Raw genomic sequence first — 259,596 nt, 5'->3', positions numbered from 1 at the left:
CATTCCAATATCGACATTCAGTACTGGCAAGCAGGTATCTCAGCACACACACACACACACACACACACACACACACACACACATATGATATATATATATATATATATATATATATATATATATATATATATATATATATATATATATATATATATATATATATATATATATATATATCCAGTCCTACCGCTAATCGGATTCCTCGAACCCATTCGGATTGCCACAATTAAATTAATCTTCCTATTCAGTACTTGTAACACAAATGTAAATTAGTCTTTTCAGTCACTACTAATACAACTAAAACTGATTACTGGTACGTTAAGTATTACTGCTGCTGCTGCTACTACTGCTACCCGGCTGTTACTTCTACTGTTGTATTCTTAATACTACTATGGTTATCGTACAGGTACTCGAACTTCTTTACTACTACTACTACTACTACTACTACTACTACTTTTGTACTATTACTACTACTACCTCACAGCTACTCCCGCGTCTTAACTACTACTACCACTACGTATGTGGTATATATACTACTACTACTGCTACTGCTCCTATACTGGCACTGCAACTAATGCTACTGTTACTACCACTGTACTGCTAATCCTCCTCATACTACTGGCATTACTACTACTTCTACTAGTGGGATTTAACGCCATTTTTCAGCACACAATAGGCTATACATAAATGCCAGTATTAATGGTGGAAGAAGAACCCGGGAAAACCCAGAAAGAACCACAGACCCACGACAAGCTACTGGCAAGCTGTCTTACATACACACATTGGCTGAATCCGAGACTCCAACCGGCGCAGAAGAGATGGCAGTGATCCGTAACGGAGTGCGCTTTAGACCACTCGCCCTCTCGGGGCCCCACTACTACTAGTATTACTACTACCACTGTACTGCTACACTTCCTCATACTACTACTGCTCCTCTACTGGCATTGCTAATACTACTACTTCTACTTCTAGTACTGCTACTAGTATTGCTACTAATACTACTATTGCTACTATTACCTGCTACTACTACTACTAATGCTACTACTACTACTACTACATATGTGGTTTTAATACTACTGCTCCTGCTACTACAACATTATTGCTACTCCCACTACTGTACTGTTACTGCTACAACTACCATTATTATTCACGAGAAAAGCCGTTGTTTCTGTTGCCACGACATCCAACCCCACCCTACCAAGTTTGTTTGTTAGTTTACGCTGTTAGGGAGCCACTGGCAACTTTTTCAGGTTAGAAATTATACATCGATGAATAAGACAATGTTTTTCAAACATATGTTTACTCTATCGACAGCTTACTTCGATTATGCAAACGTATGAGATACGATCTAACAACGAAATATATGTGGCTAGAGTCTTGCTAAGATCGACTTTTTTAGTTTAAAAAATAATTCAAATTGAAAATGTCGACAGCTAGTAAAAAAGACACGGTTAAGATACACTCTGAGTACCAGTACGCATCAAGTTCACTAAGAAGCCTATTTAAATATGAAAAGACAGGCATATACAATTGACAAAGATCAATATGCGGTTAACGAAACCGCGTGTCCCAGTTATTATGTGCAAAGTAATACACATAAGAAAACAGGACCATGGAGTATAGGTTATAACGGTACCAACTTTACAACCCCAAGTTAGCGGAGATTAAAATATTCAGAAATAAACAACAAACATCGCTGTGAATGGTCCATTATGTACGAGTTGTAGGTGTTTTAGGCTTAATAGTTAAGTTTCCTGGCAACATGTGAGATTGTATTAATTCATATTCAAATCATATTTTGTATCTTTTAAAGATTTTCACAAATGTGATACACATTTTTGAAGTTGCATCCGTTGTGAATGGATAACTCTTACCCCATGTTTAGTCCCAACAGAGTTATCTTTCTTAAATGCAGTGGAGAACCTGGTTTTGTATTCGTCAAACTGACACTTTAACTTTGTTCTCCATGACAGCGTATGACGTACATTTTGAAGTCAGATAGAAAATATATTTATTTCACCAAACATTAGCATTAATGTATATGGAAAAACAACGGGTATTGTGACACCACAGACATATATATACTACAAGAAAGCGTGGACTTCAGCCTGTCCACAACTCATGATGATGGAAACTGAAAACAATCCGATATAAACTCCCCATGGACATTGAGGTGGGCACATTGCAAACGTTTCTGATCAAGGTCAGAAGTTTTAGACACATCCAAAATATAAATCGAAATAAAGTTAATAAACAAATAAAAAACAATTAAATATAGATTCACAAACTATTCTTACTTACCTTTTAATACTAGATGACACATTTCATTCTCTTATCTTTAACAAAAGATTTTTTTGACAGTTTGGACACACAAACACTTATCTTGACCTGAAACATGCCCTTCCATAAAGGTCCGTGTAAGTTATATTGACCTGTGACCCGAGACTTGACATTTAGAGATAGGTCCATGAAAGTTCTAAGTTACAACACCAAATCATGCTGTACCGCTTAAGTTTTTTTTTTGTTTTTTCATGACATTAAAAGTTTTGCAGGTTACAGTAACAAACAAATATGGGTCGAACTTTATCGCTTTTCCAAATTCGCTTTATAAACGAATAATGATTCCATCAAGACTAGTTTTAAACATGACGGGAGAACTTGATCACGTTGATCAGCTTTTCAGGCTATAATGACTTTCCTGGTTGTGCATCCAGAATAGTCCTGCCATGCAATGGACTATAGATTTTAATGTTAAAAATGTTGACATCAATATACTTTCAGCCGTTGTATACAATAAATCTCAAAGAAAAGTCACAAAGGTATTTTGTGAGTTTATATATAATTATTTGCTTTGGTCTGTACAACATTCATCATTGCAAGCAAGAGACCCTCCATTTGAATAACGTCAAAATATAACTTTTAAATCCTCGATCAATGTTCACAGATTCACTAATGTCAAAAAGCACATTTTAAACCTTATATCAATGTACACTTATCCACTAACGACAAAAACAAAATCTTAGGTAGTTTGAGTGACCTTTATAAACTGACTTAGGTGCCTTTGTTTTGTATCGATCGTAACTATTTATCTAGTTCAGATTAGGCCACAACGTAAAAGTATACTTGTCAGATTTCAAATGCCTTGGTTACCAATCTTAAGCTCTTTATAGAAAACTTACATCCAGACTTGGGATCTGGATGTCTTCCTCGTAACAAAACTCATCCAGATAAAATAATATATAAAACATTTTGACAAGTAGTTCATATATATACCGCTCCGACACCAAGATTTTGCCGACAACAAGAGCTGAGTGATCAATAAACTACCACCATTAGATCAATACTACTACTACTATCATCAAGTGATTTGTAACCTTTCCCGAAATAGGGTACCGAAATAGGGTACTAATCTTATTAGCAACTGCCACCATCAGACCAATACTACAATCATCAGATCACTACTACTACACCCACCTGACACCTTCTACTACCACCATCGTATCACTAGCACTACCACCGTCACGTCATCTAATGTTGCTTTATTCTACTGTAGAAGTAGCAGTTTTATACTGTGATGTTTAAAATAAATGTGTTTTGCTACAAGTTTCTTTGAAGCTTAACTGTGGGGGTAAACACCTGTATTCTATAAAATAGACCTCAATATCTACAGTTCAGACACAGCTAATGTACACTAAACCCCCACAATATCTCAAGGACCGGGACAGCTAACGCAAACAATAAAATATCGCAATATCTACAGTTCAGAAACAGCTAATGTAAACTATCGAAAGTCTTTGTCTTCGTTTGAAACAAATTTGTATGCTTCATGGCTTCAATAACCAGTTTAACTTTGGACATGTCCTTTAAGCTTGGCTTTATCTTTGGTATACATTTTTCTATGCGCAATTGTATGATGTGATTATACACGTCCTTTAAGCTCGGCATAGTTATTGGTAGACATATATTTTCATGCGTTTCTTCTTGATGTGAAGTGATGTTCAGGAGAAAAAAAGCAATTCCTAGCAATCTAGCGTGTTGGTTTATATTTGTTTGCATCTTTGTTTGATTGATTGCACAAAACAACTTGACATTAACAAATGCACTTGTGTTAGTATTAGTATGTATGTTAGTTGACATGGTCCCAATTTCACCAAAACAAAGTCTTACAGTTAACTATAATCATGGGGACATTTGATTGATCAATCTTAAGTTATTTTTAGCCAATCAGATTGCTGGATTCTACATTTAAATTTAATCAAAGTCTTAAGTTGTGTTGGCGAAATCCGAGCCTAATTTTGTTTGTAGGCCACTAAAGTTATTGTTCCATTTTTCATTAAAGGTGAAAACCCTTCTAGTACATAGACTACTTGACATTGAAAACGAAACTCTCTAAGCATGTTTATTTGAATATGTTTGTGACCTGAATAGATTCTTGGATATTCCAGATGTATATATTCCTTAATTACATTTTTGAACTTTTTGTTTTCGATAACCTTGCTAGCGCTATTGCGCAGAAAGCAATGCGACGGACAGCGTCATGCCTATCACTGCGGTGTTTGAGGGTATACGACAACCGCTGTAATAATGCATCACATATTGTTACTGAATCATATCTTTAAAATCATATACAGCTCTGGATGCCTACTGGTTAGAGTGTCTGCCTCGGATGCGTGAGGTCGCTGGTTCGAACCCTAGCCGAGTCATAATAATATACAGATTTTAAAAAATGGCATTTACAACTGCTTCGCTAGTTGCTAAACATTATGAGGCTAGTGTTAGGACTGGTCGGCCTGCTGTCAGGATAACTTGACTGGGTGGGACATCATCCTGCGGCATGATGCCCCAGTGCTAGAACTCACTATAGACTGACTATCAACCGCCTCACTGCAGATATCGTAGCGATATGACTGAAAAATTGTTTTAAGCTACGTTCAAAATCCAAATCACATACACACACACCTTAAAATCATACATAAATACATACATTGTATCATTATTTGTCGTTATATGTTAACGATAGTACAGGCAAAAATTTGACTCGTCTAACAAATCCAGTATAATCTTCATCCCTTATGCATTTTAAATTTGTCCTTTAAAATAAAGTTCAAATTACCATTTTATTTCAAATTTATTTTAGCCAGGCATGAAATCGCATTCTGTTACGTTTTTCTCTGGATTCTTGATTCGATTAGGTCATATCGCCGTAATAAAAGAAACAAAACATAAAATAAAATAAAAAATAAAAAACTAGTCTTTGACACAACATATTTCCTGGTGAAGAAGTTTAGGACATATTGGATGAGACTGGTTCCCCTGCCTTCCATATTGCTGATAATTATTCAAATTTTACTAAATAATATTGAACTTACTGTTCGTTCCGACTTTTGTGTGCCTGTTATTTCGTTTCTTTACCAGTCTCGAGTAACGAATACACTGAATGGTAAAACCGATCAACAGATGTGGAAGCTACGGTTTCAGGTAGATCAACCCGTGAGAAATAAACACATGCAAACGTCATCTGTTTATAGCTGTTGAAAGAGTATTCTACGGCTTTACATTGCAGTAAATCCGGGAAAACGCTGTCAAACAATTATACTCACTGTACCGTATCCCCTCGACAACGGGTAACTGACACGGATTATTTTCTTATGCATACGATATCTTTCTTATCAATATGTTTGTAAAACTACGGTGCCCTTTAAGTGAACATTATAAATGAAGTACTAAATCGAAAAACGACATATCTTGTTTAATGGAATTATTATGTATGAAATCAAACAGTATTGTTGTATCAAAACATAATGCGTCGATAAATCGATTATTTCATCATTTGGAGCCCAATGCTTCTTTGAATAAATACAATCTTTTTACATATATAATGCATGGGTTCTCAACAATTATGCACAATCGTCAATAGAATTGCATCATTTTGAGAAAGGTAATTATATTGCCTGCGAGAATCAATGCTTATAATTGCTAATTGCACCGAAGTTTTTATTTGACTTTGGTCATTATTTATCATTATTTATTTTTTTTATTATTTTTTTAGCAGCTGGAATATTAACTGAGTAATATTTTATAACACAAATATGGAAAGAAATAATATCATTTATTTCTAAACAAAGACCACATGAGTTTACTTTTTTGAAGATAACGAAGGCTATAAGCCGGGATAGAAAGACAGATACAAAGATGTATCACATATATTAAAATTAACTTGACTTTTGAAGTGTTGATATTAATCAGTTTGATATATCAGGACTGCTGGTATGACCACATGTATCATTATTCTTTCAATGATTGATTATTTATTTTGATAAGTTACGAATGTCCATTTACGGATCATTTATAAAATAATAAAACAGAAAGAAAATTCATCAACATTAACCAATTTAGAAATGAATTTGATCGGAATTTCCTCTAATTTTCCTCTATTATTTAGGGAACAAAACGTGGTGATTATCGAGAGTGAGAGGAAACGGAATTTGAAGGGATGAAAATCTTCAAACTGACCTTACACCAAGTAACCTAGATGAACTCGTGTCGTTATTACGTTAAGCGCACACTTCCCATGACATTTATGTACAATGTTACAAAGTTACAATAACGTCTCGAGATGAGAAAACTTAACTTGAAAATCTTTGTGTGGCATACTTGTACTTTATTTTATGCCGAGCCATGAATTACTAATTTTTCTAAATGAAATATTTGTGATAATTGACTGAAAATGAAATATGATATATATATATATATATATATATATATATATATATATATATATATAGATGTCCCACCCAGTCACATTATCATGACACCAGACTGACAGGTCCTAACAATAGTCGGTCGATCGAGAACAGTTGCAAAACACAGACAAAAAACACATAAAATGGAGCTAAGCAGATTTTTGTCTGTGGCATGGTACGATGTATGTAGACCTCCAATGATGAAACTGATCAAGAAACATACCAGGAGAAAGAGAGACAGACAGACAGAGAGAGAGGGTGAGGTGGGTAAAATCCAGTCTGAATGTAATTAGCAATAGTAAGTAAAGCAAGCCTCGTTTCCATTTATTGAACCATGTATATACATCACTTTGTACATCAAAGATAAAAGGTTAATACCATACATATATACGTAGACAGACCGAGACCGGGATATATCGTGTGTGTATTATTGATATACCACGAGATGTATACACGTTCCATTAAATGAAAACGAAGCTTATCCTACATCAATAGCTCTTCTTATCATTACCATTGGTCGGTTTGATTGATATTACTCGTACGTCGAGGACAGCAGACACATTTTGGGTGCGCTCTAAAACAAAGGATCAACAGCTGACAATTACGCACAAGGAAAGGTAATTTAGTTTTGTATCTAGAGTGATTGCATTAGATATAACTCACCTTTTTTGTATTTTTGTTACTCATTTGTTACTCATATTTAACCTTAATTTTTACTTTTCATCATTATTCAGTTAACCTAATTAGATTTTCAAATATGTGTGAATTCCTATGTGGGGGTAGTATACACTGAACACAACTCACTGAATACAACTCAGTATTGCTCACCGCCTTTATTCTTTAGCAATTACACAGTAATTAGTAATTATTTGGACTAATAGTAGTGTGAGACTCTTTAATAGCCAAGACATTAAACAGTGAGTTTATCGCAGAATTATGGAAGCAGAAAACAACATGTTATTTAATACGCAACGGGGGGAACGAAATTAAGCACATATTTCAAGACCAAGGTAAAAAACCAGGTGCTTCTAGCTTTCCATCCCCTGGAGTGTCAAACTTTAGACTTTGCCAATACGTCGAGCGCGCCAAGGCAGACTGAAATCCTGACCGCCCTCAAAATCTTAGGGGTAGACATTGAACAAATAGATGGCCTGCACAATGCAGGCTACAACAAATATGTTCTGTACCCTAAGGAATTCGATACACCTATTTTTGAGATAAATCAAATGGAAATTAAAGGAAACAACGTCATTATCTACAAAAATGCGCCCCTCACCAGAGAGTTAGAGGCAAACACCATTGATGTTTCGATCTCAGGCCTCCCTATGTAAATTGAAACAAAAGAACTGACGAACAAGATTAAAAGAAAACTCAAAACAAAGGTAGTGAAATCCAAAATGGCCACCGTCTGGGGTTTTGGCAATGTAAAAACAGGTGCCCGTATCGTCACTCTGGCCAAAGAAGATGCCCCTAAGCAGCAGGCCGGGCTTCAATAGTCTAAGTGGTTATCTCTCCGCTTCACAAAATAAGCCTTCCACGAAAATCGAGGAAAAAAATGGCAAAAAAGTACAGAGAGGCAAACAACCACCAATTGGTTCACTCTCCATTTCACAAAAGAAGACTTCCACGGAAATCGCAAATAATCAGTGATCGTGTCAGTGCGGGTATGAGACTTCGCCCTCTCTGCTGCTATAAATTTATCCGAAAATTTTGTCAAGTAAGATTCGATATCTTGTTCTGGGGTCGTGGAAATGTATTGGTATGAATCTGTGCGGAGTAGCTTGCGCTCGTGAAAAGAAGTTTTTAAATTTATTTATATCCATGTCATCGCAACACCAAGTTTGATGCATATTTCGCAACATGTATGTATCGACTCCATTAAACACGGCTAAAATAGTACAGTTATCTCTGATCACTTTTCGTATTTGCGTGTATCGCTAAGTAACATCAATCACATCAGTATTTTTATGTCTGCCTCGAGAAAATATTCTGGCTGGATTGGACTGTTTGTCCAGCATTATATCATCGTATACAACCAAATTATTAATAAATCCATCTAAATCATTGACACTCGGTCCTTCATCGATATCGGTGATGAATTCAATGACTTGATCACCACGTTCATCCAACATTCTTGCGTTGGTATTAACATTCATGGAGAATATGCATTATTTCTTCTCATTGGCTGCGATTGTTGGCAGTCTGATTGAGTTTGATAATGACTGAAATTCATGCAGACTATGCAATATTGCTTCTGATTGGCTGCGATTGTTAGCACTCTGGATTAGATTGATAATGACTGAAATTCGTGTACACTATGCAATATTGCTTCTGATTGGCTGCGATTATTAGCACTCTGGATGAGTTTGATGTTTGAAATTCATGCAGACTATGTAATATTCATTAGGATTGGCTGTGATTATTAGCACTCTGGATGATTATGATAATAATTTAAATTCATGCAGACTATGCAATATTGCTTCTGATTGGCTGCGATTGTTAGCACTCTGGATTAGATTGATAATGACTGAAATTCGTGTACACTATGCAATATTGCTTCTGATTGGCTGCGATTATTAGCACTCTGGATGAGTTTGATGTTTGAAATTCATGCAGACTATGTAATATTCATTAGGATTGGCCTTGATTATTAGCACTCTGGATGATTATGATAATAATTTAAATTCATGCAGACTATGCAATATTGCATTTGATTGACTGCGATTGTTTGCACTCTAGGTGAGTTTGATATTGATTTAAATTCATGCAGTATATGCAATATTGCTTCGGATTGTCTGCGATTGTTTGCACACTGGTTGATTTTGATAATGATTGATACTCATGTTGACTTTGTAATATTGCTTTCGACAGTCTGTGATTTTTAGCACTCTGGATTTAGATTGATAATGACTGAAATTCATGCGGTCTATGTAATATTGCTTCGGATTGCTGCGATTGTTAGCACTATGTTCGACTTTGATAATGTTTGTTATTCATGCAGACTATGCACTATATTTTCTCATTGGCTGTGATTGTTCGCACTCTGGATGAGTTTGAAAATGTTTGAAATGCATGCAGAATTTGCAATATTGCATCGGATTGGCTGTGATTGTTAGTAATCTGGATGAGATTGATAATTATTGAAATTCATGCAGACTATGCAATATTGCTTATGATTGGCTGCGATTTATAGCACTCTTGATGAGTTTGATAATGATTGAAATTCATGCAGACTATGTAATATTCCTTCTGATTGGCTGTGATTATATGCACTCTGGATGAGATTGATAATAATTGAAATGCATGCAGTATATGCAACATTGCTTTGAATTTGCTTTGATTGTTAACACTCTGGATGAGATTGATAATGATTAAAATTCATGCAGAATTTGCAATATTACTTCGGATTGGGTGTGATTGTTAGTAGCCTTGATCAGCTTAATAATTATTGAAATTCATATAGACTATGCAATATTGCTTATGATTGGCTGCGATTGTTAGCACACTGGTAGAGTTTAATAATGATTGAAATTCATGCAGACTATGTAATATTCCTTCTGAATGGCTGTGATTGTTAGCACTCTAGATGAGTTTAATAATAGTAGAAATTCATGCAAAATATCCATTATTGCTTCTGATTGGCTGCGATTGTTAGCAGTCTGGATGAGTTTGATAATGATTTAAATTCATGCAGACTATTCAATATTGCTTCGGATTGGCTGTGATTGTTATCACTCTGGATGCGTTTGATAATTATTGAATTTCATGCATAATTTGCATTATTGCTTCTGATTGGCTGCGATTGTTAGCACTCTGGATGAGTTTCATAATTGTTTCAATTCATGCGGACTTTTCAACATTGCTTCGTTATAATCTTCGATTGTTAACTCTCTGGATGAGTTTGAAAATGATTGAAATTCATGAATAATATGTAATATTGCTTCGGATTGGCTGTGATTGTTATCACTCTTAATGAGTTTGATAATGACTGAATTTCATGCAGGATATGCAATATTGATTTTCATTGGTTGCAATTGTTAGCATTCTGCATGAGTATGATAATGATTGAAATTCATGCAGACTTTCAATATTGCTTCTGATTGGTTGCGATTGTCTTCACTCTGGATGAGTTTGATAATGACTGAAATTCATGCAGTCTATGTAATGTTGCATTGGATTGGTTGTGATTTTTTGCACTCTGGATGAGGTTGATAATGGTTGTAATTCATGCAGACTGTACCTTATTCATTCCCATTGTCTGTGATTGTTAGCACTCTGAATGGGTTTGACAATGATTGAAATTCATGCAGAATATACAATATTGCTTTTGATTGGCTGCAATTGTTAGCACTTTGTATGAGTTTGATTATGATACAAATTCATGCAGACTATGCAATTTCGCTTCAGATTGGCTGCGATTGTTAGCATTCTGGATGAGTTTGATAATTATTGAAAGTCATGCAGACTATGTAATATTGCTCTTCATTGGCTGTAATGGTTAGCACTCTGCATGAGTATGATAATAATTGAAATTCATTCAGACTATTCAATATTGCTTCGTATTGGCTGCGATTATTAGAACTCTGGATGAGTTTGATAATGCTTGAAATGCATGCAGAATATGCAATATTGCTTTGGATTAGTTGTGATTGTTAGCACTCTGGATGAGTTTGATAATGATTGAAATCCATGCAGACTATTCAAAATTGCTTCGGATTGGCTGCAATTGTTACCACTCTGCATGAGTTGATAATGGTTGAAATTCATACAGTCTATGCACTGTTGATTCTGATTGGCTGTGAAGGCACTCTGGATGAGTCTGATAATGATTGAAATGCATGCAGCATATGCATTATTGCTTCTGATTGGCAGCAATTGTTAGCACTCTGATGAGTTTGATCATGTCTGATATTCATGCAGACTATGCAATATTGATTCTGATTGTCTGCGATTGTAAGCACTATGAATGAGGTTGACAATGACTACAATTCATGCAGACTTTTTAATATTGCTTTGGATTGGCCTTGATTTTTAGCAATCTGGATGAGTTTGATAATGACTGACATTCATGCAGCCTATTCAATATTGATTCTGATTGGCTGCGATTGTTCGCACTTTGGATGAGCTTGATAATGACAGAGATGTATGCAGGCTATGCAATATTGCTTCTGATTGGTTGCGATTGTTAGAACTCTTAATGAGTTTGATAATGATTAAAATTCATTCAGATTATGTAATTTTGCTTCGGATTGGCTCTGTTTGTTAGCACTCTGTATGAGTTTGATAATGATTGAAATTCATGCAGACAATGCATAATTGCTTCGAGTTGGCTGCGATCGTCAGTGTTATGGATGATGTTGATGATTGAAATGCATGCAGGATAAGCAATATTGCCTCTGATTGGCTGCGATTGTTAGTACTCTGGATGAAGTTAATAATGAGTGAAATGCATGCAGAATATGCAATATTGCCTCTGATTGGCTGCGATTGTTAGCACTCTGGATGAATTTGATAATGATTGAAATTCATGCATTCTATGCAATATTGCTTCGAATTGGCTGAAATTGTTAGCACGTGGATGAGTTTGATAATGATTGTAATTTATTCAGACTATACCCTGTTGGTTCTCATTGCATGTGATTGTTAGCACTCTTAATGAGTTTGATAATGATTGAAATGCATGCAGTATATGCAATATTGCTTGGGATTTGCTGTGATTTTTAGCACTCTCGATGAGTTTGATAATGACTGAAATTCATGGAGACTATGCAATATTGCTTTGGATTGGCTGCGATTGTTGGCACTCTGGATGAGTTTGATAATGATTGAAATTCATGCAGACTATGCAATAATGCTTCTGATTGGCTGCGATTGTTACAACTCTAGATGAGTTTGATAATGGTTGAAATTCATGCAACTATGCATTATTGCTTCTGATTGGCAGCGATTGTGAGCACTCTGGATGAGTTTGATAATGATTGAAATTCATGCAGACCATGCAATATTGCTTCTGATTGGCTGCAATTGTTAGCACTCATGATGAATTCGATAATGATTGAAATGCAAGCAGTATATGCAATATTGTTTGCATACTTGTTGAATTTGATAAGCATTGATATTCATACAGACTATGTAATATTGCTTTGGTTTGGCTTTGATTTTCAGCGCTCTGGATGAGTTTGATATTGACTGAAATTCATTCAGACTATACCCTATTGGTTCTCATTGTCTGTGACTGTTAGCACTCAGGATGAGTTTGATAATGATTGAAATTCATGCAGAATATGCAATATTGCCTTTGATTGGCTGCAATTGTTCGCACTCTGCATGAGTTTGATAATGATTGAAATTCATGCAGTCTAAGCAATATTGCTTCGGATTGGCTGCGATTGTTAGCACTATGGATGAGTTTGATAATGTTTGAGATGCATGCAGAATATGTAATATTGCTTCGGATTGGCTGTGATTGTTAATACTCTGGATGAGGTTGATAATTTTTGAAATTCATGCAGACTTTGTAATATTGCTTCGGATTGGCTGTGATTGTTAGCATTCTGGATGAGTTTAATAAGAACTGAAATTAATGCAGAATATGCATTATTGCTTATGATTGGCTGCGATTGTTAGCGCTCCGGATGAGATTGATAATGATTGAAATTCATGCAGACTATTCAATATTGCTTCGGATTGGCTACGATCGTTAGCACTATGGATGAGGTTGATAATGATTTAAATTCATGTAGACTATGGAATATTGCTTCTGATTGGCTGCGATTGTTTGCACTCTAGATGTGTTTGAAAATGATTGAAATTCATGCAGACTATGCACCATTGATTCTGATTGGCTGTGATAGTTAGCACTCTGGATGAGTTTGATAATGATTGAAATTAATGCAGACTGAAATATTGCTTCTAATTGGCTGCAATTGTTAGCACTCTGGATGAATTTGATAATGTTTGAAATTCATTCAGAATGTTCAATATTGCTTCTGACATGGTGCGATTGTTAGCACTCTGGATGAGTTTGATGATTGCAATTCATGCAGACTGTGCATAATTGCTTTGGATCGGCTGCGATTGTTAGCATTATGGATGAGTTTGATAATCACTGAAATGCATGCAGAATATGCAATATTGCATCGAATTCGTTGCGATTGTTAGCACTCAGGATGAGTTTGATATTGATTGAAATTCATGCTGCCTATGTACTATTTGCTTGAATTGGCTGTGATTGTTAGCACTCTGGATGAGTTTGATAATGACTGGAATTCGTGCAGAATATTTATTATTGCTTCAGATTGGGTGTAATTGTTAGCGATCTCGATGAATTTGATAATGATTGATTTTCATGCAGATTATTCAATATTGGTTCTGATTCGTTGCGATTGTTATCACTCTATATGAGTTTGATCATGATTGAAATTTATGCAGACTATGCAATATTGATTCTGATTGTCTGCGATTGTGAGCACTATGAATGAGGTTGATAATGACTTCAATTCGTGCAGACTTTTTAATATTGCTTTGGATTGGCCTTGATTTTTTAGCAATCTGGATGAGTTTGATAATGACTGAAATTCATGCAGCCTATTCAATATTGATTCTGATTGGCTGCGATTGTTTGCACTTTGGATGAGCTTGATAATGACAGAAATGTGTGCAGACTATGCAATATTGCCTCTGATTGGCTGCGATTGTTAGCACTCTGGATGGAGTTGATAATGATTGAAATTCATGCAGAAAATGCATAACTGCATCGGACTGACTGTGATTGTTAGCAATCCGGATGAGTTTGATAATGACTAGAATTCGTGCAGACTATGCAATATTGCTTCTGATTAGCTGCGATTGTTAGCACTCTGGATGAGTTTGTTAATGATTTTAATTCATGCAACCCATGCATTATTGCTTCTGAATGGCTGCGATTGTTAGCACTCTGGATGAATTTGATAATGATTAAAATTCATGCGACTGTTCAATATCGCTTTGGATCGGCTACTTGTTGAGTTTGATAATGATTGATATTCATGCAGACTATGTAATACTGCTTTGGCTTGACTCTGATTTTTAGCACTCTGGATGAGTTTGATAATGATTGAAATTCATGCATTCTATGTAATATTGCTTCGAATTGGCTGAGATTGTTAGCACATGGATGAGTTTGATAATGATTGAAATTCATTCGGACTATGCACTATTGGTTCTCATTGTATGTGATTGTTAGCACTCTTAATGAGTTTGATAATGATTGAAATGCATGCAGTATATGCAATATTGCTTGGGATTTGCTGTGATTTTTAGCACTCTCGATGAGTTTGATAATGACTGAAATTCATGGAGACTATGCAATATTGCTTTGGATTGGCTGCGATTGTTGGCACTCTGGATTATTTTGATAATGATTGAAATTAATGCAGACTATTTAATAATGCTTCTGATTGGCTGTGATTGTTACAACTCTGGATGAGCTTGATAATGATTAAAATTCATGCAACTATGCATTATTGCTTCTGATTGGCAGCGATTGTGAGCACTCTGGATGAGTTTGATGATGATTGAAATTCATGCAGACCATGCACTATCGCTTCTGATTGGCTGCGATTGTTAGCACTCAGGATGAATTCGATAATGATTGAAATGCAAGCAATATATGCAATATTGTTTCGGATTGGATTCGATTGTTTGCATACTTGTTGAATTTGATAAGCATTGATACTCATGCAGACTATGTAATATTGCTTTGGTTTGGTTATGATTTTTAGCACTCTGGATGAGTTTGATATTGACTGAAATTCATTCAGACTATACCCTATTGGTCCTCATTGTCTGTGACTGTTAGCACTCTGGATGAGTTTGATCATGATTGAAATTCATGCAGAATATGCAATATTGCTTTTGATTGGCTGCAATTGTTCGCACTCTGCATGAGTTTAATAATGACTGAAATTCATGCAGACTATTTAATACTGCCTCGGATTGGCTGCGATTGTTAGCACTATGGATGAGGTTGATAATGATTTAAATTCATGTAGACTATGGAATATTGCTTCTGATTGGCTGCGATTGTTTGCACTCTGGATGAGTTTGATATTGACTGAAATTAATGCAGACCATGCACCATTGGTTCTGATTGGCTGTGATAGTTGGCACTCTGGATGAGTTTGATAATGATTGAAATTCATGCAGAATATGCAATATTGCTTTTGATTGGCTGCAATTGTTCGCACTCTGCATGAGTTTAATAATGACTGAAATTCATGCAGACTATTCAATATTGCCTCGGATTGGCTGCGATTGTTAGCACTATGGATGAGGTTGATAATGATTTAAATTCATGTAGACTATGGAATATTGCTTCTGATTTTCTGCGATTGTTTGCACTCTGGATGAGTTTGATACTGACTGAAATTAATGCAGACCATGCTCCATTGGTTCTGATTGGCTGTGATAGTTAGCACTCTGGATGAGTTTGATAATGATTGAAATTAATGCAGACTATGAACTATTGCTTCTAACTGGCTGCAATTGTTAGCACTCTGGATGAGTTTGATAATGTTTGAAATTCATTCAGGATGTCCAATATTGCTTCTGACATGGAGCGATTGTTAGCACTCTGGATGAGATTGATAATGATTGAAATTCATGCAGAATGTGCATAATTGCTTCGGATCCGCTGCGGTTGTTAGCATTATGGATGAGTTTGATAATCACTGAAATGCATGCAGAATATGCAATATTGCTTCGAATTGGTTGCGATTGTTAGCACTCTGGATGAGTTTGATATTGATTGAAATTCATGCTGCCTATGTAATATTTGTTTAAATTGGCTATGATTGTTAGCACTCTGGATGAGTTTGATAATGATTGGAATTCGTGCAGAATATTTATTATTGCTTCAGATCGGGTGTAATTGTTAGCACTCTCGATGAATTTGATAATGATTGATTTTCATGCAGATTATTCAATACTGGTTCTGATTTGCTGCGATTGTTATCACTCTATATGAGTTTGATAATGATTTAGATTTATGCAGAATATGCAATATGCATATGATTGGCTGTGATTGTTAGCACTATGGGTGAGTTTAAAAACGATTGAAATTCATGCAGATTATGTAACATTCCTTCAGATTGGATGCGATTGTAAGCACTCTTGATCAGTTTGATAATGATTGATATTCATGCTGTCAATGCAATATTGCTTCTGATTGGCTGCGATTGTTAGCACTCTAGATATGTCACTTCTTTTCTGATTTAAAAAAAAAGATATGGGGACAAAATCTTCTATAGATTCATTACCACTTTAGAGGCTATACTTTTGAATCCAGTTTTTGAGTAACTTAGCAAATAACATGAAGGTCTTTGTTATTAGTGAGGCGATAATGTATCCGACTGGCTGTGCTTGTCAAAAGCTTAATCACTATTTCTGATTTGTTTGAGATGTGGGTATTAGACTTATATTATCAGGATATCCTTGAAACAGGTGGCATAACTCATTCAACTGTATCGATTCATAGACTTTGGATACAGCGTTCTTGCCATTTAACAGTTATGCACACTTCATTGAAAAAATAAATTTAGAATTTAAGATGGGTAAATTGCAAAAGGAGAGTTTGTATAAATTGCTAAAGTAATCTACCTTGAGGACTGAGATAAAAAATGTGTAATTTACAATTGACGAAGATATATACAATTTACACGCTTTAACAGAAATTACAGAGAATTATTACAAAAACTGTACCACATTTAGACATTATTTAATCCTTTGATGCAAGTGTCACATGTTTCGTCAAAAAGATTTTAACAGGTGTTGGCATTGCCAATTTCAAGCATCTGACATATATATTGTTTTATGGTATCACATTTATTGTGAATTGTTTTAAGGCTTTTCATGTACTCATTGGCATTACTCAAATGGTATTTTGGAATGTATATTTGTTATTTATATCTTTAAAAAAATGAAAATGCTTCCCTCCTGAAACAGTTCGAGATTTAATTATAGGGAGTACAAACATCCAAATGTTTCAGAAACATCCAGAGGAATTATGTCGTTGATCCAAGCTAATGTAAACATTCAGAGGCACTATGTAGCTGTTCCAAGGTGATGTCATTAAGAATCATTCAGATGAATCATGTAATTGATCCAGGCTGATGTTAATAAGGATCATTCAGATGAATTACGTAATTGATCCAGGCTGATGTTAATAAGGATCATTCAGTGGAATTATGTAGCTGATCCCGGCTGATGTCAATAAGGATCATTCAGAGGAATTATGTAGCTGATCCAGGCTGATGTCAATAAGGATCATTCAGAGGAATTGTGTAGCTGATCCAGGCTGATGTCAATAAAGATCAATCAGAGGAATTATGTGGCTGATCCAGGGTGATGTTGATAAAAGTCAATCAGAGGAATTATGTAGCTGATCCAGGCTGATGTAAATAAGGATCATTCAGAGGAATTATGTAGCTGATCCAGGCTGATGTCAATAAGGATCATTCAGAGGAATTGTGTAGCTGATCCAGGCTGATGTCAATAAAGATCAATCAGAGGAATTATGTGGCTGATCCAGGGTGATGTTGATAAAAGTCAATCAGAGGAATTATGTAGCTGATCCAGGGTGATGTCAATAAGAATCATTCAGAGAAATTATGTAGCTGATCCAGGCTGATATCAATAAGAATCATTCAGGAGAATTATGTAGCTGATCCAGGCTGATGTAAACATTCAAAGACATTATATAGCTGATCCAGGCTGATGTCGATATGAATCATTCAGAGAAATTATTTTGCTGATTCAGGTTGTCACAGAATTAACCAAAAGAAGAAAAATAACTTGGTTTTGCCTTAGAAATATTTGACTATTTTTTCGTTGTACAGGCGTACAACGTTATGTTGGGTGAATAAGTGTTTTTGCAGGTAAGCGACAGTACTAGCCGGAAATTACTTGCGACGAGGAACATTACAAACATGATTTGCACGGGTATTTTACCCTGACTATTACTCACTCTCCTATGGATTTAACTAAGATTAATTTCTACCCGACACACTGGTCGTTTTGGATCACGTCAAGGCGTGTACGCTCTCTGTTTCTATCCAGCCATAGGGGTAAGTGTTTAATTTATAGTAAATTTGATATGCGAAGCTTATTCGGTTTGTAATGTTATATTATGTAATAATGCATTTTATTAAAACGCAGATTTGAACTTTAAATTACAAGTCGCTATTACATTTTAATGTATTAGCATATGTCTAGAGATTTTTCAGGAACTATTAGTTTGATTTTATTGTAGCTGATTATGACTATGAGGCTGATTATGACTATGAGGCTGATTATGAATATGACTAGAAATGTCTGAAGCTGTCTAGAGATGTTTAGAGCTGTCTGGAGTTTCCAGAGTATTTAGGGCTGAGTGCTGTCGTGTATGTACATATGTCCGTACATGTGGTGGAGCTACGGACGAAGACGTAGTTAATTCAAAGGGGCTGTATGCTGTCTGTACGTGTGTATACGTATGACTGTACATGTGGTGGATCCATGAGAGGTGCGAGCGGTCGATAAGTGTGTGGGCAAACCCAAGGAACCGTGCGACTGTATAAGGGTCTAGAAGCATACGTTTGGTTCAGTTGTTGTTCCAATTGGATTCATCTGAATATCATAAGATTTATTATGATTCTTAGTTGTGTTCCAGGAGATTATGCGAATCTCTCTCGTAGTTTGTGACATTATTTGAAACACATCTGAATATCATAAGATTATTTTGAATCTTTGTCAGAGTCCATAATTGAGATTATGTGAATCTCTATAGTATATATTATTTGCAACGTATCTGTCATCCATGAGATTTCTTGGATCTGTATTTCGTATTGAATTCATATTTTTTTGTGTTTATTTTCAATGTGTGAACGTTTGTGTAGGGTGATTGGGTCAATTGTGTGTTGAGAGCGTAAGAGAATCATTATATTTATACATCATATATTTTTCTTTAGTGATTCATGTCATAAATATTCATCTTTCACACATTGTGTCTGTCTTATTCATTTGGTCCAAAACCCACTCGGTTACTATTCTATGACACAGGTTGATGTCAGTAAGAATCATTCAGAGGAATTATGTAGTTGATCCAGGCTGATCTCAATAAGAATCATTTAGAGGAATTATTAGCTGATCCAGGTTGATATCTATAAGAGGAATTATCTAGTTGATCCAGGCTGATTGGATTGTGAAAATCAAGGCACACCAGCATTCATAACATCTTAGAAAGAGTATACATGACACAAACATAAATACCATTCAATACCAGAGTGAATTTACAAGATGACATGTCAACTACCCTAGTGTGAAAGATCAGTTTGTGGCTCTTGCTCTATAAAATATTCATATGTAAATTTTGATGTTGTGATGTTATTTGCATCAAATTATTGATTAACAAGAGCTCCATATTTGTCAAATTTTCCTATATTTTTTAAGGAAGATTTTGAGACAAAATATAGATAACATATATCAAAACACATTAGTTTAACGTTGCAACTCTTGGTTTTTAAATAATGTAACAGAAGGAAGTGAAACCAGCAAATTACTTTCAATTCAGTAAACAGTTTACTTTCCTATAATACAAAATAAAAATTCAAAATTGTGAATTAACTTCCCAAAATATCCTAAATGCCCCGATGTACCACACTTTAAAAAGTGTTCAGTATCATGATATACCAGTGATGGAATCCAAAATCATCTTTGAACGACTCCTTAAAATTTCAAAGTATTGTGTTGATGCGAACTTCAATAATTCCAATGAATAATTTGAACAAATTCCTCTCAAACCATTTCTGACTTTAACAACACAACCGCAAGCTTAATATAATAAAATAGACTGATCTTAGGCAATAATGAATAATCGTTTATACAATGTCCTGTTCATACCGTTACTCAACTGATGTATTGTTCAATACATTTTTGTGATACACCAATCATTTCTAATGTAGAGTTGAACACGATTAGGCTCTGAATTGTAAATTCTAGCAAATACCATTACAAAATCAGAAAGGCAAACATTATACTTACAGTTTGTGCATCAACTTTGATGAGTTATCACTAGATCATGTTCTGCTAGTATGCGTTCATTAGCTTGGAATGGCCTTTTGTAACTGTGATGGTCATATACAGAATGCATATGATGTCTTATTCTGTGAATACACATTCATTTGCTAGGGATGGCCTTTTTTAACAGTGTTGAACATAAACAAAATGCAAATGATGTCATATTCTGTCATTACGCATTGATTACCTAGGGGTGGCCTTTACTATGTCTGATTGTCATATACAGATGAGTTCAGATGATAGACTTTCATCCATCTGTTTCATTTAGATACGTTTGGTGTTAATACTCCAAGACTAGTGCAAGGATTGCAATCAAAGTTTACAAATTTATCCAAGGGTAAACAGAGATGATGTCCCTCAGTATTCCAATATGTCTAACACATCAGTTTTTTTTTTTATAAAAGCATTGTCATTATTGCTATTACTCTTTAAGAGCTGCTCCTATTAGCATATGCTTTATATGATGTATCTTTAGTTCTAGATAAACATGGTGCCAATCTGATATCCAATAATGTGGCCATGGTAGACATTTTGAAAATCGTGCTATGACTACACTTTTCTGAATTGATGATCACTTTGAGGATGGTCGACCAAAATATTCGTTATGATGTTTTAGTTTTATGTAAATGCCATTAATCAATTTTATGTTTAGTGCAGGATTTTGTCCATCTTGGACATCTTGTTATCACTGCTCCTCTGAGATACACGATCATATTCACATGACGTTTTATGAAGAGATTAATTAAAATGTGTAGTTGATCCTAAACGAAAATGGTGTCCATCTGACATCCATTATAAACACCATGGCAACCATTTTGAAAATCTTGATATCACTAATCTTAAATGAATAGACTTTTTATGGTATCTAGTGTGTTGTATCTAACAACGATGCTAATGTGAGGGATTTCGACTGTCATTTATGTCTCTAGAGACATGTTGCATGATGTTCCACCCTGTCACATTTTCCTGACACTAGGCCGACCAGTCCTAACATTAACCTCTTAATGCTGAGTGCCAAGCGAGACAGCTGTTAGTAGCATTTTTGTAAGTCTTTGTTATGACTCGGCCGGGATCGAACCCATGACCTCCCAAAACCGAGGCGCATGCCCTAACCACTAGGCCACCAGAGTGGTCATTTTTAATAAGCATAGTTGCGTACGCTTTTAGGGTCTGAAAAGGGTGGTTAATGGAGGGGTTTGGGTCACTACACATAGATGGTCCGATCCCATACCTAACTGCTTCTATTGTATCTTATTACTTTAATTATGCTGCTTTCTTGCAGACTTATGTTCCACAAAATAATATAATATCTTACTCAGTTTAAGTAATCATATCGATGAAATTATCGCTGACTTAATCACATAATCATTGACCTATATTTGTTTTGTGAACCATGACAAAACACTGATTTCATTAGTAATGGACAGTTTAAGTATAATGAAGACAGATGACTGACTCTTTGGTCAGCAAGCTTGTACAAATTAGGCTTTAAAACTGAAACGTTCCATGCCATTACATACCTGTTTTAAAAACTAACAGACCATCATCCCTAGTGATAAGAGACGCAACTTGTATCTCTTCTCAAAGATGAACTTTTTCGTCACAGGTACCTTTAATTCCCAGGCAAAAAGTGTATTCAGAGAATAGCTTAAATGCAAAGGCACATGTGTGATGTTGAACTACACATGTCAATATGACAAAGAAGATGACTTCCAATTGTGCTGCAATAGCAGTTTTTTCCACCATCCAACATATGATTAGCTTCCGTCCGCTGATCTAGTGATATAATTACCTCACTGCTAAACTTTACATGACGAATTTGAGTTGCACTGACAGTATGAATGTATTATGGTTAAAAAAAGAGATATTCCATGTCTATATATTGATTCACATTATGTGCCTTTATCTAAACAATGCTTGCTCTTTAAATATAATTTGACTACTTAAGATCAACCGTTATCGATAAACTTCCGTGGCCACTGAAGGCAGGTGACCATTATTATAGATGTTATTATAGATGAACTTTATACAGGAAATTTGCCATGGAGGATTATAATGACATCTGTGACTTGATGACCACTATGCAAATGTCACCCTTTGGAAATGTTTGTAATTGTTGCAACACATTGTATTTATATGGAGTATTCTCAATGCATAGTCATTTATATACAATGTTACGGTTATGCCAGTTGATGATATATACATTTTAGTAGTAAATATCACACTGTTTCATTTTATTATGTGTACAGAAATATAATTATGTTTCCTAGTGTTATGCTAGTCAGTGTGTATATGCATGTTATCAAGTGTTAATAATACACACTGCTTACTTCTTTGTCAGTGCTCAGTACTTTGTTGTGCCAAGTTGGTGTGTTCAGGCAAAATTAAACTCGTATATAATGGTTGCATGGCTGTCAGTACACGTTACCTTGTCCGGCCAGTGCAATAACTCTGTTGTCATAAACTAAGTAATAGAAAGAAGGAAACCAAGTTTTGCAAAACTTTACAATTTTGATTCTCTATTTTAAAAATGAAAATTTCAGAGGAACTTAGACTATTATGAAATACATGAACAATCCTAAAACGATATATACAAATCCAAAAGAATCGAGGGTTCTGATTGAAGTCAAGGTCCTTAAATGTACTTATCTGCCAACAATCATGATTTATCACAATGGCAATGTTAAAAACTCATCTTGAATACATTCAAAATAATCCAAGAATAATATTTTAGTCCTATGAGCAATTTTGAAATTCCAATGAATACTCCAAGCATATGTTTTCTCTCAAATTATATGTGAACACAACTTTAAATACATCTGCTGACTAATGATGAAACAATAACATTGGAAATAAGAATGCCTTAATTGTCTAGTTCCATCTCTTTATATACACTCTTATGGCCATGCAACGTAGTTTTTTCTTGCTCACTATTTCACATTTTACAATAACCCACATCATAACATAAACTACATGGCCGACCCATTTAATGGGAAATAATACTAAACTAGTAAACAGGTATATTATCAATATTATTATTAATGACTGTAAACACATATTTATTGATCCAATGCAATCTACAGGCGTTATTCATACCTTACAAAATAATTTATACCCATATTCAAAAGTAGGTACGTAATATCTCGTTTATATGTGATCACGATAATTTACAGTCATGAACAAAGATTACACACATTATATATACAGTCATGAACAAAGATTACACATAATATAGACAGTCATGAACAAAGAGTATGCACAGTATAGATACAGTCATGAACAAAGATATCACACATTATATATAATCATGAACAAAGAGTATACACATTATAGATATTCATGAACAAAGAGTATACACAGTATAGATACAGTCATGAACAAAGATATCACACATTATATATACAGTCATAAACAATGATTACACACAATATATATATATATAGTCATGAACAAAGAGTATACACATTATAGATACAGTCATGAACAAAGATTACACACAATAGAGGTACAAACATGAACGCAGATTACGCACGATATAGATGCAGTCATGAACAAACATTATACACAATATATGCAGTCAGTTACCAAACGTTACACAAAATATTGACATACATGACACAAGACTGGTGTACTCAATTAAGCGTATCCGTTGCTGTCAGCACTAAACGCTTTTACATGCCAGGCTTGTATACCCAATCAAAATCATACAATGGTTACATGGTTGTCAATATTAGTATTTTGAGATACATGACTAATGTACATAGCAATATCAAATAATACATAATGATTACATGGCAGTTGGAAGCTGATACTGTTTCCATACCATGAACGTGTACTCATTTAAATTAACCTAACACATAATGCTTATATGGCTTATACATTGTCTTGTCAGTCTGGTGTGCTCCTTTAAAGTCACACAAAAGTGTTACAGTGCTGAGAATTCTAAATACTGTGTCACGCCAGTCTGTTTTACTCCTTTAAAGTCACACAAAATTGTTACAGTGCTGGCAATTCTAAGTACTTTGTCACGCCAGTCTGGTGTACTCCTTTAAAGTTACATAAATGGCTACAGTGCTGGCAATTATAAGTAATTTGTCATGCCAGTCTGGTGTACTCATTTGAAGTAACACAAAATGGTTACGGTGCTGGCAATTCTATATAATTTGTCATGCCAGTATGTTGTACTCCTTTGAAGTTACACAACATGGTTACAGTGCTGGCAATTCTGAGTACTTTTTCATGCCAATATGGTGTACTGATTTAAAGTAACACAAAATAGTTACAGTGCTGGGGAAACTAAGTACTTTGTCATGCAAGTATGGTGTACTCCTTTAAAGTCAAACAAAATTGTTACAGTGCTGGCAATTATGAGTACGTTGTCATGCCAATATGGTGTACTGACTTAAAATCACAGAAAATAGTTACAGTGCTGGAAATTCTAAGTACTTTGTCATATCAAACTGGTGTAATCAATCAAGTCAGCTAATAAATAATGGTTATATGGCTGTAGATACTCAATATTGTGTTATGCCAGGCTAATGTGCTCAATTTGATGAAATCATATATTATGGATACATGACTGTCATTATTTAGTACTGTGTCATGCCAGACTATTTTACTCGAAGTTATACATAATTGTTACATGGCTGTCAGCGCTAAGTACTTTGTCATGCCAGGATATTGTACTCAAACAGTCAATTTCATGTATAATGGTTATATGGCTATCGATATTTTGTACTTTGTCATGCCAGGTCATTTTAATGAATAGGTCAATGCCATATATCAGGAGTACATGGCTGTCAGTATTCAATGCTTTGTCATGCCACGCTATTGCAGTGAATTAGTCAAAGTCATATATAATGGTTACATGGCTGTCAGTACTGTGTACCTTTTCATGCCGGGCTATTGTACTCAATTAGTCAAAGTCATATATAATACTTATGTGGCTGTCATTACTCAGTACTTTGTCATTCCAGACTATCTGACAGAGTTAGAGAAAGACATATTTAATGGTTGCATGGCTGTTAGTACTCAGCACTTTGTCATGCCAGGATAGTGTACTGGATTGGTCTTAGTCATATATCATGGTTACATGGTTGTCAGTACTTAGTCCGTTGCCATGCCAGGATATTCTACTGAATTAGTCAAAGTCATATATAATATTTACATGGCTGTCAGTACTAAGTATAGCTGTCCAACATGATAGTGCTCTTTGTTTTCATCTTACTCTGGATATAACATGAAACTGCTATGGACATTTAAAAAAAATGGAATTATTTTTCAAAGTGAAGTTAGAGTGTTCATCAGTAGGTAACTGTAAATCAAAACCATTGTACTTTATAAGCTTATTGCCAGAACATGTTTGTACATTCAGTCATTCACTCTAATTAGTTAATGCTGTATCCAGCCAGTGTCAGTTAATGTATTCCAAACAGACTGTATAGCTCATCGCTCATCTGAAATGACCCTTGTCTCTGATTAACCACATTAGTATTCAGCCACTATCAGATATTGTATTGCTAACAGGCTGTATATTTCTACCCATGACTTTAATTAACCCGATTGTAAATGGTCCATGCCAGATATTATATTGCTAACAAGCTATGGACCACTAAAGAAATGATCCATACCTCTAATTAACCATCACAGTAACTATAATTGGTCCATGTCAGGTAGTTTATTCCTAACAGGAACACACCTGAAATTACCAATGTCTCTAATTAATCATCACAGTAACTATAAATGGTTCACATCAGATATATTTGTTCCGAACAGAAACACACCTGAAATTAGCTATATCTCTAGTAAGCGACGACAGTAATTGTTCAGTACACCTGTAATTACCTATCTCTAATAAGCCACTACTGTGATTGTTCCATGACAAATATTATATTTATAGCAGGGTACAAAGTACACCAATAATTACCTGTCACTAAAAATCCAACATTGTAATTGTTCATGCAGATAATGTACATATCTGAGACGGTATTTGTCCAGTGTTAGATACTATATTCATACCAGGCTTGTTGCACACATGTAATTACATGTACCTATATCTTTAATAAGCCACTACTGTAAGTGACCCATATAAATTATCATTTGTTGCTGTTGTGCGCTTACACCATTTTCAGCACATGATAGGCAGTACATGGTAGCCAGTATAAAAAACTAATATATATATATATATATATATATATATATATATAGAGAGAGAGAGAGAGAGAGAGAGAGAGAGAGAGAGAGAGAGAAAGAGAGAGAGACAGAGACAGAGACAGAGAGACAGAGAGAGAGAGAATTTAATGAGGTAAGATGATTGTGGTAGATGAATTAGCGTCTGATTGCAGTTTACAATTTGTCCTGACCCTTTAATGTGCAATAGTTTATGGGTCCTGTATCGAGTATAATTGGTGGAGGAAGAACCCAGGAATATTCCCAGAAGAACCACTGACCCACAGGAAACTACAGGCAAGCTTTCTCACATATCCACATTGGCCGATCCCAAGACTCGAAGACACACACGGACTGAAGTGATATGCAGCAGTGATCAATAAAGGCATGCGATTTATACCACTCGGCTACCCAAGGACCCTCAACTATTGTATACTATTTTCTCTTTTATGAGCAGAGACAATTTTAAAAATTTGTATTTTACTTTGGGATACAACAAATATTATCTTTGTTTGTCTGCTTGTTGGCCTTTTTCTTGCCTTTTTAAGGCAAAAGAATGCCATAGTATGACTAGAAATTAAGGTGTAACATGAACTCAAGCCCATAGCTTGAAAAACAGTTATGACATCGGCTCGGACCCATAACTAGAAATAAAGGTATCAGCATAAAATCTAACCCATAACTAAACAATTTGGTTTCAGCATCACTTCAAGCTCATAATGGGAAATAAAGGTGTGACTCAGCAGAATCATCGTTTTTATCTTATTTTAGTTGATGTTAAGGATAGAGCAGAACAAACAGAAAAACAAAGTTGTGTTCTAATCATTTTGACCAACAAAACCAATGTTACGTACATACTGCAGCAAGGTCACAATTTGAAGGAGTAAGTTTAGTTATTGTTTTCTTTGGTCTCTGATGATACATCTACACATGATGGTTATGTAACGAGTAAGTGTAATTGTTGTTTTCTTTGGTCTTTAATGATACATCAACACATGATGGTTAAGTAAGGAGTGAGTTTGTTGTTTTCTTTGGTCTTTAATGATACATCAACACATGATGGTTAAGTAAGGAGTGAGTTTAATTGTTGTTTTATTTGGTCTTTAATGATACATCAACACATGAGGGTTATATCATATTGTGATACAGCTGTGATGTCTGATGGCATCTTATAAAAGCCAAAGCGATCAACATAACATGTTGTAGTAAGGGCACAACTTCAAGGTGTATGCTTAATTAATGTTTTGATTGGTCATTAATAGTGCATCAGTGCGTTATGGGTGTATCATACATTAGTAATGGTGCAAATGTATGACAACACTTTTCATAAGTCACTGAAACTCATTAATTATGTGCATTTACTGCAAAATGGTCAGCACTCGAAGAGACATGATTAAGTAATATTTGATTTGGTCTCTAACATCAACCTATGTTATATCTTATTGTCTTATTGTGATACCATCCATCCCATACCACTGACTAGCAGACATTATCCTTGTCATGCTTGAAATGTTCATATACAATTTCACACCACACCTGTTTTATATAAGAACAGGTATGGCTCACAAACATTATCTCTGTCTTGGTATGGCATGGTTATCATCCATCACAATGTTTCTAACCAGCACACACTATTCATGGTTGACAGCACTCTAGCATGGTTACTATCCACCACAATACCACTGACTAGTACACATTATCCATAGTTGAAAGCATTCTAGCATGATTACCATCCATCACAATACCGCTGACGAGCACACATTATCTATGGCTGAATGTACTCAATCAAGTTACCATCATTGACAATACCACTGAGTAGCGTACATTATCTATGGTTGAATGAATAAATCAAGTTCCCATCAATGACAATACCACTGACTAGCATACCTTATCCATGGTTGAATTCACTCAATGAAGTTACCATCATTGACAATACCACTGACTAGCACACATTATCCACGGCTGAATGCATTCTAGCATGGTTACCATCTATCACTATACCACTGACTAGCACATAGTATCCATGGTTGAAAGCATTCTAGCGTGGTTATCATACATCACCATACCACTTACGAGCACACATTATCTATGGTTGAAAGCACTCGATCAAGTTCCCATCCTTGACAATACAACTGACTAGCACACATTATACATGGTTGAATGCACTCAGTCATGGTTACCATCCATTACAATACCAATGACTAGCATACATTATCCATTGTTGAAAGGTTCATATCATCATACAAAGTCTAACATTTGAATATTTACTTTAGCCTGTATTGACCATGATGTGTCAGAGATGTATGACAGCATCTGATGATACAGACCGCTGCATTTCATAACCAATATGTATAATACAGCAAAGGGACTGCATTATACTTAAATCGGTCAGGCTAATTAATGTGTTCTTGGTCTTTAATGACACATCAGCAAATGATGTGTTATAGATGCTATGATATGGCATAGATGTATGACAGCATCCTGTCCATGCCATTCCAGCTTACAACCGATGTATATGTTCCAACATGGTCATTCCTTGATGGAGTTAGTTTAATTAATATTAACACATCATGGGTTATGTTGTATCAGTATATGAAAGAAATATATGACAAGTCACTGTGACATATAAAACCAAAGCATCTAATACAGAATGGGTAGTAAGGGCTATTAAGTTTAATTCTAGAGCTGAGTACCATAAACAATATTGTACCAGATTATTTCGAAACATACCATATGAGCTAAAGTACACCACGGTCATTTTAGGGACCAACATTTTAATGTTATTAAGAAAGGACCCTGGCACTCATTTTAGGGACCAACATTTGAATGCTATTATGAAATGTCCATGACACTCTTTTCAAAGACCAATTCTGTTTGATATGGCCGAAAAAATATCTTGCTCTGATTTATAGAAAATATTACACCAACTTATATCCATTGTATTACTTGAAAAACATTTCTTGAGATAAAAGACAAGAAATTGCCTCAGCTCAACAAAAAACACAATTAGCCCCCCCCCCGAAAATTAAATGGTCTTAAATGATCATTACTTTGCCTTATATCAGAAGAATTTGCTGTGTGTGTTAATTGTTGCATAAGTTGTAATCTAAGAGCTGTAGCTAAAGTGAATTGATTAAGTTGCAGCTGACACCCTATGATAAACGCGTTGACACTAGCAAGCTTATTGATAAAGACAGGAAGTGCTGACACTGAAGCCTATAATTTACTAGCTGTACTATTGATATAACAGGCAGGAACACATTGAGTGGGATGTTAATACCCACACAAGATATTTATAAGAGACAGCCAGTAAACAAAAAAATTAAACACTAACTTAACAAACAAAACAATTGAAGCTGACTTGAGAAATTACGTAAAATTTAAGAAGAAAGCCATAGCTCTCTTGAATATCAAATGATAATTCTCAGTCTTACAATGGTATATATGTCCTTAACACATCAACTTGCATTGGTAAATAACTAAACAATGACATTAAGTTTTGTCTAAAAGTTTCTCCAAAATATTACGATTTGAACCAAATATCTTTTTCAAATCCCCATATGCCACCAATGTTGGCATAGGTCCGCATTAATGAAATAAATGTATAGGGTAAGCATTCTACAAAACATATTTCTTGCTTTTTGCATATGGTTAGACTTAGACCAATTTAAGGCAGGTGAGCAAGCTTAGGTAGTAGGCTGTTAGGCCTTCGTAAGGTATATGAGCAATTTCAGGTATATGGCATTTCGGTTAATGTAATGCAAGTGAGCAATTAAATGCATATGGCTTTTAGGCTGGTGTACGGCAAGTGAGCAATTTAAGGCATATGGCTTTTAAGCTGGTGTAATGCAAGTGAGCAATTAAATGCATATGGCTTTTAGGCTGGTGTAAGGCAAGTGAGCAATTAAATGCATATGGTTTTTAGGCTTGTGTACGGCAAGTGAGCAATTTAAGGCATATGGTTTTTAAGCTGGTGTAAGGCAAGTGAGCAATTAAATGCATATGGCTTTTAGGCTGGTGTACGGCAAGTGAGCAATTTAAGGCATATGGCTTTTAAGCTGGTGTAAGGCAAGTAAGCAATTTAAGGCATATGGCTTTTAAGCTGGTGTAAGGCAAGTGAGCAATTTAAGGCATATAGCTTTCAAGCTGGTGTTAGGCAAGTGAGCAACTTAATGCATACGGCATTTAGACTGATTATGGCGAGTGAGCAATTTAAGGCATAAGGCTTTTATGCTGGTGTAAGGCAAGTGAGCAATTTAAAGCATATGGCGTTTAGGCTGATGTAAGGCAAGTGAGCACTTTAAAACATATGGCATTTAGGCTGATTTAAGGCAGGTGATCAATTTAAGGCACATTTAGGACTATATGGTGAATATAGGCTACCATATACTGATGTAAGATAGCGTAGTGGAATACAATTAATCTATATCTTTGGCAAAGCATACATACGCTTATTCCTACACCTAGTTTTCACAAAGTGCCATGACAGTAAGCCACAGAATGCCATCATGACAATATATTGCAGAGTGCTACTATTGCGATATGTGACAAAGTGCCATATGACAAATCATCACATAGTGCCACTATGGTAATACATCACATAGTGCCATTATGACAATACATTATTAGTTATGCAAAAGTGCCAAGCTAATCAAACATGATCAAAGTCACATGATTGTAAGACCTAAGAGCATCATGTCGCCATCATGTAGTTCGCACCGTATATACCGGTATGATATAACTCATTATGTAGTTCATGCCTACATCGGACTTATAATGATCTGATCTAAGGCAACATATGGTCATCGTATAGTCCATGTCTACATCAGACTTACAATGGTCTGATCTAAGGCATAATATAGTAATCATGTAGTCCAGGGCTACATCAGGCTTACAATGGTCTGATCTAAGTCATCACATAGGCATCACGTAGTACATGTTAACATGAGGCACACAATAATCTGATCAAAGGCATCTTGTAGTCCATGCCTACTTAAGGCACATGCTAATCTGATCTTAGACATCGTGTGGTCCTTGCGTACATAAGGCTTATAATGGTCTGATATAAGGCATCGTGTAGTCATCGTGTAATCCGTGGCTACATCAGGCTTACAATGGTCTGATCTAAGTCATCACATAGGCATCACGTAGTACATGTTAACATGAGGCACACAATAATCTGATCAAAGGCATCTTGTAGTCCATGCCTACTTAAGGCACATGCTAATCTGATCTTAGACATCGTGTGGTCCTTGCGTACATAAGGCTTATAATGGTCTGATATAATGCATCGTGTAGTCATCGTGTAATCCGTGGCTACATCAGGCTTACAATGGTCTGATCTAAGTCATCACATAGACATCACGTAGTACATGTTAACATGAGGCACACAATAATCTGATCAAAGGCATCTTGTAGTCCATGCCTACTTAAGGCACATGCTAATCTGATCTTAGACATCGTGTGGTCCTTGCGTACACAAGGCTTATAATGGTCTGATATAAGGCATCGTGTAGTCATCGTGTAATCCGTGGCTACATCAGGCTTATAATGGTCCGATCTAAGGCACCATGTAGTCATCATATAGTCCGTGTCTATACAAAGGACATAAAATCTGATCCAAGATATTATGATGTCATCATAAAGTCCATGTCTACATAGGGCACATACTATACTGGTCTAATGCATCATCTAGTCCACGACTACATATGCTTATAATGGTCTGATCTAAGGCATCATGTAATCATCATGTAGTCCGTGGCTAAATCAGGTATATAATTGTCTGATCTAAGGCATCGTGTAGTCATCATGTAGGCCATGACAACATCATAATTATAATGATCTGTTCTTAGTCCGTTTATATTTAAGGGATATAAAAAGCTGATCCAACACATTATGATGTTAAAGTTTACTAAAACTTATAATGGTCTGATTTATGCATCAAATAGTCCATGTCTTCATAAAGCTTAGAATGGTCTGATCTAAGACATAATGTAGTCATCATATAATCAAAGTCTACATCGAGCACTTAATAATCTGATATAAGCCATCATGTAGTCCATGACTACATGCAACTTATAATGGTCTGATCTAAGGCATCATGTAGTCATCATGTAGACCATGACTACATCAGGATTAGAATGGTCTGATTTAGGGCATCATGTAGACATCATAAAGTCCAACAGTACATAAGGCTTATAATGGTCTAATTTAGGGCATCATGTAGACATCATAAAGTCCAACAGTACATAAGGCTTATAATGGTCTGATTTAGGGCATCATGTAGACATCATAAAGTCCAACAGTACATAAGGCTTATAATGGTCTGATTTAGGTCATCATGTAGTCATCATAAAGTCCAACAGTACATAAGGCTTATAATGGTCTGATTTAGGAATCATGTAGTATATGTAGCAGCAGAGAGGGCGAACAACCTCTAAATGGTTCACCTTCCATTTCACAAAATAAGCCTTCCACGAAGATCGCAAAAATTTTTAAAAAATCGCGATTGACTCAGTATCCAATAAATTTACCAGCCTATCGCTGATCGCGAAAAAATCGCAAAAATATATTAAAATCGCGATTGACTCAGTATCCAATTGACTTTACAGGCCTATGGCTGATAGGTTTTTCATAGCGAAAAATCGTAAGAAATATCAATGAGCGCGTCAGTACCAAACATGAGGCTTCGCCATCTCTGCTGCTATAAATTAAATCATTATTATATCAATAATGGCAAACGTCGGGGAACCTTACACAACTAAACTAGCTCGAGAGCGATTAGAAGCAATCAACAAATGTCTTCCTGTTCTTGATTATGTAAGACAAAAACTTCAAGAACGTCAAGAAGCACAAGTTGAATTTGTAGAGGGTACAAAACAGTTATTTAAACCCATCACAGCGGTTCCTGAAAAAAACTATATGGGGAGATATTAAGGATGAGGAGGAGAGAAAGATGGGTATTCTTCAAGTATTAAAACAAACCGCTAAACAAACTGAAAAAGCAGCGGCGAAAACTAAAAAACAAAAAAGATTTTACGAGAAGTTCCAACTGAAATAGCTGCCGCACAACCTCCACCTGTCGATGAAGAAATACTCGAGGGTATTGGCAAAATTCGTACTGAAGTCGGCGACGTGAAGAAAGAACTTGCACCTAAACCAGTGAGAGAAAATGTTAAATTAATTAACAAATTAGGGAGGGTTTTTGTCAAAGATATGATAAATACTAAAAGTGACAAATTACCTGAAATATGAATCAGTATTTTTAACAAACCTAATATTTTAAACCCTGGTCATGAAAAAGTAAGCGATGATAATCTTATTAAGTAGATTCATCGTGCATACAGAAACAACAAGCAAGCCAGAGATGATAATTTAGAATACAGAAGTCTTGATGATGAAGTAAAAAGACTTTATAGAGAGACACTGAATCAAATAGAACAACAACAAAAATCTCCACCACCACAGCAAGAGCTTTCGTATCAACTTACTACACCGCTGCCACAAATAGAAAAGCCTTCATATCAACTTGTTACACCTCTGCCACAAATAGATAATCGACAGCCTTCAATGAGGCAGGAGTTGGCTGAATAATTTGAAACGGAAAAGGAACAAGAAAAAAACCTCCGACCGTTACTGGTAGCGGTTTTACGGGAGGTGATCTTGTTTGTCCTAACAACATCCTCGATGACGTGCAACGGTTACAAGATATTGTAGGAGGAGCACGGGCTGGAAATAACTCACCAGAAGTAACCAATGAAGCAGCTGATATTTGTCGACGATTATTTCAAGGTGGTATCATGGACATTAATGTCTATCGGGAACTCATTGATGAAATCGCTAATAAATATTACAGTGACTAGTTGTTACTGCGATTAGATAAATGAATAACAAATAAGATGATTATACACAATGCTCATCGTGGACCCGTAGCGGTTAGGGTTATATATTCACGATTACCAACCTATAAAGCAGCTTACGGAGATGGACTCGGTGATGTTGTTCAGGGTTATTCAGAACGATATCCCCCAAAGCAATGCCGATCGCAAAACAATTCTCAATGAAAGCTATTGACGTTCTTCGTGATAAAGCTCCTGGTGCTATTGGTAATGTTGCCAATAAAGCGTTCTTGGCTATCAAGGATAGACTAACACGAGTAATACCCAAACCAAAAGCGGCCCGATTACCAAGCACGGAAGTAATGCCCGCAAATGTCAGTAAAGTGATAAATCAAGCCGCAAATCAAAAACTGCCGGCGCTGATAAATCAAGGGGTTGAACAAATAAATACAATTCTGATATCAGGAAGCGGTCTTCGTTTTAGACGATAACAAATTATAATAAAATGTTTAAACGTATATTAGACCCAGCGTTTGACATGGATGCACCAGTACTCAAGGATTAGTCTGTGCGTGATTATCAATATTATTCTTATGAAGCAAGAGATCCAAATCAGCGTGGACGAATTGAATTACAAGTTCAGGATACAATTATATATTTCTTGCCCGCTGAAGCATTTTTTGAAGTCCAAGGTGAACTTGTGACAAACGCTCTTGATAATGCACCATACGGTACTAATGTCAGAGTTGGCTTTGTTAATAATGGCATCATGGCGTTATTCAAAAATGCTATATACATGATCGATGGAAAAGAAATTGAGACAATCCAAGATAATGTTGACGCTGCTACAACAATTATAGGTCTAGTAAGGTATTCAGATGATTATACTAGATCAGCTGGTCCGAGTATGATGTACGCCAAGGATAATGATGACCATCCCGATGGGAGACCTGATATTGTAAGACGACCAAGAAACTTTGCCAACAACGCTGACGATGATGTATGGCCGGTGGTTCATAGTGACCCAAATTACAATTTAGGATTTGGAACACGTCAAATAATGCTAAAGGATGATCGTAGAAGATTTTCATGTGCAATTCCGTTGTCCCACATCTTTGGATTATGCAGAAATGTCCGAAAGGTTATTTTTGGAGCCAAAAATACAATTGGTCTTCATCGAAAGGAAGAAAACGATGCTATCTGGCGAGAAAATGGCGCTGCTGATGGTAAAGTAATATTATTTAAACTCTCGTTATGGATGCCGATAATGGCTCCATCACTTGCTGAAGAACTGCGGATGCTTTATTTTATGGATCAAGGCGGTAAAATCGATATTATCACGGTTAACAACAGCTACCGATATTGTTCACAGCACCGTCAACGAGTTATTTACGTGGCATATATCATCACAGCAATGTGTTTCTGCACCAAGGCATATCTTTGCTGCTTTTCAAAATGCTGCACGATTGAACAATCAAGAACATTATCATATGGTATTTGACAAACTTGGTGTCACATAAGTATCTTAGAGAATAAACGAACATCAAAAGCCGTCTGAAGATATATTGTTAAATTTTGAAAATAATTATGTATCAAGTGCATATCATTGTTTGTTGACATTTATGGTACGTGATCAAAATATTGATACTGGCTTGCAAATATTACAGTTAGATTTTACAACGCTGTACCCGATTTATTACTTTTCGCTTGAACATCTTGATTTAGTAAAGCAATTTGTCGTTGATATACACTTCCGAGCTCGCGTAGCCCCAGATGGTGTTAATTACAGAGCAATTGCTCTTATACTCAGCGACAAATCAATGTTAATTGAAGGTGGTGGAGGACGGATGAGAGTTATTGATGCCCCAATGGAACATATGCAGACAATTAGATCAACCGTATTATTATAAAAATGTCACTTAGTCACGTTAAGTTCACTCTGACTCCCGGTCAGGTGAAAACATTACAAAAAAAAAAACGCGAGCGCATGCTGGACAAAACAAACATTAAAGCGAGATGAAATTGTTAGTGGTGGTCCAAATAAAATATCACTAGCTAAAACTCAAATAAAACATTTCAATAAAGCGCTAGAAGCAAAAACCGGAGTTCAGCTTGATTTCTTTCCAAGAGCAATTAAAGACATGATCAAAATCGGTGTATATTTCCACTTCTCGCAGCAATACCAGCGCTGATAGCTGCTGCTGCACCAGCCGTTGCAAAAGCAACCGCGTTGGGTGCTGTTGGAACCGCTGCTGGAATGGCATTAAAGAAAGCGACAGGGCGAGGATATAAAAAAGGGAAAGGGTCTAAGACTTCCTGGAACTCCAACGACATGGTACGGAAAGGGTTTAAGACTTCCAGGAACTCCACCATCATGCTAACCCAAACGGTTTCCGAAATGAAACCAGTGTCAAATTTTGATTTTCTCAATGCCGCTAAGCAACTTAAAATAAAAAAAAAATTCAGAGGTGTTTTCATGCCAGATCAGTTGCCGAGCCACCCGAGTACCAAAGAAGCAGGAATTATTAATCTTGATAACAGCGATGGTCCAGTAACTCACTGGGTTGCTTACGCGATTGATCCACGTGGAATTGTTTATTTCGATGCGTATGAGTTAGCACCGCCAGTTGAATCTCTAAAATATATTAACGGATTTCAAATTCAAGTTTGGTACTCAGTGCTGCCAACACAAACATTAACCGATCCACCAATATGTGGCCGTGAAGTAATTAATGTGCTTGACGCGTTTTCGAGATTAACAAACCACCTCACAAAGTCGTGCACGAGTATGCCACAGCAATATTCAATATGTTAAACAATCCTTAAAAATAATATGGTTGATATTTACGGAAGATCTCTCAGCACGAGTAAGCGTAAAAGGCGCGATGATATTGATTTATCAAGATATGCGACCAAAGATGAAGTAGACAATCTTTTGAACTTATCCGGGATTGACCGAGATGAAGTTGTTGTTTTTCAGGATAAAAACGGTGTTTTAAAAACCAGCAACATCAAATGGAATGATATAATTCGACAATACTTAGCGCAACCACGGATAACATCCCTGTGTTTACTGACGGCGGTAGAATCAAAGACTCGAGTAAATCGATTGCGAACATCGAGGATAAAATCACAGAAAGCGTTGCTGAGCGTTTAAAAAATACCGGTGACACAATGACAGGTGAACTCAGCATGGACGGAAAAAAAAATAATTGTTTTAAGAGATCCAACTTCTGACTAAGATGCCGCGACGAAAAATTATGTTGACGTTAATTATAGCATCGTAGATGGTAAATTATCCAGTTGCGGGCCGAGTACAATGTTCACGTACACGCATTTACCAATCTCCGTAGAAATTTTAGAAAACTTAATGAAACCGCAGATGAATTCTTTGGTACACCGTTAACCGTTAATGTAAATCTCTTCGATATCAAAACAGACATTGACACGATTAAAACAGCACAGCAAGACATCGTAAGTGCGATCCCTGAGATCGTTAATAAAGTTATTTACTCCCAGGCATATTACCATCATAGGATGTACAGTGTCATCCGACTTTGCAACCTGGTCAAAACAAAATAATACTATCAAACATACCGCAACGGCTACTGGTGTATATAGGCTGTCTGTCTTCAGCGCTGCAGACTTCAAGATACTCACGATGTATCCATGGCGTCATTCCACTGATATGTTTTCTGGAGTTGTATCCGTAATAATAAATAGCGGAACCGACGAAATATTTATACTGGAAGCAGCTGATAAGAAATTAACCTCAGCATCTTACAGGTGGTATCTGGAATTTGTAGCTCAAACACCTTCGTTGATTATTTAAATAATCAATGCGGTTACTGTATAAAATAATAATGGCACTGACAACAGATGTTCAACAATATAGATACGATCAAGTGCGTGAATGGCAATCAGAGTTAAAAACCATCATTGACCAGTATACGTTAAAAGTATTAAAAAAATACAAGCGGCGTGTAGTTACCATGGATGCCATAGTTTATTTTGTATCAACGCTAGCTGCGTCCACCGGGAAAGTATTATCAACGCTAACACCAGTAACAACTGCAATAGCAGTAACGAAATGCGTTTCATCATCGGCTGAACTCGCTGGTGTTTTTAATATTATCGCGAAAAAGATATCCACATGCACGAACACAAAACTCAACGACGTAGTTGTAAAATTAAACACAACCACAGCAGCATACTCGAAATTATCATCGCTGATATCATCAAGTCTCAGCGACGATACAATATCAGATTCCGAATTCGCGCCAATGGTTAAGATATATGATGAAGTCCTTGGTAAAGAAGGCGACGCAGAAAACCGCCATTTGAAAGAAAATAAAAATAAATAATGACAACTACTTCAGCAGATAGCCGCAAATACAACCCCGCCGAAAACCACAATGATAACAATAAGTTCAACCAAGCCTGAATTCTGTAGCAATTTTTCAACTGCAATTCGGGCAAGCGAAATCGCTCTGGCGCAGTTGCGAGTATACCACAGGTGGCCAAATATCAGATCAAAATCATTTGGTGGATTACCAGCGAATAATTCGTTTGTGATTGCACATTAAGATAATTCAGATGGTGCACCCGAATGTAAAGCTGCTGAAGTACAGACCGGGTGCCATCAACTCGAAGAAATCGATGAGGAAATACAATGTCAAATAAAAAAGTTTCACAAAAAAGGAATCCAAGATAGCAATAATCGCTCATGAACAAACACTGTCTGCTGCGATCGAGATCAATTCTCCCGGTTACGCCATGGATATATATGAGGCATTGATCAATCCGGTCTATTTACGATGTCATAGTCCACTGTTATCAAGAATAAATTTCAGACTAACTAAACAGTCCGTGCATTTGCTTGATTTAAGGAATTAAACGATAAATGTAAATTTACTTGTGAAATCGAGAAGATTATTTACAAATTAATCAAAAAAGTATCATACAATGTACCAACACGTGAAGGTTTCCATACACGACAAAGAAGTGCTTGAAAACTACATCAAAAAGGTGTTTACACAGTCTCCAGTCAGCACAGTTGACTTGGTTATTGATCAATGCGGTAACGAAGATTTTTTTATTGACACATGAACAGTTTAATGAACTGCGTCAAAAACATATTTCTACGATCACGTGTAACAGAGGTCAGGTTCTAAATTATGCACATTCCTGCATTAAATCTGATTGGCTTGAGGAAATATTATCTACCTTATAAGACAAGTAAAAAAAAATATTGTTTTCGCTGATAAATGACAAATTTCTCAACTCTAATAGTCAAAAAATCATGCAAATCTGTCAAATCAGAAAATAATATATATTTTACTGAAAACTAGTCAGGACAAAACAGAACATAAATATTTTTTTACGGAAAATTGGTCAGGACAAAACAACATCAATATTTTTTTATACTGAAAATTTTTCAGGACAAAACAGCAACAAAAAAAAATAACATAAATACTTCTTTACTGACTATTTTCACTTTCATTTCCACGACTCCTTGATGAATTCAAGGAGTCCTAACATTCGTTTCCTGACATAAACTTGCTTAGTTGCCTCACACGAGTATTAATTATTTTCTTTGCATCGTATTCACTAGATAATTCTGATCTAATGTTGTCCATTGCACGAAAGAGACAAATTCCTTTACTTGATCATCTTTTACTGCAGCTGTCTGAATTTTCTTTATAAGTCTCTATTGAGATGGCAGCGTGTATGCTCCATCGTCTTTTTTTTCTTGCAGTGTTTCAAAATCAGAAATAATTTTTTCAGGATTTAGTTCATCATATAAATTTATACAGTCGTGTTCTAATTTTTTAACAGCAGAAATTACATTATTGATATTTTCATAATTCATTATACAGTATATTGTATATTTAAATATAAAAAAACACTATTATGTGAACAGCTAGGGTGACATGTAACATCCTAGCAAGTCCAGAATGAACCTATAGGGGCACGGAAACACAACCCTCTATGTGAACCCCTAAGCTGTGAAACAACAGTCTAGAGGTCCATGAGGGCGTGTTTGCGAAGACGAAACATTCTTTCCCCATGTGAACCCCTAGTTTACAAAATGATATGCTGGCGGGTTCAGAGGAATACATATAAGGACAGTACAACATATCCACTGTTCCCCCCCCCCGATTGTCTTGTGACATTCTGGTAGGTTTGACGGGTAATCTTATTGTAAGGACAACACAATACTTAATTAACTTATCCTAAAGATAGCACAACACTTAATTAACTTGTCCTAAACACGGCACAACACTTAACTTAATTAACTTATCCTAAGGACAGCACAACACTTAACTTAATTAGCGTATCCTAAAGACGGCACAACATACGGGGGCTTCTCTACATTCAACAGTTTTCAGCACACCCACCCCCTCGAAATCAACCCGGGTGGCAAAAAATATTTTTTCTTTAAATGTTTGTCTTAATTATATTATGGATGAGTTTGAGAGATTATCCTCAATGAAGTGTTGCAAAACTTCTAGATTCGATCTTGATAGACTAACCCCTGACTTGCGGAGACAGGCTCTGACTGATCTGATTAATATGATCAGGGATGCGAAAAAATAATTTTGTGATGATGAGGCATCTGACGCATGGTCAACATTTCGCCGCGACGTTGACAACGACGACGTTATTGATGCTACAATAAATGATACGCGGGCGAAAACTATTATTAATTATCTTGATGACAAACAAATATTTTTTCAGAATAAAGTTTATTGTGCAAGCAGAATCGGGAAGGTGATAAACCTGATCCTGTCCTCGTTTATGGAAAACCTGTTTTATTAAGCAGAAATTCTAAGCCATGAGCGCTAACTGGTATTGACAAACTGTATTACGTAAGAGCTTATCCTGTAACCGCGGTTATTTATGGAATTTATCAGCTAAATGATAAACCCAACATCAATGATCTTGTACCAATGAGATTTTCATTGTTGAATTGTGTGGCTGAGCGAGTAATCGAACACTTTACAAAAGCGATGCGTGAAAACGGGCTGACAAATCAACGACGTGAAAAAATAACCAAATGGGATGAATCGGTTAAGGATACCGGAGCTACAATAAATGACGTTGCAACTTTGTCAAGTAAATTAAAATTTCCAATGATAGCAAAAACGTTAACCGGAGAGATTTTATACGAATCAACAAGTAAGTCAAAGGGATAGCCAATTTAAATTATTGATGATAACGGGTACGCGTGGACCAGCGAAGCAACAATATTTCCACGAGATCGAACTGTAAGATTTTACTCTGATGCAAACATGTTTGATTTTATTCACGCGTGAAGTAGAAACGATCCCGTGAGTGTATGGCTGTTTAAAAGTTCAGATGATGAGCAGTATGATCAATTTGTAAGACCCAACGGCGAAATATATCGTCGAGAATCTCTTCACGGCGCAATGAGAAATCTTGCACAGAAATTCTCAGAAGATACCGATCACTTACTAACCAATTGTTTCACTGTTCCGTCAGATGCAGTTAACTTCGCAAGACAGAAAAGTTAGAAGAAGCCAATACGATTTGAATTTCTTAAGGATGTACAATTAAGTTGTTGCGAATACGGACACGGTTGATTATGGAATACTAAGTATGACCGCGGCAACATGATATCTGTGGATATGGTTGCATGTTATCCTGGAAGTTTTTTTGGATACGGAGAGTGTTTTGGATACTTTAAAAGATTTGGACACCCCACAAACGAGAAGAAACGAGTATCGATAAATGTACCACTACCCGATTTTGACCTGACCGTGTTTGCTCATGTGTCGTCTTTCGAATTCGCTAAAGGTCTTCATTCGTGCTGCTATATTTGGTTTGGCAGACATTTCTCAGAGCGACGTTGGGTACCGATAGTGCTATTACGGTATATGCTCGGCAGTAGCGTATTAATATCGTTGACGGTCAGTATCATTTCACAAGCAGACCGAAGTTTGGCTACCACCCGACGCAAAGGACCTTGGTATAAAATAATTGGCAAGTTTACTCAAGGCGGAGCATATGTTCATAAGCGGCATTATGCACGATTAATTATGGACAGCGCCGAGTACGAATTTATAGTCGCAGATGCTACAGTAAGAGATATATTTATAACCGGGCAAAGGCTTATTTATATGACGGGACAAAGTTTGGTACAATTGTTAATTACATCGACGGAGAATCACCTCAATACACACATTTAAGATCCTCGATGCTCGCTTATATTTCAATAAATTTATTATCGATGATAAACAAGTTTACTGACACTGCAGTCACAGTTGCTACGGATTCATTTGATATCGATGGCAAGTTTACACCACTGGTAACTAACACAGATGCATCATGGGGTTCATGGGGAATAAAAGGTGAAGAGTTGTATTGTTGTAATGAATCCGCAGATGTTACGATTAAAGATAATTATCGTAGCGATCAAATATCAGAATTATCAACGGCACCATCTGTGCATGATCCAGTATCCAGACACAAAATTGTTTATTGGAGCGGACCAGGAAGTTCTGGTAAGACGACTCGAGCGATCAAATTATTTCGACAACGCTCGGCTATGATTGTGCTAACACCAACACATAGGCTTGCAAGAGAGATGAAACAGCGAGGAGTTAATTCTTGTACTTATCACAGCTTTTTCAGGTATAAAGGTGATGAATGGTGTCATGACCAAATGTGAAAGAAATATATTCAAAAAAAATATTATTTGCGATAGGATATGCACAGTATCCAAATATATATTAAAAGAGTTTCTCGATTAGCTGTTATTGAAAAATACATATGTGATAATGTGCGGCGATCACGGTCCAACACCTCCGTTTGTTGGACCATCTCCACATGATTTGTTAAAGAATTGTGTAGATTACTATGAAGAAATTGGTACGGACTATATATCACTTGATGCAGAATTAAACGAGTTCAAGAAATTAATCAGACTACTACCGAATAAAATTCAACGTGAAGTAATGCGCAAAATAATTTCAGAAACTTCCATGAAAGACTTTCTATAAACATGGAGACCAAATGATTTGCTAGTTGCAAGTAGAAAGATAGATTGTGATAAACTTCAACAGAGGTTGTTTCAGTTACATAACGGAAAGTTTTCAGCGCTATCAGCTCTGCTGTGTTATAGACCAACTGATACACGACGACAGAATATCAACATTGACATACCAGGGTCAAGGGAGAAACAGAATCTCGTATTAAATGATGTTGTTTTGGTTCCTGTCAATGTTGTTGAGGATGCGCTACACGCTGACAAATCCCCGTGGACGTTAGGGTACGCAATGACAATGCACTCATCTCAAGAGTTAACTATCTCTGATACTCGAGTTTGGATTGTAGATGATCGTGTTGAGTGGTCAAACTTAGTTTATCTCGCGGTGTCTCGAGTTAGAAGAATTTCTCAGTTGCGGTGAATTGTCATGGACGCGCCAGTGATCAGTGATGATATTGATAACGATATAATAAGACAAAAATTAGCCACTTATAAACAAAGTGACAAAAAAAAATAAACGCGACTTTGATCTAAATGTTGAATTTATCAACGTGTTGAAGCAGCAGCAGAATAATCACTGTTCGAGTTGTAATTGTATAAATTTGTGGCAGTACTCGAGTAATAATCCAGGACAATGTACCGTGGATAGAAAAGATTGTAGTCGCGGTCATACACGTGAAAATGTGATGGTGACCTTTCTTGAGTGTAATAGACGTAGGGGCTCTAGTTCGCGGTGGTAATTGAGTGTCTTCGGGAATCACCTGTAATTGTTAACGTGTAAATCCACGTTGAGGAGCAGTTGAATCCAATCCGTAGACTGAGGGTCTATCGGTGGATCTTACTATGCTAGATATCTTATATGTGGTAACACTCCAAATAGGATCAGTCGCTCTTTTTTACCACCTTCAGGTTCACCGGGTTCATATAAATATCTTACAGTCACATTACCCAGTACTGGCTGAGTTGGAAAATCACGTCGTTGTACTGTTATACGCGCGCTTTTGATTGCATTAACGGGTTTTGAAGCAGTTGTTCGAGTTATTTCATTATTTAACGCGAATATCACACTTGGTAATCTTGCAACTCATTCGCGAGATCTCTTGTCTTGAATGAATTCCTTCGCGTATTGATATCCAAATAACCGCTCAACAAGTGTTCGATTAAATCGCTCAACAATTGCCTGATCACGATGAATTGCAGTGTGTCCTCGTCGTATTTCGACATTATGCTGCTTCATCAACGATGATACTGCGCCCTGAAATTCTTTGCCAGGATCAACCTGTAGCAGCTGTGGCCATCGTAGATCACTTCGTTGATAAATTCGTTTAAACGCAGAAGCTACCTCAGTTGCTGCTTTTGTTGACAACGGCTCTGCTTCTTTGTATCTACTTGCAATGTCAACGACATTTAGCGCGTATTTTTATCTTTTACGAAGTCTGGTATCGTGTGGTAAATACAAAATATCTGCCTGATGAACTTCATTGGGAACGCCGACATCAAAATGTGCAAAGTGAATGTGGTTAGGCGGTGGTAGCTCAATTTGCCATATTGCCTGTCATGCTAAACATTTGCTAGCAGTAACGCGTGTAACATTTGCTGCTTGAGCGAGTTTACTAATTGCTGCGTTACCCTTCCAGTATCATCTTAGGGAATAATAAATCGACTTCATTATTTTAATCATCATTTGATTAATTACCATTTCCCAATACCAGCTTACCCTTCATTGCAAATCTAACCTACCAATTAGCTAATGATTCTTTTAAAGATTTATTTTTTATGGAATTTAATGCGTGAATTAATTTTACATCTGCGATATGCCTGTCTTGTAAATCTTTACTTGTATAGGCTATATCATGAGCATGACACGCTTTATCAATAGCGTTTATTGGGTACTCACCTGCGGTTTGGTTGGTCTTGGCTGTCAAGTTTAATATCAAGTATTGTTCCACGGCCACAATAATTATATTCCGGGAGGTGTTTTTCTCATGGGTACGTAGCCCACGGAGCACCCTGTAATTTTCCTAATTTTGCTGCAATATCACCTCCTCGTGTTTTTTTGTTTTTTTTAAATAATGCTATTTGGATTAGGAATATATATATATATATAAATTTGTACCTTATAGCTCACACTTACCCGTAGCCGCTGATAGATTATTTTTCGTTGGTATAGTTGTTAGATCACTTGTTGGGGTACGCGCCCTGCCTTTCACACAATATAAATCCATAATTATTGTATATAACATGGATATAATTGATTTCTCAGCGACAAGAAAACAAGAGCCGGTCAAGCATCATGCTGCGCTACCAAATTCTGTCCGTATGATTGTCATAGGTCCATCTGGAAGTGGTATGACGCAACTGTTACTTAATTTGGTAATGAGATGGCTTAAGTGGGATAAGTTGTATTTGGTAGAACCATCACTTGATGATCAACGATGTTACGGAGTGCTTAAGGATTTTAATGAAAACGCAAGATGGTTTGGTGACGACGTCATTGAATTTATAACCGATATTAATGAAGCGCTGGGTGTTGATGAGTTAGACGGATTTATTAATAATTTGGTTGTATACGATGAGGTGATGCTGTACAAACAATCCAATCCTGCCAGTATATTTTCTCGAGGCAGACTTAAAAAAACTGATGTGATTTATGTTACTCAGCGATACAAACAATTACCAAAAGTGATCAGAGATAACTGTACTATTTTAGTTTTGTTTAACGGAGTCGATACTCACACGTTGCGAAATATTCATCAAACATTTTGTGGCGGTGACATGGAGATAAATAAATTTAACAATAAATTTACATATCCCAGAACAAGATATCGATTCAGACTTGATACAAATTTTGGATAAATAGCAGCAGAGAGGGCGAAGCCTCATATTTGTAACTGACGCGGTCACTGATTTTTCTTACGATTTTTTCACTATGAGAAACATATCAGCGATAGGCCGCTAAAGTCAATTGGGTACTGAGTCAATCGCAATTTTTTTTTTAAACAAATTGCGATTTTTTCGCGATCAGCGATAGGCCGGTAAAGTCAATCGCGATTGTTTTTTTATATTTTTGCGATCTTCGTGGAAGGCGTTTTTGTAAAACGGAAGGTGCCCCTATAAATGCTGTTCGCCCTCTCTGCTGTTTATGTCTACATAAGGCTTATAATGGTCTGTTCTAAGGTATCATGTAGTCATCATGTAGTCCATGGATACGACACGCTTATGATGGTCTGATCTATGGCATCATGTAATCATGTAGTCCATGTTTACATAGGGCTTGTACTGATCTAATTTAGGCATCATGTAGTCATCATATAGTCCATGCCAAAGAAAGATCCAATATATGCATTATCTATTCATCATGTTGTCAGTGTCTACATGAGGCACATACTAATCTCACCTAAGGCATCATGTACTTCATATCTATATAAGGCTTATAATGGTCTGATTTAGACATCATGCTGTCATCATATAGTCCATGTCTATATAAGGGACATACGAATCTGGTCCAAGGAATTATGAAGTCCAAGTTTACTAAGGGCTTATAATGGTCTTATTTAGACATCATTTAGTGCATGTCTACATATAGCTTATAACGGTCTGATCTAAGGCATCATGTAGGCATCATGTCTACATCGGGAACATAATAATCTGATCTAATGCATCATGTATTCCATGATACATAAGGCTTATACTAGTCTGATTAAGGAATCATGTAGTCTATGCCTACATAAATCTTATAATGGTCTGATCTAAGGCATCATCTAGTCCCATGACTACATACAACTTATAATGGTCTGACCTAAGGCATCATGTAGTCCATGACTACATACAGCTTATAACGGTCTGATCTACGGCATAATGTAGTCCATGACTGCATAAAGCTTATAATGGTCTGATTTAAGGCATCATGTAGTCCATGACTACATAAAGCTTATAATGGTCTGATCTAAGGCATCGTCTAGTCCATGACTACATAAAACTTATAATGGTCTGATCTAAGACATCGTCTAGTCCATGGCTACATACAGCTTAAAATGGTCTGATCTAAGGCATCATGCAGTCCATGTCTACAACAGGCTTTTAATGGTCTTTGACTTGACGAGGCTTATAATAATCTGATCTAAGGCATGATGTATTCCATGTCTACTTAATGCGTATATTGGTCTTATCTAAGACATCATGTAGTCATCATATAGTCCATACTAATCTCATCTAAGGCGTCATGTAGATGATGTCTACATAAGGCATATCATGGTCTGATTTAGGCATTATGGAGTCTATGGCTACATTAGGCTTACAAAGGTGTTATCTGAGGCATCATGAAGCCATTTCATAGCCCATGCCTATATCAGGCTTATAATGGTCTAATCTTAAGCATCATGTAATCCATGTCTATATAAGTCTTGTAATTGTCTGATCTATGACAAAATGTAGTCAATCGATACCTCGGACTTAACAATGGTCTTATTTAAGGCATCATGTAGTCCATGCCTAGACAAGGCTTATAATGGTCTGATTTAGGCATGATATAGTCATCATGTCGTCCATGTCTACATAAGGTACATCTAGGGCATCATGTAGTCATCATTTAGTTCATGACAACATACTGCTTATAATGATCTGATTTAGGCCTCATGAAGTCAAAGCCTATATAAGGTTTATAATGGTCTGAATTAGGCATCATGTACACCAGGCGTACATTAGGCTTTTAATGGTCTGATCTAAGGCATTGTGTAGTCATCATATAGTCGATGACTACATAGGCACATACTAATCTGATCCAAGACATGATTTAGTTCATTCCTACAGAAGGCTTATAATGGACTCGTGGTCAATAAGTGACAGTCCTATACATTTCGATGACAATACGTGACAGTCCCATATATTTTGATGACAATACGTGACAGTCCCATACATTTTGATGACAATAAGTGACAGTCCCGCACATTTGGACAACAATACATGACAGTATCATCTATTTGGATGGCAATATGTGACAGCACCACACATTTGCATCTCATTAAATTTAAGTGATTTCTATTAGACTGTAGTAGTCTCATAAATTCAGACATATAAATATGTATATATTAGCCGTAAATTTTACTTTGTATAAATTATTCAATGGGAAACAATTGTGAGTTGAGCATCTACTACATTATAAAGATTAGTCAGAGGGAAACAGTTCTGAATTAACTACCTACTTATTTTATATAAATTGTTCAGAGAGATACAGTTTTGAATTAAGTACCTAATTATATTTTTAAAATTATTCAGAGAGGTACTGTTCTGAATTATGTACCTAATTATTTTTTAGAAATTATTCAGAGAGCTAAAGTTCTGAATGATATACCTATGTATTGCATAGAAATTATTCAGAGAGGGACACTTCTGAATTATGTACCAACTTATTTTGTCGAAATTATTCAGAGAGGTACAGTTCTGAATTAAGTACCTACCTTTCTTTCAGAAATAATTCAGTGGGGCACAGTTCTGAACTAAGTACCTTCATATTGTTTATAAATTATTTAGAGAGACACAGTTCTGGATTATGTACCTAATTATTTGATAGAAATTATTCAGAGAGGTAATGTACTAAATTAAGTACCTACTTATGTTATAGAAATTATGCGGAGGGACACGGTTCTGAATTAAGTAACTACTTATTTCATAGAAATTATTCAGAGGGACACGGTTCCGAATTCAATAACTACCATTGTGTAGAAATTATCCAGAGAGACACAGTTCTGTATTAAGTAAATACTTATTTTATAGAAATTATTCAGAGAGACACAGTTCTGATTTAAGTACCTAATTAATTTATAGACACAGTTCTGAAATATGTACCTATTTATTATATGGAAATTAATTAGAGAGGTACTGTCCTGAATTATTTGCCTAGATATTGTATATAAATTATTCAGAAAGACACAGTTCTGAATTAAGTACCTAATTATTTTATAGAAGATAATCAGAAAGACACAGTTCTGAATTATGCACCTATTTATTTTATATAAATTATTCAGAGAGGTACAGTTATGAATTATATACCTACTTATGTTATAGAAATTATTCAGAAGGACACAGTTCTGAATTAATTTACTACGTTTTGTATATAAATTATTCAGAGAGACACAGTTCTGAATTAAGTACGTACTTATTTTATTGAAAGTATTCAGAGACACAGTTCTGAATTAATTACCTAATTATTTTATAGACTTTATTCAGAGATATACAGTTCTGAATTATGTACCTAATTATTTTTTTAGAAATTAGTTAGAGAGGTACAGTTCTGAATTATGTTCCTATTTATTTCATAGAATTATTCAGAGAGGTACACTTCTGAATTATGTACCACCTTATTTTATAGAAAGTATTATATAGAAATTATTCAGAGAGGTACAGTTCTGAATTATGTATCTACTTTTTTATAGAAATTATTCAGAGAGGCACAGTTCTGAATTATTTATATAATTCTTGTATATAAATTATTCAGTGAGGGACAGTTCTGAATTGTGTACCTAAATATCGTATAGATATTACTCAGAGAGGTACAGTTCTGAGTTAAGTTCTTACTCATTTCATAGCAATTATTCAGAGAGGTACAGTTTTAAATTATGTACCTACTTATTTTATTGAAATTATTCAGAGAGGTACAGCTCTTAATTATGTACCGAATTATTGTATATAAATTATTCATAGGGACACAATTCTGAATTAAGTGACTACTTATTGTCTAGAAATTAATCAGAGAGACACATTTTTGAGCTGGGTAATCACATCATATCAATTATTCATAGGGTCACAATTCTGAAATAAGTAATTGCTTATTGTTTAGAAATTATTCAGACGGAGACAGTTCTTAATTAAGTGCCTACTTATTTTATAGAAATTATTCTAAGAGGTACAGTTCTGAATTACGTACCAACTTTTTTTATAGAAATTATTCGTAGGGACACAATTTTGGATTACGTAATTACTTATTGTATATAGATTAATCAGAGAGACACATTTTTGAGCTGAATAAGCACTTCATAGAAATTATTCGGAGGGACATATATTTGGATTTAGTTCTCAACAGTGCTCAAGTTGTAAAGTCTGGCGAAGGTGGAGCATTCAATATATATTTGTGTTTGTGTGTGCATAATTTGAAAGTGGGTGATAATTATTTATTGATAAAATACTTTGCATTCAAATCACACTTTTACTGATAAAGCCTTTTTTAAGATTGAACAATTCAGTAATATTTTGCAATTTGGTTAGATTAAATTCGGCATGTTATTTGATTTATTTACATTATGTATTCCGTATTGACGAAAGTATGGTTCATATTGGTTTATTTGTGTAACTTATATGTTTCTTACTAATGACTATATGGATCACATTGACTGATTTGTTTACATGATATGTTCCTTACTGACGAATGTAAGGTGTATGATGGTTTATTTGTGTAAATTAGATATTTTATACTGATGAATATAGGGTTTACATTGACTTATTTGTTTACATTATGTATTCATTATTGACGACTGTATAGTTCATGCTGGTTTATTTCTGTAAATTATATATTTCTTACCGATGACTATATGGTTTAATTGACTTGTTTACATTGTGTATTTATTATTGACGACTGTTTGGTTCATGTTGACTTATTTGTGTAAATTAGATATTTCTTACTGATGACTATATGGTTCACATTGACATATTAGTTTACATTATGCATTCCTTATTGACGATTGTATGGTTCATGTTGACTTATTTGTTTACGTTATGTACTCCATACTGACGGCTGTACAGTTCGTGTTGGTTTATTTATGTAAATTAGATATTTCATACTGATGGCTATATGGTTCAAATTCACTGATTTATTTACATTATGTTTTCTTTAGTGACGACTGTATGGTTCATATTGGTTTATTTGTGTAAATTATATATTTTTACTGATGACTATATGGTGAACATTGACTGAGTTTTGTACATTATGTATTCCTTATTGACGACACTATGGTTCATGTTGGTTTATTTGTGTAAATTATAAATTTCTTGCTGATGACTATGTGGTTCATACTGACATATTTGTTTATATTATGTATTCCTTATTGACGACTGTATGGTTCACATCGGTTTATATGTGTCAAATATATATTTCTAACTAATGACTATATGGATCACAGTGACTGATTTGCTTACATTATGTATTCTTTTATTGACGACTGTATGGTTCATGTTGACTTATTTGTTTACATCATGTATTTCTTATTGACGACTATATGGTTCGTGTCGGTTTATTTGTGTAAATTAGATATTTCATACTGATGACTATATGGTTCAAACTGACATTTATTTACATTATGTATTCCTTATTGACGACTGTCTTTTTCATGTTGGTTTGGTTTATTTGTGTAAATTATATATTTCTTACTGATGACTATATGGTTCACGTTGACTTATTTGTATGAATTAAGTGGAACGGTGGGGGGGGGGGCTTCTTCACAAAACATATTAGGGCTTTCTCCGCTTGATGGGTTGATGTACACCATGGAAGTTATGGGACAAACGACGGAGTGAAGCCTTGAAATAGTCCTCACTTATTTCATTTATTCTAACTCACTTTTGTTTCTAAAGAAAGGGTATTCGGTGTTATAATTTAGTTATTGGAGAGAGAGAGAGAGAGAGAGAGAGTAAGACGGAAAGTTCTAACAGTAGAACGACGGAGAGAAGAAAGATAGCTCATTTCATTAAAGTGAAATTGTTATTTACTCAAATTAAGAAGCAAAGAGGAAATTCCAATGAAAATATTAAGGTTTATTTAAAGTAAATAATCAGTTAAATAAGCAACTATTAATTAAGGATATCTTTTAGGTGGATGGAGACTAAACTTAGAAAGGAAATTAGGGAATATAAAATAATCTGATAAATGATGTTGTTAATGGGGCCGAGCTGAATTTTGTACCACCTGGTATGGCAAAACAAACCAGACGATCGTATCGTCTCGATATAGTAACTCTGCAACCAAACAGGACTGGTCAAAAGCCAAGCAATGGCGATTCCGCCCGACCCGAAGCTGGACTGGTTGAAAAGCATATATACAATGAAATGTATACACGTGCCGCCACCAGACTATCCGACATGCGCAGAGATTGGACGCGGGCACTGACCGGTAAAAATGGTCCGACATAAACAGAGCTCAAGTAAAGATTTCCTGTAGAAAAGAAGGGGAAGGAACTTTAAATTTCAGTGTAAATAAGTCCAAAATTAGCCAAATTGTAAATTAAAGAACTATTTCAAGTAAATTAGACATTAAATTTCCATCCACCATCACATAAATATTCCTTATTGATGTCTATAAGATTCATGTTGGCTGCTTTGTATGAATTAATTTTTTCTTAGTAATGACTATACAATTCATGTTTTCTATTTGCATGAATCAATTATTCCTTATTGATGTTTATATTTGTATTTATTATGTATTAATTACGTATTCCTTTTAGATGACTATCTGGATAATGTTGTTTCATTTGTGTTAATTATTTATTCCTTACTAATGACTATATGGTCCATATTGGCTAAATATTATAACCAGATTTCAAAATAATCTCAAACCTTTAGTGTTTTTCAATGTTGAATACGTTCATCTCCGTGAATTTTCCATTTTCCCTAAGTATTGTGTTGTATTATGTGTGTGTGTCAGAATTTGTAATTTGTATCCAGCTAGTGAAATTATCAATATATTGATAGTCAAATGAATGTATAAGTCAGTTTGACATTGTCACTTTAAACACATATTATAGGCTGGTATCATATAATTCAATGCATTTATCTATACATTATCGCGCATTTAATGCATTGGTCAAATTTTTATTTTTCAAACATTGTAATCAGTGTTTATTTCTTCTGAAAAACGGATTATATATTTCCAAATAGTTTGCCCTACCCCCAACCCTAGCCATTATCACATTGAATTGTCTACTTTTACAGAGATGAAATTCAGATCAGTTATATGCTGTACAGTCATCATATACATTTTATTATATGAGTTGTATACTGTACAGTCATCATATACATTTTCTCATATGAATTATGTAATGTACAGTAATCATGTACATTTTATTACCGATTTATTATAATGAAGAGGAGTAATTGAACAGCATTGAAAGGAGATATGGTGTCCATACATGGGTCCCCACAAGCTAATGCCAGTTATAGTAAAGACATATATTACTTTGTACAATTATATCAAAGACAAAGATTACTTTGTAAAATTGTATTACAGACAAAGATTAATTTCTGCAATTATATTAAAGACAAAGATTACTTTGTATAAATGTAGTAGACAAATATTACTTTGTATAAATGTAGTAAACAAAGATTACTTTGTATAAATGTAGTAGACACAGATTACTTTGTACAATAATATTAGAATAAGATTACTTTGTACAATTATATTAAAGACAAATATTACTATTCACAAATATATTAAAGACAAAGAATATTTTGTATAATTATATTAAAGACAAAGATTATTTTGTATAAATGTAGGAGGCAAAGATTACTTTGTACAATTATATTAGAATAAGATTACTTTGTACAATCATATTAAAGACAAATATTACTTTGTACGAATGTAGTAGACAAAGACTACTTTGTACAAATGTAGTAGAAAGAGATTACTTTGTACAGTTATATTAGACCAAGATTACTTTGTACAGTTACATTAAAGACACAGATTATATTGTACAAATGTAGTAGACAAAAATTACTTTGCACAAATATATTAGAGCAAGATTACTTTGAACAGTTATATTAAAGACACAGATTACATTGTATAAATGTTGTAGACAGAGATTTGCACATTTATATGAGACCAAGATTGCTTTGTACAATTATATTTTAGACAAAGATTACTTTGTATAAATGTAGTAGACAAAGATTACTTTGTATAAATGAAGTAGACAAGGATTACTTTGTATAAATGTGGTAGACAAGGATTACTTTGTAAAAATATAGTAGACAAATATTACTTTGTACAATTATATTAAAGACAAAGATTGCTTTGTACAATTATATTAAATACAAAGATTACTTTGTACGAATGTAGTAGACAAAGACTACTTTGTACAAATGTAGTATACAGAGATTATTTTGTACAGTTATATTAGACCAAAATTACTTTGAGCAGTTATATTAAAGACAAATATTAGTTTGCATAAATGTTGTAGACAAAGATTACTCTCTATAAATGTAGTAGACCAAGATTATTCTGTACATTTATCTTAGACAAAGATTACTTTGTGCAATTAACTTTTAAGACAAAGATTACTTTGCATATATGTCGTAGACAAGGATAACTTTGTATAAACGTACTAGACAAAGATTACGTTGTATCAATGTAGTAGACACAGATTACTTTGTATACATGTAGTAGAGAAAGATTACTTTGTAAAATTATATTAAAGTCAAGGATTACTTTGTACAAATGTAGTACACAAAGATTACTTTGCACAATTATATTGAAGACAAAGATTACTTTATACAGTTATATTAAAGACAAAGATTACTTTGTATAATGTAGTAGACAAAGATTACTTTGTATAAATGTAGTAGACAACTATTACTTTGTACAGTTATATTAAAGAGAAAGATTACTTTGTACAATTATATTAAAGGCAAAGATTACTTTGTACAACTATATTGAAGACAAAGAATACTTTGTACAATTACATTAAAGACAAATATTACTTTGTACTATTCTATTAAAGACAAATATTACTTTGTAAAATTATATTAAAGAAAAAGATTCTTTTGTACAAATGTAGGCGACACAGATTACTTTGCACAATTATATTAGTGCAAGATTACTTTGTACAATTATTTTAAAAACAAAGATTACTTTTAACAATTATATCAAAGACAAATAGTACTTTGTTCAAATGTAGTAGACAAAGATTACTTAGTACAATTATATTAGACCAACATTTCTTTGTACAATTATATTTAAAAAAGATTACTTTGTACAATTATATTCAAGAAAAAATTACGTTGAACCGTTGTATTAAAGACATAGATTAATTTTGTACAATTATATCAAAGACAAAGATTACTTTGTACAAATGTAGCAGACAAAGATTACTGTGTTAATTATATTTGCACAAAATTACTTTGTACAGGTATATTAAAACAAAGATTACTTTGCCAATTGTATTAAAGACAAAGATTATTTTCTACAATTATATTAAAGAAAAAGATTACTTTATACAAATGTAGAAGACAAAGATTACTTTGTGCAATTATATTGAAGACAAGTATTACTTTGCATAATTATATTAAAGTCAAAGATTACTTTGTACAATTATATTAAAGACAAAGATTACTTTGTACAATTGTATTATAGACATAGATTACTTTGTACAATTATATTAAAGACAAATATTACTTTGTACAATTATATTAAAGACAAAAATTACTTTGTATAAATGTAGTAAACAAAGATTACTTTGTACACATGTAGTAGAGAAATCTTACTTAGCACAATTCTATTAAAGACAAATATTACTTTGCACAATTATATTAAAGACAAAGATTACTTTCTACAATTATATTAAAGACAAAGATTACTTTTTACAATTCCATTTAAAAAATATTACTTTGTACAATTATATTAAAGACAAAGATTACTTTGTATAAATGTAGCAAACAAAGATTACTTTGTAGAATTATATTAAAGGCAAGGATTACTTTGTACATTTATTTTGAAGACAAATAATACTTTGCACAATTATATTAAAGACAAAGATTACTTTGTACAATTATATTAAAGACAAATATTAATTTGCACAATTATATTAAAGACAAAGATTAATTTGTACAGTTATATTAAAGACAAAGATTACTTTGTACAATTATGTTAATGATAAGGGTTACTTTGTATAAACGAAGTAGACAAATATTACATAATACAATTATATTTTAGACAAAGATTACTTTGTAAAATTATATTTAAGACAAATATTACTTTGTGTAATTATATTAAAGACAAATATTACTTTGCACAACTATATTAAAGACAAAGATTAATTTGTACAATTATATTAAAGACAAAGATTACTTTGTACAATTGTATTAAATATAAGGGTTACTTTGTATAAACGTAGTAGACAAAGATTACTTAGTACAATTATATTTTAGACAAAGATTATTTTGTACAATTATATTAAAGACAACGATTATCTTGTATAAATGTAGTAAGCAAATATTACATTTTACAGTTATATTAAAGACAAATATTACTTTGTACATTTATATTAAAGACAAATATTACTTTGTATAATTATATTGTAGACAAAGATTACTTTGTACAACAGCCATTCAAAGGAATGATTGGATCCACACATTTTTATGATTCTAAGGTACTTTGTGATTTTAGAGAACAGCAGAGGAGGTGAACAGACCTTTTGCTGAACCATAACTTATTTTAAAACTAAACTCTCATTCAAAAAATGAACAAAATTTGAAAATTTTACCAATTGGAGAATTTTCCCCTATTTTTCTCTAAATTAGAAAATTTCGTATTTTAAGAAACTTGTATATATTTATTATTTACTAATAAAGGTTTATTGCTAAATATGTTCACCTCCTCTGCTGCTCTGGCTTTGGTTAAATTCTAAAGTTTCCTTCAGTGATTATCAAAAATGAAAGGTTTTCAATCTGAGATCTTATCTGATCATCATGTCATGAGTCTTTGTCACTGGAGAAACTTTCCAAATCACTTCAAAAAAGGGACGTTTCTCAATTCACATGACATACATATTTTCACATTGTATAACATATCAAGACAGAACATTTATTTTGTCAGTCTGAGGTATTATTAGATCATCATGATATATGTTTTTTGTCACTGAGGAAAGTGCACAAATTACTTTATTATTATTACTTATGTGCAGTTTCTTCGCTCGCATGATATGTACATATCTTCAGTAACATTATTTTATTAATCTGACGTTTATATCGTCACTTGGGAAGATACGGAAATCACTATAAAAATAAAAACATCCGCACTTTCCTCACATACCGTACGATATTTGTCTTTCTCGTGACAAAAAAAAATAACAAACATTAATTAAGTAGAAAACTTCTTTTCATGTTGTTGTAGAAACTCTTCAATCTTTGGATGGTTTTCTTTTCCTTTTCGTTCATGATAATCAATCAACGACCTGTATCTACTTCCGCCGCAGTCAGTGCAAAATTGAAATCGTCCTATGACACCTCTGTTACATTTTATACAAGGTCTTGGTCACGCAGAAGGTTACCTTCTTGATAGTATTGCATGTAATCCACAAAAGGTACCATGACATTCCTTACCAAATACTTTCATTGATGCTTGTGGCAGCCACAGACAAGAATTTGTTGCTAATGGTATGTGGATCCACCGTTTATTTCTCGTTATTTTGCCTGCTTTATAAGATCAAGTATTTACAAGTTGGATACTGTGAAGTCCGGCCTGTAATTTTCTTGTTGTTCTAAAGTTACAGGATCAGATTTACAAAGAACATGATATCCTTTTGTTGTCTCGAAAAGATACACTTTCGATTTTGAACAACTGCACAGACCCGATACATAATTAATGATATCTTCTGTGTCTGTTCTTTCGTCGGATATTGTAAAATTCCTTATCTTTTCTTTGCAATCTGTGTAAATAGTTCTGCACTTGAAAAATTTGCCAATATCAAAGATCGGATATCTTAGCCAACATTCCGGTATAATTTCATTAACCAAGCATTCGTTGATAATTCGCTAGTAACTCGTTCAAAATCTTTCTGAGATGCAAATAAATAAAACTAACTAAAATGCTGAATTACTATTCCGGCAAGGACACATCCACGCATTGTACTGCTTCGCAATGCTTTTATCGCATCGAATTTAATATCAACATATACAGAACTTCCTAACGAAGAAATATTCATCAAGGAATAATAATCTCTCAGGATTTAATAATTCTCCCTGGCAACATCTAATAAAATTTCTGCAGTACTTATTTCAAGCATATCTTCAGGATAAGTATAATCAGGATCATTTTCCAAACAAATAAGATATTCTTCTTGTGTATCTTTAGGAATTTGTTTTATTTAGATCTATAATCTTTTTGGTATTTATATAGTTGGTCATTTTCTCACTCACCGGACAATCTTCCGGAAGTAACTCACAAAACATATCACATCCATGTGTGTTTGTATCAATAGTTGATGCCTTTTCTTTATTGTATGGTTCATTTTGTCCATCATATTATCATTTCCCGGACAATCTTCTTGAAATAACTCACAAAATACATCACATTAACGAGTGTTGGTCATGTCATTCCTCACTGTCTTTTCCACGTCCTATTTTCTCGTTATCGCATCATGTTTTTCCGTTATTGCATCATGTTTTTTCCATGATAAGTATATAACAAATCAAAACACTAATTATTTTTTTATTTCAAAACAATCTGAATATTATATATATAAATGTCAGTTCATTATTTAGCCATAAATACTTGCAAATGGTGCCACCAAGGATCACTTAATGAATGTGGAAAGAGATGTTATGATAAATTTTGTGGAGTACATATGAGAATGTCGATGGAAGGAAATCCTCAAGGTGCTAAACCTTGTATCAAATGTAAGAGAGGAGTCAGATGAAGATTTAAACTCTGTTCTACTTGTTGTTGAGGTTTATACATATCGTTAGTCGATTTTTACAAAATGAAAAGGGGAACTCATCCTACGATTGAGGAATTCCTGTTGTTACGTGAATTGAAGTTATCGCCACCTTAGTCAAAACTTAGTATATAATCATGATGGTTCTTTCTTTTGTCAAGAATAACTTTATTCTGCTATTTTCACATGGGCGCCGAATTTCATGATAGAACCATTTTTTCTTCGATCTGAGCTTTGGCTAACAAAAAAGATCATCATCTCATGTATCCTTGTCATTGCTGAAAGTGGTACATACTGCTAATATAGTAATTTGACCACTTTCAGCACTCGCAAAATGACATACATGTCTTTACTATCAAAGACAGGGTATTTATTTCATCAATCTGAGACTTCAATCATCGATGAGGAAACTTCTCAAATCATTATAAAATATAAAATATCCGTAAATTCCACAAACACAACATGACATGTTTTTTTCACTGAGGTTGATATCGTCAGTCTGAAGTGTTTATAATTGTTTCAACAAACGATATCTTTTTTCGGCCGGAAGAGATTTTATTGCGTTCTTAAACAAATCAACTAAAAGATCAGTTACCCAGTTTTCCAATCGTGCATTGGTAGGTCTGAATAATAGCCATAATGAACCGTTTACTGTTCTGACATAATTAAATCCTCCAATCGACTTGACGACCTTACATAACTTGACACCAAATAAACTTGACACTGATTCTGCCGAATTATGTTCTGTGATATATTTATGTGTAACATTTAGACAGACTATTCTGAGTCTCTTGTTTGACAAAATTTGTCATGTGCAATCTATCTCAGTCCAAACACTTTTCACTTTGTTAGATTAATCTTTGATTTAAATTTGAACATTATATCGATATAATTAAACTAAAGGTAATGACGATAAATGCCAACTTCCAAGTTAGCAAAACATAATTGTCAGTGGATGCCACAAGGATCAATGGAAGTATGTGTTAAGGAATGTCGTGGTACTGTATGTGGATTACATACAATACTATCAAGAAGAAACAATTCTGCAGGACCAAGACCTTGTATAAGACGTAAGAGGTGAGTCAGAGGAAGATTTCAACTTTTGTACTGACTGCGGCGGAAGTAGATATATATCGTTGATTGATTATCATGAACGAACAGGAAAGGAAAACCATCCAACGATTTATGAGTTTCTACAACAACATGAATAGAATATTTCTTCTTAATTAATGTTTTTATTATTTTGTTACGAGAAAGACATATCATTTTGTATGCGAAGAAAGTGCGGATATTTTTATTTTTATAGTGTTTTCTGTACTTTCCCAAGTGACGATAGAAACTTCAGATTAACACAATAATGTTTCTATCTTGATTAGTGAAGATATTCACATGTCATGCGAGCGAGGAAACTGCACATAATTAATAATAATATAGTAATGTGTCCACTTTCCTTAGTGACTAAAACATATATCATGATGATACGATAAGACCTCAGATTAACAAAATGAATGTTCTATCTCGATATATCATCCAATGTGAAAATATTTATATCATGTGAGTTGAGAAACTTTCCTTTTTTATTTTTATAGTGATTTGGAAAGTTTATCCAGTGACAAAGACTCATGCCATGATGATCAGATAAGATCTCAGATTGATAAACTTTCATTTCTGATAATCACCGAAGGAAGCTTTATAATTTAACCAAAGCCAGAGCATCAGAGGAGGTGAACACATATAGCAATAAACCCTTGTCAGTAAATAATAAACACAGAAAAGTTTAGTAAAATACGAAATTTACTCAATTAGAGAAAAATGGGGGAATATTTTCCTAATTGGCAAAATACTCAACCTTTTTCATTTTTCGTGTCAAGAGTTTAGTTTAAAAGAAAGTTATGTTTCAGCAAAAGGTATGTTCACCTCCTCTTCCGCTTAGAGAGTTGTTCCATATTGCAAAACAATAATGACGAATCTCTGATAATTATGTCTATAAAGGATACTTTGAAACTTGTACTTGTTGGCCTGAAATTCATTTTGGTAATATTCATGTGTGATAACTGTTTAATAATTAATTGATCAAATGTATGATGTAGTTATATTTTTATATTCAAATTGATACACACACACACACACACATATATATATATATATATATATATATATATATATATATATATATATATATATATATATATATATATATATATATATATATATATATATATATATATATATAGTTTGTATAATTGATGTATATACTTTGTTCACTTGCCTTACACACTTTGTATACTTGGTGTATATACTTTGTATACTTGCCATATATACACTGTTTAATCATCATATATACTATTTGTATTTGTGTCTCTATATATATATATATATATATATATATATATATATATATATATATATATATATATATATATATATATATATATATATATATATATATATATATATATATATATATATATATATATATATATACATATATATATATATATATCACTTTTTTTTTAGTTTTTTAGTGCAAAATAGTTTTCTGTATAGTGGAAAATTAGTTTAAGATCTGCATTGAATAGTATTAGGTGATCTATCTATAAAACTTGTCCATAATTGTGTGGACTGTATTTCCTCAGAAATAGAATGGTTATTCTTAATAATGACTTTTTGCTTACAAATTAACCTTCTGATTATTGTATGGTATCTAATGTGGACGCTACAGAGAGTCATGTTTTACTGAATAAGGTGTCCAGTGTGAAACTTATAGAGAGAAATTAATCCTTTATTCAATGTAGTACCAAATGTGGCCATTACAACGATAAATATATACATTTATGGAATAAGGTATCTAATGTAAACCATACAAAGCTAGATATATACATTTATGGCATATGATATCTAACATTTACCATACAGAGTGATATGTATACTGTTATATAATATGGTATCTAATGTGGAAAAATACAACGATAAATATGTACCTTTATGGAATATTATGTCTAATGTGGACCATGCAAAGAGAAATATATACCTTTAAGGAATATGTTATCTAACATGGACCATAATGAGTGAAATATAGACTGCTATATAATAAAGTATATAATGTGGACCATTAAAAGATAAATATATACCTTTATAGAAATTGTTATCTAATGTGAACCTTATAGATATACATATATAATATTATATAATATGATATCTACTGTGGAACCTATGGAGAGAAATGTATACCATAAAAATATGGCATCTAACATGGAATTTATAAAGTAACATGTCTGTCTTTATGGAATATGATATCTATTGTGGAACATACAGAGAGATCTCTATCTTTATGGAAAATGGTATCTAATGTGGAATTTACAGAGAGATATGTCTATCTTTATGGAATCAGGTATCTAAAGAGGACTGTAAAGAGAGACATGTCTGTCTTTATGGAATATGGTATATACTTTGGAATGTACAGAGAGACATATCTGTCTTTATGGAATATGGTATCTAATATGGAATGTACAGAGAGACATGTCTGTCTTTATAGAATGTGGCATACAATGAGGAACGAACAGAGATACATTTCGGTCTTTATGGAATATGACGTCTAATGTGGAATGTACAGAGAGACATGTCTATATTTATGGAATATGGTTTCTATCGTGGAATGTACCGATATACATGTCTGTCTCTAAGGAAAATGGTATATAATATGGAATATATAGAGAGACAGGTCTGTCTTTATGGAATATGACATCTAATAAGGAACATACAGATAGACATACCTGTCTTTCTGGAATATTTTATCCAATTAGGAATGTACAGAGATACATGTTTGTCTTTATGGAATATGGCATTTAATGTGCAATGTACAGAGAGACATGTTTATCATTATTGAATATGGTATGAAATGTGGAAAGTACAAATAGACATGTCTGTCTTTATGGATTATTATATATAATGTGGAACATACAGAGAGACATGTCTGTCTTTATGGAATAGGTAGCTAATGTGGAATGTGCCGAGAGACATGTATGTCGTTATGCATATGGTATCTAATGTGGAACATACAGAGAGACATGCATGTCTTTATGGAATATTGTATCTAATGTGGAATGTACAGAAAGACATGTATGTCGTTATGGAATAGGTATTTAATGTAGAATGTATGGATACACATATATGTCTTTATGGAATATGGTGTCTAATGTGGAATATACAGACAGATATGTCAGTCTTTATGGAATATGGTATCTAATGTCGAATGTAACGAGAGACATGTCTGTCTTCATGGAATACGGTATATAGTTTAGAATATACAGATACATGTCTCTCTTTTTTGAATATGGAATCTAATGTGGAATACACAGATATACATGGCCATCTTCCTGGAACGTGGAATCTACTATGAAATGTAGAGAAATACATCTCTAACATTATGGAATATGGTATATAATGTGGAATGTACAAAGAGACATGTCTGTCTTTATGGAATATGTCATCCACTGAGGAACGATCAAAGAGACATGTCAGTCTTTATGGAATATGGGATCCACTGAGGAACGATCAAAGAGACATGTCAGTCTTTCTGGAATATGGTATCTAATGGGGAATTTACAGAGATACATATCTGTCTCTATGGAATATGGTATATAATGTGGTATGTACAGAGAGATATGTCTGTCTTTATGGAATAGGTATATAATGTACAATGTACAGGGAGACATGTCTGTCGTTATCGAATATGGTACATAATGTGGAATGAACAGGGAAACATTTCTGTCTTTGTGGAATATGGTATCTAATGAGGAACACACAAAGAGACATGACTGTCTTTATGGAATATGGCAATTAATGTTGAACAGACAGAGAGACATATCTAACTTTATTGAATATGATATCTAATGTGGAATGTACAAAGAGACATGTCGGTCATTATTGAATATGGCATCCAATGAGGAACGTACAAGGAGACATGTCAGTCTTGATGGAATATGGTATCTAATGTTGAATGTACAGTTGTTGTTGTTGTAGGGTTTAACGCCAGTTTAGGCTATACAAGGAGGTCATTATTAATGGTAGAGGAAGAAACAAGAAAAACACCGGAAAGAACCACCCACCCACGAGAAGCTACTGGCAAGCTTTCTCGCATACCCTAATAGGCCGAACCCGATGAATGTACAGAGAGACATATCAATATTTATGGAGTATGGTTTCTAATGTGGAACGTACAGAGAGCTAAGTCTGTCTCTATAGAATATGGCATGAAATGTGGAATATTGAGAGAGACATATATTTTTTTAAGGATAATGGCAACTAATGAAAAATGTACAGAGAGACATGTCTGTCTTTAAGGAATCGTGTATCTCATGTGGAATGTACAGAGAGCCATGTCAGTCATTATGGAATAGGTATCTAATATTGAATGTACATATAGACATGTTTGTCTCTATGGAATATGGTGTATAATGTGGAACATACAGAGACACATATCTGTCTTTATGGAATATGGTATCTAATGTTGAATGTACGGAGAGACATGTCCGTCGTTATGGAAGATGGTGTATAATGTGCAACATATATATAGACATGTCTCTCTTTATGGAATAGGTATCAAATGTGGAATGTACAGAGGGATATACCAGTCTTTATGGAATATTGTATAAAATGGGGAATATACAGAGAGACATGTCTATATTTATGGAATAATGTCTAAAATATGGAAAGTACAGTGAGACATGTCTGTCTATATGGAATATGGCATATAATGCAGAATGAGAAGATAGATAAGTATGTCTTTATGGAATATGGTATAAAATGTGGAACATACAGGCAGACATGTTTGTCTTTATGGAATAAGTATTTACTGTAGAATGTACAGAGAAACATGTCTGTCTTTATGGAATATGGTGTCTAATGTCGAACTTACAGAGAGATATACATACCATTATGGAATATGCTATGTAATGTGGAATGTACAGAAAGACATGTCTGTCTTTCTGAATATGTGCAATGTACAGATATACAGGTCTAACTTTATTGAATATGGTATCTAATGTGGAATGTACAAAGATACATGTCGGTCATTATTGAATATGGCATCCAATGAGGAACGTACAAGGAGACATGTCAGTCTTGATGGAATATGGTATGTAATGTTGAACGTACAGTTGTTGTTGTTGTAGGGTTTAACGCCATTTTTAGGCTATACAAGTAGGCCATTATTAATGATAGAGGAAGAAACCAGGAAAATCCCTGGAAAGAACCACCCACCCACGAGAAGCTACTGGCAAGCTTTCTCACATACCCTAATAGGCCGAACCCGAGGAATGTACAGAGAGACATATCTATATTTATGGAGCATGGTTTCTAATGTGGAACGTACAAAGAGCTATGTCTGTCTCTATAGAATATGGTATAAAATGTGGAGTTTTGAGAGAGACATATTTGTCTTTAAGGAATATGGCATCTAATGCGTAATGTACAGAGATAGATGTCTGTCTTTATGGAATATGGTATCTAAGGAGGAACATAGAGATATATGAAAGTCTTTATGGAAGATGTAATCTAATGTGGAAGGAACATATATAAATGTTTATCATTATGGAATATGGTATCTAATGTGGAAAGTACAAATATACATATCTGTCTTTATGGAAACGGTATCCAGTGTGGAATGAACAGTGAAACATATCTGTCTTTCTGGAATATGGTATATAATGAGGAACGTACAGAGAGACTTGTCTGTCTTTATGTAATATGGCATCTAATGTGGAATGTAAAGAGAGACATGTTTATCATAATGTAATATTGTATATAATCTGGAAAGTACAGAGAGACATGTCGATCTATATGGAATATGGTATCTAATGTGGAAAATACAGATATATGTCTGTCTTTATGGAATACGTATATAATGTGGAATGTACAGAGAGACATGTCTCTCTTTATGGTATATCATATTTAATGTGCAACATGCAGAGAGCGATGTCTGTCTTTATGGAATATTGTATCTAATGTGGAATGTACATAGAGACATGTCCGCCATTATGGAATATTCATCTAATGTAGAATGTACAGATAAACATGTCTGTGCTTATGAAATTTGGTGTCTAATGTGGAACATACAGAGAGATATGTATGTCTTTATGGAATATGGTATCTAATGTATAATGTACAGAGAGACATGTCTGTATTTATGGAATATGTTATATAATGTGGAACATGCATAGAGCGATGTCTGTCGTTATGGAATATTGTATCGAATGTGGAAGTTACAGAGAGATATGTCTGTCATTATGAAAATGGCATCTAATATAGAATGTACAGTTAAAAAATGTCTGTCTTCATGAAATATGGTATATAATGTGGAATGTACAGATAGACATGTATGTCTTTATGGAATATGGTATATAATCTGGAACATACAAAGAGACATGTCTGTCGTTATGAAATATTGTATCGAACTTGGAATGGACAGGGAGACATGTATGTCTTTGTGGAATATGGTACGTAATGTGAACGTACAGAGACACTTGTCTGTCTATGGAATATGATATCTAATATGGAACATGCAGATAGGCATGTCTTTATTTATTGAATAGGTATCTAATGTGGGATGTCCAGAGAGACATGTCTGTCTTTATGCAATATGGTATCTACTTTGGGACATACAGATATACATATACTGTCTTTATGTATATCTTGTCTAATATCGAACATACAGAGAGACATTTCCTTCTTTATGGAATATGTTATCTAATGTGGAACATACAGAGAGACATATCTATCTTTATGAAATATGCTATCTAATGTGGAATGTACAGGGAGACATGTCTTTCTTTATGGAATAAGTATCTGATGTAGACTGTACAGAGAGACATGCATGTCTTTATGGAATAGGTATCTAATGTGGAATGTACAGTGAAATATATCTGTATTTATCTAATATGATGTCTAATGTTGAATGTACATATAGACATGTTTGTCTTTATGGAATATCGTATCTAATGTGGAATATACAGTAAGAAATGTCTGTCTTTATGGAATATGGCATCTAATGTGGAACATACAGAGAGATATGTCAGTCCTTATGGAATATGATATCTAATGTGGAACAAACAGAGACATGTTTGTCTTTATGGAATATGGTATATAATGTCTAATATACAGAGAGACATGTCTGTCTTTATGAAATCGGTATCTAATGTGGAACATACATTGACATGTCTGTCTTTTTGGAATATGTATATAATGTGGAACATACTGAGAGACATGTCTGTCTTTATGTAATATTGTTTCTAATGTGGAATGTACAGTGAGACATGTCTGTCTCTATGGAATAGGTTTCTAATTTGGAACATACAGAGAGATATGTTTGTCTTTATGGAATATGGTATATGATGTAGAACATAGAGAGAAACACAGAATCTTTAAAATATTGATACACGCAAATTAGATTGAATAATCATTTATGAACAAGGACAGGTAACCTCAATGACAAATTTTAAATCCTTCTCTTTACGGTACAATGTGTTAGAAGTTTTACATGCAAACAAATTATTTTGCCATCATATCTCAATATTTTTAACTTATAAAGAAACATTACCAACAAAACATTAGCATTACAATCAAAAAGCAAATAAAAGATTACAAATGATCAAGTTATTATCTATTTTCATATTTTTGGGGTATAGTAAATACTTGTCTTTTCTTTGGGTTATATAAAATACTTTTCATTTTGAGGTATATTAAATGCATGCCATTTTGGGTACATTAAATATGTGTCATATATTGGGATATATTAAATACTTGTCATTTTGGGGGTATATCAAATACTGGTCATTTTGTTTTCGCATATGATATACTTGTCATAACTCTGGAGTATATGAAATACCTGTCATTATTGTGGGGTCCATCCAATACTTTCCATAATTCTGGGGTATATTAAATACTTGTTGTTTTAAGGGTATATTAAATACTTTCATAATTCTGGGCGTTTTGAATACTTGTCAATATCCTTGGGATATTAAATACTTCTCACAATTCTGGGTATATTAAGTTCTTGTCATAGTTCTGGATATGCTAAAAACTTGTCATTTGCAGGTGGAGGTGTATTATTTACTTGTCATAAGTCGGAATATATTCTATATTTGTCATAATTCTGGGTACATTAAACACTTGTCATAATTCTTGAGTATATTAAATACTTTTCATTTTAGGGTATTTTTAATATTGTCAACATTCTGGGGATATTAAATACTTGTCACAATTCTGGGTATATTAAATACTATTTATTTGGGGTGTATGTTAAATACTTGTCAAAATTCTGAGTATAATAAATGCTTGTCCCAATTCTGGGCATATTAAATACTTGTCTCATTCTGGGTAAATTAAATACTTGATATAATCCTGGGGATATGAAACACTTGTCATAATTCTGGGGTATATTAAATTCTTGTCATACGTCTGGGCATATTAAATACTTGTCATTTGGGGATATTAAATACTTGTTTTATTTTGAGGGTGTAATAAATACTTGTCATAATTCTGGGGATATTAAATACTTGCATTATTTTTGGAGTATATAAAATACTTATTTCATTTTTGGGTATTTTAAATACGTGTCATTTTTCAACACATTCCGTACACTTTATAAGAAGATATATGTACTTTCGATGTAAATGCCCTATCAAAATAGTGTCATATGTAATCTTTAATTCCCCTTTCCTCCATTCCATGCCTTAGTGTTAAACCTGTGGATGTTTATAGCATTAAGTTCCTATAGAACTCCATACTGACCCAATCCAAGATGGTGGCATTAGGTTAAATCCACGTTGACTCCAAACTGATCACTAGCATTATATTCCGATTGCTCACAGAATGCCCTCCTCCACCATCATTGTTCGATTTAAATGGTCCCCATAGTGTCATTCAATGTTAATCCTATGGACATCAGTAACCTTTGTCTCCAGACTATCATACATTTTAAATTGGCATCCAAATGCTAAATTCACTTGACAACATAGAATTTGTCTACAGAATTTACCATGTGGTAATTTGAATCTACATTCATGCAAATTGATATGCCAAAGAATATATTAACAAAAGCCAACATTTACATTGTATGACTTTATTTTCAAAGACAGTTTGTAACTACCGCATCATGGTGGCATCATACAGTCTGGTATTTTCCTTTTGATGTGAGGTTGCATATCCCAGTCAGTATTTTCATGTAGGTACTCAATCTCTCGTCCATGTCAAAGGTGTATTTGAGCCATCATTTGCTCATGAATATGTAGTTTTATATTCTGAGAATTTATAAGTGATATACATATGATAAAGTATAAATATTTATAATTATACAAAGAGTTACTCAATAAGAATACGTAATATTGCACCTGAAAAATACTTAATAATAATAATAATAATAATAATAATAATAATAATAATAATAATAATGGTTGTTGTTGTTGTAAGGTTTAATGCCATTTTTCTGCACAGGATAGGCTTTACATGGAAGCCAGTAATAATGGTGGAGGAAGAACCCAGGAAAGCCCGTGAAAGAACCACCGGCACACAGGATGCTACTGGCAAGCTTTCTCACACCCACATTGGCCAAATCCGAGACTTCAACCCATTCAGACAGAGTTGAGATGGCAGTGATCTGTAACAGAGAGCGTTTTAGACCACTCAGCCACTCAGGGCCCCTACCACTAACACTATTACTACGACTACTAATAATAATATATCAGGCTTGGTCAAGTTAGTTGGGAGTTCAAGTTTTGTATCTTTGCTTATTTTAAAGCATTATAATACCATGTGCAAATTGATTGCACTTGTCATTACATATAATGATTCACAAAGATGTGTCATTAATTGCATATGATTATTTACAGTAGTATGTCGCAGTCCGACTGCATTTTGTTATTCACAAGGCTTTGTCATGGACATATCGCATATGGTTATTCACATAGTTGTTATGGACAGATTGCACATGGTTATTGACAGACTTGTGTTATGGACTGATTGTTTATATTTATCCACAGAGCTATGTCATGGATAAACTGCATACCATTTTTTGCTTTAGTAGTATCGACAGGTTGCACATGGTTATTGACAGACTTGTGTTATGGACTGATTGCATATAATTATCCACAAAGCTATGTCAATGATAGACTGCATATTATTATTTGCTTTACTATAGTGTCGCCCGATTGCACATGGTTGTTGACAGAGTTGTGTCATGGACAGATTGCACATGGTTATTCGTAGAGGTGTGTCATGGACAGACTACATATGATTATACACTGAGTCATGCCATGGACAGATTGCACAAAATGGTAATGCATGTAACTGATATCAAAGATGTAAATGACATATGTCAGTCAAAGCATTGCACTTTGGAAATTACATTCCAGCCTCTAGCTATGTGTGAATCAAAAGACAGTTACATCTGGAGTTGAAGTGTTTGATTGGTTGGAGAAGATCAAGTTGATGCAGTTGTCATTATTTTATAACATACTCTTTTGTTTATATATACTGTGTTTTCAACCTTAGTCCACGAGTGTAGATTTTATCACAAACTATTTTGTAATCAGAATAGACCCATATTTTTATCAACACAGTGCAGTAATCAGTCAGGTTGCAATGTACAGTGCACTATTTCATGTAACATTTCTTCAAACATGAACAAAAATGGTAATAACAGCTGCCTCGCTTGGCGTACAGCATTAAGAGGTTAGTGTTAGGAGTGGTTGACCTTGTGTCAGGATAATGTGACTGGGTGGGACATCATGCTACGTGTTTGAGACATGATGACCCAGTGCTAGACGTCAGTATAAACTGTCACATTGCAGACATCGTATCGATATGATTGAACAATTGTTAAAGCTACATTAAAAATTCTAATCACACACACACTTCAGAACAGTGAAACATGATTTACCAACCTATTATGCAATGTCCTATCTCGTGCAAACACATTCCTTCAGTATTGTCAACCTTGATCCACCAGCACAGTATGCAATACCCCAATGACTTTATCCAGGTTCATGTAGTGTAATCAGTCCTGATCAACCAGCTGACCATTCAATGTACAAATGATTACAGGCAAACAAATTATTTATGTTGGGTTGACCTTCATCAACCAGCTGACCATTCAATGTATTAATGACTTCAGGCAAATATATTCTTTATGTTGGGTTGACCTTCATCAACCAGCCCATCATATGAATGTACTAATGATTTCATGAAAACAGATTCCATATGTCTTGTTGCCTTTCACATACCAGCTTATTATACAATATATTAATGATCTGAGTCAAACAGATTCCATAAGTCTTGTTGACTTTCACTTACTACCTTATTATACAATATACTATGTTTACAGGCAAACAGATTCCGTATGTCTTGCTAACCTTGGTCTCCAAGTCCATCATACAATGTACTAACAATTTTAATGCAATGATATCATTTCAGAGATGATCCTGATCTACCAGACCATTATTTAGTCATAGATCTGGACAAACCTGAGCTTATATGCATCCATGAAAACTTGACTCAAATGGATTTAGGTCTTCTAAATCCAAGACTTTAAATAATTGAAAATTAAGTTCCATTGCCTTGAAATGTCCTTGAAAATCAAAATCAATCATGGGGATTTGTGTGACTTACATATCAGTCAAATGCATTTAAATCCTTATCAAATCAATCCAAGTTTATTTGTCACTGACAACTCAAAACGTGGGACTTATCCTTCACACTACATCAATGGGGCTTTTGGTCTTGACAAATCAACCAATGACATTTTACATCCTTGATAAGTCAATGAATGGACTTATATCTTTGACAAATCAAATTGACTTCATATCCTTGAAAAGTAAATCAAGAGGCTTCACGTCCTTGACAAATCAATGAATGAGCTTCATACCTGTTGCTTTATATATACAATTTATTCAAGGGACTTTTTGGCCTTGAAAATCAATCAATGGGCATTATAAACTCCTTTAATCAATCAGTGGCTTCACACCATTTATATTTGGGGTATGACAGTTCATCTAGGCATAAAACACATTGTAAAATGACTATTGACTGGAATATCTGGTTGACTGCTTTGTACCATAAACAGCTCTTTTTTCAACTGACACTTTAATGAATAAAATATTTGGTTGTCTGCTTTATACCCTAGGCAACACTTGGTCAATGAATAGAATATTTGGTTGTCTGCTTTATACACCAGGCATCACTTGGTCAGTGACTATTATATTTGGTTGTCTGCTTTATGCCCTAAGCAACACTTGGTCAATGAATATAATATTTGGTTGTCTGCTTTATACCATAGGCAACACATGGTCAGTGAATATAATATTTGGTTATCTGCTTTATACCCTAGGCAACACTTGGTCAAATAATATAATATTTGGTTGTCTGCTTTATACCCTAAGCAACACTTGGTCAAGTGACACTTTAATGAAATATATATTTGATTGTCTGCTTTATACCCTAAGCAACACTTGGTCAAGTGACACTTTAATGAAATATATATTTGGTTGTCTGCTTGTTACCCTAAGCAACACTTGGTGAAGGGACAGTTTAATGAATTGAATATTTGGTTGACTGCTTTATGCAATAAGCAATACTTGGTCAAGTGGTAATTTAATGAATAAAATATGTGTCTGCTTTATGCCCTAAGCAACACTTGGTCAATGAATATAATATTTGGTTGTCTCCTTTATACCATAGGCAATACTAGGTCAATTAATAGAATATTTTGTTGTTTGCTTTATACACTAGACAACATTTGGTCAATGAATATAATATTTGGTTGTCTGCTTTTTGCCATAGGCAACACTTGGTCAATGAATATAATATTGGGCTGTTTGCTTTATACACCAGGCAACACTTGGTCAATGAATAGAATATTTGGCTGTCTGCTTTATACCCTAAGCAACACTTTGTCAAAGGACACTTTAATGAATGTAATATTTGGTTGACTGCCTTATACCCTAAACAACACTTGGTCAAGTGACACTTTAATAAATATAATGTTTGGTTGTCTTCTTTATACCCTAAGCAACACCTGGTCAATAAATAGAATATTTGGTTGTCTGCTTTATACACCAGGCAACACTTGGTCAGTGAGTATTATATTTGGTTGTCTGCTTTATGCCTTAAGCATCACTTGGTCAATGAATATAATATTTGGTTGTCTGCTTTATACCATAGGCATCACATGGTCAGTGAATATAATATTTGGTTATCTGCTTTATACCCTAGGCAACACTTGGTCAAATAATATAATATTTGGTTGTCTGCTTTATATCCTAAGCAACACTTGGTCAAGTGACACTTTAATGAAATATATATTTGGTTGTCTGCTTTTTACCCTAAGCAACGCTTGGTGAAGGGACAGTTTAATGAATTGAATATTTGGTTGACTGCTTTATGCAATAAGCAATACTTGGTCAAGTGGTAATTTAATGAATAAAATATGTGTCTGCTTTATGCCCTAAGCAACACTTGGTCAATGAATATAATATTTGGTTGTCTCCTTTATACCATAGGCAATACTAGGTAAATTAATAGAATATTTTGTTGATTGCTTTATACACTAGACAACATTTGGTCAATGAATATAATATTTGGTTGTCTGCTTTCTACCATAGGCAACACTTGGTCAATGAATATAATATTGGGCTGTTTGCTTTATACACCAGGCAACACTTGGTCAATAAATGGAATATTTGGCTGTCTGCTTTATACACTAAGCATCACTTGGTCAAGTGACATTTTAATGAAATATATATTTGGTTGTCTGCTTTATACCCTAAGCAACACTTGGTCAAAGGACACTTTAATGAATGTAATATTTGTTTGACTGCCTTATACCCTAAGCAACACTTGGTCAAGTGACACTTTAATAAATATAATGTTTGGTTGTCTTCTTTATACCCTAAGCAACACTTGGTCAATGAATAGAATATTTGGTTGTCTGCTTTATACACCAGGCAACACTTGGTCAGTGAGTATTATATTTGGTTGTCTGCTTTATGCCCTAAGCAACACTTGGTCAATGAATATAATATTTGGTTGTCTGCTTTATACCATAGGCAACACATGGTCAGTGAATATAATATTTGGTTATCTGCTTTATACCCTAGGCAACACTTGGTCAAATAATATAATATTTGGTTGTCTGCTTTATACCCTAAGCAACACTTGGTCAAGTGACACTTTAATGAAATATATATTTGGTTGCCTGCTTTATACCCTAAGCAACACTTGGTGAAGGGACAGTTTAATGAATTGAATATTTGGTTGACTGCTTTATGCAATAAGCAATACTTGGTCAAGTGGTAATTGAATGAATAAAATATGTGTCTGCTTTATGCCCTAAGCAACACTTGGTCAATGAATATAATATTTGGTTGTCTCTTTTATACCATAGGCAATACTAGGTCAATTAATAGAATATTTTGTTGTTTGCTTTATACACTAGACAACATTTGGTCAATGAATATAATATTTGGTTGTCTGCTTTCTACCATAGGCAACACTTGGTCAATGAATATAATATTGGGCTGTTTGCTTTATACACCAGGCAACACTTTGTCAATAAATGGAATATTTGGCTGTCTGCTTTATACCCTAAGCAACACTTGGTCAAAGGACACTTTAATGAATGTAATATTTGGTTGACTGCCTTATACCCTAAGCAACACTTGGTCAAGTGACACTTTGATAAATATAATGTTTGATTGTCTTCTTTATACCATAAGCAACACTTGGTCAAGTGACACTTTAATAAATATAATGTTTGGTTGTCTTCTTTATACCCTAAGCAACACTTGGTCAATAAATATAATATTTGGTTGTCTGCTTTATACCCTAAGCTACACTTGGTCAAGCGATACTTTAATAAATTGAATATTTGTTTGTCTGCTTTATACCCTAAGCAACACTTGGTCAAGTGACACTTTAATGAATAGAATGTATGGTTGTCTGCATTATATCCTAAGCAACATTTGGTCAATGAATATAATAATTGGTTGTCTGCTTTATACCCTAGGCAACACTTGATCAATGAATAGAATATTTGGTTGTCTGCTTTATAACCTAAGCAACACTTTGTTAAGTGGGACTTGACTGAATATACTATTAGGTTGCTTGCTTTACACCCTACACAGCTCTTTTTTTCAAATGACACTTTAATGAATGTAATATTTGGTTGACTGCTTTATACCCTAGCCATTACTTGGTCAATGAATATAGTATTTGGTTGCGTGCTTTATACCTTAAGCAACACTTGATCAAGTGACACTTTCTGGACGGGGATACTTGTTTCATTGAAAATTATCCTGCACAACACTTTTAACTTTCAATAATGATAAATTTTATATTTACCTCAGTCTTGTGTTTGGAGTCACTGACAATTTTTCTGACAGATACTTGTTCGACTTTTTTTCTTATCGTACATACCACATATTCAGTGATACATTCTTGTCAATGGTACTAGGCTGACTGATTTATATCCTAGAGACAACTTGTTTAAATGACATTTTATTGACAGGGATACTTGACTAATTATTCATCCTACTCAGCACTTGGTCCTAGACTTTTTTTTGCCAGGGACACTTGGATGATAAAACATTAATGACATGCCATTGTTTGAACAGATCACTTGGTTGACATGTTCTTTTGAACCTTTTAGTGTGTGTCTTTCATTGTTATATATGAATGATGAGCACAGTGTCAAATGGACTGTCATGAACGGCGAGCACAGTGTCAAATTGACACAGCATGAATGATAAATACAGTGTCATATTGACATAGCATGAAAGTTGAATGGTGAATAAAGTGTCGTATGGACACAGCACGAATGGTGAACACAGCGTCAAATGGACACAGCACAAACAGTGAGCAGTGTCAAATGGATACATCATAAACCATGAGCAGTGTCAAATGAGCACAACATGAATGGTGAGTAGTGCCAAATGGACACAGCATGAATGGTGGGTAGTGTCAAATGGACACAACATGAATGTTGAACACAGTATAATATTGTCTTTAGCATGAATTGTGAGCACAGTATTACATGTACTTAGAAAGAACGCTGAGTAGTAGTCAAATAGATGCAGCATGAATGGTGATCACGTGTCAATGGACACAGCATGAAATGATAAATGGTGATTAGTGTCAATGGACACATGATACATGGTAAATAGTGAGTACAGTGTCAATGGACACATAATAGGTGAATGGTGAGTACAGTATCAGTGTACACAGCATGAATGGTGAATGGTGAGTACAGTGGCAATGTACGCAGCATAAATCGTGAATGGCGAGTACAGTTTCAATGTACACATCATGAATGGAGGGTGGTGTCAAATTGATACAGCATGTATAGTGAGCAGTGTCAAATAAATACATCATGTATAGCGAGCAGAGCGTCAAATGGACACAACATAAAGGGTCATTAGTGCTAAATGGACACAGCACGAATGATGAGTACAGTGTCAAATAGACCCCTTGATCAATGGTTCATGGTCAGCACAGTGTAAAATGGACATAGTATGAATTGTGAATGGTGAGCAGTGTCAAATTGACACAGTATAAATGGTAAATGGTGAGCAGTGTCAAATGGACACATTAGTAGTGAGTACAGTGTCAAATGGGCACCTGATGAATGGTGAGCAATATCAAATAGATACAGGATAAGTGGAGCATGGTGAGCACAGTGTCTAATGGACACATCATGAATGATAAGCACAGTTTTAGATGGCTATAGTGGCAATGGTTAACACAGGGTTAAATGATACATCATGAATGGTGAGCACAGTGTCAAATGGACACATCATGCATTGTGAGCACAATGTCAAATGGACATATCATGAATGATGAGAATAGTGTCAAATGGATATATTGTCAATGGTTAGCACAGGGTTAAATGACACATCATGAATGGTGAGCACAATGTCAAATGAACTCATCATAAATGATGAGAACAATGTGATATGGACATAGTATGAATGGTGAGCACAGCGTCAAATGGACACAGCATGCATTGTGAATGGAGAGCAGTGTAAAATGGACACAGTATAAATGGTGAATGGTGATCAGTGTCAAATGGACACAGGATGCATTGTGCATGGTAAGCAATGTCAAAGGGACACAGCATGAATTTTGAGCACAGTGGCAAATGGACACTGGATGAATGGTGCATGGTGCATGGAGAGCACTGTGTCAAATGGACACAGCTTTAATGGTGAATGGTTAGCACAGGGTTAAATGGACACATCATGAATGAAGAGAACATTGTGATATGGACACAATATGAATGGCGAGCACAGCGTCAAATGGACAGAACATGAATTGTGAATGGTGAGCAGTGTCAAATAGACACAATATAAATGGTGAATGGTGTGCAGTGTCAAATGGACACAGGATGAATAGAGCATGGTGAGCACAGTGTCAAAGGGACACAGCATGAATATTGAGCACAGTGTCAAATGGACACAGGATGAATGGTGCATGGTGAGGAGTTTAAAATGGACACTGTGAATGGTGAGCATATTGTCAAATGGACACAGGATGAATGATGCATGGTACATGGTGAGCACAGTGTCAAATGGACACAGTTTTAATGGCGAATGGTGAGGACTGTCAAATGGACACATCGTACATGATGAGAACAGTGTGAAATGGACACAGGATGAATGGTGAGCACAGTGTCAAATGGACACAGCATGAATGTGAGCAGTGTCAAATGAACACAGTGGGAATGGTGAGTACAATTTAAAATGGATACAGTGTGAATGGCAAGCACAGTGTAAAAAAGACACCATATGAATCGTTAGCATGTGATAGGTAAATGATCAACATATTCATACATTTAATGTTATGGGCAAATCTATCTGGTAGATTGAACACACTTCAGTGTACAAAACAAAATTAATAAAATCCTTCAATTGTTGAAATTTACTGACCCAAACTTAAACAATAAATATTCAAATATATTAATTCTTCCAAATGTGATATTGACTCAAAATGGAAATGAAATAAATTATAGATTAGACAATTAAATAAATTCAATAAATATAAAGACAAGTTGATTTCTACTGTTGTTTGTTATTCAAGAAATGGCTCTATGGAAGACCAAACTTTGACACATGTTGAAGTAGAAAAAAATCATATAGTTACATATATCAGTCATATAGTTACATAATTTAATTGGATCATGCCTGCAAATCAAAAACAAATCAAATGAAGTCAGGTCAGAGCTGCAAATCTTAACTATATATTCTTCAGAAGTTTCGGCAAGAGAAGAAAGTAAATGCTTAATGGAAGTTACGCTTTGTATAAAATATAATTTGTATAAAATATAATTTGTATAAAATATAATTTGTATAAAATATAATTTGTTTTTAATATGTAACATACATACATTCATACACACACACACACACATGTAAAGGTTGTTGACAATCACAATGAATGTAATGACTTCCTGTTAGCCATCTATTTATGTTAATGCTTAAGTTATGCCAGCTATTGATGTCAATGGTGAAGTTATGCCAGGTAAATGTTCTTCGGCCAAGTGAAGTAACACCATGTCTAATTTGATAAAGACTGAAAATACGTTTTATATCTGAATTTTTCATATTTTGTATTGATTAAGGGCTAACTCTGTAACAAACAGAGTGTAATTAAAGACATTCCATTCCAAATTTGATGTAGATAACACGTTTATATCTCAACTTTGCAAATTTCTGACTGATAATGGGCCTTAACTTTGTAAGAAATATAGCAAGTGTCAGTGAAGACAGTGTATGCTTGATTTTATATAGACACAACATATTTTAAATTATTGACTTTGATTAATGAACACTGATAAAGGGAAATAACTCTTTAACAAATGGGCAAAACCTGCTAGTCAGAAAAGAGACAAGTCAAAATTGTTTAAATCAAACACAAAACTGCAAGGAAAACTTTCACTCATTAGGATGGACAAATAGCGAGATCAAATAGAGACACATGAATAAATGAAATACATGGATAGACAATTCTTTTTGTATCCACTCACTAGGGTATGAATAGGGTTTGTGATTGTTGGCTGAGATGATGTTCTCATGGTTTGGAGCTACACAGGCCTATACAAGACTAAACTGAGAACAAAACCTCCCTGAAATGCAATCAGTTCAAACAGTTTACAAAACAAGACTGGGACATAATGATGAAGATGAGTCATAACTCCAACCTTGAATATTAAGAGAAACACTAAGAAGTTTGTCTGAAACATGCAAGAATGTACATAATAATCATATGCCAATTGAGTATCATTACCTCATTATGTGTCCTTTTTTTGGACAGGTTACACCAGTACGATAATAGTAATAATACTAATAATAATAATAATAATAATAATAATAATAATAATAATAATAATAATAATACTAATACTACTACTACTACTAATAATAATAATAATAATAATAATAATAATAATAATAATAATAACATTAATAATAACATTAATAATAATAAATTAGTCATATATCAAGACCTTTTTATAAATCCTTTATTTTGGTCAGGGTACACTAGCATGAATATAATAATACATGTGATAATAATTAATAATAACAATACGCATATATATATCAATACCTCTTTCTCAGTCCTTTATTTGGTGAGGCCACATCAGTATGAATATTAATATGTATGAACCAATGAATTACCAATACTTCATTCTAAGCTATCTGCTTGTTCAGTTGACACCGGTATACCATCATGAATATACTACTTATAAGCCAGCGGTATATCTAGATGATGCTCTAAGGCCTTTACTTGGTCAGTTGACACCAGTGTGCCATCATGAATAAAATACGTATAAACCAGTGGTATGTCCATACCTCATTAAAACGCCTTTACTTGGTCGGTTGACACCATTATACCATCATGAAACTAATACTTATAAACCAGTGGTATGTCAGTACCTCACTCTAAGGCCTTAACTCAGTTGACATCAGTATACCACCATGAATAAAATAAAACCAGTGGTATATAAATACCTCACTCAAAGGCTTTTACTTGGTCAGTTGACACCAGTATACCATCATGAATCTAATACTTATAAACCAATGGAATATCAATACCTCACTATAATGCCTCTATAAACCAATGGCATTACAAGACCTCACTCTAAGGCCTTTCCTTAGTCATTTGACACCAGTATTACATCATAAATAGAATACAGTACAACCCATCTTCAAAGACCAACCATTCTGACTAAAACATAATGGTATCTCAAAACAGGTGGTCTATCATAACACCATATAACCAAGACATCTGTGCAAGAAGAACACAGTCTTCCAAGACAGGTGGTTTTTCATAGCAGTGGTCTCATAAGACAGGCTTTACTGTACATATAAACCAGTGATATATCAAGACCTCACTCTAAGGCCTTTACTTGGTCAGCTGACACCGATATTACATCATGAATATAATACTTATAAACCAGTGGACTATCAAGACCTCACTCTAAGGCTTTACTTGTTCAGTTGACACCAGCATACCGTCACGAATATGCTACTAATAAACCGATGATATATCAAGTCCTCACTCTAAGGCATTTGCTTGGTCAGTTGACACCAAGTTGCCATCATGAATATTATACTTATAAACCAGTGATCTATCAAGACCTCATTCAAAGGCCTTTACTTGGTCAGTTGACACCAGTATTCCATCATGAATATTATATTTATAAACCAATGGTATATCAAGACCTGATTCTGAGGCTTTTTATTATATATATATATATATATATATATATATATATATATATATATATATATAAAGTGCTATAACTTTGTAAAAAACATAGAAGTCAGTTGCCAAATTACATATATATACTACTGACACTTTAATTAGCTTAAAATGCCTCGACATTTTGACCAGGATGTTAATCCCTGCCAGATGTAGTGTATGTAATTGGTATATCCAATAAAGCTATAAAGCTATCTATCATTCCTAAACATAGTCTAATGGAAATCTCTGGATCAGATTTAATAAGATTTCTTATCTGATATTTAACACAATCAATGTTGTGGTCAGATAAATTAAAATGCTTAGACACCAGGTACTCTTTATGAGCAGCGGGGGGGGGGCGAATCGGACATTTTGTCCAATCGTTATTTTGCTTAATTATTACTTTCTGCACTCAGCGGATCCGGTGTAGTCAGCGCTGGTAAAAAAAAAACGACGTCGGTCCATCCTACACGATGGTGACGTCATTTGGTTTAATATACCTTCTGCACTCAGCGATCCCAGCGTCGTTAGCGTCCGGTAAGCACAGCGACGACCGCGTCGATGTCATTTCCCCCCTGCTGCTTACAATGATCTTACAAACAGAGTAACCACTAACTCCTCCTCTTGTAGATCAATTAGGTTATTTGACTGATCGGTAAGTCTAAAATTAATTCTCGTTAAAAACCGATTATGGCATCGCATATAGACCGGATTAATCGGGCTCTCAACGATTAAGAATCCGGGAGGGGCCGTTGGTGAAAATGAATAAAGGATATACCCCTGCTGAGCTTGATTTGATTGCTTGGTATCTACCTGGTAACTCCCTTCGATAACATCACACACTAGATTGATTGCTATCACCGATGCGATATTTACGTTGTATGGAGCAATATGCCTACCACCATCTCCGTTATCGTGTTTGAGGATAATTAATGGACCGAGAAAATCATTAAGAGACTTTCTTAGTTCTGGCGCGTTGTATCCTGGAAACTTGAAATCGGGTAAATCGGCTTCTGTGATATTATACTCGGTTAGGAATTTTTGTTTATTACCATCGCTGTTATCGGATATAATTTTAACGATTCGTTCATTGATATATTCCATGTCTGATATAAGTTGTGGTCAGATAAATTAACGTGTTTTCGTGCTTTTGTTTTCCGTAGTTGTTCTAGTTGCAATTGGTAATGATGATTAATCTCAATAATATCATTAGTGATATCATTTAAAATAACTGTTAATATGACTTGCGATTCAGGAGTTTCCTTATACTGAAAAAACCACTGCATGATATTCCTGTTTTGAAATAAAAACCAACTGGGTAATAACGTGCTTTTTATAATAGACAAATTATCTCGATAACTGGGATTAATTTCATGATACGATTGCGCATTCGTGTGCAAATCCGCGGGGATTTCATTAGGTGGATTCTTGGGCCAACCTAGTATGGTTCTTATTGAACTGTTATAAATATCAACCATATACCCCGGTGTGCTTATTTCAATCGTCGACGATAACGTCGGCTCATGAACCGTAATATCGATTTTTGATTCTTTTCCTGTGATCGATTTTATCCTGCGTTGAAATTCTTTATTGATTTGTTCTACTTGGTATGACCCAGTTGGTATTGTAACCTCATTCCAGTCTGGGGTCCCATCGGGTTTATTTGTCCATGCAAAAACCAGCGAGTTATTAGGTTGTTGTCCGTTAAATGCTTCCGCTCGGATATTAGGCCAACTGTGATATATTCGCAATTTTGCCAGCGCTATTTCCTTTACTGGAATCGGAGAAGGGAGGTTTACATTGAATTCTGGCTTCGTTGACGTTATCGATATCATACTTGTTTGTACCGGAGTGGTGTTCTCCGCGATCCGTTGAAGCAATTGAAACCCTTCGGGGTTCAGCGACATTATTCTTATTTGTCGTTTCTAGTGTTTAATATTAACAACCTGCTTGTTTTAAGCCCATTGAAGTTGTGTCAGGAGAATGTTTTAAGCCCATTGAAGTTGTTTCAGCCACGTGGTTTCCAGCTTCCAGTTGAAAATCCTCGATTTTTGACATCGCGGAGTCATACAACTGGACCATCGTGGAGAATTCAGCATCGGATATAAACGAATTATCTATCGCCAACGAGATAAACCCGGATAATTTCGAGTACGCGTCGGATACTATTTGGTGGCGAACTGTATACTCGCTGAGTTTTTTCTGAGCACACGATGATATCTTTCTAGTGATTGCGTTGGCGACTCCAGCAATTGTTGTCGCCGCGGAGATAGCGATTGGAACAGCGATCGGGGCTATCATGGTCACCGTGGATAAAATAACACCGGTACCGGCTACTATACCTGACACCGAGTACACGACCGCGTCGATGGTGGTTATTTTACGACGGTATTTTTTTATTTTTGCGCGGTATTGTTCGGAAAGCGTTTTCAAATTCGCGGAGAATTCTTTTACGGTATTGAATCGATATTGATGTGACGTCGGTGATACCTCTGATTCAATTACCTTGGTGGTCATTTTTATTTTAAAAGAGCTAGTGTTTTTAATTACTTAGATCCGCTACAAATTCCACATACCATGTAATGTTTGCCCTAAATAGACTGATATCAACGGCTTTAATTATAAACCGTTCGGTTGCATTCTTGTCAATGATTGTTGATATTGTATTGTTAAACTCAGATGAACTCGACGATGATATATTAAACTGCATCGCTGAAATCAATGTCAATCGATAAATACCCTTAACAGTTGCGGTGATACTTGTTATATTATTCGTAGGAGTCCAATCGAATGATTCATGATGAATCGTGTATACTGTGTTGATGGTGTTTTCATGAGGGATTTTTATTTTTGTCATTTCCGGTAGTCTGTCTTTAATCGCTGTAACATCAGTTTTGATTGTTCCTATTTCCTGTGTATGCGCGTCTATACTTTTTTTGTTCGCTGCAACATCTGTTTTGATTGTTACTATTTCCCCTGTATGCGCGTCTACATTATTTGTGATCGATGAAACACTAACGAAGATTGTTTATATTATCCGTCCATGCGCGTCTATATTCCCTTTGTTCGCTGAAACATCAATTTTGATTGTTCTTATTTCCTCTCTATATGCGTCTACATTCCTTTTGTTCGTTTCAACATTAGAGCTGATTTTTTCTATTTCCTGTGTGTGCGCGTCTATACTATTTTTGTTCGTTGCAACATCAGTTTTGATTGTTTCTATTCTCCGTTCATGTACGTATAAACTCCTTTCGTTCGTTGCAACATTAGTGTTGATTGTTAATATTTCCTGTCCATATGTGTATAACTCCGCGTTGATCGCTGCAACATTAGAGCTGATTGTTTCTATTTCCTGTCCATACGCAGTGATATCATTTATAGTTATTGTAATTTCTTCCGGTTTGGTATTTTTTTTACCAAAGAATTTATCAATGGTGTTATCAGCCCTGTTAAAATTTTTTCGTAACGTGTAAAATTGGCCCGACAGCGTTGTAAACTCCGAAATAGTATTTTTTATCCCCACAAGATTCGGTTCGGTTACCGTCGGGGTTCCAAAAAAACTAGCAGTAGTGAGTTGTATACCGGTGACAGACTTTTGTATCCCCTCGAACTGATTTGCTTGCGCGTTAAATTTATCATACAAATTTTTTAACGAATCCGACACGGATATATAATTGTTGCCAAGTGTACTTATTTTTCCATTTATCGTCAAGATGGATTCACCTGATTTAAGTCGTCCGTCGCCGGTATACAGCGCGATAGTGTCCTCGGAGGCATCATTATTTCGTGTTAAAACGTCATTCAGCGACACATTACTGGATTTCAGTTTACCCTGGCGGTCTTGAAATACAACTATTTCGCCCGGGTCAACACTGGTTAAATTTAACGTATCAGCGATTTCATCCTCAATTAGTTTTTTTATGTCATCGGTGGCGAGCGTTTCCGTGGGTTTTTTCAGCGCCGAAACCGGTCATCCCCAGATATCAATCATTATTATTGTAAAAAAAAACGGTGTTTTTAATTAACCCGCTGGGCCTCTACGACCCCACTAGTGTATTCGTTTACAACCACATGAGGTGGTTTCCGCGATGATGAAATAGCCGCGAGTACGTTCAATACCTCACGGCCGCATATCGGTGGGTCACTTAATTGTTGTGTTGGCAGCGTGGAATAAAAAACCGGGGCTGAACACGCCCGAATATACCGCATGAACTCGTTTGGCGGGGCTAACCCGTATGAATCAAAATAGACGATCGCACGCGGATCAATTGCGTATGCAACCCAATGAGTTCCCGCTCCGGAGGATTTATCGAGGTTAATTATACCGGTTTCAATATTCCTTGGTTTTGTCGGTAATTGATCCCTCATGAAAACACCTCTGAAGTTTTTTATCGCTAACGCGTTTGCGGCATCTATTAAATCAAAATTAGACATAGGAGTTAATAAACAGTTCCCGGTAGTCTTAGACCCTTCCCCGAGTACCATGAATACGGGGTTCCCGGTAGTCTTAGACCCTTTCCGGCTACGGGTCGTTTTTTTTTATAGCCTTTCCCGGTTGCCTTCTTCAATGCCATTCCCGCCGCGGTACCAACGGCTCCTAACGCCGCCGCCTTCGCCACTGCTGGGGCCGCCGCGGCAATCAAAGCTGGAATCGCAGCTAACAGCGGAAATATCCCACCGGTCTTTTCCATGTTTTTAATCGCTGCGGCTGAAAAATCTATTTGAACACCCTTTTTATTCTTCATCGCATTATTGAAATGTTTTATTTGACGCGCCGTCAACGATATCTTATGATTACCACCTGCCATCTGTGACGGCTTTAACGTTATTGTGGTTCCACATTGTTTAGCCGACTTTGATCGTAATTTCTTGACTTGACCATCGGTCAACTCTACACCGACAACACTATACGACATTTTATTGTAAACGCGTTTATCTTTTCAATTACATGTTTTCCACTGGTGCATCAACGATTCTCATTCGTCCACCAACACCTTCCAACAGCATTGATTTATCGCTGAGAATGACAGCAACCGCTCTATAATCGGCAATAACGCCGCGAGTTACATTAGCTCGGAAGTGTATATCAACGACGGATTGTCTTGTTAAATCAAGATGTTCCAGCGAAAAGTAATAGATCGGATATAGTTCTTTGAAATCATGTTGTGATATTTGCAAACCAGTGTCGACGTTTTGATCACGACTCATATACGACAGCAACCGATGGTACACGCGTGCAATATGGTTTTGACCGTAATTAAGTTGTATATCCTCAGATGGTTCCTGCTGGCCGTTTATTCTCAGCGAGACGTCAGTAACGCCTAATCGATCAAATATCATATGGCTGGATAGTTGATTATCAACTCTCGTCATATCCTGCAACGCAATAAATATATGACGCGGAGCCGAAATGCCTTGTTGTGATGCCAGGTTCCATGTGAATATACCATTGATATTTGATTGCTTAGTATCTGTTGTTGTTGTTAGCCAACTTAGTAATGATTTTCCTCCATGCTCCATAAAGGATAGCAATCGTGCCTCTATGGTAATGGATGGAGTCATTACTGGCATCCACAATAATATTTTAGTTAAAACGACTTTACCAGAGTCATTATTTGGATTCGTAAGATCCGCTGAAATTCTCCAAATTGCATTTCTATCATCACCTTTTCGCACAAGCACCACGGTATGCTTTGCTCCGTAGATAACTTTTCGCACGTTCCTACAAAATCCAAATATATGATGCAGTGGAATCGCGCATGAGAAAGATCTACGCGGTCCTGTTAACATTGATATGCGTGTTGCAGCTCCGATGTTAAAATTAGGATCGCTGTTTATGATCATATTCTCAACATCAGCATCAGCGTTATTAGCATTATTTCTTGGTCGTCTTACCACAAATTGCGAGTTTCCAGCAGTGTTTCTAGTATCCTTTGCAAACATCATAGATGGACCCGCTGATCTTGTATAATCGTCGGAATATCTTGCTAGCCCGATTATTGTTGTAGCAACATCAACATCGCGTTCTATAGACTCGATCTCTCTTCCATCAATGAGATATTTTGCGCTCTCAAATAGCGCCATTACGCCGTTATTGACTAAGCCAACTTTGGTACCATCTGGATACGGTGCTGGTACAGCAGGAGTATCGGCCTCTGTTACAAGTTCTCCTTCGATTTCAATAAACGCTTCACACGGTAAAAAATATTTACTGGTATCATGGACTTGAAGTTCAATTCGCGATCGTATGTTGGGTTGTACTGTATGATAGGAATAAAATTGATAATTACGGACGGAATCATCCTTGTGCACTGGTGCGTCCATATCAAACGCCGGGTCAGCTGTTCGTTTAAACATTTTATTTAATAATACGCTGATGCATCTAAATCATCGTCGTCGTTTTAAATTCTTCGAATTTTGTCGTGGTTTTAAACCACTTCCCGCTATTATGTTTGCGATGTCATCTTGATTATTGTTTACCAACGACGCTAGTTTTTCTTCCACGGCGTTATTTATTATTTTACTGACATTTGCAGGCATCACTGTCGTTGATGGCATCACCGGTGGTTTCTGTTTTCTTTTTCGTGAAAATCCCTTGGATTTTACCAACGACATTAGTTTATCTCGTGCTGCAGAAAACGCCCTTCCGGCAACATCTCCAATAGCGCTGATTCCCTTATCACGAATAACATCAATGGCCTTCACTCCTAATTGTTTGGCTAACGGCGCTACTTTTGGAGCCATTCTTGTAAATAACCCCGCAATGGTGCTACCGAGACCGTCTCCGTACCACGCGCGGTATACGGGCAATCGTGAGTTTACCACGTAGACGCTGACTGGTTTATCATGGTTGTAGTGTATAATCATCTTTATTATAAAAAACACCAGTGTTTTCCAATTAGTGATTGATCACCCCCCTCCCCACTACCGAATCATAAATTTTGTCAAAAACATCGATTTTCTCTAAATGATTTCCTGGGGTTTTCATCGGCGGTAAAAATCCACGGTTTTTGTCAATTTTTGTCAATTTTTGTCAATTTTTGTCGTTTTTTGTCGATTTTGGTTGGTTTTTGCCGGTTTTTGGTAAAAAACATCGATTTTCTCTAAATGATTTCCTGGGGTTTTCACCCGTAAAAAACGACCAAAAACGACAATTTTATAATTTTATCATTTTTTTAATCATCCACTAACTCGTCTATGAGCGCTCGATATACATTAATGTCCATGATACCACCGGCAAATAACCGCCTGCAAATATCAGCGGCCTCATTGATTATTTCCGGAGAGTTATTTCCGGCTCGTTTTCCTCCGATTACTATTTCTAGCCGTGATATATCACTGAGAACACTACCAGGACAAGTAACGCCGTAGGATTCTTTACCAACAGAGTATCCTTTTCCGTGTTTTGGTCTTTCACTTTTTACTTTATTGTGGAATGCGTCGTAATTGGAATCACCACGATGTGGTAATGCATCTTTATATATACCTGTTAAATACACTGTTCTTGTCCAATCCTTTAACGACCTTATATTTTTCTCGTAGCCGCTATTGATATGCTTATCTCGTGTGCCCTTAGCAAAATTTGTAACAGTAAAATCAACTAATTCTTCGTAGCCGAGATTTCTAATTTTATCTATTGTGCTCTTTTTAAGCACATTACGGGGTATATTCCCCTCTTTCTCTATTTCTTCCGGTATTTCTTCCGGTATTTCTTCCGGTATTTCTTCTTCTGGTTCTCTTGCGGTGGCGCCTGGTTCTTCCTCGTCGGCCATTGTAACATAAGGTTCTTGTGGGTCCGATATAGCGAGTGGTGGCGGCCTCCGTGTTGTAGCGAATGCTATTTTCGCAGGGAGTGTTTCCAGAGACTTTTTTGTTTGCTCGGTCTGAGCCGCTATCTTTTCAAGCGCACCGAGGACGGGCACAGTTGCCGCCGTAACATCTTTGGTCGCTTTAGTTACCGGAGCAAAGAGCTGTTCGCTTCCAACAGCAAAATCAGTTTGTAGTTGTTGCCGCGTTTGTAGTTGTTTTCGAACCCTGTCTCGTAACGGTATGAACTTTTTAAGCGCTACTAGCCGCTCTCTGGCTAGCCGAGTAGTAAGTGATTCGCCTACCATTATTGCAATTGCTCCGTAATTTCTAATTTCCCGCCGAGTGTGTCGGGGATATGTCCCAGGGCTCCACGGAGTTTTCGTCTATAATCCTTCTAATGTTTTTAATTTTATTAGAGATTTCTCGACGTCGTTCAAAAGCCTGTCCGAGTTTTTTTCGTACTGTCTCAACGGCAGTAAATAGTCCAATAAATGCATTTACGTCATTGCCATACAAGTTTTCATTGATCGTATATTGTAATCGCTTTATAAAAGAATACTCGCTTGGCAAGGTATATCGACCTTTCTTTGATTGCTCGTTAATAATTTCATAATCGGACAATATTTTTTGGTTATCAAGCTTATCAGATAATACAATTCCTTGATTTTTTAATTTTGAAATCTCGGTTAATATATTATTGATGTCTTCGATATTCATATTCTTATAAAACATCTTATTTCTAAAATCAAAATTTTTAATAAAATTATTGGGGTCATTTTTTGACCCGTTTTTAAGGATGATACAATGCCGTACATCTCCACTCGAGTGTTGTGGCAGATTGTAGGTATATAAACAATGACGTAGATGATATTATGGTATGGGATGATGGGACGGCATAAGACAGCACAAACATAAAACGACGGGGCGGAACTCTACGGCTGATTCGACCAATCAAAAGCAACCCAATTAAATTAACCCGGTTGCATGATTGTAAACAAAAGACAACCACACGCCCGGGTCAAGTGCGTGGGTTAGTTTTGATTGATCGAATCGGCTTTCGAAAGCCCCAGGCTTATAACGAGTCGTCTTATATATAAGGTGACTAATACAACCGCATCAGTCACAAGGTGTGTGTAATTTGAATTCCCTTGAATCGTTAAATCCTTGAATACTTATTAATGGTGTTTCACAGCATTTAAATGAAACCAAATATTTGAATAAAACATTAAAAAAAAGAATACATCTGTTAGATAACAGCGTGTATTTCATTAGTTTTCATCGTAAAATGATTAATTAATCGTAACATTAATTGGACTTCAAGGGACGTAACTCTTGTCATGCGACGCTATCACAAAACGAGTTATCTCCCTTTGATGTTATATATGAAAATCGAATTCTGTAACCCGTCTTTTTTGAGATTGCTGTTTGATATACTCGTTCTGCAACAAATTGTATTGAGGCTCTACAAATATCGAAATATTTTCCTGCCTCATTCACCGACTGAAATATTTTTTCCTCGTGAGTTGTTGTATCAAATGACTTTACGCTTTTTGCTTTTTTTGAGCATTTACCAGTTTGGCCTTTTTTACTATTTTCACTCTGAGAGATAGCTTGCAGATTACACAGTCTGTTATTTTGAGGACATCCATCAATATGATCAATAACGAGACCGTCCTCGATTAATCCGTTGAATGCTTCAAATACCACCCTATGAACATAATACTTCTTCTTTCCGGCACCAAACATCAAGTATCCGTGATTATTTTTCCATCCAACCGGCTTCTTCAGTCTACAATTTCTAACAACGCCGTCGCGAGATGCCTCGTAATTAACGAGCACAGGATGCGGCTGAAATTCTTGGTTCATTTGTATAATAATACTACTTGTCTAATTCATTATTTGGTTTAATTATAAACCTTGCAATGTAGTCCTGAGGAGTTTTGATGACGAAGTCTGCGGTGGGGTCAATGACGGCGTTTTTTATTCGCTTGTCATAATAGCGTTTTAACTCCCTGTATCGCTTTCCGTCACAATTGATACACAACTGCGATTTTCCTCTTACACCAACGTGGCAAACCAAGCACGGTAGGGGGCCAAGAGAACCATTACGAACGCTTTGTAAATGATACCCGCAGAATTCACCTCTACATGATTTATTGCACGGGGTTATCGACCCAATCATCAACCATTTGCAGTGATTCATTATACTATATTCTTTCATTTAAATACTTGTTTTAATTATATGGAGGAGTTCGAGAGATTAGCAGCAATTAAGCCCTGGAAAAATATTAAGTTCAATATCGATAGAGCCCTCAAGGACGCACCAACAGCGTTAATAAACGATAGAACCCTGCTGAATAAAATACGCGACTGTATCAATGAATTCAAGCGTGATGGTGCATCTCATAGTTGGTCAACATTTCGAATTGATGGTGTTGTTGATGCTACCATGAACGACAACCGCGCAGCAACGATAATATCACAACTTGACGGTAAAAGGTATTTCTTCAGAGTAAAATTCATTGTCCGGGTGGAATCAGGTAATTGGATCATACGTGATAAATTTGAACCGGTTCTCAGCGATAAGAAAACAGTCATTGTTAGCCGCGACTCCAAGCCAGGGCTGTTAACCGGAGTTGACAGACCATACTATGAACGAGCGTATCCTGAAACAGCAGTTGTCTATGGAATATACCCGTTAAATAAGAAACCTGATATCGGAAAACTAGCGCCGATGAAACAGTCAACGGGGATAAATTGTGTAGCAGAACGAATAATAGAGCATTTTACAAATGCGTGTCGAGGAAACAAATTGACCGATTTACGACGTAGCAAAATAAACCAATGGGAACTAACCGTAAAAGAGCGAGGAGCAACCATCAGCGACATAGCGAAATTAGAAACGTCGCTGAGATTTCCAATAACCGTTACAACAATAACCGGTGAAGTATTATACGAATCAAAGTATAAATCAAAGGGAGCCCCAATCAAAATTATTGATCATAACGAACACGCGTGGACGCCCGCGGTCACAATATTTCCACGGGATAGAACAGTAAAGTATATCCCGGGGGAATTTATACAGGATGGTTTTCTCGCGGAGAGGAAACTATTTGATGCTATTGCTTGCTTGTGTAAAAACGACCCTGTGTCAGTGTGGTTACTTCGCAGCGCTGAAAACGACATGGATACCTTTGATCAGTTTGTAAGACCAAACGGTGAATTATATCGCACTGAAGCGTTTCACAACAAGATGAAAAAAAACCGCCATGGAATTTGAAGAGCATGATGAACAACTGCTAACAAATTGTTTTACGATTCCATCGGTTGCGGCTCATGTTGCATCAAGGAAAAATGCGTGGAGACCAACGCGCAAGGAATTTCTACCGGATGTACAATCCAGTTGTTTGGAATATTATCACGGTGGACTATGGAACACTGAATACAACCGCGACGCTATGATTTCCGTTGATATGGTTGCCTGTTATCCAGCGAGTTTTCTCGGGTATGGATCCGCCGCTGAGTACTTTAAACGATTTGGACACCCCAGACATGAAATGACTCGTGTTGCTATTAATGGACCACTGCCTGATTTTGATTTAACCGGATTCGCTCGCATAGTATCATTTGAATTCGCAGCAGGACTTCATCGCTGTTGTTATATTTGGATTGGTAGACACATGGCTGAAAAGAGATGGCTGCCAATAGCGCTGCTACGGTATATGATTGATTGTAGCATGCTAGTTTCGTTGATTGTCAGTGACGCGATTATATCATATCGGGCGCAGACTGAAGTCTGGTTACCAGAACCAGAGCGTCTAGATAGCATAATTGACGAGTCCAGAAAACACATTGATGCCGACGAGGAATATATCATCGAATGGTCCAAAAAGATATTCAACCAACGAAACCGCGAGGCAAAAGATCTCGGTAGAAGAATAATCGGTAAGTTCACACAAGGTGGAAAAAACCACGACTACAAACGATATTGCTCACGGCTGATTATAGATGACGCAGAATATGATTTCGTAATCAAGGACGCAGTGGCAAAAAATAGATACGTGAACTGCAAAACAGCTCTGCTGTCCAATGGAACAAAGTTGGGTACAGTTGTTACCTACTTTGATGGAGACAGCCCCGCGTATCCGCATTTGAGGGCGTCTATGCTGGGTTACGCCGCTATCAATTTATTCTCGATGATAAATAGATTTCCCGACATCGCGGTTAGAGTAGCCGTTGATTCATTTTATATAGACGTAAAGTACAAGGAAAACATAGCCGGGTTTACTAGTCCGGACGAGAGTTGGGGTATATGGAGAATTAAAAATGAAATACGACGCGATTATTCCCCTTCAGCAAATGTCACCGTTGAAAATAATTACTTACGCGGTGATAATTTATCAGAATGGTCTAATGCACCACCGTGTTCTGATCCAATTTGTAGATATAAAACAGTTTATTTAAGCGGCTGTGGCGGGTCAGGAAAGATGACTCGGGCAATTGAATTATTTCGAACTCGGGCAAGTATAATCGTGCTTACACCGACCCATAGACTAGCGCGAGAGATAAAACAACGAAATGTTGACGCCGTTACTTATCACAGCTTTTTTCGATACAGCGGCGGTGAGTGGACTCCTGATCGAATGGGTGAAAAATTTATTCCTGAGGTTATCATCTGGGATGAGATATGTACTGTTTCGTTAGATACTTTACAAATGTTTCTTGAGTGGTTGCTGCGCGCGAATACAGCGGTAATCATGTGTGGCGACCATGGCCAACCACCACCATTTGTCGGCGAGGGTCCACATGATTGGTTAAAGAATTTTGTGGACTATTATGAAGAAACCGATACTGATTACCGAGCACTTGATGAACAACTGCGCGAGGTTAAAAAATTAATCAGATTACAGCCGGATAGAGTTCAATGTGAAATAATCCGCGAGGTGATTCCGGAAACGCCGTTAAATGAATTCTGGGAAACATGGAGACCAAACGATTTGATTGTAGCGAGTAGAAAGATAGTCAGAGACACACTTCAGCGGAAGTTGTTTGCGTTGCATAAGGAAAAGTTTCCAACGCGTCCAGTGGTGTTGTGATAGACCCGCTGACACACGGCGGCAAAACATTGAAGTTGAAATCCCGGGCCCAACAGCGTCAGGGACAAAAAAACAAATTCTTGCGCTGAATGATATTGTGCTCGTTGATATCAGCGTCGTCGAGGACGCGCTACGTGCTGATAAATCCCCGTGGACGCTAGGATACGCAACAACAATACATTCCTCGCAGGGACTAACCATCGCGGATACAATTGTTTGGATAGTTGATAATCGCATCGAATGGTCAAATCTAGTCTATCTTGCAGTGTCCCGAGTACGGAGGATAAATCAGCTTCGAAGAATTGTTATTGACGAAGCCACCGACGAAGCCGGCGACATCATCGATGCAAGCGTCATTGATAGAAAACTCTCGGGTTACCGCCAACAGGATAAAAAAAAAAACAGCGGCGTTTTGATATTGATGCCGAATTAATAATTGCGTTACGACAACAACAGAATAATCACTGCGCGAGTTGCAATTGTATAATGCGCTGGTGTTATTCGGATAAAGACGCTCGCCAATTTACCGTGGATAGGATCGATAACAGTTTCGGTCATATCCGTGGTAATGTGAGGTTAACTTGTCTTGAGTGTAATAGACGCAACGGCGCTAGTTAAGACCACGCGGGGGTAATTGAGTATCGTCAGGTATCACTTGTAGTTGCTCGCGAGTAAATCCGCGCTGAGGAGCAGTTGAATCCAGTCTATAGATCGGTGGTCTACCAGTTGATCGTGTTATCGTTGATATGTTATGCGTGGTAACACTCCAAATAGAATCAGTAGCTCTTTTTTTACCGCCTTCAAGCTCTCCTGGTTCATACAGATATCTGACAGTGACATCGCCGAGAATCGGCTTGGAAACGCTATCTATTTTTGATCTTCCGGGTATGTACTCGTATTTAATCGCGTCGCTGGGCTTCATGTTGATTGCTTGGGTAATCTCGTTATTTAACGCTCCAATTACGCCTGGTAACCTTTTAACCCATTCACGAGATCGTTTTTCTTGGATGAATTCCTTCGCGTATTGATACCCAAATAACCGTTCAGCAAGAGTCCGATTGAATCGTTCAACAATTGCCTGATCACGATGTAGCGCAGTATGACCTCGTCGTATCGCGACGCTATGATGTTTCAACGTTGATAAAACAGCGCCGCGAAATTCATTGCCAGGATCAACTTGTAATAGATTTGGCCAGCGCAGAGGACCCCTTCGGTAAATCCGCTCAAACGCATCGGCTACTTCAGTTGCTGACTTTGTTTTTAACGGCTCCGCTTGTTTGTATCGACTCGCAACATCAACTACAGTTAGCGCGTATTTGTAACCGTTGTCATGCGGCAGAAATAATATGTCAGCTTGATGAACTTCATTGGGTACGCTGACATCAAAGTGTGAGAAGTTTATTTGTTTAGGCGGTGGTAGATAAATTTGCCATATAGCCTGTTTGGATAACCAATTAGCCGCATTGGCTTTTGTTACCTTTGCAGCGCTTGCGAGTTTACCAATTGCGGCCTTCCCCTTCCAGTATCCTCTCGGAGAATAATAGATGGATTCCATGTTGTTATTATAAACGCTAGCGTTTTCAATTACCAGCGCGAGAAGCTCCGCTTCCAATCATTAATTTACCTTTCATAGCCGATTTTACCAACCATGAAGCCAATTTTTCTTTGAATGATTTATCAGGAATAGCATTTAACGCGTGAATTAATTTTACATCCGCGATATGACGCTGTTGCAAATCACCGCTACGATAAGCTATATCATGTATGCGACATGCTTCGTCGATAGCATTTATTGGATACTCACCGGGTCGCGGCTGATTTTGATCATTGAGTCTGATATCTAATCGTGTTCCGGGGCCACAGTAGCTATATCCTGGGAGGTGCTTTTCTCCTGGATACTTTGCCCACGGTGTTCCGGGGAGTTTTGATAACTTGGCTGCAATATCACCTCCTCGCTTTTTTTTAAAGCATCCCCGGGTCTAGCAGAAATAAATCTAAATTTTTTTGTACCGCATTGTACACACTTACCAGTAAGCGCCGATCTGTTATTTCTCGTTGTAACGGTTGTCATATCATTTGTGCCAGTACGCACTCTACACTTCACACAATATAGATCCATAATTTATGTATAGAGATATGAATATAATTGATTTTTCGGCGACTAAAACGAGAGAACCAGTTAAGCATGTTGCAGCGTTACCAAACTCGATCCGGATGATTATCATCGGACCATCTGGATCCGGCAAGACGCAATTGTTACTCAATTTAATAATGAGATGGATGAAGTGGGATAAGTTGTATTTAATCGCCCCTAGCGTGGATGATCAACGATGCTACGAGGTGTTGAAAGATTTTAACGAGAATGCATCAGCGATCGCTGAAAAAAATGTTATTGAGTTTATTACAGATATCAATGATGCACCAGGTATTGATGATATTGATGGCGACGTTAACAATCTAGTCGTGTACGATGATGTTATATTAGACAATCAAAAAAACCCAGCTAGGATATTTTCCAGAGCAAGGCATAAAAACACCGACGTGATATATGTCACTCAACGATACACTCAGATTCCAAAAGTAATCAGAGACAACTGTAATATTCTTGCTGTATTCAACGGCGTTGATACACACACGCTACGAAATATTTGGCAGACATGGTGCGGCGGTGACATGGACTTTAATGGTTTTCGAAACTTTTTTAGTCATGCTCAGTCGACCCTACATGGATTTGTAACGATAAATTTACATGATCCTCGGACACGATATCGTATCGGACTTGACCAAATATTCGGTTAAATTGTAAATAACTTCTTAGCAGCAGGGCGGGGGGGAATGACATCGACGCGGTCGTCGCTGTGCTTACCGGACGCTAACGACGCTGGGATCGCTGAGTGCAGAAGGTATATTAAACCAAATGACGTCACCATCGTGTAGGATGGACCGACGTCGTTTTTTTTTTACCAGCGCTGACTACACCGGATCCGCTGAGTGCAGAAAGTAATAATTAAGCAAAATAACGATTGGACAAAATGTCCGATTCGCCCCCCCCCCCCCCCGCTGCTTTATGATTATGAGCATCCCTCAAGTGCTCTTTTAGCCTCACTTTGAATTCATTTTAGTCTCACCTATATATGGTGTACCACTTATAGAGCAGCAGGGATGGCAAATCCTACAACTTTTAGAAGGTTCCAAATGCCGAAATAAGCGCTTTATGGAGGGCGAATCCTTAAGGTTCCAAATGCGGAAATAAAACCGCGAGTAAACGCACTTGTCGCCGTCGTTGCTGCCCTTTGTTGTCGTTGCCCTCCATGCTGCTTCCCGCGTCCCTTTTCGAAAACTAAGGTCTTTATCGAGGTACGAAAAAGTATCCAAAAATCGTATCTAACCCGACCCGATACCGTGTTCGAGGATCAATGTGAATTTATTGTCAAAATTCCGTGCGGGGTTGACTGAGTCTGACTAAATAATTTTTTTAATTGATTATAATCCATGTCACCGCTGCACCAAGTCTGATGAATATTTTGTAACATGTGTGTATCAACTCCGTCAAACACCGCAAGAATATGATAATTATCCCTGATCACTTTAGGAATTTGTGTATATCGCTGGGTTACATAAATCACATCAGTGATTTTGTGTCTGCCTCTGGAAAATATCCTGGCAGGATTTGATTGTTAATCCAACATTACGTCATCATACACGACTAAATTATTAATAAATCTATCAATATCATTAATACTTGGTGCTTCATCATGTCAGTGATAAATTCAACAACATTGTCTCCGTTCTCATTTAACGATCTTGCGTTTTCATTAAAATCTTTTAACACTTCGTAACACCGAAGGTCATCTACAGACGGAGCTACCAAATAGAACTCATCCCACTTGAGCCATCTCATTATTAAATTAAGTAACAACTGTCTTACCACTCCCAGATGATCCAGTTATGATCATATGACGTTGAGTAAATGGATAGCATTCTGTGGTACAGTGTCCATATAATTTGGATTGTATTTGAGGTTCGTAAATGAACTCCTAAAGATTTTAAATGTATCCATTTTACTGCCGAGATCGCAATTAATGGTCTTGCAATCTAATACTTTGTTTGCTAAAGTTATTCCAGTTAGGCCAGGGTCAATTGCAGGGGGTTGGGTAATTTTATACTTCTTTACATAATACTTAGAGGTTGTTATTCACGCTTTCATATCTAAATAGCAGACATACAGGAAATAAATAAAAGAAACCACATGAGATGAACTACTAATATCGCATCATTTGTTCTGCTCTCTACATTAATATAATTACGCATACTTTGAATATAGTCAAAGTTAGTATAGTCCATTCTTGGTGTCTGGCATCAACACAGAAAATGCTAAAACTGATGTGTGAACACAACATAGGAACCTATATATATGGAGATATGCCACTGGCTAATAAATAAATCGGTTCAGTTTTATTCGATTATCTATTTAACAAACTGAAGTCGATATACAACATTTAGTTTTATTTGATTTCTTATACTTTATCCCCTAATGACAGCATAACATATGAACTCTTGGTGAGAGACTACTACAGTATTATGTGCCAAACAGGCAGCCACCCTGCATAACAGCATGAGGTTCAAAAACATTCTTTGAAGCATATGCTATTGAAGGCTTTATAAAATTGCCTGCCTCCAATGATTGAAGTTTTCCTTTTATATATATTAGCATTAAGTTCTATTAGAAATGAAACACTATTAGTCTCATTATTTAACCTTGTCACATAAACTCAGAATAACTGCAAGCAAGGAAATAAAAAAGTATAAATAAAATAAATGATATTGCTGACCATATAATCATGGTTGAGATACAACTAATGATAAAAACAGGAATATGAAGTGTCAAGTGAATTCAGTTGCATGCTTTGTACAGTCATTCTTTAATACTATATTGTTGGTCAAACACACCTCTAAAGAAAAAAAGGAGTTTCAAACATTAGTCTTAAAAAATACTGAGAAAATGCACAACTAATGAAATCTTTAAATATATTTTCTTCAGTTACTGCGCCACCATTATACACTATCTCCATCAATAGTCAACTTTATAACTGTCTTGTGTATTTACAAAGTCAAAACTATATATGCATTGTTTCTATATAGACAGCACAATAATTGTCATGTGTATTTCCATAGTCATGACTGTAATTGTCTTGTGTTCCTTCATTGTCAACATACAAAGTGTCTTGTGTATTTCCATAGTCAACATACTGTCTTATGTATTTCCAGTCAACATAGAAACTGTCTTGTATATTTCGAGTCAACATACAAACTGTCTTGTGTATTTCCATAGTCAACATACTGTCTTGTGCATTTCCATAGTCAACATACTAACTGTCTTATGTATTTCAATAGTCGACATACTAACTGTCTTGTGTGTTTCCAGTCAACATACAAACTATCTTGTGTATTTCCATAGTCAACATACAAAATGTCTTGTGTACTTCCATAGTCAACATACAAACTGTCTTGTGTATTTCCATACTCAACATACTAATAGTCCTGTATATTTCCATAGTCAACATACTGTCTTGTTTATCTCCATAGCCAACACTAAAAAATGTCTCATGTTTCTCCATATTAAACACCTATCTTTTGTTGTTCATTGTCAACATTATAACTGTCTTGTGTTTTTCCCTGAAAGTCAACATAATAACTGTTTTGTGTTTCTCCATAGACACTACTATAAATGTCTTCTACGCAACCATAGTCAACACTAATTGTCTTGTGTTCATCCACAGTTAACACTATAACTGTCTTGTATTTCTCTATAGTAAACACTGCATATGTATTGTGTTTCTCCATGGTAGTCAGCATATAATTATGTTGTGTTTCACCACAGCCAACACCTGTTTTTAGTTTCTCCATATCGATGTTGTCAGATGTTTCCGCCCACATAAAAAATATGCCATATAAAGTAATGAGTTGATTCATGACATGGAATGACGTGTCCTGGGGATGTTTCTGCTGTTCCATAGGAACTAGTCAAGCATTCATTCCTCCTCCACAAGGGTAGTTGCCTTTGACTGGAAAATGCTGAAATAAATCATACAGTTCTTGTCTTAAACTTTGAAAATTCCATGAGCTGAATGAGTTAGTCAGGAAAAAAGTAAGCTGATTCTGCATGTCACAAACTTTACTACAATGCAATTTGCAAGTGTGCAATATAACTGAAGTCCATACATTGTTATGACATATGAAAAATATATGTTTTTTCTATGTAATATTTAATGTCATAATGCAATATTAGTTACTTTAAACTATTACAAAATGCAATCTCATCATATATTCTTTCAATTTTCTTACATACAGTATGTATGTACCATTTGACAAAATGTCCAATGCAACATATATATAAGTAATAGAGGTTATAAAAACATACAGATCACTGGAAAAGCCCCTATGGTCAAGAAGGTGCAGTTGTTTATAGGAGATCGGGGAGACGTTGATATCCCCGTAAAATAGAACTTTATATTCATTCCTATATGGTAATGAGGTGAGAAATGGCATGTACAAGTTAAATGAAATCATTTTCATGGAGGTAATACAATTAGCTTTAATTTTAAAATAACGCATACTTTCATCGTGGAGTAGAACAAATTCGAAAAACAAACAGCTAATAACAAATTATGACGTGATTATTGCTGTGAAGACATACTCCATCAAATTTTGATTTAATTATTCATGGTACATGCTGTGAAGACAGACTATCAAATGCTGTTTTATATTATTATGTGAACATGATTTGATGACAAATGTAAAACTTTTAATTATTATGCTAAATACTGTTATGTAAATATGTGAAGTAATTATTAAGTACACATGATATGACAAAGACTAAACAAAAATTTGACGTAATTATTGTGTGTGCATGATTTGACACAGACTGTACAAAAATGTGATGTAATTGGTATGTGCAGATGATATGGTGACACTGTATTTAAATCAAGACTGAGATTATTTTGAAAATCATGTGAATATTCTCCAACCTGATATTTTTTGTCGTGAATTGCACACTACATATTGGCATTCACCTGTTCAAAAATCCATTAGGTATCCTGAAAATAGTAATGCTTAAACTTCATAGAAAACAAAAGGGTGGGTTTAGCTAAAACCATATTTTTTTTACCACATTCTTGAGAATGAGTTACATGTATGTTCTACCATCATATCATAAACACAATATTTTTACTTTGTACCTGTTGCATCTCAATTATCATTTGTTGTAGCTACCAAGCCTGATATATGGAGATCACCTGACTCCTTTGCTTTGCCAGCTCTGAGCTGTATACCTGTCTGCCAATTACGGATTCAATATCATGAAGTACTGCATCAATATTGTTCCAGTAATCCTCAAATTCTTTTCGGCTAATTTTTCCATCTGCGGAATGACCACTGATACAATTTCTATATAAACGAATTCGTTCCACACTAGCTCCTAGAGAACTGTCTCTTGGTTGATTTTGTGGATCATTTCCCCATCCTGTCAATGGAGCAAGAACTGTGCTGACATTTCTGATCAGAGTATATAGCAACGAAAGGTCAAACTGGTCTACCGTTCCTGTTTTCTGTCCCTGAGGATCTGGGAAAACCAGCTGAACTTGATCCGAGTTAAGAAGAGGTCTACCCTGCTTCCTGGTCAATTTGACTTTATTGGCCAATATAGCTTGGTATATGTCTTTGTATTGCACAGGAAATCTGCTAAGGAGAATTTCTCTCATGGCATTTCCACAAACAGTTACTAAAGCAACACAGAGTCTAGCATGATTCATGTGTTCCGGTGTTATGGGTGCATCAGGAGCATGCTCCTAAATGAAATGGAGGACAAATATTATTACATATATCGATGATTTCAATGATTAAACATACAGTAGTAAATAACAGTACAGGTTGATGCCAGTAATGTAAACATCGTGAAGAAAAGTTTTGCACTATTTTATTTTGACATAAGTAAAGAACAGGTTTAACCTATGACCGCATATTAAAGAAAATAAATTGCTCTAAAACCAGTATAAATCTAACTGGGGTTGACCATTCATCAACACTACTATATACATATATCCACCCACCAAAAAGCAACAACAAAAAACAAACTGAGATAAAATAAGTCATATTCCCCAATCTTTATATGTAGGGAGGAAGGATTTTGATGGAGAGAATATACATATATATATATATATATATATATATATATATATATATATATATATATATATATATATATAATGTACATGTTTTTAATGCGGCATTGATTACACTTCTGAGCTACATTCACGCTAATAATGGTACACCTTAAAGCCAAACATGGTAGATATCACCATTTCTGAAGAAAGAAACGTAAATAAAGAAGGAATAAATTTAACAATTTGAAATATATATATATATATATATATATATATATATATATATATATATATATATATATATATATATATATATATATAATATATATATGTATATATATATATATATATATATATATATATATATATATATATATATATATATATATATATATATATATATATATATACATCTTGTGACACTGATATACATATAATACATGTCATAAAATTAGCTTGTACTGGATCCCATTAAATTGTTTATGGACACATAATTATATGAAATAAATTAATATAATGATAACAATATTTTCAAAACAGTTTATATATGTATGATGCCTACCAGAATTTCATTCAAACTCATGCTATTAGAAATGGAACCTGTTGCCTAGCTCTAATGAAATAGCATGCTAACCTATACACAACACACCCCTCCCTGTAACAGGATTAAAGTAGTCATAGGTAAGGACTCCTGGTGCATGAAAGCTCACTTTGTTGGCAGGTTTAATTTAGCATTAAGCAAGATGTGTTTATCAAACACATCACGGTACATTTGCACATTAGACTGAATCTTAATGGTTATTTGTGTATGATTTGGATTTTCACGAAGCTTTAATTTTTTAGTCATGTCTGCAATGTGGCAATTCATAGTGATGTCAATCACTGCAAGGAAAGAATAGCTCGGCAAAAGAAATCCAACTGATCATTCAAGAATACTTGGCACTTCAAAAAGTCCTTTCTTTGTAAATGAATAGATAATAGTGAAATAAACAATTACTTAAATAAAGTGTATCTTCATCACATTTAGAGGCTGAATTTATGTGGCATTTGAATCAGGAATATAAATTATAAACACAAATGTACAGTGAATATTAATCCAACCACACGTATATACCAAGCGCTAACCTCGAACACAGAACAATATTGTATTTGGTGGTAATACCGCTATCTACATCAGCATAAAACATTTTCAGCTTACTAAAATGCTTTAATCGAGGACATAACATATCAAAGAAAATATACATTCATACTCATGCTGCCTGCAATGGCGCCTAGTGCCTAGTTCTAACAATAGAGTCCTGTGAATTCTTCTGATGGAAACGGCAAAATCACTTGCCATTTAATAGTTTCGATGATCAAATTTTCAACATGGACATATTGGATATCAAAATCAATACTGTTTTAAATTAGGATAAGCAATACATCGTTCAAAGTATGTTGGTGATAGCACAGTGCTGATGTAACTGTCCTTTCTATAGGAGCAATGACCAAAATATTTCAAGAAGGCTTATGTTGTGGCAATAATGAATATCAAATTGACACCATTTCCTTTTAGGACTATAGATACATAAAAAGTCAGCTAAATTTCGTAAAAGCACAATGCATCATAAGAATATTTTCAAAGAAAACCAAAAAAAATTGAGTACGTTTGCTATAATTAATATTTTTATCATCAAGTATGTACAAGAGTATCGACAGTCAGCTAGATCATTAAATACACTGAGTGAGGGAAGAAACCTTTCAAACAAACTTGAATGATTATCAGTTTGATTTTCTAAGCTTTAAACACTTTGAACAGTTAAACGATTAAACAGCACATACATTAAAATATGTCGGCTGGAACTATTTAGTTGTAAAATGGACAAAAATCTAATCAACTTTGTAGGTTTATTTAGAAACAATGGAAATGATCACTTCTCCGACTCCATATGTCCAATGGGAACATTTCGATATATGGGGCAACAATTATTGAGGTCAAAGTTCTAGAAAGGTTTAATAAATTCCAGTTTTAAATGAGCTAGGAGCAATTAAAATGATTTGTATTCAACAGTTTTGAATTAAAAATAATAATTCCATCTCAGATTAAACTGATGTTATATGTAATATCTTAAAATGTATTATTTCACTCTTAGTTGCAAATACACGTGACCCCATTTATATCTTTCAGCTTTATTAATATTCAGCTTAAATATTCTTGAACATTCTGCAACATCACAGACTTTGTTCAAAACTTAGAGCTAATTCTGATGGGGGATCTAACTCATCTAAATCATTTAAGATCTTGATAAAGTTAAGGCCTTAAGTTTGATTGCCATCATGACATAAATGCAGGTTCCATGGCTTTATCTAACACATGCAATGAAATCGAATTCATATTCATTATACTGATATGCATGGAACTCGTTTAATAAGTACAGATTACAGGACTGTAACTAACACATCCAATCAAATCGACCATACATTCATTATACTGATATGCATGGATCTAGTTCAATACATAAAGGTTACAGGGTTGTAACTACCACATCCAATCCAATCAAATCAATTCATTATACTGATATACGTGGATCTAAATAAATAAATAGAGGTTACAGGGTTGTAACTATCACATTCAATCAAAATCGACCTTATTTCATTATGATAAAGTGCATGGAACTTGTTCATTATCAAACACCTTCAAAATCGTCTTGAGGTAAAATAATATAAAGAATATAATCACAATCTGATTTTAACTCAGGAGTGGCAACATATTCAGTTTAGTTGCATTATCACTTCTTCAATATGCATGGGACATCCCCATTAGCAAAGTCTTCTGAGATCATCATCGGATATGCTCAAATTCCTAGGTTGATCAAAGTCGTATACAATATAATGGTACAGTAGTTAGCCAATAACATACAATATCACCTCATTAATCTGTTAGTCTCCCATTCTCTCTCTTATACCATATATTGATATTATTAGCCTGCTTTAATAGCCTGATCACAAATGAATCAGAAGTACGACTTCCTGAGTAGTGGCAAGTCATCGGTGGATGCAGAGAAAGTCCATGAATCTTTATAGCCAGGCAAACTAACACTGATGTAAAAAAATATACATAGACTAAAAGATGCTAAAAAAGGAATAATAAAAGTACAAGCATTCGATTGATTAGTAAAAATATATAATGCATACAAGTATATAAAACACATGTGATTGAATTTTTACATTATATAGCTTTTGATTTGGGTTGGTTAATTAAAGAATTTTATCTTAAGACAATACAGTGCACATTGTCCATTTACTCTGGCATATGACAACGACTATTACAGTTATTCAATAATGTTGCATTATGTCAGGTACCAGACTAGATTAATTGGTGTATTATCTTTTAGTAACTGCTATCTTACAGTGTTATTTGGTGGGATGTCTAGTCACTTATCTAACCCATGGACTTGTATTCCTAGTCAGATAAGAGAACAGGAGTGTTATATAATGCCATATAATGACCAATCTCCGCCCATAGACTTGCATATTCAACCTAATAACATTATGGGAGAACAGTAGTCGAAGGGGAAGTCAATACTATCATATTATCCCTCAGTAAAGGTTGAAAACAATTTACCTCATCTGTAAACCACATCTGAAACATGCGAGCTTCAGGGACTCCTCGGGATGGTGGACTCTGTACATGCAGTGCGTATTGTAGGGTCTCGCCAAGGTAAGAGATAATCTTGGAGAGATTCAATGTAATGAACTTTCTAACTCTGCTGCAAAGTTTTGCATCAGGAGTCCTGACTTCATCAATCACCATCCTCGTTATTCTTGCACATATCACATGGTTCCTGTAGTACAGAGTCAATCTGTGGAACAGGTCAAGATCAAACACACAACTGCCACAGAAAATGAGACTTTTGGAGGATTCCTTATTTTGGGCAACTGGCCAGTGAGCTACACAGGCAGCAAGAAGCCTATGGAAGATGGGGGGTGGCAAAAACTTTCCCGTAAACTCACAGTTCAGATCTAACGTGCTCACAATCCGGGGATCTCGATCTGGGGAGATAACTTCTCTTGGACATTTCTGATGAAGCATAAAAGGTGCAAGGAAGTAGCTCTCCACCTAACAATAAAATATATTATATATAGGCACACACAGAAATACAGAAAATACAAGTCAAAAATACTCAAACCTAGACTTATAAACACAAATAAAGGTCATAGGCAAGTACAATTTAGGGTAGAAATGAATAATTTGTAAAAACGAGGATAGAAAAGCATGTAAGTGAAACATAATTTCAAACAAGTTCAGCAATAACAAGAATTTGATTATGGCTTCTGTGTGACCCAATTTTGATATGATATTGACACTTATTTCATTTTGGACTGACTGGAAAACCACATGTAGATATGACTTTCACTTCAGGTGGATTAGCGACAAAAAGATTTTCAAGATGACCTACAAGATTCCTTTTAAATCTTCCTGTGAAAATTCCGCATTAAAAGGATTGTTTCATATACAACGAGTATTAATAAATGAAGTTTATATTTCGGACGAGTGGGTGGAAATGTTAATGATGCAATACTTACCTGTTGCTATTGCATAGTGTAGTTGACCATTTCATGATGGAAATTATCCTGTTCTATATGACGAAACTTTGTATTCCAAAATAACGACTTTATTGAAAATTCTTGAAGTCTAACATGTGACCTAGCACATGTAATTTTGTCATTATATTTTTGTGTAAGGACTAAGTAATACCATCAGGTAAGTATTGCAAAATTAAAACTAGTTTTATCCTCCAGTCCCCCTACATGTTAGTATTTCATCCCACAGTCCCCATATATTTTATATGTTATCCACCAGTCCCCATACATTTTAGCATTTTATATATCAGTCCCCCTACATTTTAGTCCCTCAACACTATATGCCTTTCCATGAACACTATATGCCTATTCATCAACACTATATGCCTATCCATCAACACTATCTACCTAGCCATCAACACCATATGCCTTTCCATCAACACTATATACATATCCATGGACACTATATGCCTATCCATCAACCCTATATTCATATACATCAACCCTACATGCCTATCCATCAACACTATATGCATATCCATGAACACTATATACCTATCAATTAACACTATATGCCTATCCATCAGCACTATAAGCCTATTCATCACCACTATATTCCTTTTCTTCAACACTATATATATATATATATATATATATCCCTAAACACTATAACCATATGCATCAACACATCATGCCTATACATCAATGCTATATGCTTATCCATCAACAATATATACCTATACATCAATACTATATGCTTATCCATCAACAATATATACCTATCCATCAACACTATATGCCACTCCAGCAACACTATATGCATATCAATCAGTCCTGTATGGCAATCCATCAACTCTATAGGCATATTCATCACCACTATATTCCTTTCCTTCAACACTATATGCCGATCCATCTCTACTGTATGACAATTGATCAACAGTACAGGCCTATCCATCAACACTGTATGCCTATCCATCAACACTATATGCCTATCCATCAACACAATATTCTTATCCGTCAACACTATATGCCTATCTATCAACACTATATGCCTATCCATCGGTACTGTCCTATCCATCAACACTGTATGCCTATCCATCAGTATTCCATGGCAATCCATCAACACTATATGCCTATCCATCAACACTATATGCCTATCCATCAGCACTATATGCCAATTTGTCAACAATATGTGCCTATCTATTTACACCACATTTATATCCATCAACACTAAATGCCTATCCATCAACAAGAAATGCATATCCATCATACCTGTTAATTAACAATATATGCCTACATATTTAAACTACATGCTTTTATGTTTACATTATAAGCGTATTCATCAGTATTATATACCTGTTCATCAGCACTATGTGCCTATTTCAAAGAATACAGTCATAATCCATCAACACTATCTGCTAATTCAACTAAATGAAATCACTATCCATCAACACCACATGCCTATTTAACAGAAAATAGTAGGGTCAATACATGTGCAATGTCAACTCAACATAATATATTAGGGTCAATACAACAGAATATAGTACGGTCAATACAACAGAATATGGTAGGGTCAATACAAGTGCAGTAATAAAACTTCAGGATATCTAAAAACGTACCTTGGGCTCATTTCCTTCTTCAGTAAATGACCTTGGCGTTGCAATGATATTTAATTTCTCCATTAGGAGCAAGATATGATCCTTGTGATCATGGAATTCCTGGTGGTTCTTCTCTGTCCAGATGGCATCTAGAAATGAAAAGAATGACACCAGAATAAAAAGTCATTGTTTTAAGTTGTAATATAAATATCATGTAGATGTATAAATGTAGTAATATAAATATATATGCATTAATATAAATATCATGTAGATGTATAAATGCAGTAATATAAATATCATGTAGATGTAATAATGTAGTAATATAAATATCATGTAGATGTATTAATGTACTAATATAAATATCATGTAGATACATTTTAATTAGTATTATAAATATTATACAGATGTATTAATGTACTGATATAAATATCATGTAGTTGTATTAATGTACTAATATAAATATCATGTAGATACATTTTTAAGTAGTATCATAAATATCATATAGATGTATTAATGTACTAATATAATTATCATGTGGTTGTATTAATGTAGTAATCTAAATATCATGTAGATGTACTTTCATTAACTTTACCACTAAGTTTTGTTGGCTTACAATTTCACAGAAAAATGGTAATGTACATGCATGTGTAGATACTTCATAACTGTCAGTGACACAATAAAATTACTGTTACATGATTGTACATTTAAGGGTACATATTCATAATTGTCATTGTGTCACCAAAAAATGGCTGTAATTTCAATGTCAAATATTTTTTTCATAGAATTTCAAGTTGTTTCTAGTCTGAAACTAAAATTATGTGATATATACAAACTTCAGGCACTCAAAATATGACCACCTGATTACTTGGCATCACTCAAATGACTTACCTTTGTAGAAAAATTAAAATCAAACATTTAGTCTCAGTCATTTTGAAGTTACACAGGAACTACATACTGAAATGACTTTCCTGTGGAGAAAAATTCAAACCAAACGTTTAGTGTCAATCATTTTGAAGTTACACTACATACTCAAATGACTTACCTGTGGAGAAAAATTCAAACCAAACGTTTAGTGATAGTCATTTTGAAGTTACCATATATACACAAATGACTTACCTGTGGAGAAAAATTCAAACCAAACGTTTAGTGATAGTCATTTTAAAGTTACACTACATATTCAAATGACTTACCTGTGGAGCAAAATTCAAACCACACGTTTAGTGTAAATCATTTTGAAGTTACACTACATACTCAAATGACTTACCTGTGGAGAAAAAATTCAAACCAAACATTTAGTGTTAGTCATTTTGAAGTTACACTACATACTCAAATGATTTACCTGTGGAGAAAAATTAAAACCAACCGTTTAGTCTCAGTCATTTTGAAGTTACACTACATAATCAAATGACTTACCTGTGGAGAAAAATTCAAAATAAACGTTTAGTGTCAGTCATTTATAAGTTGCACTACATATTTAAATGACTTACCTGTGGAGAAAAATTCAAACCAAACGTTTAGTGTTAGTCATTTTGAAGTTACACTACATACTCATCTGATGCAATATCAGTACTGAGCTTACCAATTACATTATAAAGTAAGTTAATTGCAATTTAAAAATCAGATAAGATGGGGTAAATTTTGGTTAATTTAACTGTATTATTGTCGAACCCATATGCCTGATAATTTTCTTTGGGCATATATACAATCTTGTACAATTCTAGTTTCCTTATTTTAATAAAATATGTTGACCTCTTGTGAATACACAAAACGTTTTACATCATGCAATGTCTTAGAACAGCGAGTGTGTAGAACAAAACAATCACCCGTTCAATAAACTGTCAAAACTGTCAATACCAGTTCCACACAACAATATATCAGATGGGTTTTTGAAAACAATAGACTCGTCAAACATGTCAATAACAGTTACACACAGAAACATGCCAGCTGGGCTTTTGCAAATAAGAGACATGTCAAATCTGTCAAGAGCAACTACAGTGGAACATGTCAGACAGGCTTTTGCAAAACAGAGACATGTCAAATCTGTCAATAGCAAATACACACAGGAACATGCCAGACTGGCTTCTGCAAACAAGAGGCTTGTCAACTCTGTCAATAGCAAATACACACAGAAACATTCAAGACCGGCTTTTGCAAACAAGAGACTTGTCAAATTTATCAATGTCAGTTACACAGAAACATACAAGACAGACTTTTGCAAACAAAAAAATTGACAAATCTGTCAACAGCAACTACACACAGAAACCAGCCAGATGGGCTTTTGCACCATAACAAGTCTTTGCACCATAAAAGAAGCCCGGTTTGAAAGTGAATTATTCACAATTAAAACCATTTATCTAAGTCATTAAAAAATTTCGTGTTTATCGGCTTATCGTCTAATTGTGATTGATATTGTTTGTGATCAATATTGTTTCATTGTTTGTAATCAGCATAACATTCTTTCTTGTGGAACGCATCTTCTTGGATTCAAAACAATAACCTAATAATAAAGCATCTGTTAACATTGATCAAAATCAAACTCCTCAGTTCCCATGATGAATTAAACTCGTTTACCAAGTTTCACAGAAATTGATGAGGAATATCAGGCACAAGGAATTTTCTCCAGGCATTGGTACAGATCAGAAATTGTTAAAGCCACGCCCCACCCCAATGAAGTCAATAGGTGGACAATACCAGGTCGTGGGCTGGATCAGGCCTATGAATAGTAAATTACCTGCTTTATATCTTAAGAGGTAACAAAATGGATCTGATGCAAGGCATTTGATTAATATGATCATTTCTTATGTATTATGGAACCTTTCTACAACAATTACGATGTGTTCCTTAGAGTGGTAACCCTTATTACAGCACCTGTCTGCAACAATAATACTATAATCTTATTTACCAAGGTTGATCGAATGGAATTTGGAACTTCAAGTGGTAACACATGTAGCAGTAATTGTTGTTGTAAGGTTTAACGCCATTTTTCAGCACATGATAGGCTATACATGGCGGCCAGTATTAATGGTGGAGGAAGAACCCAGGAAAACCCCTGGAAAGAACCACTGATCCACGAAAGCTACGGGCAGGCTTTATCACACACCCACATTAGCCGAATCTGAGACTCGAACCCACGCTGACAGAGATGAGATGGCAGTGATCCGTAACGGACAGCGCTTTAGACCACTCAGCCACTCGGGGCCTCACTTGTAGTAGTTCTAATCTGTCTATGACAATGATGATATAAGCTTAGTTACCAATGTGAATGAAATATGGACTTTTGAGAATTTAATGACATAATCCCATATTCCTTGTGTGCCTCAAGTATGGACTCCTGTATGGTAAGAAGTCATTTTCCATGGATGGACGGCACATGACCCATGAACATCTATAGCAAAAGGTCAAAATGGTCTTTACTCATGATGAGACAAAAAGATGAAAGCTATTTTCCTTTTTCAAGATCTTAATTGGATTCTAAAACTATGTTTCTAGTACGGATACAACATAAAAATGCTTATCATTTGCTTTGTGTTTTTTATCACAAATTATGTATACAGCACATTGGAGAACATTCCAATTTATCAAGAATGGAGCATGCGTCCATGATGGTTTTGTTGTACCACTAGACAACCAAAATGACATGTTCTCTGCTTCATGAATCTGGCTTTGTCCAGGATGCTTTGACAACTTTCTGCTAGTTGTTCTTGGAATAAATAAGTTGAAAATTAGTTGACCGTTTGGGTTTTTCACAAACAATGGCTTTCATTTATCATTTTCCAATTTATTTACAACAAAAATGGAAATGAGTTTATTGTTGTTATCATGTGAATATTGGACCTCTGATGAAATGAGCATTTAGGTTGTGAGATTTTTGTAGACATAACTCGCAATAGAAATGGTGAGTACCAGGTTGAGTTTCATCAACAATGTAGTAATTTCATTTCATCTATGAGGTGTATAAAGAAGTAATGCTGATAATACTCGACTGCTACTGAGTGTAAGGAAAGCTCTATATGGATGTAATTGTGGGGAGGCTGGGAAAACATGTATGCATTTAGAATGGGCAAGGATTGCTGAAAAAATATTTTACTAGGAGAATTGGTTTATTCTTTGAAAACGTTGCCCCAATCATAATACCTTCAGAGAATAAGCAAGAAATGGAGGGAGGTACATCCCCTTGCCCTGTAGATACAATCACCGATCGCTTTAGGTATAAGAAACAGCTTGTAGGTAACCCGACTGGAAGGGACTTCATCTGTCAGGAAGTGGCTTCAAATAAAGAACACATTCCCCATTCCATATATATCCAGTAGAAGTCGAAAAGCGGCGACTTAGGAAGTTGTTGACTGGCCTGGAATGGGGACCTGCTGAGCTTTGGATATGTATGGGTCCAGAAGATCAGTTTAATCTCTTTGGGATGACAAATCTTGGGGATAAAAGCTAGATAATGTGGACCATGATCTCCATCCCACTGCCTGAATGGTGTCGGTTAGAGAACAGCTCTGGTCAAATACTATACTGCTGGCAACTGCTCCAACCTTGTCAGTTGAAAAGCGTAAAAAGTTCATATGAGTTGGCATGATTTCTCCATATGCATGACGAGATAATCCATGTTGACATACACCCATGTTCTTTCTTCAGCGATAGCATAGGCATTATCTCACCCAACGGATCTTGTTCTATTACGGTACCACTTCAAACTGGGTCTGGAGCTGATGTATGTAAAATAGGCAGAGGTTTCATGATGAAAGTCTGGTTACTGCGGAAGGAAGCGTGTTCTTGGCGATGATAGAGGATGCAGTCATAAGTAAAGTCTGGTTACTGGGGAAGGAAGCCTGTTTTTGGCAATGATAGAGGATGCAGTCATAAGAAAAGTCTGGTTACTGTGGAAGGAAGCCTGTTCGTGGCAAAGATAGAGGATGCAGTCATAAGTCTGGTTACTGTGGAAGGAAGCATGTTCTTGGCAATGCCAGAGGATGCAGTCATAAGGAAAGTGTGGTCACTGTGGACGGAAGCCTGTTCTTGGCAATGATAGAGGATGCAGTCATAAGCCTTGTAACTGTGGAAGGAAGCCTGTTCTTGGCAACGATAGAGGATGTAGTCATAAGTAAAGTCTGGTTCCGGTGGAAGGAAGCCTGTTTTTGGCAATGATAGAGGATGCTGTCATAAGTAAAGTCTGGTTCCTGTGGAAGGAAGCCTGTTCTTGGCAATGATATAGGATGCAGTCATAGGTAAAGTCTGGTTACTGTGGAATGAAGCCTATTCTTGGCAATGATACAGGATGCAGTCATTAGAGGATGCATCCATACGTAAAGTCTAGTTACTGTGGAAGGAAGCCTGTTCTTGGTAGTGATAGATGATACATAAGTAAAGTCTGGTTACTGTGGAACAAAGCCTGTTCTTGGCAATGATAGAGGATGCAATCGTAAGTAAAGAATGGCTGTTGTGGAAGGAAACCGTTTCTTGGCAATGATAGAGTATGCAGACATAACTAAAGTCTGGTTAATGTGGTAGGGAGCCTGTTTTTGGCAATGATAGAGGATGCAGTCATAAGTATAGTCTGCTTTCTGTGGAAGGAAGCGAGTTTGCAATGATATATAATACAGACATAAGTAAAGTCTGGTTACTGGGGAAGGAAGCCTGTTCTTGACAAAGAAAGAATATGCAGTCATAAGTAAAGTATGATTACCCATGGAAGGAAGCCTTTTCTTGGCAATGAAAGACGATGCACTCATAAGTAAGTCTGACCCATCTTGTTGGAACTATGTAGTTTGGGTCTGCTGCATGCATTTCAATAATTCTGCCCAAAGTCACTAATGTCATGAGGAAGCAGGCCTTGTATTAAAGGCATTCCAGAGGTACCCCTGAAAGAGGTTTCAAAGGGCTTTTGTCCTACAAGATTAATTGCAAACATAGGTTGCACTTTGGGCACAGAGCTAAAGTATTTGGCTGTGTATATTGTTACCTATTCCACATGTTGTAAACAATTCCACCAATGACGGGTCCCATCGGATATACAAAAGAGAGACAACAGAGTGATGGGAGACAATTATGTCTATATTAATTGATTGTTCCAGGACAAAGAATCAGCTAGTATGATTAGGAATGCTGGGAAATGGTGAACTTAAACATTAATCTGTTGTCAACCATACCACTTTAGAAAGCCCTAAGTCAGGATGCAATGGGCTGGGGACTTGTTTCCTCCTTGTCGTTGTGTAGGCCTGTTGGACAGAATGAGGACTTAACATTTAAACATTCCTGCTACCAGTGAAAGGCATTCAAAATGACCTTCAGCGCCAGAACATTGCTATGCAGATTTCATTCCTGCGGAGACCATACAAACACTGGTTTCCCGAAAGGATGGTATTAGATGAGCTCCCCACCCTTCTATTTTTCAGAGATGCTTCCATGAGTTTAATTTAAGGGAGGATTTCCTCCACCCACTCCCCTTCTCAAAATAATAAAGGGGGCTTGAGTAGAACAAAGATGATGGGAAGAATAAAATGACCAAGGTTCAATATATACATAACACATCAATATCCATATCTTTCTTCCTAATCCACTCTGTAAGATTTCTATTGAAATCCAAATATTTAACAGATGTTGCATCAAATTTTATATGTATTAGTAGGTTTATTAAAAAAGTGCACTTTACTTTTAAATTGTATTTTAATTTCACTTGTTTTTCTACAATTTCCTCATTCAATTTTTAAAAAAAAACATGTGCTGCCAAAATATGGAGCTGATTGGCATGCTTTCTGTTTTGGGCCATCCGTCATCTATACTGGATTCCAATTTAACGTCATTTTGTTGGTTCCAAATCATCCACTTGTATCTCTGTTAATACGTTCTGAGTTCCTATATTCTGATATATTTCCCGACATTAAAAATAAATTGCCTTCATTACTATCATCAGCCAATATTAGCCGAACTATATTCTCATTTACAGATGAATAACGTTGGGATTCCACTAATTCGGGTCTTCCAGATAGGCCATATTATAAATGCGCATTTGCAAAACTTTGTTTATGCAAGGTTCAAACCTTGACACAATGCTTGTTACGGGGCCTAATGTGCAAACAGTTACGAAAAAGTGTGCATCGTGACAAGCGGTATAATATTTTTACCACTTACACAAGTACTTTGAGGGTGAACGGCTGAATAGAGTTGTATCTTGGGTAAATTTTCATATGCATGACATGAAATTAATAAGTGAGAGTTCACACGCATCATCACCTCCCAAGTGCGGGAATTCGTAAAAGGTTGCGTGAATCACACAACCTGAGAGCATCTCTGGTAATTGCAACAGTACAAATTGTAATCCCGGGTGGTTGTACTTACATAGGTATACCACAAGTGAGCCAACTTTGGTTGCACCAAGTCTGCAGATGGTAACTCATTTATGTGCAGAAGGTGAAGGGTTAGTCTAGTGGACAGACTTTCGGCCTCCGTCATGACAGAAGAATAAATTGCAATGATGCATAAAAGGGTAATCTAGAAAAAAAGAGATCTGCTGTATTGAGAAAGCCCAGTAGGCAAAGAAATTCCCATCCAGTTAGAGTCTTCATCGAAAGTAAAGAACCCACCATGGTTCGGACATTCAATGCACAATCATGAGGGAGATGTATTATGTTTGCCTGTATATTGAACTTCATATCTAGGTGAAGAAATTATTAAGATGGTACTAGGTTGGATTTATCCTTGTTGATGGGAAAACCTAGATGTTTAGGCAGTGTAACATGATTTATCATGTAGTGATTTAAAATACAACTATAGCTGGTATTTTTTTGCAGGATGTCATCCAGGTAGCATGACTGGCAGCTGTATAAATGGTTCGGACATGAGTCATTACATGGTTCGTGAGATGTGTGAAGACCCAAGGGATGTTGTTAAGTCTAAATGGAAGTGCTCTTAATTGGTATGCAATGTCATTGTATGGTGAACCGCAGGAACTTAATCGATTCCTGGTGAATAGTGACATGAAGTTAAGCATCTTTTAAGTCCACACTGATGGCAAAGTCTCCCTGTTGGACGGCATTCAACATGTCCACTGTTTTCACTGAGGACCAAGGTGCATGAATAAACTGATTAAAGACGCTGAAGTTGATGACTGAATATAGAGTGCCATTTGCCTTTGGGATCAAGACAAGTCTGGATTAAAGCCCAGGAGAATTTATGTTATGAATAAATAATACTACACTTTTTGAAGAAGGTAATTTATTTCTACCTGTAAGGTTGTGGTTTGAATGGGTCGGATTGGAGGTCTGTAATTGGTGGGACTCTGGAGAGAGGATGAAGTGTGTGGAAATGAGGCAGAGTACCCTGGAAACCACGTGTCGAGTCCATAATTTGTCATGGCAAATCTCGTTTCATTTGGCAGCAAAGAATTTGAGCCATTCTCTGAGTAGGATGTGTGGAAAAAGCGGGGTGGAGATGAAATTATCTTAGGAGGACAGCAAGCTGTTGGGAGAAAAATGTTTATTTGCCATGGTTTGTGAGGACTGTGGTTTTTGCTGGGTGGAGGTTGAATAGGACATTTACCAGAGGTTTGTGTCCTATGTGTGGCTCTTGGATTTTTTTTATATTGATTTTCTGTAATATCTATGTATCGATGGTGCGTTTGCAGTGAAGGGACATTGATCTCCTTGGTTGCTTGTCTGTGGACATCTTTGATCTGGCCATTAACACATTTACCCCTAGCGACTACTTAACGGGGCAGGAGGTAGTAGCCTACTGCCGAACTCTGTAGCGTCATGGTCATGCATGATACACTAATGTGGGTGGTACTATATAAAGGAAGATAGATGTAGCTCTACAATGACACCAAATAATCTGGAATATCTAGTTGCACCACAAAATACTGATAAAAAACTCATTTTGTGGACCCGACTTTTTTCTACTCAAAATTCGCCCATGGTCGGAATCTGATTTTGTGTCCGGATTTTAGACCTTTTGGTCTCAGATCTAAAGCAAACCAATATGAACTGCAAGCAGACAGATGAGCCTTTGCAAAAAGTAGGATAAGATGGGCATTTGGAATCAAGAGTGGTCTCGATACAAAAATAATGGCTCCATTTAGCACAGCCCCCCCCCCCAACATTCTAACTTTCACCATTCTGCTCATACGCAAGTCAAATAGCCAATGAAAAACGATGTTTCTAACAAAACTAGGCAGAATGGTATTGAAAGATCGCAGAGGATTTGATGTTTTCGGATCTGTTCAGAAATAGCTTTCAGAATGTGTTTCCTACTCGATTTTCAGGCAAAATTGACGAAAACCTCCAGGAATTAAAGACTGTGCTCGCAGCTTCGCCTTATGTTGGTCCTTAAGGAAAGTGGAGGTAGCAGCAGAGAGGGTGAACAGACCACTTGATCCGTCACGTACCCTTTTTAGACATAAAAAATAGTGACCTTCATAGAGGTAGCTACCATTACCGCGTCCATGATTGACCCAAACAAAGGATGCGATCGTCACCCTCTCTGCTGCTATAATTAAATCATTATGTTACAATAAAATGGTACATCCGGAATCTCGTACTGCAATGGTAGCTCGAGAACGATTAGAAGCAATCAAAAATTTCTTCCTGTCAGAGACTCATTTAGAAAACACTTGCAAGCGCAGCAACAATCACAAGTTGAGTATGAAAAAGACGCTAAAAAACTATTTAAACTCGTCACTGCAACTACTAAGAAAGCTGCAGCGGCTGTTGAAAAGAACTATATGGGGGGATATTGCGGAGGAAGATGAGAAGAGGAAAAAGGGTATTATTCCAGTATTATAACAAACTGCAGCGCAGACTGAAAAAAATAGCAAGAAGAACCAAACAAACAAAAACGATTTTACGAGATCTTCCAAATGATATAGCTGCGGCTCAATCTCAAACCACTGGTGAGGAAATACTTGAAGGTATTAGAAAACTTCGTGCTGAGATAGGTGATATGAAAGATCATGAATTAATAAAATCAGAAGAAGAGAAAGATGATGAAAGGGAAATGATTATGCTGAGCAATACATTTACCATGGCGGCATCAGATTCATAAGAGAAATTAGCGATATTGATACGTCATCAAAACTTGCAGCAGAAAGTGAAGATTAAAAAGAAAATTGTTTAAAACCTGAATATAGTTCCGCTCGTATTAGTAATCCCGAAATCTGGTATAAATGGATATATCGTATATATCGCAATAAAGATAGAGCTTATTCTAATGATGAGGTATATAATGATTATCGCAGAAAAATAGACATGCATCTTGTAAAAAAAGAATCAAAATTATCACAATCTCTCAGAAAAATAAGTGAGGAAAAAAAAGTATCACCCTCAAGACTATTTAAGAAAACAACAGAAAAAAGATCACCCTTAAGACTATTTAAGAAGACAACAGAAGAAGGAGCAACGGGGAGTAGTCTAGGAAATAATATAATTTGTCGTGATAATATCCTCAATGATGTGTCACGGTTAGAAGTTCTCATAGGGGAAATCGTGCCGGAAATAACTCACCAGAAATAACCAATGAAGCAGCTGATATTTATTGGCGAATATTTCAAGGCGGTATTATGGACATTGGCGTTTACCGAGAACTTATCGATGAACTTGTTAATGATTACAGTGACTAGTTGTTAGATACATGGAAAATAAAATAAGATGATAGTACACAATAATCATCGTAAACCCGTACAGGTCAGAGCGGTAAACTCACGATTGCCAATCTACAGAGCTATTTACGGAGATGGACTTGGTGATGTTGTACAGGGACTATTTACAAGGATAGCTCCAAAAGCAGCGCCAATTGCAAAACATTTATCGATGAAGGCTATTGATGTCGTTAGTGAAAAAGCTCCTGGTGCAATTGTCAATGTTGCTGGTAAGGCGTTCTCGGCGATCAAAGATAGACTAGCACGATTCATGCGACGAAGATCACAACCAGTAAATTTACTAAGTACTGAAAGTGTGCCCGCAGACGTAAGTAAAATAATAAATCAGGCTGCAAATCAAAAACTAGCGGTATTATCTGAAGAAGCAGAAAGAAATATAACAGCAAATTTAATAGCAGGAAGCGGTTTTCGTCGACGATGATAATTTAGATCACCATTTGGAAAAATGGTAATTATAATAAAAAGTTTAAACGTGTGTCCGACTCAGCATTTGACATGGATGAACCGGTCTACAAAAATGAATCGGTAAGTGATTATCAATTTTATTCCTATGACGCAAGACAACCAAATCAGGAGGAGAAAATCGAATTACAGGTTCATGATACAAGTAGACATTTTTACCCGCTGAGGCGTTTATTGAAGTAGAAGGTGGACTTGTAAAGGTGGATACTACTAACTACGACGTCAATGACCTAGTTGGTTTTGTCAACAACGAGATTATGGCACTGTTTGATAGCGCCACATACATGATTGATGGAAAAAAATATTGAATCAATTCAGAAGGATGTCGATGTTGCTACAACAATAATTGGTCTAGCGAAATATTCTGATGATTACACAAGATCAGCCGGTCCAACAATGATGTTTGCCAAGGATATTACTGACAACGCTGTTCATGTTCAGTGTATTAAGGTACGGTCACCAGTAGCTATTTCATCTGATCCACAACCAGCTGATTTTGAAAATGAAGCTAGACCAGGTGCTGCTTTTGATTATATAAAAAGTGTTAATTCGAATTACAACTTAGGATTTGCAACACGCCGAGCAGCGTTGTCAGGAGATAATAAAACATTTTCATGTGCAATTCCATTGTCTCATATCTTTGGATTTTGGAGAAATGTTAGAAAGGTCATCTTTGGAGCTAAACACACAGTTGTGCTCGTAAGAAAAGGTGATGATAATGATGCAGTCTGGCGAGGTGCTGGTATTGATGATGCTGGTAAAGTAAATATAACGAAGCTTTCATTGTGGATGCCAGTAATGATTCCATCTATTGCTGAAGAAGAAAAAATGCTCTCTTTTACGGATGAAGGCGGTAAATCATTGCTATCATGGTTAACAGTAACCACAGATGCTACTCAAAGTTCTGTTAATAATTTATTTACATGGAATATAGCATCACAGCAAGGTGTTTCTGCGCCACGACATATTTGTATTGCACTGCACGATAATAATCGGTCGAATAATCAAGTACGTTCACATATGATATTTGACAACCTTGGAGTTAATGAAGTTTCTTTGCGGATAAATGGACATCAAGAACCAGCTGAAGATATATTGTTAAATTTTGGTCAAAATCACGTAACGCGTGCATATCATCCTTTGATGTCATTCATGGGACGTGATCAAAATGGGGATACCGGTTTGCAAATATCACAGATTTTAAAACATTATATCCGATTTATTTTTTTTTCACTGGAACATCTTGATTTATCCAAACAATCTGTCGTTGATATACACTTTCGAGCTCGTGTTACTAACCCTCCTCCTGATATAGCTGGTCCACCTCTTATTCGCGGCACCTACAAAGCAATTGCGGTTATACTCAGCGATAAAACCATGTTGCTTGAAGGTGGTAGTGGTCGAATGAGAGTCGTTGATGCACCAGTGGAAAATCTTTAATCACGTTATTTAAAAACACGAGTAGTATCATAAAATGCCATATCATCACGTTAGTGTCAGTCTGACTCCTGATCAGATTCAAAACCTTCAATCAAATTCAGCAAAAAACTGAGGAATGAACATATCACTAAAGCGAGATCAGATCACAGGTGGTAAACATAAACTCATCATCAGAACGTCAACTTAAACATTTCAACAACGCTAAACAATCAATCAAAAACAGGTGTCAAACTTAATCTCTATGTGGGTGCGATTAAGGACTCAATTAAAACCGGTGTTATTTTTCAACTTCTCGTGGATATTCCAGCGTTAACATGCGGCCGTGAAGTAATTAATATACTTAACGCTATATCAAAATTATCCAAACCACCACATAAAGTCGTGCATGATTATACAAGCAACCGATTCGTTTTAAACAGATGTTAAAATATAATGTATGATATTTACGGAAGATCTTCTTCACGCGTTAAGAAAAAGTCCGGCGACGTTGATCTGTCGAATTACGCGACTAAGGATGGACTCGCTGATATTATGAACCTGGCTGGAGTTGACCCAGATGAGGTTGTTATTGTTCAGGATCGACATGGTAAACTAAAAACCAGCAATATCAAATGGAATGATATAGTTCAACGAGTACTCGGCGCGGTCACGGATAATATCAATGTGTTTACTGACAGCGGCAAAATCAGGGATTCAAGTATATCGTTTACAACCATCAGAGATCAAACTTCAGCAAGTGTTGCTAATCGCGTGAAAAATACCGGTGACACAACGACGGGTGAACTCAGCACGAACGGGAATAAGATCGTAGTTTTAAGAGATCCAACATCCGACGAAGACGCAGCAACAAAAAAATACGTTGACGTCAACTACAACACCGTATATGGTAAACTATCCACGTTGCGGGCCGAGTATGACGTTCATGTGAACGCTTTTGCAAGATTTCGCAGAAACCATAAAAAAACCACAGAAGACTTCTACGGCCTTCCGCACACCATTGACATAAAACTCGTTGATATCAAGACGAATATCGACACGATCAAACAAACACAGCAAGACATCGTAGCGGGGATTCCTGAGATCGTTAAAAAAACCGATTTAATTAAAATTGCAGCCGGAATAACTCCCGGCATATTACCAACATCGTATACACACTATCATCGGGAATCGCAACATGGTCGCAGCAAAATAAAATTATCAAATATACCGCAACGGTCAATGGCGTATACATGTTGTCTGTGTTTAGTGCTGAAAAATTTGAAATATTTACAACGTATCCATGACCTCATTCAACTGATAAGTTTTCCGGGATTGTATCTGTTATATTAAATAGCGGAAACGAAGAAATATTTACTCTGGGAGCAGCTGATAAGAAATTAACCGCAGCATCTTACTGGTGGTGTTTGGAATTTGTAGCTGAAACACCTCAATTGGTTACTGCATAAAATATAATGAGTACCTCAATCGACGATGGATCTCAATATACGTACAATCAAGCGCGTGAATGGCAGGCAGCGTTGAAAGATAGAGTCGAACAATAGATTATAAAAGTAAAGAAATATCGACGACGACTAGTTATGGTCGACGTGATCGTTTATTCAGTATCCGCTGTTGTTGCTGGAACCGGTGTGATATTATCAACAATAACAATGATGGCACCAGTAGCTGTAACTATTTGTATTTCAGCTACAACAACGATTGCAGGTGTGTTCAATATCATTGCAAAAAAATATGTACTTGCACGAATGAAAAATTATCCGATTACATGATAAAATTACATACAGCGACGGTCGCATACTCGAAGTTCTCTTCGTTCTTATCAGCGAGTCTCAGTGATGGAATTGTTTCTGATTTCGAGTTTTCAGAGATGATTAAAATATATAACAGTGCTGTTAAAGGTACGAGTATTAATAATGACGGAATTACTCCAGCAGATCGTGACAAACACAACCACGATGATCTCGGTAAGCTCAATTAATCCTGAATTTAGCATCAATTTTCCAACTGCAATTCGCGCAAATGAAATTGCACTTCGCAATTACGAGTATACCATAGTTGGCCAAATATCAGATCGAAATCATGTAATGGTACACCAGCAAATAACTCGCTTGTATTTGCTAATAAAAACAAACCCGATGGAACACCTGCTTGGGTTGTTGTTTGAATACCAACTGGTAGTTATGAGATCGAACAAATCAATGAGGAATTTCAACGTAGAATAAAATCAATAACAGGAAAAGAATAAAAAAATATAAATTAATGTTCATGAGCCGACGCTATATTCTGCTATCGAAATAAACTCGCCTGATTACGTCGTTGATATTTATCGGTCCACGATAAGATCCGTGTTAGGTTGTCCGGATGTTCCCCCAGTGCATGTTGGACCACCATAACCAAAATTAATTGAATTTCTCACCGACGAAGCAAAACTCGTTAGTATCCAGCATGGAGAGATTATGTTGCTGCTGCTGGTGGAAAACTTATCACACCAACGTTTCCTCATTTTGTTGTTGTTGATGTGAGAGCTTCAACCAGAAATGTTGGTGAAGAATATGTCAGGATTATATCCGACGAAATTAAGGCCGAGTGAACAAATACATCAACAACATTAACACAGTTGTTTAAAAATTATATCCTGGAGTATTCTAATAACAATCTGAAAGGAAAAATTATTGAAACAATACTATATCTGAATCAAATTATATTAGATCTTAATTACGTTAATCGATATTTTATTGATGTTATAAATCAAAGCATTATTCCGCTTAAGACGGGTAACAGTATCAAACAAACTTATCTTGATCATTATAAGATAAATGAAGTGGATTTATTAAATGTTATACTACCAGGATTTGAAACTGAAGGACTAAAAAATCTCTCAATGATGTCATTGATGAGAAATTTCCTAAATTACTCGATGCATGGAGAAAATAGCTCAACCAGCAAATGTTCCTAGATACAATAATGATCCACACGACGGCGGCAGACACGTACCTCCGGGAATCGTTAATATAACTTCAACGGTGGCGGTTAATCTAGTTTGTGATGTGATCGATGGTAGCTATCAAATAGATCTAGGAAAGTCAAATCAGGCTCAACAAGAATACATTTTATACACATTCACACCACAAGTTCCCCCTGGGGATTTGATCGTGCAAGAGCCAACTAATCCTGTTTATCTGCGGTGTCATAATAATATGTTAACACAAATACATTTTAAACTAACTGACCACATAGGACGATTAATTGACCTGCGTGTGGAACAGCTAATTGTCAATCTGTATGTGAAATCTCAAGATTTCTGTCGTAGATCTTTATCTTGTCGTAAGACTTTACCGTAGATTTTTCAGAACTATTGTATTTTATCAGAAATATTGTATTTTATCAGAAATATTGTATTTATTCTGAAATATTGTATTTTATCATAAATATTTTATTTTTATCAGAAATATTTTATTTTTATTCTGAAATATTGTATTTATTCTGAAATATTGTATTTATTCTGAAATATTTTATTTTATCAGAAATATTGTATTTTATCAGAAATTGATATGGTGGTTGATACTCACAATCGTGTGAATCGATCAGTTTGTTAATTCTAATGGGTATTTAGGTACTCAAAATCATGCAAATCGATTAGTTTTGCAAAAAAAATACTACCAAAAAAATATTTTATTATTCTTCTGAAATATTTTGTTTTATCAGAAATTGATATGGTGGTTGATACTCAAAATCGTGCAAATCAATCAATTTTGTAATCCTGATATGTAGTTAGGTACTCCAGATTAACAACAAAAAAAATCTTATTATTATTCAGAAATATTTTGATTTTAGCAGAAATATTTTTTAATTATTCTGAAATATTTTATTTTAGCAGAAATATCTTAAATTGATATGGTGTGTGATACTCAAAATCATGCAAATCAATCAGTTTATTAATCCTGATATGGTGTTTGCTACTCAAAATGATACAAATCGATCATATTTTATTGAAAATACAATATTTCTGATAAAAATAAAAATAGTTCAGAATAATAATAAAATATTTCTGCTAAATAAAAATATTTCAGAATAATAATACAATATTTCTGATAAAAATAAAAATGTTTCAGAATAATAATAAAATATTTTTGAATAATAATAAAATATTACACGTGCTCGGTCGTTTCACCAACGAAGTTACTTTGGATCGTTTCACCAGTAACGAAGTTACTCGCTGACAATTTTTCTTAATTGTCTTATACGAGTACTAATCGTTTTCTTTGCCTCGTATTCGTGGGATAACTCCGATCTAATTTTTTTCTACTCCGGCAGAGAGAGAGAAACAAAATCCTTGACCTGATCATCTTTTACTGCAGCTAGTGACCGGAACATCTCCGCCTGAATTCGTTTTATGAACTTGTATTCAGACGACAGTGTAAAATCACCATCATTTTTACGTTCTTATAAGATTTCAAAATCAGAAATAATCTTTTCAGGATTTAGTTCATCAGATATATTAATGCTGTCTTTTTCTAATGTTTTAATTCGTTCAACAATTGCCTGATCACGATGAATTGCAGTATGTCCTCGTCGTACTTTGGTATTATGTTGTTTCATCAGCGATGATACTGGACCAAGAAATTCCTTGCCAGGATCATCCTGTAGCAGCTGTGGCCATCGTAGACCACCTCGTTGATAAATTCGTTTTAAAGCATCGGCTACCTCAGATGCTGTTTTCATTGATAGCGGTTCTGCATCTTTATATCTACTTGCAACATCAACAACATTTAGCGCGTATTTCTACGTTTTTCTACGTACAGTATCATGTGGTAAAAACAGAATAACAGCTTGATGAACTTCATTAGGAACACTAACATCGAAATGTGCAAATCGAATTTGCTTAGGTGGTGGTAGGTAAATTTGCCATATTGCCTGTTTGGATAACCACGCTTTAGCAGTAGAATGTTTAACCGCTGCTGCGTCAGCAAGTTTACTAATTGCTCTTTTACCTTTCCAGTATCCTCTTGGAGAATAATAAATCGATTCCATTTTATATATTACCAGTCCCTAGCGCTAATTTACCTTTCATCGCGGATCTTACTAACCAATTAGCTAATTTTTCTTTGATATTTTTATTTTTTATAGAATTTAGCGCATGAACTAATTTCACATCTGCAATATGCCTATATTGTACATTATTGCTTTTATACGCAACATCATGAGCATGACATGCTTTATCAATAGCGTTTATTGGTTCCTCGCCTGGGTTTGGTTGATCCTGATTATTAAGCCTGATATCGAGTCGAGTACCAGGACCGCAATAATTATATCCTGGTAGATGTTTTTCTCCTGGGTATTTGGCCCACGGAGTTCCCGGTAAGTTTGTTAATTTTGCTGCAATATCACCTCCGCGTTGCTTTTTTTTTTACTTGACTTTGGCTTTGGTTTTTACTTTGGTTTTGACCTTGGCTTTGGTTTTGGTTTTTCACCTGACTGTAGAGATAAATTTGAATTTCTTTGTACCACACCGAGTACACTTAACCGTAACTGCTTATTTTTTGTAGTAATAGTTGTTAGTGTATCCGTCGGGGTACGCGTCCTGCACTTCACACAATATAAATCCATATATATTGTATATAGCATGGATATAATTGATTTCTCAGCGACAAGAAAACGTGAACCTGTCAAACACCATTCTGCGTTACCGAATTAAATTAGAATGATAATAATTGGCCCATCTGGAAGTGGAAAGACACAGTTGTTACCTAATCTTATAATGAGATGGTTAAAGTGTGATAAATTGTAGTTGGTAGCCCCGTCAGTTGATGATCAACGATGTTATGATGTACTTAAGGATTTTAATGAAAACGCGCGATAACTGGATGACGATGTTATCAAGTTTGTAACCGATATTGATGAAGCACCATCAGCTGATTCAATAGACGGATTTATTAATAATTTGGTTTTTTACAACGATGTGATGCTAGATAAACAAAAACACCCAGCTAGAACATTTTCCCGTGGTAGACATAAAAACACTGACGTTATTTATGTTACTCAACGATACACACAAATACCAAAAGTAATCAGAGATAATTGTAATATTTTAGTTGTGTTTAATGGAGTTGATACGCATACGTTGCGAAAGATTCATCAATCTTGGTGCAGCGGTGACATGGATATAATTAAATTTAAAAACTTCTTTTCACGAGCACAAGCTACTCCGCATGGATTTATAACAATAGCACTACATGATCCTAGAAGAAGATATCGTGTAGGTCTTGAAACAATATTTAGGATGAATATCGGCAGAGAGAGATGTAAATTTAATTAAACAGATGTCATTAATATAATGCACAATTGTTCATGGTTGCTTCAGGGGACTACCAATATATGTAATAAAAGATGCCGTGGAGAATATTGCAAGAAACATAATTACATTATATAAAAAAATCCATCTGCTGGTCCACGACTGTGTGTTGGATGTAACAACGGCGTTAGATGATTATATCAGATTTGTGCAAATTTCGGTGGAGATCGATACAGAAGTTTAATGATAAATAATAAAAATATTTAAAAAAAATAAACCCAAAAATAAAAAACCAACAAAGAGATAGAGTATTACTTGAAGCATAAAACAAATGAAGATCTTCAATAGCAGCAGAGAGGGTGACGACCGCATCCTTTGTTTGGGTCAATCATGGACCCGGTAATGGTAGTTACCTCTATGAAGGTCACTATTTTTTATGTATAAAAAGGGTACGTGAAGGATCAAGTGGTCTGTTCACCCTCTCTGCTGCTGAGGTTGAGAAAAAACTGAGTCACTTTCCGCCAATTGTAAATTTGTAGCTGTTGTTTCAGCATTGGCCAAAGTGTTTTTAGTGGCTCTGTTCAATACTCTGGCCATTCGTAGAAGAAGATAAGACTCCTGTTTGAAGATAGCCATATAGACAAAGTGCGGCACAGAACCTACAGCTAAAATACTCTGCACTAACTGCTCAGTGTCATCAAAGGCCATCCAGTCCTTACATATGGAACGTGGCGTTTAATCTGCAGAAGATGAGATATCATAGTCACCTGCAAGGATTTCTAAACGAAAGGAGTATCACTGACATGAACTAAATGGGAGTCGCTTTTGTGAGAAGAAAAGTCGGTTAATGCTTGGATCATGTAGTTGATAATGAATATAGTTTAGAATGTCTGTAATCCTTCCAGACTGCAGAAGCAATCTGAGGTTAGTTTCCTCCTTTCTCGAAACAAGAATAAAGATTCAGGTGGTCCGGTCTACGTAGTTAATAGAGTGGGAGGAGGAGTGCTGAAATCATGGAGTAAAAGGTGGAATACTTCCTCATTGGAGGCTCAGAAGTATGACTCTTCCTGTGATATCGTATTGTCTAGAACTGACGAAATTACTTGAGAGCATCCATCATCGTTATTGCTGGTCTGAGGTGAGGCTGAGGTCCCCTGTAATGCCTGGGAATTAGCTGGTGAAGAGTGAAAAAGTCTGCAGCTCATGAAACACATAGATCGCCCGAAATATAAACCATGACTCTGAAATGGTCCCTGTGTAAGGAGTCTCTTCTCATGGCAGAGCGAGAGGGATTTGCAAAACAACATCTAATTAATGTACATAATGCTATAGGTCAGGCTTGACATACTGGAAGCTTTGTTGCTGTATAGTCATTGACACTGAAATGGAAATAAACCATATGTGTATGGCGAGGTGTCATCCGACTTGTAAGGTTAGGATGAATTACATTTGTTTTATCCATGTAAATGCTGGTCAGAGGGAACAGTTCGCAGTTTATTTAGCATTCCCTCGCTAGTATGCGATATAAATGAAGTTGAATCCTGAGGAGAAAAGAACCATAAGAATTGACAATAAGGCTGAGTCCAGTGGTGGTTACTTGATTGCTGCAATCGTCTCCGATGCTGAAGGGCGACGTGTCAACTTATCTCCCTTGTGTGCCATAAAACCTTGCACCAAATGTCAGCATGCAGACTGATGTCATTATCCATCGCTGTGCATTTTCGGCTTTGCCCATGGTTCTAATCTGTAGGACAAATAGAGCAGAGCACAAGAAACTGGGGAGCCCTTCACACGTCTTTTGAATGCAATGTTGCTGCAGAGCGGTATGTTAAATTGGCCAGGCAATAGATAACAGCCAGTGTAATAAGCAATGAAGTGCATAGGTAACTATAATGACAATACCATTTATGGGAACAATACATTATACGGATGTATACCTGCACCTGTCTTGTTTGGATATTGTGAGGGTGAAGGGCTAAACGAAATGAAGGTTACCTGGAGAACATGTGATAGACGACAACTTTAATGCTAATACTACCTGTCGGAAAAGTCAAGAACGACATGAGCATGTAGAACCATTGAAGAATAGTGTCCGGATGCTAAGAACGCCTAGGTAAATACGTTATTGGTAGCAGATGAGCTAATAAAGAATTGTGTCCTTGTATAATATAAATTACAATAACACCTGTAGGAAGGCACACAGATTGCCTGTACATATCAGTTTAGTGCACTTGGTTTTGAACAAGGGGTGTGGTAAAGAGTTATACCATATGATGTTTACCTGGAAATTATAGATCATAGCAGATGAGCTAACACATATATATAGTGTCTAGAGATAATATATTTATAATAGTACCTGTAGGAAGGCTCAATGGCAGCCTCTACAAGTAAAATCATGGAAGCATGGTGTCAAGAGTGCTTAGAATGCCTTGGTAGTGAACACTCACCAGGATGAACAAGTAATAACACAATTATACAGATATAATGGGGGTCTGAAAGGAATAAAGACTTGCACGCATACAAATATTACAGCTCGAATCTATCCAGTGAAGACATATAAGCTCTCCATGTAAGTGACGGAGTGCTTTAAGATATGCAAAGTTGACTAAGTGTTAGCATGTTGAAAGGTAGCACTTTGTAGGATTAAGGAAGACAGAGAGTTTGGAAACAGAGATGGCATGCACTTTCATTGAGGTGAAAAGATTCTTACAACTGAGAATTGTGTGCTTCCAAGGTGAAACTAGCTATGCAAGCTCTCGAGAGAAGGTTGGCTTCGTACGAGTGGAGGCAGTAACTGGCAGGTTCATGGTTTTTGCTGTCAATCCTTATACTTAAGTGGGTGATCACTCTGCCTGACCATCAGCTAGGTTGGCAGACAACTTATATCTTCATTTAGTTAGCAGTAGTATCTATGATGGCCGGATATGTGAGGTAGTAGTAGTTCTCCTAAGATATTATGACTGAGTAATGTATTTCAAGAAAAAAATCTCACTGATAAACATTGTTTGAGGATCACATGTATAGGACATCGCCAAACTTAACTGTTAAATATATTTTCCTTTGGACCTTTGTCAATTTGATTCTTTGATCAAAATTTAAACAGGAAAAAATATAATTGGGACAAGAATGCAGGTACCCGAGAAGAGATAACATGAAATCAGTATTAGAGATCTATCAATGGGATACAGTCAATTTTTAAAATTCAATCCATTCCTAAATATGCACAATTTATGGAAAATCACTTACAGTGGATACAAGTTTCACCTATGTAGGCAGTTTAATTTTTTAAATAAAATTTAAATTTGAGCGCATTTTCTAACAATTAATGTTTAAATGATTTAAATGGTGTCCCATTACTTATACCTTGAAACAAAAACATATTTTTCATATCGTACAGTGCACATAAATATTACTTTAACAATTAATTTAGTGTGTCCCAAGAGATATGTTGTCCCAAAATATACTGTAAATTCTGTACACTACCTCCCGCAGAAAATAGAGTATTTATTTAAATAGACTGTATGTACTGTGATGTTTCTTGCTTGTATAAACATCTTATTATCAAATGTTTTTGTTGTTGTTCTAGGGTTTAATGTCATTTTTCAGCACAAGATAGGCTATATATAGCGGCCAGTATAAATAGTGGAGGAAGAACCCGGGATATAAAATATATAAAAAAATGAATTGATGCAAGAAACGTACCATGTTGTTAGAAGACACTGGTATGTTGCTGTTCCCATCAAAATTCTTCACAAATTTAAGAATAAGTGCATTCCAGGAGCCAAAATGTATTTTTCTGGCTTTTTTATTTCCTCTCTTTTCATTGTTTCTTCTCTATCTTTAACTGATTTCAGATTGATTTAAGAGGACAATTATTTAAATTTGTGTGTGTTTTCACTGTGCAACCTCATATGTATACAGGGCCAAGTTGACTAAAAAGGCAAATAGTTTTGCATGGACCAGGCAACAACACTGTATGTATCTAGGGCAAAGTTTACTTGGAAAACAAATAGTCTGCTAGGACCAGCAATAAGCATATATCTATACAGGCAAAATCATCTTGGAAAGCAAAATAATAATTTACCTGGACCAGACATCAACATTATATGCATCCATAGTAAAGCTAATTTGAAACGCAAATGGACCATATATCAGCATAACGTATCTTGAGCAGTTGATTTGAAAAGCAAAAGGTGCTTTTCTGGACCATGCATTAACATCGTAATGTGTTCAGCGTAAAGTCATCTTCGAAAGTAAATAGTCTTTAACTGGATCAGAAAAAAGTTATTTTAAAGAAGAGCAGCATTTAACTGTCCCCTACACAGGTAAAACACATTATACACAGAATTGTTTTCTTTTTTCACTCAGACCGTAACATTAACATGATTCTACAAAGCCATTCACAATGTTTGTGGCATGTCTGTGATGAAGAAATACTGTTACTGTGTGGGAATCAGTTAATAGTCTTCTAGATACGTCTGTGATGAAGAAATAATGTTATAGTGTGGGAATCATTTAATAGACTTCTAGACATGTCTGTGATGAAGAAATGATGTTTTGTGTTGGAATCATTTAATAGTCTTCTAGACATGTCTGTGATGAAGAAATAACGGTATTGTGTGGGAATCATTTAATAGTCTTCTAGACATGTCATTGATGAAGAAATAATGGTATTGTGTGGGAATCATTTAATAGTCTTCTAGACATGTCATTGATGAAGAAATAATGGTATTGTGTGGGAATCATTTAATAGTCTTCTAGACATGTCTGTGATGAAGAAATAACGGTATTGTGTGGGAATCATTTAATAGTCTTCTAGACATGTCATTGATGAAGAAATAATGGTATTGTGTGAGAATCATTTAATAGTCGTCTAGATATGTCTGTAATGAAGATATAATGGTATTGTGTGGGAATCATTTAATAGTCTTCTAGACATGTCTGTGATGAAGAAATAATGTTATTGTATGGGAATCATGTAATAGTCTTCTAGACATGTATGTGATGAAGAAATAATGTTATTGTATGGGAATCATTTAATAGTCGTCTAGACATGTCTGTGATGAAGAAATAATGGTATTGTGCTTGAATCATTTAATAGTCTTCTAGACATGTCTGTGATGAAGAAATAATGGTATCGTGTTGGAATCATTTAAAGTCTTCTAGACATGACTGTGATTAAGAAATAATGTTATTGTGTTGGAATCATTTAATAGTCTTCTAGACATGTCTGTGATGAAGAAATAATGGTACTGTGTGGGAATCATTTAATAGTCTTCTAGACATGTCTGTGATTAGGAAATAATGTTATTGTGTGGGAATCATTTAATAGTCTTCTAGACATGTATGTGATGAAGAAATAATGGTATTGTGTTGGAATCATTTAATAATCTTCTAGACATGTCTGTGATGAAGAAATAATGGTATTGTGTGGGAATCGTTTAGTAGTCTTCTAGCCAGATAGCTTAAATATTTGCACAGAAAAAAAATATTTTCTCTCTCAGTGATCTTCACCCTCGGAAACCAACATCTACTGAATTCTTCTTTGCTATAAATGCATGCCACCCAAAACACTGAGTCCGATTTCATGGTCTTTGATGCAATATCAGTGTTACTGTCTGAAAATTATTTATCTTGTTTCAGTCATCTATTTTGATACTTGAACTTTGAAACAAAATTCAAAAGCTTTTTCAGGTGCCATGTGCAAAGCATTTACAATGTTTGGTTATGATATATCATGTAGTACTAATGTCATTTTGCAGATACCATTGTTTTGAGTCCAAGTGATTGACCTTTCATCTTTACAACCCAAAAGTAATACAATTCTTGCTTGCTTCAAGTGCAAGCTATGCACAAAGTATGATAAATGAAGATGGTGAGTAAGCCATTTCTTCCTTTCAACCATGTGACCTTCACCTTTAAGCTTTTAAGCCAAACATTAATAGTCTTATTCCAAACCAAAGTGCCAGTTCTCACCCAAAATGGGTATTGTGTGGAATTAGTTGATTACAACAGATGGATGAAAAGCCATTAATTGGTTCTGACAGATGGATGGACAACACATTGCTACTGTGAGATGAATGGACAACAACTAATTGATATGGACAGATGAATGGACAGCACATACATGGTACATACAGTTGAATGGACAGCCACTAATTTGTACAATGAAATGGATCGATACCAAGTAAATGACACAGACAGCTGAATAAATAGCTAATTGATAAAGACAGATGTATGGACAATAACTACTTGACACAAACATATGACCACAACTACTACATATAGACGGATGGGCAAAAACTAATTGATACAGCTGACATCTAATTGGTACAGACATACAGATGAATGTTAATTACTGGTACAGACTGATGTATGGACAATTAATTGGTACAGACACATGGATGGTCAACAACTAATTGATAAACAGATGCATGGACAAGCTCTAATTAACACAAATATATGACAGCTAATTGGTACAGACAGATGGATGGACAGCATCGTAACATAATATACTCAACCTTGTGGAAGGAATTTTCAGACAGGACACTTTTATATTTTAACTTATTCTAAAGTATACCCCTCAAGTAGCTGTGTTAGAAGTAATCTAAAAGTTGACAGCTTAACAACGGGCAGATCATAATCATTGGGGCCCCGAGTGACCGAGTGGTCTAAAGTGCTCACCGTCCCGGATCACCTCTGTCTGCATGGGTTCGAGTCCAAGGCTCAGATAGTATGGGTACGTGGGAAAGCCTGCCAGTACCTTCTCAAGGGTCAGTGGTTCTTCCCTGGGTTTTCCAGGGTTCTTCCTCCACCAGTTATACTGGCCACCATGTTTTGCCTATCTTATACTGAAAAATGGTGCTAAATCCTAGAATAACAACAACAACCATCGTCATTACTTGTCAAGTGTTAGGAATAATCAAATCTTTTCATGAGGAATCATGTGTTGACCCACATTATGCAAATAATTGTAAAAAAAAATAGAGTTCATAAAAAATAGTGCATGAATTTAAAATGATTATTTATATTTATTTCTAATTATTATCACATGTCACCTTATTTGATTTTTTATGATTTATTTCCAAGCAACAGTTATTTTGCAACCGAGTCATTCTTTTGACAAATACATCATTAGTCTACAACAAAGGCAAACTGACCTGTAATACTGACTTGGCATGTTATGAACTGTCATTTTGTCAATTCAACTGTTCAAGTCACACCTTCCATTAGGCCAAGGTCACAAAGATGTATCCTGGCAAACATCGTTTTCTTTGTAATACTGACTTGGCATAATATTACTATCATTTTGTCAAGTCACACCTTTCATTAGACTAAGGTCACAAAGACGTATCCTGGCAAACATCGTCTTCGTTGTAATACTGACTTGGCATGACGTGTACTATCATTTTGTCAAGTCACATGTTCAAGTCACACCTTCCATTAGGCCAAGGTGACAAAGAAGTATCCTGGCAAACATCGTCTTTTTTGTGGAACATCAAACATTTCCATAGACAAATAGCTCATCAGCTAGACTTAGACTACACATGAATTCGTAATCAAACATTTCCTAGTATTATTTTTAAAGCAAATAAATACAAACCTATCAGTTCATGGGTGAGTTTTCCTGTCTCTTCAAATTCATGCCACTTGCTTGTGATGGCAGGGTATTTCTTGATGAATGTCCCAGCTGTAATCAAAGACTTCAGGGCATCAATCAACCATTGTGGATCCAGGACAATATTCTCCCTCAATCCTTCAACACTGAAAACCACATACAAAAACATTGGTTATTGAGACGTCATACATTAATTTCCTTGTTCAGAACAAATCAACAAGCACTGATGTGTATTTTTATCTCAAGAAACCAAACAATGAGGTGATTGCTTTTGATTTTTTTTACAAACATTCATCAATAAGATATATGCATTAACACAAATTTAAGTTACTTGAATTATTATTAATTTACATGAAAAAAATTCTAATCAGAGAAGCTTATTTTTATTGCCAGAAGAATCAACTTGCCGTTAAAGAATTTATGTAAGCTAATGTACAGTTCAAGACTATGTGGAAGCCAATAATTAAGTTCATAACTAAGTCCACAATGCCAGAAATTACAAGTCAAGTGCTCTACTGACTCTTTTTAATGGCTTACAATGTGAAAGAGAAATAACTAGTTATACAGAATAAAGATATTTGCATTGTAACACAAAGATAACGACTATTCTTTTTGTTTTCATGTGTTATGGATATTTCCATAAAAATGATGTAATTCAATATTCTTAATATGTTGATAACATGACCTGACCATTTGCTAACAGCTTTAACAGACTATTTTGCAGAGATGTGTGTTACCTTCTGACAAGTTTATCTTGTCTATGTCTGTATATAAGCAATACAATGTTTCTCATTCACAATGTATTTAGATGATTTCCTACAAATAGGCTTGGTCTTTGAAACTGACGCCTGTATTTTCAATTCGAACTAGACAGTCATGCTCAGCATTTAGAATTTTGGGGAAAACATGAGGAGAATCAGGTTGTAAAGCACCCTAGGAGATGAGAGATATTCCATATCTGAAGGCTACTCTAATCAATGCATGGGGTGTCTAATTGGTACACTAATCAATGTATGGGTATCTGATGGGAACACTTTTGAATTTATGGGGTGTCTGATACGGACACTATTCAATTTATGTGGTGTCTACTGGGCATACTATTCAATTTATCGTGTGTCCGATGGGTACACTATTAAATTTATGGGGTGTCTGATGGGTGCAATATTCAGTTTATATGGTGTCGGATGGGTGCAATATTCAATGTATGGGGAGTCTGATGGATTCACTATTCAATTAATTCGGTGTCTGATGGGTACAATATTCAGTCTATGGGGTGTCTGATGGATAACGAAGTACACCTCTGCTTGGAGAATAAAAATAGCCCAGATGGTGTGACATGTCTCCCCTGCCTTATTAGGGTGATGTGGTGGGAAAATTGGGACAGGTGTGTGTAGTGAAGTCAAATGTTTTGAATGTTCACAACAGTGGGTGATGATGCAGACCTGATAAATTAATAAATATCTAGCAAAGTGATCCTCTGAATGATATTCCGCTTAGAAGCGAGAGAAGAATTTCCCAGTGTTTATATCAGTACAAGTAAGACCTCGCATGAAAAACAACAAACATAAAGTCCGTTCACCTAATTAATATACTCATTCACAGGTACAATAAACGGCTAACATGCTGATGGTAACATGTCACAATCTTCAATGTACCTGAAGTCTTTAATATGGATAGTGTACCACTGAATTAACATTTCATTCTTACTTCCATCAGGGGCCCCGAGTGACCGAGTGGTTTAAAGCGCTCTCCGTTACGGATCACTGCCATCTCACCTCTGTCTGTGTTGGTTTGAGTCTAGGATTCGGCCAATGTGGGTATGTGAGAAAGCTTGCCAGTAGCTTCTCATGGGTATTTAGTTCTTCCAGGTTTTTTTTCCGGGTTCTTCCTCCAACATTAATACTGGCCGCCATGCATAGCCTATCATGTGCTGAAAAATAGCGTTAAACCCCACAACAACAACAACTTACTTCCATCTGCAATGTACTTGTAGTCATTAATATGTGAAGTTTACCAATGAAGAATTTTATTCCTACTTCCATCTGTACTGGTCAGAAAGGGACTTCTGAGAATGATATGTAGGTATAGCATGAATAATCAATGTGAGCATAAACATAATTATCAACTCAAGTTAGTAAGACAGAAAATTTAGGTCACAGTGAGTTTTGGTTTTAAGGGCATAAAAAACAAAACAGCTGCATCCATTTACCAAGTTTCATGCCTGAAACACCAAAGAAAAACCTTTTAGTACAAAAAATGGGAACAAGCTGTTAGGCAAGAAATATAGGTCACTGAGACTTCTTACATATAAAGATGTAAAACTTAATAAGATATATCCACTCACCAAGTTTAATGATTATTGGAAATCCATATAGACCAAGGCTATTCACATGGCTGACATGTGGCTAAATTTGAAAAAAAAAAAACTGTTTGCACTGTTGCCTACCGACTAGTCACACGCCGCCCGTTTCAGCAACTACCTAAAGGAGCTGTTCATATATGTGTCAGGTGTCCATCATCTGTGCTCATCTGTTTCTTTTATCAAGTAATTATAGGCAAAACTGGTACAATCTTATACTCTCACTGCTTCATCTTCTACAGTAACACAAATATTTATATTACCAATCATATCCTTAATCTCATGTAGATAAATTACCCACAATGCATGTGTAAACAGACCACGTGTCTTAACTGGTACAATATTATACTTTCACTGCTTCATCTTCTACAGTAACATAAACATTTATATTACCGATCATATCGATTATCTGATGTAGATAAATTACCCACAATGCATATGTAAACAGACACATTCTAATTGGCACAATATTACACTCTCACTGCTTCATCTTCTACAGTAACACAAACATTTCTATTACCAATCAGATCCATAATCTCATGAAAATAAATTACCCACAATGCATGTGTAAACATGTCACACATCCCAAGTGTTACAATATTACTCTCAATGCTGCATCTTCTACAGTAACACACATTTGTATTACCAATCAGATCCATCATCTCATGTAGATAAAGTACCCACAATGCATGAGTACACAGGACATACATCCTAAGTGGATAGTTGGAAAGCCAAGTGAACAATAGAGCATGCATTCTCCATATTATTATTTCTTATACTTACAAAGATTTGTGTGGAACAATCTATAAGATATAAGGAATACTAGTATGTAAGTTTAGCTATTGTTTTTGGAAGCGAAAGTAGCTTTAAGACTATTAGATCACATTATTCAGGAAATTAATTTTAGGTAACTAATCCTGATAATATTCTTCACAGAATATTCCAGATTTGTCCATAATGCATTTACTTATCACTGTGCATAAAATCTTTTCTGTTCTGGCCGCATGGCAGCAGTAAGAATAGTCTTTTAAAAACTGACCATATGGCATCTGTGTGAATAGACAATTATGTCTAGGTAACATTGCACAATTCATTGTCATAAGCTAAATTCAGACCTGCCAACCCCAACAAGGCAGTTGTTTTCGTTTCCCGTAAACACTGGCTTTCACTAAGGTGTAAGAAAATGTGCAATGCTAGTGTGAAGCTGTAAAATAAGTATTTAAAACTTTAGCATTGGAAACTAATGCAGTAACGGTAAACAGTATGTTCAACTTAAATATTTGTAGAAAACAAATAGACCTTACTTACCTCAAGTACAGTTGCATACACATCAGTTCCGAATCCTATGCACCTCAATGGCTTGTTACAATATCTTAAATGCCATCGTTCTTTAAATTACTCTTCCATTTCACATGATGACAATATCTCCCGCCACAAGACATACCCAATAAATGTAATTGTGTCCCTTCCTACCATGAGACATACCCAATAAATGTAATTATGTCCCTTCCTACCACAAAACATACCCAAAAAATGTAATTATGTCCCTTACTGCCACAAGACATACCCAATAAATGTAATTGTGTCCCTTCCTACCACAAAATATACCCAATAAATGTAATTGTGTCCCTTCCTAAAAGAAGACATGCCCAATAAATGTAATTGTGTCCCTTCCTACCACAATACATACCCAACAAATGTAATTGTGTCCCTTCCTACCCTGAGACGTACCCAGTAAATGTAATAGTGTCCCTTTCTACCTCAAGACATACTCAATAAATGTAATTGTGTCCCTTCCTACCACAAGACATAACCGATAAATGCAATGGTGTCCTTACTGCTTTTATTCACAAGACTCTGCATATTCATGTTTTATTCTTCAGTACTGATTATTACCAGTTTTTAAGAGATCAATTGTCCCTTTCTTATTCAGTATGTATCTGCTGTTGGAGACCATGTTTTGAAAAGTCTGGTTCCCTGACTAACTCCATAGCCTTCAGCAAGCACCTAAATCATGGAGAGTGCGTGTCTATGTATCTCATTCATAACCTTCAGCAAGCACTTACTTCATGTAAAATGCATGTCTGTATATCTTAGCCACAACATTCAGCAAGCAATTAAGTCGTGGTTAATGAATGTCCGTATATCTTAGCCACAACCTTCAGCAAGCAATTAAGTCACGGAGAGTGCATGTATGTATACCGTAGCCAGAACCTTCAGCAAACAATTAAGTCATGGATAATGCATGTCTGTATATCTTAGCCACAACCGTCAGCAATTAAGTCATGTATAATGAATGTCTGTATATCTTAGCCACAACATTTAGCACATCAATCATGCATAATGTATGTCTGTGAATCTTAGCCATAGACTTCAGCACTTAAATCATGGAGAATGCATGTCTATATATCGTAGCCATAACCTTCAACAAGCAATTAAGGTATGGAGAATGAATGTATGTATATCGTAGCTATAACCTTCAACAAGCAATTAAATCATGGAGAATGAATGTTTGTATATCGTAGCCATAATCTTGAACAAGCAATTAAGTCATTGAGAATGCATGTCTGTATATCTTAGGCACAATCTTAAGCACATCAATCATGAAGAATGGATGTCTGTATATCTTAGCCACAACATTCAGCAATTAAGTCATGGAGAATGAATGTCTGTATATCGTATCCATAACCTCCAACAAGCAATTAAGTCATGGATAATGCATGTCTGTATATCTTAGCCACAACCTTCAGCAAGCAATTAAGTCATGGAGAGTGCATGTCTGTATATCTTAGCCACAACCGTCAGCAATTAAGTCATGGAGAATGAATGTCTGTATATCTTAGCCACAACATTTAGCACTTAAATCATGGAGAATGCATGTCTGTATATCTTAGGCACACGATTTAGCACTTCAATCATGGAGAATGCATGTCTGTATATCTTTGCCATAGACTTCAGCAAGCAATTAAGTCATGTAGAATGAATGTCTGTATATCTTAGCTACAACCTTCAGCACTTAAATCATGGAGAATGCATGTCTGCGTATCTTAGCCATAGCCATCCGCAAGCAATTAAGTCATGTAGAATGAATGTCTGTATATCTTAGCCACAACAATCAGCACTTAAATCATGGAGAATGCATGCCTGTGTATCTTAGCCACAACCTTCAGCACTTAAAACATGGATAATGCATGTCTGTATATCTTAGCCATAACCTTCAACAAGCAATTAAGTCATGGAGAATGCATGTCTGTATATCGTAGCCATAACCTTCAACAAGCAATTAAATCATGGAGAATGAATGTTTGTATATCATAGCCATAACATTGAACAAGCAATTAAGTCGTGGAGAATGCATGTCTGTATATCTTAGCCACACCCTTTAGCGCTTAAATCATGGAGGATGCATGTCTGTATATCTTAGCCACAAACTTAAGCACGTCAGTCATGAAGAATGGATATCTTAGCTATAACCTTCAGCGAGCAATTAAGTAATGGCGAATGCATATCTGTATATCGTAGCCAAAACCTTCAGCAAGCAATTAAGTCATGGAGAATAAATGTTTGTATATCTTAGCCACAACCTTCAGCAAGTAAGTCATGGAAAATGAACGTCTGTATATGTTAACCACACCCTTCAGCACTTAAATCGTGGAGAATGCATGTCTGTATATGTAAGACATCGCCTTTAGCAAGCAATTAAATCATGGAGAATGCATGTCTGTATATCTTAGCCACAACCTTCAGCAAGCAAGTAAGTAATGGAGAATGCATGTCTGTATACCTGAGCCACAACCTTCAGCACTTAAATGATGGAGAATGGATGTCTGTATATCTTAGCCATAACCTTCAGCAAACACGAAAGTGAAACTGGCGACAACAATTCCTCCTTTAATGAGACGGAAGAGGACAGCAAGAAGAATTATCACTGTCAGACCCTGTTGCCAGTATGTTGTAGCCAAACAAGGCTTTGACCAGGACACGAGTTCGTGCTGCAGCTGATATCCCTGCTTGGTATTAACTCAAGTCCAAATGGGGGAAATTTGAGGAATCATGAATGCATGCGAGACCTGGAGGCAGAGACCATCCATCGAGTGCAAAAGGATAACGCCAGGAAAAGTTCACTGAATATGGGGCAGCAGAAAATATGAATGAGAATGGGCCACATAAATTATCTCGAAGGTTTTGGACACGTCTGTGAGAAGAATATGGTAAACTTTGTTTACTGCCTGAACAAACAATCCAGTTTTCTCCTCTAGTAACAAATGACTCAACATATGGAAAGGGGGTAGGGGACCCTAAGAGAAGAAGTAAATACATGCATCATCTCTGGGAGCTCTTTAAGTCCACTAGTAAATCATCTTCATGAGCCTGTTCATAAGGTGAGGCAGGAACATCCTTTTCAGCATTCTTCAATGTAAAGATGAATATGCATGTTTCTTTTTTCATTCTATAACCACTCAAAGGCTGGAGGTGGGGCTGATGGGACAAACTCTACAAGCTGCTCTCTGAGGCAAGTGACATTGCTGATCCCTTCTTGACAGCCTTGGAAGCCACTGACTGTTTCTTTTCTGGTGGATGATGCTAGGGATAACATAGCAAATCCACATAGTATATTGTAGGAGTCACGGTACTAATTCAAATCCCATAGCAAACATATGGAAACACCATCATATTCAAAATTCAATAACTTAAAATTTCTGAGTGCTGATAATCAGACTTACATGTCTCCATGCAAAACTATTCTTGGTGCAAGCTTCTGTGTGGAGAACACCATATGACCCGCGGCATTTTTTTAATCTGCATGTGCTTGAAACACATGTGATTGATTATGCACCAAATGAATCAGGTGCTACTTTCATTAGTGAGTACTCTTAAGTCAAGCCTGTAAAAATACTAAAATTGCATCAATATAATTTTGTCTATATTTCTTTTTAAATTACATATAGGATAAGCTCTCAAAACTCTCAAAAGATATTTTCACTAAAATTTTAATTTTCATTATTAACCAATTATGGACCACCAAACCCGTAAATACTTGATTATTTGTTCACCCATTTCTAGACTGGTTTACAGTGTTTTGTATAATTAGTACCGTGTGTCCTGTACCCCATACCTTGAAACAAAGTCATGTACATTTATGATGCTCTGGATGGGCGAGGCGACTGGCTGCCTGGTAGTGTGGTTTACGCAACTCCCATTTGGATTAAATGGAAGCATTCGGACAGGGTGATGCCAATTCAACTGACCATCAACCACCTGCTGACTGGTGACTAGTCCAGCAACACAGCTCTGACAGGTCATTCAAATCTATCCAAATGAAATAAATGCTCAATAAAGAGTGTCATGGATAAGCAGGCCACCAGTACTTTACTTTCCTTGATAAGACACTGCTAAACAGAATATTTCCCCAATAAAAAGTGATCAAGATCCCTCCAGGAAATGATTAGACGGTTCATCTTGAGATAAAGAGGAAGAAAGGCTATCTTTCCTCCCCCTAATAAGTGAGGTGACCTGCTGCCAAGGCACACACATCATCTGACCAAAGACATGAACAACCTATAGACAACTGGAAGGTAGGGTGAGTGTCCCATGAAGCCTTCTTATGCTCATACTCACCCACACGTTGAGATAAATTATGTCACTAATAGGGAATACGACACAATATAACGGGAAGTAGAAAATGGTAGATAATACTTACCCAGACACCATTATTATGAAGAGGAACAATTAACTAAGCATAGCAACACTCAGCAAGGTGCAAAACCCCTTCACAATTGCTAGTAAGAAACAAGAAAACACTCATGCATGCAATGACTGGAGAGAAAATAACATAATATAATAGGACAATGACAGACTGAAAATGCATTTAACATCTTTGAATGTTGTAATCACTGGAGCATCCTGACACTTGCATTTGCATAATTAGTTCAAGGAAGAAAAGAGCAGGGGTATTCCATATGCTTACCATGACTATGGAGTCAGCAAGGGTATTCCATATGCTTACTATGACTATGGAGTCAGCAAGGGTATTCCAAATGCTTACTATGACTATGGAGTCAGCAAGGGTATTACATATGCTTACCATGACTATGGAGTCAGAAAGGGTATTCCATATGCTTATCTGACTATGGATCAGAATGGAATCATGTTCTTTTCAACTCTCAGTCTCCAAATGGACTAAAATACTTGGCATCCCATAAAGGAGTCAGACTGGGATTATGTTCTTTTCAACTCTCAGTCTCCAAATGGACTGACAGACTTGGCATCCCATAAAGGATTTAAAATGGGATCATGTTTTATTAACTCTCAGTCTCCAAATGGACTGACAAACTTGGCATCCCATAAAGGAGTCATAATGAGACCATGTTTGTTTTTTTAATCTCTTTCTCAAAGCTGGTTTTTGACACAATATGACTTGGGATCGTTTCATACATTTTTTTTAACACAGTATAAACTTGTACTAAAATGGACAAGGTACTGAGCACTTTAATATAAACTATCATCATTTTACACAGCATATAATGGAGTAATTTAAACGTACAATTCAATGCATCATAATCTTACCATAGAGTGAATTAACAGTCATTTCCATTCCAACAGGCTAAATAGTTCTTTTTCTCACCTGGAAAGGCAATTAAAAGATAATTCCAAAAAAGAAAAATATAGCATTTCTCTCACATGAATAGTGAATTACTAATTTCCATTTCAACTGGGACAATTGCCATTTTCTCACCTGAAGTAGAGTATTGTGCCCATCTCATGATGGAATCTAAGGAACAGATCAAGTTCATTGCTGTCTTCAATCATAACAGATCCTGACACATTTATCTCTTCAATGAGACTGCGTGCAACAACCTGATGGAAAGACATGTAAAGAGTTATAAGCTAAAAATTAAGGTGATAGATCCTATTAGCATGAAAACAGCTGCAATGTGTGATGAAAACAATGAATTTTGATTTGTCCTAATTAATAATAAAATAATCCCTTTCAAATTACTTTCAAGTTTATTGTGTCCTAATTAATATTTTGCACACTTCAAAATTCTAGTGTTAACATTCGGATCAAATGTTGAAAAATGGGACATTTTCTAAACCTCTCACTTAATAATAAAATATAAAGTATACAAAATGAAAATAAAATACTCACTATCAAATTAGAGGAATCCCCTTTCTAATGTGTGTATGAAATTGTCCCGTTCATTTTGAGACAATCCCAGATGAAATATAGCTCTGAGTCACAATCTAAATATTACTCATTATTCATTTCTCACTTGTTGGAGATCCAAGCTTCTAGAATCACTTTCAAGAATATTGTAATGCTGGATTCAACATTCCCTAGTATACCTTACATCATATTCATATTTTACAGAATCACTTTCAACTATATTTTAATGCTGGAGTCAACACACCCTACTATGTATTACATCACACTCATAGTTGGAATCACATTAACTATATTTCAGTGCTGGAGTCAACACGCCCTATTATGTATTACGTCACATTCATAGCTGCAATCACCTGAACTATATTTTGATGCTGGAGTCAAGACACCCTACTATGTATTACATCACACTATGTATTAACCCAAACTCATCACATGCTTTAGCAAAGCGGGCCATCAGGCGCTGAAGCTTAGCTTATGTGTGGGTGGCTAGAGCAGCATCGTCTGCGAAGAGCATGTCCCTGATGGTTACTTCACGCACTTTGCTCTTTGCCTTCAGTCGTGCCAGGTTGAACAGTCTGCCGTCTGATCGTGTGTGCAGGTAAATCCCTTCTGTGGACGTCCCAAAGGCGTGCTTCAGCAGGACTGCAAAGAAGATGCCGAAGAGCGTGAGGGCAAGGACACAGCCCTGTTTAACTCCACTGCGGATGTCAAAGGGGTCGGATGTTGAGCCCTCATACTGCACCGTGCCTTTCATGTCATCGTGGAAGGACTGGATCATGCTTAGCAGCTTTGGAGGGCAACCAATTTTCGCCAGGATTGTGAAGAGTCCGTCTATGCTGACCAGTTCGAATGCCCTTGTGTTGTTCTCTGCATTTTTATTGCAGTTGCATGACAGAGAAAATCATGCCGATTGTGGACCTCTCTGCGCGGAACCCACACTGCGACTCTGGGTAAACTCTATCAGCAAGCGTCTGCAGTCTGTTCAGGATGACGCGTGCGAAAATTTTACCCACGATGCTGAGAAGTGATATGCTACTGTAGTTGATGCAGTCACTTATGTCGCCCTTGTTCTTGTACAGGGTTATGATGTTAGCATCTCTCATGTCCTGGGGCACTGCCCCCTCGTCCCAGCACTGGCAGAGGAGGTCGTGCAGGTGTGTGAGAAGCAGGCTACATCCACACTTGAGTTCTGTTGTGATGCCATCCATCCCTGGGGCTTTACCTAGGGACAGTTTCTCTAAGGCCTTCTTTAGTTTGTCTACAGTAGGTTTCTCATCCAGTTCGTCCATTGGAGGGAGGTTTTCAATGGCATTGAGGGCATCATTGTTCACGTGGTTCTCTTTGGAGTACAGTTCGGAGTAGTATTCCACCCAATGGTCCATCTGCTTGCCCTTGTTGTGGATGGTATCGCTTGTGACAGACTTCAGTGGTGCTGTCAGTTTATTCGTGGGACCCATTGGTTTCTTTATGTCATCGTACATGCCTCTGATGTTTCCAATATCTGCTGCTGACTGGATACTCTGACAGAGCTGAAGCCAGTATTCATTGGCACACTACCGTGCTAATCTCTGCACTTTGCTTGTGGTAGACCTGTATGCCTGTAGTGTCTTATGAGAGGGGGATCGCTTGTATTGAAGGTGAGCACTGCGACGCACTTCTATGGCTGGCATGAGTGTGGCAGAGTTAGCCTCAAACCAGTCATTGTTCTTTGATTGCTTCTTAACAAAGATTCATGTGGATGTGCTGTATACAGTCTCTCTGATGTAATCCCATTTTTCTTTGGCACTGCCGTTGGGGGATTCTGAGTCAAACAGCTTGGAAACAGCGTATGTGAATTCCTCAGCCTTGTCTGGTTATGATGTCTTGCTCACATCAATGCGTGGTTGACCGTCTTGCCGAGAGCGGTGGATCTTCTTTGGCTGAAGCTTCATTTTGCAGCACACCAGCGAGTGGTCGGTTTTGAAGCACACCCTTCATGGCTGACCGTCTTGTAATGATCAAGTCCAGCTGGTGCCAGTGTTTAGACCGGCGATGCCTCCAAGACACTTTGTGATGTGGCTTTGTCTGAAAGAATAAATTGGTGATGCTGAGTTCGTGGTACGAGCACATCTCTAGAAGGCGCTGACCATTCTCATTCATCTTCCCAACGCCAAACTTGCCAAGACAGGAGGGCCAAGAGTCATGATCGGCACCCACCCTAGCATTGAAGTTGCCCAGCAAAATCAAGTTCTCTTCGTTGGGAATTTTGTCGATGAGCGAGTTTAACTCATCATAAAACTCATCCTTGGTATCTGTGGCGGATCTTAGTGTGGGAGCGTATACACTGATCAGGTTGACAGGGCCGTTTGTGGTGTGGAGGCGGTGGGATAGCAGTCTTTCATTTCCTTGTTGGCAGGGTTCTATCATTCCCAGCAGAGTGTTCCTGACAGCGAATCCAACACCAAACTCTCTGGCTTCATCTGCGCTCTTTCCTTGAGGGAAGAATGTGTAGTTCTTTTCTCTGAGGGGCCCAGAATCTGGTAGTCGTGTTTCCCGTAGTGAGGCGATGTCGACCTGGAGCCTTGCAAGTTCGTCGTTGATGACTGAAGTCTTACGAACATCACTGATTGTCTGGAGATCATCTGAAAGCCCAGTCAGCATGGTCCGGACATTCCAGGTATCTAACTTGAGGATTGAAATCTTTTTTATTTTTATTTTGTTATTTTTTGGTGCAGTAGTTGCAGTCCGCTTGTCAGGCACTCGCGTACCTTAAGCCTTACGCACCCAGCAAGGCAGGCGAACTGTGGCGGGAAAGCACCTTATTGGCTGAGGGCTGCCCAGTTTGAGCCGGCGGTAGCTGTCCAGTGAAACATGTTGGTCTCTCCCACCGTCAGAAGCAACCCCTGGCGTCTGGCTCTACGCCAATCGAGCGGTGACTTATAACCGGTAAGCTGCTGCTTCCCGTGTTGTGTCGACGCTATGGAGCGAAGCTGGAGTGTCCTTTCCAGGGCGCATGCCTGGGCAGGGTGATACGGACAATCAACTGTTGCCCATGTAGCTGATCCCCCCTCTCCACGCAGCTGATGGATCCAAGGGAAAGGACAAGCCGATACGTCATGACACCAGCTGCGTCGCAGGAGTTGCTGAGATGACACTGAAATCAATGCCAAGTCGCCTTAGGGACTCCTACTCCAGATGTTCTGTTGGGGTTTACTCCCTTAGCCTTTCCCCTAAGAGGGTATAGTCGCAAGGCAGCGAAGGTTTGAAATCGGAGTTTACCTTCTCCTAGATGGATGACCACCCAAGGTTAACGAGCCCCATCTGCCCGAAGCATCTGGTTTTGAGGCGCCAGAAGCTCGCCTGTCATCCCTTCTCCAGTCGGTTTAAACAGGTTCCGCCACTCGTGAAGGCCTGGAGCTGGATTTGGTTGTCAGAGGCTCTATCAGACGCAAGCCATTGGTAGATTTCCAAGGGAAGTGGGTGCTTATATCCCACAACCGCCCCCGGCGATGACAACCTTTGAAACCCACACTTATAGTTGGAATCACATGAACTATATTGTAATGCTGGAGTCAACACACCCTATTATGTATTACATCACACTCATAGTTGGAATCACCTTAGCTATATTTTAATGCTGGAGTCAACAGACCCTATTATGTATTGCATCACACTCATAGTTCGAATCACATTAACTATATTTTAATGCTGGAGTCAACACACCCTATTATGTATTGCATCACACTCATAGTTGGAATCACATGAACTATATTGTAATGCTGGAGTCAACACACCCTATTATGTATTACATCACACTCATAGTTGGAATCACCTTAGCTATATTTTAATGCTGGAGTCAACAAACCTTATTATATATTACATCACATTCATAGTTGGAATCTACCTTAACTATATTTTAATGCTGGAGACAACACACCCTACTATGTATTACATCACATTCATTGTTGGAATCACCTTAGCTATATCTTAATGCACGATTTAAGTTCTTACAGGGTCGTAACATGCATCACATCACACTCATAGTTAGATTCATATTAACGCATTATACTCTGGAGGTTTTTGTCATTTTCGCCTGTCAGAAATTCAAGTAGGAAACGCAATTCGAAAGCTATTTCTGAAATAGTCATAAGAAATCAACTTCCAGACTATTTTCCAATAACATAATGCCTAGTTGTAATAGAAACATCGTTTTTCAGTGGCTATTTGGCTCTTGCATGAGCAGAAGGGTAAAAGTTGGAATTCTTTTTTTTTCGCTCAAAGGATCCATTATTTTTGTATTGAGACCACTCTTTATTCCAAATGCCCATCTTATCCTACTTTATACAAAGGTTCATCTGTCTGTTTGCAGTTCATACCAGTCTGCCTTAGAACTGAGACCAAAAAGTATAAAATCATCCACTGCATTGCCTTGCTTGGATGGGTTGTTTAGTCAATGACATAGTCATCCACTGCGCTGATTTGGATGGGTAATTTTTTGCAACATGTTTGTTAATTACATAATCATCCACTGCGCTGATTTAGATGGGTTGTTGTATTAATAAGATGATCTGATGTGGTTGAATTGATCGGACTGCACTACACAGGCCTTTAATTGTTTCAATATGAAAGACGAGGTGTTACAACATTTTCATCGCATGTCATGATGCTATATAGACTGAAACATCCCAAACATTCCAAACAGGTCAACCATAAAGACAGAAACATGCCAAAAAATCCAAACATGTCAGCTATATTCTTTGGTTGATCAGAGTATACTACACCGGCCTTTAATTGTTTCATTATGAAGGACAAGGTGTTACACCACAAGGAATGTCATGATGTTATATATTGACTGAAATATCCCAAATATTCCAATCAGGTCAACCATAAAGACTGAAACATCCAAAATATTCCATGTAAATACTACCTATATAACTCTGTGTTAATACTGTCTGTGTAAATACTACCTATATAAACTTAATGCAAATACTGTCTCTATAAATACTACCTGTATAAACTATATGCAAATACTGCCTGTGTAAATACTACCTATACAAACTCTATGCAAATAATGCCTGTGTAAATACCACCTATATAAACTCAATGCAAAGTACTGCGTGTGTAAATGCTACCTATAAAAACTCTATGTATATACTGTTTGTGTAAATACTACCTATATAATCTCTATGCAAATACTGCCTGTATAAAAACTACCTAAATAAACTCTTATCTAAATACTGTCTATATAAATACTACCTATCAATATTCTGCATGCTATATATATATATATATATATATATATATATATATATATATATATATATATATATATATATATATATACACACATATATATATATATATATATATATATATATATACATCTACAATTGCCCCAATTATTTGTTACCATAGGATTTCCCTTCCCATTTCAAGCATCAGGAACAGAATTTTCACAAAAATGCAATTTTTCAACTATATATAATTATAAAAAGCCTTGCTGAAATTCTTTCATTTTAAAACATGAATAAAAAAATGTATGTACATCATGCAGTAACAGTTTGCTGTTCTCAATATGGACTATTTATTGATATTTTTAATGAATAAAACATGAATAGAACATTGTATCTACATCATGCGGAAAGAGTTCCCTGATTTCATTAATACTATTTATTGATATTTTAAATGAATGAAATGTGAATAAAACAATTGTATATATATACCATGAAAAAACAGTTCCCTGATCTCATCAAGTCTATTTACTGATATATTTAATGAATAAAACTTGAATACAACATTGTATGTATATCATGCAGAAACAGTTCCCTGATCTCATTAAGACTATTTATTGATATTTTGAATGAACAAACATTTGTATGTATATCATGCATAAATAGTTCCCTGATCTCATTAGGACTAATTATTGATATTTTAAAGGAAGACAATATTCGAAAATACATTTATTTCATTTCTCTGATATGAGCTAGCATCTCCACCATGTTTAACAGTCCACCACTGAGAAAACATTCATTGTACTGAAAACACTTTCTTTTTCAGTTATCATAACCTTGACTTTACAACCTTTGACCTTATATTTGATAGGCTTCTATTTTGTTCAAAGTGATAAGTGTTATGTTTAAGTTTGATCCAGCTGTGTGATGCAGAACTAATTTTATAACGCAGGAATACTTTTCTTCTTTCAATCAGAGTGACATTGAGCTTTGACCTTTTGATCCCAAAATTGATAATGTTTTTTCATATCCCAAGTGCATGTCATTCAAATGTATGTTGATTGTAATTACTGCAGATCTTCATTCATTGTGCATAAACCATTATTTTTTCTGTATGGTATAGTGTTACATACCGATCACATGTTTAAGGGAATGGTTGACTGCTGATTAGTGACCAACATGTCTCAACGAATATGACCTATGGCCAAAGCATGTGGACTTGAACTAAACATGACCCTAGCAGAAAACTATTTTCTTATTAGACTTACTTTGACTTGGTATCATACTTAGTTTGACTTGCTATACCTTGATTTGGTGTTATACTTACAACGACTTGGTATTAGGCTTGCCATGACTTGCCATGACATGGTATTAGACTTAGCTTGACTTGCTATACCTTGACTTGGTATTATATTAACGATGACTTGTATTAAACTTGGCTTGACTTGGTATTAGACTTGCACTGACTTGGTATTTGACTTACCATGACGTGATATTAGACTTGCCATGACTTGGCATTAGATTTGCCATGACTAGGTATTAGATTTATCATAACATGATATTATATATACATTGACTTGGTATTAGTCTTATTCTGACTTGGCATAAGACTTATCATGACTTGGTATTAGACTTATCATGACTTGGTACTAGACTTATCATAACACATTAAACATACATTGGTTTGGTATTAGTCTTAATCTGACTTGGCATTAGACCTACCATGACTTGGTATTATACTTGCCATATCTTCATTTATGACTTAGGTAGTAGACTTACTCTGACTAGGTAGTAGACTTATTTTGACTTGATATTATAAATGCTATGACCGAGTATTAGACTTTCCATTATTTTATATTAGACTTACCATGACTTAATTGGTATTAGACATGACATGATTGGTGTTAGACTTACCAAGACTTGACATTAGATAGCCATGGCTTAATATTAGACTTACCTTGACATGGGTTTAGACATACCATGACTTGGTATTATACTTACCATGACTTGGTATTAGACTTACCATGAATTGGTATTATACTTACCATGACTTGGTATTAGACTTACCATGACTTGGTATTAGACTTACCATGACTTGGTATTAGACTTACCATGACTTGGTATTAGACTTACCATCACTAGGTATTTGACTACCATGAGTTGGTATTACACTTGCCTTGACTTGGTATTAGATTTAGTGACTTAATGACATGACCTTTGAACATTATACTCTATCAAAAGAGTAAGCCATCTATAAGCTCTCTGATGAAGATATATGGTTGGAAAATAAAGCTTTTGCACAACAAAAAATGTCACTTTTCATCTACTGACTCTATGACCTATGACCTTCTGACAACCAAAATCAATAGGTTTCTTCTTTACCTAAAGCGAAAGTTATCCACAAAGTTTGGCACAGTTAGATCATGTAAAACCAAAGCTATAGTATTGGTACATTACGTAAAACCAAAGTTATAGTACAGGTAGATTATGTAAAACCAAAGTTACAGTACAGGTAGATTATGTAAAACCAAAGTTATAGTACAGGGACATTATGTAAAACCAAATATATAGTACAGGTATATTATGTAAAATCAAAGATATAGTACAGGTATATTATGTAAACCCAAAGTTATAGTACAGTTAGGTCATATAAAACCAAAGTTATTGGGGGCCCCGAGTGCCTGAGTGGTCTAAAGCGTTCTCCGATACGAACCACTGCCATCACACCTATGTCTGCGCCGATTCTAGTCTTGGATTCAGTCAATGCGGGTATGTGAGAAAGCTTGCCAGCAGCTTCTCGTGGGTCGGTGGTTCTTTCTGGGGTTTTCTCGGGTTCTTCCTCCACCATTAATACTGGCCGCCATGTATGGCCTATCGTGTGCTGGAAAATAGCGTTAAACCAAACAACAACAACAACAAAGTTATATTAAAAGGTAAATTATGTAAAACAAAAGTTAAATTACTGGTAGATTATGTAAAACCAGAATTATAGTACAGGTTGATCATGTAAAACCAAAGTTATAGTACTGGTAGATTATGCAAAACTAAAGTTATAGTACAGGTAGATCATTTAAGAACAAAGATATAGTATGGAACTGATAAAGGCAAAAGGTCAATGAATGGAAAATACTGAAATTTATATGATTCAATTTTGAAAGGTGTATAAATGTTAGAAGATTTCCTGTTAACTTTACCTTGGCACCAGAAGTGTTTAGTGTAATGATCAAAGGGTACATAAATGTTAGAAGAATGTTTCTATAAAATTTACCTTGGCACCAGACGCTTTCAATGTCATGATGGCTTGTTCCAAGGGAAGCCATTGTGCAGGTGTTTCCTCCCCCCAATGGGGCTGCTGTGATGCTAATTCAAAAATTATTCTTTTCAATACTTTTAGCATGGGATCACTCTGCGTGTTATCAACAGCAATATCACCCATCAGGTGGTGTCTTGTTGGCTTATCCTTCAGAATGTCGCGGAGATCGTTGAAGTACTTCTCAATGATTTCTTTTCGCGATTCCTGTAAGTAAAATTAATTAAACTGTTGTTCTTTCAAGTGCAGTATCTGTGTTTTCTTCATACATTACATTCTAAATCAAGCAAATCAAACCAGACAAACAATATATAATAAAGGAATAATTTTTATTTTCATGGAATATGTCTATATATTAAAATCAGTTGCAGCCTGCCAAACCTAACAAGGCTTTTCAGAATGGCAATTGATATACTTCCTCAAGTCAGACCAATTTTCAGTTTAATTTGTCCCGGGGTATTGTCCAGTTGGACATTTAGAAAGGTCAGACGTGTAATCCGCGATTGATGTAGTGACAATACACATTATGTTCAACTAAAACGTTGTCAAGTACATAGATCCTAAATTCCTTCAGTACAGTTTTGAAAGAGGGAGTTCCAAAACTATGCAACTCAATGGCTTTTTGCTATCTTTAACTTGATGTAATCCTATGCTTCTTCTTCAAGTTCTCGTGACAACATATCCCATACCCAAAACATACTCTGATCAGCAGATAATGTCCAACATGCGTAATTGTTTACCTTCCAGCATGTGCCCGAGAATTCAGAATATTCCATTGTATTGTGTGCTATTTAAACTTTTAAAAAAAAAAACGTATTGTACATATTGTTTTGCTTATGTGTCATTTCATGGGTGCCATCTTTTGGAAAATGCTATAAGTAACTGCATGATCATGCAGACATTTTATAAGAAACAAAACTGTTTCCTGCTAAAAATGATTGAGGTACTTCTGTAAAGTTAGTCTGGTTCCATGACCAACTCTATTGATTATAATATGAAACCTGGATCCGAAATAAGCACAGACAAGTATCCTGATTCTACCATAACAATCGTATTTCCATATTTTTTGTTATGCAATTATTACCACGCACTGCTGATTACTTCCTTGTAACCTGGCATTCTGTATATCAATGATCACTAACCACTACTGTTTATTTCACTGTAACTTGGCATTGTGTGTATCAATGATCACTAACCACTGATGTTTATTTCAATATAACTTGACATTTTTTGTATCAATGATTAATAACCACTGCTGTTTATTGCACTGTAACTTTGTATTCTGAGTATCAATGCTCACTAACCACTGCTGTTTATTTCACTATAACTTGGCATTCTGTGTGTCAATGATCAATAACCACTGCAGTTTATTTCACTTTAACTTGGCATTGTGTGTATCAATCATCACTAACCACTGCTGTCTATTTCACTGTATCTTAGCATTGTATCAATCATCATTAACCACTGCTGTCTACTTCCTTAATTTGTAACTGGGTATTGTTTATCAATCACTACTTAACCACCCATGTTTACATCCTTTTAACTTGTCATCCTATGTGTCAATGTTTATATTCTATACCTACAGACTACTTGCATTTATTTGCCTGTCCCTCCATACATATTTCCATGTCTTTTATCTTTTTCAATCTATCAACAATTTTAGCTATCACTTCCATATTAAAATTATTTTTATATAACGTATCAATCATTATAATATTATATTATTTGCTATCACGTCCATATTAAAAGTATTTTTCTATAAAGACATCACGTATTAACCATTATAATAAAATATTATTTGCTACCACGTCCATATTAAATTATTTTTATATTAAGAGATCATGTATCAATCATAATAACATTATAGTATTTGCTCTTTCGTTTAATTACTTGTATTGAAATTCAAATCAAAATGATACATTTATATAACATACATACATTCATAAACACACGCACACACACATACATACATGCATACATACATTACATACATACATACATACATACATACATACATATATACATACATGCATACATACTTACATGCATGCATACATACATACGTACGTACGTACGTATGTACGTACGTACGTATGTACGTACGTACATACTTGCATACATACATACATACATACATACATACATACATGCATACATACATACATACATACATAAATACATTCATACATACATACATACATACATACATACATACATACATACATACATACATACATACATACATACATACATACATATATACATACATATATAAACACATACATACATACATCCATGCATACATACATTTATGGCGAGTTCATTATCTATTTCTCTTCTAAAATGGCCTAAACTATGGTCGTGATAAAATGTGTTTCCAAGAGTAACCAGCTCTGAGAAACAGTATGTATTTTGATTACGCACAAGTCTATCACATTAATTCCTTGAAAAGAAGCAAGCACTACGGCAGTTTATAAAGAGTCAGAGACCATGAACATGAAATTCCTCCTGTTTTTTAATGTTGTCTATTGAGATACATATAGTAGCAAGACATCAAACACACTCAGCAGGATGCAAAGCCTGCTTCAAAATACTGGTCAGAACAGATATAATGCTAGTCTTGGTTGCAGTTTATTAAATAAATTAACTTCCAATACATCCAGTCAGATTCGGCATTTATTTATTAAATATGGAACAACAGAGGCAGATAATATACACAAGACAAAGCTTCCATACCATCTTCAAATCGATCATTAAACTTTAACAATTAAATCCTAATATAACATACCTCTGAAAGCTTATCCACATGTGTACCAACGAGGATCACATGGGGGATACTGGCTTGAGGTGATGATGCACAGGAATGTATAGAGTTGAGCCAAATGTGAACCAGGTCTGAAGAGAACAAAAACTACATAATGTAGAATTGTATCAAGTAAATAATAATGATAATAATAATAATAACAAAACATCAACTTTCATTTCTGACATAAACAATTAAAAACCAGGTTCTCTTGTGGATCTCCATTTTTGCACATAATTTACATTAAAACAAATTTTATTCAAATATACATATTGCAATTGTAAATAACTAATATCCTTTATTTCTCTGTTTTATATTTATTCCATTTGTTTTCTCTGTGTATTTAATCCTGGATATACATAACAATATGTATATCTCTGCTTCTACTTTTTATACTATTAAATTTAATGACATCAAGTCTTTTATTGCACATGATGCAGACCTGCCAACACTGACGAGACTGTCTCGGTGAGGCAGTTGATTTTTTTCCTTACGTTTGAGCAGCTTTCAGTAAGGTGGAACAAAATGTCATAAACTGCTCTGTAAAGCTGGAAAACATATTTAAACGTTTGGTATTCGTAATACGCATTGACGGTAAACATTATGTACTAATGAAAGGTTTTGTAAACTACATGTAGACCTTATTCACTATATATAAAGTTGCACAAACTTCAGTTCCAAGGCTAATGTATCTCAATGGCTTGTTGTCTCAATTTGAAATAAATTCTTGGAATTGTTCTATTCCATTTCACAAAAACATTAATTTCTCCTGGTACAAGAGAGATTCAAATTGACATGTAATGTCCTATAAACTTAATTGTGTTCCTTCCTGATATTATTCGCTAGAATATGAATATTTCCTTTTATTCATCTGTGCCGATTATTAGCATTTTTTAAGAGAATTAATTTCCTTTTGATCTTCAATGCCTCGCCTGCTGGATGCCATTTTTCAAAAAAAAGTCTGTAATTAATTGTTTGATCATGCAGGCGCTACCCATGAAAAAAACATGTGCAGTTTAAACCATCTGAGGTACTGCTGTAAAGTTAGTCTGGTTACCTGATATACTCCAATAATTCTAATATGAAACATGGATTCAAATCACACACGGCTATCTGGATATTTCAGCAACAATCATTTTCCCATAGAATTTGTTTTTATTCATAAGTCCGAAATTTAAGGGTAATTTTCATAAGGCTTGTGGCAAATTAATATGGTCTGGTTCCACCTGGGGTTTTCCCCAGGATCTTCTCACACCAGATTTACTGGCTGACATGCATATTTGATCGTGTGCTCAAATATGGTATTAAACCTATAAAACAAGCAAAAGGTTCCCCTAAGTTCAATAAAAGTGCCCTTCTGCACCCCACCCCAATGCTTATACTTCATTCGTTTTGAGATTCTTTGTTAACAAACAGAAGGATGTATAGCATTTGAAGTTGTTTTTGTACTTGTATAACACCTGAAAGCTTTCTTATGCATTTTTTTAGAACTTGTGCCGATATGTACATTCTAAATTTACAGAGCAGTTTCTTAAAACTACAATTGTCAGGATTTGTTACGTACAGACCTCAAGAAAAACTATCTGACTAACTTTATTAGTACAAATCCAGATTCACTTGGTTTCTTACTCATGGCTAAAAGCGTTTTACTAACCATGAACTTTACATGGTTTTCTCCCCTCCATATCAATGAAACATTTGTCATCTTCTATCACATCTGTGATTTGTTGATTGAGATCTATGACCAGGAGATACAGTGCACGACTCGACAAAAATGTTTGATGAGTAGTGTAAAAGGCATACTGCCCTGCAAAATCCCATATTGACAATGTTGCATATTTCACTGCATCTGTTCCTAGTTTGTCAGCATTTTCATTGACCAGACGGATGATTTCTATCACTGCATCCTTCTTTTCTTTTTTGCTGGACTCTGCTTCATTCTTTGTAACAGTAACAGCAGTTGTTTCATGGTCTGAAGGTACCACACCATGTCCACCATCTGTCTTGATAACAGACAATTTGGCTGGCTTGGGGTTGGTTAATTGATTTTCTTGTTCTGACCTTGAACTAGATTCTGTATCACTCACGTGAGTGTTATCTACTTCAGGAGTTGTCTCTCTTTCATAAACAATCTCTCTATGACCTTCTTGTTCCTGTCTGGCATCAGACTTTTGATCTGGTTCATGTAACAGTTTCATCAACCGTTGCAGTCTGGACAAGTGATCAGAATCTTGAAAATGAGAAAATACTTTATATATATATATATATATATATATATATATATATATATATATATATATATATATATATATATATATATATATATATATATATATATATATATATATATATATATATATATATATATATATATATATATATACATATATATATATACAGTGTATTCACTAGAGGTGAATGACTGCGAGTCAAAAATCCGATTGGTATCATAATTAGGGGTCAGAATGAGTACAAAACAAACTTTGCTATCAAAAACTGGGGGTCAATTAAAATTGTGGGGTCCTTGAAGTACAAATACGGAAAAAGGGAAAGGGAAACACTGTATATATGTTTATATATGTATATATATATACTGTATATATATATATATATATATATATATATATATATATATATATATATATATATATATATATATATATATATACTGTATATATATATATATATATATATATATATATATATATATATATATATATATATATATATATATATATATATATATATATATATATATATATATATATATATATATATATATATATATATCACAGATATTAATGGTTATAAATAAACATGATCCCAGTATCAATCATGTCATTCTTACGGGTCTTTATACAAAATACTATATATAATATTTTTGGATACAAGATACAAGGTACTTTAGTACTTCATCGATGTCTGTTTTAATTTCCCCACCCCACCAACTCCTGCAAATGACATTTACATCATGGCCACCTGCTTTCTGCAGTCAGTGACCACGGTTTCCAAACCAAATAATGGTTTCTAACTGATTTAGGCAGTCAGTGGAGTTGGTTAGTTGGTCACATCTCCTCACTATAGGGTTAGGTCCACTATAGTCACATCCCTTCACTATGGGGTCAGCAGCAATAGTGACATTGCTTCATTATAGGGTCAGCGGACAATACAGTCGCATCTCACTAGAGGATTTGTGACAATACAGTCACATCATGATCCCATCTATATAGGTTCAGCAGCAATAGTCCCATTCCCTCATTATAGGGTCAGGGGTCAATACAGCCACATCCTCTCATTACTGTCACATCTCACTATAGGGTCAGAGGACAACACTGTCACATCTCATTATAGTATTAGTGACAATACTGTCACTTCTCATTATAGTATTAGGGACAACACAGTCACATCTCACTATAGTATTAGGGACAATACACTCACATTTCATTATAGTATTAGGGACAATACAATCACATCTCATTATAGTATTAGGGACAATACAGTCACATTTCACTATATGATTAGTGACAATACAGAAACATCTCACTATATGATTAGTTACAATACAGTCACATTTCACAATAGGATTAGTGACAATACAGTCACATATCACTATAGTATTAGTTACAATACAGTCAAATGTCACTATAGGATTAGTTACAATACAGTCACATCTCACTATATTATTAGGGACAATACAGTCACATCTCACTATAGTATTAGGGACAATACAGTCACATTTCACTATAGGATTAGGTAAAATACAGTTACATCTCACTATAGGGTTAGTGACAATACAGTCACATCTCACTATAGGGTTAGTGACAATACAGTCATATCTCATCTCTTCATTATAGAGTCAGCAGCAAGTTACATTCCCTCACTATATGGTCAAGGGACAATACAGTCATATCCTACACTGTATCGTTAAGGACAATACAGTCACATCACCTCGCAATAGGGTCCCAAATGTCCTCAGTCATATCCCAAGTTTTAAAATCTCTATCTGCACACTAGATGTGTAATTATGCATCCTTATTCAAAATTACCTCTGTCATATGTTAATGTTTAAAATCAATATATGTACACTGGAAGAGAAAGTATGTGTCATTAATCATGCACTCTCAGACGGGGAGAATCATGAAACATGTGTCATTTCATTGTGAATCTCGGAGCTAATGACAGCCTACCTTTGTGCTGTACTATCCATTCCCCAGTGTCCAGAGAGATTTTGCAACAATGTTTATATACACTGATTCCCTCTGTACTCGTCCTCTCGGATATATCAACCTGCTTTCCAAGGAGGCGCTTGATCAATGTTGTCTTTCCAACTCCAAACTGACCAACCACCATGACTCGTAGGTTGTAAACCTTCTCCTTGCCATCACGCAAAGCCTTCTTGTACAGTTGAAGGGATTTATCATCCATACGGAGGATCTCCACAGGAATGACTGGGCCTGAAATAAGTAAATGTAAAGAACATATGCATACAGATTTTACAGCCAGCATTTAACAAAGGAACACACTAATATTTAAATAGGAATGTATCACATGTGAAGACTTATCACCTGTTTATATTTATAAACGTTTTTGAAAAAAATAAAGCAAGCTCAGATTTGGTCAAATTTATTTTCATTCTTTTGTAACGATAAAAGAGATTTCTTTATCTCTCGTTCTCCGTGTTAGAAGCTTTTCACTTAGAAAATGCATTTCGCTTCCCACTATTGTGATGTTGCCGATTTATTACATTGAACAGTTTCACAAATGATAATTTTCTGACATATTGTCTGCAAAGGATTGAATCTGTGCTGTGATACATACCTAATAATCCACCTTGTTTCATCTTTTGTAAATTAATATTAAAATATCTAATTTGATATTTTAAAGTATTTTTAACGGATTATTCAGCATCCATTTAAATGCAGCCCATGAACTAGTTTTTGGTGCATATAGTGTTTTCGTACCACCATGTTTGTGGAAACCGCTATTATAAACTACAAGTGTGATTGTAGTTTATAGTTCTGTGGGTTCAATGCCATTCTTCACCACATGATATATTTTACACGGTGGTCACTATATTTGGTGCAGGACGACCCACCACCCCACAGGAAGCTACTGGCAAGGTTTCTCACATGCTGACATAGACCAGCAGAGACCCGAACCCACACAGTTCATAAATGTCAGTGATCTTCAAAGGTACGTAAGCCTTAGAACACTGAACATGATCCAGAGTCCACTACATGCTTAAAGGCAAATAAAACTGAATGACTCTGGTTGACATTTGATCTATCATCATAACCTGCTGTTGAAAGTAACTGGGTTGGATTATCCACTCTCCAAAATGGATAATGTGGATTTCACTCAGCACTGATTTTTAGTTTGGATGATTAGAATTAGAAATGTAGGCTTCACTAAGTTACATATTAGCCTGTGATATTGATGGAGAATTTAACTAACTCAGATGATTTTGTCATACAGTAATAAACAATACATCCATATATCTAGAAGCTGAGAAATGACAGCTACAGTTAGTCATACAGCTTTACTGACTTGAAGTTGAGTTCTCCCATGATGTTAAAGCATATTAAAAAATTATTCTGTGAGAGATAAGTATCATCATATAAGGATCAGCTTTCACTCTTAAGCCAGTCCATCTATCTATCTATCTATCTATCTATCGATCTATCTATCTATCTATCTATCGATCTATATATATATATATATATATATATATATATATATATATATATATATATATATATATATATATATATATGTATATTGATAGATAGATAGATAGATAGATATATTCAGACTCAATTGTGTACAGTGAAAGGGTTGACTCTTGAGCATTGAAATCATCTCTTGATATTGTTGAGCAATAACAAGACTTTAAAATCAGTAACAATGTCAAAAAAACTGGCTGTAAGATTGACAAAATTTTCATTTAAGATCAAGTGGACATCATGATCTGCTGTAAAAATCCATGCCCATATGAACAGCTTTTAACAAGTTGTCATGACAACAATATTTTAAAAATGGCTTCCATGGAGGTTATACTTGCTGTCAAATCTATTTTCATTTAAGACCAACATCCTAAGGTCTTCAACTGAAAAGTCCATTTCGATATGACCAACCATCTATCAATCTAAGATGCAATAACACGATCTTGAAAGACGTGGCCATCGAGGTGAAGCAGTAAAACAATCTGCAAAACAGCAACCATGGCAACCATACTGAATATCAATTTGGCAATATTTTAGGTCTAACCAGACAGCACATTAAAAAACGTCGTCATAAAGAAGCATCTAGAACAACTGACCCAGTTTCGAATCTGCACTTATTCACTACAAGCTGAAACTGGGCATTACCTTAAACCTGTTATCCCAAGTGGTACTAGATATTGCCCTTATCTGCAAACAGAGTAATGAAAAACATTTCTGCCATTATTATCTGTATGAAAACGAAAGAAAAATTTTGTACCATAATTTAGAGCATGTTTGATATGAAATTCATAACAACCTAGTTATTAAGCAAGTTTGATTATTCATTATGTAAATACAATTTCTGTAAAAATGCAAAATTAAATAGGGGCTAAAGTACTGTACCAAAAGTTCACCAGATGGTATATTGTGTTGCCAATCAGCAAACAAATTGCAATCTGCGAAACTGGTGAAGCACAGGGCGATCACTGCTCATTTATAGGCCAACTAATTTAGGAAAAAAGTAAAGCCCTGGAAGAACAGGGGATGGTCAGTTTATCTATAAGCCAAGGTCTCAATGTGAAAGTGTTTACAATTTTAAGATGGGGGGCCTACCATAATGGCTGTAAATCATTGGATACACAAAAATATTTTCGGTGTCCTAAAACATAATATGCACGTGAAACAATACATTTTGAGTGTGGCAACACTTAATGAACTGTTACAAACTACTATGATTTATTTTGTTATTATTTTTCATGTGCATATTTTCTGTTTTCTCCAACATAACATTAAATAAAGGTAAATACAGACTTCATAATTCACAGGCAGGTTTGAATTTACCTGGGAGACCAGTCTGTACCATAATGTACAGAACTTACACAGTAGAAAACGTCCATGGTTTTAATCCTTGTTTATTCCCAAACAAGTCAAATGCAGATGTTGTTTTATTCGGTGTTTATACCAAATTGCATTGTTCATATAACACTTCAGCTAGTCTGTGATGGCTGCATCATTTAGGCTGATTCATACGCTAACGAGTTTAAATGATATAAGCGATCCAACACATTGAGGAAATCTTTATGAAAAGGCACACATGTTCAATTGTGCAAGGCACATGACCAGCATAAATGTTACGTATTCATGAAATAATGGTAATAATAAAGGATAACGTTCTGAATATCGATCAAAAGGTCAGTCGATTTTACTTTAGTACTTTTGTAAAACAAGGTATAAGGTGGCTTACATCAAAAGAAACTGCAACTCAGCGTTTATGGTGTTAGCACATAACTGTATCAAATGCATTATTTGTGAAGTGTACATGTGACAGTTTTTAGTCACAAATTTAATGTTGCATATACCCGACAAACATAAAAATTCATTAAAAATAATAATTAGATGAGTGAGGTCCATTAAAAGGTCAATATTTTTGGGTAGGCTAATATTAAGATACACAGCAAAACATAATATCATTCACTTGAGCCGCAAGTCAGTGGATAACCATATACAATGCTTTCTAGCATTTCTGCGCACTTAGAACGATCGACGAAAATAAAATTCTGCAATGCTTACCATTTGAAAAGAGGCAACTGTCACCAGAATATTCTGCTCAAAATAATATTAAATTTGGACACATGGGATAACACACCTGTATTTTCGTGACATGCGATATGTCGGACTATTCTGTACATAGCTTTAAAAAGAATTATTATCCAGCGGCTATGGAAATGAAATACTTTATATTGCACTATTTCTGTCAGCATGTCAGTAAAATAATTAGGTCCGGTTAATAGCATAATCTTAGTTCATGTGACGCTGTGTAAAATAAACCACTTTATATGAGTCTTATTATTTCATGTATGTTGATATGTACAGTAAGACAATTCTTTCTTAAGTCTAGTTGACCGCTCCGGTGGCCTAAGTGGACAGAGCATCTGTCTCAGATGAAGGAGGTCATGGGGATAAACCTGGCTGAATCATCTTAAAGACTTAGAAAAGGGGTTCCTTGCAACTTCCTTGATAGGCATTCAGCATTGAGGCTATTATTAAGACTAGTCAGCCTGCTGTCAGAATAATATGACTGGGTGGAACATCATCCTACATGTCTGCAGCACGATGCCCTACTACTCGACATTCCTATATACTGCCACAGTGCATATATCATAGTTACATAACTGAAAAATTATAAACGCTACCGGTACATTAAAATATCCAAATCACAAGTCTTGACGTTTCTTGTTGTTTGCCATGTAAAGTAAACTATTCACACAATCTTAGTACAGTCTGCCACTTCACTAACCAAGTCTTGTCATTCCATGATGTTGCTAAGTACAGTATGCCACCTCCCTAACCAAGCGTTGTTATTTCATAATGTTGCTATGTATAGTATGACACATCCTTAACTAAGTCTTGTTATTTCATGATGTTGCTGTGTACAGTATGTCACATACCTAACATAGTCTTGCTATTTTTGTTATTGCTATGTACAGTATGTCACTTCCCTAACCTAGTCTTTGTCATTCCATGCTGTTGCTAAGTACAGTATGCCACTTTCGTAACCAAGCATTGCTATTCCATGTTGCTGCTACGTACAGTATACCACATCCCTAACAAAGTCTTGATAATTCATGATATTGCTATGAGCAGCATGCTACATTCATAACCAAGTTTTGTCATTCCATGCTGATGCTATGTAGAGTATGCCGATTCCCTAACCAAGCCTTATTTTATGCTGCTGCAATGTACTGTATGCCACCTCCCTAACAAAGTCTTGTTAATTCATGCTGTTGCTATGAGCAGCATGCCTCATCCATAACCATGTTTTGTCATTCCATGCTGCTGCTATGTAGAGTATGCCACTTCCCTAACCGAGCCTTATCATTTCATGCTGCTGTTATGTACAAGTACACCACTTACCTAACCAAGTCTTGTTTTTTCATGCTGTACCTATGTAATGTATACCACATCCCTACCCAAACCTTGTTATTTCATGCCGTTGCTATGTACAGTATGCCACTTCCCTAATCAATTCTTTTTATTTCATGCAGTTGATATGTACAGTATGCCACATTCCAAACCAATTATTTTTATTTTACACTGTAGGTATGTACATTATGCCACATCCCTTCCAAAGTCTTGTTATGTTAGGCTGTTGCTAAGTAGAGTATGCCACCTCCCTAACAAAGCCTTGCTATTTTAGGCTGTTGCTATGAACAGTATGCCACTTCCCTAACCAAGTTCTGTTATTTCATGTACAGTATGCAGTGTATCCACCAGGGAAGTACAATTGAGGGTTAAAACAAAAAAGATGATGTCAGGACTGGGAGTCAATTCAAATATGTTGGACTCAAAACTGTAACGACAAATGTTCGTCTGACCCATACTTTTTCAGCGTGAAATATGATATTACAATTTGTACTATATGCTATGTATCTAAACATACAAATAAACCTACATGCACAATTAATAAATGTATTGTCCATTCCAAGAATAATTGTATTAGTTTGTTTTTCTTTTAGTTTAAAGTTCTACATTTGTCTGAAGCAATATTGTAGACCAACACATTACATATAAGCCAATACATAAACCCAAATCTTATTAACCAAATGGTAGTTAATTCACTGCCTATCATAAAATGGGTACTATCATAGGTTTTATTATACTTCGTCCTAGAACACATTTATCCAAAAATCAAAGAGGATACGGATTAATCTTCTTTCTAATAAGTTACACTTGAAACGTAAGACCTTTTTTTACTGCAGCAATGTAAAACACCAACAAAATATACCATGACCCCCGACTTTGTAATCCAAATAACGCATTTGTCTCTGCAAGTTTACTGATTTCTTTGTTGTGAAAGAATGTCTTGCGTTATAATGTGTTCTCCAGTAATCTAGTGGTGAACGAGGGCGGAGTTTTTACATTTCTTAATCCCTGTCACAAAAGGATTATTCACTGTTACAGTCTTCGCAATCAAGCGATCAGAAGTCATACCGGTAATCCTAATGGATGTGCCGTATTCTAGTCGAGGGAATTATTTTCTTCATTTTTCATTTAAGTTAGATACACAGTTACCCTTTTGTGTTTTGCTTCTTTCGCTTTTTTTGGCTAATGATTCTTAGTGCATGCCAATTTAATCTGGAAATCACGTTCTAGTGCAACAAGACTTGTGCTGAAAAATGTCATTTAACCCTACAACAACAACAACAACAACTATAAAATCCATGTATAGTATAATTCTCTCTCTCTCTCTCTCTCTCTCTCTCTCTCTCTCTCTCTCTCTCTCTCTCTCTCTCTCGCTCTCAGTACAGTTTGTTTAATACAAACAGGAATAACAAATACTGAAATGATGGATGCCAACATTTTTACAAATTTCTATATTCTCAGTTTAAGTTTCATATGATGGTCATTTGTAACAACCAATGTTTGTGTACATCAGAATGTCATTTGTTGTTGTTGTTGTTGTTGGGTTTAATGCCATTATGTAGCACAATATAGGCTATACATAATGGCCAATATAAATGGCGGAGGAAAAATCCGGGAAAACCCCATAAAGAACCATTGCTTCATGACAAGGTACTGACAAGCTTTCTCACATAAGAGGTGAGATGGCAATGATCCATAATGGTGTTTGCTTTAGACCACTTGGCCACTTCGGGCCCCACAATTTATCATAGTACCTAATATAAGCAAACCTTTACAATTCATTGCAGCCTAAATCTACAGAGTCATGCATGCTTGACTGTAATAACATTGTGTAGTTACCATTACTTTGTTTGTCATCTTTAGATTCCTCAGGGACCAGTCCAGATGGAGGCATTTCTGTGGCAACACTTGACTGCCCTTGATGTACCTAGACAAATGGAAGAAATGTTTGGTAAACTATGGCAAAACTTAATGTACGAAATAACAATGGTCTGTGATACAACACTGGAGTCAGCATCAACAATTTCAATTTTCCTCATATAACTGACTTGAGGCACAGGCAATTATGAGCAAACACAATAGCGCATTACTATACTATAATTTGAAAAAAAATCATGGTATGGCATTTACTTCTACATATGTTAAGGCTGAATTAGATTAAACTGGCTCATTAGCAAAAAACAAATTCCATAGTTCTGGAATTGCAAATCAAGACAAAAATTTTAAATGGAGTATCAAATGTTGTAAAGTGTTCTGGTTTGGGGGTATCATTGAAATAAACTTGCGGAAGGTACATAAATACATTTCAGTGTCAAATCGGTTATAGATGAATATAATAATAACAGAACTATGTTCATGTGCATAGTGAGCAATGCACTTGAGAAAGTGCTCCAAATGACAGACTTGTATTCATGTGCACATTGAGCGATACCCTTGTGAAATGCCCCAAATGACAGATTTGTATTCATGTACACATTGAGTAATACGCTTGTGAATGAGCTACAAATGGCTGACATTTATGTATGTACTGTAAGTGTGATTTTCCAATGATTTTTGTGTGAAAGTACCTCAAGAACCTCGTGGTCCAGATCTGGCCCCATCTCATGAAAGTAATATGTGCCAACAACTGCCCTCTTCGTGACCATCATAACCATACAAATTGCTATTGTGGCAGCACTAAATAAAATGTACATAGCTTCAATTGTGCATGTAGTTGTTTTCCCTAGATGTGAACTTTTAACCTACACCTGGGTTTTTTCCATATCATGTGCAGCAGTGACATAACCGAGTTTCAAAAGCATGGTATGAATGTTCATGAGAAATATATGAAGTTATGCATCTGCTCCTTACATGACCACTGGTGATAAATTCAATGTATCATTTATCAATACTCAGCAAATGCAATGTAGTAATTGTATTTTAGAGGGGTTGGGAATGGCATTTCACTTTTATGACATTAATAATTTTAAACATAAACATATACATCAGGGAAACCCGGGTATAATGCATACATGGAAGTTATGCTATCATAAATGTCATTATAATCACAGAAACATAAGCTGTCTCCATTAAGTAAAATGAGCTCAAGAACTACCGAACACGTGTGGCATTTCGTTCCATAACATGGCTTACAATGTTATCACATTATTAATTTAACAATGATATTCATGAACAAAGGTCCCTTTTACAACCCTATATTGTACTCTGTACCTAGTAGGCAGCCGTCATACTGAAATACATGTTCTCCAATTTAATGTTTATTCACATGATATACCGTTATGATTCTATGCATACTCCATTCAGCTGATTTCAGAGTCACAGGCTGTTATTATAGTAGGAATCGGGTCACAATTAGCTCTAGTCTATTTTTAGAACAGTTTTTCCTCTCTCATTTTGGTGGTGATAGAAGAGTTTTATTTATGCATTTTTTCATAGGGATTTACAGGTAACTGTTTATTCTTGATAATATGAGCTCAGGGTATTGTTGTCTATGCGTATTTTGGCGACAGTGCACAGTGAGTAATAAGGCCTTGGTGATGATCCGGAAGTGAACTCTATGTTCTGTTTACATGTTGCTCTGTTGACAGTCCAGCATCTCAAAAATGAGCAGGTCAACCTTTAACGAGAACTTCACCGTGTGGTCATCTTTGTAGGTATTTTAGATTAAAAAATGATTTGCATTGATTGTCACACAGTGGAAAGGTCAGAACTGAGAAACAAATGTAGATGACATATAGTAAAGTTATATCTGTCCTATGTCCTGTCAGAGTAGTATTGGAGTAAAGTTTAAATTGGTATAAAATCTTTATTATTATTGATAGACACATGAAATTTGAATACAATATGTATATTGATTTTAAAAATATAAAAATGAAATTAAATGTAACAAATTAGTTTTTATTTAAAAATTTGAATGAAATTTAAAAATAAAAAAAGGTAAAAACAATCCCCCCAAATGCACATATATATTTTTGGAATACTATAAATGTTATCAGCATGTATATATTCTAACACCATATACAAGCTCCAATGTTGGATATTTGTCACATTTTGTCAGAGAAAATTCTTTGTAAGTCAAAATGAGACATTCATTTAAACTACACAAAGACAAAATTATATTTTGTATTGGCCATTCAGACTATTTATTAGGGGTCTAAGCAGTTAATTTATGTGTTTATCATGGGGTCACTTTCTGAGCAACACATATATGCTTGTTTAGTCTTCAGTGATTGTTTATAAACATAGTTATAAGGTATTTAGTGAGAGGACAGAGATGAAAACTTTATACTAGAACCTACTCAAGTTCTCTACTAAATCATTTTAAACTGTCTGAAAATGAAATACAGGTCAAAGGGATAAAATATGCTTTCGTCAGGTATATGTACCCTTGACTGTAAGAAAACAGCTAAAAAATTTAAGTTGAACACAAAATGCATTCCGTTTTATTATTCTGTTTGGTTAAGATATTGAATGGTGTAGTGCGGCATTGTCGCCTATGTGATGTTATGGGAATTCTAATTAGCCATCTTGCTTTATGCATTATGAATTGCTAATAACATTTGTTAACTGACACTCTAAAGATTGCATAAGAAATATTCAAACAGTTTATATGAATTTAACTTTGTACAACTGATCCTAACATGGTTACATATCCCACATGAACAAATATCCGTCTATTTTATAACGTTTGGGATCAAAAGTTCACATTCATTACATCATATAGCCTGACATTGTACTATAGTGAATCTGTAAGGCACATTTCTGGCTGTCTGCACTGAAAATATCCCAAAATGTTATTTTCATCATGAATATGCCTATGTATGTAACATATTTTAATCTAGTACTTTGACAGTGTGCGGTATTGAAGCACCAGCTGATATCTGATTCCACTGAATCAATGAGCTTAATAATTGGTAACCAACATTCTTAAAAATGCATTATAACTGTACATACAGATAATCTGAATTATGTTTGCACATTTGATCTTAACAAGTACATTGTATATGTCCCACACATGCAAATTTCCTTTCTTGTTTACAAATTTTGAGGATCAGAATTTCATATTTAGTTGATGATATAGGATTTATTGGCACCTATAGTTGATCTGTGTGACCACATTTGGATGATTATAGCTATATATTATAATTTAGTACATTGTCACTTGAATTTCCTGTATACTTGTATGTACTAATGTTAGCATCAATGATCAAACCTCACCGCCCCAACATTGTCTTAAACTTTATGTTATATTGTCTACCTGATTAGTTATTTGACCTGTAAATGGCTAAATATGCTTCTAGAAACCTCACATTTTTAGGATAAATTTGTCTCTTTAATACATGGCCATTGCTTCACATTTCTGAATGTCACTCTGTCAGGTTTAATATTTTGCCCCATGCTTGCATCCTTAATGTTATCTGGAACAAGTGTTAGACTTGGATCAGACTGGAAGTTATCCACTATTCCGGTGGTGATAGCAAGGTCTCATAAGGGCATGTGCAGTGTACTGCCAGAAGTGACCAAGATTAGTTCATATCACCAGACTGATATATAGCACCTCAACGACATGGCGTAGGTCTTTACGAGAAAGATCAACACCACTTTTCGGTAAGGTAGAGCCTCCCTAGAAACTATTTTCCTATCCTATTTTCACCTCTTGTAGCTATCAACATTGAAATGTAATGAATGTTTGCCTTAAAACATGATAGTGGTCCCATCAGAACTTTAAGTATGAATGTGCTATTAGTTATGGAAACAACTGTCATTGTTTCTTTAGTGTGTACACCTATATGCATCTGGACAGACATATTCTGCCAAAATCACTGTGAGCTATGTTGCTTTACCACCCCTGGAAAAAATGTTGTCAGTTGTACAGACCCAAACAACCATTTGTTTTAAATATCATTTATAAGTCAACTATGCAGTCTAACATTTGTCAAAATGTGTTTTAAAATTTGTATGAAAATTTAAGTTTTTAATTAAATTTAGTCTTAAAATTTAAATGTTTATTTAAATTGCCATTATATTTTAATGTATTAATATTTGTTAATTTTAAACATATTTTCAGACAGGACTTATTTTGTATTGCATTTAGGGTTTTACTGCATTACAAATTCCTATAATTAAGGAAGATATAGCAAATTAGTTTTGGTTTCTCAAGAGCACTTGGACCAAAACTTTCACTCTGTGGAACACCAGCACTACATACTTTCTGTCAGGTGTCACATGTTTTGTTTGCAAGGAAATTCAAAAAGACTTCATATATAAAGTTGAAATTGGTGTAGCATGCAAATATAAAAGTTTGAATAACATTTTCATAATAAATGAGTCCTGTCAGGGTTCGGGTCATAATTAGTACTTCCACTTCAGTACCCCCACGAATGTAGTTATAGTCTATTTTTTGAACATATTTTCCTCTCTCATTTTGGTGGTGATAGAAGAGTTTTATTTATGCAATTTTTAGGAATATAAAGTTAATTGTTTATTCTTGATAAAATGAACCCATGGTGTTGTTGTAAGTGTGTATTCTGAGTACAGTGCACAGTGAGTAATACGGCCTTCGTGATGACCCAGAAGTGAAATCCGTGTACTGTCTACATGTTGCTCTGTTGACAGTCGAGCATCTCAAAAAAGATAAGGTCGACCTTCGACGAGAACTTCACCGTTATATCATTTCTGAAGGTATTTTAGATTAACATATGATTGGCATTGATTGTCACATAGTGGAAAGGTCAGTACTGACAAACAAATGTAGATAACGTATAGTAAAATTGATTGCTATATGTCCAGTACTGATCAGATATTTTGGTACTGGCGATGACGACTGATAAATCTAAACGCTCGCTCCCCTTTTATCTTTTTTGTACAACAATGCAAGAGTGTCAACTAAAAGTACCTGCTAAAGCAGTCAAAGACTGCATCTATATATTCAGGTAAGGTTGTCATTACAGACGTTGTCTCCATTTATTGTATGAATTTCGTTGATTTCAACTCACAGGATTTGTAATCAACTCGCAAGGTCACCAATGGCAAGGTCGTTTTGAATTGGCTGACTGATTGGAATGCACATAATTCCTAGACAAACAAGTTGTTCTCCACCTTTATTTGATTTTGTTTGACTGTTCCGCCGCCAGTCAAACAAAACAAGGTGGAGAACAACTTGTTGGTCTAACACAATTCCATGCTTCGTTCACCACAATATTTGCACATGCGTGCTATCTAGCTAATCAGTCTGAGTTAAAATTTCCCCCAACACATGTCTATCATCCTGTAAATAACTCTTCAACCCAAATGCTGCTTGTATTCGGTGTCGATAATGCTTGTTGACTTCCCAGTGACGTACGCATGCGTAAAATGCACTATTTAGATACCTAGTACGTCGTAGATGTATACCCCATTGCTGGTATGTTAAGTAAACGTTGATAAGTCAACAGGTAGAAATATTACACATTTTTAATTATCATAACCAACAAGATGGCTGTTTACTCAATATTTTGATAAAAGCCTGAAACGTAATATGTTAAATTTAGACATACTGGAAAGGGCTTTTCTGCACCTTACGAAATGTGTGTAGTTAAGATAAACAAAGATGGATTCAGGTTGATATGTGAGCGAATTTGTAGAGTTTAATGGTAGCGATATAGAATAATTAAATTAATCAGTCTTAGAAAGTGAATAAGATATTGATGTTAGTCCAGTTTCAATACCAGATGCAGTCATGGGGACAACAGTTAAAACACTTAACAGACCTTTGGGCAAAAGGTCACTTATTGATTTAAAGGAGAAAAAGACAAGGCGTCCAGACAAACAGAATCATGCATAAAGGAAAATGAGTATGAACCAAGAAATCTATGCTGGATTAGCCATATAACAAAAGATAAGGAAACATAAAAGAAGAAAAATGTTGATTCAAAATTATGGTTTCCTGATTATTTTTATTTTTGTAGATAAGATACCCAATCATCAAATAATGGACAGGGATAAACAGACATTAGTTTATCATTACTAAAGTAGATGAAATTTTCGTGTGAATTTCGAGTTTAGGTATATGTACTTTAACGTATTTATCTTAAGTATTAAATTATCTCAGAGTATTAACTATTTACAAATAGGCCAATTTGTTATATGAAATATGAATTCATGAAACTTTAGAAACTGTAGAGATGTACCTGATAAGTTATTATACATAACATCCAACATTATTCAGTAGTATTATCATTATTATTATTATTATTATTATTATTATTATTATTTACCACTCCGGTAGCCTAATGGTTAGAGCATACAAAAATCATTCTAATACGTTATTGTCCATTAGGTAATGGTTGTTTGTAGAAAATGCGAATGTGAGCTGAGGTCAAGCAGATAATTTATTATCTTATGACAGAGAATTTTACTAGTTGTGCTTTAACATCTGTCCCAGCAGAACGGATCCAAGGTGGGGGAGAAGCAGTGATTTGCACCCTAACAAACATCTGCAACAATATCTGGCAAAAAGGAGTATGGCCATCGCTGTGGACTCAATCACTGATCATCACCCTCTCCAGTAAAGGGAACATGATCAAAAGTGTCAAAGCCACTGTCAGTCTTATAAGCCATCCATGCAATGTAATGCTGAGGATACTGCTGAACAGACTAAAGCCATAGGCTGCAAAGATAATTACCGAGGAGCAGGAAGGTTTCAGAGCAGTGTGCAGCACAATAGAGCAGATCTTCAACCTCAGATTATTGTGTGAGAAGTACCTCCAGCACCAGCAAGAACTGTATCATGTCTTTGTCAATTTCAAGAATGCATTTGACAGGGTGTCCTTGTGGGTGACCCTAAGACTGTAGAACATCAATGGCAACGTCATCATATTAATATAGCACCTCCATGACAAGGCAACCAGTGCAGTATGCTTCAACGGCAGCATAGAGGACTGGTTCAGAATGACAGTTGGAGTCAGACAAGGCTGTCTACTCTCTCCTACACTATTCAACATCTTTCTGGAGAAAATCATGCCTGACGCATTTGAAACGTATGAAGGACCAGTAAGCATCAGATGCAGAACAGTCACTCGCTTACGTTTTGCCGACGACATTGATGGACTAGTCGGAAATGAGCAAGAATTAGCTAGCTTAGTAGAGAGCCTTGACGAAACGTCTGCAGCGTATGGCACAGACATCAGGGTAGAGAAGACCAAAATGATAACTAGTAACACCATGGACATCAGCTCTAACGTATGGGTCCAATGTACGAAGCTAGAACCAGTCCATAGTATTTGAGGGCAAGTGTAACAGATGAAGGATTGAAGCCTGAAGTACTCTCCAGGATTGCACAGACAACAGCAGTGCTGATAAAACTGAAGCCCATCTGGAACGATAATAACATCACACTCAGTACAAAGGTCAGACCGATGCATTCACTGGTGGTCTCGATATTTCTCTATGTCTGCGAACCATGGACCATATCATCTGACTCAGAGGAAAGGATACAGGCCACACATATGAGATGTTTCCGAAAGACCCTCGGCATCACATACAAAGACTGTGTCACCAATGAAGAAATATGACAGTGGATCAGACAAGCCCCTGGGCCTCACAATGACCTCCTGATCACAGTGAAAAAACGTAAACTGCAGTAGTATGGGCACATCTCACAATCGTCAGGACTTGCAAAGACAATCCCACAAGGCACTGTACAAAGATTAAGAAAGAGAGAGAGACAAGCAAAGAAATATCTGGGAAGATAACGTTCAAGAGTGGACAGGCATGACATTGAGTGACTCACTCAGAAAGATGTAAAATCAAGAGGAATGGAGGAAGCTGGTCGTTTGGTCTTGTGCGATGCTCCAACAGTGTAACAGACTACAGGACTGATGATGATGCTTTAACATCTAGCACTGTAAGTTATCTTATGTTGTGACTAGTGAGGGTTGAATTTTATTTTCTTCAAATTATTGAATTCGAGTGATACAATTCTGGGATAAAGACGTTCACTGGAATTTATGCTGAATTCAAACGAGGAATAATATTTATGTGATTCAGCAAGAGTCTGTTGACACATCAGTTTGCTGACTATAAGAGACAACATCACCATCCAATTTTGATCTCATTGGGAATTGAACTTAGTTTCATTCAGGACTTTTGTTACTGGGACTTGTGTTTTTAATTATTGGTTTATTTTTTGGATTTAATTTGCAATTCGTAATTTCTTTTTTCTCGTTTTTCATTTTATTTTCTAGGAACACAAGTTAATTGTTAAATTTTACAAAGCTTATTGTTTTCACTCTTTTGTGTTACTTATTTTAAGAGCATAGACTCGTAACATATAATTGGGTTATCGTCCTTGGGATACAAATTTTACTAAAAGGTTTTTCTGAAAAGTTTGTTTTTAAAAGTTAAATTCCCAATGTTTTTGAATCTATTTTAAATCCCAAGTATTATTTCACATTTTAGAAATCTATAGTGAATTCAGCACATTTTTTTTCCTAATGTCATCACAATTTGAGATCTTTATTTCAAATCCCACTCAGCAGTAGTTAAACTATTTGAAAAAAGATGAATTGATTCAACTTGATAGAGAATATAATCTTTCTGAGGCAAAAGGTTCTTTAATGAAGCAAGAAAAAATATTTTGGTTCAATATTTGGTGGAAAAGAATGATTTGGATAAAAATTCTTTGGTTTCGATCAGTAAGTATGTATCAGACTATAACATAAACATAAAAGAATTGCAATTAATATACAAATGGAATTAGAGTTAAGAAAGCTTGAACTTCAGAAAGACAAAAGTGCTCTGAAAAAAATCTTGAATAAATACGTTCACTGGAATGTATACTGAATTCAAGCCTGGAGTAATATGTATGTGATTCAGCAAGAGATTATTGACATATCAGCAATTTGTTGACCATAACAGATATAATTGCCATCCAATTTTGATCTCATCGGGATCTGAACTCCATTTCATTCAGAAGTTTTATTACTAGGACTTGTATTTTCATTCTTCTCGTTTTTCACTTTGCATTCTAGGGAAATAAACTATTTGTTAAATTATACAAAGGTTGTTGCTTTCACTCTTTTATATTACTTATTTTAAGAGCATAGACTCGTAACAATTATTATTAGTTTGGAATTATATTTCTGTCTTTATGACTGAATTTGTAAATTCCAAACAAAATACTTCTTTCAATATCTTCATCACAAAATGACTGAGAAGATACCTATAGTTCCGGAAAGCCTGAAAATCCTGTATAATTTTCAAGATCAGATAGTTTATAATACAAAAACAGACTATACTGGAAGCAACACTGGGCTTTTGTTTCACATTGCCATTCAGATGCAAAATCAGTGTCATTCAAAGGACTGCTGCTTTAATGACCATAAGTAATTTATACGAAAGCAAGGTAATATCATTTGACAACCATACTGGAATAAAAATTGGAATCGTTTTTATTTAGAACCAACTAAATACCATAAGACATCTTTTAGTGTAAACCCATGTCAATGTTACTTTCAATTTAAGGAGTGTGTGTGATTTGGATTTTTAACGTAGCTTTAACAATCTTTCAGTCATATCGCTATGATGTTTACAGTCTGGCAGTTTATAGTGATGTCTAGCACTGGGGCATCATGCCGCAGACATGTAGCATCATGTTCCACCCAGTCACGTTATCCTGACACCAGGCCAACCAGTCCTGAAACTAATCTCTTAATGCTGAGCACCAAGCGTGGCAGCTGTTAGTACCATTTTTGTAAGTCATTGGTATGAATTGTCCAGGGATCGAACCCACGACCTCCCGCAACCAAGATGGATGCTCTAACAACTAGGCCACCGCAGCAGTCACAATTAAGGAATAGAAAGATTTTCAAGATGGCTGTCTGGGAGCCATATTGGAGGTCTCCTATGTTTCACTTTCAGTTAGAACCAAACAAATGGCGGTATTGTGTACATGGATGCAATGTCTTTAGGCATTTACAGTACAAATTACAATGCTTTTAACTCGGCTTTGAAGTTCTATGTTTGTTTCAGTGACTTCAAACAATGTTTCATTCCATTAATCCTTGACGATATTTCTTGGTTACAAGATCTCAGTCATTACACAGACTTGGCTAAATTACTAAAACATGTCTAAATACAATTGTGTACATGTTTTATTGGCCATAGCATTGTGCAAACATCCCAGAAAGGATGATCTGATTAAGTATCATAACGTCCTTGTACACCAGCAACTTAGCTAACAAAAATGCAATATTTGCTTGACACTGCAAACTATCTTGTGGTACACATGTCATGTGGACTAGAACAGCACCGCGAAGTTGCATATGTATCGGGTTAAAATAAACTCTTACTGTACTTGCACCCTGAAATATAATAATATTAAACTCGTGTGATGACTTAATATGCCCAAACCAGCAGTTATAAGTATATATTTTTGATCTGTTCAAATAATAGTTTTGTGTGTTCAGCGGAGTCCTCTTATTAACAGTAGCACTGTCGTAGATGTCTGTAGAGATTAAACATGGGTTCAATTACCTTTGTCAAATTACAATTAGGATGTGCTTGCAGATGTCAGTCACAATTACAATTTCAATTACTCAAAGTTATGATCGTTCAATTACAATTGCACCATATTGGTAATGATCAATTACAATTAAATTATTTGTAATTGAAACCAATTCTGAATCCCAAAGTATACCAAGTAAAATCATTACCAGTTTTCTTATTGCAAACTTAGCTTTATTATGATTTCTAGGTTAATTCCTATGTTATTAGTCTAATACCTAGCAGTTAAGATAAATATGTATTCTTTTCCCAATTTATATTTGTTTGGATTTAAAAAAGACATTTAATTTTGCTTTTGTAATTGACCTGTAGTTCAGCAATTACACGATTCTAGACCTAAATTACAAATATACTGTAACAATATAGCTAGCATTTAGGATGCTGACAACAGTGTTACAGGTTGGGGTCGGGGGTTGCCATGTGATGAGCCTGTTTTCTTAAGAACAATCAGAAACAATATTCGTTGGCAGTTAATGCATCCAACTCTAGTATTATAGATAAAAGTATCTGTTATGTAATTCTGGTTTTGTTTACTGTTTTGAGCCTACAGTTGGTACTTATTTTCCTCGCTGTTAATTAGTCTAATGCGGTGTTTGATCTTAGTCCAATGCAGTGATTTCGCTTGGGTTCACTTCCGGGTCATCACTCGTTTTTTATTCGTGATTTCATAAAGGTTTGTAGAAGGCTTTGTTTTTGTATTTCTCCACGAAAGAAATTGTGCTCCATGTGAGGTAATTGTTATTTAATGAATATGTATTAAGTTAATGTAACAATTACGTTGTTCTTCATTAAATATTCGTATTTCCTTAAATTATGTAGTAGAGGTAATATTTTTCGACTTGGTGTTTCCACAGAATTCTGAATGAATTCCGCAAACTCCTTATGCCTTACGGGATTTTGTAGGGTATATAAGCTAGAAGCTTGGCAGAATTGGGAGGATGGTCTGATATTTATCTTAAGGAAGCACAATTACAGGTAAATATATTAAATTTACTAGCATTTAAACTTGTACTAAATCAAAGTGATTTAATTATAGTCTATTCCAAATAAAGGGAAAGGGAAGTAACAAGTAAATTCCCTGCATGTAAGTGATTTATCTCATACGTTACAGGCGGGAATTGCCACTTTGATTCAAATCCTGGGATATGAATTTACGTCTCCAAAAGTTAGCGTTAGAATAAAAAGTACCTATGGTAGGATATGAGAAAGAAAAAAATTCACAGGTTTTATAAAAGGAAATATTTTAAAAGTAATTTTAGAAACTGAGTCATTGAAAGAAAGTTCCAATAAGATGATTGCAGAAAAGGTCCCGTATCCATCAAAGGAATAGGCCATGTGAAACAAGTTCTGAAAGAGTGAACTGGATGAGCAATGGCATGTGTAAAATTATGGTGGATACAAGAAGTTGCAGAGACTACCATTTTGCTCAAAGTACAGTTGACGTTAGTAACAATCCTACTTTCTAAGTTACAGCTATAATGGACACTGTGATGCCTGATGGAGAATGTGTGTTAGGTCATCATAGCAGTCTATCAAATCCAAGAGCAACAGTATATTGTAGTATTAGTGATACTGGTGTTATACCTGGGGTTAAAGATGCAGACAATGTTGAGGCTTTCTGGATAAATAGTCTACGGACACTGCTTTCCAGAATTTGGACTTACTTAGCCAGAGCTATAAAAGTAATGTAAAAGAAGTTTGAAAACACCTTAATGGGTGTTGCAAATGAGCTGCAAGCAGCTTTGTAGAGAATTAATGCTGATGAGAGGAAAACTCAAAGAACAAAAGACTAATTATCACTATCACATAACTGTTGAGAATTTTGGACAAGGTGATGCGAATAATTTCTTTACACCAAGAGAGGCAAGTCAATCCTCAGATTAGCACTAAAATGTCAAGACCTGTCCAAAGAGATATGCAGATGGGAAGTCTGTCATCAGAAAGTGATAGTGAATCGATCGACACATCTAGTGCAAACAATCACATCAGCATTATAAGGGTGAAGGGCGAGGGAAAGCACAAACCCGAAGTTACCACCGATTATTGGAAAAGAGAGCTGGAAGGCGTGGCTATACAGATTTGATGAAGTTGCCTTTGTCAGAGGTGAACATCAGATGAAAAATTAGACGAACTGCTTCCAAAGTTACAAGATGCTGCATGTGAATTTGTGCATGGACAATTGTCTCACAGACTACATGCAAATTATGAATCATTACACAAAGAATTAACCAGTCAAAATAGGATTATTGAAACAGCAAAAACATATGGCATCCTGTCAGTCACAGAGACCAGGAATATATGAGACTGCTGAAGAGTATGCCGCTGAATTGAAGACGATATATGACAAGGTGAATGACAAGCGTGATGAACAGACCAGACACGATTTACTGAGAAGGTTCCTTGACAGGATGATATATATTAAAGCTCACTTTCACTCTGAGTACCATATATAAAGAACCGAAAGATAGATGATGCCATATTTCAAATAGTAAACCTCCAAACATGTCAGAATAGAAACGAGAAGAGTGAAACACGAGCAGTCAACGAATACAGGTGTTCAGACACTGATGAAGATGGTAGTCTCGAGAATAAAGATGAAAATCAATCTACTGAGAAAAGAGTTGCAAGGGCAGCAGGGAAGAACAAGAATACAATCTTTAAGTGTCAACTCTTGCAAGAATCTGCAAGAGTTGACAAAGGCAACACTGAGAAGAAAGTTCAAAGACAGGTTTGGTTGATTTGGATAAGCTGAGGGAAGTAATACAATAAGAGATAGAGAAACAGACTGCTAATTTAACACAGAGTTATCATGCAAGTTCATAGAAACCAACATAAAGCAGGTTTGATAATTGTCACAAAGTAAACAAAGTTACCAAGATGGGTCACATGGTGAAAGGCAGAATTACCAATCATGCCATAAGGTCCGTTTTATTTGTGTTTTCCATCTCATTTCAAATGCGAATGCCCAATAAACCAGAACAGATATGATAGAAAGCGCACAGCAGATAAAACCTCCCAAACCGTCTCCGAATTAAGGACATTCAGAAGTGGCTCCATTGGCCAAGAAACAGTCCAGGTTTTAAAGGAAAATGATCTGATTAGTTATCAAATTCAGCAATTGTCCAATGAAGAAACATTAATATACCCATCAAGCTACTGGCAAGCTTTCTCATGTACCCACATTGGGCGAGCCCATGACTCTACCAGACGCAGAGTTCATGGTGAGCACTTTAGACCACACTGCCACTCGGGACCCCATTTAGCCACATAATCTGTTCCACACTGTACCCCTTTCCTGGAGCCATGGGTCGCTGAGTGGTCTAATGCTCTCACCTTTAGAGATCACTCACACATTTCACCTCTACATGAATTGGTTTTGGCTCAGTCAATTTAGGGTGCGAACACGCTTGTTGTTAGCGTTTATTGTTATTCCTCCACCAAATATACTGGCCAGGAAATATATGCTATAATTACTGAAAAATAGTGTTAAAACCCACAAACCAAATCAATCATGTCTTCCTCTAACCCGAACCGCCAGGTCCTGTAGTAGGTTTCCTGGCCAATGGCTTATATGGAACATGGAACAGATATCACTCACCATGTAGTTATGTTACAAAGCAGGTTAGCATGAAACAGAGGGTGATTAAAAGCCAACATGTGCATAAGAAAGCAAAAAGTAAGCGTGTTGTAAATTGCATAGAATTAGCATGTTTTTTTTTAGGATGAATAAAATGGTTAAAAAATGAATATGTTGCAAACAAAACCCTCTCTACATTATGCATTGTGTAACCCGCTAACTACATGTGCAAACAATTATATATTCAACATAAAAAACGCGCTTATTTTTAATAAAGCAAAATGAATACATTTTTTATGCATCAACAAGTTAATCTTATTGGCAGGCAAAAATCAAGTCACACTCTTTAAAACGTATGTATATAAATATTTTGCAGTATTTCTTTCAAAACTGTTTGTCCGAACCATGCCATGTCTGTCTTCAATTTGATGACCGCTTTTTGTGAAAATTATAATTCTATAGCTATTAGGCCGAGTAAAGATTATAATGTCTTCAGATATTTGTGTTCATTAAGCATTTAAAAAGCTTCCAGAAATAACAAACAAGGAGTTATGAATCTCATGTCAAATAAAATTTGTCTGCAAATGTATATGCAATATAAAATCAACATGATAATGGTCAAATTGCAATGGAATGAATATAGTTCAAGTCATATATCATGAAGTCAGTTCATGTATGTGGTGATTAAATAAGATAAGGCCATACATATTAACCAAACATAGGTCAATATATTGTAATGAGCAGGAAATCTAGATTAGAATTTTTGTTTAAAACAGTTAAAAATCAATTTCATTCGTCGTACAGCTTTCAGTGGTAAAGCAGCATAAGTGGTAATACTAATACTAGTGCCTGTACTTCGTAGATGGGGTTACGACATCCGAGCATGGTGGGTGGGTGTTGTCAACATTGTTGGACAATATGAATTTATTTATAAATACCCATTGTTATTCAATACCAGATGATGATTGGTATGATTCTTGGGTATATTTCATATTCCAATATAAATGTGATAATAAATCATTCAGTTAACACTTTCATTTCACAATGGTAGTATGTCAGAAATGCATGTATAACTGTCCTAGGTATTAGCCTCGTTACTAATTTTGGCAAATTTGGAATACTCCCCTCGTTATCTTGCATATACATGGAGTCGCGCACTACAGCAATCATTTTAAAGCTAAAAAATGAATTTGTACTGCAGATTTTCACCATTGAGGAATACATCATTTATGCACAATTAACTAACACTCTGGATTATATAGGTTTTTAATTACACTTTTTAATGTAGGAGTAGTTTTGTTGCTACCGGTAGCATGGTATGGTTGCTATTGCAAGCGCGCTAGCAAAATTTTCTCCTGTGGCTGCTACCCAGCGAACGGCAGAATATCCCATGTCCAATGCAGAATTCCGGGGGAGGTACAAAAGGCTTGTCAGCGTCTCTACCAGGACCTGTTCGGGTTTCCGAGGGTCAGGTCAAGACCTCCGTACGTTTAGACAGAGCGTGGGAAAATCTTTTACTATTTATTTTTACTACGAATACCATATAAGGAAGTAGACGAATGAAAGGTAACTCTTGTATTTATTATTTTGGCGTTAATCAGAATTCCTAGTTATTTCACAATATGTACATGAATAAATGCTAAGAAAATAATGTTTACTTTATAGAAAATTTTGGATAGATCTAAAACTAAGTTTTGAAATCTACATCTGTGTACTAAAACCTTTATAGATATTTTATTAATTGTCAGGATTTAAATCAGTAACTTCAGCTTAAATATCTATTTATCAGTTAAATAGTATTCAGACATCAATTTTAGGATTATGTACGGTCAAGTCAGTATTTCTTGAAAATCTTGCTCAAATAATGATGCATAATACATTTCAATATAAATAGGAACTATAATAATAACAGTAATAAGTGCCGGTTTGAAGATATATAAAATTAGTGTTTCTCAAGGCTCTTTTCTAAAGTTATTTGTTATATTGTAAAGATGTCGAGTGTTTCTCAAGGCTTTGTACTTCCGCTGTTAGTTATTTTGTTACAGCCATGAGTGTTTCTCAAGGGACCGTTTGAAATTAACATATATGAAATTAATGAAAGGTTAGCCAAAGTTCCAAAAAGTCTATCATTAAACAATAATTTTAATATAACATCTGAACATTAAACTTCGACATTGATAAATATTAATATCAATTTATATCATAAAAACTGTTACTTAATTTACTTGTGCGTGTCCACTTGCACACAACCACTGTGATATAAAATCAACGAGTTATTACTTGGAAGTGATGAACCTGATAGTTGAGTCAAGACATTTTAATGCTATGCAAGTTTGTGAATGTTAATAAATCCGATGAAACTTGAATTTGACTCTGCATTTCATCTCTAGTCCCATTCTTATTGTAAGGGTTCCCTACTTCATCAGAGACCTCTTGGAGAAATGGTCTAAGTTTAACTGGGCCTTTACTCAGATGAGATTTAATAAGCCATAGCAAGTCACTGAATAGTCACTGGTATTTTAACGTCCAACGCTATCCCGTAACAAAATCAAAAAGTTACATTCACCCATACAGTATGTATGTACTCATCTACTCGATTCAAATTTTCTATCTCAAGACTTTACTTACCACTAAATGAATGGATGATTACTTTCAAAATTTGATTATTCATAGTATTTTTGTTGTAATTTCCCAAATCAGAGATGATCAAATCTTGAGTAGAATATATACTCATGGCTGAGAATTTGGGCCTAAGCTATGTCTGTCTGTGACAACATTTCCAAGCATGTAGTGCTCTTAAAATTCAAAAGACGTTTAGCTGTTACAATTGTTATGTTTGAGAACTGGTAATAATCCTGTAGTAATTTAAAATAGAAATATATAGCTAAAAAAAGGATTTTTAGGAATAACTACAGTCTTATTAGTAATTCTAACAAAAATTAGCACCTCAGCAGCACGCTTCAGGAAGTCTCAACATGAATATACTTCATTTATTTATCGAAACCAAGTAAAATATAGAGCACTTCAATTGATATTACCAATAAATAAATATATAAATGAAATAAAACCATAACATTACATTGTTTGTTAACTGATGCTATTCAACAGCTTTAAGCGTTACATAATTGAAACAAATTTTACCAAAATATTCTTATGCTTATATTGAATATTGTATGGGACATGCAAAACATTAAAAAACATCTTCAAAAATTTCGAAGTTGAAATACCTTTCAATGGCAACATATTTAAAATGTCAGCCATGGTGGCCATATTAGATGTCATCTTGACCTAGTTTTCATGTTGCACTAACTACATATGATAATAAGTCTTCCCTTGAAAACCATATATCAATACAACTTTATGTTTACGATAAGTAGCGATAACGAGATTTTCACAATTGCTTCATTAGGGCTATACTGGATGAAAGAAGGGCACACGTTTTTTTTTTGGACCAAGTACAAGTGACAAGAGATAACGATGACAAGATTTTGAAGATGGTCAACATATTGAGGGTCAGATCAGCACCAATGTATTTAGGACCAAGTATAGATTACATTGAGTTTTCTGGTATAAAACCACATGCATATGTCACTTTTCACTTAGATGAAGTAACGAGAAGATTGTCAAGATTCTACCAAAATGGCCATGCAGGATATCTTTCCTAGTTAGTATCACGTGACGTGTTGGAATGTTCTCTTTGTGTGATGAATCTAGTTTTTCTAAGTTGCTGTGAGAGCGGCAGGTTTGTGGTTGTTCTTGGGATAAATATTGAAACTCATGTGTCATCTTTTTGTTTTTCACAAACATGACTTTTATTTAATATTTTTGATATTTTGTACAACACCATTGGGAATGAGGCTTCTGTTGCTATTGCATGAAAATTGGACCTCTGATTTCATGGATATATAGGCCACTAGATTCAATTGACCAACAAAGAAAACTAGACATTACTAGGTCAAATTTTGTCAACACGAGTTTTACTTGTAATTTTTGAGAAGATGAATTAACTTCCAATTGATTTTTACCACTGAGGAAGAATGTAAGGCCATTTCATTTTGTCAGGCTTATTAGTAAGCAGCTACCCCAATGTGGTTTATGTGAATTCCAAGTTTTCAATGGGCAATGCATTTTGACCCATACACAAACATATATTAAAAAGAATCAATGATGTGGGACAATAATCAGAGGAAAAAACAACTATTTCATATAACTTTCAGTTTAGAAGGAGTATCAAAAAGATTTAGATGGTGAACGCCAAAATGGCTACATGTTAATTGGATGCCATTTTGATATCAGACCAAATTGACATTGCAAGTGTTTTAGTGAACATCCCATGCTGACATGATGATCCATTCCGAATTTCAAGATGGCAATTGTGGTGGCAACATTGGATATCAAGTTGCAATGCTTTTATTTACGATCACCTAGTGTTGTTCCGGTTATCAGTTATAATCGATCATCACTTGCTTGAGCAAACTAAATAAATAAATCAATTGAGACACACTCTAATCGATTGTGTGAAGGGAGACTACTTCATTTCAGTTGTAAATCACAAAGGCTACTAAAACTCCCAGCCAGTAATGTTGATCTGAATTATTAATTCCCTCTACAACTACAGATATATAGCACCGGCATATTTCATAGGTGCAAAATTTCATGCTTAGGAACATAGTGTCATGATTACACGATCAAGTTGTTAAACTGTTGAGATAATTTGAACACTTTTGAGAGAAAAAAAACAGTTTAAATGTAGAATACTTTGTAGTATTTGTAAACAATGACAAACAAGCAAACCATGCCCTTCTATACTATAAATTATAGACACATCACATATGAATGACAGGATTTTGGGGGATGGCTATATTATTTTAGTTACATATGATTGTTCTGCCATAACAAGTTGCATTCATTTAACAAAGTTGTAGAACAAAACTAACACGAAATGGAACAAAAATGTAATAGTATTATCAGATTAAAGTAAACGTGTAATTAAAAGAGTTTACTCCTGTACATTTATTAACATCTGGAACTCTTTATCAACAGTATAACTGTATAACAAACAAAAATTTAAATTTGCTGTTAGTAACCAATTATAAGCGATTACCAGCTGGTTAAGTGGAACTGATTATCAGTTGTAAAGTTCTGTCTGATTCCTATCGCTAAGATCTACTATATCTTGGCATGAATGTGTCAGTAAATTTTCATGGCAATTCTCTATGAAGTTTAGGAATAGCATCGGATGATGGAAAAAGGGCCATCTAATAAAATCTTATGGTCTATAAATATACCAGTAGACTGCTATAAAAAATCTCACCAAAAATTGACCAAATGAAATTCAAGCACGGTCATTAATTTCAAGCTCCAACTTTCTCTTCATTTGCAACCTGTGTTATTTTTATCAAATATTCCCTGACTTTCAAATAGTGAGGGAAATTACCTCTCCCCCTAACTTTTCAGTTCTAATATAGAATAGACCCCAATTTAAAAGTAAAAATGCCTGAATAGTAATAAAGGTGTAACATCTAGGCATATCACACTTCAGAAGTTCTGTATTGAGATAGAGTCATATTGGAAGCTAGTTACCAGTACAGTGTGGTAAACTATATGAAACGCATGTATGAAGCACTTACATGTCCCAGTCCTTTCTGTATGGCTGTCTCCTCAATGGCAGGATGTCTTTTTTCATCGATCACTAGGACTTCTGAAGCTTTATGACTTCCTGCAGCAAAATAAAATTTGTCCCAGCTAATTGGCAATACAGCAAAATATTGAATGCGAATTAGGTATTTATTAAAATCTGTACAAACAAAAGGTTACAGTACAGTATATCCGGGAACAATTCAATTTTCATAATACAGCAGGTGCCTTTCTGGCCAAAAGTATTTTAGGAAATTCCAGATAAGACTGTTCTTTCTTGTTCAACCTGCTAAGTACTGAAAGCATCTCAGAATGACCACGGTGACTGGGGTGGGGTGGTGGTGCCTTAGAATAGCTTGAATGTCTTGCCCAATAAGATTTAAGGCTACTGGGCTCAACCCCGATTACATGTAATAAAAGGCCAAATTAATAGCAGTCGGACTTAACCTTACAATATTTCATTTAAGTATGTTTGTTTTATTTTCATAAAATTATTCCTCACGTTTTCAAACTGAAGTCAATAAGTAAAATTTATTGAAAGTGGTAGATATTCTTTTCTTTCTTCCTTATCGCTTGCAACTTTTTTCTACCACCCCACTGGAAAATTATGTGATTGTTCTCAGCTTTGGGGTGGGGAGAGTACAAAAAGTATATTTGTAACTAGGCTGATATAGTTTTAAAAAAAACTATGACTTCCCAATATATCCATTTATACTCCGTTTCAGATTTAATTACTAAAAAAGAAAGAAAAATGTCATATAAAAACTGCAGAAATATTGCTAATTTTGTGCACAAATTTCAATTTTCTACTCCGGGCTCAATCGCAATTCACAAAAATCAGCTTAATGAAAATCTAACTTTATTTTACAATATTTTGTTGGGGTTTGAGAATTTCAAGGAGGCCATTGTGGTAGCAATGTTGGATATCCAACTGTCAAATAGTTTCATTTAAGATCGACTATATTTTGGCATGGATGTGTCAGTACATTTTCATGGTAATTCTCTATGAAGTTTACGAAGAGAATCAGATGATGAAAAATGGGTCCTCCCATAAAATCGTCTGATGTATAAATATACCAGTAGGCTGCAGTAAAAATATGCACAAAAACACATTGACTAAATGAAATACAAGGACATTATTTTCGAGCTTCACCTGTATGTCTTCATTTACAACCTCTGATATGTATAAAATGCCTCCTCCACTTTTAAATAGTGAGGGAATTTACATCTCCCCCTAACGTTTTAGATCTAATGTAGAATACACCCTGATTTAAAAGTAAAAAGGCTTTAATAGTCTTAATCTGTATCAACAATTCATGTCACAATTCATACATTCTGTATTCTGATATGTGTCATATTGGATGTGACCTACCAATACACAGTGTGGTAAACTATAATAAATGCATGAATGAAGTACTTATATTTCCATGTCCAATCTCTATGGATGTCTCTTCAATGCTGGGTTGTTTTGTGTTATCTCTCATTAGTACTTCTAAAGCTTTGTGAATTCCTACAGCAAAATAAAAACTGTCCCATCTTATTAGCAATACCACCAAGATACTGAATTTCGAATGAGGTATTTAATAAAATCTGTACTAAACAAGATTACAATAAAATATATCTGGGAACAATTTGATTTTCACAGGAGGGATAGGGGCTCTTCTGGCCAAAGTATTTGTAGGAACTCCAGATAGGAATGTTCATTCTTGTTCAGCCTGTAAAGTAATGAAAGCATCTCACAATCACCATGTATGTGGGATGGGGGTGTCTTGAAATAGCTTGAATGTCTTGCTCAACAAGATATGAGGTAACTGAGCTCAGTCACAATTACATGCAATACAAATCAACCTAACAACAGGCAGACTTAATTGTACAATATTTCATTTAATTATGTTTTATTTTCATAAAATTATTCCTCACATTTTCAAACTTAATACATCAGTAAATAAAATCTATATAACTGGGTGGGTGGATATTTTTTTCTTTCTTCTTTTTCCTTCATAACTTTTCTCCCACCCCCTACTCCAAAATTGTATGATAGTTCTCTGGTTGGAGGGATAGTACAGTACTTACTCTTCTCTACTGATTTAATTAAATAAACATATTTTAAAGAAACCAAGAGCAAAACGTCATAGAAAATTCCCACAAATTACTAATATGATGCATCAATTTAAAATATTTAGCCTGACTGACGCCAATGAGCTCCAGCACTGTTATCTTGTGCATATTATGTACATAGATGATTTTCCTCAATAGCATGACTTAATATCTGACCTACTGAAATGTGTTTGTGTGCATGTGTATGTGTGTATGTGTGTGTGAATGTGTATGTGTGCATGTGTGTGTGTGTGTGCGTGTGAGCGTGTATGTTTCTTGAAATAGCTTGAGTGTCTTGCTCAAGAAGACATCGAGACCACCGGGCTCAATCCAATTAGTTCACAAAAATCAACTTAATAACATAGAAATCAGACTTAATTTATTTCATTTAACTCGGTTTATTTTATTTTTAAAAAAAATATTCACCACCTTTTCAAACATAAGTCAGCAAAACAGATCTGTAAAACGTGAGTAGGGTAAATATTTTTTCTTCCTTCTCTAATTTTCTTCATAATTTTTTTTTTTGACTACCCCACTGCAAAATTATTTGGTAATTCTGTAATGGGGTTTAAAAAATAGCTTGCATTCAGCTTGATAAAATTTATTCTTGTTCTTTTTGAAAATTAAACAACCATGGTTTGCATCATAAAGCTAAATAACTTATAAACATATAATGCATTTTTTAAAGCTAAAAGATTTAATTTTCCTTAAGTAATGTGACATTTGTAAAGTATCAACTAGTATTTCACAATTTCCGATGCACACAGATATAAATTATTTGATACAAAATGTAATAAGATGTAAAAGTTCAAAATTCATGGACGATTTCCTTATATACCCAACTACAGATTTCAATAAATAGAAACGGGGGAGGGGAAAAGAAAACTATCAGTCCTGGATATCGTTGGGCTCTAGCAGGGTTGTCTTGTGTATATTCCTATAATTTCTAACACCATTTGTTAGTAAAAGGTACAGAATTCCTAATGTTACGAATATAAAAGCAATTATTTGTCTAAAACGATGAAAATTTGCACAACTGTCTGGCAAATCATGCACTCGTCCACGTAAATATTAGGCCGTACTAGTAAGGAAAATAATGTGTATCTGGAATTATATCATGATATGTGTATTGCAAATATTGGAAGTTTTTTGCTGAAAATGGGATATTGTTGACGCATCTGTCTGTTTCTATATCTTTCCTTTGGTTTCAAAAATCATTTTATGTAACCGATAACATACCTCTGATTGACGTTATTTCATTTTTATTTTGTATGATTTGTTTTATTGACTGTTATATTGTGGCATAAATTTGCAATCACAAAAAGTGTATCAATATAAATTCATTGTTTAAGAATGGGAACATTTGTAGACCTGGCAAAAAAAAAATTTTTTTGGTATACGATCCAGATTAAACCAGACTGTATGGCACGCGCTTGGAATGAAAGCAACACCTGGTGGATAAACTCAGTACAAGATATAGTCGTCCTTTACTTGTTGATAAATTGTGTTTATAGGAATTGTTATTTTTATTTAGATATAAATGAATATATTATTAATAAATAGTACACATAAATGTAAATTACTTAACAATATTAAAGAGAACATATTACAAATTTTATAACAACAAATTACTGTTTTATTTATATGTGACTTCATTTCAACATGACAACTACGCGTGACGAAACTGTCATGTTGACATTTTGTTTTCTAAATTTAAAATTAATTCTTTGAGAATTGTCAATACATGAAGTTTATAATTTTATTGATGACGTCATTAAAAGTTTGTTATGTCAATGAAAAATATAAGAAAAACGAATTACCTTGATACCCTTGACGGAAAACAGTAATGTTCCTACTCCCAATGCATGTGCCATACAGATGTCCATTGTCCCAGAACATGGTAAGGAGACGCCGTGGAATTCCTTCTGTGAAAATGGCGACAAGTTGACATGAAGCTGTAAGTTGATGGATACAGAAATCAAGGAATCCATTACATACGAAAATATCCCCGTCTTCATTTATAACGATTGATGTTGGCCTTTGTAGACGTTGATGTTTGTATGTATATTTACATTGACTGGGATTCAAAATGTCAAATCCATATACACCAGTTATAGCGGATTTAACTCCAGCATTAGACGAGATGTAAATTATGTTGTCTCTTGTTGTCACACTACTCCATCCGTCCCCTTGACAAATCTGGTGAATTGTGTCAACATGTCCGTCGTCAAGTGACACAACACACCAGTACGTCGTGCCCTGTTTAACCCCAGTGACAACAAGGCTGTCATTCAATCTGACAACACCATAATATCTATCCAATAATCCCTGTATAGGTAAAGTCCTGGTCGTTTCAATATCATGTGACATGTCTGTAAAACCAATGGACATCATTTTTAGCAGACCGTCTCTGTGAAGGACACAGATTGTCATGGCGTCCATCAGACAGATGTCACGTGGTTCTGACTCCAGTCTGTCTGACGATGCCAGGAATGTTCCATCATGGAGTCGATGGATCTGGACTTTACCCGTCTTGTCGTTTAGGACGACTATCTTGTCCTGGCAGACGACAATAGAGCAGTAGAAGGGGAACTTATCAGCTGTGGAAATAAAGTGATATACACATGAATACACATCTGCAAACAAACAATTAAACACATATAATTACATTAGAACATGAAATGACTTGTACATCTGAAGTGTGAAAAGACTGATACATTAATTATAATTAATTATATTTATGACTTTAAAAATTAATTCCTGTTAAATGTATCATACTTATTATATTGTTCTAAATTTAACTGTCAAAACATGGCAATGGTCGCGGTGTTCGTATGTTTACTCAATTTGCATGTGTATATTTATATTAAAATACTAAAATAATATTTATATTTATGTGATATAAACATTAAAATAATGCATAATATAATCGTTGACATACATCTACACAAAAATACTACACATGTATAATTTAAATACCAAATAACTGACCATTAGAATTGTTGTAATGGCGTCATCATTTTATTATCATTACAAGAGAGATTGACAGCAGACATCACACAGACCTAGTAATCACACTATCATAGTTCTGTGGAGCATTTTAGTAAATTGATGATACCAAAAAATATAGTGTTAACAGGTTATGTGTGCAAACTGCTATTATCTCTCTATCATTTGAAGAAGATGTTGTATTAAATACATACAACAAATAATTATACATTTCCTAAACTCAAGGCACTTAACCTGAAATCATCCAATAACCATACATCTATTTAATATGCATGGAATGACAAACTGAGACATGTAACTTACTTTGCCTCGGCGACTTAATATCCTACCTACCCACGCCCTCCAAACATGGAAGAACATATTATAACCTGTGTCATAACCAGGAAGGTATTAAGATCACCACGCTACAATAATCATTTTATGACAGGGTCCAGCCTTGCCCCTGTGTCATAACATCGAAAACAGTATGATCCCTGGTTTTACAACTAAATACACGCTTGTTAGGTATGAAAAGCCAAATTAATATATGCAATCAAAATTGTATCTGGGGTACATCCTTACATTTAGTAACTTATCTCCTGGGCCATTGCTTGAAAAGTATATGGAAAATGTTGTCATCCACGTAGTCATTGTGCACAGAAAAGGGACATCATCACAAAAAAGGGAGTTTGGATTGGAATCAAAATGATAAAATGCACGAGAAGACTACCTGTTTTGCAAAGACAGAATACTGGATGTTGGTTATAATGGGTGGATTTTTTTTATAAATCTGTCATATCGGCTGCTAAAGTAAAAATAATAATTTTGATTGAATTTTAAACAATACATTTACAAAATTAAGGTCGCTTCGACGGCCTCTGACTATTACGGGATCGCAACATAAATTTTATACTTGTTTTTTTTTTTAATTGCAAGGAAAAAGATCTGTGCGTTTAATTTGTCTGTGAAAGTATGAATAATTTAATCCTGGTTAATGAGATTTCCTTCATACATGGAAAAATTGTTCAACAATATTAGCGCTTGACTTACAGAAACTGAGAAAGAAAAGGGAGTAGGATAAACTAAATTAAATAATAATTCTCTAACATTTCCCTGACATATTCAACATTTATTCGTTACCCTATATGCATGTACTACTCTGAGTATTTCAATAAAGTTGGTGTTAAGAAACGTCTTCATTCATTTACTTTGCTGCATTTTCTTACACTGGGCTGCCTGCCTTGGAGTATGACGTCTGCACTGAAAAGATTGCTGGCGGAAACATGCAACATGGAGAAACGTACTTATTTACAAATCCGCGAAGCACGATGTACTAAAGTTTACATGAGACATGGGTCATAACAGTGGTAGCTATTTATTCTGGCAGAGTTTGAGTATCGAGTTTAGAAGGCGCGCGTGTCTTTAACCATATTACACAAACTCCGCCCACTACATCACTCTCTGGGAACAATAACGATGTCAAACATAACGGAAAACGGATTATACACAAGTTTATGTTTTAAAGATTGCATTTATTCGTAAATTAGGAAAATATAATATACAACAAAAATAAGCTTTCAAGTATTGAGATTTAACCCAGGCATTGTTTACATTTCACAAGGAAATATATGAATCATAATTAAGTTTATAAAGCAAGATAAACCGAAGGGTTTCAGAAGGTTTTTACCTACAACTTTCATGTGTTACAGATCATCATCTTCGTCATCATCATCATTGTAATTCTCTTCAAAGAATTTTTTTCCTGTCGCAAATTAAAAGTCAGTAAGCATTTACTTTTAAACAGACGAATATTTTCCATGGTGATTAATTATTTCCGCCATTCTTCCATTGGTCAGTTCTTATCACCGGAATTCCTACACCTACTGAGAGGTGATTGTCATACTTAATATTATGATTTAATAATAATAATAATAATAATAATAATAATAATAATAATAATAATAATAATAATAATAATTTAACGAGTATAATGCAATTGTCCATGAAAGACAAATCTGCCACGTGGTCCTCAATTTATTTAACTTGTTATGTTAAAAAAGGCACTTACACTCTAGTATAATCGCACACGTACTCACAGATTTAAAATGAATTCATATGTTTAACTATACTGGTCAACAGCTATGTAAATGAACCATATACTATACACAAGTATACACATTTAAATATCCGAAGTCGTATATAAAATAGTCCGATTAATCAAAAAACCAACACCCAACTCTATGATCTGTGTTCATACGATGGACAATATCTAAACTGCCAATCAATATCATCTAGGGTGAGGGGCTGATTTATCGGCCTAGTATATACATACATCGATTAAAAACATGGACATATTATTTCTGGATACAATTATATCATTTTCTATTGCGAGGCTTTAATATGCCATTCCATTGATCAAGACATATTTATTTATTTTTTGGCGTTTTCTTAAATATATTTATTTTAAAATTATTTCATTCTTATTACCTCACATTATGCAATTGCATGATATTTGGTAACCGGATGTATTTTATATCCCGGGCATTTCGGGATAACCCTTATCATGTGGCGTCTAACAGCCACATCTTCCATTAACCAAATATCATTCAGATATTCCATCATCATACTTTGCATTTTCGGTGGTTTTATTTCTAACCAAATTTTTCACATTCCTTCCCATCTTACTCACAAGTATTTTATTATAATTTGCACCTATCCTGTTTTGTTAATTCCTTCCTAAGCTATTTATATGTTTTCTTTTATCTAGATCCCATCAATGTTGTTGTCTCTAAATTTTAGAATAATTTCCTTTATATATCTAAAGTGTCTTGGTACTTCTTACTATTTTTTTTTAGAAAAGGTTGTTTCTATAAATATCCATTCGCTTTATCAAGTATTTCTTTATCTAAATTATTTAGTCTTTTATTATCGAAATATATGAACTTTCAAATTTAATTCATATTTGAAAAGAATTATGTTTTGGCCATTTGTGCTCGCTCCATTATATATAGTGGCATTAGGGGCCAGATATCTACATTTTGTTTTATTTTTTTTTTCTTCTCCACATCTGTTTATGGTTTTCTGTTTCTCCATTCTTTTCAAAGACCACTCCAAGAGCGTAAGCTTATCTTTATGCAAGTGAGGTGGGAGTACAGTCTGATTCTTCCTCCAGTTTCTTAATGTTAAGATCTCTATTTTCTCATGATCAATTTTCAATCCAGACGCTTTCAAAAAATTTCAAATTTCTTTTGGAGATACTTAAATGCAGATTGCGTCGCTAACATATTAATCCCTGGCGACGAGCTAATGTGGCAGGAGGTAATAGCATCCTGCCTAGCACTGTGGTGTCATGTTCATACATTATACTGTAATGACCATGGCTGGAGTCACGATGATTTGGATACTACTTTCAGTGTTTGCTTCTATTAAGTTCATTTTTTATAAATATGGTGAATATGAATATGAATTAGATAGTTCACTTATAAAGCATAGCAATTATATTAACTCTAATGTCTACGAACTGTCAAACTAGCAGCCAATCCAGGCAACCGATCTTAACATATTTAACCTATTTTCGAGGTAGAGGTTCTTTCGGTAAAACGTCTTTGAAAGTGTGTCATAATGTTTTCAGAGCGTACTGTTTAGCTTATCAGCGACAAATAGTATCTTCTCATGGTATTAGTATTTGCAATCTATGTAAAATACCTACAAAATCATGACTAAGAAAGTCCATGTATATCCATGTATCACGATGTTCGCCATCTTGGATTAGCACAAGTGTTTCGTATTTAGATATTCTATACTTTCGCATTCGCAATTATTCTCTCTAATGATATAGGCTACTGTAAGAAGGTAATTTGTATGTTTTATTGATAACATGATTGCGATACCGTTGTACTGATGTCTGCAACTAATGTTTTGATGTTACAGTAGCAGTCGTCTGCATTGAGTGCAGAGCCCGCGTCTACATGAATCGATTCAATTATTCAAGACTTAAATTATCATCATAAAGTTTAATTTCACATAAGCTTGAGCTTATAAAATGTTCTTATTCATTTAATAGACAAGCCATACAGTATTGAAATACTTACTGTTATGTAATTCATGTATTTGTATAGATGACATGTTATACCATGGGGATGTCCATTAATAATCTCAACAAGTTTAAGGCAATTTTTATCCCCTCTCTCCCCTTGTCAACAACTGTCAAACTTTCACTGACCTCCCTAATACAATTTACCCCTCCCCTACAAAATAACACTATTTTATACGGCTGGCTTTTATGCTAAAAATAGAATTATGGAAATTAAAAGGTCTACACAAAACTTTTAATACACTTTTTACTTGTTTTACAGATTTCAAATTGACTATAACGATATGAATTCATGAAATAATCGAGAGTTTATATTCTAGCTTCTATCAGCTTCCCATGGGGGAGCCAAATGTTCCTCAATTGTTATAATGGACATAGCGGCTGATTCAACGCACCGATTAATTTCCTAATTTTTGATTTATTAAATTTATTGTAAACAATAACATTGTTGACGTCAATTTATCTTGAACTACTCCCTCCCCCATGTCAACAAATGTCAAACTTTTTCAAACCTGCTCCCCCCATTTTGTTGACATAACTAATGGACGAACCCCATGCAAAAGACTGTATTGTTTACAATGCAATACACGGCACACCATACAAGACATTGATTGGTTACATGGGTTGCCGTGCATTCAGCGATTAGATGAATTGTGTCACGTGGTGTCTGTGGGAAGGTTATAAATAGCGGAGCGCTGTCATTGTTGGTCAAACAACTGATGAGTACAGTCGGCGCCAAAATACAAAGTGACACAAGAAAAAGCGAAGCTTCAAGCTAATACATTTTGGATCTTTCAAAATAGCACATTTTACAATATCAGATTAACAAGAATAATACAATAATAATATATTTATTCCACTAAAAAATAGATTGTAACAGTTGTCTCCCACCACACCTGACAGCCCCCCTTCGACTTTGTTATATTATAATTACATAATCTGGTTGTACACAATAACTATAGCTCTTATTTATTATTTATTTATTTTCATAATTCATTAAACATTGTCAAATTGTTCTTGATTTTTTAATGATGATATAACCCTTCTTCCGTCGCCCCAACCCCGAGCTTTTGACCTTTTCTAACATAACACTATCAGTTCATATGTACAAACATAAAAATATGTAGCACTCTTAAGGACCAAGAAGAGCCTTACAATACACTAAAGTAGGTGCTATTATAGAAAGTTAGACAGTTGCAGCTCTACAATGATACCAAATAATCTGGAATGTCTAGTTGCACTACAAAATACAGAGGGAAAAAACTCAATTTTTGGACCCGATTTGTTTTTCTACCTAATTTTCACCCTTGGTCGGAATTAGATTTTGTGTCTGGATTTCAGACTTTTTGGTCACAGATCTAATGCAAACCGGTATGAACTGCAATCAGACAGATGAACCTTTGCAAAAAGTAGGGTAAGATGGGCATTTGGAATAAATAGTGGTCGCGAAACAAAAAAAAATGGGTCCGTTTAGCAACAAAAAATAGATATAAAAAATCCATTTTTTACTCTTCTGCTCATGCGTGAGCCAAAGAGCCAATGGAAAACGATGTTTCTAACACAACCAGGCAGTACTTTATTGGAAGATCACATGGAATTTGGTGTTTTCGGATGTATTCAGCAAAAGCTTTCAAAATGTGTTTCCTACTCGAATTTCAGGCGAAAACGACAAACACCTCCAGGGATTAATGTGTTAATAAGTTGGTACAATCGTCTGCATGTTAAAGCATTAACTGTCAAAATATTGCAATGATCGTGATTGTTGTCGTCGTTAATTTGCCAATATATGCATATTTATATCAAAACACTAAAATAACTTGTACATTTACGTGATATAAATGTTAAATGAATGCATAATATAAACGTTGACATATACCAACACAATCATAATATACATGTATAATTTAAATACTAAATAACTGCCATTACAATCGTCATAATGACATCAGCATTTTATTATTATTACAAGAGAGATTTGCATCAGACATAACACAGACCCAGTAATCACACTATTTTAGTTCTGTACGGTATTTTAGTAAACTGAAGATACCAACAATAGCGTTTTTAACAGGTTCTGTGTGGAAACTGATATTGTCCCTCTGTCATTTGAAGAAGATGTTGTTGTACAGTTTAACGCCATTTTTCAGCACACGATAGGCTATACATGGCGGCCAGTATCAATGGTGGAGGAAAATCCCAGGGAAACCCCGGAAATTACCACCGACCCACGAGAAGGTGTTCTATTAAATACATACAGTAGTAGTGAAGTGGAATATGACCCGAGATGTATGAATCACGTGTCATGTTTTACGCCGGGGTCTATCCTAGAACAAATAATTACACGTTTCCATTTGAAGAAGGTGTTATATTAAATACATACAACAAATAATTACACCTTTCTTAACTCAAGGTACTTAACCTGAAATCCCTCAATAACCATATATGCACTTAATATGCATGGAATGACAAACTGAAACATGTAACCTACCTTGACTTGGCGACTTAATTTTCTGCCTACCCCCGCCCTCCAAACATGGAAGAACATCTTAGCACGTGTGTCATAACGAGGAATATATTAAGATCACCACGGCTCAACAATACTTTTATCACAGGGTCCACCACCGCCCCTCTTAGAAACAAAACCAAATACACTGTACCAGCAAAGATCATCTGTGTGTTGGAGCATTTATATTTTTCCCTTAAATTAGGGATGCGTATCCCTACTATTTTTGGATTATTTCTTATTTTGTGACTGAGAATTTAAATTGCTATTGCATATAATAGCATTGATAGTGGGCACTCTGCCTCAATGACCTTTGTATTTAAAATTCGTCCGTAAAATATACATTTATCTGTCGTCTTGAGGCTATTCCATTATACAGGATTTGGTCCATTTCCGAAAATCATCTACGAAAGCAAATCTTTCCACTACATTTTGTATTTAGTTCCATTCTAATTATCTATGTCTTTCTCTGGATCAAATAGTACCATGGCACACTTTTGTCCTGTTTTGTTTATATAGTCCATTATTGTTTTGTATTTAATATATTATTTTGGATGTCTCTCCCTTTTTCTCCGCATATCTGGTTTTCATTAATTATTCTTCCCATTCCTATTTTCACTCTGTTAGATTGTATCCGACTAAGAATTTTGCAATCATTGTTTAGTAGTGATACTGATCTCCAGTTTTTCAGTTTTTCTCTGTTGCTCTTTCCTTTATAAAATATTGTGATTATTCCTTCTTTCATTGTTATAGTCATTACCTCCTCGATAAAAATATTGTTATGCAGTGATTCCAGACTCGATCCCGACTCAACCTGGATTTTTTGATATAATTCCGAAGTGATTGTATATTTACCTGGTGATTTCCCTGTAGCCAGAGATCTTACAGTTTTTATTATTTCTTTACTTGTCTTTCAGATCTATTTTAACTTTTAGTTTTTTCCTTTCTTATTTTTAAGAACTGTATCAATATGTTTTTAATTTTCTTTTTTGCGTGTCCCATTCTTGTGTTTTGTCCTTGTTCCTTTCCTCCAAAAACGATTTTAATTCCTAATTATTTATATGGTCAGACACATTTTATTTGGTGATTATACATTCTGTATACGCCCTATTTCCATATTCAAATGTATATTCCGTCCATAAATTATTTAAAATCCTGTATATGTCTGTCAATTTGTGTTGTTTCATAAAGGTTTCAGTTTCCCCCATATATTGTTTATCACTGGTTGTTAAATCTGAGGTTATATCTATTATGTCTTCTATCCAGTTAAAATCCCCCACCCCCTTATGAAATTATCCATCATAAAGTGTTCCAAATAAGTGCTTAAATTGTCAATTAAAATCAGATTTTTTCTCCCTTGTGGAGGGAAATAAACATTGACTAAGTTCCAATTGTTAAATTTGATGTGAATCATTCGTCCCTTCAAAAATGCCCCCTCATTTGCTCTTTTTCATGTTCCACCCCTCTTATTTGTATTACTAATACTATTCCTCCTCTAAGATCATTACGGTTTTCATTGTTAATTAACATATATTTAGTTGTCTCTCTAGTCTAGCTTTCATTTCCGGTGTAGTTTCACTGTTTGCTGCTTGAATAAAAGTAACATCATATTCCTTTATTTTCATTTTTAATTTTTTTATTTATCTTCATTATCCCATTTGCGTTTATAGATGCAATACGGAAGTTTTTTCTCCATTTCGCATACTTTAAGTTAGCCGATTCCGTTATTTTTATGCCACTATTAATAAATCTCTAAATTTTAGTTTATCGGTTTTTCCTATAAATTATGTATTATTTTCAATCTTTCCCCTCTATGCCACAACTTCTCTTTGTGACAGTATTTCATTTATTTATTTACTGTCAATTTCGATTATTTCTTTACTGTCACTTTCATTTATTTCTTTGCTGTCAGTTTCATTTATTTCTTTACTGTCAGTTTTTCTTGTCCAGTCTATTGGTTTGTATGTCCCATTTGTTCCCGTTTTGTCTCCGCTTACGTTCGTTTCCATTCATGTGTCATGTTTCCATTAAAATTGTCTCAGCTAATGGTGAGTCATTTTGAGTCTGTTTTTCCTGAGCTTACCGATTTATTTGTATTTATTGTTTAATTTTTGTTTCAATTGATGTGTGGGCATTACTGTATATGGTGGGTCTTTTTGCAATGATTATCCTATAGAGAATTCGTCCACTTCTTCTATTTGGAGGCAGCGGTTGAGGTTAGGGATTTCAGATCTATCAGATCTACTAGCCCCCTCCCGTTCCGCCTCCTCAATCATTTCCTCTTCTTCCTCTGATGAAGAAATTCCTTTCTTTACTATCAACTTCTAGAGCATTGAAACCTATTAGTTCCTAGTGTGCTTTCTTTTCTTCCCCTTTTTGGGGGTGAGGTTTTGGGGATTTTAATGTTTTCCCACTCTAGATCTTTGCTAGTACTTGGTTCTGTTTCCAAAATCGCATTATCGATACTCGGCGCTTGAATGCCATAAGCCACTTCCCCTGTTGGGATTAAAGGGCTGTCATAAATTGTGTTAATTGCTGGATTTTGCAAAATCATGTTTTGAGTTTCGATATTTTGCAATTCTTCCCTTAGTTCTTGCACTTCTAATGCTACATTGTTTTTTGTACTTGTTTACACTGTTTGCGTACATCTTATGCGCTGATGGATTTTTGCACTCTTTCGGATTATGCCCTGAATTTTTTAATTTTTTTTTTTTGGGGGGGGGGGAGAAGGGAATGAGTGTATTTTGGACATATCCGGTCTGCTTCGCAACCTCTGTACCATGTTTTCAGCAGAATATCCATGGTGTTGAAATAGGTTGGAATTTTATGAGCGTCTTCTTTAACTATGGTTAGGATTTTAATTCCTGTCTGTACCATTTGAAAATCCCATACTGTTGCTCTAAGACTTCTTACTTTGATTTTAATGTTTGTTTTCCAGTTTACTTACTAATATATAATTTCCAGTCTTTATGTGGATACAAGATACTTAGATGCCTTTCACTTTTGCCTTTACCTCTTGTATTATTGGAGGAGCTACTGAAAGTTTGGCTGTATATCCCTTAATTTCTGATTTTTTTATTTGGAATTTTTGGATTTTCGATTTTCTTAATTTCTGAAATTGTGGCTGTATAGCCCTTAATTGTGGCTGTAGAGAACATTAATTTCCATTTCTGTGAAATCTAGCAAGGGCACGTTGTAGTTTTGTCCAGGTAGAGAATGAATCTATTTCTCCCTCCCCAGGTTTGCAAGCCTACAATGTCATTGGTGTTAATTCATTTGGATTTGCGTGCTCTTAGAATGTCAGCTTGTCTGGAGCACTCATTTATATCCCCAAAATCTATCTGCTGACAGCTCTGATAGTGATATGCGACCATCGTGTGTTGGTCCCATCTCCCTTTTAACTTTGTCGCAGAGAAGTTATCCAGCTTTGCCCCTTTGTATGGGGATGGTTGATATAGTACTTATGAGTATATCTTACCTTATGTACCTGAGTATATAAGAAAAGTATTTGATGCGTTGTGCTCACAGGTGTAGTGTCACAACAGAAAACATCACAGTATTGATCCATGATCTACTGCAACGTTGTTGTTGTTGTGATTATAGTTTTTAACGTAGCTTTAACAATTTTTCAGTCATATCGCTACGATAGTCTGCAATGTGGCAGTTTATTGTGATGTCTAGCACTAGGGTAGGCTTATCTAAGTTTTGTTCTTTACCAATTCCTTCCTGTGCACTTTCGGTTTTGGGAGGGTGGAAGTGGGGGCACCAGACAGATGCCCCCAATTAAATAAAATAGAAAAGCATTTTTACGTGTTCGTGCTGCCCCCTTAGGTGTGTATGTTTGTATTTGTTGCTTGTTGTGGACTTTCGGGCAGTTTGTTTCGTGCGTGCCATTACAAATACAACTCGGAAGATTTTACTTCTCAGGAATGAGAAAATAATTTTCTTTGGCAAATTCCTGATTGTTTCTATTGGTGCAGTCTAAAATAGGGGAAGCCACTAACGATTCGTTTAGTGTACAATCTGTCCCTAACGAGCCCATAAATCGGTGGAGTGAGAGAAAGCTGGATGAAAACCTTGAACCAGGTGACCTATAATTATCTGGTTCGTTATAATATTATGTCTATACATTCCATGGGATTTTTATACCGTGTTAAACGACACCAATGATACAAAGTTGAAATAGCTTGTACATTTCGGTTTTACCTTTGTTAAAGCTATTTATCGGGAAGTAATTTACTTAAAAATCAAATAGAGTAAGGAAATCCTGATTAGCGTGTAATGTCAATAGATGAATGTCCTAAAGCACAAATACAACACGAAGTTTTTCACATCTTGAAAACAAGATGTAATATTTAAAATCACGGAATCAGAAGACTAAACACATTATATTTTATTTTCAATATTTTCTTCTTTTCAGGGCATCCAAAATATTGTTTAGTATCGTTAGGTGGGACGGAACCCTGGTGGATACGAAATATTTGCTACCGATATGTTTGTAAAATTATAGGGCCCTTTAAGGTGGCGGTCTACAATCTGCTATTTGAATAGGGTTAGAATTTAATGGAAAATAATTTACCAACTGGTTTTTATTGCTATTTAAAAGACCTTGTATATCTCAGGTATGGTTAAAACAACGTTTAGATCTTTTTACTTTGCTGTGTGATTGGTGGTTGGAATTTTCTTTAGTTTGGTGTATGATTGATGGGGGTGATTTGTTTATAGTGTTTACAGCTTGGCCTTACTTCAGATGCGCACCTATCGAACAACTGTTAACTCCACTTTGTCATTTTGACTTCCTGGACTTTCAAAGGTAAATTATAAAATAAGAGCTGAAAACTTATTTTATTTTCATTTTATGTATCTGTAGTCTATTTGTTGAACTTGTGTTATTTAGTCTGGCAAAATTCGTTGAACTTGTAGAAGCTGGTGTTATTTAGTCTGGCAGAATTTGTTTTCCCTAATTTATTAAATTTTAATGATTTTGTAATGTAAACTAATTGAGGCTGATATTTCGAGCATATGGGAGCGGTGGGTATGGTTAGCTGTGTGTATAGATCATGTGCAATTTCCACAAGTACAATATCCAATGAAACTTTAGCTACAATACAAGAAAGTAAGAAAGATGTATTCTAGCATTCTCTTCATTGGGCATGTTACAAATGCACACAGCTTCACCTTACACCTTCCACTCTCTTAGAAGTTCAATATATATCTTGTGCGCCAACATAAAAAACATTGCATTTTGTAATAAAATTATTCCTATAATTTATTTTAAGTTCATTTCACAAATGTTTTACCTATCCTCATGACATAAAACTCTGCATAAGAACGATCATTTGACCACATTGACCTATACTTAGGTATAACTCTGATGCAGTTTTCCAGATAGTTACAAGGATTTCCAAGGCATACAAGATCAGATCGAATTCTATAGAAGAAAACTAATATTTTGTTATACATAGATTGTCAGTAGTAAAGTGGGACGATATAGCGTCAATGGGACTTACCATTAAAAACTACCCTATCACGATATAGCGTCTATGTAAATTTCACATTAACCACCCTGGGACGATACATTTAACATGGACAAAAAACTCTGGGACTGTATAGCGTTAAGGGAATTTAACATGGGAATATGGGACTGTATAGCGTCAAAGGAAATTGAACAGGGTGGGTCTGTTGAGCGTCAAGTGGAAATGGAACAGGGTCAGGACCCTATTTTAAAAGTGTCCCGACCTGATGCATCTATGGAACTGGAACAGGCAAAAATTGAAACAGGGAGGGTCTCAATTATTTTAATAAAATAAAAATAAAAAGGGGTAGGCAATAGAAAGTCAAGATCGTTTTGAGATATTGGAGTGGCCCTGAAAAGGGCCTTTGGGTTAATGTTAATATACCTTTAACATCAATGGCATCTGTGCCATCTTCTTCTTCTTAAGCTTCGTCTCACTGTTCGATCGTAAATGAGTATTCTCTTGATGCATCCTTGCCTCTCCACATATACTCTTCGTATCCACAGGCTGGTGTCTGTCTTGTGGACAACTGTCCACTTGGATCGTACATACATCGGTATGTCCGTCCAGAACATCATGGAAGAAACCAGAGTCGACGCTTTAACTGTGGTCCACGTGTTGCGGGTACCCAGAATAGGCGAAGGAATGCAGTGAACTGCAATTATTTATAGGGAGAGGAAGGATTGAAACGGATTGAGTTAGTTCAACAATCCAAACACTCTTTACAAAATTCAGTCAGCCCACGTCCAATCCGAAGAGAACAGTCTGTGACGTCACGTGGTCTACATATATTCGCTAGCGTCTGTTCGCAGTCAATCCATGCGACAGTTTTTCAACATGACTGAAACTCAGAAAACGATAAATTGATGTGTACCAGTCGTTGAGACTACCCAAGGGAACTCGGAGTTACTTTCAGAAGAGGTGAACTGGGATTATGTGGATTTTCTTACCTCGCAAGAATTTGTTACAGAACCATCGTCACCTTCTCCTTCATTACCACACGTGGAGAATTTTAGACAGAGAGAGAAAGAAGAATTGGAGAAATGTATACAGCAGCAAAAGGAAGCAGAACAAGCTTTTCTCCTACAGCAGCATCAGGAAAAGAAGATGTAAGAAAAAAACAAGAAGAAGAAGAAGCAGCAAAGAAACAAGAAAGTGAAAGTCATACCGTCACGGTACTGTTAAACATTTTAGTGGAGTTAAGAAGTAAGAAACGAATGTATCAGACTTCTTTATCACGACCGAAGAGAATAGAACCTTCCCGAGCTAAATACCTCAGTCCTGTGACTAAGCCTACCGTCCCACCCTTAGTGATTTCAACCAAATCATTATCAGAAGTAGTCCTCGGCCGTGGCAAAGGCTTAAGGCAGTTAAAGTTGATTGCATAAAATCATCCCTGCACCAAAAAGGGTTCAGGGCCACCCATGTCTCTCGAAAAGAGATAGACTTTCAATTGCCAATGACTCAAAAAAGCAAAAACAAAAATGCCAACCATTTTACCCTATAGTAAGACTTTGTGTATGAGTGTTTGAATATAGGTTCTTATTTTAAAATCAAAACCCAAAGACACTTACTTTTTTATACATAATTTATTCTTTTATAACTATTTACAATCCAATTCACAATTCACAACAAATCACCTTAAAAAGTTCATAAGACTTCTTCTGTCTCTTTGTTTACTGTCTCTGTTTTTTTCAATTTTGTCACCGTCACATTCTTTTCCTCTTCTTCTTCTTCACTTTCTTCCCTTCTTCTTTTCTTCTCCTGTTTCTTTTTCTTCACCTGTCTACTTTCTTTCTCTTCTTCTTCTTCTTCTTCCTCTCCATAATCCCTTTCTTCTTCTTCTGTCTCCTCTTGTTTCTTAGGGCAATCTGGAGACCAATGTCCTTTTTCTTGACAATGATAACAGGTATCTTGACTTTTGTCTATTTTAACCCCTGTTTTGCTTTTTTGATGGCCTGGACGCTCTGAAGACCAATGCCCTTGCTTCTGACTGATATAGCAGGTATCTTGACTTTTATCTCGAAAGGAAGGAGAGTAGTCCGACGGCTGGTCTGAAGAAAATTTTCTAATGACCCCTCTCAAAGCTCTGATGAAACGTTCGATCTGGGTAGTCTCTTCCATCGTTCTACTCGGTTTGAGAGTGAAATGAATAGTGAAAGGACAAGACACATACCCTTTATATAAGCTGGTCTGCCATGACTATAAATAAGTCCATGGTGTTTAAACTTTAGTCATTTGACGTTTTGCTATCAAGATGAAACGACACAATTCATTTGAGAAGAAAGAAAAAGAAAGTAAGAGGCAGAAACGTGATATATCGTCTCGTACCAGAGCTGAAGTCTTGGCACAAATTCATGCCTGTGATTTTGAAGAGGACATGAGTGAACCAGAATCCAAGCCCAGACAGTTTTCCTCTAAAGAAATGTCACCACCCTTAGTCAACCCTGAAAAATACTATTCCATTCGAGAGACGGAAAAGCGCTCCTCTAGAAAATTTAGAACTACGGCTTACATTTACAGGGTGAAGTTTAAGGATTTCAAGTCCGACGTACTGCTGGAGAAAGTAGAAGAGTTCATCACCGGGTTGTGTGATTCTTTGCTTACCACGCTCAAGCGACAATGTCAACCCAAATAAGACGATCGCTTGAGACTTTCCATACAACACGACCGTTTGGATCGAGTTTAGCACCCCTGCAAAATAGACCGCTTCCAAAGTCATGGACAAGATTCAACACGTGCAACAATCCAACGATCAGTTTGACATCACCAATGGAAAAGCCACACTGGACATGACCCACGTATCTCCTCCTCAAGTGACCGGATAATGCAATAAGTTGTTATTGGTGAACGACCTTCGCAGCATTAAGCGTAACCTCGTTCAAATTCACAATTCTCAAGAGCAGATGTGTTTAGCCAGGGCTATCTTGGTGGGACGAACCTATGCCAACAAAAACGACAGGGCAGAATGGAAAAGAGCCTGGAAAACTATTCAACAATCGGACCGAGCCAAACAACGAAACGAAGCAGAACTCCTGTTTCAACAAGCCGGCTTGCCGAAAGACACACCCTGCGGCATTCCTGAAATGCAAAAATTGCAAGATACCCTAGCTCCACGCTACACCTTGAAAGTGTACCCTCAAGAAATGCGCGGGCCTCTATTGTTTCGAGGGACAGACTTTAAGGATGGAAAATACTTTCACCTCTATCATCACAATGAACATTTCGATACCATTACCAGTATCACCGGATTCCTGGGATACGGTTATTACTGTGAGAAATGTGACTATGGTTATAATAATTGAGAGCAACACAAACACTGGGGATCGAAATGCTCAGGATGTTTGGCCTCTCCACCCTGTCTGAGCGAAGGACATGAACCAGTGCATTGTCCTGCTTGTCTGCGCACGTTTGTCAGCCCTGCCTGTTACCAACAACATTTGAAGACGCAAGGTTCACAGCAGAAAAGTGCATGTCAACTGCTGAGATTGTGCTCTACGTGTGGACATTGCATACGTACCAATAATTCTAAGGCACACGTATGTCGAGGAAAGAAAAAATGTCACATTTGTCACCACATCGTGCACTTCGAACACGAATGCTACGTGCGAAAATACCAACCCCAACCAGAGAAAGAGGACGGTCACAAGAAGAAAAAAGGCAATTTCATCCGGATACGATGGACAGTTTCTTTGGAGATACTATACGGAACATGGTACCGAGCGTCCTAAAGTCACTTTGAACGGAGCCAAAGTAATTTTCGTGCAAGTGGGACAAGTGCAGTTTAAAAATTCGATGCGATACTTGGCCATGCCTTTGAATCAAATGCCTAAAACGTTTGGAATGACATAAATGGCTAAAGGGTATTTTCGTCACTTTTTCAATACGGAAGCCAGTCAACATGCTGTTCTACCCCATTTGCATGAGGCTAAAGTCTACGACCCCAAAAACATGCGTACCAGACAACGAGAAGCTTTCTACGTTTGGTACCAGACACATGCCTCGGACCCTTTCGACTTTCAGGAAGAAATGTTAAAGTATTGTCGTTCCGACGTGGACATTTTAAGGCGTTGCTGTGGAAAATTTCGAGAAAATTTCGAGAACTGTTCATGGAACACGGAGGGGTCGATCCTTTGAAAGAAGCTTGCACCATTGCCAAAGCGTGTTTCTTAGTATACAGACAACGATTCATGCCTGAAAACACCGTGTCTGTCATCCCTCCTCAAACGACCAACTTTATCAAACGTCAATACTCGGTCAAAGCCCTACGCTGGTTACATTACTTGTGCGACAAGGAAGACAAATTGATTCAGCATGCCTGCAACGGAGCGGGTGAAAAAGACCATCGGAACGCATTCGGTCGATGGCTGGAACTTAGAAAACCCCAAGATCGTGTACGAGTTTAACGGTTGCTTATTTCACGGATGCCCCGTCTGTTACCCTGACCGTGGCACTAAAAATCAGTTTTTACAACGAACCATGGAAGAATTGTACCAGGCCACTTGCCTGCGACGCCTAAAGTTAGAACACGAAGGATACCAAGTGGTGGAAATGTGGAAACACGAGTACGATCACCGTTTGAAAACCGATCCCGAGATTAAACGCCTCGTGGAAAGTTACCAGTTCATGGACCCACTGAACCCGAGGGATAGTTTGTACGGAGGAAGACCAATGTCACCAGTTTGCTGTACCAATCCGACGAAGAGAAAGGAGAAGAATCAAATAATTGGACGTGTGTTCTTTGTATCCTTACGTGTGCAAATATTGTCGCTTTCCTGCAGGGCACACGCAATTGTTAACGGAACACATCGACTGAAACACATTCGACAATACGAGGGTCTGATCAAATGTCAAGTCTTGCCTCACACCGACTTGTACCATACCGTGTTACCTCACCATTGTTAAGGCAAACTGGTGTTTCCCTTGTGCCGTACTTGTGCCGAAACGTACAACCAAGATCAACCTTGTCAGCACACCCAGGAAGAACGCGCCATGACGAGGACGTGGGTTAGCGTGGAATTGTTCAAAGCTCTGGACATGGGATACCAACTGTTAGAAGTGTACGAAATTTGTCACGTTCCCAAGACACAACAATACCACATGGGTGACCCCACGCAGGAAGGCATTTTCGCCGACTACGTGGATGCGTTTTGAAACTGAAACAAGAAGCCAGTGGCTATTCTTCCTGGTGTCACACTCCCGAAGACCAAAATACATTCAAAGAGAAATACTGGGAACAAGAAGGTATCCCTTTGGACCACATCGAGAAAAACGAAGGAAAGCGATCGTTTGCCAAAGTAATGTTAAATTGTTTGTGGGGCAAAATGGCACAACGACAGTGTTTACCCAAGACGTAATATTTGACAGAACCTTCCCGCTACTTCCAGATGATTCACGACAGAACCAAATTCATGAAACACGTGGACGTCTTTGGCGAGGATTTGATCTTATTCAATTACGAAGATGATCTGTACTTTGTACAAGACGACCCCTTTGGAAATGTCATCATTGCGGCATACGTGACAGCTCATGCTCGCTTAGAATTTCGGAAGCTTTAGAACTGTTAGGGGAACTCGTCCTGTACTTTGACATGGACAGTTGCATTTACATCGATCATCCGAGTCAACAACACCCCGACATCGAAGGAGACGGATTAGGAGCCTGGACAGACAAGCACCCCGACGACAAGATTCTAAGATTCGCGAGTGGCGGTCCTAAAAATTACGGCTACGAATACCGAGACAAACAAGGAGAAGTGCACACGAAGTGCAAAGTGAAGGATTGAATCTGAATTATCGTACCAGTCGAGTGGTCAACTTTGACGTATTGAAAAAAGCCTTGCAGTCTGGAAAAGATCAACACTTTAAAGTGACCACCTATCAACCCAACAAGATTGTACGTTTACCCACTCACCACATCGTCAGTCGACCCTTGAAAAAAGTCTATCAGATCGTGTATCAGAAGCAAGTACGACTTCCCAATCATTTCACCTTACCGTATGGACACGTCGGTATTGGTCTGTTTATTAAAAGGAAACCTAGGCAAGATCGATAGTTCAGTGTGATTACCAAGGCCAAGCAAACAAGATGAAAACTTTTATAGAAACACAAAACATGTTCAGACCAGCACAATTCAAGTTTGGGGCTTTTGAAGTGGAATGCGATTGTGAGCCTTGCGATGAGAACGATGCTGTACACTGCGACCATACCGATGCCGTAAAACATCACGGGAACTTTGTTCTCACTACCCCTATCATGGAAAGTGATGCTGTGCGTGTCGAACCTGAGGGATGCAAAATCGATGTCCCTGGTCATCGTGGACACTTTATTGGGTTTCATGGTCAATGTAATATCCACCTTCACGTTTACCCCCTCTACGGATGTCATCCAGCCCTGAGCAAACTCCTGTCCATATCACCCTTCCCTCATCGAAACGAACCTGTGAAAGAAGAATATTCGTTCCCTATGCGTTTGCCTGAATACTGCGACTTTGAAAATCGTCTCCATTCGTGCAAAGGAAAATGAACTTAGTATCTGGGAGGACCAACCCCCGAGGAATTAGCCAGAGCCGGATTATTCTACCTGGGCGAAGGGGATAACGTCAAGTGCTTCAGTTGCGGTGTGTCACTTCAACACAGGGAACCACAATATTCGGCCTACCTAGAACGTGCTCGCTGGTCACCGAATTGTCATTACTTACCCTTAGTGGGACCGAGACATTGAAGGAATTACCATGTCATTGGAGAAGAAGAAACCAGATTGGCTAGGAGTCAAATGTTGGACATCACCGATACCAGTATTTAAACTTCATTTCAAAAACGATATTGAATCATTGCCTAAATAACTGCAAGAGAAGATTTACAAGGAAGTTTGGCAGGGGCTTGCCAGATTGAAATCTCAATGGGTAACTGTAGAACTTTTGTGCCGAGAAATTCACAAGAGGAAAGTGAAAGAAAATAATCAATGTGTTAGATTTCTCTGGGTCAAGTGTGCATTCATCCTAGTATATCACTCTAAATCGTTTATATCAAAAGAGTTCAATGAGATTCTTGGACTTTACCCTTAGTGGCAGTGGTCAGAAATTACTTACTATGTGGATTACTTTTGCTCTAGGAGAAGATTGTGAATTGTACTGACTGACCTATTCATGGATACTTTACAAGAGAACATTCGTGCTTTGCCTGTGGAGTTGCGAAAACGCATTTACCGAGAGCTGGTCAAAATACAAGTCAAACGTAAAGAACAGTTGCATCCGTTACGTCACCAGATCTTTAACCACTGGTACCTGATTGGTATAAGAGAACTGATTCGTCAGAAATTGTTCCACTGGTCAGACCTTGTTCAACACTTTGAGTTAGTGAATGAATGAAATGTTCATAATTTTGGTTACTTCGAGATTCAATTAGAGCAACGTATTGAGGAAGACGTGTTAAAGGATTACCAACATATTTTACGTGGGATCTGCTTAGCGGAAGAGGAAACATCTAAACAAACTCTGAAGTGTAGGTTACAGTATGCAAAATTTAGATTCCCAACTGGATAACGAAGATGTCTAGTTAGAAAGTACTTGTATCGCTTCCGAAATAAAGAGACTATAAAATCAGGAATCCATGCCACGCTTTATGTCACAAGTGATTGAACAGATTCCGTGGAAGGAACACAATGACCATATTCAAACCTTGGATCATTACCATCAATTATTACAAGAACTGTATCCAATCAATTTGGGACGCCGCATAGTGTGTGTCTTAGTGACTTGTTTTCTGGGATTTCGTTTACCAGCCGATTCCTTGTGAACTCTTTACGATCAGTACTTACCACCCAAGTGGCTTTAAATGGTCACGAAAGATTCCTTTTACTCAAAGCCTTGCATTACTTCTCGACCTCTACGGTGAAAAAAGATTCGTCAACTTTTAGCTACCCAAGACGTTTATGACGATGTGTGTGTAGCTTGTGACGTACACCCCCATAGGACAGATGTCCGTGCCTGGAAAGAATGGGATTTTGAGGCTTGGAACCAAGAAGTGGCCCAGTATGCACGAGAGTTGTTCAAGGAAAAAAGTTACTTTTCAACCTGTGTTAGAGACGGTGCCAGAAGAAGAACCCGTCACTCAGTACAGGACTGTCGTGAACATGCCTGTAAGACCCTTTCGGGAGGACGTTTGTGTGACCTTACCACCTAAAGAACTGGTCAGAACCTTACCCAAAACATGTTGTACAGACACTTGTTTCTATTCCGCGTTGATGATTTTGATGCGCATTTTATCGTTGTACTTAAGCCTTTGGCTTTTATGTATTTTTGTCTTTCGTATTCATGTTAAAATCATTCAATAAACGTGTATATCAACTCTTGTCTTATTTGTTTTCGAGTCACAAGTGACATTCCTAACACTATGGCTACTTCTGCTGTCGCTGCTTCCTCTTATTCTACTGTAAAAATCATCGACGAACACTTAGATCGTGCCAGTTGTGAGGCTTTGTATCTTCGCCATCCCTTTACCATGCTCATTGCTGGACCTAGCGGTTCAGGTAAAACCGAATTTGTTAAACGTTTGATCGAACATTAACATCATTTGATCGATCGTCCACCTCAACGTGTCGTGTGGTGTTACAAAGATTGGCAATCGGCGTACAGCATCTTGCGAGAAAGTCAGTGTGATTTCATTGTGTTCGTGGAAGGCATTCCTAAAGAAGACGATGGCATCGTCTCTGACTCCCGTCAAACCCATTTGGTCATTTTCGACGACATGTTAGGAGAAAACGAGGAAGAAATTAAACTTTGGTTTACGCCCAAAGGGCATCACCGTAATGTCAGTGTCATTTACATCACTCACAATTTGTTTCAACAAAGTAAAGCCCATCGCACCATCAGTCTCAATGCGCATTACGTGGTCTTGTTTTAAAGCCCTCGAGACAAATCGCAAGTGCAAGGCTTAGCTAAACAGTTAGGAACGCCTTGGCTGACTCGGGCGTACGACGATGCCACTCAAACTCCACACGCCTCTTTACTCGTCGATTTCAAACCTACAACCCCCGATGATTTGCGATTTTGTACCCAATTGTTTCACCACTGGTGTCAAGACGGAGGGCCTGTCCTGTACACGTCTCCGTCTTCGACTTAACTTCACTCAAAAAAATATATAAAAACCTCAGACACTTTTCGTCTGTCTCACAGAGTTTGAACATGACGTCCCTTCAGTCGCATCTTCCCGTCAAATTGATTCGTGCCTTGTATGGCATCAGTCGAGAAAAAAAATCCACAAATAAGCGCTCGTGTCTTAGAAGATATTCTCAAGGAAGTCTTACGATGGTTCACGGTGACAGCACGTCAATTGCTACAAGGGATCATTCAGATTCCTCATCAAACCAAACGCTTTCTCGATCGAAACAAAGTCTCTTTGACCCAACTGGCCGATCCCCGCATCGACACTCAGACCAAAAAAAAAATAATTTTGAAACCTGGAGGGAGCGGTACTCTAGGAGGGGTCATCATTCGCTCTCTCTTAAGATGAGATCCTAATGCTCCCAAAGTTTTCCCCAAGGAAAACGAAGTCAAACGAAGCTCAAAGAAGAAAAAGAAGCACAGTGGCAAGACCAGGTCCCCAAAGAGACCCGTGTCTGCAAGAACTTCTCCAGTTGCGAGACCCTCCTCTTACCAGTCACCACCCCGGAAAGAGAAAGCCCCCAGAAAAAGAAACATAGAAAAAGTCATCATAAAAAGACAAGTCCACAAAAACTAGTCGCAAGAGAGGTATTTCGGCCAGGACGCAACCTTACACTCGCAAACCACGACCTGCCACGGCGGTGACCGCGTCTCCGGTAACCTCAGGTTCAGTCACTTCTCCGTTGATGACACCAAGAACTGAAAAGTACTTGGAAACGTTAATCACACCAAGAATTTCTCCGTTGATGACCCCAGAACTTCCCCAGTGGCAGGACCCTCCCATTTAGCGGCAGTAGCCGCAGCTCACAAAGTATCTGCTCACAAAATCAATGTCCAATAAAGATCGGGCATTTTCCAGAGTTTACTGGATTTGTCCAAGCAAGAACTGGCTCGATTTAGTCTGTTACGTACCCCTGCACGACGTGTCATGCGTGTCCTCAAGTTGATACGACGTAAATATAATCAGTGGCGACGCGTACATGTATAATAAAGGCCTGCGACCAAGTAGTCAGTGAACTTCCAAAAAATGTAACCTCCAAGAAGTCAAAAAAGAAAGAGAAAAAGGCAGACTCGTCATCCGACAAAGCGCTTAACCAAGCATCGACGTTACCCTAAGAAAAGACAGTCGTTCCAAGAAAAAGAGGCGTCAACATAGGGGAGGATTTATCGGCGATTTTGGAAAAAACTTTGTCACCTTTATGACAAAGCGATAGCCCCCCCCCCCAAAAAAAAAAAAAAAAAAAATAAAAGGGGGTGTGTTTAGTCATCGACGTTAGTGTCTGTTTGGTGAATGTCCCGGAACCTACAAGCAAAGATGTCGCCCTCCAGAAAACATTCCTCTTTTAAACCCCAAGGAAAGGAAAGGAAAGAACTGCCTCCACGTTTAGTCAAACATGGGGACAGCTTCTCCACCCCTACAAAAAAACTCATTCAAACGGCCTCCAAATAGGTCATCGATACCGTGTGCGAATGTTGTTTGAACGTCTTGAAAGGCACGATCTCTTTGTCCAAACACCAGAAACAATGCTTAGGCAAACATCGTCACGTTCTGCGCTAAATGGTTTAAAAGAAAATCCCCATCGGGCAAAAGAAGAAGATGTTGGTCCAACGTGGAGGAATTTTACTCCTCTTGTTAGGTCCGTTGCTGAAAGGAGTCTTGCGAACCGTGTTGGGAGGACTGGTGGGAGCAAGATAAAAAGGCCCTCTGAAGTCATAAGATCTCAGAATTGACCCATCCATGGATGGACGAAAACTAGCTTTAGTGCCTTACAAACGATGGATGGAATACCATCGTTGGCAAGAACAACGCACCCCGCATTTACCTACCAATCCCAATTTGAGCGAGATGTCCAAGTTACAACACGAATTGCAGTCCTTTGGATCGCCAAGATTTGTCCGAAACAGAAAAATCGCAAAAGTACGGCCAACTCTTGCAATGACAGCAACTCTTTCACCAAAAGCTTTAGGCGAAACAGCTCTTCCCACTCTAAAAGATTTCAAAACCTTGATGAAAAGTCCATTCACCACACCATCACCACCACCACCACCACTACTACCATCCCCAGGGGTCACCAGAGATGCTATCCCACGAAGGCCTGAGGAAGAAGAGATACGAGAAGTGTTTCAAAAACAGTCAACAGCTCCCATGTCTAGTAAGATTGCAGCATCCTTGTTTACCCAGTCCCCCACACCCCAACGAGAAGAAATGAAAGCTTGGATTAAAAAGATGATGTCCACTCCTCTTTTGACAGAAGTGAAAAAGAAAGAAGGGAAACCAGAAGTGAAAAAAGAAAAGAAGACCAAAGTCATTCATTGCCACTTCCACCACTACCTTCGACTTCTACTCCCGTAGCCCATCGGACACGTAAATCCGTTTCCAGACCACACTTTCGTCCCACCCAAAGTAGCATCACCGAAGAGTTGGTGGCTTATTAATACACAAAAAAATTGAAAAAGTCTTAGCCAGCATTTACTACGATCCCTCCCATCCTGCAGGTTACGGAGTAGTTCAAAAATTGTATCATGCTGCCAAAACGCGACTGAAAAGTCTCCGTTTACCTCAAGTGCAACGATGGTTACAAGAACAAGCTACTTACACTTTACACAAATCCATTCGACGAAGCTTGTCCAGAAGTCACACCCGAGTGGAAGGCATCGATCATCAATGGCAAGCCGACTTAGCCGATGTCTCTCATTTCGCCAGCTACAATCGCGGCTACAAATATTCGTTTTGTGTCATCGACGTCTTTTCCAAATTTGCCTGGGTCGTGACCTTGACTTCCAAATCAAGCAGTGAGTTAGTGCAAGCCCTGCAACGAGTGTTGAAACAAAGCGGGCGTCACCCTCTTCGATGGCAAACGGACAAAGGTACCGACTTTCTGAACCAAGCTTTCCAAAAAGAATTAAAGAAACGTGACATCCATTTTTTTTTACCACCGAGAATCCTGAAACCAAAGACAGCATCGCTGAACGTTTTCAACGCGATTTGAAAGAACGCATGTGGAAATATTTTACGCATCACCACACTCTGAAGTACATCGACATCTTACCGCACCTGGTGCAAGAGTACAACCAATCTTACCATCGAAGCATTGGATGTGCCCCGCAAGAGGTGACTCGCAAGAATGAAGAGCTGCTATTTGAGTGCCTATTTGGTACGTCCCCGACGAGAGCTGTCCCCAAGAAAAGTGGTGTGTTTGATGTAGGAGATTGGGTACGCATTGGCAAAACCAAACGCACTTTCGACAAAGGTTACTTACCTAACTGGACCACCGAACTGTTTCGTGTCACTGGACTTGTGCATGGTCGTCATCCTGCCGTCTATAAATTGGAAGACATGAACGGAGATGTGCTCAAAGGAATGTTTTATTTGCCCGAGTTACAACGTGTCACTTGAAAAGAAGACGACGTGTACGACATCGAAAGCATTCTCGAACGCAGAACCCGTAAAGTGGGCAAGCGACTTGTCAAATAAGTCAAAGTACGTTGGAAAGGATATCCAACTAGTTTTGATTCTTGGATCGACGCTTCGCAAGTCATCGACTATAAAAAGAAGTGACCATCATGCCCTTTCGCACAGACGCAGCTACGGCGACCACTCCTTCACCCAGTTCTTCTCTGCAAGATTTACAAAAACAACCCTTGTGGGTGTGGTGTGGAGAACGTGTGCCTAAAACGCAAATCGTCTTTTTCTGCCAAATCTTCGTTGTGTATTGTGTCATCGGGGCAGCCATTGCCAATCTGAGTTTGCGACAAGGAGACAAGCAATTGTGGACCATTGTATTGAGCAGCTGCATCGGTTAACTGCTTCCTAATCACTCGCTGAAATTCACCTGGAACAGGAACAGCGGGAACCTTGTGTCCAGTGACAGTGACAGTCACCATTCCAATAACATCAACCCCATTTTGGGCGGAGACAGGTCTCTGACTTTCAGTAACCCATCGGACAGTCACAGAACTTTGGAATTATGAGCAATAACAACCAATTTTACTTAATCTTACCCAGTGACAGTTCCATGGAGGTGTTTCCCAACAACACGTTGTGCTGTTACACGGTCAAATTACCTCAGACCATCCAATTAGATCACGAAGCCCTTTGGGAAGTGGCTTTGGTAGAATTCATTCACCCGACCCAAGTCCTCAATGTCCTTCCCAATCAAAATTATTTTTTCAGTGGAAGTTCATGACGAGCAAATGAAAAAGTACTTGAATACCCATGTCAAATATGATCACAAAAGCTATGATGACAAAACTAAAATGTGGTCCTACCACTTGTTCATTTCCCCAGGCTATTATTTTAGTGGTCAACATTTGGTCAGCACCATTACCTCCAGATTTAATGTCGTGTTTCTGAAAGCTTTGGAAAGTGTCAGAAAAAGTGTCACTCTGGAGTACCACAAAGCAGCTCGTCGCTTCCTGATGAAATTTGACGGAGGTAAAATCATGTCTATTATATTTTGTTCTGAATTGTTTGACGTGTTGGGCGGAGACATGGACATGAGAATGGCCATGATGAAGAAAAACGAATTGCCAGTCATTTCTGTCAACGATTCTTTTAGCAAGTTATTTCGTTTCCCGGTAGAAATAAACCAAGGACTAAAATTTGATCTGTGTGTACTCCGATGTGGTGGAGTATAACGTGGTGGGGCACACCTCCGTATCGTTACTGCGTGTCATTCCTTTCAAAGTGGATTCTGTCACGCTCGCTGACGAACAAGGTGGAAACACGTCCACCGCGAATTTGTACATCCTCACTATTTGCCTGTCAGCAAGTGGTATTTGGACACGGTTAAAATTGCTATAAAAGGAGATCTGGGACAAAATATTCCCTTCACCAAAGGGAAAGTCACGGTGAAACTCCATTTTCGAAAACGGTTATCTCACGAGTTGTAAGTCATGTATCCAGTGTACCGAGGGGTTGCTCGACAGCGAGGACACGGTTTAGGAGATATGTTAAAATCGTCTTTTCGTTTGATGGCTCCGGTGTTGAAACCGATGGTGACACGCGGATTGCACGCCTTGAAAGATGCAGCATTGACATACAGCAAAGAATTTCTCCAAAATGTCATCATTGACAAACAAAATCCCAAAGAAGCTCTCTTGAGGGCAGGCAAAAATATCTTGCTACAAACGGGTAAAGACCTTTTGGACCAACGAGAAACACCTATAAATGCCCTACACGTTACCGAGTCAGGCATTCCTACTTCCTTGAAGCCACAGCAAGGACAAGGCAGAAAAAGACGGCGAAGAAAAAACCTTTTTACCAGACTTCACACGTCTAAAGCTAGAAAGACAAAGAAAAGAAAAACCGTTCGAGACTTAGACGTTTTCGATTATTGAGAAAGAGAAAAAATGATGCATCGAGAGTCTTGCGCTTGTTCCAAGTCGGAACTGGATCTGTTTGCCTTGCCCCCCACCATGATGACCATGCAAGAATCCCAATGGGTGGAATTTCACCCCGTCTCCTCTTTGACCGATTCAGCTCCCATCGAGTTTGATATCAAAGGTCAACCCGAAGATTACATCGATCTGAATAGCAGTTACCTGTATTTGAAGGTCAAAGTAATCAAAACGGACAATACCAATCCAGGAGGCGATGCTAGAGTAGCTCCTGTCAACAATTTCATGCATTCCTTGTTCAGCGAAGTGGACTTGTACTTGAATAACAAACTGGTCAGCAGCATCATGGATACTTACCCGTATCATGCCTACCTGGAAAATCTCTTGACGTACGGAAAAGAAGCCAAGAATACTCCTCTGGATGCTTGCGTGGTATGGAAACCTGACACAGCGGGTGATAACACGTTTAACGATACAGCCCTCACAGCAGATGACGATCCTCACAATGTGGGGTTTAACACACGTATAAATAAAATTCAGCAAGGACGTAGTTTAGAACTGATGGATCGTTTGCATTTGGACATGTGGTTACAAGAAAATTATTTACTGAAAGGGGTGGATATTCGCCTGAGACTGAATCGTAGCAGTACCGCTTTACATTTGTTGGCCCATGCTAACGAGTACAAAACCATCATCCATGAAGGCAGGCTCTACGTGCGACGCGTGGAAGTGTTACACAAAGTGGGAAACAACATCAGTCAAACGTTGAGCAGAACGACCACCATGTATCCGATACGACGCGTGGAAGTAAAAACGTTCACCATTCCTGCTAGCAGCGATCCATGATCAAAGATCATCTGTTCCAAGGCCAGTTACCCAAGCGTTTGATTCTTGATATCGTCAAGAATTCAGCCTTCAACGGAGTCCACAACGAAAATCCTTTCCTGTTTGATCATTTCAGTGTAGCCAAGATCAAAGTCAGTCGCGATGGCAAGACTATGTGTACCCAACCGTTTGAGCCTAAGTTTGGTGACAGGAATTACTTGAGGTCGTACTTGTCCTTGTACGAAGCCACCGGACAGTTAGGAACCAACAGCAGTCACGGCATATCGTACGAGGATTATACAGGAGGCTACGGCTTGTGGGCGTTTGATTTCACTCCAGAACAAGACAACGACGAGGGACATTTCCACCCTATACAATCCGGCCAGACACAGTGAACGTCCTCCTGTATGCAGAATTTGACAATACCCTAGAAATCAACAGTTTAAGAGAAGTCATTCTAGATTATTAGAAACCATGGACGACCGTTATCCCTCTTTACCTAGTGGAGAAACTTTAGACATGGAATGTGAGGAGACCGTGGAAGAAGAAGAAGAAGAAGAAGAAGAAGAAGAAGAAGAAGAAGAATCCCAAGACAAAAACGAAGAAGTTATCATGATGAAGTCAAGATGGCCGGAACAAGAAGAACATTTAGTCTCCTGTTCTGCTACATTCCTGGCAGATATAATGAAAGAATTGATCAAGGAAGAGTGCTATGGATGTCACAACGATCATCCCAGTCAAATTCAACACGACAAATGTCTGATGTTGAGTCAAGAAGAAAAATTGGACGAATATCTGGACAAAGCTTGGGGTCTCATCGAGGTAGAATTCGTGTTGAACGAGTGGTATAAAGGCTTAGATAAACATTCTTCTCCTCCATTAACGTCTCTGGAGCGCCGTCGCATCGAATCTCTCTTTGACCAGAATAAGAAGTCGGAGCCAAACGTCCTTTACTTGTCAGACATTTTGAAGCAAAAGTCAGAATCGAATTGATCACTTATCATTCCCTGTGAAGAAGGAAAAATACACACAAAAAATGGATACCTGGGAACTTTATTACCTTTTGAACCACAGTTCGTACACTGCTTCTTGGAATCCTGTCGTCTGTGCTAAAGATGAACTCCCTCATCGCACATCTCAAAACCATCAAGCTTATCTGATCAACACGGACGACAGTCATCTCCCAGGAACCCACTGGGTAGCCATCCACTTTCCTCAAGAAGGATGTGTGGAATATTTCGATTCCAATGGATTGCCTCCTTTGGAAGACGATTTCATTGACTTTATGAGAAGAAATGCTCAGACCACCCGATTAAATAATGTGAAATTACAAGGCACAGATTCCTTCGTGTGTGGACAATAGTGTGTGTACTTTCTGCATAATCGCAGCTTGCGCTATTCCTTAGAACATTTAGTGACTCATTTTGATTCACGTTCTTCTTCTAGAAACGATGTGAAAGTAGATCGATGGTTTTGTGACCATTATACTGGTCTTTTGTCGCAAGCTAGGAAACGTGGTGTCCATCAATGGCCTAATGACTTCCAGCAGCGGAAATCATCACAATTTCATTCACAACGTTGCCAACCCTGTCCAAAATATTGTGTGAGTTGAAAAAAAATGTTTGGTATTTGAGAAAAAAAAATGTTTGATGTTATATTGTTTGGTAATTGTTAAAAATGTTATAGTTGTTTGTTAGTGTCAAGTGATTTTGAATAAAAAATGTTGTGTTTTGAAAGAAAAGTCTTCGTGGTTCGTTTGGCTATAGGAATCTTGATTCATGCTCTTTGACTTCTTACTATCCCTCTCATCACACTCATTGAACGTTCCGCCTCGAAAACCGTATAGGGAGGTTTTCCTTCACGTCCGCGCTTTGACTTTAAAAAACGGGGTAGTTTCCAGTCTAACCATTAATTGTCGACTCATCCTCCTATGAAGGTGTGCTCCAAACTAGCTAAGCTAAAAGAAGCCTACGTGAATTTGCATAGGGTCAGACAGAGTCTGATACTGAAGCCTTAAGAGATAGAGAATGTGAGAATGTTAAATGTCACTGAAGACCTGATAGAAGAGCTCTTCAGAGAAGAAATTAACAGGAAGAAAGAAGAATGGACAGAACAGTACAGACTTCAGAAACAGCAGAGAGAGCAGCAACATCAACAAGAACAACAACAGCAGCAGCAACCTGAACCTGATATTGTCTTTGTCGACTGTCGTATCGATACCAAAGAGTTCTTCTCTTTCCGAAAAAGCAGACATATCGTCAGAAGGTCTATCGTCAGAGGACCTCGCATTCTTAGAATATCAAAGATCGCCCTAGCTTCAACTTCACGCAAGCAAAAAACCACAGCCCTTTTCAGGGCTACCCCAATCTCTAGAAAAGATATAACAATCGATTTGCCGATGTGTGTATGTAGAGTAGTTTGAATATAAACAATCACTCTTTTCTGGTGTGATTGTACATGTTTATTTGTGTTTGTGATTGTAAGCGCTGAAGTACGTTTGTGTGGATAGTAGATTATGATAATTTTTGTTTTGCTGTTTGACGTGCGTGGATAGTATATTTGGGGTTTGATTTGACAGCTTTGCGTATGTGGATAGTATATTATTTGTTTAATGAAATTTTTTTTAGAAAAGTGATGGGTAGTATAAAGTGAGTGAGTGTTTCTTTTAGGTCCGCGCGTTGTTTGGTCATGATCTAGGTATATAAGTTTTGGGTTTTAGGGGATGTTTTCCTCCACCTCCGCGCTTTTATTATAAATTGAAAACAGATAGACAGTCTAGCTACCCTTGTTGATTGATGAACACTACAAAATGAGCAGAAGCCTAGCGAAAATGCTTGAACTTCATGTGCACCTGGAATATGCCAAGCTCATACTGAATGAGCTGGCCGCAGAGGCTATAGTGGAAGAAGGAAGGATGAAAGAGGAGGAGAGAAGAAAAAAGAAGAGGAGGAAAAAGAGAGAGGAATGGCTGTACCACAGACACAACAAGGAAATTTCGGGATCCTAGACACAGAAGATTGGGATTCGGAAGCCACTCATTCCATTTCTGCACTGCCAGCAAAGAGAGTGAAAGGTGATTGGAGTAGGAGATGCGTTTGCGGTGCCAGGCCGGGGATGTGCAACCATTAACCAGGTACCCTGGAGTTCAAAACAAACAGCCCTTTTCAGGGCTACCCATTACTCTAGAAAAGATATAGTAATCCATTTGCCAATGTGTGTATGTAGAGTAGTGTGAATATAAACACTGACTCCTTTTTCCTAGTGTGAGTGTATGTGTTTGTGTTTGTAAGCGCTCAAGTATGTTTGTGTGGATAGTAGATTATTGGGCTTTGTAAGAGATCAAGTAAGTTTGTGTGGATAGTAGATTTGGGTTTCATTTTAATGCTTTGCGTGTTTGGATAGTATATTTTGCGTTTGTTTATTGCTGATTCGCGTACGTGAATAGTAGATAATATGAAATGATAAAATATGCGAATGTGTTCCTTCACGTCCGCGCGTTTTAAGCGATGATCTAGGTAATATTAGTTTTGGGTCTTAGGGGATGTTTTCCTTCACATCCGCGCTTTCCGTATAAGAACTCACAACGTTCGTCGTTCGCACCATTCTACAATGAACAGAAAGGAAGATGGCTTCGAACCACCTTGATAAAATGAAAAAATTGCAAGACGTCCTGGACAATTTGGACATCATGGAGCAAATGTTAGTTAACCTAAACGAGGACCACTATTCTTATAGTCCCCATCGAGTGAAGATGGAGATCAACAATTTAAGAAAACTAAAGGAAATTATAAGTGATCTGTTGAAAGAGATACAAGAGGAGAAGGAGGATGAAGAAAGAGGAAAGGATAAGGATGAGAGCATGGAACGAAAAAATTGAAAAGGAAGAAGAAAATGAGAAGAGGAAGAAAGAAGAGGAGGAGAAGCAGAAAGAAGAGAAACAGAAGAAAAAGGAGGAATAAAAGAATGAAAAGAATGGAAAAAGTGTAGGACAGAAAATAAGAAGCTGGTGCAAAAGTAGAAGAAATAAGAAGAATAATATAACCAAAGGCCTTTTTCAGGGCCACTCCAATATCTCGAAAAGACCTTGACTTTCAATTGCCTACCCCTTTTTATTGTTTTTTTTTAAATTAAAAAAAATAGAGACCCTCCCTGTTTCAATTTTTGCCTGTTCCATTTCCATAGATCCATCAGGTCGGGACCCTTTTAAAATAGGGTCCTGACCCTGTTCCATTTCCCTTTGACGCTCAACAGACCAACCCTGTTCAATTTCCCTTGACGCTATACAGTCCCATATTCCCATGTTAAATTCCCTTGACGCTATACAGTCCCAGGGTTTTTTGTCCATGTTAAATTTACATAGACGCTATATCGTCCCAGGGTGGTTAATGTTAAATTTACATAGACGTTATATCGTCATAGGGTAGTTTTTAATGGTAAGTCCAATTGACGCTATATCGTCCTACTTTACTACTACTGTCTCACATTCTTGACCATTGCGTAATCAACACTGTATTGTGTTGTGAATGAAAAGACAATGTTACATGTATCGCAGTACATATGAAACAATATTGTTCATAAAATATTACAATAATTTTGGAGTAAATGTTAACGAATATAAACAGAATATTATCATTACAAATTATTTTCGTTGTAACACTTTAACACAAAGCAAGTTATTTAGTGAATGATTTAGTAGACAAATGATTTATTTGTGAACCTGTGAACATAATCATCATAGATTTTCAGAAACAGTAAAACCCCATCATAATCTCTACACCTTTTGTTTCCATATCAAAGTTTCCACGGGTATCATCACCTGTATAAATTTAAATGTTTGATACTTTGCAGTCAAAGCAACGAAGCGAAAAAAAAGCATTTGTAAACGTCTTCTGCTTACAATGGTTGTGACATCCACAGCTTTGCAGTGCAGTAACTTCTGAAATATGTTGTCATACAGCCACACCCATCCTACTCTATCCCCTCGACACATGAGTAACTAAACAAATTGTTTTATTATGCATACGAAATGCTACCTACAGATATGTATGTCTGTAAAATGACGGGAAGACTTAAGTAATATACAGGCAATTATTATTATTTATTTTTAAATTTTATAAAATAAATAATATTTCACAATATTTTAATCGTACTATTATCCTGCTTTAACAAAACAAAATCTTATTTATAATATTAATTCGTTTGAACTTAAAAATATGTCGATAAAACGAAATATTAATTCGTTATTGTCCTTAATTGAACAATGAGCATTAGAATCAATACGATATCGGGGTGGGGGTGATTTAATCCATGGCGTTTCCATAGGTTTGTACAGGTGACAATACAGTTTCATCGACCCATTTTCTAAGAGGTTCAGTGCTTATAATTGCTTATTTCATCGAAGTTAATATTTGACTTCTCTCCATGAAGTGTCATCTAAGTTTTATGTTTGTGATAGTAGAAATCTTTACTGAGTAATCTCTTGTATCGTTAAAATATGGCCCTATAAAGTATTTTCTTTTTCCACAATGGCAATTAGCTACAAATGCAGGTTTAAGTATTTTGAAGACAATACAGAATATTAGCTGGGATATATATATATATATATATATATATATATATATATATATATATATATATATATATATATATATATATATATATATATATATATATATATATCGAATATGATCTGATCTGCTGGAGATACATGTGTTAAATGCGTTTACGAACTTTGGATTTGACGACTCAATATTATATGTGACCAGTTCATTGTGACGGACACTTGCCCTGTTTGACGGTTGGAGGATATGGGGCGATTATTCAACCTCTAACTTCTGCACATGTCGATATAATAACATGTACGTAATAGGCTATTTATCAACATGGATAAGAAGAAAGTGTATATATCAATGGATTACTAAAGAGCAAATGGGATCCTATATGTAACATATAGATCACTTACTGTCTTCAAGTGTCAAATCCCCAACTTTGACCAGATCCCTGACAAGTTTTTCCTCTCCTCCTGTTGCCATGGCGTCGGTTTAATGTGCTTCAAGGGTTATATAATGCAAGTGGAGGGAGTTGTCACCCTAACGTTATGCTGACACGGGGATTTGGCTACAAAATATAAATAGCGAAATACTAGCCTGATCTATGTCATGTAAGTAACCACCATAAAAAGTTATACATAACTGTATACACATTAGCTTTTATCCATCCCATGAATATCACTACCATTAAATGTATAAATCACTGAAGATATATCATTATGTGACCATTCAGGTATATAAGTATATTGTGGATTGAGAAGTTAATAATGGGTGTAAATTCTATGATACAAGGGGTGGGGTGGGTGTAATAACTGTGAATAATTGCTGTTATAGAAGCTTCATCTAATGTTACTGACCTCACAATCACAGAATATGACGTACAAATGGTATTTTACATTATAATCTCACTCATTCAAAATAAACAACTATATGTGCATTAAATGACCTAGGTGTGGGTTAAATGTTATTTAATACGTGAACATTTGTCTCTATTTGATCGTATGACTATGCATCTAGGTTTAAAAAATGTTAAAACCCTGTGAATTCAATTACCAATGTATCATTACTGCACAACTCTTGAATGTATTAGTGACCTTGACATGAGTAAACCTACAACTCAACACAATCAGTACAACGTTATTCCAATTTCATACATTGGTTCAATATGAGTACAATCAGTTGTGAAAACAGGTAACATAAATGTGTTGTGTGATTCTATTGCAAATATATATAGTCTTATAATAGTAAATAGTAGACTGATACTTACAAAATATCGATACATCCCTTAAAATGCAAGTTTCCCAAGCTAACTAGACTGTATTCTCTGTAACGATCGTACTTGTCTCTAAGCAAAGTCTTGTTCATACACAGAACCAACCAATCATTGCAAGACAACAAGCTATGTTAATAATAGTTGACCTTATTTGGCTAGACTTTGGAGTGTACCGACAAATAATACAATGACTATTCAAGAAAATTCAATTGACTTTAGTTACGACATTACCTAGGCATACAATATGGCTGCTATAGAGATCAAATCTAATAAATACATTCCAATATCGACATTCAGTACTGGCAAGCAGGTATCTCAGCACACACACACACACACACACACACACACACACACACACACACATATGATATATATATATATATATATATATATATATATATATATATATATATATATATATATATATATATATATATATCCAGTCCTACCGCTAATCGGATTCCTCGAACTCATTCGGATTGCCACAATTAAATTAATCTTCCTATTCAGTACTTGTAACACAAATGTAAATTAGTCTTTTCAGTCACTACTAATACAACTAAAACTGATTACTGGTACGTTAAGTATTACTGCTGCTGCTGCTACTACTGCTACCCGGCTGTTACTTCTACTGTTGTATTCTTAATACTACTATGGTTATCGTACAGGTACTCGAACTTCTTTACTACTACTACTACTACTACTACTACTACTACTACTACTTTTGTACTATTACTACTACTACCTCACAGCTACTCCCGCGTCTTAACTACTACTACCACTACGTATGTGGTATATATACTACTACTACTGCTACTGCTCCTATACTGGCACTGCAACTAATGCTACTGTTACTACCACTGTACTGCTAATCCTCCTCATACTACTGGCATTACTACTACTTCTACTAGTGGGATTTAACGCCATTTTTCAGCACACAATAGGCTATACATAAATGCCAGTATTAATGGTGGAAGAAGAACCCGGGAAAACCCAGAAAGAACCACAGACCCACGACAAGCTACTGGCAAGCTGTCTTACATACACACATTGGCTGAATCCGAGACTCCAACCGGCGCAGAAGAGATGGCAGTGATCCGTAACGGAGTGCGCTTTAGACCACTCGCCCTCTCGGGGCCCCACTACTACTAGTATTACTACTACCACTGTACTGCTACACTTCCTCATACTACTACTGCTCCTCTACTGGCATTGCTAATACTACTACTTCTACTTCTAGTACTGCTACTAGTATTGCTACTAATACTACTATTGCTACTATTACCTGCTACTACTACTACTAATGCTACTACTACTACTACTACATATGTGGTTTTAATACTACTGCTCCTGCTACTACAACATTATTGCTACTCCCACTACTGTACTGTTACTGCTACAACTACCATTATTATTCACGAGAAAAGCCGTTGTTTCTGTTGCCACGACATCCAACCCCACCCTACCAAGTTTGTTTGTTAGTTTACGCTGTTAGGGAGCCACTGGCAACTTTTTCAGGTTAGAAATTATACATCGATGAATAAGACAATGTTTTTCAAACATATGTTTACTCTATCGACAGCTTACTTCGATTATGCAAACGTATGAGATACGATCTAACAACGAAATATATGTGGCTAGAGTCTTGCTAAGATCGACTTTTTTAGTTTAAAAAATAATTCAAATTGAAAATGTCGACAGCTAGTAAAAAAGACACGGTTAAGATACACTCTGAGTACCAGTACGCATCAAGTTCACTAAGAAGCCTATTTAAATATGAAAAGACAGGCATATACAATTGACAAAGATCAATATGCGGTTAACGAAACCGCGTGTCCCAGTTATTATGTGCAAAGTAATACACATAAGAAAACAGGACCATGGAGTATAGGTTATAACGGTACCAACTTTACAACCCCAAGTTAGCGGAGATTAAAATATTCAGAAATAAACAACAAACATCGCTGTGAATGGTCCATTATGTACGAGTTGTAGGTGTTTTAGGCTTAATAGTTAAGTTTCCTGGCAACATGTGAGATTGTATTAATTCATATTCAAATCATATTTTGTATCTTTTAAAGATTTTCACAAATGTGATACACATTTTTGAAGTTGCATCCGTTGTGAATGGATAACTCTTACCCCATGTTTAGTCCCAACAGAGTTATCTTTCTTAAATGCAGTGGAGTACCTGGTTTTGTATTCGTCAAACTGACACTTTAACTTTGTTCTCCATGACAGCGTATGACGTACATTTTGAAGTCAGATAGAAAATATATTTATTTCACCAAACATTAGCATTAATGTATATGGAAAAACAACGGGTATTGTGACACCACAGACATATATATACTACAAGAAAGCGTGGACTTCAGCCTGTCCACAACTCATGATGATGGAAACTGAAAACAATCCGATATAAACTCCCCATGGACATTGAGGTGGGCACATTGCAAACGTTTCTGATCAAGGTCAGAAGTTTTAGACACATCCAAAATATAAATCGAAATAAAGTTAATAAACAAATAAAAAACAATTAAATATAGATTCACAAACTATTCTTACTTACCTTTTAATACTAGATGACACATTTCATTCTCTTATCTTTAACAAAAGATTTTTTTGACAGTTTGGACACACAAACACTTATCTTGACCTGAAACATGCCCTTCCATAAAGGTCCGTGTAAGTTATATTGACCTGTGACCCGAGACTTGACATTTAGAGATAGGTCCATGAAAGTTCTAAGTTACAACACCAAATCATGCTGTACCGCTTAAGTTTTTTTTTGTTTTTTCATGACATTAAAAGTTTTGCAGGTTACAGTAACAAACAAATATGGGTCGAACTTTATCGCTTTTCCAAATTCGCTTTATAAACGAATAATGATTCCATCAAGACTAGTTTTAAACATGACGGGAGAACTTGATCACGTTGATCAGCTTTTCAGGCTATAATGACTTTCCTGGTTGTGCATCCAGAATAGTCCTGCCATGCAATGGACTATAGATTTTAATGTTAAAAATGTTGACATCAATATACTTTCAGCCGTTGTATACAATAAATCTCAAAGAAAAGTCACAAAGGTATTTTGTGAGTTTATATATAATTATTTGCTTTGGTCTGTACAACATTCATCATTGCAAGCAAGAGACCCTCCATTTGAATAACGTCAAAATATAACTTTTAAATCCTCGATCAATGTTCACAGATTCACTAATGTCAAAAAGCACATTTTAAACCTTATATCAATGTACACTTATCCACTAACGACAAAAACAAAATCTTAGGTAGTTTGAGTGACCTTTATAAACTGACTTAGGTGCCTTTGTTTTGTATCGATCGTAACTATTTATCTAGTTCAGATTAGGCCACAACGTAAAAGTATACTTGTCAGATTTCAAATGCCTTGGTTACCAATCTTAAGCTCTTTATAGAAAACTTACATCCAGACTTGGGATCTGGATGTCTTCCTCGTAACAAAACTCATCCAGATAAAATAATATATAAAACATTTTTACAAGTAGTTCATATATATACCGCTCCGACACCAAGATTTTGCCGACAACAAGAGCTGAGTGATCAATAAACTACCACCATTAGATCAATACTACTACTACTATCATCAAGTGATTTGTAACCTTTCCCGAAATAGGGTACCGAAATAGGGTACTAATCTTATTAGCAACTGCCACCATCAGACCAATACTACAATCATCAGATCACTACTACTACACCCACCTGACACCTTCTACTACCACCATCGTATCACTAGCACTACCACCGTCACGTCATCTAATGTTGCTTTATTCTACTGTAGAAGTAGCAGTTTTATACTGTGATGTTTAAAATAAATGTGTTTTGCTACAAGTTTCTTTGAAGCTTAACTGTGGGGGTAAACACCTGTATTCTATAAAATAGACCTCAATATATACAGTTCAGACACAGCTAATGTACACTAAACCCCCACAATATCTCAAGGACCGGGACAGCTAACGCAAACAATAAAATATCGCAATATCTACAGTTCAGAAACAGCTAATGTAAACTATCGAAAGTCTTTGTCTTCGTTTGAAACAAATTTGTATGCTTCATGGCTTCAATAACCAGTTTAACTTTGGACATGTCCTTTAAGCTTGGCTTTATCTTTGGTATACATTTTTCTATGCGCAATTGTATGATGTGATTATACACGTCCTTTAAGCTCGGCATAGTTATTGGTAGACATATATTTTCATGCGTTTCTTCTTGATGTGAAGTGATGTTCAGGAGAAAAAAAGCAATTCCTAGCAATCTAGCGTGTTGGTTTATATTTGTTTGCATCTTTGTTTGATTGATTGCACAAAACAACTTGACATTAACAAATGCACTTGTGTTAGTATTAGTATGTATGTTAGTTGACATGGTCCCAATTTCACCAAAACAAAGTCTTACAGTTAACTATAATCATGGGGACATTTGATTGATCAATCTTAAGTTATTTTTAGCCAATCAGATTGCTGGATTCTACATTTAAATTTAATCAAAGTCTTAAGTTGTGTTGGCGAAATCCGAGCCTAATTTTGTTTGTAGGCCACTAAAGTTATTGTTCCATTTTTCATTAAAGGTGAAAACCCTTCTAGTACATAGACTACTTGACATTGAAAACGAAACTCTCTAAGCATGTTTATTTGAATATGTTTGTGACCTGAATAGATTCTTGGATATTCCAGATGTATATATTCCTTAATTACATTTTTGAACTTTTTGTTTTCGATAACCTTGCTAGCGCTATTGCGCAGAAAGCAATGCGACGGACAGCGTCATGCCTATCACTGCGGTGTTTGAGGGTATACGACAACCGCTGTAATAATGCATCACATATTGTTACTGAATCATATCTTTAAAATCATATACAGCTCTGGATGCCTACTGGTTAGAGTGTCTGCCTCGGATGCGTGAGGTCGCTGGTTCGAACCCTAGCCGAGTCATAATAATATACAGATTTTAAAAAATGGCATTTACAACTGCTTCGCTAGTTGCTAAACATTATGAGGCTAGTGTTAGGACTGGTCGGCCTGCTGTCAGGATAACTTGACTGGGTGGGACATCATCCTGCGGCATGATGCCCCAGTGCTAGAACTCACTATAGACTGACTATCAACCGCCTCACTGCAGATATCGTAGCGATATGACTGAAAAATTGTTTTAAGCTACGTTCAAAATCCAAATCACATACACACACACCTTAAAATCATACATAAATACATACATTGTATCATTATTTGTCGTTATATGTTAACGATAGTACAGGCAAAAATTTGACTCGTCTAACAAATCCAGTATAATCTTCATCCCTTATGCATTTTAAATTTGTCCTTTAAAATAAAGTTCAAATTACCATTTTATTTCAAATTTATTTTAGCCAGGCATGAAATCGCATTCTGTTACGTTTTTCTCTGGATTCTTGATTCGATTAGGTCATATCGCCGTAATAAAAGAAACAAAACATAAAATAAAATAAAAAATAAAAAACTAGTCTTTGACACAACATATTTCCTGGTGAAGAAGTTTAGGACATATTGGATGAGACTGGTTCCCCTGCCTTCCATATTGCTGATAATTATTCAAATTTTACTAAATAATATTGAACTTACTGTTCGTTCCGACTTTTGTGTGCCTGTTATTTCGTTTCTTTACCAGTCTCGAGTAACGAATACACTGAATGGTAAAACCGATCAACAGATGTGGAAGCTACGGTTTCAGGTAGATCAACCCGTGAGAAATAAACACATGCAAACGTCATCTGTTTATAGCTGTTGAAAGAGTATTCTACGGCTTTACATTGCAGTAAATCCGGGAAAACGCTGTCAAACAATTATACTCACTGTACCGTATCCCCTCGACAACGGGTAACTGACACGGATTATTTTCTTATGCATACGATATCTTTCTTATCAATATGTTTGTAAAACTACGGTGCCCTTTAAGTGAACATTATAAATGAAGTACTAAATCGAAAAACGACATATCTTGTTTAATGGAATTATTATGTATGAAATCAAACAGTATTGTTGTATCAAAACATAATGCGTCGATAAATCGATTATTTCATCATTTGGAGCCCAATGCTTCTTTGAATAAATACAATCTTTTTACATATATAATGCATGGGTTCTCAACAATTATGCACAATCGTCAATAGAATTGCATCATTTTGAGAAAGGTAATTATATTGCCTGCGAGAATCAATGCTTATAATTGCTAATTGCACCGAAGTTTTTATTTGACTTTGGTCATTATTTATCATTATTTATTTTTTTTATTATTTTTTTAGCAGCTGGAATATTAACTGAGTAATATTTTATAACACAAATATGGAAAGAAATAATATCATTTATTTCTAAACAAAGACCACATGAGTTTACTTTTTTGAAGATAACGAAGGCTATAAGCCGGGATAGAAAGACAGATACAAAGATGTATCACATATATTAAAATTAACTTGACTTTTGAAGTGTTGATATTAATCAGTTTGATATATCAGGACTGCTGGTATGACCACATGTATCATTATTCTTTCAATGATTGATTATTTATTTTGATAAGTTACGAATGTCCATTTACGGATCATTTATAAAATAATAAAACAGAAAGAAAAGTCATCAACATTAACCAATTTAGAAATGAATTTGATCGGAATTTCCTCTAATTTTCCTCTATTATTTAGGGAACAAAACGTGGTGATTATCGAGAGTGAGAGGAAACGGAATTTGAAGGGATGAAAATCTTCAAACTGACCTTACACCAAGTAACCTAGATGAACTCGTGTCGTTATTACGTTAAGCGCACACTTCCCATGACATTTATGTACAATGTTACAAAGTTACAATAACGTCTCGAGATGAGAAAACTTAACTTGAAAATCTTTGTGTGGCATACTTGTACTTTATTTTATGCCGATCCATGAATTACTAATTTTTCTAAATGAAATATTTGTGATAATTGACTGAAAATGAAATATGATATATATATATATATATATATATATATATATATATATATATATATATATATATATATATATATATATATATATATATATATATATATATATATATATATATATATATATATATAGATGTCCCACCCAGTCACATTATCATGACACCAGACTGACAGGTCCTAACAATAGTCGGTCGATCGAGAACAGTTGCAAAACACAGACAAAAAACACATAAAATGGAGCTAAGCAGATTTTTGTCTGTGGCATGGTACGATGTATGTAGACCTCCAATGATGAAACTGATCAAGAAACATACCAGGAGAAAGAGAGACAGACAGACAGAGAGAGAGGGTGAGGTGGGTAAAATCCAGTCTGAATGTAATTAGCAATAGTAAGTAAAGCAAGCCTCGTTTCCATTTATTGAACCATGTATATACATCACTTTGTACATCAAAGATAAAAGGTTAATACCATACATATATACGTAGACAGACCGAGACCGGGATATATCGTGTGTGTATTATTGATATACCACGAGATGTATACACGTTCCATTAAATGAAAACGAAGCTTATCCTACATCAATAGCTCTTCTTATCATTACCATTGGTCGGTTTGATTGATATTACTCGTACGTCGAGGACAGCAGACACATTTTGGGTGCGCTCTAAAACAAAGGATCAACAGCTGACAATTACGCACAAGGAAAGGTAATTTAGTTTTGTATCTAGAGTGATTGCATTAGATATAACTCACCTTTTTTGTATTTTTGTTACTCATTTGTTACTCATATTTAACCTTAATTTTTACTTTTCATCATTATTCAGTTAACCTAATTAGATTTTCAAATATGTGTGAATTCCTATGTGGGGGTAGTATACACTGAACACAACTCACTGAATACAACTCAGTATTGCTCACCGCCTTTATTCTTTAGCAATTACACAGTAATTAGTAATTATTTGGACTAATAGTAGTGTGAGACTCTTTAATAGCCAAGACATTAAACAGTGAGTTTATCGCAGAATTATGGAAGCAGAAAACAACATGTTATTTAATACGCAACGGGGGGAACGAAATTAAGCACATATTTCAAGACCAAGGTAAAAAACCAGGTGCTTCTAGCTTTCCATCCCCTGGAGTGTCAAACTTTAGACTTTGCCAATACGTCGAGCGCGCCAAGGCAGACTGAAATCCTGACCGCCCTCAAAATCTTAGGGGTAGACATTGAACAAATAGATGGCCTGCACAATGCAGGCTACAACAAATATGTTCTGTACCCTAAGGAATTCGATACACCTATTTTTGAGATAAATCAAATGGAAATTAAAGGAAACAACGTCATTATCTACAAAAATGCGCCCCTCACCAGAGAGTTAGAGGCAAACACCATTGATGTTTCGATCTCAGGCCTCCCTATGTAAATTGAAACAAAAGAACTGACGAACAAGATTAAAAGAAAACTCAAAACAAAGGTAGTGAAATCCAAAATGGCCACCGTCTGGGGTTTTGGCAATGTAAAAACAGGTGCCCGTATCGTCACTCTGGCCAAAGAAGATGCCCCTAAGCAGCAGGCCGGGCTTCAATAGTCTAAGTGGTTATCTCTCCGCTTCACAAAATAAGCCTTCCACGAAAATCGAGGAAAAAAATGGCAAAAAAGTACAGAGAGGCAAACAACCACCAATTGGTTCACTCTCCATTTCACAAAAGAAGACTTCCACGGAAATCGCAAATAATCAGTGATCGTGTCAGTGCGGGTATGAGACTTCGCCCTCTCTGCTGCTATAAATTTATCCGAAAATTTTGTCAAGTAAGATTCGATATCTTGTTCTGGGGTCGTGGAAATGTATTGGTATGAATCTGTGCGGAGTAGCTTGCGCTCGTGAAAAGAAGTTTTTAAATTTATTTATATCCATGTCATCGCAACACCAAGTTTGATGCATATTTCGCAACATGTATGTATCGACTCCATTAAACACGGCTAAAATAGTACAGTTATCTCTGATCACTTTTCGTATTTGCGTGTATCGCTAAGTAACATCAATCACATCAGTATTTTTATGTCTGCCTCGAGAAAATATTCTGGCTGGATTGGACTGTTTGTCCAGCATTATATCATCGTATACAACCAAATTATTAATAAATCCATCTAAATCATTGACACTCGGTCCTTCATCGATATCGGTGATGAATTCAATGACTTGATCACCACGTTCATCCAACATTCTTGCGTTGGTATTAACATTCATGGAGAATATGCATTATTTCTTCTCATTGGCTGCGATTGTTGGCAGTCTGATTGAGTTTGATAATGACTGAAATTCATGCAGACTATGCAATATTGCTTCTGATTGGCTGCGATTGTTAGCACTCTGGATTAGATTGATAATGACTGAAATTCGTGTACACTATGCAATATTGCTTCTGATTGGCTGCGATTATTAGCACTCTGGATGAGTTTGATGTTTGAAATTCATGCAGACTATGTAATATTCATTAGGATTGGCTGTGATTATTAGCACTCTGGATGATTATGATAATAATTTAAATTCATGCAGACTATGCAATATTGCTTCTGATTGGCTGCGATTGTTAGCACTCTGGATTAGATTGATAATGACTGAAATTCGTGTACACTATGCAATATTGCTTCTGATTGGCTGCGATTATTAGCACTCTGGATGAGTTTGATGTTTGAAATTCATGCAGACTATGTAATATTCATTAGGATTGGCCTTGATTATTAGCACTCTGAATGATTATGATAATAATTTAAATTCATGCAGACTATGCAATATTGCATTTGATTGACTGCGATTGTTTGCACTCTAGGTGAGTTTGATATTGATTTAAATTCATGCAGTATATGCAATATTGCTTCGGATTGTCTGCGATTGTTTGCACACTGGTTGATTTTGATAATGATTGATACTCATGTTGACTTTGTAATATTGCTTTCGACAGTCTGTGATTTTTAGCACTCTGGATTTAGATTGATAATGACTGAAATTCATGCGGTCTATGTAATATTGCTTCGGATTGCTGCGATTGTTAGCACTATGTTCGACTTTGATAATGTTTGTTATTCATGCAGACTATGCACTATATTTTCTCATTGGCTGTGATTGTTCGCACTCTGGATGAGTTTGAAAATGTTTGAAATGCATGCAGAATTTGCAATATTGCATCGGATTGGCTGTGATTGTTAGTACTCTGGATGAGATTGATAATTATTGAAATTCATGCAGACTATGCAATATTGCTTATGATTGGCTGCGATTTATAGCACTCTTGATGAGTTTGATAATGATTGAAATTCATGCAGACTATGTAATATTCCTTCTGATTGGCTGTGATTATATGCACTCTGGATGAGATTGATAATAATTGAAATGCATGCAGTATATGCAACATTGCTTTGAATTTGCTTTGATTGTTAACACTCTGGATGAGATTGATACTGATTAAAATTCATGCAGAATTTGCAATATTACTTCGGATTGGGTGTGATTGTTAGTAGCCTTGATCAGCTTAATAATTATTGAAATTCATATAGACTATGCAATATTGCTTATGATTGGCTGCGATTGTTAGCACACTGGTAGAGTTTAATAATGATTGAAATTCATGCAGACTATGTAATATTCCTTCTGAATGGCTGTGATTGTAAGCACTCTAGATGAGTTTGATAATAGTAGAAATTCATGCAAAATATCCATTATTGCTTCTGATTGGCTGCGATTGTTAGCAGTCTGGATGAGTTTGATAATGATTTAAATTCATGCAGACTATTCAATATTGCTTCGGATTGGCTGTGATTGTTATCACTCTGGATGCGTTTGATAATTATTGAATTTCATGCATAATTTGCATTATTGCTTCTGATTGGCTGCGATTGTTAGCACTCTGGATGAGTTTCATAATTGTTTCAATTCATGCGGACTTTTCAACATTGCTTCGTTATAATCTTCGATTGTTAACTCTCTGGATGAGTTTGAAAATGATTGAAATTCATGAATAATATGTAATATTGCTTCGGATTGGCTGTGATTGTTATCACTCTTAATGAGTTTGATAATGACTGAATTTCATGCAGGATATGCAATATTGATTTTCATTGGTTGCAATTGTTAGCATTCTGCATGAGTATGATAATGATTGAAATTCATGCAGACTTTCAATATTGCTTCTGATTGGTTGCGATTGTCTTCACTCTGGATGAGTTTGATAATGACTGAAATTCATGCAGTCTATGTAATGTTGCATTGGATTGGTTGTGATTTTTTGCACTCTGGATGAGGTTGATAATGGTTGTAATTCATGCAGACTGTACCTTATTCATTCCCATTGTCTGTGATTGTTAGCACTCTGAATGGGTTTGACAATGATTGAAATTCATGCAGAATATACAATATTGCTTTTGATTGGCTGCAATTGTTAGCACTTTGTATGAGTTTGATTATGATACAAATTCATGCAGACTATGCAATTTCGCTTCAGATTGGCTGCGATTGTTAGCATTCTGGATGAGTTTGATAATTATTGAAAGTCATGCAGACTATGTAATATTGCTCTTCATTGGCTGTAATTGTTAGCACTCTGCATGAGTATGATAATAATCGAAATTCATTCAGACTATTCAATATTGCTTCGTATTGGCTGCGATTATTAGAACTCTGGATGAGTTTGATAATGCTTGAAATGCATGCAGAATATGCAATATTGCTTTGGATTAGTTGTGATTGTTAGCACTCTGGATGAGTTTGATAATGATTGAAATCCATGCAGACTATTCAAAATTGCTTCGGATTGGCTGCAATTGTTACCACTCTGCATGAGTTGATAATGGTTGAAATTCATACAGTCTATGCACTGTTGATTCTGATTGGCTGTGAAGGCACTCTGGATGAGTCTGATAATGATTGAAATGCATGCAGCATATGCATTATTGCTTCTGATTGGCAGCAATTGTTAGCACTCTGATGAGTTTGATCATGTCTGATATTCATGCAGACTATGCAATATTGATTCTGATTGTCTGCGATTGTAAGCACTATGAATGAGGTTGACAATGACTACAATTCATGCAGACTTTTTAATATTGCTTTGGATTGGCCTTGATTTTTAGCAATCTGGATGAGTTTGATAATGACTGACATTCATGCAGCCTATTCAATATTGATTCTGATTGGCTGCGATTGTTCGCACTTTGGATGAGCTTGATAATGACAGAGATGTATGCAGGCTATGCAATATTGCTTCTGATTGGTTGCGATTGTTAGAACTCTTAATGAGTTTGATAATGATTAAAATTCATTCAGATTATGTAATTTTGCTTCGGATTGGCTCTGTTTGTTAGCACTCTGTATGAGTTTGATAATGATTGAAATTCATGCAGACAATGCATAATTGCTTCGAGTTGGCTGCGATCGTCAGTGTTATGGATGATGTTGATGATTGAAATGCATGCAGGATAAGCAATATTGCCTCTGATTGGCTGCGATTGTTAGTACTCTGGATGAAGTTAATAATGAGTGAAATGCATGCAGAATATGCAATATTGCCTCTGATTGGCTGCGATTGTTAGCACTCTGGATGAATTTGATAATGATTGAAATTCATGCATTCTATGCAATATTGCTTCGAATTGGCTGAAATTGTTAGCACGTGGATGAGTTTGATAATGATTGTAATTTATTCAGACTATACCCTGTTGGTTCTCATTGCATGTGATTGTTAGCACTCTTAATGAGTTTGATAATGATTGAAATGCATGCAGTATATGCAATATTGCTTGGGATTTGCTGTGATTTTTAGCACTCTCGATGAGTTTGATAATGACTGAAATTCATGGAGACTATGCAATATTGCTTTGGATTGGCTGCGATTGTTGGCACTCTGGATGAGTTTGATAATGATTGAAATTCATGCAGACTATGCAATAATGCTTCTGATTGGCTGCGATTGTTACAACTCTAGATGAGTTTGATAATGGTTGAAATTCATGCAACTATGCATTATTGCTTCTGATTGGCAGCGATTGTGAGCACTCTGGATGAGTTTGATAATGATTGAAATTCATGCAGACCATGCAATATTGCTTCTGATTGGCTGCAATTGTTAGCACTCATGATGAATTCGATAATGATTGAAATGCAAGCAGTATATGCAATATTGTTTGCATACTTGTTGAATTTGATAAGCATTGATATTCATACAGACTATGTAATATTGCTTTGGTTTGGCTTTGATTTTCAGCGCTCTGGATGAGTTTGATATTGACTGAAATTCATTCAGACTATACCCTATTGGTTCTCATTGTCTGTGACTGTTAGCACTCAGGATGAGTTTGATAATGATTGAAATTCATGCAGAATATGCAATATTGCCTTTGATTGGCTGCAATTGTTCGCACTCTGCATGAGTTTGATAATGATTGAAATTCATGCAGTCTAAGCAATATTGCTTCGGATTGGCTGCGATTGTTAGCACTATGGATGAGTTTGATAATGTTTGAGATGCATGCAGAATATGTAATATTGCTTCGGATTGGCTGTGATTGTTAATACTCTGGATGAGGTTGATAATTTTTTAAATTCATGCAGACTTTGTAATATTGCTTCGGATTGGCTGTGATTGTTAGCATTCTGGATGAGTTTAATAAGAACTGAAATTAATGCAGAATATGCATTATTGCTTATGATTGGCTGCGATTGTTAGCGCTCCGGATGAGATTGATAATGATTGAAATTCATGCAGACTATTCAATATTGCTTCGGATTGGCTACGATCGTTAGCACTATGGATGAGGTTGATAATGATTTAAATTCATGTAGACTATGGAATATTGCTTCTGATTGGCTGCGATTGTTTGCACTCTAGATGAGTTTGATAATGATTGAAATTCATGCAGACTATGCACCATTGATTCTGATTGGCTGTGATAGTTAGCACCCTGGATGAGTTTGATAATGATTGAAATTAATGCAGACTGAAATATTGCTTCTAATTGGCTGCAATTGTTAGCACTCTGGATGAATTTGATAATGTTTGAAATTCATTCAGAATGTTCAATATTGCTTCTGACATGGTGCGATTGTTAGCACTCTGGATGAGTTTGATGATTGCAATTCATGCAGACTGTGCATAATTGCTTTGGATCGGCTGCGATTGTTAGCATTATGGATGAGTTTGATAATCACTGAAATGCATGCAGAATATGCAATATTGCATCGAATTCGTTGCGATTGTTAGCACTCAGGATGAGTTTGATATTGATTGAAATTCATGCTGCCTATGTACTATTTGCTTGAATTGGCTGTGATTGTTAGCACTCTGGATGAGTTTGATAATGACTGGAATTCGTGCAGAATATTTATTATTGCTTCAGATTGGGTGTAATTGTTAGCGATCTCGATGAATTTGATAATGATTGATTTTCATGCAGATTATTCAATATTGGTTCTGATTCGTTGCGATTGTTATCACTCTATATGAGTTTGATCATGATTGAAATTTATGCAGACTATGCAATATTGATTCTGATTGTCTGCGATTGTGAGCACTATGAATGAGGTTGATAATGACTTCAATTCGTGCAGACTTTTTAATATTGCTTTGGATTGGCCTTGATTTTTTAGCAATCTGGATGAGTTTGATAATGACTGAAATTCATGCAGCCTATTCAATATTGATTCTGATTGGCTGCGATTGTTTGCACTTTGGATGAGCTTGATAATGACAGAAATGTGTGCAGACTATGCAATATTGCCTCTGATTGGCTGCGATTGTTAGCACTCTGGATGGAGTTGATAATGATTGAAATTCATGCAGAAAATGCATAACTGCATCGGACTGACTGTGATTGTTAGCAATCCGGATGAGTTTGATAATGACTAGAATTCGTGCAGACTATGCAATATTGCTTCTGATTAGCTGCGATTGTTAGCACTCTGGATGAGTTTGTTAATGATTTTAATTCATGCAACCCATGCATTATTGCTTCTGAATGGCTGCGATTGTTAGCACTCTGGATGAATTCGATAATGATTAAAATTCATGCGACTGTTCAATATCGCTTTGGATCGGCTACTTGTTGAGTTTGATAATGATTGATATTCATGCAGACTATGTAATACTGCTTTGGCTTGACTCTGATTTTTAGCACTCTGGATGAGTTTGATAATGATTGAAATTCATGCATTCTATGTAATATTGCTTCGAATTGGCTGAGATTGTTAGCACATGGATGAGTTTGATAATGATTGAAATTCATTCGGACTATACACTATTGGTTCTCATTGTATGTGATTGTTAGCACTCTTAATGAGTTTGATAATGATTGAAATGCATGCAGTATATGCAATATTGCTTGGGATTTGCTGTGATTTTTAGCACTCTCGATGAGTTTGATAATGACTGAAATTCATGGAGACTATGCAATATTGCTTTGGATTGGCTGCGATTGTTGGCACTCTGGATTATTTTGATAATGATTGAAATTAATGCAGACTATTTAATAATGCTTCTGATTGGCTGTGATTGTTACAACTCTGGATGAGCTTGATAATGATTAAAATTCATGCAACTATGCATTATTGCTTCTGATTGGCAGCGATTGTGAGCACTCTGGATGAGTTTGATGATGATTGAAATTCATGCAGACCATGCACTATCGCTTCTGATTGGCTGCGATTGTTAGCACTCAGGATGAATTCGATAATGATTGAAATGCAAGCAATATATGCAATATTGTTTCGGATTGGATTCGATTGTTTGCATACTTGTTGAATTTGATAAGCATTGATACTCATGCAGACTATGTAATATTGCTTTGGTTTGGTTATGATTTTTAGCACTCTGGATGAGTTTGATATTGACTGAAATTCATTCAGACTATACCCTATTGGTCCTCATTGTCTGTGACTGTTAGCACTCTGGATGAGTTTGATCATGATTGAAATTCATGCAGAATATGCAATATTGCTTTTGATTGGCTGCAATTGTTCGCACTCTGCATGAGTTTAATAATGACTGAAATTCATGCAGACTATTCAATATTGCCTCGGATTGGCTGCGATTGTTAGCACTATGGATGAGGTTGATAATGATTTAAATTCATGTAGACTATGGAATATTGCTTCTGATTTTCTGCGATTGTTTGCACTCTGGATGAGTTTGATATTGACTGAAATTAATGCAGACCATGCTCCATTGGTTCTGATTGGCTGTGATAGTTAGCACTCTGGATGAGTTTGATAATGATTGAAATTAATGCAGACTATGAACTATTGCTTCTAACTGGCTGCAATTGTTAGCACTCTGGATGAGTTTGATAATGTTTGAAATTCATTCAGGATGTCCAATATTGCTTCTGACATGGAGCGATTGTTAGCACTCTGGATGAGATTGATAATGATTGAAATTCATGCAGAATGTGCATAATTGCTTCGGATCCGCTGCGGTTGTTAGCATTATGGATGAGTTTGATAATCACTGAAATGCATGCAGAATATGCAATATTGCTTCGAATTGGTTGCGATTGTTAGCACTCTGGATGAGTTTGATATTGATTGAAATTCATGCTGCCTATGTAATATTTGTTTAAATTGGCTATGATTGTTAGCACTCTGGATGAGTTTGATAATGATTGGAATTCGTGCAGAATATTTATTATTGCTTCAGATCGGGTGTAATTGTTAGCACTCTCGATGAATTTGATAATGATTGATTTTCATGCAGATTATTCAATACTGGTTCTGATTTGCTGCGATTGTTATCACTCTATATGAGTTTGATAATGATTTAGATTTATGCAGAATATGCAATATGCATATGATTGGCTGTGATTGTTAGCACTATGGGTGAGTTTAAAAACGATTGAAATTCATGCAGATTATGTAACATTCCTTCAGATTGGATGCGATTGTAAGCACTCTTGATCAGTTTGATAATGATTGATATTCATGCTGTCAATGCAATATTGCTTCTGATTGGCTGCGATTGTTAGCACTCTAGATATGTCACTTCTTTTCTGATTTAAAAAAAAAAGATATGGGGACAAAATCTTCTATAGATTCATTACCACTTTAGAGGCTATACTTTTGAATCCAGTTTTTGAGTAACTTAGCAAATAACATGAAGGTCTTTGTTATTAGTGAGGCGATAATGTATCCGACTGGCTGTGCTTGTCAAAAGCTTAATCACTATTTCTGATGTGTTTGAGATGTGGGTATTAGACTTATATTATCAGGATATCCTTGAAACAGGTGGCATAACTCATTCAACTGTATCGATTCATAGACTTTGGATACAGCGTTCTTGCCATTTAACAGTTATGCACACTTCATTGAAAAAATAAATTTAGAATTTAAGATGGGTAAATTGCAAAAGGAGAGTTTGTATAAATTGCTAAAGTAATCTACCTTGAGGACTGAGATAAAAAATGTGTAATTTACAATTGACGAAGATATATACAATTTACACGCTTTAACAGAAATTACAGAGAATTATTACAAAAACTGTACCACATTTAGACATTATTTAATCCTTTGATGCAAGTGTCACATGTTTCGTCAAAAAGATTTTAACAGGTGTTGGTATTGCCAATTTCAAGCATCTGACATATATATTGTTTTATGGTATCACATTTATTGTGAATTGTTTTAAGGCTTTTCATGTACTCATTGGCATTACTCAAATGGTATTTTGGAATGTATATTTGTTATTTATATCTTTAAAAAAATGAAAATGCTTCCCTCCTGAAACAGTTCGAGATTTAATTATAGGGAGTACAAACATCCAAATGTTTCAGAAACATCCAGAGGAATTATGTCGTTGATCCAAGCTAATGTAAACATTCAGAGGCACTATGTAGCTGTTCCAAGGTGATGTCATTAAGAATCATTCAGATGAATCATGTAATTGATCCAGGCTGATGTTAATAAGGATCATTCAGATGAATTACGTAATTGATCCAGGCTGATGTTAATAAGGATCATTCAGTGGAATTATGTAGCTGATCCCGGCTGATGTCAATAAGGATCATTCAGAGGAATTATGTAGCTGATCCAGGCTGATGTCAATAAGGATCATTCAGAGGAATTGTGTAGCTGATCCAGGCTGATGTCAATAAAGATCAATCAGAGGAATTATGTGGCTGATCCAGGGTGATGTTGATAAAAGTCAATCAGAGGAATTATGTAGCTGATCCAGGCTGATGTAAATAAGGATCATTCAGAGGAATTATGTAGCTGATCCAGGCTGATGTCAATAAGGATCATTCAGAGGAATTGTGTAGCTGATCCAGGCTGATGTCAATAAAGATCAATCAGAGGAATTATGTGGCTGATCCAGGGTGATGTTGATAAAAGTCAATCAGAGGAATTATGTAGCTGATCCAGGCTGATGTCAATAAGAATCATTCAGAGAAATTATGTAGCTGATCCAGGCTGATATCAATAAGAATCATTCAGGAGAATTATGTAGCTGATCCAGGCTGATGTAAACATTCAAAGACATTATATAGCTGATCCAGGCTGATGTCGATATGAATCATTCAGAGAAATTATTTTGCTGATTCAGGTTGTCACAGAATTAACCAAAAGAAGAAAAATAACTTGGTTTTGCCTTAGAAATATTTGACTATTTTTTCGTTGTACAGGCGTACAACGTTATATTGGGTGAATAAGTGTTTTTGCAGGTAAGCGACAGTACTAGCCGGAAATTACTTGCGACGAGGAACATTACAAACATGATTTGCACGGGTATTTTACCCTGACTATTACTCACTCTCCTATGGATTTAACTAAGATTAATTTCTACCCGACACACTGGTCGTTTTGGATCACGTCAAGGCGTGTACGCTCTCTGTTTCTATCCAGCCATAGGGGTAAGTGTTTAATTTATAGTAAATTTGATATGCGAAGCTTATTCGGTTTGTAATGTTATATTATGTAATAATGCATTTTATTAAAACGCAGATTTGAACTTTAAATTACAAGTCGCTATTACATTTTAATGTATTAGCATATGTCTAGAGATTTTTCAGGAACTATTAGTTTGATTTTATTGTAGCTGATTATGACTATGAGGCTGATTATGACTATGAGGCTGATTATGAATATGACTAGAAATGTCTGAAGCTGTCTAGAGATGTTTAGAGCTGTCTGGAGTTTCCAGAGTATTTAGGGCTGAGTGCTGTCGTGTATGTACATATGTCCGTACATGTGGTGGAGCTACGGACGAAGACGTAGTTAATTCAAAGGGGCTGTATGCTGTCTGTACGTGTGTATACGTATGACTGTACATGTGGTGGATCCATGAGAGGTGCGAGCGGTCGATAAGTGTGTGGGCAAACCCAAGGAACCGTGCGACTGTATAAGGGTCTAGAAGCATACGTTTGGTTCAGTTGTTGTTCCAATTGGATTCATCTGAATATCATAAGATTTATTATGATTCTTAGTTGTGTTCCAGGAGATTATGCGAATCTCTCTCGTAGTTTGTGACATTATTTGAAACACATCTGAATATCATAAGATTATTTTGAATCTTTGTCAGAGTCCATAATTGAGATTATGTGAATCTCTATAGTATATATTATTTGCAACGTATCTGTCATCCATGAGATTTCTTGGATCTGTATTTCGTATTGAATTCATATTTTTTTGTGTTTATTTTCAATGTGTGAACGTTTGTGTAGGGTGATTGGGTCAATTGTGTGTTGAGAGCGTAAGAGAATCATTATATTTATACATCATATATTTTTCTTTAGTGATTCATGTCATAAATATTCATCTTTCACACATTGTGTCTGTCTTATTCATTTGGTCCAAAACCCACTCGGTTACTATTCTATGACACAGGTTGATGTCAGTAAGAATCATTCAGAGGAATTATGTAGTTGATCCAGGCTGATCTCAATAAGAATCATTTAGAGGAATTATTAGCTGATCCAGGTTGATATCTATAAGAGGAATTATCTAGTTGATCCAGGCTGATTGGATTGTGAAAATCAAGGCACACCAGCATTCATAACATCTTAGAAAGAGTATACATGACACAAACATAAATACCATTCAATACCAGAGTGAATTTACAAGATGACATGTCAACTACCCTAGTGTGAAAGATCAGTTTGTGGCTCTTGCTCTATAAAATATTCATATGTAAATTTTGATGTTGTGATGTTATTTGCATCAAATTATTGATTAACAAGAGCTCCATATTTGTCAAATTTTCCTATATTTTTTAAGGAAGATTTTGAGACAAAATATAGATAACATATATCAAAACACATTAGTTTAACGTTGCAACTCTTGGTTTTTAAATAATGTAACAGAAGGAAGTGAAACCAGCAAATTACTTTCAATTCAGTAAACAGTTTACTTTCCTATAATACAAAATAAAAATTCAAAATTGTGAATTAACTTCCCAAAATATCCTAAATGCCCCGATGTACCACACTTTAAAAAGTGTTCAGTATCATGATATACCAGTGATGGAATCCAAAATCATCTTTGAACGACTCCTTAAAATTTCAAAGTATTGTGTTGATGCGAACTTCAATAATTCCAATGAATAATTTGAACAAATTCCTCTCAAACCATTTCTGACTTTAACAACACAACCGCAAGCTTAATATAATAAAATAGACTGATCTTAGGCAATAATGAATAATCGTTTATACAATGTCCTGTTCATACCGTTACTCAACTGATGTATTGTTCAATACATTTTTGTGATACACCAATCATTTCTAATGGACAGTTGAACACGATTAGGCTCTGAATTGTAAATTCTAGCAAATACCATTACAAAATCAGAAAGGCAAACATTATACTTACAGTTTGTGCATCAACTTTGATGAGTTATCACTAGATCATGTTCTGCTAGTATGCGTTCATTAGCTTGGAATGGCCTTTTGTAACTGTGATGGTCATATACAGAATGCATATGATGTCTTATTCTGTGAATACACATTCATTTGCTAGGGATGGCCTTTTTTAACAGTGTTGAACATAAACAAAATGCAAATGATGTCATATTCTGTCATTACGCATTGATTACCTAGGGGTGGCCTTTACTATGTCTGATTGTCATATACAGATGAGTTCAGATGATAGACTTTCATCCATCTGTTTCATTTAGATACGTTTGGTGCTAATACTCCAAGACTAGTGCAAGGATTGCAATCAAAGTTTACAAATTTATCCAAGGGTAAACAGAGATGATGTCCCTCAGTATTCCAATATGTCTAACACATCAGTTTTTTTTTTTATAAAAGCATTGTCATTATTGCTATTACTCTTTAAGAGCTGCTCCTATTAGCATATGCTTTATATGATGTATCTTTAGTTCTAGATAAACATGGTGCCAATCTGATATCCAATAATGTGGCCATGGTAGACATTTTGAAAATCGTGCTATGACTACACTTTTCTGAATTGATGATCACTTTGAGGATGGTCGACCAAAATATTCGTTATGATGTTTTAGTTTTATGTAAATGCCATTAATCAATTTTATGTTTAGTGCAGGATTGTGTCCATCTTGGACATCTTGTTATCACTGCTCCTCTGAGATACACGATCATATTCACATGACGTTTTATGAAGAGATTAATTAAAATGTGTAGTTGATCCTAAACGAAAATGGTGTCCATCTGACATCCATTATAAACACCATGGCAACCATTTTGAAAATCTTGATATCACTAATCTTAAATGAATAGACTTTTTATGGTATCTAGTGTGTTGTATCTAACAACGATGCTAATGTGAGGGATTTCGACTGTCATTTATGTCTCTAGAGACATGTTGCATGATGTTCCACCCTGTCACATTTTCCTGACACTAGGCCGACCAGTCCTAACATTAACCTCTTAATGCTGAGTGCCAAGCGAGACAGCTGTTAGTAGCATTTTTGTAAGTCTTTGTTATGACTCGGCCGGGATCGAACCCATGACCTCCCAAAACCGAGGCGCATGCCCTAACCACTAGGCCACCAGAGTGGTCATTTTTAATAAGCATAGTTGCGTACGCTTTTAGGGTCTGAAAAGGGTGGTTAATGGAGGGGTTTGGGTCACTACACATAGATGGTCCGATCCCATACCTAACTGCTTCTATTGTATCTTATTACTTTAATTATGCTGCTTTCTTGCAGACTTATGTTCCACAAAATAATATAATATCTTACTCAGTTTAAGTAATCATATCGATGAAATTATCGCTGACTTAATCACATAATCATTGACCTATGTTTGTTTTGTGAACCATGACAAAACACTGATTTCATTAGTAATGGACAGTTTAAGTATAATGAAGACAGATGACTGACTCTTTGGTCAGCAAGCTTGTACAAATTAGGCTTTAAAACTGAAACGTTCCATGCCATTACATACCTGTTTTAAAAACTAACAGACCATCATCCCTAGTGATAAGAGACGCAACTTGTATCTCTTCTCAAAGATGAACTTTTTCGTCACAGGTACCTTTAATTCCCAGGCAAAAAGTGTATTCAGAGAATAGCTTAAATGCAAAGGCACATGTGTGATGTTGAACTACACATGTCAATATGACAAAGAAGATGACTTCCAATTGTGCTGCAATAGCAGTTTTTTCCACCATCCAACATATGATTAGCTTCCGTCCGCTGATCTAGTGATATAATTACCTCACTGCTAAACTTTACATGACGAATTTGAGTTGCACTGACAGTATGAATGTATTATGGTTAAAAAAAGAGATATTCCATGTCTATATATTGATTCACATTATGTGCCTTTATCTAAACAATGCTTGCTCTTTAAATATAATTTGACTACTTAAGATCAACCGTTATCGATAAACTTCCGTGGCCACTGAAGGCAGGTGACCATTATTATAGATGTTATTATAGATGAACTTTATACAGGAAATTTGCCATGGAGGATTATAATGACATCTGTGACTTGATGACCACTATGCAAATGTCACCCTTTGGAAATGTTTGTAATTGTTGCAACACATTGTATTTATATGGAGTATTCTCAATGCATAGTCATTTATATACAATGTTACGGTTATGCCAGTTGATGATATATACATTTTAGTAGTAAATATCACACTGTTTCATTTTATTATGTGTACAGAAATATAATTATGTTTCCTAGTGTTATGCTAGTCAGTGTGTATATGCATGTTATCAAGTGTTAATAATACACACTGCTTACTTCTTTGTCAGTGCTCAGTACTTTGTTGTGCCAAGTTGGTGTGTTCAGGCAAAATTAAACTCGTATATAATGGTTGCATGGCTGTCAGTACACGTTACCTTGTCCGGCCAGTGCAATAACTCTGTTGTCATAAACTAAGTAATAGAAAGAAGGAAACCAAGTTTTGCAAAACTTTACAATTTTGATTCTCTATTTTAAAAATGAAAATTTCAGAGGAACTTAGACTATTATGAAATACATGAACAATCCTAAAACGATATATACAAATCCAAAAGAATCGAGGGTTCTGATTGAAGTCAAGGTCCTTAAATGTACTTATCTGCCAACAATCATGATTTATCACAATGGCAATGTTAAAAACTCATCTTGAATACATTCAAAATAATCCAAGAATAATATTTTAGTCCTATGAGCAATTTTGAAATTCCAATGAATACTCCAAGCATATGTTTTCTCTCAAATTATATGTGAACACAACTTTAAATACATCTGCTGACTAATGATGAAACAATAACATTGGAAATAAGAATGCCTTAATTGTCTAGTTCCATCTCTTTATATACACTCTTATGGCCATGCAACGTAGTTTTTTCTTGCTCACTATTTCACATTTTACAATAACCCACATCATAACATAAACTACATGGCCGACCCATTTAATGGGAAATAATACTAAACTAGTAAACAGGTATATTATCAATATTATTATTAACGACTGTAAACACATATTTATTGATCCAATGCAATCTACAGGCGTTATTCATACCTTACAAAATAATTTATACCCATATTCAAAAGTAGCTACGTAATATCTCGTTTATATGTGATCACGATAATTTACAGTCATGAACAAAGATTACACACATTATATATACAGTCATGAACAAAGATTACACATAATATAGACAGTCATGAACAAAGAGTATGCACAGTATAGATACAGTCATGAACAAAGATATCACACATTATATATAATCATGAACAAAGAGTATACACATTATAGATATTCATGAACAAAGAGTATACACAGTATAGATACAGTCATGAACAAAGATATCACACATTATATATACAGTCATGAACAATGATTACACACAATATATATATATATAGTCATGAACAAAGAGTATACACATTATAGATACAGTCATGAACAAAGATTACACACAATAGAGGTACAAACATGAACGCAGATTACGCACGATATAGATGCAGTCATGAACAAACATTATACACAATATATGCAGTCAGTTACCAAACGTTACACAAAATATTGACATACATGACACAAGACTGGTGTACTCAATTAAGCGTATCCGTTGCTGTCAGCACTAAACGCTTTTACATGCCAGGCTTGTATACCCAATCAAAATCATACAATGGTTACATGGTTGTCAATATTAGTATTTTGAGATACATGACTAATGTACATAGCAATATCAAATAATACATAATGATTACATGGCAGTTGGAAGCTGATACTGTTTCCATACCATGAACGTGTACTCATTTAAATTAACCTAACACATAATGCTTATATGGCTTATACATTGTCTTGTCAGTCTGGTGTGCTCCTTTAAAGTCACACAAAAGTGTTACAGTGCTGAGAATTCTAAATACTGTGTCACGCCAGTCTGTTTTACTCCTTTAAAGTCACACAAAATTGTTACAGTGCTGGCAATTCTAAGTACTTTGTCACGCCAGTCTGGTGTACTCCTTTAAAGTTACATAAATGGCTACAGTGCTGGCAATTATAAGTAATTTGTCATGCCAGTCTGGTGTACTCATTTGAAGTAACACAAAATGGTTACGGTGCTGGCAATTCTATATAATTTGTCATGCCAGTATGTTGTACTCCTTTGAAGTTACACAACATGGTTACAGTGCTGGCAATTCTGAGTACTTTTTCATGCCAATATGGTGTACTGATTTAAAGTAACACAAAATAGTTACAGTGCTGGGGAAACTAAGTACTTTGTCATGCAAGTATGGTGTACTCCTTTAAAGTCAAACAAAATTGTTACAGTGCTGGCAATTATGAGTACGTTGTCATGCCAATATGGTGTACTGACTTAAAATCACAGAAAATAGTTACAGTGCTGGAAATTCTAAGTACTTTGTCATATCAAACTGGTGTAATCAATCAAGTCAGCTAATAAATAATGGTTATATGGCTGTAGATACTCAATATTGTGTTATGCCAGGCTAATGTGCTCAATTTGATGAAATCATATATTATGGATACATGACTGTCATTATTTAGTACTGTGTCATGCCAGACTATTTTACTCGAAGTTATACATAATTGTTACATGGCTGTCAGCGCTAAGTACTTTGTCATGCCAGGATATTGTACTAAAACAGTCAATTTCATGTATAATGGTTATATGGCTATCGATATTTTGTACTTTGTCATGCCAGGTCATTTTAATGAATAGGTCAATGCCATATATCAGGAGTACATGGCTGTCAGTATTCAGTGCTTTGTCATGCCACGCTATTGCAGTGAATTAGTCAAAGTCATATATAATGGTTACATGGCTGTCAGTACTGTGTACCTTTTCATGCCGGGCTATTGTACTCAATTAGTCAAAGTCATATATAATACTTATGTGGCTGTCATTACTCAGTACTTTGTCATTCCAGACTATCTGACAGAGTTAGAGAAAGACATATTTAATGGTTGCATGGCTGTTAGTACTCAGCACTTTGTCATGCCAGGATAGTGTACTGGATTGGTCTTAGTCATATATCATGGTTACATGGTTGTCAGTACTTAGTCCGTTGCCATGCCAGGATATTCTACTGAATTAGTCAAAGTCATATATAATATTTACATGGCTGTCAGTACTAAGTATAGCTGTCCAACATGATAGTGCTCTTTGTTTTCATCTTACTCTGGATATAACATGAAACTGCTATGGACATTTAAAAAAAATGGAATTATTTTTCAAAGTGAAGTTAGAGTGTTCATCAGTAGGTAACTGTAAATCAAAACCATTGTACTTTATAAGCTTATTGCCAGAACATGTTTGTACATTCAGTCATTCACTCTAATTAGTTAATGCTGTATCCAGCCAGTGTCAGTTAATGTATTCCAAACAGACTGTATAGCTCATCGCTCATCTGAAATGACCCTTGTCTCTGATTAACCACATTAGTATTCAGCCACTATCAGATATTGTATTGCTAACAGGCTGTATATTTCTACCCATGACTTTAATTAACCCGATTGTAAATGGTCCATGCCAGATATTATATTGCTAACAAGCTATGGACCACTAAAGAAATGATCCATACCTCTAATTAACCATCACAGTAACTATAATTGGTCCATGTCAGGTAGTTTATTCCTAACAGGAACACACCTGAAATTACCAATGTCTCTAATTAACCATCACAGTAACTATAAATGGTTCACATCAGATATATTTGTTCCGAACAGAAACACACCTGAAATTAGCTATATCTCTAGTAAGCGACGACAGTAATTGTTCAGTACACCTGTAATTACCTATCTCTAATAAGCCACTACTGTGATTGTTCCATGACAAATATTATATTTATAGCAGGGTACAAAGTACACCAATAATTACCTGTCACTAAAAATCCAACATTGTAATTGTTCATGCAGATAATGTACATATCTGAGACGGTATTTGTCCAGTGTTAGATACTATATTCATACCAGGCTTGTTGCACACATGTAATTACATGTACCTATATCTTTAATAAGCCACTACTGTAAGTGACCCATATAAATTATCATTTGTTGCTGTTGTGCGCTTACACCATTTTCAGCACATGATAGGCAGTACATGGTAGCCAGTATAAAAAACTAATATATATATATATATATATATATATATATATATATATAGAGAGAGAGAGAGAGAGAGAGAGAGAGAGAGAGAGAGAGAGAGAGAGAGAGAGAGAGAGAGAGAGAGAGAGAGAGAGAGAGAAAGAGAGAGAGACAGAGACAGAGACAGAGAGACAGAGAGAGAGAGAATTTAATGAGGTAAGATGATTGTGGTAGATGAATTAGCGTCTGATTGCAGTTTACAATTTGTCCTGACCCTTTAATGTGCAATAGTTTATGGGTCCTGTATCGAGTATAATTGGTGGAGGAAGAACCCAGGAATATTCCCAGAAGAACCACTGACCCACAGGAAACTACAGGCAAGCTTTCTCACATATCCACATTGGCCGATCCCAAGACTCGAAGACACACACGGAATGAAGTGATATGCAGCAGTGATCAATAAAGGCATGCGATTTATACCACTCGGCTACCCAAGGACCCTCAACTATTGTATACTATTTTCTCTTTTATGAGCAGAGACAATTTTAAAAATTTGTATTTTACTTTGGGATACAACAAATATTATCTTTGTTTGTCTGCTTGTTGGCCTTTTTCTTGCCTTTTTAAGGCAAAAGAATGCCATAGTATGACTAGAAATTAAGGTGTAACATGAACTCAAGCCCATAGCTTGAAAAACAGTTATGACATCGGCTCGGACCCATAACTAGAAATAAAGGTATCAGCATAAAATCTAACCCATAACTAAACAATTTGGTTTCAGCATCACTTCAAGCTCATAATGGGAAATAAAGGTGTGACTCAGCAGAATCATCGTTTTTATCTTATTTTAGTTGATGTTAAGGATAGAGCAGAACAAAAAGAAAAACAAAGTTGTGTTCTAATCATTTTGACCAACAAAACCAATGTTACGTACATACTGCAGCAAGGTCACAATTTGAAGGAGTAAGTTTAGTTATTGTTTTCTTTGGTCTCTGATGATACATCTACACATGATGGTTATGTAACGAGTAAGTGTAATTGTTGTTTTCTTTGGTCTTTAATGATACATCAACACATGATGGTTAAGTAAGGAGTGAGTTTGTTGTTTTCTTTGGTCTTTAATGATACATCAACACATGATGGTTAAGTAAGGAGTGAGTTTAATTGTTGTTTTATTTGGTCTTTAATGATACATCAACACATGAGGGTTATATCATATTGTGATACAGCTGTGATGTCTGATGGCATCTTATAAAAGCCAAAGCGATCAACATAACATGTTGTAGTAAGGGCACAACTTCAAGGTGTATGCTTAATTAATGTTTTGATTGGTCATTAATAGTGCATCAGTGCGTTATGGGTGTATCATACATTAGTAATGGTGCAAATGTATGACAACACTTTTCATAAGTCACTGAAACTCATTAATTATGTGCATTTACTGCAAAATGGTCAGCACTCGAAGAGACATGATTAAGTAATATTTGATTTGGTCTCTAACATCAACCTATGTTATATCTTATTGTCTTATTGTGATACCATCCATCCCATACCACTGACTAGCAGACATTATCCTTGTCATGCTTGAAATGTTCATATACAATTTCACACCACACCTGTTTTATATAAGAACAGGTATGGCTCACAAACATTATCTCTGTCTTGGTATGGCATGGTTATCATCCATCACAATGTTTCTAACCAGCACACACTATTCATGGTTGACAGCACTCTAGCATGGTTACTATCCACCACAATACCACTGACTAGTACACATTATCCATAGTTGAAAGCATTCTAGCATGATTACCATCCATCACAATACCGCTGACGAGCACACATTATCTATGGCTGAATGTACTCAATCAAGTTACCATCATTGACAATACCACTGAGTAGCGTACATTATCTATGGTTGAATGAATAAATCAAGTTCCCATCAATGACAATACCACTGACTAGCATACCTTATCCATGGTTGAATTCACTCAATGAAGTTACCATCATTGACAATACCACTGACTAGCACACATTATCCACGGCTGAATGCATTCTAGCATGGTTACCATCTATCACTATACCACTGACTAGCACATAGTATCCATGGTTGAAAGCATTCTAGCGTGGTTATCATACATCACCATACCACTTACGAGCACACATTATCTATGGTTGAAAGCACTCGATCAAGTTCCCATCCTTGACAATACAACTGACTAGCACACATTATACATGGTTGAATGCACTCAGTCATGGTTACCATCCATTACAATACCAATGACTAGCATACATTATCCATTGTTGAAAGGTTCATATCATCATACAAAGTCTAACATTTGAATATTTACTTTAGCCTGTATTGACCATGATGTGTCAGAGATGTATGACAGCATCTGATGATACAGACCGCTGCATTTCATAACCAATATGTATAATACAGCAAAGGGACTGCATTATACTTAAATCGGTCAGGCTAATTAATGTGTTCTTGGTCTTTAATGACACATCAGCAAATGATGTGTTATAGATGCTATGATATGGCATAGATGTATGACAGCATCCTGTCCATGCCATTCCAGCTTACAACCGATGTATATGTTCCAACATGGTCATTCCTTGATGGAGTTAGTTTAATTAATATTAACACATCATGGGTTATGTTGTATCAGTATATGAAAGAAATATATGACAAGTCACTGTGACATATAAAACCAAAGCATCTAATACAGAATGGGTAGTAAGGGGTATTAAGTTTAATTCTAGAGCTGAGTACCATAAACAATATTGTACCAGATTATTTCGAAACATACCATATGAGCTAAAGTACACCACGGTCATTTTAGGGACCAACATTTTAATGTTATTAAGAAAGGACCCTGGCACTCATTTTAGGGACCAACATTTGAATGCTATTATGAAATGTCCATGACACTCTTTTCAAAGACCAATTCTGTTTGATATGGCCGAAAAAATATCTTGCTCTGATTTATAGAAAATATTACACCAACTTATATCCATTGTATTACTTGAAAAACATTTCTTGAGATAAAAGACAAGAAATTGCCTCAGCTCAACAAAAAACACAATTAGCCCCCCCCCCCGAAAATTAAATGGTCTTAAATGATCATTACATTGCCTTATATCAGAAGAATTTGCTGTGTGTGTTAATTGTTGCATACGTTGTAATCTAAGAGCTGTAGCTAAAGTGAATTGATTAAGTTGCAGCTGACACCCTATGATAAACGCGTTGACACTAGCAAGCTTATTGATAAAGACAGGAAGTGCTGACACTGAAGCCTATAATTTACTAGCTGTACTATTGATATAACAGGCAGGAACACATTGAGTGGGATGTTAATACCCACACAAGATATTTATAAGAGACAGCCAGTAAACAAAAAAATTAAACACTAACTTAACAAACAAAACAATTGAAGCTGACTTGAGAAATTACGTAAAATTTAAGAAGAAAGCCATAGCTCTCTTGAATATCAAATGATAATTCTCAGTCTTACAATGGTATATATGTCCTTAACACATCAACTTGCATTGGTAAATAACTAAACAATGACATTAAGTTTTGTCTAAAAGTTTCTCCAAAATATTACGATTTGAACCAAATATCTTTTTCAAATCCCCATATGCCACCAATGTTGGCATAGGTCCGCATTAATGAAATAAATGTATAGGGTAAGCATTCTACAAAACATATTTCTTGCTTTTTGCATATGGTTAGACTTAGACCAATTTAAGGCAGGTGAGCAAGCTTAGGTAGTAGGCTGTTAGGCCTTCGTAAGGTATATGAGCAATTTCAGGTATATGGCATTTCGGTTAATGTAATGTAAGTGAGCAATTAAATGCATATGGCTTTTAGGCTGGTGTACGGCAAGTGAGCAATTTAAGGCATATGGCTTTTAAGCTGGTGTAATGCAAGTGAGCAATTAAATGCATATGGCTTTTAGGCTGGTGTAAGGCAAGTGAGCAATTAAATGCATATGGTTTTTAGGCTTGTGTACGGCAAGTGAGCAATTTAAGGCATATGGTTTTTAAGCTGGTGTAAGGCAAGTGAGCAATTAAATGCATATGGCTTTTAGGCTGGTGTACGGCAAGTGAGCAATTTAAGGCATATGGCTTTTAAGCTGGTGTAAGGCAAGTAAGCAATTTAAGGCATATGGCTTTTAAGCTGCTGTAAGGCAAGTGAGCAATTTAAGGCATATAGCTTTCAAGCTGGTGTTAGGCAAGTGAGCAACTTAATGCATACGGCATTTAGACTGATTATGGCGAGTGAGCAATTTAAGGCATAAGGCTTTTATGCTGGTGTAAGGCAAGTGAGCAATTTAAAGCATATGGCGTTTAGGCTGATGTAAGGCAAGTGAGCACTTTAAAACATATGGCATTTAGGCTGATTTAAGGCAGGTGATCAATTTAAGGCACATTTAGGACTATATGGTGAATATAGGCTACCATATACTGATGTAAGATAGCGTAGTGGAATACAATTAATCTATATCTTTGGCAAAGCATACATACGCTTATTCCTACACCTAGTTTTCACAAAGTGCCATGACAGTAAGCCACAGAATGCCATCATGACAATATATTGCAGAGTGCTACTATTGCGATATGTGACAAAGTGCCATATGACAAATCATCACATAGTGCCACTATGGTAATACATCACATAGTGCCATTATGACAATACATTATTAGTTATGCAAAAGTGCCAAGCTAATCAAACATGATCAAAGTCACATGATTGTAAGACCTAAGAGCATCATGTCGCCATCATGTAGTTCGCACCGTATATACCGGTATGATATAACTCATTATGTAGTTCATGCCTACATCGGACTTATAATGATCTGATCTAAGGCAACATATGGTCATCGTATAGTCCATGTCTACATCAGACTTACAATGGTCTGATCTAAGGCATAATATAGTAATCATGTAGTCCAGGGCTACATCAGGCTTACAATGGTCTGATCTAAGTCATCACATAGGCATCACGTAGTACATGTTAACATGAGGCACACAATAATCTGATCAAAGGCATCTTGTAGTCCATGCCTACTTAAGGCACATGCTAATCTGATCTTAGACATCGTGTGGTCCTTGCGTACATAAGGCTTATAATGGTCTGATATAAGGCATCGTGTAGTCATCGTGTAATCCGTGGCTACATCAGGCTTACAATGGTCTGATCTAAGTCATCACATAGGCATCACGTAGTACATGTTAACATGAGGCACACAATAATCTGATCAAAGGCATCTTGTAGTCCATGCCTACTTAAGGCACATGCTAATCTGATCTTAGACATCGTGTGGTCCTTGCGTACATAAGGCTTATAATGGTCTGATATAATGCATCGTGTAGTCATCGTGTAATCCGTGGCTACATCAGGCTTACAATGGTCTGATCTAAGTCATCACATAGACATCACGTAGTACATGTTAACATGAGGCACACAATAATCTGATCAAAGGCATCTTGTAGTCCATGCCTACTTAAGGCACATGCTAATCTGATCTTAGACATCGTGTGGTCCTTGCGTACACAAGGCTTATAATGGTCTGATATAAGGCATCGTGTAGTCATCGTGTAATCCGTGGCTACATCAGGCTTATAATGGTCCGATCTAAGGCACCATGTAGTCATCATATAGTCCGTGTCTATACAAAGGACATAAAATCTGATCCAAGATATTATGATGTCATCATAAAGTCCATGTCTACATAGGGCACATACTATACTGGTCTAATGCATCATCTAGTCCACGACTACATATGCTTATAATGGTCTGATCTAAGGCATCATGTAATCATCATGTAGTCCGTGGCTAAATCAGGTATATAATTGTCTGATCTAAGGCATCGTGTAGTCATCATGTAGGCCATGACAACATCATAATTATAATGATCTGTTCTTAGTCCGTTTATATTTAAGGGATATAAAAAGCTGATCCAACACATTATGATGTTAAAGTTTACTAAAACTTATAATGGTCTGATTTATGCATCAAATAGTCCATGTCTTCATAAAGCTTAGAATGGTCTGATCTAAGACATAATGTAGTCATCATATAATCAAAGTCTACATCGAGCACTTAATAATCTGATATAAGCCATCATGTAGTCCATGACTACATGCAACTTATAATGGTCTGATCTAAGGCATCATGTAGTCATCATGTAGACCATGACTACATCAGGATTAGAATGGTCTGATTTAGGGCATCATGTAGACATCATAAAGTCCAACAGTACATAAGGCTTATAATGGTCTAATTTAGGGCATCATGTAGACATCATAAAGTCCAACAGTACATAAGGCTTATAATGGTCTGATTTAGGGCATCATGTAGACATCATAAAGTCCAACAGTACATAAGGCTTATAATGGTCTGATTTAGGTCATCATGTAGTCATCATAAAGTCCAACAGTACATAAGGCTTATAATGGTCTGATTTAGGAATCATGTAGTCTATGT

The 259,596-nt window shown here is 35.9% G+C and overlaps 1 protein-coding gene across 2 annotated transcripts; it reads right to left on the bottom strand.

The window, feature by feature from the left end:
• Positions 1-98,733: 98,733 nt before the first annotated feature.
• LOC149789706 (uncharacterized) lies at positions 98,734-226,166 on the bottom strand. Of its 2 annotated transcripts, none has more exons than XM_089971709.1 (15): positions 226,101-226,166; positions 225,247-225,401; positions 190,678-191,457; positions 186,754-186,842; positions 166,843-166,930; positions 160,066-160,332; positions 157,533-158,108; positions 155,864-155,970; positions 153,034-153,282; positions 144,124-144,245; positions 135,014-135,174; positions 108,587-108,714; positions 106,009-106,503; positions 101,481-102,089; positions 98,734-100,317 (listed from the first exon to the last, which is right to left on the bottom strand). In XM_089971709.1, the coding sequence occupies exons 2-14, from the start codon at positions 225,314-225,316 to the stop codon at positions 101,511-101,513; spliced, it is 3,711 nt and encodes a 1,236-aa protein (XP_089827835.1). In that variant the 5' UTR covers positions 225,317-225,401; positions 226,101-226,166; the 3' UTR covers positions 98,734-100,317; positions 101,481-101,510. The 2 variants fall into 2 exon arrangements, with proteins under 2 accessions (XP_089827835.1, XP_089827836.1); XM_089971710.1 differs by having other exon boundaries at positions 166,849-166,930.
• Between the last annotated feature and the right edge of the window lie 33,430 nt (positions 226,167-259,596).

This window comes from Sinohyriopsis cumingii, chromosome 10 (assembly GCF_028554795.1).
Source record: "Sinohyriopsis cumingii isolate HCF-2022 chromosome 10, ASM2855479v2, whole genome shotgun sequence".
NCBI classification, from domain to species: domain Eukaryota; kingdom Metazoa; phylum Mollusca; class Bivalvia; order Unionida; family Unionidae; genus Sinohyriopsis; species Sinohyriopsis cumingii.
Note: the sequence above shows the minus strand (reverse complement) of the source record. Positions and strands in the feature narration are given on the sequence as shown.

Coding starts and splice junctions, on each gene's coding strand:
- LOC149789706 (XM_089971709.1), bottom strand. CDS start 225,316: ATGGCAACAGGAGGAGAGGAAAAACTTGTCAGGGATCTGGTCAAAGTT. Junction 186,843..190,677: donor TTTCCGTCAAGGGTATCAAG/GTAATTCGTTTT, acceptor ATTTTGCTGCAG/GAAGTCATAAAGCTTCAGAA. Junction 155,971..157,532: donor AAAACCATGTAAAGTTCATG/GTTAGTAAAACG, acceptor TGTTCTCTTCAG/ACCTGGTTCACATTTGGCTC.